This window comes from Excalfactoria chinensis, chromosome Z (genome assembly GCF_039878825.1).
Source record: "Excalfactoria chinensis isolate bCotChi1 chromosome Z, bCotChi1.hap2, whole genome shotgun sequence".
Lineage (NCBI taxonomy): Eukaryota > Metazoa > Chordata > Aves > Galliformes > Phasianidae > Excalfactoria > Excalfactoria chinensis.
In genome coordinates, this window is record NC_092857.1 from 40,813,297 (window position 1) to 41,038,511 (window position 225,215).

Sequence of the window (225,215 nt, forward strand, 5' to 3'; positions counted from 1 at the left end):
CTGCAGAGAAAGACCTCCGGTGGCGCAGCGGTAGAATTCCCGTTTGCAACACCAGGGGGCCCGGGTTCGAATCCCCCCCTGTGGAGCAGGGGGTAGAAGTGCCGCTCTGCTACACAGAGGGCTCGAATCCCGGGAGTTGGACTCGATGATCTCTAAGGTCCCTTCCAACTCGCACAATACTATGATACTATGATACCTTGATGTACTGGTGGATGACATGTTGACTGTGAGCCAGCAATTGATCCTGTGGCCAAGGCAGCCAGTGATATCCTAAGTTGCATTAAAAAGGGCAAGGCTAGCAGGTCAAAAAGTGATCCTCCCCCTCTATTTTTTCCACATCTTGATACTGGATGGAGTTCTGGGCTCCCTCATTCACAAAAGACTGCTGGAGAGTTTCCATCAGAAGGCCACAAAGGTGATGAGGGGCCTGGTGGATCTGCCTTATGAGGAAAGACTGGGAGACCTGGGGCTGTTCTGCCTGGAGAATGAAAGAGAGGGATGGTCTCATCAGTGCTTATAAATATGCCTATGAAAACATAAAGGGCAGGAGTCAAGAGTCCAGGCTCTTTTCAGTGGTGTGCATCATTAGAACAAGGGACAGCAAGTGGAAACTGGAGCACAGTATGTGTGAAGCAAACATGAAGAGGAACTTCTTCACTGCAGGAGTGACAGAGCACTGGAACAGGTTGCCCAGGGAGGTGGTGAAGACTCCTTCTCTGGAAGTATTGAAGACTCACCTGGACACTTTCCTGTAATAGCAGAAAGAACAAAATGAGCTGCAAAAAGCTATACTCTTGCTCGCCTGTGTTTATCTTATTAAGAATTACTGAATAATTCAAATATTATAAGGAGGGTTTGCTGTCTTGAAGAGACTTTAAAGAAAAGCAACCAATTGATGTTATCTGTAACTAAAAAGGAACATGTGTACTGGCATTCTTTTTGCTTAATTTAGCATAGTTATAAATCATTAGTGTTTCTTTTTCCTTGCTCTTTCACAGTGCTTGAATTATGATCTAACGTTGATATAAACCATGATTTTGTGGGATGTCAAAGCTGCTTTTGTTAGTGTGCCAGTGACAGGCAACAGAGTGCTTTTGGTAGATCTGAGTAATGGAAGATTTCTCCGATGGTGGCTCCTGCAGCATCTGCCTAATGTGTATCATCATCTCCTCTGCAGTCTCTGCTTTCTGAAGAAGTCCTTTGGAGCCCTGAGGGCTGTACTTATGTGCAGAACCAGCCAGAAAGTCCTGAAGTTGGGGCTACGAGTCGCATGTTCCCTTCCCTCCACTCTCCATGTATCACACACTCTCATTCTGGATATTATGCTGCATAGAGAACTTTTAAAAATGTTGTGCTTCAAGGAGTTGCTTTGACTAGAAATACATCTAGTAAATTTAGCATATTTGTTGGTGATATTTCATTCCAACACAAGACTGTCACATTACAACCCTTTGTGTTCTGCATGCTGTCCACCCAGGGAAAAGGGTGGTTGGCACCTGTGGTTTTTCTTCAAAAAAAGGATCTTGGTGTAATGTACAAAGCAGAATGTACTTTTTGCATGGTGTGCTTGGAACAGGTGTTACTGCAGTTTAGCTCTGGGATTTGTGATCTGCTTTCCATAGTGGTATTGTAAATGTGCAGAGAGGTGTCAGAGAGAGTCAGATTGAAGATGCAAGTGAAGGAATGTTAGTTATGGTAGGTTATATTTCGTGCTGTATGACTGCTTGTTTGGCTTGGTCTTGGTTTGGTTTTTAAGTGTTGTACAATTTACTGATGAAAGGTCCAGCAGAAATAACAAGCAACGACTAAAGTAAACACTGAAAATACTGAAAGAGTTTGATCTGTGTATTTCATGGACTATTAAATGATAGAATAAAATGCTGATATTGTGTGTGAGAGAAAAATGTTGCACTAAATAAAATGCAGTTTTTTATTGTAATGTAAGAAAGTGTACAAGAAGGTGAAAATGAGTCTGAAAAGTCACATCCCATGCTGCAGAGTACTGCAACTGACACCAAGCATGTTTTCAGTCCATTTCTTCAGATTTTCTACATAGTCTTCAATGGCTGTGTTAGGCTATCATTGTGTTTTGCTGGATTACACAAGTTACACCACTGCAGCCAAACAAGCTGGTAACAGAGGCCTCCCTCTAGCACCTAATTTATTGCAGTATTCACATATGGGCCTATTTAAGTCCACCTATCTCTCTGGTACTTTCTTCTTCCACACGATAGAGGTTTTCCTTCAGATAGTTGGATGTTAACATAAACACTAATGGCAGTCAGTTCTGCTGCTGCTGCTGCCTTAGCAGGGAGCAGCTTGTTGTGTTGTTGGGTGGTCTGTTCACAGTGAGTGCCAGCAAGGGGCTTCCCTTGCTTGTGTTGGCAGCCTTCCTCTAACCTGCTGTCTGCCTGCTGGAGGGAATAAATCTCACCAGCCTCTTATGATGGCTGTAGTGTACTTGTGGTGACTGAGTACTTGTGATGGCCAGGACCCAGTAGGAGTAAGGACCAAATTGCTGTAGGACACTAGGAAAACAATATGAGATTTTTTTTCTCAAATGAACTGCAGAACAGCTCTAGTGATGTCAGTAGGCATAGATTGTTGCTTAATTTGTATTTTGTGTTCTTGCATGTGTGTGAAGGAAGAAGTAGAGAAGGAAGAAAAAATGAGCACATTAAAACTCTTGCAGAAATTCAGCAGCGATTTTGCATATTCAATTTAATAGTAGCACTTCTGTAGAATTAGGAGATGACAATTCCATCCATGACAGTTAACCCAAGCACCAGCAAATAGCAGAAAAGTTGAAATGATGCTATGTCCTTAATAGTTCCATGTACTAACCCAATTCTCTGTGTCTTGACAAACCTTGCTATTCTACAAGCATGCTCCATAATTCTTCTAGGTTATGTTAGACTCATTTCAGAGTTACAACGTCTTTGAAATTCCCCACGTGTGTGTGCCCAACCAACCTGTGTATACAGCTCCTTCCCTCCTCTCTGTTTTCTTTCATTGATGCAATTTTTTTCTTTTTTCTTTTTTCTTTTTTCTTTTTTTTTTAGTTTCAAACTAAGTTGTAATGGCAGCTTCCAACGCAGATTTCCATCCAGTACTGTCTTTCTTGGTAGAGAACACTGATGAACATTTACCTCTTCCTAGAAATGTGATGATTGTGCTACATTTCTTCATCAGCTTGAGCTGTTTGTGAATAGAAGGGGAAAAGCCATTCTCAAATTGTTTGGAAGAGGAAAGCTGCCCTGAAATCTGGTGTGGAATAAATTCTTAAGCTGGAAATTACTGTTATCTGAGAAGATGGAATCATTATCATCTTTCCTAGAGACATGACAAAAATACAAATGTTTTCTTTGTAGACCAGCAAGTTTGTTCTTGAAACATGCTTTACAAAGCAATTCTTTCAGCTTTCCTTTCTTGTATGTTTGCTTCTTTGCTAAAACAAGTAAGCAGAGCACTGAGCAGTGTGCCCCATAGTGTACCCCAAGGGCCATGATGAACGTCTGTCCTTTCCTGCTCTGCCCTGTCTAATCCAGGCCATGGGAGCATGCTGAGCAAATACCCAGCCCAAATCTTGTGATAAAGCTACACCATCCCCTTTGGAAAGATATTTGTGCAGTCATTTAAAGGTTTCAGATGATAGCTCTTAATTATTTTTCATCATAGCTTTTCTAATCCCAATTTCTTTTCAGCTTTACTTTACATGTGGCATTGGCAGAGAGTGAGCTCTCAGACTCAGTGACTCTGCACACAGACATTTCCCCTTTATTCTCTCCACCCTTATTTCCATTTCTGTCTGGGATCCAAGGCAGATGTGGGTATGGCCCATGACAGGTTGCGGGGAAAACATGAGTCAAGCGACCACAGCCAACAGCTTCTTTCTGGGCTGAGCTGGAATAGCATGAGTCAGGCAGTGCACCTTCCAGAGGAGGGAAGAGACATGTCTCAGACTCTTTCATGTCCCCATGTGATACCAGCTGTCCCCCCAAGCACTGTCCTCACATGGACTTCAGTATGTTTATTACTGTTTAATTCATATCTATAACCTTAGTTTGTTAGATTATTTTTTAGTGAAGTTCAACTTGTCTTCCAGCAGGTTGGTGGGCAGCAGCAGATGGGGTATAGCACTCTCTGCCACCTCTTAGTGGAAGGGTGGTATAAATAACAGATCCAACACTTCAAAGAGTGATTTGTTTTTATGCTTTACCTCAGAGTTAGGCAGAAATCAAGGAATAAAGCTGTAGGTCTTGCATATAAGATAACACCTAAGCCTAATATCTAAGAGGGCAGTTTGGTGTTATGATGTCTGTTCCGTATTTGAACAGCCCGGTAATGGAATGCCATTTAAACATTATAGGATCATAGTATCACCAACAACATAAGTATCTGCTGAAACTGCCTCTCATAGGGGACATAAAATCTCACAGATACTGGAAATTGCAGTGCCATGTTGGTGGTTAGTTTGAACTTGTTTAAAAAACCATCTTTGATATATTATGCTTTTACATACTGAGATTCAGAGTCCCAGAATCAATTTTGTAGTGAATTAAAGAGTAACGTTTTATGTTCTGCGTGTGGGTTTATGTCAAACGACAGAAACACATTATTACATTAAGGGCGTGCTTTGCTCAGGGGAAAATACTATTAAGTCACAGATGTTAAGACCTGAATGTTTCCAAATAATTCAGACTTTAAAACCATATGCATGGAAATAGGCCTACGGGAGCAAGGACACTGAACACAATGCCAGGCCACAGCACCAGGCAGCAGAGAGCCACAGCACGAGGCCTGGACTGCCCTGCAGTAGGTAAAGGTCCCCAGCCTGGAGCAGTGGCCTCTCTGGGTGCTTCCTAATACTCCTCAAGCTCCTTGTGGAAAGAGTTGTCTTGAGAAGCCTCTACACAAAACAACAGGGAATCACAGAATCATGGAATAATCAAAGTCTATGTCTGAGAGCATTGTCCAAATGCTCCTTGAACTCTGGCAGCCTAGGGCCATACCCACTGCCCTTCGATGAAGAACCTACTACTGATACCCAGATTGGACTGTGATGACAGGGTACATTTGAGGTGCCAAACTGCAGTGATAGTGGGCACTGCACCATGGGGGGAAGAAGACATGGGGACATGGGTAGCAGAGAAAGAAGCAGGAAAAGCTTAATGGAGAACGGATTCTTCTAAAGTGAAGCCCAATGTGAAGGAGGGAAGAGGTATCTTCTACAGAACAACTAATTATCTACCAGGAAAAAGAAACAAGAAATAGCTGCTCAGTAATGACTGCTAGTTTATACCAAGATGCCTTGGTTTCCTCCCACTTATTTAAACTTTTAAACACAACTACTAAAATCTTCTGCAATAGAACTGACTTAATGCTCAATAGCAAGACCTCCATCAGCTGTGAAAACATAAGTTTGCTGGCTGCAGTGATCTGCATTACATATTATGATGGATGGCATAGCTCTACAGAATGTTGGTTTTTTTTTTTTTTGTAGTAGTAGCCTTTTTCATACATCTCAACACCCTGTTATTCTTTCTCTTAACTGAGTGGTGGTTTCCAGCCTCCCGAAGTGTCCTTTTGTGTAGCAAAACAGTTTGAGGTGTCTTTGCAAATCATCCTTTGTCTTCAGCTGTACACATGTATTTGTGGATAGAAAAGCTCTACTTTAAAATCACTCCTATTAGCAGAGAGTGTTTCTGTCTGCCCATTGCCCAGCTGTAACTGTGGTGCCACCAGGGCTGAGCTGCCCCACCACAGCTCGTCTGCCACCTGACATCATTGCTGGCAGATATCCACACTGGATCCTCATGCCCCGGGCTCAACATTCTCTCTCAGGAGGCACTTCTGGTGAGAGTTGTCTCCAGGCCAGATCTGCTTCCTCACATTATGTGAGAGGAACATGCAAGCTGGTACACTTAATTCCCCTTCAAAGGAGAAAGCACAGAGCTAGAACAGCTGCAAGTACATCCCAGCAAAGCTGAAGACAAAACAAAGCAGAAGAACTGTTGTCAGCAAATTGGTATGTTTTAAGTTGTGTTTGTAACAGAAAGCATATGATCAGGAATGTGTCTCGTCTGGGGGCACAAGCTACCTCAGTCTCATTATAGGCTGTGTTCCTCTCAGCAAGCGACCCTCAGAAAAACAGATGGTGCTCCTTGCCTAGACGGGCAGAGTTTTAGCTTAATCTGAGATTCATTTTTTACAGTTAAATGCTAGAATCAGTTAGATCCTAACCATCTGCTGCCCTGGTGCAATACATGGGACACAGTCCAGCTTTCTGCATGGGGACCTCTAGTGGAACCAGGGCAAAGCCATCAGTAGGGAAAGGGCTAAACTGGGAGTGGCGGGGGTGGGCAGGGGGGAGTGCTTTATTTGATTCAGACTGGATTGCCTATGAAACAGAACAGGATGAAATGCAAGCAAATAGGGCAGGAACACACCTTCATGACTGCCAGTGCTGTTCACAGCCACATACCATAGTGTGCAATGTTTGCTGCTCTTAAAGACTCAGCATTCACCTCCAAAGAGACTCAACGATGCCACATTTCTGCCACATTCCCCACGTGCCAATCTCTACTAACAAAGAGTGTTAAAAGAGCAAAATGGTGATTTCAGTGTGATGCTCATATTCAGGCCTGGATAGATGTACAGCCTAGTAAGATATCACTCCAAGTGGTGATTTTAGTAAGTTACAATATACTTGTGGTTTTTTTGTTTGTTTGTTTTTGTTTTTTTTTCTTTGTTGTTTTTTGTTTTTGTTTGTTTGTTTTTTTAAATTTTTCTTTTTCCTTACTTTTATTTACTACAAAATGAATCCATATCCACAACACTCTCCTCTATGGAAATTAATTCCCACAGCTCTTTACATAATTCACAAATATTTGAAACTAATGCTACTGTTTCTATCAGGCTAATGAAGACACCTTTTCATAGATACAACAGTCTCACTTACTGGAACCAATAGCTAGGAATGAAGAAATGTGAAGCTACCCTAACTTCTTAATCCAAAGCTTCACTGTGTTCAGCAGTGCTTGGATTAGCAACAAGTGACCATACAGCCCTAGCTGTGGGGTGAGAGCTGTTCCGTCTGCCATTTTTTAGGTTACGTGTTGTTAGGCTTTTTATTCGCTGTTGCATTTTCACAATGAAGGACAAAGCTGCATGAGGGCCACCAATGTTCAAAGGCATGCTACTGTTAATACTGTTTAAACAGACTGCAACAGCTGTAGGAAGCTGTCCTTAGCAAGCAACTGAAAGAAAAAAAAATAACTGAAAGCAACTGAAAGGGGAAAAAAATAAAAAAATAAAAAAAAATCTCCTGTGCCAGGCAGCTTTCACAGTACTGGCTAAGACCAAGACTTAACATTTAAGTTAGGTGTCCTGTTTAAGAGCCTCATTCAGCTTTGGCTTCTTTCCCTGATGCAGTAAAGAAATAAAAAAAGTATGCTATTTGTTTTTTGATCTGTAATTCGGGTGACGGCACTATATCTGTACAGGAGAGGTCAGGAAGTAGGGTGAAATGAAGAGGAATGGGATTTCTTGGGTTCATGTCACCAGTGAGGTGCTTTTAAGAAACTGCACGCGCTGGACTTTTCCAGTGTAATTTTTCTTGTTAACCTCTATTAACCATTTTCAGCTTCTTCTGTCTTACTGTGGAATTGCAAACATTTTTTTTTTCATAGGTTTATAAACTGATTTTGAATGGCTGTTCAATGGAGAAACTACACATATGTGAAAAACATATTTATTGTTACAAGTATTGGATTTAAAACAACAGTGTACAAAGTAAGCATGTTCACAAGCATCTGTTTATTAAAGTCTTGTTTTCTGAAAGAAATAGTTGCACTGCGATCAGTGGAGATGCCAATCCTAGAAATGAAGAACTACACTTCATAGTTCAGGAAATAGGAAAAAAAAAAAGAGAGCGAGAGAGAGAGAGAGAGAGGAGAAAACATTTCCAGAATTTGAGAGGCTATTTCTGGTGGAAGTTAACCTAACCAAGGGGCAAACTTTTAATCTCTTCTTCTGTCGCATCCCATCAACAGATCAAGGCTGGTCACCCTCCAGAGACAATTCCATCTTCCAATTAGTCTTCCCACTCTACCACCCAGCTAATTTTATGTGAACTTTCTCAAGTGGCGTAGAAGTTACAGACAAAATCTTAAATACAGAATAAGAGTTCATCAAATTTCATCAGTTCCTGTCAAATTGTTTGTATCGTAGGGACTGCCTAGAGCCACAGCAGATTTTGTGTATGTGTGTACAGAGCTGGTTTGTGTCTGTGCATTTTTACCTGTTCTTGGTTACAGTAAGCCTCTGGAAAACAAACACTGAAAGGTAAATGTTTCTGTCAGCTGATTGTTTTAGCAGTCACTTAATCCTTCTTTTGATGTCTTGGGTCAAGGAAATCCTAGCACCACCGAGGTTTAGTAGGAGATAGATTAAAAGAATTTCTCTGTGATCTTTCCTGTAACGGAAAGAGCAGTAAAAGTTATTACTCTGTCACAATAAAGCAGTATCTCTGTGTTCCTCATTTTCAAATGTTATATTTTTAGGTTACTAGTAGAGCGTAACTGAGGTTACAAAGTTAATAAAGCTGAAATTGTACTTTAATGCACTGATTCCCATTATATCTTCTGTGAATGAAGTCTGAGTACTGGGAAAGGAAATCTCTTCAGAGCTACCACAACAATGTTTGGAGAAGACACAGAACAGCCAAACAACAAACAATTCCCCCAGTTATTAGCAGGTTACTCTGAAAATAATGCTGGAGTCGTTACCAGGGCAATGCTGTGCAATATTACACATATCCACGTACCTCTCATCACAAGCCAACAGTTCTCTAAACAGCACTGAGGTAGCTTTTCCACCTTAAGAGTATGGTGTTTAACATCAGGACAGCATAATGTACACTATCTTGATTTTAGACAGAAAAGAGTAACAAAGGCACAAAGGCTCACATCTTTTTTTTTTTTTTTTTTTTTTTTTTCCTGGCTCTCGGGCTCGACTCCTGTTCCTGCTGAACTGAGCCAGTATGTAAAATCAGAACTGATATCAGCTCAGTAGGCACTGGAGGACGGGTCCATCCATGCTTGGGTCAACAGCAGCAGCCGTAACTGGCAGCTCCAGTCGGAAACAACCATTTCCTACACAGTGCTATGCTACAGCTGCACAGAAAACACAGGAGCATCCATTGAAGAAGAGCCTACAAAACAAAGCTTTATTGACAATTCCAGTTTACCATCACAAACACTGATTTCCTCTGAACTTTAGAAAAGCTCTGTAACCATGTTACTGTAGGAAATACCCTATTTTTACAGTCAAACAGAAGAAGTGCTGATCATTTGCAGCTAAAAAAAATGTCTTTGGTCCTCTCCAGCTATCTTTGCCTCTCAGACACTCTACACTGTATTTGGCACACCAGCTCTAATTGCAAAGTTGCCCGTCAAGCACTGAATATTCTCTCCCCTTTGCAGGCTGACACTCTAGAAACATTCTCATCTCACCTTCTCTTCAGGTGCAGAACTTAGCCACTGTGAACAAAGAGGGAAACAATCACTGTTCACCAATCAGCTAAGCTCTGCACCTCACCAGAGAGGTCTCCGTCTCAGTACCACTAATTATCAGACGAGGTTCTTCCATGGTGCATCTGCGCCTTCCCTCTTTGGACTTTTTTGTTTAATGGATGGAGAGGATGCCACAGTGTACATGTTATCAGATGTTATAGACATTTTCAGAGTAGCAGCTGCGGTTATGGCTATGTGGTAATCCCTGGCAATGTGATTTTAATCTTAACTCACAAATCATCATGCCAGGAACCCAAACAGCCACAACATTAAAAACAAAACAAAACAAAACAAACAAACAAACAAAAAAAAAACCCCAAAACAAAAAAAAACAACCCACATTCCTAGTGGCACTTCAGCTTTTTTTTTATAGCTCACCATGCATTTCTATTCTGTCTAGAAGGTCAAACTGCAATTCTAGACTATTGTGCATAGATAATAGATAGTATTCCTGTGCTAGACAGATACTTACCTCCAGAAGTTGTAGAAATCATTATGTCATTACTTAAAGAAATATAGGAAAATGGTGCCAAGTATTGTAGTACCAGAACAAACTGCATCTTCCTATTCCTGGCATCTACCAGATATAAAATACTGTATGTAACTCAAATTACCGTGTGTTCCTGATAACTGGGAGACCATGTAAGCAAGTCCCTCAGCTCTATTTATTTAGAAGGTAGTCTCCTAACTATTACTGCTACCCCTTGCACTCTTCAGTCTCCACCACATTTCTCATAAAGGTTTTCTGGTAGACATACTGCTTGTCTATACAGAACATGTATAGACAGACATGTACAGAGCAGTTTACAAACGAACTCGTGTTCATGGTATCTTCACAAAAATAAATGCCACGAATTCAAGTGGAATGTACATTCAAGGAATGCCACATGTACAGGCTTGAATTGGAGGAAAAAAAAAATAAAATCAAGATTCCTACTAAGTACTAGTTAGAAAATAACGATCTTGCTAAATTAGAAGCCTTAATTTTAAAACAAAAAATCAACTGTCCCTTATGCGAACAGTCAAGGCTATCAGTCTGTCAGATGAGCTATATCATTAAGCAAAAATGAGAGGTATACTGGAAGAGATATTCACATTAATCTTTCTGGCTATATGTTTAACACACATGTACAAACACTGCGAAACAATCCAAACAGACTGAGAGATGGTATCTTTGCAAATAAAAATTTATAATCTCCTTGTACAGAAATATTTTGTGAATATTTCTTGCAGTTCCACTTCTTCTTTACCAAATCTTCTCCAGTAATTTCAGAAATAAGTTAGATTATGTATGACATTAACCAGCATCTTTATGAGAAGGGTACTCTTATAACCAGTCTCCAAACACCTGACTACACTTTACACGTTTGAATGAACAAACTGTTCTCACAAGATTCAGATTTGGTGTGCAGTGCACAACTTCGCTATTCTGTTTTGGGCTCAGATACTTTTCAAAGACTGTGCTACCAGTACAATCAGCATCTGCTTTGTTAAACAAAAGTGCTTCTCATACAGGTGCAATTTTTCATAGTGTATACTGTAGACAGGGTTAAGAATTCAGAATAGAAAACAACTGTAGATAGAACCCGGCCTTTCCTGGCTATCCTGACTTACAATGGGCCCTCATACAGTCCAGCACAAAGTTTAAAGCAAAGCACCTCCATGCAAGTGCCTACACATCTAACTCACACTCCAGCAGCTGGGATTAAAATAATAATAATAATAAAAAGAAGATATTTAAACAAGAATTACTTCTAGAGCTAAGCAGCCACAAGCTCTGTGGTTTGCCTGTTCAGTGAGCTCTGCATATTCTTCCTTTATGAGGCAAGATAACACATTTAATTCAAAAAGAAAACTCACCTCCTCAAAATAGCATCTCTGCCACCACTTTGGCAGAGGACATGTCCATTTGTTCTTGTGCTACAGAAAAGCATCTGTATGCAAGTTCTTGCTGTTTTGCATCTTCATTCACCATTAATTCACCATAGAGATACACACCCATTGCCTGAAAGAAGAATGCAACATACAGTTATCCTGTTATGACTAGTTGGACGGTTTTCATTTTGTTAACCTTCAAATACTCAATTCAAAAACACTATAGAAAAGGCCTTATACTCTATAGCATACCTTTCCACAGAATGCAATTTTCTCTGCCTCTCTGTGGCCTAAGCTTGCCTGTGTTGTATTGAGCGTGTAAAAAAAAAAAAAAATTAATTTAATAAATGTCATGAAAAGAAACTGCTTTCTCACCCCATTTTTCTTGCTGCTTTTGAAGTTGAAATCTGTCTTCTTTTATCCACTACCTGAAATGCCCCTTAAGAAAACAGTTTGTCCTTCCTTCAACAGGATGCACATTTTCTTTCCAACTGGGACATTTCCATACGCACTAATAAAGAGCACATCAGCTAGAACTCCCACTCCAGAATTCCCACCTGGCAATTCTGTAACTTGAAATCAACAGTGGGTGGCTAGGTCTGTGTTTAAGAGTTTCCTCTTCACATCTGAGATATGCTTGGACCTTCTGTAAGGATTATGTCTCTTAGTATTCATCCTGGACAAAACTAGGCAGCCGAGCATGTGAGAGTAAGATGTGGACCCTTTTGCTAGCAGGTAGTAAAGCACTGGCCAATTTAATGAGAAACACACTGGGCACTGCCTTTTTTTTTTTTTAATTTCTTTTTTTTTCCCCCTCTCTCTATTCTGAAGAATCAAATTACAGGAATTCTGTAAGGGTTAAGCTGCTCTTATCAAAACTGGATTACACATGTGAAAAAACATTAGCAGCTTAGCACATCAACTTCTACAGTTTTACTTAATGCTTGGACAGTTGCAAGAGAGGAAAAATAGGAATAATATTGAAAAACACAGTTTGTAGTACTGTTTCTCACAATTTCTAAGACTGACTGATGAGATTAAAAATTAAGCTTCATCAAATGGTGAAATTTATAGTTTAACACTGACTGAAATCAAAGGGAGCAGCCTCAGTCAGACATAAGACTGCCAGATGATGTGACAGTGCCCTAACCACACTGTCCTGCATCCAGAGAACCAAACCCCAGATTTCCAGCATCTGCAGCTGCTGATCACACTGCCTTGGAGCTGGGTTTGGGTTGTTTTTTATGGTAAACATCAAAATGATGGAATTTAGATAGAATAGAAATTAGCTTCTCTACTCAGTAACCTTAACGTTAAAATGCAACAAACATACTGAGCTTTTGTAATCCTGGAGAGAATTAAATAGCCACACCTGCATTTTTTTCCCAGACCTAAAAAACAAGTATTTCCAAGTTTCTCATGATCAGTAAGGATACACAATCACTCTGATTTGAGTTGTAATGATTCCAGAACCTGGTTGAGCCATCAACTGTTTCTACTGTTGGAATAAATTCGATGAAAGATACTGAAGATTACATGAAAAAAAATGTTGCAAAAATTCTTTCCCTGCCCTGCAGAAAACATTTGTATTTGTTTATAATCATACTTGTTCTAAACATAAAGCAAATCAAAGTGTTTGTTTGTGTGAACTTGATGATTCCCCCCTCTCCCCTCCTCCTTTCTGCTGGTGCATATCTGCATCCTTCCATATGAATAAAATATGCACAAGAGCACAATATATATAACTCCTTATTGTCATAACTGATGTCATTATATCCTCTGGAGGCAGGGGGGGAGTGGGGGGAGAGGAAGGGGATGCATTGTTTGTGTTTTATTCTTTAAATAGAAAACGTGCCAAGAAGTCTTGGACCGTTCTTGGCTGATATGTAAATAGTCAGTATGCTCCAGAGCTGGAAGAATTAGCACAAGAGACTGTAACAGAATTTAGTCTGAAAGTACAAAAATCTCATAGGCTGTACATGTCTTTGCTCATTCTCAACATAAAAGACAAAGGCGTGAAAATCTTCATGATTCTCACATACTTTGCAACATTTTCTATTGTAAATCTCTTTTAAATGTATCCATTATACTACTCTAAAAATAAATAGAAGTGAAACCAAAGAAACAAAGCAGAAGTACAGTTACAACAGTAAGATCGTAATAGCTCATGTTAATAGCCACATTAAATACATTTTGCATGGCTTCTTAAAACCTTCAAAATTGTCTCATTAACAGTGGAAATACCTTCATTCTCTAGAAGAATATAACAGTGCTATGCTTCTCCATCTGTACATTGTCATGAAAACTTTAGCCACTGTTTTGCACTTAAGTCATACCTACTTGGATTAACATTCACAACTAGACTTGCCTTTGCCACCCTGCAAATCCAGCCAATCCTGAGAACCGCTTTCCTCACATCACTGTTTCCTCTGGCTTGCATATAATGGAAGCAGTGTGAGAGAATATACCTTATTTTACCAACTATCATAAGAACAGAATGCTTTAGTGGGGCTGATTACCACCCAGGTAGATTTCTTAAATTACAGAGCTTAAGGAAAGGGCATAACCTAATTCAGCATTTAAACTGCAGCAAGTAGATGCAATAAAACAAGCTTTTAGTTTCACATGACTGATTTCAAGGTGTGAAAGGTGATTATTTTGAAAATGCTGATTAAATCAAACAGACCTGGTCTTCTCTGAGAAATTTCTCAACATCTCCATATCCAGGCACATATTTGTGTTTAACAACAAGTTCACACCAGCGATGACGAACCTATGGAAAGCAGGGAAAAAATAAAAATTAAAAAAAAGAAATTTCATTTGTGTCTTTCTGGGATTTGGAGCCCCACAAGATCCAAAGGTATACCTCTAATTCCAGATTAGTTAACTAATCTATATCTTAGCACCAACTCGCAGCATCTTCTGTTTACAAATCTGTCTGCACTCCAAAAGCTAGGCTGTTCTACCACACAGAGGAACACCAGTTATTAACATAATGTAATGAAAAGTATTGAAGTTTTCAAGCAAATCACAATTGAAATAAACTCATATTTAAGTAGCAGGAACATGTCTTCGAAAAGCACGTACTTTTTGCTGTTTCTAAGTTTCTGTTCTTTATCGCCTCTGCAGCACAAGCACTACCTTGCATGGCTTTCTCAGCTGTATGCAATAACCAGTCTTTTACTCTATTACTGACTCAGCATTGAGCCTAAAGGAAAAAAACCAAAACCAAACAAAATAAACAAACAAAAAAAACACACACAAAAAACCCCACATTCTCATGGTTTTGTAACGTTGCTGTCAACATTCCACATCATAACATCATGTGCAGTATGGATCATTGGAAGGTTCATACTCCAGTTCCGTGGAATAACAACGTCCCGAATACTCCGCTCTCAGAAGAAAACTACGTATCCCAGAGGACTTCGTGGCCAGAGATAAGTCACAGGAGGAGGACATATATAATCTCGCTCCCAAGCTGGAGAATCTCTCTCTCTTGGACTCTCGGAGAGTGAGAAGCGTTCCAGCCATGTCACCTAGAGCTCACAGTAGGCCTCTCAGTTTTTGGGGACTCTCTCTCTGTTTTGTTCGATTTATTAGCCTCAATCATATTATATTATATTGTGTTATCTTGTATTCCGATATCATATTTAGTAAAATAAGTTTTCCTCCTTAGATTGCTGCAGCTGTTCTCTTTTCCCATTCACCTTTTCCCTTCCCTTTCAGGCCAGGGGCCCTATGGGGCTGCTGACCCCTGTCATGGGCACGGGTAAATGTAGATAACCTGTGACAGAAAAAAACACTCTCCTGCTCCTCTTGTTTCAGCCTTTGTTCTTATAGTTAGCACTTGTAATTGTAGGAAAATGCAAGAAGTCTTAGTATTCTTTCCCCCTTGTCCTTCAGGACAAAAGTCAGAGGACCTCATGTCCAAACTTCAAAAACAGCTCAGGCACCTGGTTGGCACAGTGCAAAGTCAGTCCTCAAACACTGTTTTTCATGGATACCTGCATAGAGAGCAGAGCTACAGGAGTGGATATGCTCATATGCTTCTACTACCTCACATAGTGCAGGTCTGCCGTACATTTCTGCCACTGTACAATTACTTGAATTCCCACCACTTTGCAAAAGTCTTTTCCTTAATCATTCCTTCCTCCATTGGCTACCCGCTCCTGGCAGCAATGCTCCTTTCACAGTTTGAAAGGAAAACATTGATTTGTTGAGTGAGATTTGGAACAACACATACTTTTCTTTCTCTCTTTTGTTTTTCTCAAGGTCATTACAAATCCTGGCAGAACCCCAGCCCTGACATTCTGGAGAGCTGCCAGCTGGGGCAACATGTCTTATCCTCAGATTACACATTTACCTCCTGCTTCCCCAAAAGCTTCAGCGCTGTCATGGTGCTGCAAACTAGAAGAGCACCAGCTGCTGATGCCGGGCCCATGAAGCAGTCAGCAGTACATCTGGCCTGTGGTGTGTTTTGGGGTGCAGTGTGGCAGCACTAAGGCTGTTCAGTGTGCAGGAGGGCATGGCCTTGCCAAGGAGACATGGAGGGTGGCTGGGGCCAGGTATGGACTACACAGCACATAGGCTGCTGTGTAACACAGCAAATGCAGTCTCTTCTTGGACCTGAGTACTACAAAGAACCATTTTTTCTTATATAATCCATGCCCTAGGCTCATACCACACACATGACAATTTTATTCATATAAGTGGAGGATGGAAAAAATAATTTTAGTTCCTGATGTCTCATCCATTTCTCAGAGCAGGAGAAGTAAGTTGAGCCCCTCAGCTTTGCAGTGTAACATATGTGTCATGTGAGCAGACACAAACCAGTGTCAGAAGGAAATTCTGAAAGAAATTCTCATGGTAGGACTGAGCTAACCATACCACATCCTGTATATGCTCATCTTGGCTCTTCTTTTCCTCTCAGAAGCCAATATACAGTGGTGAAAATAAGAATTCATCAGCCTTCTCCAAATTTCCTCTCTGTGATTTCTCTATGCTCTCCTGCATGGTGCAGAGACACAGACCATATGTCATTCTGGCTCGCTACACGGGACCAACTCAACCTAAGAAGCGATTCACAGCCACCCTTTCCACTACTGCTGGCAGCATGCACTGCCTTCAGCAGAACCACAGCAGCATTTGCAACCTCTCCAATGATCCTGCTGCCTGGCAGCTGAAGGCACCATCCACCAAAGCTGGAAATGCTGTTGGCTTCCCTGGCCTGGTCTTCAGTCTCAGAACTGCTCTGCCCAGGAGGGGCCTGGTTGCACCTCTGATCTCAAATGCACACTCCTGACTCATTCCTTCAAACCTCTTCTGAGGTTTGTAAGTCACCACATATCTCAGCTGTGCTTTTCTGAGCTACAGTTCAGTGTCACTGACATGTCAACCCACTGACATGTTTCTACAGAAATAAATGAAAGATCTACGTACTGGTTAGCACCTAGGGTGAAACACCTCAAAGAGCTGCTACTGCCAGATAGCAGAGTGCCCAGGTTGGGACCATCTCCCTCCAGATGTCTCATATTAACTCTTAATTTCACTTCAAGAAAAATACACGGTATCACACAATCATGTGCAACTCAAATACCACCTGTATTTTGACAGTGCAGTGCAAAATGTTTTGAAACCAAAATAATAATGTAGTAAACTCTACGTAACATTTCAAACCAAAATGATAATGTAGTAAAATCCAAATAACATTTCAAATGAAATAAATGGTTACATAAAATTCACTGATAATGTAGCTCTAAGAAAGTACTTTTGTTCTAATAGTCTGGGCCACAGTCTTCTGGTAAATGGTGCTTAAAGCTGGTGGAGTAAATTCATGTCAGACATCAAGTACAGACATCAAGGTCTCCACTTGCAAAAGAAAAGCTCCCAGTGACATATTTGTGGAAGTATATTTTTTTATTAGAGTGATGATTTTTATCTTCTGACCCAGGTGATAACTTGCTTTGTCTAATCTGTATTACTCTCCTGAGCTTCACACAAATAAACAGACTTAGCTAAAACAAATACCCTCACAGAAAGTTTTATATGTTATACTGTAATAATCTAGCTTGTTAATATTCTCAATCAAATATACAAAGGCAAAAAATAAATATTTTACTTCTGAGGTCTACAAAAATAATTTAGAAAGCAAGTAATCTAAGCCATGACCTTAAGAGAGAATAGAAGAAGAGAATAGAAAAAAAAGAGAAGAAAACTAGAGTTGTACTCAGCTCCTGGTCTGCAGAATAGGGGACTAGCTTCAGGGAAGATGAGTACATTTTGCTAATAGCTGGATCCAATTTAAAAGACACCATGAGACAACAAATCTGAATCACAGAACAAAACCAACACACTTAGAGATCCTAGTAAACAGTGTAATGTGAAATACAATTAAGAGCTATTGTCTACCTTTATTAATGGTAGGAAGCATATGTGATCTTTATAAATCATGAGTTCAGACTTGATTGAAAAAAGAATGTATTTCAACAGTTAGAACTGTGAATGTTAATTAAACAGTCTCAGATGGCAGACTGGTCTAATTTAGAGAAGAAATATACAGCAAAACGTTTTTTGAAAAACAATGCTGTTCTACTATAGGACAGCTTTAATTAACAAGAGGGGACCTGGCATCTCCAGAGCAACAGAATGCAGTTCTGTTCCATTTGAAATTATTTATTTCCAGTCTCTTCCTATCTACAAGTAAACTGAATTCAAACATTAGAGCATTTTCAGACAATTAAGGAACAGTGTCACATGCTACTAGGCAAAGTGGGCTTGATGATTTTATTTTTTTTTAATCTCCTTCTATCTTTTCAAGAGCAAAGATTTAAGAACAGCTTAATTAATTACTCTTTAGCACATGAGCCGGGTTATGTCAGTGACATTTAACATAGCCTGCATTTCACATGAGCATTCCTACCCTCTAAACCATAAGATGTACATGCTTTAATCTGTAAATTTGATTTCACAAACATTTACAAAGAAAGATGATCAGGGATGCGCAATGAGCTTGGAAGCAATGAAACTGCTGCATGTGTTACAACTGTGCTGACAGAATATCAGATTGAGAATCTGAAAAGAATGTACTCAATGGCCAAAAAGCTAGTGAATGCAAACATAATAGATTCATCACTCTGACAAGGAGTCTGATATTGGGATTTCTGTGTATGCCAATTTCTGTCAGGAGTCTGAGTAAAAAAGCTGTCTAAGAGCTCTGAACTTGTATTTTGGTCCAAAAACTCACTGAGTCTTCAGTACATAAGTAACTTACCAGGCAGTGGATCACAAACCTCCAACAACACTGCAGGGCCAGAGAAACCATATCCATATCCAGTACTGCAGAAGCCAGCAGCGTTGACAGCTATTCATGTTCCCAAGACCCTCAGAGTGTCAAGATGCAATTAATGCTGTGTTTTACACCTGTAATGCTCTCTCTCAGCCTTACTAATGTTGACTTTTGCTTCCCATGCTAGAAGAACTGCTGCTAAGGGGGAGAACGGCAGGTGGGACCCCATCCTAATGAAACTCAGGGATCCCCGCCATGCCCTGCATTGGACAGTGACTGCACATGCAACAGCATGACAATTACTACCACAATGTCAGTTTTCTTTGACCCCAGCACAAGTATCTTAGCCCATCAGCAGCCTGATATGCAGGAGCATGGTCATTTGGGAAACCCTATGCTACCAGTGGGTGAATGGATCAATATGATATTTGTCAGGAGACACTTGCCATTTTAAGGACAACTATGTAGTGCTTTAAATACTTAAAAGTCTTAAGCTACTTAAAATCTATCTTGAATAGAATACCAGACTTAAGATCTTGGTAATACTGATAGCCATGGCATACCACTTTGTTTATTTTGCTCCTTCCGATTGCTACTTCCACGCAGATGAAGCAATAGCACATTATGAAGGATGTTTGTGGTCAGGGAGTAGGACTTGCCGTCCTCCCTCCCACCCTTCAGCAGCACTGATGAAGGCTGTGGGTGGAGCCTGCTGAGACTGCTTCTGTTGTGTGGGAAGAGGGGGGTCATATGATCTGTGTTTGCAAAAGCAACTTCTGCATTCTGTGCTTTGGCCAACCGTGAACTGTGGGACAACTAGCAGCATGTGGAGCTGTAACTGCCTCAAAGTACCAGAAGGCCCTAGCTAACCAACAGGCATAGGTTTGAACCTTCTTCCCTTCATGAAATCTGATTTGTGGGCATTTCTTTATGTGCCTTCACCTTCCCTCCACCTGCAGGCCACTGAATCATTCCTGCATGATATAACCAAATTTCACTTTTACAAAGTTATCAGAAGAACCAAGGCCTTCCTGAAGAACAACCAGAACAGGTCCTTCTTGTGTGGGTGCCCCACACTGCAAACACGATTCCATGCTTTTCCACAGCCAGCATGGAAACATTAACACACAGAAGCATAGGAATTACAAAACATGCTGCTTAGGATGTCCAAGCAATGGGGAGTACATCACTGCTGCTCTCTGTGATCAGGAAGTCTATGACATTATTGAATGGAAAGCAACATCCCAGGGAAAAGGTTCAGCCCTTAGAATGAAGTGTATGTATATCAACAGCTCGTTTAGGAAAAAACAAATGCCCCTTTTCCCCCACATATAGTTCCAAAAAAGAGCTCCTAATTAGAGAGCAGAAACTTTTCTCCCTTTATGGGCCACATCTGTGACCAATGACATCCATGTTTGTAGAAGTTTTCCAAAAGAAGGCAGAAAATGAGAGATGAAGAAGCCACGCCTAATCCTTCCTAAAAGGACACACTGGCTATGCCTCCCTCTGTGTATCAAAGCCCTTGTGAATTTCAGGCTGTAAGAGGACACCTCACACTGACATCCCACGTGCTCTTTTGCCTGCCCCTCCTTTCTGCCTTCTAGCAGAAGACACAACAGCAGTTGGCTGTTCCTCCTCCTCCTCCTATGGGCCAATGAACTGATGGTACAATTACAACAAAAATGGCATGCACTAGCACCAAGGTACTGCGGCAGCCTTAGCGGTGCTTGCTGGGAGAGTGTCCCCACTGCACCTGAGGGCTTTTCTACCACATTTCTATGTAAGCTGCTGTGGTCTCTGCTCCATGGGGGAACAGTTCCTACTTTGCAGTGCCATGTGAGGTAAGGAACTGTTCAACAAAGCATGTGTAACCATTTAGACTGAAAAACAAAGGCTTTTAAAAATAAACCTTAATTAAAACCATAACTGCACTCCCTATACTGGAACCAGCTTACCCTTTCCACAGCCTTTTTGCCTGTTCAGCAGGCTGGAGCAATAATACGTTCCACAGCTTGCAGTACGATGGAGATAGAAAAAGTGGTGTCATCGGCTGCCACTTGAACAACTTCATTGGAGATGCATGTTGTACTGAGGTTTGCCATGATACTGCTCATTCTTGGCTCTGCCCTCTTGCACCTCCCTGTACCTGCAATGCTGAGGATGTCCTGGTACCAGGATAGGGCCCAGCATTGGAGGGGAGCAGGCCCCAGAAACTCCATCCATAGCACTGGCCCCATGTGAGCTGGAGGGAGAAGCAGCATAGCACTCAGAGGGTCAGGAAGCAGCTGGAGTTGGTGAGGTCCAGGACCTCAGAGAAGAAGAAAGGAAGAACAGGTCTTGGCCTCAGGTCTAGCCCTGCTCTGCAGCCTCCACCAAAATATGCTGGGGGGAACATCCCAGTCAGCAAGCCTTAGGCATGTGTCTATGTCTCAGCTTACACTTCACCTGATGATCACATGAGTACAGCTGTCTCTGTCTGATGTACAACTCTGTCCAAATTCCCTTTGACACCTCTAACAACTGAAATACCTACTGACAACAGTGGCTATAATATCTTTGGTGTTTCAGTAAGTTTGTTTTTGCAACAATGGAAGTGGTTGAAATATTGCCCATCACAGTGCCTCTTCTGGCCGTCTCCCAGCCAAGTCTTACTACAGTTTTTACCCATATAGTGCTTGCAAATGTATTTCAACATGAGCTATTTATATATGCAAATAAAAGCATGTTGGGCTTATAAAACCAAATGTTGTAGTGGGAAAAAGCACATAAACATACCCCCACACATCTGAAGCAGAAATCTATTTCCACAGAGCTTGATGTGGGGCAAACCAACTTTCTGTTACCAATTATTACTCCTGTTCAGCAAAAGGAAAGGCTGATGCAAGCATCAGCTCAACAGTAAGCTATCCCTTTGCATGAGCCCCTTTCCTCTGCTTCTACCTCCTCTTTGTCATAACTGAAGGCAAAAAAGTGCCTTCTTTTGATCTTAGTTTTCCCACAGTGACAGTGGTCCAAACTTCTGTCATTTCCAAACAAGATGATTGTCACAGACATGATCTAGAGCTGAATGTGAAGATGAGACACAAGTTCCAGGCAACAAACAATGTGGCTGCCTGGTTTCTCTGTGGCTTCAGTCACAGCCAGCTCTTCAAACACAGCTCACATCCTGCCAGTTTTGCATACTTTAAAATTTCTGGTCCAGTTTTCAAAACACAAAGTTTTGACTCTAAAGACAGAGAATAGATACATCACTCATATACATCCCTCTCCCAGTCCCCAGAAAAAGCTCTCAAGAGAAATACACATTGATTGTACAAGCTCAGAAGAAGCATAATCACTGCTGTAATCCGAGCACAGATGTTACTCCATGTTTTGAATTTCTGACTCGTCTTTTTCTCTTGATCCCTGTCTTCAACAACACAACTACCCTTGCTGCTCAGGCCAACATTTGCCCCACACAGTATGACAGTTCTCCACGGTGCTGCAGCCCCACAGGTTTTTTAATGGCACAGAGACAAAAAGAAGACAGCAAAATAATATCCACACCTTTGTAAGTCTGTGATTTAGCAGTGTGACCAGATCTCTGAAGCTAAGGTGATGACATAAGAAGCAGCTAGGGTTAGCAATTTTGAACTGCCCTATTTCTTGCGCTATTCATGCCCTACTTTTTTCCTGCCCTGTGATTCCAGATAACCTGTATTTGCATCAGCCTTTATATTGTTAGGGTAAGCTGATGAGCAGTTTGGACACAGTATCAGAATCCGTTTATTTAAAATAAAGAAACATCTTCATGTTTTATTCACAGTGGAGAAAAACCACCAAACGGCCACACATAATACACCACACAAGAAGAAACATGTCCACAGCTTCATAATAAAACAATCAGTTGAGGAAAACTACCAGTGATAGCCAGGAGCCAGTTTTGCTATTTTTATAACTAAATCTGACTCCTATTCTAGCAGCTATCATATATATACAAACAGAAAAATATTTCAAGACAAGGCCAAGTAGTTTGTATAACAGAGCTATCTCTGTATTGTCCTTCGTAGAAACACTGTATAAAAATTCAGATAACACAACTGCACTCAACTCAGATAATCTCTGAGACAGACTTCAGAAGTCCAGACACTAGACACCACATTATCCTCCTTTCCAAAATACAGAAAAGCAGGAACTATCTTCAGTCCCTTGCTCTGTGGATTCTTTGAACAACTAACAGTCACAGTATAGTAGCAGTAATAAAAACTTGCTACATTTCCCTCCTAGCGCCAGCTCCCCCTACTTTCCAAAGTCTCAGTAAGTTGCTGGGTTGCCAGATAACTATGACATTAAGTGTTAAAACCAGTTAGAAAAACATCAGAGGATAAGCAAACAGCACTGGGCAGGGGCTTGGAAACTCCTAAGAATACCACCCAGCAGCAAGTGAGATCACTTGGAAGAGGAGTGTTGCTGTTGGCTCTTGGAGGGTTGGAGATCAGGAGTGCTGACTGCTGCAAAGTTATTTTGAGTGCTCCATGAATCGTGTGCTCTGATGTACCTTTCATAGAGCTAATGCTGGCTGAGGGATTTTCTGTTCTCAAGGCCTTATAATTTTCATGCAGCATCAAAACAAACCCAAATTATGGTTACTAGAAATTGCCCTTTGATCGGTCTTATAAATTCATTCCAGAATATCCACTCAGTTATGACAGCCACACGATCCAGAGACAGCTCTAGGGGAAAACCATTACTGTAGGCATTTATCTTCACCTTGTTCCATTTGTTTCAGATTCACACTGTACCTTGGGCCTGATATTTGGACAGCAAGTGCCATATCCTTGGACATCCTTTTTTAGGGGGAAGAAAAGAATACACGAACCATCAGTGCCACTAAAACCCAGCTCCTGCAATGCATTCTTGTGAAAAACTATCTTCGCCAACAGCAACTGCAACACTATATGTCTCAAGAGTCTGCAAACTGCAGTTTACTGCAAAACAAGAACTGTAACAGGATGAAGATTCAAAACAATCAAAAACACAGAGGATCTTCTGAAAAGTGACTGCTGCTCTGCTCAATACATTTCCCATCCAGGAGATGGAGATAGTATACTTCACTCTCACTTTGGTCAAAATGAGAGAAATTTCCAACAACAGCAAAATATTCTTTTGTAGGTATTTGCTACATGAAGCATGAGGAGAAGGGCAGCATAACATTTAATATTTCTGTGGTGATCAGCATGAAAAGTATCAGACTTGTACAGAGATTTTACTTCGTAAGAACTCGTATTACTTCTCCTTTGTCTTCTATTTAATGATCATGACATCTAAGAAATGATTGGTATTAAAGCCTCAAATCAGATTTATTTCAGAAACAAATCTAGGACATAGCCAGGCTGTTTTACACAAGTTTCTCTCTCCGAAGTAATTGTTAAGTGAAAACAAAACATTCCTCAAAGTGATCTTACCTATCTATAGCTCCACAATGGTGCTCTGAATATAACATTAAAAAAGAAAAAGAAAAAGACAGGTGAAAATGTATTTTGTATCAGTGGTAAGTTTTCACAGCAGCTTTGTCGGTCTTAGAAAACATATACTCATGTAAACAATAAGGCATCTTCTCCTGACATGAGTTGAAACCAAGCTGTATACATGTATTAGAAAGTTTCTTTAATTTGTCTCTTGCAGAAACAATAAATTGTTGTATGCACTTTTTTTTTTTTTTTTTTTTTTTCTTCAAGAAACAGGCATCCCGTAAAATGGCCATGAGTTCAAGCCTTTCTTTTTTTCATCTACTGAATTGGTCATTCACACGCAGGTTACATGAAAGGATCACGTATATACAGGAAGGAATGATATGTCAACGGAGGTATTTGTACACAGTGCTGACTGTATTCAAAAGCTGGAAATCACTCCTGAGCCCTTGCCCCAAGCACACCAGGCAAGAAAGGCCTAGCCCTAGATGAGCTGAAAGGAGAGCTCACTCAATGCCTTTTCTGCTGGCTAGCATGGACTGACCTTTCTTGGCCAGCTCCCTTTTCGCATTTAGTTTTGCACTACACTCTACAGAGCCCTCTTCTGTAAGGGTGCCTTCCCACAATGCTCAGTAACAACCTGCAGAAGAGCTGAGCCATACAGTGTGAGAACATGCTCAGCTTAATGCACTGAACACCAGATGGGACGGCGCATACTACATCACTTCAGTTGTACTTTTGTACCTGTCAGTATTCCACAGATTAAGAAAGATCGATAGAAATGTTATTTTGTCTTACACCTAACTCTTTACGGATGCTGAGCACCTTATACGGTCTATATTAGCATGGCTGGATTACTGTCAGTGAAATAAGATACCACCACTTCATAGGCTTGATCTCATAGGTAGACCTCATGCACAATGAACTAACTGTGTGAGAACTGCTTTTTGTACTCACATAACTTGCAATATTATGATCTTAACCCATTTTACTCAATCTTTTTTGCAAAAGAAGCCTCTCTCCTTTTTCTTGACTCCAAATATACCACATTGTGATCATGACTACAGGGAAAGCATTATGCAAGTGGAGAATATTGCAGCCAATTTGCTGAGACAAGAAAAACTAACAAAGAGACCTTCCATATACTGTGCAAGCAAGACATTTGATAAGAAAGTGATGCCTGCAGTAGGAAAAAAAGAAAAGCTAAACTCAATGGTGAAAATTCTGGGGAAATATACCATAAGTCTTTCTGCCTAATCCACAAACCATTTTTCTATCACTTGGTTTCAGGTAACTCATCAGCAAGTAAAACACACTTGCAAAAATACTGTCAGATTGTAAATGGGACAGAAAGATTGACACACATCCACTGCCTTTCTCCTCTTGTGTTGATGACTTTTTTCCTATCATCTTTGTTATTGCTCTGCAAGCCACTTAAACTGCCTGTAGTCTGGTGTACTTATTACAGGCATCTCCCTGAACAATTGAAGATATTAGAACACAAGTAATAAAAATAACCAAAGTTATTTTCTGGACATGCTCCTGGACAGCCTGTTTTAAGTGTCCCCTGCTTGACTAGGGAGACCGGACTAGTTACCTCCAGAGATCTCTTTCCTCCTTAGCCATTCTGTCATTCTCTGGTTGTTAGCAGATTCACAAACTGTTATTCAGAGTTCTCAATGTTGTCTTCAGATATTTGTAATAAATGGTTTTGTAAAGGCAAATCCTCAAAAACCTATGCTCAAACATGTTAAGCTTGCACAATCCTATCAAAAGAAGTGTCACCAAGCTTAGGAGAATTTAAACGCTTTCCAAGTAAACTAACTCTATGCTCTGCCTGATGCAGACCTCAGCTTCAATTCTGTTATCCTACTGTGTTGATGGTAAATGTAGTTGCTTAGTACTGCTTGCTGAATATGGTTGTTTCTTTCACTGCAGCCAACTTCTGTAATGCTCATCTTGGACACAGAGCTTGTGGTACACCATGGAGATTCAGCCTGCCTATGAACAACCACAGTAAGAGAAGGGGAAACAAGGAGAAACAAGGGAAACCTAACACTCAACCATTCTTCCATGCAATTGTCATCCACTTGTTGGACAAGGTTGCGTAATACAAAAAGACATGCCCCAGAAATGAGTTTTCTTGCCTCAGTTGTGAAATTCAAGGATGGAACGTAATGAGCTACACAGCACACTGGATGAGAGAACTGTAAAATAACTCCCAGGCAAAACAAGCCCAATGCACCTGTACCCTGTTTCTCACCAGCCATTCTCAATGCAGCTTTTTCCCAGTATTTTCTCAGTGTGATGTTGCAGTGTCCATGTGTTACAGGGATGAAGCACAGAACACTCCCCTCCTTTTATAAAGAGCAGAGGGAAGGGCTGATTTCATCCCAGCAGTGAAAAACACCCAGCCTCCTCTACTGCTCCCAACACACTTCTAACATGGTTGATTTTTTTTCTTACTATTGCTAACGAGCTTGAAACATTCTCACTATAATGAGAGTAAACAGTGCTACATGGAAATAATTTTCTTTATATCCCCTCTGATGTTGTAAGATCTTTCAGCTAACTACAGCACATATATGAAAAGCCTTCCAGCTCCCAAGGGTGCAGACAATATTTTACACACCATTTTTAAGATAAATCTTCGTTTAAAATATAAAATAACATTTTTACATGCAACTCTCACATATCACTGGCCACATCATTGCTAATTCCCATTAGAAGACAAATGTGAACATAAACAATACTTGTCAAAAATAGTAAAACTGGTTCCTATTTCTTAACTTCTTTTTGCTGGGTAGAACACCACAACTTACAGTTTTACTTAAAAAAAATAAAATAAAATAAAATCCCTGCACATCTGAATTTCAGTAACACAACAGGATCATCATAACTAAAAAATGTCTTCAGAGACCAAATTTAGACAAGAAATGCTAACTATAAGCTTGGATTGCAGTTCTTTGCCTCTGGGTCACTAGGGTCATTAGAGAAAAAATCCTCTGTGCACACACTGGATTGAGAGGCATGAACGGCCCTTCTCTCAGGCACATAAGGCTGTGTAAGCTAACATTTCCTTTAAAGGATTGTAGCTGTCTGTGATCTGATGACTGAGATTGTGTTACCATTAGTTTTTCATTAGTGTTTTATCAGTTGCACCTCTGAAGATCTGCTAAGCCCTTGGCTTCACTTAGTAAAATGAAATGAAGATTACACTCCTTTTGCCAAGGTTGAATTTTTTTTTTATTTTTTATTTTTTTTAATAGAAGAAAAAAGTCTGAGAGACACCTTCTGTACTTTTATGTGACACTGAAAAGAAGAAAGCAAGTACGAAAGTAGAGAGAAAGGAGAAACTTGAGAAGCTCAGGCTTGAGGCCTGGTGCTAAGAATTCACTGGCAGGAAGCAGCAACATCACAGCTATTGCTTTGATCTACCTCCCTATTTATTTCACTTCCCATTGTAGAACCCCTAACATTTCATTGGTATTCAGATGAGATTAAAATATAATACCTATAAATAGATAGAAATGTTGCTTCAAGTACTAATTAAAAACAAGTTTGGCATTTGGAAACTTGTATCAATAAAGAAAAGTTTCAGTAAACAGTTGAAATATTGCGTTTTTTCTGAGAAAAAGCTAGACCTCTGTTTAATAAATATTGACAAGAATGTTCAAGATTGAAGTGTTTGTAAGTATCTAGTCAACAGTTTCAGTATAAGAATAACAAGGATTTTGCTCTCTCCTTAAATTTTAATTCTTGCCATAAAATTTCAATTATACCAGTGTAAGTCATGCACACTAACTCTCCACAGTCTTCACAGTAGTTTTTAATTAACAAGAGTTGGAAGTCATGTTATTTACTGAGCTCTCTCACTACACATTAGTTTGATTACATGCTGTAAAAAAATCTAAACATTCTTTACACACCCTTTATTTCCATGACTGATTTCATCTTTCTATCTCCCCTCCTAAAAATTTGATACAAACAGGCACTAATTGCAAGGGAGTTTTCAGCAGCAAGTTTTGTAGCTTTAATTTTTACATTTCTCACAGCTTGAGACACCCATGGGACACTACAAAGTGGCCAGAACTGCATGTGATAAGAAGGATGTACAGGTTTGCTCCCAACTCTCCCCCAAAACATAAAGTTCTTTGGAACAGAGATACTAGTTTGGTGCATGTCTGTGATAAGGGAGGCACATTTACACTATTACATAAAATTGTATTTTCCCCAGTGCCTGTTGGCACTCTGCATGCAACTGCACAGAACTGATTCACCTTTAAAATACTCTGAAAAGCACATATTTCAAAATTGCAAGTGAGACTTGGGAGTGCCCAGAGAGGCCAGTCATGTGGAAGCTCAGCTTTAGACTGCGACAGACACAACTGCACCTGGAGACCACAAAAAAGACTAAGATGAACTGAGCTCTAGTACATACTCACATTTCATAGTGTGAAATGTAGCACTTGAGTGAACATGCTATCTGAAGTATATGTACAATAGTATGTGACATCTATGTTGTATTTTCTCCTAATACTACAGCTTCAAAGCACACCTGGACTAATGACACACACACAAAAGCACTGGACAATTAAGGCATCTGCAGATGCAACAGAAATTCAACACATGCAATTTTATACTTAGACAAGGAATATACGAGTTGAATAAATCTGGCTCTTAGTGGATCATCATTATTCCCAGTCAAAAACGCAATTTATTTTATAAGAGATTTTTTTTAGTGACTTACCTCAGCATCCTGGTCATGGAGCTGGTATGTCTTCTCTAAGCGCTGCAGTGTTCTAGGACACAGTGTCTTCTCTTCCAGGAGATACTCCAGAAGTAAGACCAGCTGGTCTGGGAGCAGCTAAAACAAAAACAAATGCTACACGTGAACAGAGCTCTACTTACTGAGCAATTAAACAGACAAACCAAAGCTGACAAGACTGCAATAACCTCTGCACTTCTAGCATGCATGAAATATGGAAAGAAGTTATAGGCGATTTCTGAAAAAAACTCATTTTTTATGTGTCTGTATTCTGAAAGGCCCAATTAAGACACATTTTCCATGGCTTTTATTACTACATAGTCAGATCAGGTCTAAACCATGTTTATCTAACTGAGACATAATCATATCTTATTAAACCATGATTGTTATGGAATACATATGCTAAGTTATTGCATTTTGTTTGGGCTTGGAAGGAATAAAATATGAGAATAATTTATAGTGTGTCATTTCAGGAATCAACTGGATATACGCTTGTGGAACTTGTAGCTCCAGCTCCTACATGAACAATTGCTCAGTATGCTTAGTGAACATGACACAGATGAGTGACCCATAAAACAATACTAAAACATCACTCTTTGAGGCACATTCTAATGCAAAGTGTCAGGAGTTATCTACCACCACACAGAAAAGATGGCATTAATGTTATGTCTGTAGTATACACAGTATGTATGTACATATGTGTATATGCAGTAGTTGCCTGACTTTCTTTTTGAGTTGAATCTAATGCAGCTTAAAGAACAAAAAACACTAGTAGTCTGATGTAGCAAGTGCTTAAGTGCTCTGTTTAAAAGGCTTACTGGATGAACAAATAAATAATTCAAACAGGACTCAGAAAGAAATTACACCAGCTGCCAGGAAACATTTACTGGAAATGAACAATCCATCAGAAGTATGTTATATGCCCCAAAGATTTTCCACTATTCATCCAATTTTGGTAGGCACCAAAATTCTAAGGGGAAGGCAGGAAGTATTGAAACCTTTGCACAGAAAAAGAAATCAACACTGCTTTATTTCTAATACCCTTCAGACAGACTAATGAGCAAAAACATTTCTGTTATTTTAACTCTGCTTCCAATTTCATGCTATTTGGAGATGCTCTGCTCCCACCTCATTGCATCTAAATTATCATAATTAGCAACAAAGCCACATGACATTTTCTTTCCTCTTAGTCTGACATAATTTACCATTAGTACCCAAAAAGAATAAGGCAGAAAGGAAGGCTCTAGGATTTAAAAGATTAGTTTCCATTCCATTTGTTTTATTATTTAAGCTGTATTCTTTCTTAGGGACTGAAAAAATTCTACATCTTACTGGCTCTTACTGGAACATTTTCGAAGTGATAATCATGCCTGCTAACAAAATGAAATTGATAAAAACCATCATCTGCTTACAGATACTGAGTATTTCAATCTTAGAACAACCCCCTAAAGTGCCAAGTTGAATGTTCACTGTACAGTCCAAGAGCAGCTGCCTGGGAAGGATGGGGAGTACTTTGAAAAACAAAACTGGGAAGGCTTCTGGGAAGTGGCTCTGCTTGGAGACTGAACTCATTTTGAACACTAATAAAATCTGAAATGTTGCAGAACACCACACATGGAAAAGTAACTTCTTATTTAGAAAGCTTTGCCTGCTAAGATAACGCACAATACTTTATTTTAGAAACTGTAGAATAGCTGTTTGAATACATCTATACATATATGCGTGCTAGAGGAGGTACAGAATAGCTATTATCTATCCTCTATATAATTGCTTTACAGATTCACCCACAGACAGCTATTGTCTAAGATAACACTACAGAATGTAAATGAAGCCAACAACAGCATAGCAGCAAAACAACAGCCATGTCCTTAATTTACCTTTGTCTACTGCTGCTTTATGGGTGAGGAATTTTTGGGATTACAGATCAAACTCCTACCCCTCCTGAATGTGAGACTATAGAGCAAAAACTCCCGAGATGACAGCTTCAGTTGTTTTTTCACCTTCTAGTTGCTGAAGACAAAACTTTTCAAACTAGTCTGCATCCTGTAGTTTAACTAAAGTCCATGTTAAGAGCTAGCAAGCATGGAGAGAGTGGGTGTGAGTACTAGCAGAAGTGCTGTCAGACCTGTAACTGAACCGGCACTAGTGGGTACAGCTCTTACACTTTGTTCTCTCATTTACCTACAACAAAAAATTAAAGGAAGAACATATTTTCTTTCATTTCCTCATTTTCCTTTTTAATAAAAAAGCTGTCTATGTAAGATAAAAACTATCGTAAGGAAAGAGGCAGAAAGTTCAGCTGAAACTGCAGGGCGCAGACTGCTACAAAAATTTTCCTGGGGTGTAGAATTCTTTTTCTCAAATAAATCAACATGAATAACTTTGTCTCCAAAGCAAGTTTTCAGAAGTTATAGATAACTTCACAGAATGACATCTGCGGTTTTGCTCCATTATTTTTCATTTTCCTCACCACCATCCTTATTTGTCCCATCTACCTGCTATTTCTCATCCTTCGCACTTTGAAAATTGTTTGGGGTGCACACTGCAGATTTGCCGTTTGTTTGTAGCTTATTACAAAGAGGTCCTTCCTGCTAAGCATTACTATAGCATAAATCCTGGAGAAAACAAGTTAATTTGTTTTGGATATTGTGAAGCCATTTTCATTTATGACATTATGGCAAATCCATTTTGAATATCTAACATACATAAAATTTCTATATAGACACAGCAAAATACAACAGTATAAATTACACTGTTTGAAATCTCTCCCCACGATGAAAAAATTCCAAAACCAGTCACAACACACTAGACATAAAATTTCCATCTCCGTTCTTTGTTTTTCCTTTAAAACATGAAAAAAAAAAACAAAACAACAACACTCTAAACTGCATGGAAATAATACTCAGTCCAAATGCTTAAATGTATGCGATTATTAAATTAGATCCCTTCCACCAGGAAATGAGGCAAATATCAAGAAACAGCATTCACAATGACTCCAAATGCTACACCATCTGTTTCTATTGCAAAACAGATAGTCCTGGCCGCAACCTGAGGCTGCCGCATGGAAATCACATTGCCTTCCCAGGGCTTCCCCACCCCCAGCTGTGAGTACTGACACTATAAAGACGGAATAAATTAATGTCTTGGGATCAAGCACACCAGAGGTTTTCTGTCATGTCGCATATAATTAACCATCATCCCCACTACAAAGCTGTATCCCAGCACCGCATGCTTTACCTTGTCCTTAAGCCCCTTCTGTAACTACTCAGTCTTTTGAAAGGGTTTCACTTTGTCTTCCCACTTAACAGCTGTCTGTACCTGTCTTCCCTGGAGTTATCTGATTTAGTGGTTTTAAAGTTTGAATATTCTTGCCTCTGAAAACAAACAAACAAAAACACCAACAAAAACAAAACTAAACACACACACACACACAAAAACAAAATGAAAATGGTATGGAGTATCAAAACAGCAAGATGGAAGAATCAATGTAAATGTTACCAAACTGCAACTGTAACTCAGACTGACATTCAAGTAGCATCCTACTTGAACATTCCTTGGGGCTGGAATTCAATGCATACTAAATATATAGGAACTAAGAAATAGCATACTTAGTACATCCATATGAATAAAATACAAGATATTTAAACCATTATTCTTGTTAAAAGAGTAGCTCAAGGCAGTTTTGAAATAGTTCTACAAAATATATTGGAACAAAAATGTAAGTTTTCTGAATCCTGCATCTGTAAACTGTGAAAAGCACAAAGGAAACAAATCTTGTCTCTGCAAAGGCATGATATTGCAGCTACAGAGGTCATTGGCCCCTAGTCCCAGAAGACCACCCACACGAAGGAGTGTATTTATCAGTTCTACATTAACAAATGCAATAAATGCCAGATTCACCCTTTATACTAGAAAAATGACACTGAAACATTTGACTGCTGACCTTTCACAGCCATAAAATGCATCTACTTGAGCATCCACAGGACCAGTGCTCACACAGCACCCCTAAGCCAGGACACAAATCACTGAAGTAGTACAGCTGGTATGCTGAATATCCCATTTGCTCCAGTCTGCACTTGAATGAAGTCATTGAAAGCCTCCTCCAAAGGGAAATGTGCCTGCAACTAATGCAGCGACTGATTGACAGTGGCGTGATTTCTATTATTACTCCATTATCACACTGGGATCTGTGCCTAAATGAGCATACTTCCTCCCTGATGCCATTTCCTTTTATCCTGGTTCTAGTCTAAAAGCAGATCAATGGGAGTAATACATATGATGTCACTTCAATTTACAGGTACTGCCTCCCTCTCTCACATGCACAAATAGATCAGTTCTTCCCAAAAACGGTTAAGAAATGCATGGGGAGACTCTTCTCCCAGAAAAGGGTTCTCAGCTATATTTGTCTGTGTAACCACAGCAAGAAACTGTTTACTGACCAAAACAGGAGGGAAAGTAAATAAATAAAAATTTTAAAAAAGGTCACTACTGTACACTGAAAAATGCTGGCTGAAGTACAACACACATAAGGCCCAAAACAGAATAAATGCATTTGACCTTTGAAAATTTTACAGGAAAGTTTCAAGTCTCCAGGACAGAAAAGATTTTTGCAGCATTTCTCTGGGTGAAAGTAGTGCCTACAAAATGAGATGGCCCTTCATTTACATTTTTACAAGACTTTCCAAGGTCAAACTGAATTCCTTTCCACCCCTCTCTTATGAGAGAGAGAGAGAAACCCCACCCCAGAATTCAATAGTGAATAGCTCCCTTCAGACAGAACTTCCTCATTAACTGCAGATAAGAAAGCACTGCTACTGGTTCAGCAGACAGGATTTACAGAGCCAGGCCATCTCTGCACCCATATTCTGAACCAATCAAAGGAATCCCCAGATGAATCTTGCTTTATAAACTGTCCATACAGACAATTTGCCTTGAGGGCTGCTTTCTCTGGGCAGAAATTAAAAGAAACGACTTGGTAAAAGAAATCTCCTTTCCCTCAAAACATCTAGAAAGTTAGTATCTTGAAAATTCAAGATAACACTATTTACTCAGTGACATTTTTAGGTAGATGTTGTCACTGTTTATCTCAAAATTCTTGAGACATTTTCATCTGCATGGTGGCCATCTTTTACATGAAAGCAAGGCTTTACCCTCCCCTCTTCTCCTCCTCCAATTCCTAGGGCTAAAATGTACTCATATCAAATAACATGAATTTAATGAAAACATCCACACTCAACAGCTGCTAACTAGCAAAGTGTGATACGCTGTGCTTAAGAGATTCCAAGTCCTAGAAAACTGAACTGCGGTTGAAAACACAGGAAAAAAAAGTAATCTGCCGCAAACGAAAAAATGCTTTGAACTGGTTGGCAAAATAAAACCCATCCATACCAGAGCCTGACAAAATTTCAGAAGTGAATAGTGAAGCAGACTGTATTATTTAACTTTATTTAGGTCAGTTTGTTTACGACTTTCCTCCTGTTGAAAAATCCGTCCCCCTTTCATTGCTTACAAAATGCAAGTAGACTTCACCATATTTAAAAACAAGACAAGTATCTGTAACAGATTGTATTCCACCACAGAACTGCAATACTCGGAAATGTATTCCTGCTATGCTGTCTCTGATCAGGGAGCTCTTACTATACTTGGTAAACGACATATATTGTAGAAACAGTAAGACTAAACATGAATTTTAGTGCAGTTTTATCACAAACAGGAAGTCGTATGAAGTTTGCTTTAAAAAAAGCTAATTACAGGACATTTAGGCTTGGTTTAAACTTGCTTTAAACTGGTGGAACATAAAAATGATATTGAGGATATTTTAATAAATACCAAGGGATACTTTGAGTTCCCAGTTACTTTTCCCTTTGTCCCTTCAAAATTAAGGATTTATTTTTAGAAGCAGATCCCCTATATCGCATATCGTTCTAAGGACACTACCTGCTCAAATACATAGCTCTGATTTATTCTGGCCACACACTGTCAAAGCATTGCTGGATAAGGGCACAAATCCTGAAGAACAGCACACAAAAGCACGTAAGAACAAACGTCAGATGACTTGATCTCCACCAACTTTTAATATTCCCTTTCAAGCCAAGGACAAAATATCAGTAGTCAGAGTTCAATTATCAGTACGTGATATAACACAGCTATCCCCTATAACAGGGTCTTCTGGAGGACTCAAAAGATACTGTGTAAGCATTCAATTTTAATTACAGTTTCATCTGATATATCAACACCAACATAGTCACAAAACAACTGAACTTGGGAAACTTATTCTAAATAATCCATTTAGCATTTGTGAAAGAGAAGGTGTTGTAAAAGCACCTGTGCAGCTGTGCCACTGGAACATGTTCTCAAAAACCTAAGTTAGCACTCATTTATCACGTAACATTTGTATAACTAGTGCTGTGCTTTTCTAAGTGTTACAGATACTCAATTTGAAAATGCTGTTGGAACCTCTTATGTGCTTAAACTTCTACATATTCACACATTTTTTCTGTTCTGTGAGATTTAAAATGAGATTTTGACACTGTGCATATACAGACCTCACCTTGCAATTCCCACCAAACTGTTTTGTATTTATATTATATAACAAACTTAATAATGAAGAATATTTGTAAAGGGCTGACTTCCAATACAGGAATCACCACCTTTAAACTGTTTCGCGTTCTGTGCCTGATATTCCAGTTACTTGCTACCAGCAATGTTTTAAAAGGCCAATCATTTCTACCACTTCATTAACATTTTGTTTTTCTTAAGGTAGAGTACAAAATATTTTCCCATAATTTACTTAACAAAGAGAGAATTCACTTATGAAAAATACATCATCTGCAATCTAATATAAACACACTGAAATGTAAAAAAAGATTAAACCTTTATGATCTAACATACTGCTGAACAAGCAAAATGAAATCCAGGTGGCTTCTACTGCAGGTCCAGTCATGTTATATTGCGCTTTTCCTCAAACCAAGTTTTCTCAAATAAATGTTACATCATAACTTTACTCTTGAGTATAATAATTCCGTCTTAAGCCTGATGAGCTACACATTGTCTGTTCTAATGCACATTATCATATCTGCTGCTCACTGCCTTCAGCACATTCTGCTCCTGGCTGGAGAGAGAGAGGATGTACCTGCTTCCTTCTGTAACCTTTCATCAGTCTGGCTGCTGCTGCTGAAGAAAACTATACCAATGCCACTTAACTCATGACTGTAGGACATAACACTGCTTCACCAGGAGGGCTGTCAGAGGTTCATAATAAATATAATAAATAATAATAAAAATCACTAATAATGTCACAAGCCTTCCTGGAAAAAAGGTTGAAAACACAGATGGAAAACTGCACTTTTGCTGCTGGTCACTTTACTCTTGGAATTTCTAAGAATTAACACCTTCCATCCCCCCCACCCCCCCCCTAAATTTTACAACAACAGGTGATGAGTGGCTTCATGCTTACATATGTAATTCATCTTTTAACATCTATTAATCAACTGCATTTCCAGATCTCAGCAAGCAGTATTTTCATCTGACCTAAAAACTGGTTCTTATGCATTTTGCAGTACACCCTATGCATCCTGCTAACAGTTTATCCAACACATCACGTTCCTTTGATTCCTAGTGCTGTTTTTTTATTTTTGTTGTTTTTTAATTTTATTGGCTATTAATATAATCAACTAGTTTGGACTCATGCTTCAGAAACACACACACTGAAGACCTTACAACTGATGTAATTGGAACAGGTGTTATTTAATCTTCAGTCCACGCAGGTGACATGGGGGACGTAGAAAAGCTTTATGAAAAGCATGAAGTAATTAAACAGTCTCCTTTGACCAGAGTTGGAGAGACTGATCCACTACCACAGTCCTCTTGGGCTCTTTTTTAACCAACCCCCCACAGTGGCCATGGCAAAACACCTCTCAGACAAGTTACCTCATCATCTCAAACGTAAGCCTCTGGCACTTCAGAAAGTAACTGGTTGTGGACACTGCACCAGCACCACAGGTTACTGCTTACCCATCACATTGGTTTCCCAGCCTCTACAACATTTCCCTTGAATTCCCTCACACAGCCTCTGCAGCCTGTGCCTGCTATCTGAAGCAGGCTATCACACCTCAAGAACAACCAAGGATGGCAAGAAACAGCCTGCATCCCAAACTCTCCAGACAAAACGTGCTGACTTCTTGAAAAGGCGGAGAGTGGGGACTGAACTTCTAACTAGTTGATATAGAACTGCACTGTGAACTACATGTGGGTCACCACCACTTCTCCCACTCCAGACACATAGGAAGTTTTTCTGTTTCACCGCTATAGTACAAATGCATATTGGCATGCACTTAGCTTCATATTAAATAAAATAAATGAAAAAATATTCCTTTCTCCCTCCCAAAAAACCTTTCTGAAGCAGAACACCACACTGCGTACAGAATCACAGAATCATGGGGGTTGGAAGGGACCTCCAGAGATCATTGAGTCCAACCCCACTGCCAAAGCAGGTTCCCTACACCAGGTCACACAGGTAGGTGTCCAGGTAGGTCTTAAATATCTCCAGAGAAGGAGACTCCACAACCCCCCTGGGCAACCCGTTACAGTGCTCCATCACCCTCACTATAAGAAGTTCTTGTGCACATTTGTGCAGAATTTCCTATGCTCCAGTTTCTGGTCATTTCCCCTCGTCCTGCCTCCACATACAGCTCTCTCCAGAGGGAGAGGATGAGACAACAAACAACATAATGACAGAAGTTAGTTTACTGCTTAATGTACTTGTGAAAGCTACTCAGATCCTACAGCAATGAATGTGGTATGGAAAAAACATATTCCATTACACTTTATTCCTGATTTGAAAAACATGGATAAGATTTTATTCAAAACTATTGTGAAAGACAATTGCCATTGAGAAAACAAAACAAAACAAAAAAACCCTTTAAAAGATCTGTGGATGAGTGTTAAAACATCAAGTGGATGTGTGTTGCATGACATTATGTCCAGTGCTATTTAAAAAGATAGTTATTAGCAAAGATCCAGCTGCCAGATTTTCTGCTCCAAAATCCTATATAGTAGCATTAAAACTAACTCTCAAAACAAATCCTACTCAAAACTTGCTGGACATGAGCTTCTCCAAATTGCATTCTGATCATGTCTTTCTTCCATTTTTTAAATTTTTTTAATTTTTTTTTCCTTAAGGAACATTAAAACAACAACAGTGACAACAAAAACACTCTAATAATTAGTTGAAATACTAATATTTTCAGAAGTAAATACCAGATTAAATGTGATATGAGAAAACTATAATATCAAGTTTCTCAAATGAGACTTTCTGCATTGCCAAGGGCAGTACATGAATTATTAAAAGCAAGCCGGAGTTAATTCTATCACGTGTACAGATCAGTACTTCCACATATAGATACAATATTAATAATTACTTGTATATCCAGACAATGGATTTGTTTCTTGACTCGTAACTGCATCTGTGTGGGAAAAACTCTATTGAATTTAAAATAATTACTTCAAAGCACTAGCCTCTCAAGAGCTCTCCTGAAAAAACAAACAAACAAAAGGACAACAAAAAAAAATTTCTTAGAATCATAGGAATGTGTGCTACTTCCATACAATTCAAGTACTTCAAAAAGGAAAAAGGTATTTAGGAATATGTTAAGCAACTACAAAGTTGATGAAGAGGTATGCAAAAAAAATATGGATGCTTAAGACAACCAAACACTTTACAAATTCACTCTCACAACTGGGGTAAAATTTGAGGCCCAAAATACATGAATTTAAATACATGTAATTTATTCAATTTGTAATACAGATACATGCATTTTAGCACAGAAACATATTCTCATACAGTAACTCAGTGGAAAGTTCTAACATCTCTCCAAATTCCTCAATTTAATGAAAAGTTCCATTAAATTTTTTATAGATAGAGAAATAGATGTTTATATTTGCATTCTGTCTAGAAGACCAATTCAATTAGCTGCATAAAAGCCCTTAATTTCAAAAAACCCCTCCATTAGGTTTGTGTATCATGTTCCAACGTACCTGGAATCATTTCACATTTAATGTATAAAATCCAAGCGCTTGCAGCTTATTGCTGGATGCAGGCACATAGGTAAATCTTCTGGTTGAAATGGCAGAGTTATCATTCTCTGATATTTTCTATTAATCTTTTACTATAACTTTCATTTATTTAAAACTGTCAGTGTTTTACAATTGACTGGGGAAGAAGAGGGTAAAAGAGCTGTTGCAGAAAAGAGGGCCAAGAAGCCACACTCTGAAGCTACTTACTTTTATTCCATAAATGTGTAGAGAAAGTACTCAGTTTAATGCCACTTGTTTCCACACTATCTTTCATGCAGAAAAATGACACAGCAGACACAAAGCACAGGCTGTCCTAAATTCCACACTTCTGGACTCCCTTCCAGACAGCTTATGCCCCATGCAGCTCAGGTATTTCACGTGGACCTGCACAATCTGCTACAGGCAGCCTGATCCTTGGCAAGCAGGTATCAAGTCACTGCAGCTGCAGTGGGGGAACCCAACCTCAGCAAAATCAGCATTCAGTTACTTGTACATCAGTTAGTCTATATAACTTCTCTCTCTTCAGAAAAGGATTGAAGGGGAAAAACATTCATCTCAAGGATGAACAATCCCAAGGAGGCTGACCTGTGACCTCATTCCATGTTCCTACTGGGAAGAAAGCTCCTACTAACTCCAATGTAAGGGATGCGAAACTGGCACTTAATCGCCGAAATGATGTCCGAGTGTGAAAAGAGTAAAAATAACCAGATAATGCCAGGGAGCACTGGTTGCCTGAGCAGTGGTTGAGTAATATTCAATAACTAATAGGTGGATAACCACTAAGTTCAGAGCAGCGCTACAGCAGTCATTAATAACCTTATCTACTAGTGAAAACAGTTCATGGAATTAAGATGTTGTACACAGTGACAGGATGAAAATGTTGGTTTAAACAGTGCAGTCCTATGTTTAAGTTAGGAAACCACCTGGTAATGTTCATTTAAACCTAATTTAAGACATAAATGTATCTGAACACTGAAAACAACAACAACAACAACAACAACAACAAACTGTTTTGCACTAGAAACAATACTTACATAAAGATCTCTCTCTGTTAAGCAAAGGAAAGTGCCCATTTCACTTTCCACCTATTGAAATCAATCTTTAGAAGTCTCTCTACAGATACGAATGTGCTGCCGTGGCTGAAATTGATCTGATGTTTCATTTATGAACATCCATTCTCAGGTGTTCATAACTTAGCTGTAAGAATTCCCTCCTGCCAAAGACTTGACGTTAAAGTTCTCAGACTCAGAATCGATTTGAAAGAGGTGTGTTTCTCCATTTTTTCCCAAATAAAGCGTCCAGAACAAGAGGTTACAGACAATTGTCTATATCCAAACTCCCACTTTTTAGAAATGAAAACAATTAACTGATTTACATGACTAGTCTAACGGCTTTTGCAAGCCCACAAAATAAGGACTGCTCTGGCAACAAACAAATAGCCACGACTTCTTAAGGAGTACATATTTTCAGCTGGCAAATTTTAACCTTCATAGCTCTCTCTTAAATAACATTAAAAAAAAAAAAAAATCTCAAAAGGATAACACTTCTTTTAAACTGCACAGTACAGATTTATATTTCCCCCATTTTTAGAAGAAAACCCCTGAACATCTTTTGCACTCCCAGTGACATCAACACCTACCTCAACAAAACTCCAAGACTACAGCAGTTTATGCACAGCTCTGCTAACAATTACGTGTAATTAACTTTTCATGCATGAGTTCCTCCACTGAGATGAACAGCAGCACACAAGCTGTCAGAAGTTTACAAGATCAGACACTCTTAAACGTCCCTTCTGCAAGGACACTGACAGGATTTAACAAATAGCAGTCGTGTTGGAGAATTTTGCAGAAGTGGTACGTTTTCTGACTCTTCCTTTCTTTTTTTTTTTTGTTTTTTTTTTTTTTGTTTGTTTTTTTTTTAACAGGCTCAGAACATTAAGACTTCATATTAAATTACAGAGATATACAAAACAATTCATGTTAAATGCTGTTTACTATCTCTGCAGTCGAACGAGCTCATTTTTAGAAAATATTTTACCCAGAGCAGCCAGTTCTCTGTACTGAAATAAACACAATATATTTTTTGGAAATATAATGCTCTTTATTACACTCTCCCCCACTCCCCTTTTTAAACACAGACATGCTAGCTACAACAACAGCTAGATTTTAAAGCCCTTTCTGTGAACTACTGGTATAGCCTGGGCACCTGCAGTCCTTATTTTCAGATGAACTCGTCCCCACTAGTTTTAATTAAGAAACTGGGAACCAAAAGCACTGTAACACCCTGGGAAATAAGGGACATCATGATCATAACTATTAAATAGTAACTGCACAAGGGACGCAGGTCCAGTACACTACACTACAATACACTGAGATGCTTCTCTTTTTGGCTATGTCATAGTTACTTCACCTCTGTCCCTTAGGAGGGTAAATTCCTGCCCACAGCCAGCTATGAATCAGTGTACACATCTTCAATTTGCCAGTTATCTTTGTCTAAATTCCCAAGAAGCCAAAAGACCCATTCTGTAGAAGGAAAAATACCTGAAGTTTAGTCTTTGATTTCAACATTTAATAATTTTAACCTTGAATAGACATAGGAAAATGATTACATGGGTATTAGATATCTTTCTATAAATTGTTCCTAAAATGTTTCCTGTATTTCACGATGGAATAGATATTAACCACACTGCAAACTCCCAGCCTGGCACTGGCAAATAAAATAGACCCAGATAAGTATTACTGTTTAAATATTATGACTAAACCCTCCAAAAGACACCAATATTCTTACATAAACACCGTTGAAACAAGTGATTCATAACAAATCTAAGTTCTTAACTGCTACTAACTACAAATGGGCGGCAGAGGGAAGAAGGCGATGTGAAAAGAAGTTCGCTAGTTTAAGAAACAAGTGCTATAACCAGCAATAGCTAAATTACTCCAAGAACGCAAAATGTAGCGCTACTGTGGAAAAGCTTACAGGCAAGATTATACTTACTGAAAGCACAATTTCAGTTCCAGTCCCTTGGCCACAGCACAAAGTTCTTTAACCTGATTACACCTTTACTGTGGTGTTCTGTAAGATTTGTATTCTCTTCAGACTAAATACACAAGCTCTTCTTCTTAATCTAAATCCAATCACAAACCAGTTTTAGACATGCTCCACCCTTGCAATTACACATTACTCTTTGTGATCATATTCCACCTCTTTCTTTCCCTCCTCCTTTTCCATGCTGCATCCCTTTTTAGTCAGTGCACTTCTGGGAACATTATCTCTCATCTAACAATCATGTTAATTAGAAATGTTAATTTTGGCATTTTAACAACATGAAACTAGTTTTGACAAATCTTACAATTCCAGAGGCTGTAATAACATAAAAGTAAAGCCCTTTTTAATCTGCCTCCAAAAGTACATGAATTCTAAAATACAAAAACAGAATTGCTATCCCACCACCTTCTGTAACAAAATGAGGGCATCCATGAATAAGATCACTATTAATTGCAGGTGCCAAGGCTCTGTCTGAAGTGTAAGAAATGAACACATCCTTTGGTTTTACCAGCTGAAACACTATGTAGAGACACTGAGGTTTGCCAAGGGCAGCATCTGTTTTTCAATCTTCAAAACAACTACACCTTATTTTACATCCAATTTTTATGTAAATAGAAGTAATAAAAGCAAAAAAGTAACAGCCTATTGAAACTGTAGTTTCTGTTCATGAGGAATACTGTATAATTAGCATGCTTACAGTAAAGTCTTAAGTGCAGATCTGCACGGTTTCGCAGCAATCTCAGCTTACAGGGATTCTTCTTGGAGTAAAGAAGTAAAGCAATAGCATTCAACAAGGTTCGTCTCACTAACATAGTCAGTTTACATACGAAGCCTTTCCATTATGTATTGCTCTTCTGTATTAACCTTCACGGTCAAAAATATTACATTCAAATATGTTTACTATGCTGATTCGTTTTGAGTGTATTTGCATAAAGTGAAATAATATGATCAACACCTTTTTTAGCCATGTCTTACAAGAAATAACAGGAATTGATTACAAAGACTTGTTGTGATATAATAGCAGGCATATTTTCTACAGTGGAGAGAACTGGTTTTCTCTGGAAAATGCATTTTTCCCTTTTTTAGTCCCCATGGGATCCTTGGCTGTAGAATGTGATCTGAACTCTCCAGGACAGAACTGAAAAATAATCCAGGAAGGAAAAAAACAAAAACAAAAAAACCAACAACAAACCATTCTCAGTATTTGCACAGCTAAATTTATATCACTATGGTAATTACTGCTTATAGGTTTGAATCCTGAATATTACTGACTTATGCTTAGCAACCCTGAAAATGACAACATTTTCTGCATACAGTACTGAAGCCATATTAGGGGTCTGACAGTGAGCACAGTGCTTTCTTCCAACTTTTTTTTCCATCTTTAAGTTGTGATTTCCAGTTCCACCAGTACTCTCACAAGTGCTCTGTGTATAGTGTACTGTGATGATGGCAGATATGCAGTACCTATAGCACGTCTCAACTGCAGGGGCAAACAGCAAGAAGAATTAATCTGGATTTTTTTATTTGAAAAATTGAAACAGACAGAATGGAAGCTGTCAAGTCTGGCTGCACAGATCTCAAAATCATGGGAAAATACACTGCTGGCCTTTAGCCAATTATTGCTTGAATGCTTTTCCGTCTTTCGACTTACACTACTACTGGTTAGGGCAGTAAATCAAATATTGCTGTCTGTTTTAAAAGTTGGTTGCAGGTTATCCATAACAAAAAAATGTGAACTCCATTACAACAACATCTTTCTTTTTTCTTTCTAACTTAGAGGCACACTTTTTTCTTCCAATTCCCTGTCATTAGATTTTCCTCTTTGTTTCAGAATGTTTACTTAATGTTTGACATCTTCTGCTGCCTCTGATCAGTCAGTTTCTTTTTTTTTTTCTTTTTTTTTTTTTTTTTTTTTTCCCCCTTTCCCAATTACTCACGCAGCAACAGGGGAAAGAAAATACAACAACAATAATTTTAAAAACCCTCTCCAGGAAGCTGGATTATAAAACCACTAAGGCTGGCAGAGTGACAAACTACAGAGAGACCTTAGACATTTTGTAGCTAGATTTCAACTTGAGAGTTTAAAAAACAAAAAGGAAAATTAACAATGCCCATTTTGAAACATGTTGCTTGTTGGACAGAGAGAACCCAGGCAGAAGACTTAGAATAATACGTAAGCACACCTGTTTCATGAAATCCAACAAAAGGGAGAAAACACGAAAATAAAAGCCAACAATAAAAAACAGAAAAATCTCCACGCAGATACTGTGATATTATGACTTTTCTTTCCATGGAGACTTCAAAGATTCCATCATTTCACTACTTTTCCTAGTCCCTATTTTTCCAGTATTCCAGCACAACTACAGTTGAATCCCTCTGCTTCTCATTTACCACATTTTCCATCTTTGGATGCTGACAAAGAAGGCACAGGCCTCATGCCTTGCAGCTGACACCCACCAGCAGGCTGCTGGACCTGGACCAGCACCCTGCAACCCAGCATGGTTCGAGACAGGGCTGCTGGGCACAGCGTCCTCTGGAAACACTGCTCCAGTCTCACAGCTCCTCACCATGCTGCTTTGAAGCAGCTCTCCTGCCCTGGGCTCACTGGCCTCAGAAGGTGCTGTACAGACAAACGCACCTGGAAACTGGAAACCTCTACGTGTCAATTTCAGCCATTTGTAACTGAACTATACTCTCTAATCCATGTTTGAAGGCAGAGTAATCCTGTTCCACATGATCTTGATCAGCTGCTAAAGGAGGATATTTTCATTCAAGTTGCTCTTTCTTTTAATGGTTTTCTGCCACCAGAAGAAACGTCTTCATTTCTAAGTTTTAACACACAGAAGACACAAAGGTAAATTAAATGTAGTGAGTCACTAAAAGGTTGTACTCCTGAGTAAGCTTGTATTCCAAACAGTGCTTAAAGCTTCCAATTAAAAGTAGTTTTTAAAAAAGGCGGACTTCAGAAACAATTGTGACACAAGTATTGTTGAAAGAAAAAAAAAAAAATTAAAAGAATTACAACATAAGAGAAAAGGGAGGGTGAAGGAGAAAAAAAGATTAAAAAAGAAAAAGAAAAAGCAAAAAAGAAAAGAAACCAGAAGGGAAGTAAAACACAGAAACAATGGGCTCAGGACAAGGATCACTATTTTTCTACATTTGATTTTAATTTCCATCTTCTATTAACTTACCGTGTACATTTTCACAACTAGCTTGTATGCCATACACTTTGTTAGATGTATTAAGTAAATATCACAGGCACTCTATTTTATCACAAAAGAGTTTATGTATTTATATTAGTTGCATGTTCCTGATAGATTACTGTTGTGAAATAAAAACATACTGTCAATAACTAAAAGACTGTTATCCCTAATTATACACGTATAGCACAAAGGTACACTGAAGAACTTTTTAAAAATACAGATTTCATTATAACTTGTATGAGACAAGAAGTGAAGTCACTGTTCAGACAAATGTTACTTTTCCTGCATTTTTGTGCTTTCATCACAACTTGCAAATAAAACTGTGCTTTGCAGGGCAAATTAGGAGGTCTCATGTAAAGTGAGGATAAAGTTCTACACTACTTTTCCAATATTAGTTTACACAATTGCAGATAATACTATTACTGGGAAAAAATAAAAATAAAAAAATAATTTTAAAAAAATCATATACAGGCTACAAGAACAAGCAAGACAACCTTTAAAACATAATACCTTGCATGGCTAGTTTTAGTAGCATATAAATGCTGATGGAACTGATTTGACTGTACAGATAGAACTGACTTATGGCTAAAAATGTTTGAAGACAAGTATTTTGCAACAACAGCCTTTCAGATACTAAAATACAGAAGAAAAAAGAGCACAATCAAGTTTTTATCTGTCAATTTTATTATAGAAACAGGACTGAGTAATTAATATAATTGTCACTTTTTTTGTTTTGTTTTGTTTATTTGTTTCATGCTACATAGCCTACCTACTGCTCAGTGAAAGATTTCTATATTTTTAAAATTCTTTTTAGAAACTACAGAACCTTGGGTGTAACTACTTTGCATCAAATTTATATGCTAAACACTTACAACATAACAAAGTTGATTTTGCAGCAGTACTTGTTGAGACAAAATTCCCAAGAGATTTCAGTGAAACTCATCTGCGTAGGGATTGTAGGGTGGGGCATGCAGCACCTTCTGAGTAATCATTTTAACATACACATACTACATCATGTAAATTCATTTTGTCATTTTATATTCTTGGCTTAGCTTTAAACCTTCAGAGCAAAGCCAAAACATGTAAGCATTAAAGAGCACAGCATAAAACAAAGTGCTGCAGGCAACAACCTCGCTCAAATCTAGGAGAGATGGAAGTTAACACACACACACTTTGTTCACAACTCTTAATTTTGTGGACATACTTATGCAGCATCAATTCTTCTTCATGGATACCACATACACAAACACAGGCCAAATTATTTTATAATTGCAAAAAAATGTTTCAAAATAATATATATATATAAAGCAATATATCTACTAAGTAGTAAAAAACTGTAATGTATACATTTAAGCTATGTAATTCAGTGGAAACACAGGCTTAATTTCCAAGTCACGTCACAAAAATATTTAAAAATATAGCAAGAAACTACTACACAATGTAAACAAAGAAAGCACGTAACCAGTACATTAGAAGTATTCTATTAAAATGACATTTTCTGACATACATTTTAGCCACTGGAAATACGTCTGAAAACTCATTCTATGAAGTTGACTGCAGATGATCAGCACTAAGTGCTTTATAAAAACAATTTTTGGCCATGTATGCAAAAAAACTAATGCTAAGTCTTAGTTTTGTAACTAAAAGCACCCAGACTTGCACGAGCAGAGACCGAACGGAAACCCTCTCCGGTTCTGGCTGCAATGCATACAATTTTGATGTCAGCTGCAAAAGGAAAATGACTTGCATTAAGATGACATTTTATTTATGGATTTTTATTTTTATTTTTGATAATTTCAGACACATGCTGTGGAGCCAAACCTACCATCTTTACACAGCCATGCTTACAATATTTTTCTCTTGCACAGTAATAGCAAGATGGCATCATTTTCTCATATTTTTCTGCCACTTCTGACTAGAATTAGCTAAATCAGATGTAGACATTCACCACCTGCTGCAAACTATGGGAATCCTGGCTTCCAAGCTACAGAAATAAAGCACATAGTTTCTATGTTTTTCCAGCTTTATAAAAGGATAAGTGTACTTTTGATGTATACTTCTGAATGAAATAAAGATTTACCAACTGGAAAAGAGAGGCTTAAACATTTACAGTGGACCATAAATACTCTTTTCTACTTAAACTTGCTTTCTGAACAGCTGAGATGTTAAAACCAAAAGAAGGTAAACAGATAAAGAAGCTTAGTTGCCTCAGTTCAGATCCTACTGAAAAAGGCATTCAAATCACAAAAGCTGCCCTCACAACTGGCAACTGACTGACATCAGGGCTGAATGAGTGTGGAAATGGAATTATGCCCCCTCTCCCTGTTGATCAGCCTACCAGAGTACTTCAGAAGTCAGGGCTGCTCCTCTGTGTGATGCATCTGCTCAATACAGAGTCCTTCAGATTGATTCTCGCTCAGCGTGACACTATTCAAGAGAGTACATAACTTTTAAAAAATCTCTCCTTTAAATAGTAATTCAAGATAAATGTCTATTTGCAATAGACATTTGCAATAGGAACTCTCTTCGCAGGCTCCTGCTAATCGGATTTAAGTATGATTTTGTTTCCACTCAGGAAGCTTGAATTAATTTAGCTGTTCCTGAGCACTGTTACAGCAAGATGAAGTACCCAGTGGCTCACAAATACAATTCCTAGTTCAACAGCTACATTTGCTGCACAGCCAGGTTATGCTGAATTTTTTTTATTTTTTTTAATTAATTTATTTTTTTTGCCTTGTTTAATGGTAGCCATTAAACAAGGGATTTATACTATTACAGCTATCCATTACATTCAGTTTTTAGATTTGTGCAGATTGCCTAGAGACTAAAAGGCAGAAGAATCCAGATCCTCATGCATGCTAAATCACCAGCTGTGAGAAAATCTTCAGCATATTCCTCATACTGATGAGACTTTGTCAGTCGTCAATTATGCACCCCAATATTAAGAAGCCTGATGTGATCTTAGTTCTCACTGTTGCCTGCTTTCTAACCCTATAGTAAATACAACAAACTTTCAGTCCGACAGAACTCTTCAATTGAAAAAAAAAAAAAAAGGAAAAAAAAAAGTTATTTGTATTTCACTTCCTGCATGGAGGCTGACATTCTGGAGAACAAATACTATGATCAAAAATCCAAAACAGATAGACAATAGTTAATGAAGCTCAAACTGAAGCCTCCTATTGTTTTTCAGAGACTTGCCAAACAGTTTTTTCTTAGGTCCAAGGCTTCCAGGATTACATAGAGGACTCTGTCAAGTCCATCTGAAACAAGCAAACAAAAAAACCCAACACAAACAAAATCTATTACTCTTTGAAGACTCCTAACTCAAGGAATTTTCTTCCATTGTCCTTTTCAAAATGAAAGGTAATTAACACCTCACAAAGAAATTGAGAGAAATTGTAAAGACTGCCAGAATCACTGTGCAAGGGATGTCTAACAAGATAAAGGACTTAGTTCAGAGGGTCTTCCTTGTATGTCACACCTACTTCACACCTACACCTACACAGTACAAGTGTTTGTATAAAGAAAAACAAACAAACAAACAACAAAAGAAAACAAAAAAACAGACCCAGTTGTGACTGATGTGCTACTGCTGTGAACTCTCACCTAAACACAAGGATCTCAGGCTTTGCCAAATCCTACCTGAGAGGCTGTAAGTTCATATCAATACCACTTGACAGTACAAGCGTCTGTATAAAGAAAAATCCCAGTATGGCTAACCTGGTTGGCTTTTTATCATTTAAATAAAATAAAATAAATAAACATCACAAGCAAACAAATAATGGAGGGGGAAAAAAAAAAAAAAAAAAAAAAGGAAAAAAAGAAAAAAAGAAAAATACCTACATGCCTCTTCATATCACTTTGAAACAGGAGGTTGTATGGAATATCTAAGTATTCCATATCACAGCAATCAACATCTTAAGTTAAACTGCTAGACATGACAAGGTTCTCCCCACTAATTTTTCATTTAAACTCACAGGTTGCTATTTATGGATGGCAAATATCACTCCTTGCTCACTTTTCTTAACAGCTTTCTTACTAAAGCAGAAATTCAACATGCAGTTCAGGAAACACTTTAAGATGAAGCTGGCTACACTCCTAGAAATAAAAAATGAAAGTTTCAGTAAAACCTGATATGTCTCTGAAAATTACACCTTAACTCCTCCCCCCTAAAACAAACAGGAAACGACACTATTACCTAATGTCTGAAAATTCAGAGAATATATTCATTCATGGAAAGTGCTTTTGCAAGTGAAATGAACAGAAGTTATTTCCTCTGTTTACCACACTGTAAACAAGATACTCAAGCAACTTTTTAACCCCTGCCTTCCTGGAAATAGCACATGCTTTTTTAATCCATTAGAGAAAGAACGTCAGTCTCAAAACAGGTAATCTGATCAGCATTAAAGTATGCTCAACAAGACAGAACCAGACACTCACTAAGAGGCATGCTAAAACAGTTTCTAGTGTGATTCCCCAGCTAACCAAATTCACAGTACTGAGATAAAACATCACTTCCTCAATGCATTCAACTATATTTTTCAAAGAAGTAACTTCATTTGCAAGAGGCAAATTCATTGATCTCTAATGTAAGTATGCAGTTGTACAACCATATCATCTTTCAGATTGTTTGTGTGACTGTGATTGGAAATACAACACTTGTGGCCAGTTCAAAATGCAGACAGAATCAAACGGACCGTACAAAGGTTGCCTCACCAGAGTGACATTACACATTATGTCTCTAACATTAGACTGTTACTTTCGTGGCTACAGCTTTCCTTCAACATCTTCCTTGTATCAAGCTCAGTAACATTTGAAGTAAACAGAAGTTTCCTTCTCAGGAATGCAAGCCCTGATAATTTCAACATCTGCTCAAAGAAAAGCACTGCTTTATGCTTTATGTCACAGTAAAAGCATTTGATTTCAAAGACAACAAGCAGAAAGCCTCCTGCAAGATGGAAACATTAAGACTTGTTTCTGCATTGCATTTATCTAGCATATGTGAGAGTTCTTGCATTCAGGAAGTACCAACGCAGAGACATCCTGCCCATCCCCATGCCAGGAGGACTCCTCCTCCACTGGGCACAAAGAAATCTAAGCTGCTGTCATCTAGGACAAGCCATTCCCAAGGACTGCTTTTATGGGCAGCATATGGGAGCCCTGTCTCTGAAATTGCTCGAGTCTAGGGTGGATAGAGCCCTGGGCAGTCTGATCTGGTGGATGGCCATCCTACCCATGACAGGGGGTTGGAAATGGATGGTCTTTAAGGTCTCTTCCAAGCCATTCAGCAATACTGTACTTAGGACTCTAAGCTCTGGACTACAAGCCAAAGATAAGAGAGAGAAGTAATGCACATAGATGCCTGCTGTGCTACAGGTTAAAAGCAGCAGGCATCTATGCGTCTCCAGATGATCAAAGCCTTAATATGCCCTCTTGGGAGAAAAAAATAAAAATAAAAATAAAAATAAAAATAAAAATAAAAATAAAAATAAAAATAAAAATAAAAATAAAAATAAAAATAAAAATAAAAATAAAAATAAAAATAAAAATAAAAATAAAAATAAAAATAAAAATAAAAATAAAGAGGGGGGGAGAGGGGAATTTTTTCTCAAATAAGTATAATTCCTACTTGCCCATTACATGCCTGAAATCCAAGGGTCACAGCATCCCCTGAATGGCTTACCACCTCCCTGTTTTAGCTCCCTTTCGTTCTCACATAGTATTTTACCAGCACACTAAGGCCACAGGCTACATTAACTTGCTGCAAGTGGCTCAGAAGTACCTCTTTTCAGTTTACTTTTATGATTGCAGCACTCATTAACCAGCAGTTAAAGAAGTAGGTTATTAATTTAGCAACAAGATTATTCCAGAATGTATAAAAAAAGCTCCCTCCTCTGTTAACTCAGGCTAAGTTGAACTTCCTCTTATTACTGCATTTATGCGAAATGCAGTGCACAGAGATTACGCAGCATACTGTCAGAGCAAGCTCTCTGAAAGTAGACATCCTCTTCCACACTCGTGTCATGCCTCAACTTAATACAGATATATTTTTAATATTATGTTTCTATAAAGACAACAGAAAAAGCTACAATTATAACATTCAAATGATGTTACACCTCCTATCAAATAAACCATAAAGGTCCATGAAATTGATTGAACATATTATTTATGGGATTTATGTTCAGAAGAGCATTGATGTCTGCAACTGCAATCCACAATAGTCAACAGCACAGAAATGTTTTATACACAGAGTCATGTAACAACAGTTAAGCAGGGAAAAATGCCCAACTTTAAAATCCCAAAAACAAATCTGAAAACAGCTATGGTGGTCACTTATTTGAAATGCAAGAATGGTCTTAACCAAAGTACTATGAGGCACTGCCTGCTTCTAATGAAATACATACAATATTGAAATTAATGATATCTGATGAAATGATATCTGACAAATCTGCAACAGAAATGTACTTCTCAGTATAGATGCCTCACAACAAGTAAGAAACATTATTTCAGGAACTGCCACATCTCACAGTTTGAAACGGCTGCAAGATTTGTATTTCATTTGATGCCAAATCCTTAGGACTTTAAAGTTGAAAAACTCAAGCAAGGTGAAAAAACAAGATATTTTTAAATGTTCAGGAACATCACTTGATCTATTTCTAGTTTGCCTCCTGACAATGGGACTCAGAAGACTGAGAGAGAAACTTGAGTCATTTTGTTTCTCCTTATCAAATACCAAGAAGGCAGTCTTGCCTCACCTTCACTTTTCCATAAATAAACTCTGGCTGCAAACTAGAACCATAATTTTTAATACCTCTTAAAAGTGGCCGGAAACAGATAGATTGCAGTCTTCTGATTACATGGTGGGAGGAAAGGCAAAGAAACACTATGAGCTATTATTTCTGCCAATAAAACCCTGAAGCCATAGAAACCTTATAAATCTTCCTAAACCTCATTTTGTCATTCAGTTGCTAAGAGCAACTTCTGTTTGTTTGAAATAAAAAGTAGGACACTGGCCCTTCGCTACTGGCACTGTGACATGAAATCCAAAAGCAATGTATATTTAGTCATCTGCATATAGACAAAAGGAAATAAAGATACTCTAATTCCACTTGGCACTGCAGCCATCTCCTTCAGGAAAACCTTCTATACTAGTGCAAATACGAAGAGGTGTACCCTCCCTTTACACCGCCACATCTCAGCAGGAACCACACAGTCAATGAGCTGCTAAGGCCCTGGGTGGCCATGAGGTCCAAGTCCATTGCTGTATCTGCTATGCACACTGTCTCTGTGCCTTCTAAAAATTGCCACCATGTGCGGAGGACTCTACATCCCCTGTATAGGACAGTATCACACAAATATGAGATTCCAGTAATTTAAGTGAAACACATCAGAGATTTAATTTTGATGTGTAATTTACTACGTATGTAAAGGATCAAGAGTTTAGGAAAACAACAGATGAACTTTAAATTATTTGAAGTAAACAATTTGCATTCTCCCATAGTAGAAAACTAACATGTTTGAAAGCTGATAAACATATTCCACTCCTCTGTTTTAGAGGAAAATGACACTATTTGAAGTTGCCATGCTTCGCTAATTAGCAAGGCAGGAGATCTTCTTGACAACTTTTCAGTCTTAAAGCAAAGCATGGCTCAGACACAATGATTCAGATAAGGCAGCATAATTACAGCAGAGAAGTCAACAGTTTCTAAGTTGATACCAATTTTTGACTTTGCATTAGACTGGTAAGATTAAGGTACAAAGTAAATGCTCTAAAAAGTAAATGCTCTCCTCTCATACTCTTCTCCTCATCCTTTCAATAGGACACAGCAGTAAAAGTAATGTGAGATAAGACTGTTCTAGTCAGGAACTGCACATATTCAGGACTCTGTATTTAATTTAGGAATCAGTATGTTTTGATGTATCTACATAATGAAGTCAAGTGATTATGACACTTAAAGGCATCACATAACACTGAGGTGATAATTTCTACCGTCAAAGTGGAATGAAACAACCACTTCAACGCTGAAGAAGATCAGCAATTCTCATTTGTTATGTCTTTTAATGAGGTACTACTTCAGATGCAATGCTCCACCCCATCAAAACCAGAACAGTATTTTCAATCAGACAGACATTTTACAGAAGTTCCATTTGCCTCTCACCAGAACAGTTGCATGGAAACACTGTATAGCAACAGCTAAACAGGACAAAGAACTGAGTCAAGTTTGTATCCACAGGTTCCAGCAAGATCAGATTCAGCATTAAAAAATAAATAAATCCCTTCATCAATAAGAAACGAATATAGTGAATCAGGAAAACTCTGGTGTTTTCCACTGATTCCATGAAAGATAGATCAGAACAATCTTTTTTTATTTAGGAGACAAAGGGGATGCCTAACTGAGGAGGTTCCTACACTTGGAATAAGTACAACTACCAAATGCAGAGTAAACTGGAAGCTGTTTCTCAAAGTAATTGCTGATAAATGGGTTACTGACACAAAACTTCACTCTATGTAAATACCATTGAGAAGAACAAATAAATGATTCAGGAGTAGGTCTTCATGCTACAACATCAAAACAACTGGAATCTAGAAACACCCCTCTGCATATTTTTCTTAATACACTGGCTTTAAAAGCACACTCCACACCCACTTTTACAGACATCCCACTTCAACAGACATTCAGAAAGAGACTTGAAATAATACACACTAGCCAAACCATAACGTATTACATCAGGAAAAGAAACAGCAATAGTGGTATTGCAGTGTGTGGCCCATGAGGTAGAGCAACAGAAACCATGAAACAAAGTAGCTATTCCTGCATGAATTATTAAAATCTAGTACAAGTTAGGCATTAAAAAAAATAATAATAATCTTGTGTTGCACTTGCAGAATTTTCAGTAATGAACATATATTTCTTCCTCTCACAGTTACACCATGCTTTTACAAAAAAAGCTCACGAATGACGTGCTCACAACTAAGATTATTTCTGGATGGCATGAGCATTCACTGACTATACATTTCACAGCAGATACAGGATGTCTTCTCTGGCAGAAAATACACAAAAACCAAAAAATAAAAATAAAAATAACCTGCTTATCTGTTGTTGAACAGGACTGAATCCGCTACTTCAGCACAGATCCCATGTACTGCAACAAACCATGGGCAGTGACATTAAGATCAAAAGTGCTCTACTACATGAACTTTAACAATTGACTTTAAGAAGAAAAAAAGACTGAAAAATATTTTATTGTTGCTGCACCCCATTTTTAGCAAATTAGACAAACTTTCACCCAAAATTTCACTTGTAAACAAATCACAAAATTGTAAACAAGCTTGACTTGGAAGAGACCTTAAAGACCATCTAGTTCTAGTCCTCAGACTGTGGAGAGCAAAATATGATGTTTTTTTCTGGCTTCATTTGCTGACAAAATCAACCAACATAAAACAAACAAACAAACAACAAAACAAAACAAAAACACAGACCCAGTTGTGACTGATGTGCTACTACTGTGAACTCTCACCTAAACACAAGTATCTCAGGCTTTACCAAATCCTACCTGAGAGGCTGTAAGGCTCTTTCAATACCACTTGAAAGAATGTCCCAAAAACACACAACACGGTACCACAGGCATGTCACTGGACAGTGCCACTATGAACACTACTGATTCCTGTTATTTAAGGCATTCATGGAGGCCACAGGGCAATTGCCAGATAATCATAGAATGGCCTGGGTTGAAAAGGACCACAGTGATCATCTCATTTCAACCCCGTGCTATGTCCAGGCTTCCCAGAGCCACATCCTGCCTGGCCTTGAATGACTCCAGAGATGGGACATCCACAACCACCTTGGGCATCCTGCTCCAAAGTGATACCACTCTCTTTGTGAAAAACTTCCTCCTAACATCTAACTTAAATGTCCCCTGTTTCAGTCTAAAACCATTCAAACTTGTCCTATCACTATCCACCCATGTAAACAGTTGGTCCCCTTCCTGTTTATATGCTCCCTTCAATGACTGTAAGGCCACAGTGAGATCTCCCCTGGGCTTTCTCTTCTCCAAGATAAACACGTGCAGTTCCCTCAGCTTTTCTTCATATGAGAGATGCTCCAGCCTTCTGATCATCTTAGTGGCCCTCCTCTGGACCTGCTCCAAGAGTTCCACATCTTCCTTGTGCTGGGGACCCCAGGCCTGGATACAGTACTCCAGATGGGGCCTCACAAGAGCTGAGTAGAGGGGGACAATCATCTCCCTCTCCCTCCTGGCCACTCCTCTGTTAATATAGCCCAGAACACAGTTGGACTTCTGGGCTGCAAGCTCACCAGGACCCCCAAGTCCTTCTCTGCAGGTCTGCTTTCAACAGTTTCTTCCCCCAATCTGTATGCCCACACTTAAAGAAACAGTGTGAACACTGAGTATATCTAAATTTTTACCTGCTGTCCTGAAATTATTATTGGTATTAAAATGCTCAGGGTTTGACTTAATTTTCTACAAGTCCACTATTTCCCTCTTCTGCTGAAATTTATGTTCCTGGAAAACAGATATAGCAGACACTAAAGCACTATTAATAAATGGATGGATACCTACATTATCTTCCTTCTCAGGAAACTACTGTTTCACATTGGAAAACTTAAGTCTACCAAGTACCTTAGGATAGCATAATTCTACATTGTCTCAGCTCTCACCAAAGTGAAAATTAAGAATTCTGAACAAATGCACAGTATGGATTCCCAGCTCTTTTACCCAATGTCAGTAAGCATTTTTGTCCCTGTCTCCTTCACTTTTCTATCATACACCAAATTTCATGGCAGAGAAATTTGTGACTGGTAAAATTTAATAACTAATTTTAACTAGTGATGCATATACAGCATGTTAAATCGAATATTGTGAATTACTGGAGCATGAGACAACTATTATACATAAACAAGCTGGGAGGAGATTCTACCTGTGTTTTAAATTAATGTGCAAGACAGTCTAAAATATTCTTCTAACAATATTATTATTAGTAATTATCAGTATTAGTAATATTATTTACATTGCATACTAGGAGAGACCAAACAGCAAGCGGTGAAACTACATCAGCAGTCAAATTCCAGAGATATCATGCAGTTTAGTAGTAACTAGACAACATGGGTGGACCCCAACACCAGAATCTGCCTAAGTGTATCTTCATATAGTATAACTTAACTCTGGGGAAAATAAAAAACTTCAGGCTCTAATATCAGTCACCCACATCACTTACATTTATATCTTTTTCCCCACAGATAAAAGCTAAGAAATAAACTACAAGAAGATTCTGAATTCCCTTCTGACCTTTTGTAAGATATTTCGGAAATTAACATTACATTCTGAATTACTCATAGCCTGGATCAGGATCTAATCGCTATCTAAAAGGTTTTTAAAATTCGTTCTTTCTGCCATACACTGCTATGCCTGGACACATTATGTTATCATATTTGAACATTAAAAAAAAAAAAAAAAAAAAAAAAAGAGTATGCACTGAGAAGTCTTGTTCATGGAACACTGTGCAAGAAAGAGCATCTTCTGCTCTTACACAGTTTCAGATGCTGTAACAGGATAGTTCTTGAGGAACTGATGCATTACAAGCAGAAGCAAAAATGTACAATGACATGCAATGTTATTTTAAAAGAGTTTTATTTTTGTGTCCATGTGCAGTATTTCTGGAAAATTACTAGAATGCATAGGAAAGGACAGAGAGTGAGTCTTTGAAGCAGGAAAATGAAACCAGGAATGGAAGCCCAACCAGCCCATTCAGTGTGGTGCTGTGTTATACCCAGTGAAATACTTCTGTACAGAAGTCATTTGTAGAAAACCTATGGTGAATTAGTTTACCTAAGGGCATTTGGTTAGTCAAAATAGACTTGCATATCCCAATTCCTCACTTTAGGTGCATCCTTGTGCCTTATGATGCTACTGTAAGAGGATGATGAAATCACATGAGCTTCATCTTATCACAGTGGAACACCATGGAAAAAGTTATGTTGTTCCAGAAGCAATGAAGTCCAGGTTTCCCCTGGATTTGTGTACTGTGGCTGACTGTAAATTCATTCACAGTTTATACAAGTATTTCCAGGGCGTTTATAGACTAGAATTCCCTATGTCTAACAAATCACAAGCTGTCCTTCAATGACATAATTTCTTGACCCTGCTTCCTCTGGCTGGCTGGTGTTCACTGTATCACCATCTTTTTGTCACACTTGATTTAAATATGTCAAACTACTAGAGAAGAAATACAAATAAATACTGAAATTTAAGCAATGTGAGCAGGTGTGATAGGAAACAAGACTAAAGTGATCTCTGATCTTTTTATAGAATGTAAAATACAGATCTAATGCAGCATTCAAGAAGTTTCTGAAAAGAAAAAGAAACTTCTAAAATAGAAACTTCTATTAATAACCTCAATATCACAGACCCAGCCCTAAAGTTACCAGAGGAATTTCCTGGAGCTCATCAGTTTTCCTCCTCTACTCTGAAATCAGATGGGAAAGCCCTTGAAGTGGGAAACAACAAAAGAAAAGGGCAATGAGGAAGAGAGATTTCTGTAATTTGGAAAAAACATTCAGTGTAAGCGACCCTGTGGCTGGCAGAGAAATATTAGCAGTGGATGGAGGGACCAACTTTTAAACTTAGCATCTAGTCTGGAAGCAGTCCTGGAGAAGTAAGAGGAAGACTGGTGCCTACACTTCAGGAGAGAATAAAATCTGCACAGCATTAGGGTGATTTCTTAAATAAACTGAGACATGAGATCAAATATTGTACACATGACTATATCATTTCAAACTATATATTTGATTAATTATATATATAATTATAAAAATATATATTATATATGATGTATATATATTTATATGGAATGCGGAAACCTATTTGGCTGTTGGCATTTAGCAGCTCAGAAGAAGGTAACTGAAGCAAGCCAAGCAGAATAATAGGTACACAACTAATGCAAAATTTTTTAATAGCAAGTAAAAAACAAACAAACAAACAAACAAAAAACTTCAAAAAACAAAAGCACCTACGCCTTCCAAAAAACTTTTAATATGCAAATGGAAAACTACTAATTCAGAACTACAACAACAAAATTCCACTTAACATCACAGTTTTAGGGGAAATAAGTCCCTTTCCAATCTGTAGGAATGAGATAAAAAAAAAAAATCTAAAAATCAGGAAATGCAAATCTCATGGAGAAACTTTTAAGAATGACAAATTGTTTGTCTAAACTGCAAACTCTGTCTTTCACAGAAACTCACCTAAAACTGAATGAAAAAAGCAACAGGATCTTGTGCAGAACACTGAGCAGAAACACTCCCAGAAGCACATGTATCAGGCACACAGATGTTTGATCTTTCATGTTAGCCAATACCTGTGTTTCTTTTTCCTTTGCAGTTAATTTTTTACTTATGTGAAACACTACTTGCTTTTTCTATGAAAGCACAGCATTAGACATATCTGTAAAGAACTATGAAAAGTTCAAGTCACGAGGTACATATAAACCTACTCCTATAGTCATACTAATGTAATGTGGTCTGGCAGACTATTCTACTTATAATCCTAAGGTAATCTCTTTAATATGATCTTTCTAATATAAGCAAATGATGTGGAATTTCTACACTGTTGAAGAATATCCAGAAAATCATAGATGCAGCCATTTAATCTATACACAACACACAGGTAGCCAAAGAACTTGCACCATGCACATCCAACCTTTTTGCTTGCCTCAGCTTCACTGAGTAAAGAGGAATTGTCTTGGGCTGCATATAAAACACGTTGTATAGTTAGTGCATGGCAGTAAAAAAAAAAGCAAAACAAGAAAACAAAAAAACAAATCTTTTTTTTTTTAACATTGAAAAAGAGAGCAACAAATACATAAAACTAGTAGGATATTTGACCTTGTTTTTGTGAAACTAACGCTTCAGTCTTGTTCAGTGGAAGTGGTGGCAATTCGCTGAGTTCTCAAGGCATTCACCAGAAGTTTTAAAACAAATTTTACTCTTTCTGTACTTCACTCTTAAAAACAGTTACTCACAAATCTGCATACTGTAAAAAACCAATATAATTATATGAACACAGTGTGTTTGTGAAGCAAGGGATATTTTTCTCTGCAAAGAGATGTCTGATAGAAGTCTAGTAAGGAGACACAAATACATTTTTTTATTTAATTGAATGTCTGGCTGCAACTCTACAGATCCTATTTGAAAATCTGCAGGTCATGAATCTAATGTCAACCGAGTACAGAGTCGCAAATACATTAAAAAATTATGGTCTGAAATACAGCACAGATAAACTGATTTTCACCTTGAAGATGTCTGCTTAACCCATTTAAGTGAACAGTCAAACCCATCAAAAACATTACATCTTTGAGACTTTCTTCATCTCCAAGTTCTGACACAAATTTTCCTTTTGATTCCACAAATGACCTGATATGATTTTGTTAGTTGTAAGACCTTCTTAGTATGTTACCTTTCCCTACCCACCTTCCTTCAGAAAAGTTAATGATGTCCCCATAATCAGCATCCATTCTTTAAAGGAACTCGAACTGGTGATGACTCAATCCATTGGACAACATGAAATTGAGAACTTTGATCATGATTTGCACAACGTTTTCACACATAAATTTCTTTGATGTACAGTAAATTTACAAATGTGAACTGTCAGTGGCGAGTGTATTGACTTCTTCACAAGTCCCTCTTTTTAAACAGCCAGACCCAAGGCACCATCAGCAGCTATAATGGACATGCCAGCCAATGTTAAAGAAAAATCACTTTAATGTAACTCCTACTGCTTCATACAAATTCAGATATTTAGCTCTGTCTTTCAATGGCACCAAAGAAGCAATTTTATCAATGATGTTATCTTCACTATCAATACCTCTAATAAAAATAGCAAAATGAACTTTATTTGTAGAACTGGTACTTTCATCTATCACCAAAGCATAACATTTGAAATCAGCAGTTTTACTCTCCAGATTTCTTTATTGGTGTGCATCAGATTTGGCAGCATGTTTTGGAATAGAATGTGTCTTTAAATTAGAATCTTTTAAAACTGTTGAGATTTCTCTACAAATTAAGCATAGTGACATATTATTTGTCTGCACAAAAAAGTGCTTATCTGCCTCTTTTTCACTGAACACTCTTCTGTCATCCACGCTGATTCTTTTTCGAGCTCTGTTTTCTCTTGACACAATATTATCTAGGCTGAAAGTCACCGGGTTTTACTCATTAAATGGCAAAAACACATGTAATATGCAATACATGTAATACATATCACATATGTATTAATGCTACTGAGTGTGCAGTAGGTACAAGACAGGGAACGCTGCACTGAGCCCTTCCCCCCACAGTGTTCTGCTATAACATATGCTGCATGCATTTGAGCTGCATACAATCAACTCATGAAAAGTATAACTAAAAATCACATAATCATGTTAAAAGTTTACAGTCCTCTGGGGGCCATATTACTAGCTGTTGAGGGCAGTGAATACATCTATTGACCGTAATTTTAAAAGGCACATACAGTGGATTACTGGAATACTTCAGTTAGTTTCCAGTTTAAGCAAGTGAATTTCTGAATATATTCAAGAATGGAGGAGAATTAAAATCTAAAATGATAATCGATGCATTTGGGCATTTAAGTTACTATTTCATGATCTTTTAAAACAGTCACACCATGACCAAAATATGGCATGATCATATGATCATGCTGGTGAACTAGATCACAAAACCACTGAGGTTCTCTGTAAGTTGATTTAATGCACCAAGCTCTATACTGATTTGTATCTACTAAGACTGTCACTGCACTCCTTAGATTACATGAAGTTTATATCAGTTTCATAGGAGAAAACATATAGCGTCAATTGCTTTAAGCTAATACAGTTTCATTTCAAGAATAGAAACTCAAAGGTTTCATAGTTTTAGTCACCCTTTTTTTCTTCTTTTCACAAAGGTTACAATTTAAAAACAAAAAATAAGTATTTAATTACAGGTAATTAGGATAAACTTACACAGTCTCAAGCAATAACACCTGAACCCAAAACAAGACTTTAGGCTCCAGCCTTCTAGCCACTGTCATTAGTGAAGGGCTGACAAACATGCCACACAGGCAGGAGGTTAGCAGGAGGCCTCTGGATGGCTACTGTGGCTACATTAGAGCAGAAGGGGCCAAGTGAGCTGCTTAAAACCAGCCAACTCTTGCACGTTTTCAAATGCCAACAGTGAAAAAGACAGGCATGCCTGTTCCCCACATATTCCTGGGCACCTGCCTACCTAGCCTTGGGACCTGCTGATTGTTTCAAGCCATCTGAGCCATAGCAGCATCCTGTATATCTCCCCACAGTCTTGAGGAAAGTGACTATGCATCCAACATAGCTTTTAAGAAATACCAAACAGGTTGTCAGTGGAACTGTGCCCACACCAGGCCACACGCAGTTCCATGGGCAACAAGTAGAGACAGCTGGCAAGCATATTAGATGGAGGAAGGAAGCACTCCGTGGGCACCAAGCACACTCAATGCAGAGCAATACACATTTCAGGAGTCATTTCACACCCTCTGTTTTCAGAAACCCAAATATATGCACATTCTTGTTCAAGCACAGGTATTTTGCTGAAGCACAGATGCACAGGAGAAGACACCGTGTTTGTGAAGGAATAAGCAAGGACTTAAAAGGATTTACATGAGAGATAAGATTAATTATGCCTCTTCAGCTAGTAACACCCAAACAGAAGTTTGAAACCCCTGACACTTGTCTGCTGTACAAGATCACAAAAGCAGTATTATCAATCATTGACAGTTCTTAAAAAACATCTTAAAATACATCATGTAAACTACAAAAGTTATGTTGAAATTAGTTATAGATTGACAATTATGTTTCTCAAAACACACCATTTATTTATTCCTTGGGGAGAGGGAAAGGAGGTAAAGCCAAATTGTATATAAATATATGCTGTGCCTCTTTTTAATATATAAACCGATCAATAAATCAAGATCTTAGAGAAAACTCCCTCTAGTCTGAGAGGAAATTAAACCTGACAAGAGGATTCTGTCAATTCCATTCCACTAATACTGCCTATGTTTCTTCATGAAAACAGTACTTCTCCTTGTTGCATACGTACCTTGTTCTTCCAGCATTTTTCTTTCATCTACATATTCTACATATTTTGCCTTCTCAAGCAATAGCTTCAGACTTGTATTTTTCCACTATGAACTGACATAAACTCAAAACCTGCACTTTAACTACTCAAGGGCATGTAGGCACAAAAATATATTGTCCTCCTGAGCAGGTTGGGTGTGGTACTTGAATGCTGTACATTCCATCAGTTAATTGAAAATTATATCTCTGCTTTTCAGAGGTTTGGTAAATACATGGCTTGGCAAAAAGATACTGAGAAACAAGCCAGAAATACCTATTTCAAATTACTTTCAAGTATGCTGTTAATATATATACATTGATTCACAGATTCACACAGAATCATAATAGAATTTCTGGTACTATATGCCAGCATCCTCCTTTAAAACCAAGAAAAGGAAAAAACAGAAAGTAGGTCACTGCAGAAACATACAAAACTGGGAGAGAGATGAAATACAGATCTTTTACTAAATTTAGTTAATCATATCAAAATTGAGACCCAGATCCCTACAAATTAAGACAAACTCCTTCCTTCCATTTTTTTCTTTCTTATTTTTTTTTGCCAGTAAGACCAATTTGTGGCAATCATATCCATTTCTCTAAGATAGGCCCCATCTGTTATGACATGTAGCTGTTCCACAATAGAGATCTGGGGAAGATTCTGAGCCTCTACCAATATTTCTTCTTTATTTCCAGATACCTGGAAAATACATTTATGAAGCATTGATCCATAGATAAAGCATACATATTGCCAGAGACACTAGACAGTTTGGAGAGTTATTAAAATAGTACCAAATTGATTACTTAGAAGAAAGACAGCTGAAAATTAAGGGAAACAAAACATTTGCATACTGAGATATGCCAACTTTGAAAGAGACTTTTTCTTCCAAATACTGAAAATTGATAGCTTTATCTTTGCAGCTCTTAATGTTTTAAAAGCCTTATTAAGCATCCTTTTTATCCAAGCCTGCTATTTCAGTAACTGTCAAGATTACTATCAACTTGTAAAAGCAGTATCTCACATACTTTTTACTTTGTTTCCAGTTATACTCATGTATTAGTTCCTTAAAACTTCATGTAGTCTGTTTTTCAGTTGAAATTGTGGAAATTTCCAGAACACAAAAGTATTCAACTGAGAAGGTCAGTTTCAGCTAAATGCCGCTGGCACAACTGACTGGATTTCACAACAGTATGAATGCAAAAATAAAATGCATTTGCATACAACACTAAGAACAGTTGTGTGCACTCCAGCTTACTGGAGTCAGCTCGACTATCCCATCTGAAATCACACAACAGACTATGAGGGTGAATACAAAATGTTCTCTGTGCTGAAATGTCAGTGCCATCTGGTCCAAACTTCAAGTTACAGGCACGCCTGCTTGTCTGTGGAGGTGAAGACGTAATTATCTTAAAAGGCCTTTAAATGGTCAATAAGGGAAGTTTCCCCTGATACACTGAGGGCTTGCCACACCATTTTAGCCAACAAGCAGCTATCTCCCAAAAGTGTTGGTTTGCTGATTTATTAGTTAAATCAAGTTTAGCAGATTTTAATAAAGTCTCTGTACTCTAGATAGTTTGCATTCAATATCACAGATAAAAGATATTTTTAACACTATCAGTAACACAAAAATATATAGTGCCATTTGCCGTAATTACACATAAAATGTCTATTCTGAAAGTTGTGTCACTAGCAGAATGGGAGCAGCAGATGTGCTGTGTCACAGAGGTGATAATTCATCTTTCTCCAGTAATCTTAATGGTGGCTCACTCCTTAAAGGACTTGCCATGTGGTCAGATTAAATGGTATCTCTTCTCACAGCCATGCGGCTCCTCACTCCTCTCTGATCTTAGCACAGAAGATCAAGTCCATAATAAATACCATGCAACTGAAACTGCACAGTTAAGGACAGATATCCTGTTTGCTATGAATTCTATTTATGATACTTTTATTATGTTAGTAATGGGAACTCCTGATTGAATCAATTTGTTGTTTTGAAGTAATTAATCTTGCAACTAGTTGATCCAAAAATACTTTAGTAGAGATCTATGCGTATATAACTCTAATTTCTCACTGTTGGTTTGAAGGTCTTCCTCTTTACTGCCTCCCATCCCCCACAATTACCTGACCTGCATTTCAGGAGCTTCCAGACTATCCTGAGAAGGAAGATGAAGGTTTTCATAATGACTTCAAAAGGGTCATTCTGCTATCTAATCTGAAAGTAATATAGTTAAAGAAGTTTGTAACATTACACTTCTAGATGGAGCCAAGACATTAAAAAAAAATGCAAAACTCAAAATAATTTATGCACTAATTATCTAATAGTAAACTAACAGAAGGCCATAAACATCACCTGGGGGATGGATATTCCCATCTGTGACAAAGCCTTTCTTAACAAGGACAGTACTTTTCCCCTGATAAATTACAGTTTGGACCCCGTTTAAATTCAAGTTCACTTACCATACTGTCTTTTAAAGTACTACCTCCTTCTCTTTGAGGTAATGACTGGAAGACAGCTGAGAGATATGACCAGCTACCCAGTGTTTGCAAATATCCATTCACTACTCCCTGCTGCATGATGTCCTACGAGCTTTCAGCTTGGCAGCTCCTAAAACCAGTCAGCTGTCTCTTGCCTTCTATCAGTTTACCAACCATCATTCTATTAGACTTAACAATGGTTTTAATTTTAGAACAGCTTTCTGACTGAGCATTTAAAAAGACTGCCTTACATACAATATACGCAGCTCTGTTCAAATATACACTCTCTCCCTGTATGAACTGCAGACTTCTAGAAGGAATGTCACATACAAAAGAAATGCACCAGTAAAACAAAAACCCCAGAGTAAATAAAAACTAGTTTATTTTCCTTTTCAGAAGGAATGCCTGCAAAGGTACAAAGTTGAGAGCATAAGCACCTTTTCTAGAACCACAGATATTACTTATCTTCAAATCTACCCTATCTTTGGCTTTTACTGAAGCAATCAAAATGGGATTTTAAATAATACCAACTCTCATTAGCTGTTTCAGGAACTACTTCTACTGAGAAACCTACGCTGAGCAACCTTTAGATACAGCTAACTTTTTAGCCATTACCAAACCTGCCCATGCTTAAATTAAGAAACAACAGGCTCTGTTTAACCACTCCATTGCCTTTCCTAAAAGCAGAGTCCACTTATCTAAATTAACAACATACCTTAAAAAAACTTGATCTGGATGAGTATTTAATAGATGTTCTATTGTTAGTCGAGCTGGGAAAAAAAGAAAAAAGGCCTTCACACCACTACTTCGGAACAGCGCATCCTGTAACAGAAAGTCTGGTGATGGGTCATTTTGAAGTTTAGTAAAGTTTCTACCTGAAGTAGCAGGGAACAACAAATAATACTCGCAGAAATTACTCCAACACTCTGCCATAAAGAATCACACCAACACAGATTATATGTAGGCAAAGGAAACAAATGGGAAATCCACTAAGACACTATCACATGATAAAATATTTCAAAAATAAAAGGTCAGTATAAACAGGAAAAAAAAAAATAGAACAATAACAACAACAAAAATCACACACCTGGCTGATGATAACTACAAGTCCTTAGGAAAAAGGGGGCAAGCCCCTTTCTGTGAAAAATTCTGTGGTGTAAGATGCTGGGGCAAGTTTGAGGGCATGTGTGTATGCATGTGTATACATACACATATATATATATATTTACATATGTCCATACACACACTAAATCATAGAATCATAGAATTACCCAGGTTGGAAAAGACCTTGAAGATCATCAAGTCCAACCGCAGCCTAACCAGTACCCTAACTCTAAAAACCCTCTGCTAAATCATATCCCTGAGCGCCACATCCAAACGCCTCTTAAACACGTTCAGGGATGGCAATTCATCCACCAAATATATATATATACAGGGGAGAATTTCTTCAAGTTTCATAAATAAGAACCTTTTGTTCCCTGCACTAATTTTTGACCCAACAACAACAACAAAAAAAAACATACATGCAAAAATTTGCATCCCAGTTGCCTGCTCTGTTTGTCACATGCTTCACAAAAACTTCAAATAGCTCATCTTGTAACCATGCCTAATTTAATATGAAAGTCAGAATTTCAGCTCAAACCCTTAGGGGAACTCAGCTGGATTACTGTTAAATCTTTGCCAGTGCTTTGGAAAGTCTGCAAAACACCCACACAGACCACTCTTAACTAAGCCAAGATGGTAAAAAAAAATAAATAAATAATAATAATAATAAAAAAAAATCAATAAACAGTAATAATAATAATTTTAAAAAAGCTACTTGCACTATATGCTATCTTACAGAATATAAAGGATATCTTTGTAAGAACATCTTTAACTTGACATTCACTCTATTTATCTTTTAATTCCTATCTTCCATCACTCAACTTCAAAAACAAACACAACATAAAATTAAGTAGCCAAATTCTTCCTACCTGTTACTCAAAGTGACTTTAGTTTTATGCCCAGTCCCAAAGCATTTTGCAGGCCAGCAGTGTGACTACTTGTAATATATCTGAAGGACCAGAGAAGTCACCCTAGTGGAATATGCAGGTACTGAGGGTGAACACAAACAGCTTTCAGCTTCAGCTTTCTGTCTGCAGTTCCTTTCCCAAGCCTACCTAGATCTCCTCAGCTAAGATGCTAATAGCAATGAGCATAACAATAAAAGCTCAGTAAAGTTCCTTGTGTTGATTGCACATTGTGGTTTGGTCACCAATCGGTAACTTCAAGTTCCTATAAATTGCTCATTAACGTAAATGAGTCCTAATAAGGTGCCAGTATGTTGGATCAACTTCTCTCTCTTTGTTATGAATGTTGAGCTATAGTTTTTTGTTTGTTTGTTTGTTTTTCCAATCTGCCTGTAACAAAGTTCATATGTCTGTGTCCATAATCGGGTTTTCATAAACACTTAACAGGTACTGACAACAGAACAGTCAGTTAAAACTCACATAGGCATCTCCAAAAGTAATTCTTTCCACCAGTGAATTTTCTGAGTCACAAGGAATTTCCATCGCCATCCAAAGACAATTTTATAACATTTTATTATTTGACTTGATCTATGACTCCAAGGAAATAGACACATTCAGATAAAAATTACTCAAGAGTAAGGAAGCTGAGAAACACAGGCTTTCCATTTGTGAAAGGAACAGTCAAATGCTGGCTAGCATGTGATTCACAAGTATCAAGTTCTATGGAAAGAAAAGTAGGAGTAAGAAGCTGATGTGTAGCACAAAGAACAATTACTCAGGTGCTCTGACATCAACAACAGCAAACAGGAACTACCTAAACTTTCATAATCACCCCATCTCCCAGTCTTTGAATGTTTTAGAAATATTAACCTGGTTTGATGTAAATTTTAACATTACAAAAAAGCAGAACTCAGACTTGCATACTATAGGTCACTTGCATGGTATAGGAAAGGACTAAATTATGTTTCAGTAATCTGCAACCCACCCTGGAACTGCTGAGATGGAAGCTACTTCGAAGATATCTTCAAGACCTTAACAATGGAAATAGAAAAGTACATGATTACAGCAAAACAGTGAGGCACCCAATTTCTCCTTAACTGAAGGAGACATGTCAACTAAAGCAGCAGCATCATGATAGCCCAGGTAGAAGATGCACTCAGACCTACAGATCACTTCCCAGCTGAACGCTGAGATGGGAAATGAGGAAAAATTGAAGCTAAGAAGGGGACGAGAATTCCAAACTCCTTTTCACCAAACAATCCTTCTGTCACAACAGAAGTGGTGTTGTAAAGACAGTCTAATTATGGAGGAAAAAAATGACCAGTCTTTTAGACATGATGATCTCAGTAGTCAGCTATTAAATAAATCACTTATGGTATTCAGTTTAGACCTACAATGAAAAGAAATATATATATATTACAAACATACTGAGAAGTCCTTTCTTTTGTGTCCAAACAATTCAAGTATGACAGTTCAATAGAGGTTGAAGTTTTTATACACCTTTTTTCAAAAACAGGCATCCAAAATAAAAGAAAAAAAGAAAAAAATTTACACATATGGCACCATGAAGGAGTAAAACAATATTGCTTTTGGATCTAGCCAAGGGATTTCTGTTATATGAGGAAACCAAAGTCGACTTTTAAAATTCTAAAAATAATTCTAAGAATGCTTCCTTTCTCAATACTTAGGACAAAAGAAAACAAATGAAAAGACTTAAGTGTCTACACACCATCAGGACTCAGTGGTCCTTGTGGGTCCTTTCCAACTCAAAATCTTCTAATCCTAACAGAATGAATCCACCTCTGTTTATCTTTTCAGTTATACTGCTGTTGTATGTGCTTGGAATTTCATGGATAATTGTGCGGCTTAATTCATTTGCATTTTCAACATAAAGAGCCTCAAGCAAAAGGTTGTGTTCAGACACCACAGGTAATGATTGCAGTCCATTTCCTCCTCTAACCAAATCTCTTAGATATCTTTATATATACATCACTACGACTCAGTTCCCCATTTCTAAAACTACTGTAAGTACTAATAATCACTACTCTTATGCTTAGAAGTACACATATTTGAGTATGTGTAATGATGCTCTCAGATTAAAAAAAAAAACAACAAACAAACAGCTTTGAAATCACAGAATTTCTTAGGTTGGAAGAGACCCTAAAGACCACATAGTTCCAATCTTTTTGCCACTGGCAGGGATCCTTCCCACTAGGTCAGGTAGCCCCAGTCTAGCCTGGTCTTTAACACCTCCAGCAATGGGGCATCCACAGATTCTCCAGGCAAACTGTTCCAATGCCTCATCATCAACATAGTAAAGAATATCTTCCAAGTACCTCTGTTAGTTTAAAGCCATTACCCTTTGTCCTATCACTGAGCTACCGTATAAACAGTCTCTCTCCAGCTTCCTTACAGGCTCCCCTTTTGGGTACCAGAAGGTTGCAATGATGTTTCTTGTAGAGTCTTCCCTCTAAACTAAACAACTCAATTGCCTGCATAACACAAGTGCTCCAGCCCTTTATTCTTGTGGTCCTCCTCTGGACTAGTTGGACTTGTTCCAACAGGTCCATGCCTTTTTTATTTAAGAGGACCTAGAGTTAAATGCAGTATTCCAGTTGGGGTTTCACTAGAGCAGAGTGGAGGGGAACAATCACCTCCCTCACTTTTCTGGTCATGCCCCTTATGATGCTGCTCAGGATATGGTTTGCTTCCTTGGCTGCAAGCACATGCTGATGACTCAGGTTGAGTTTTTCATCATCTAGCAACCCCAAGTTATTATTTCTGGGGCTGCTTTCAATCCATTCTAGCCCTGTCTGTATTTGTACTCGTCATTGTTCTGACTCTGGTGCAGAACCTTGCACTCAGTCTTGCTGAGCTCTGTGACATTTGCATGAGACAACCTCTCAAGCCTGTGAAGGTCCCTCTGAATAGCATCTGTTTCATCACTTTCTGTGAAAGACACTCAGTAAACATGCAGTCACATTACAACTCAGTCTTCATGCAACTAGGTATCCTGTTCTGAGAAGTCCAAAATATAGATTTTATTTAACTCAACCCTGTAAGTTAGAGCTGCTATAAAACTAGGACCAATGCACACAATGCTGAAAAGTACTTTGTAATCATTTACTGTTTCTCAGGGTAGAAGAAGAAAAGAAGTTGTTATTTTTCAAGGAGTAAACGTTTAATCACTGAAAAATAAATAAATAAATATGCAAATGCTACAGAATGAGGGTGTGTATTAGAACAAGAGTATGATATATTAATTATGTAGACTGGCAAAAATTTTAGCACATCTTCAGTTAAGGAATCTGTATCTATAAATTCAAGTAAGCAAAAAAAAAAAAATAAAAAAATTACCATTCTTAGCTTACTAGTAACCACTTCTCCCAGGTATTTGAAAACCTAAGAGCTTTACTCTGGGTAATAAAGAAAATGAAGCTTTCAAAATATGGACTTAATTCATCAAGCCACAAAAAGTGTAAATCTAGGTGAAAAGCTCAAAAAAGGTTTGCACTTAATTCCATCTTGTGGATTTCTCACACTATAAAACCAGCATATGCTTAGAAGGGCACTGACTGAAGTAGAGAAGGGAAAGTTTAGGAGATGGATGAAAACTGAGCTTAAGACAAATGAATTCTGCAGTTTCTCTCTCTCTCTTTCTCTCTCTCTATGATTATCTCCTCACTTGCCCCAGAGCCCTACCCAGTGTTTTCTTTTATGCTGTAAACTGGAAAAAACATTGTATCACATCTCCCAGTAAGAAAAAATACTCCAGGCAATTAGGAGTAAACTTAGGCCTAAACTTAAACATGAGTAGCTTTACCAAACTCATCAGAACTACAGCTGTAACATGGAAATCTATTGAATTTAAACAAAATGAAGACAATCACAGCTATTCAAAGATCAGGCCTGAGCCAGTCATCTTTTCTTCGAAATAAACAAGATCCCAGGCATGGAAACATTTAATTTCCTGGAGATATATTTCATTTCCTTTCACAAGATAGATGAGAGGACATTAACAAGATACTCATCAGCCTTCAAAACTAAGTCCTAAGCCCCTGTCTTCTCACGTACTGCAGTGAAGGAAAAAAACAACTGCAAATTCATGATGTGGCCATTCACCGCACATGGGGTGTATGACCTGAAGACTAAGTAGGATATAGTTCACAAAATAAAAATAAAATAAAATCATAGTAAGCAGAAGTAAAGAAATACAATTCTTTGTTAACTTGTGTCTCATGACCAAACTGTCTCATAGTCTCCAAGTGTCAACAGAAATGTCTTCTTTGGTTGGGACAGTCATAACATCTCTGTCATGCATCTGCTAGGATTCCCAGAAATGACAGAGCTTGTGCTTCTGTCTTGTCTTTATTGGGGCTCTCACAGGAAGGTGGCAGATGTAGAATACTAACAAATTTCACTGGAAGTGACCAGTGGATGCCTAAAATAAAAGCACAGGGGTAAGAAAGACACGTAGGGAATCAGAAAATTGCCTAAGTTACTTTTCCATCAGAACTTTTTCAGGATAACATAAAAGCTTTTCTTGACAGCTGGTTATTAACTAGAACGTGGCTATGATACAAGAAGACAACAATATTTCTTATCTTTGTTAATTGCCACTAGATATCATGTCTGAATCCAAACCATGAAATATATATATATATATAAATATAAATATATATATAAATATCCAGCAAATGTTCATGAAATGACAAGATACTGCAAACTGCTTTTAAACGCTTGCACAGGTTGTACAAAACTCATGAGCAATGTATCCATTTGTAGATAGGAACTAGCCAGTCTTGAGAGGTCACTCTACTTGTCTCTGCCAGAAAACTAACACAGGAAAAATGAGTCTAGTGTAATCTACACAGTTCCAGGAATTTAATCCTTTTTGTTCACTTAAAGCTACACAGTGTTTACTTGCTTTTACCGGTGAGCTACATTTGTGCTCCAAGAGTTTCTTGAAGGGTAGATGGTAAGCAGGAAGGCAGTACATAAGAGTAATCTGTGGCTGCTACTGAGCGACTACAGCTATCAAAAAGAAGAATGAGAACTTCCAAAATCTTTACTTAGTTCTGTAAAAGCTCTTGCCTTTGCCTTCTGTGATCATACATATTTATTTTTTAATTCAAATGATAAATTCTACACTTAGGAACAACTACACATGCCTTTACTATACAATATCTGAATATAATCTAAATTGATTAAAGACAGCCTGATAGCAATTGCCAAGAATCATTATTAAAAATTATTACACATTGTCAAAAATAAGCTTAATAAGTGTAAGACTAAAATGCAACAAACGTAATACTGAAATAAAGCATGTTTGAGCAGGAAGACTGTTATAGCTCCTTTGGAGTTTTCAGAGTAACATTGAGAATGCGAACAATCTACTGGACCTAAACATCTTCAAAACTGTATATTCTCAAGTTATATATATAAAACTATATATATATATATAAATTCTGTAGAAGGTAGCTTATGGAGTACTTGAATGCAGCACACCACTAATTTCAAATGGAAAAAGTTGCTCCAGTTCCAAATGCCTCCAAACTGGTAGCTTTTTGCCTTACTCCCAGTCTCACCAAATCACTGCTCAGAATTAATCACATAAACACTAGTGGGTGAGACATTAGAGAAATATTAAAAGAAATCCAATCTTGTTGAATCCTGTTTTCCTGTTACTTTGGAAACAACAAATCTGTTATCACATTTTCCATTTCCTGATTTATTCAAGACAAAAGGTATTTGTAATCTAAGGTGAAAAGGCACACATAGCAACCACATACACACACACACACACACAAAGGGCTTCAGTAAACTGAAAAGATATTGGTCTTCATAGATTTCAGTAATTCATCTTGTGATAACAAGCACAAAGACAGCCTCATTAAAATACCTCCAAAGAGACCGATTGCCAAACACTGCTCTATGATGGGAGTGTAACCAGTTCTTCCTACAAATCAAAACAAAAACTGTCTGATAGAACTGCTTTTTTTCTTTCCTCTACAAACTTCATATTTTACATTAAAGTGATCGTAAAACCTCAAACTATTTCAGCACACGGACACGATGGCTTGAGTTCTCCTAATTTATTAATGGCCACCTCTGACTCTGAAAGGGAATGGGTGTGTCATTGTATGTGTGGTACTATGTTGCTTCATTGACCTAGAAGTGTGGCAATAACACGCATCATAGTATGTATCAGAGAGATGTGCTGTGAAGCAAGGAATGCAACAATAACTGTAAAAGGCAACAGGTATTATTAAAAAGGACATTCTATCACAACAGTACTGCAAATAAGATACATCTGATACTGGATTCAGAAGTGGACTAATTTTTTTTCATCATCGTTATTATGGCAACAATAACAACTCCACACAAGTTTTTTTAGGTTTCTTTTTCCTTTTTTTTTTTTAAAAAAAAAAAAAAAAAAAAAAAAAAAAACACAGACAGTATTTCACTGTGCTATTAAATGCTTTTCAAGTTAACTTTCAGGCAGTGTTATCCTAAAGAATAAAGTTTTGAGCCACATAGTTACAGCTTCCAAACAATCCATGAGTGTATACAGCTATGATGAAAATATTCAGCATTAAGAGCCTGAGATTACATATTTTCAGGATTCCTAGAGTTCTGTAATGCTAACCAAATTGAGAAAGGTAAGGTTTTGCAAATGATTCACACAAACACTATCTGAAGAACACTCTCAAATTTTGCTTTAGTTACTAAGTAGAGCACAGTATGTAGGTTCAAGATACCTATTTGGTCCTTGCTTTGATTCTCAGTTTAGTGGATTCAAAATAAAACATTTAAAAACAATCAACAACAACAACAAAGAAAAAGAAAAGAAAACACACGCACAAAAGAACAGGTACATGAAAGTTTTGAAGCTAACTTTAGCAAGTTCCTGTTCTGAAAGTATAAGCAAGATTATCTTGGTTTTCTACCTATAGCAGAAGAGGCCGGTAACCTTACTGTAATTGCACTTGTGATACAAAGTGATACCAGCCCTTTTCTGTTTCATTATTGTTTTGCTCCTCATCTTCCTGTTCTCACTTAATCTTTTATCTTTTTTTTTTTTTTTTTTTTTTTCTTCAAGGGTAACATCCTTTTTTCATTACACACTTATTCTCTTTCATATTTATGCACTAAGTACTTAATCTGCTTGTTTCTGCTACAAGCCAGATACAAGATACGTATCCAGACAAAGTTAAGAATACTAGTGGAACATACTGTCTGACTGGGTACCACCTACCTTGATTGGTAAGTCAGTACTGAAAGATTAGTTGTAACCAAAGTCTGAATTTTAATATTACAATAAAGCTTTGCCAGTGCCAAGAAAATCTCGCTCCCTTTCCTCTTCACTGTCTCTACTGGAAAAGCCACCATTGCTACGGCCAAACTCCTAAAGAATATAACAATTTCCACTCCCAGTCGATAATTTCACTACCAAATGTAAGGTCACTGATGTGCCCTTTGGTTGCTAGGGGGTTGACCAACCTGCAGATGCAGTTCTGTGACTGTGCACTGGATCTCAAAGAGTAATTGATACTTATACATAATAGAAGAAAATGTGTATTCTTTAATCATATTGATGTTCACAGACCTTGCAACAATATATACATATATGTGTATATATATTTAGAAGTGGACATTTCATGGTATAATACATTATACCATGCATACAAGTATATTTTATCATATATATCATTAATAATAATATAATACATATATATTATATAATTATTAATAATCATATTAGTCTACATACTAGAGGTCTGTCTCACAAACCTTCCAACAGTGAGACCTGAACAACCTTTTAAATATATGAATTTTATCAGTAAATATGGATTTTGCATCGAGGAAGCTTTTTCCTATAAAAAGAATAATATGAAAATGAAGAGGCTCTAACAGTACAAAGTGCTTTTAAGTCTGTGTTGAAGATGTGGCAGCAGACCTACTTCATCCTTTGTAATTTAAAAATTACTTCTAACTGCACACAGTCTGTAGCTTGTATTAGAGCTATTTCTACTGCCAGGGCATTTTGCTCAACAATTCACATACTGATATATTTGAAATGTTAAGAAAAAATACTAACACAGAAGAAATAAAAATGGCAAACACAACAATAAGCATTCACATACATGAAAATAAGCAAATTGAATTACTCAGTGCAACAGTTTATGCAATCTCTGCTTAAATCATATCATTCTAAAGTAGGACAACACAGAACACCTTATTCTAAATGAAATGTCATTTGGTGGTGTTATTTAAATGTACCAGGGAGCCTGTGAGTCACTCACACACAACAATGCACTTCGTAGACATTTGTCAAATATTGCAATGCCCATACTAAGGCAACACATCCCAAGAGCTGGCAGCCATGCTATCAGCAAGAATTTGGCTACGGAAACAGCAATGATTCATCATACATTCTAGAAGCACTGTCAAAACTGCAAAACAACATGCTGCTGTTTTGATCCTTTAAAGGCAACGTTTTTAAAAAGTGGTAATTAAAAATACATTTCTAAAATCAACATAAGCAGAAAACACCAAAAAATTAATGTTAATGCATTTGGAAGTGTATATTTATTCATAAGCGATAGAGTATTAGAATCATTTTTTTTGTCAAGAGAGCAGAAAGTGGTCACTTAATACAAGTGCCAGTTTATTATTTACCTCCCTAATTTCTAATTTAAATAGTTGGCATTATAGGAGATAAATGGATTTAAAAAAAAAAAAAAAAAAAAAGCATTTGTTTAAATACAGTTTAATTTAGGTTGCATGCAGTTTAAGAAATCCTCTGCAGTAATTTCTAAAATAATCAACAGGGGATCCTCATGAATTTCCTTATAGTGCAACTACATGATCTGTAAGACTCAGAAAACCACTGACAGAAGAGCCAAAAGCATCATCAGAGCACCTGTTTCAGTGCAGGCATCATGTCTTTTATTGTCCCATTGCTCACCAACACAGATAGTTTTAGCTGAGAAACAATCTGACGATTTACAAGTAATGGTGCAGGTCCTGGTGTAAGCTCTTTCTCTCAAGCACAACTGATACCTCTAATGAGAGTGCTCTTACCTTTCTTCTGCAGAACATTCAATTTTAACACAAAAATGGGGAACTTTTGTCCCTGAAATAGCAGGCTACTGATTTCTTTCTAATGATTTATTTCCATAGAAAGTACATAGTGGCACACTGAGATAATTACTATCACCTCGTCAGATAAACTAAGAACACCTCTTTATAGTTTATAAGACATAGTCTTAAAATCATTCCATTGTACTGCCCTTTGCCCATTTACACAAATGCACAAAATGAACCCTTACCTTTTGAAAGACAACTTCATCCTGCTTTCTTTTCTTTTTGCTGCTTTTTCTGATCCTCTTGTTTGCCTGAATCCATTTTGTGACCTAGAGTTCAAAACCATAGTGGTTTTTTAGAATGAAGACACGAGTGCAGCTACTCAGCATTAATAAGAACCTGTAAACAGACTCAAGACAATTTACTCCATTGGTTCTCTAGGAGAGGAAAAGCACTTTTCCTACACCGAATGACATGGTCTTAGGTAATCTGCTTAGATACTTGTACGCAGCTGGAGTGAGATGCTCTTCTCCACCCTGTGAAGCGCTGTCTTCCTTTCTTTCTTTACTAAAGCGAACTTGCACCTTTCAGCTTAATGTGCTTTGGTCGTTGTAGTTTTTTGTTTGTTTTTTACTTTTTTTTTTTTTTTATTTTCCCCTCAAGAAAAGGTGTCTGAAACCAGACCGGGCTGCCAAATGTAAAGTTATCACTCCTGCGTGCAAAAATCCTGGGGACAACCTCTGCACTCCATCCCTTACGCCTTCTATTACAAATCAGAAATTTACTTCCAGCCACCGACTGAACGTTGTTGCAGACCAGCAGCGCCGACGTCAGACGGTGGGGTTGTTATTATTAACAAAACAACAACACGTGGGTTCTTCCCCGCATACAAGCGCCTCTGTTCTTGAAAAGAGAGCGATTATGCTTTTGAAGCAAAAGCGCTACGGGAGGAGGTCAGGCGGAGAACTCGGGGAGGAGACCCACGGGGGACGAAGCGGGTAGCAGACAGACGGCTCTCCTCACCTCGGCACTCACTTGCTGCACAAGTTTGCACTCCTTCCAGGTTTCGCCCTCCTCCAGCAGAGGCTGTACGGAGAGAAAGCGCACGGTGACACCGAGCCGAGGAACGCCGCCACCCCCAGCCCAGACGTCCCGCTGCCCTCGGTAGGAAATAGAACACCTCCGCGGGGTCCCCCGCTCCGGCCCCGGAACCCCGCGGAGAGGAGGAGCCTGCCTTAAAGACGCAGGGGCCGACAGACTCCAGGGTGGCCCCACTGGGAGCTTCGCGCCTCCCCCGGCCCGGCCTGGAGAGCCGCCGCCGGAGCCCCGCGCTCCCTCCGAGCCCGCAGTCCAGGACGGCTTTCCCTCTTCCCGAGTACCATGGCGTATAGCTCATGTAAAGCTCTCCGCAATTAAAAGACGCTGTCCTAGCAAAACCTCCGCATACCCTGGTGAAGGGCGAGCAGGCTGGATCAGGAGCGTGGCACCATTCGTGCCTGACGGCTTTCCATAGTGCTTTCCTGACGCCGAAGAACGCGGCTGTTAACTGTGCTGCCGTGCATTCTGAAGGGCAGCTCAATAGGAGCACCTCAGCAGGCTTTATTCCTATCATGGAACAGCAAACCCAGCACCGAGGCCTCTGAGAAACACTTGATATTCAACACGAGAGCACGAGCAGGTGATTAAATTTAGGCATGGGACTTCAGCAGATGATTCTGTGCTCTTTGAGCAGGGCATTCTATCTCAAGTGTGATGGGAGACACCCAACTTTGTTCAGCTATGGAAAATCTCAGTACGAGAAATCCCCAAGTTGGGTTATTTTTAATGCTTTATGTTTAGCATTTAAAACAAGGCAGACTGAGTCACACCTGGTATAACTAAGCTATTCTCGGCATTTTAGAACTAATTTATACTCTGTGCTATAAATGACCATTCGCTGAAAGCTTCTAAGAAAATCTGTGCTCCTGTGGAAAAAAAGAGGGCTCATCAAAGCATGTGCAGGAGCAAACTCTCCTGCACATAGAATTAGATGGACTTTGCAAACAGGGTTAATAAAAGTAAGTCCAATTACTGCCTGCTAAATCTTGACGTTATCCCTCTAACTTTATAAAAAGGAAAAAAGGAAAAGAAAAGTCTCTTCTACTCTTTTTGTTTTACTACCACAACATCCTTCTTTCAAGATCAAAAGCTATAGATCAAAGCCAAGATTAAACTCAGTGCTTTAAATAGAAGCAACTTCACCATGAGCTATTATACAAAAAAGAACTTTTAAATAGAGCAATCACAATAGAAAATCTTATTATAGATTTTTTATTTTTTGCTCACAACGGGTCCACTTAAATCCAGTGTCAACAGCTTTTTTTTATTTTTATTTTGTAGAACAATGGATTTTCTTCTAAATGGCAGCTCTGAAAAGCTGCTACAAATTGTCTCTTGATCTGAGCATCTGAATGACAAAAGAATGACAGAGCACAGTTCAAAGGAAATGAACAAGAATATGAAGAAAAGGTATGTAGCAAACAGAAACTAATGCAGGTATCTAAAAAAAGAGAAAAACAAACAAACAAACAACAACAAAAAACAACATTCCTTTGAATCATTTAATAGATTAGATCATGCATTCCCACAGAAGTTCTTACAGGAAGGACTGGGTCATAGAAACAGTGAAGCATATTTTCCCAAAGTACTTTAAATAATTACACTTCCTCTCCTGTCAAGTGTTTGGAGAAAACAAACGGAGAAAATTGGAGAAGACACTGATTTTCAGACTAGCAGACAGGCTGACTTGGGATGAAAACTCCTGAACAAAACCATATTAAAACTCAGAAGTAGCTCCCGTTTTCTCATTAGTGACTGCACAGCAGTAAAGGAAATTCAACATGAATTGTTATGGACTTTTTATAGAGGTAATATGCCTTGTGGAGCAACATTTGGGGTTCTCTGGCACTGGCTGCCATACCTATCAAAACCTGACTGCTTGTCTATTGTAAGGTAATTAGATGACTGCAGTTCTACTGAAGAAAAGAGCTAATTCACATATGCAAACAGATTGCAGAGTTAAAGAAAGCAGTGAGAGCAACAGGGTGGGCCTAATGAGCCTGTGTCCACACAGCGCAGTGGCTGTTCTGTCAGCTGCTAACGGTTGATGTCTCAGTAATCACTGATTTAGCTCAAGATCAGACTAGGATAATTTGCTTGGAAAATGGGGAGAAGAAGAATGGAAAAAGATGAAAGAAGGGGGAGGGAAGACAGGGAAAATGGATGGGATGGAATAAAGACAATTTTAGAAACGTTGGTTTCCTACTGTATTCTTTCACACCTCAAAAGGAAAAAGCCAACACCAGAAAAAAGGGTGTAGGAACACCCAGTGTACAGGGAGAGTCACTGCTTCACCCTTCACCAACAGTCCTCTTTTCTGTCCATATGACTACGACCAGTCACTCCTGAATCCCCACACAACAGAAATTAAGAGATAGTCCAATCTATATGCCAATCTATATGTTGGGCAGGCTTTCTTTAGAAGACTGTGAATGAAGCTGTCTTTTGTAATGCTCAGATTGGGAAGCATTTATACATCTCAAAGCATGCACAGGATCCTTCATTCTTGCAGCAGCAGGATTAAATATAACTGGATTTTGAACTATGGAGAAGGAGGTAGCACTTTCTACCACGTGGGTGAAGACAGGATCAATATCCTAGCACATTAAATAGGCAATGATTTACACATCAACTATTCTTCAAATCATATCAGATTCTAAGTTTACAATGAATATTCAGGACTGCACATAGTCTACAAAACAATAACATATTTATACCTGTTTTAGAGGAACTGAATTGCTCATCTCTTCAAGAAATCAAAAGCCCTTCCATCAGCTCCGGAAAAGAAACATGTTCAAACAAAAGCCAATTACCTGTTAGCCCATATGCTAAGGATAATAGCCACTAGGTGAACCATAACTTTTATAACTTTTATCATTCTTAACATAATATTTATTATAATATAATTAACATAATATTAATTATAATATAATTAATTATAAATAACATATATATAATATATAAAATACACAATTTTAAAATTATAAAATATAAAATTATAAAGTATTATATAAATATAATGCATAATAATTTTTATAATGACCAATATGTTTTTTAAATTTCACTGTGAGTCTAAAGGAGGGCAGGAGAGCAGACAGTAGCTAAAGCATCCTGGAAAAGGATCTCCTTCTGTATTAGGTTTGAATGGCAATGTTTTGTAGCAATGTGGCCTCTGTGAGCAGAGCCTAGCAGCTGCTCCATGTCAGATCACAGCCAACTCCAGCTGCTCCAAAGGAACCTGCTACTGCCCAGAGCTGAAGGACCCACTGTAGGGCAGCTCCTGAAGATCTGTATTTTCTCCAAATAAAACAGGAAGTGATTATCATCTATACTGTTATGACTAGAAAGTCCTGCTAAATGATAAGGCTACTCATGAAGGTGATTGAGTCACCATCTGCGGCTGTGTTCAAAAACTGTTTGGATGTGGTGCTCAGGGAAAGGATTTAGCAGAGGGTTGTTAGTGAGGGTAGTATGGTTGGTTAGTGGCTGGACTTGATGATCTTTAAGGTCTTTTCCAACCTGAGCAATTCTGTGATTCTGTGTGACAAGCAAGGTAAGATCTTGACATTGCTTCTATCAACTTTGATGGAGGACAGCAAATTGTAACAAGGTATTCTGTTACAATCTTCCTTCTAGAAGTACTCAGAACTTCAGTGTTTTTGCAGAATGTGTGGGGAAAAAAACAAAACAAAACAAAACCAAAAACAAGCATCAGACTCCAGAGCCAAGAGCTTCTGTCCTCACCTCTGGCCAAGCAGAGAGTACAGTATGCGGCTCTGAACACTCAGGAGTACTTTGCTTCTGACTAAATGGCTGGATGAATCTACAGGTCACCATTGCATTGGCCAGCAACACAGAGGGCTGCATGGACTTCAGGCACATAGTATGTATTTATACGTATGCAGGAGATGCAACTTTCCTACATGTTAATTCCTTCCATTGACATGCATGTCTTCCTACAACTACAGAAATAAGAGCAAATTTTCAGGCAGCAAAATGAGTATTTCTTTCAAAATCCCTCAACTGCAGCAGAGGCAACTTGTTCCTGTAGAATACAGTTTTTACATCAGCTTCACAGCCACTCTCCTGCACTAGAAATATCTCAAACATTTTTTTCTACAATAGTATTTGACTGTTATTATTTCATATCCTGTGTCCAATTCAGTAAAATGACATGTAATGGACTCTAAACTTGAGATATTTCACTTATTTAGGGGGCTCTTCTTTCCAAAATAGCTTAAAAATATTTAATCCTCTAAGAATTGTTTCCACTGAATGAAAATTCATTGGTTGCTATCTTCTTTTCACAGGATATTTTTACAGTCAATTAAAATCAATGTCTATTGCTATGCAAGCCCACCTGTGTCCATACTGGGCAATTCTCTATTCAACAATTCTGTAAAAAAGGACCTGTCCTTCCTCCCTCTGCTGCATTTCCACGCCCAGCATACGTAGATGGGAGAGTGGGAGCTTGGGAATGTGAACTCGATCCAGCATTGACTGACCAGGCAGCAAAACCTTATTGTTCTGGAGATACCAAACATAACTCCTTTCTAGTAGGGATAAGCTCAGTCATTCTGCACATAACATACCCTTTGTATTCAGCAGTAGAAACAGAAAAAGGGAAATAAAGTGAGTGTTGGAGATTTGTTAAACTTAAAAGAGATTCTGATGAACAAATGTGTGGAATCCAGTCCACAGTTATTTTAGAAATGGAACACTATTTCAAATGCACTTTGTGCCTCTGAGCTGGACACACATAATGATGATAGGTAGAATGAAGGAAAAACATAAAGATGTTTGTGAAAATCTGACTTTTGACTGGAGGGGTAAGCCAATTTTAGCAGGCCATTAAGCTGAATCCAGAGAAGTATCCACCTCAGTCTAACTGCATATGTGCATTCCAGGTAAAAATCCCCAAATGATTTTATTTTCTGAATTGTTATTGACTAAACTAAGATTCCTAAAATTATGTTTTAAATAACAATTTTAGAATTCAGAACAAAGGAGGCACTGAAATGCTATGGCCACCATTTTCCAATGTAACATTTAAAAATGAACTTCTACATCTAAGTTACTGAGCAATACTTGTGCCAAACCTGAGAAAATCTGCTTTCCAATTTTAGAATGGGACCATGCGAGAATTCTTCAAGAATGGCTTCATTAGAAATCATACTATTCGTAGATCATATTATGATTCATATTAAGTGCTTGAGCTGCTGCTAAAACATCCCTTAAAATTTATGGAATCACAGAAAGATATTACCTACACTGATTTAGAACAACCCACAAACTGTGTTTTATATCACTTTTTAAAACAGTGCAGTGAAGTTTTGCTATGGGTTTCTTTTAGCTATGCAATTTATTTCCTTGAGTAGGACGATCCAAAACCTAGCTATGTATAAACAAAACCAGAAATACTATGAATAGATGAATATTCACCACTGGAAGAATTATTTTGACAATGTATCTCTAGAAGTATGCTTGGTTTACAAGAAATGTTAATATGTACGGATTAAGCTATTCTTTCACCACAGTTAAAAACAAACAAACAAACAAAAACAGATCAGAGAGGGGAAAAAAAATTAAGTAGAAGTATTCTTAGCACTGTCAGAGCAGGCTGTCTTCCACTGTTAATTCAGAATCATAAATCATAGCAGTGTTCTCCTGATGCTTACAAAAAGCTGCGTGTATTCTGAAATATCTGTTAATAGTAGCTACTAATATTAGGAAAAACTATTTAAGGTGGAATAGGTGAAAATAATTAAGTTCAACTGATGGATGAAACAGCAACTCAGGAGTAACTCTGAAGAAGATAATTTCATTTTCATAACACAAGGTACCAAATCAAATGCACATTCAAGGAACAATCACAATAGATAGTAAGTTTACCAGCAAATAAGAGTGAGCTATGAACAATGAAGCTTCACAGAGGCAATAAAAAGGTAGTAAAACAAGAAAGAAGTAGCAAAGTACTTGTAGGAGCTTATGAGATGCAGAAACTACTTAGTGCTTACTTATCTGTTACACAATTAAAAATGCCCAATGTTAAATACTTCAAGTTTATTTTTAAAATCATAAACTTGCTAGGGTAGCGTAAGAAATAAACACAAAGTAAATGGACACTATAAAAGAGAATCTATGCAGAATGTATACTCCACAAGCATACATCCTTTTAGTTTTAAACTGTAATTAAAGTAGAGCAAATCTCTTACACATAAAACATAAAACAGAAACACAAAAGCACAGAAAAACAGAAAACATACTTCAGGAAACAATCGGTGGCATGAATAAAGTGGATTTATGTGAGCTCATAGGTGTTTTCCTGTTCTAAATGCTGTTTCATTCTTCTGATTCTACTGCTTGCCAGCTTAAATCATTGACCGTAGTTAGTAGTGTTATGTCATTACTAGCCTTGCGCGTGATAAAAGTATTCCATAATCCTCCAGTGAGTCACTTTGGAGACAGCACTACATGCTGGAGGGTTGCTGATACTTGATTTGATAAATGGTGTTTTCAACAAGACATTTTGCCTTCCCACAATGTGTTCTCAGGAAAATATCTTTCTGACAGCAGGTATGTTAGAAAAGCTTGCTTATTTTTTATCTCTTATGACCCTTGTTGTTTTCTGTGTAAGAAAACCTTACTGAACAGCAAGCTTCAAGAGAATCATTGTGCCACGGCACTCCTCCATTTATGAAAAAGATTGGCCAGGAGTTACCATGCATTCTCTTTTTATAAGATTAACCTTTAATGCCTCAGAAAATACAGAAGCTGGAATTGTAACCTGGCACGCAGAATTCTTTCTTTCATGGCAACAGGACAAATTCAGTTTTTATTTATTGGCATGGCTCCTTTAAGTTACATAGTGTTATTCTTAATTACTCCTGGTGTACATAAAGGAGCCTGGAAACTGGCCCAATATTTAGAAAAGACAAAATGACTTTTCTGAGAGTTCAATGGTAAGAAAAGATCAACTAACATTAATATTTTGCTAATTGGAAAGAAACAAGTTGAAAGGAGTGCATTTGTGTTTTTATACATAGTTATATGCACACACATACTGTTCCCTGGACAGAATCAGAGGCAGGATTAGGGAAGACAAAAGATGCACAGCATAGGTAAAGGACTACAGACCTCTGTGAGACCAGTGTCATGATGTATGACTGCAAGGAATACAAAATGTTAATTTCTCCACTGGAAGGAAAAATATGAAGTAAAACTTTAAGCAGTGAAAGTGAAAAGTATTTACCCTCAGCATTTACACAAGTCCCTGGTAACTGTCTCAAGCTAGACACCACCATGAAGAAGTTGAACTGAGGGGAAGGCTAGCAACAATGTCTTTAAGAACCACGTTGTTATGAAATCTTACAGGATACTAGTAGCACACAAGTGATACATTTTTATATAAGGAGGGAAGAAAACTCTTCAATAAGTACTTTGGTAGATAATGCTGTAAATGAGCTGAGAGTTGTGAATTTTCTGTGTGTTCAATTCCTGACACAAAATTCCTGAGCAAAACCAACCCAGACATCAGAAGTGGAAACACCATAGAAACAAACAAGAACAGTATAATACAAAAAGCCTCACATATGGGAAAGATACAAAAGGAAATATGTTTTCATTTAATTTTCGGAATGGACAGTATGATGCACATTTCCTAATCCCATTAAGTAAAATAATCTCTTCAGTAAGAAAGTTTCCATTCTAAATTTAGTGAAGTCTTACATATTTCTTGTAAACTAGGAGACATTTTAACTACCATGCTACAAGTCCCTATAGTGCAGTATGCAAAATAAGATTCATAAGCAGAAAGATGGCAATTCCAGTGTAAGGCACAAGACACTGCTGCTCTGCTTTTGGGATGCTTTCAGAGCAGAAATTTTTCCAGTGACTCCACCACTCAGGAAAGGCAGCCAACTGCAAAGAATATTGGGTGCCTCATATAGTTAACACTGCCTGGTTAGCAAGCTCAGAAGTATCATTCCAGGCAAAGGAACAAGCAGAAAGCTTCCTGTACAAACAACATTTCTCACTCATCATGCAGCCTACATAAGAGAGCAAAAATTAACTCCATGGAGTTCCTTGGCTGCTGCTTATAATGCAGATAATTCACCAGGATGTGAGAAAATGGTTCGTGTGTCTTTGCAAGCCTGAATCTATGACAACAGCTAAAAAATATTTTGCTGAATAAAAACACCCATAATTTAAATACGTCTTATGGTGTTTTCTGTTTCTTATTTACAGCACACCAGACAATTTATAGTTCTCTAATGAGTACATGAAGTCATATACAAATTACAGGTAGAAATGCATTGAGAGCTACTAAGCAGCCTCAACAGACTTTATTTCAGGTATAAAGCCTACCCAAATGATTTAATAAAGCACTGAGTGAACAAGGTTTTTTATTCACTGAATGAGAGCTCCAATTCTTTCAATACAGTGGAAATCAGTTCCCGCAAGACAGTGAGAAGTGCTGAAGGCAACAAGTAAGAAATCAGAAAGGTTACTGATGGAAGAAATACAGGAGAGTTAAGCAAGCTGATTCTCAAAAGAACAGCTATATTTTGCTATATCTTTTACCTACAAACTCAGTAGACACACACAGGAAATCATGAAACTACTTGCTAGTCATTCTGAACAGCTTACAGCACACACTCAAGTAAACAGTGCTCAGTTTTCATACTAATCAAAGTTATTTTCAAATCTTCAGCATACTCCTACCTTCCTTATTTGTGGTTTCAGAGCTGACTGTGGAAACAAGTAAGGCATATCCTCAGAGAGACAATTCTAAGCAAGATGGTAGAACACACTTTAATTTCAGAGAGCCAATTTAGTACCTTACAACTATAGTTGTACATCATCAGTTTATCTGCAATACTTAAAGCAGCTGTTCTACAACATATCGAATTTTCTATCTACTTTCTTGATTAAAACACGGTATTAAAATCAAGGTCCTTTTTCAAGAAAAGAACATCAAAATGCATTATTATATTGCCCGATTTCTTGCACCCTTCCAATTAAAGCAAATTTTCTCTTCAATAGTTTTACAGCAAAAAGCAAATACAACCTTGATTTTATCTTCTCTTAAAATATTAGTATTCAAACAGTTTAGTCTCAGGACAAAACCTCTCAGAGAACTTCCTGTGGCATACATAGAACAACAGAAATCCACAATAGCTTTAAATCAAAGAAATCAATCACAGCACTTGAATGAAGCGCAGGTTCACAAATACTGACAGTTCTATTTTGACAATTCTATCTGTAAATCTAGTCATTCCTTGGAGCCTCAGTCATACTGCTAACCAACTCTCTATTTCTGTACTTACAGAATCATTCTAACTCTTAAAAATGCAAAGTGGAAACAAATGCAAGTACTTGTTAAGATAAATTTCAAGCAACTTAACAGTTAGAAATTGACCACCCAGTATATCACAGAAATACATTTGATAAAAAACTGTTTTTAGGAAGTTTTCTAACAGGATGCCTTTCTTCAGCTGACCTCAATTTTGGAAAAAAATCAATTTACAAAGCCTTCAAATAGCACTATGCATTTTCAGTTTTCATAATTTATATAATTAATATGAAAATTAGCATTAAAAGCAGAAAATAATGCTTGCTCTCAGCTGCAACAGAATGAGAACTCCAAAGAAGTGCAGGAAATTCATGCAAGAGATCTGTAAGCAAGGCACCATGTTCATAAAGTATGGAAGCACAAGTAACTTAGCGAAGTCACTGCTGTCAATATGACTGTTAGTAACACATATACTGGCTGAATATTGCTCCTTACATTTAGCATAATCCACCACCACACTGTACAGCATACTTCAAAGTGTCTACAGTATTAAGGAGTAGGATACCTTAAGATGATGGTAGATGCAAAACACTGCAGTTAATAAAAACTAACAGTGTATGAACAGTGTATAAAGATGTAGAAACAAGTCACAATCAAAATGTTTATTTAAAAATAATGCAGTATATACACGTTGTGAAATGCAAACCTCCAGAAAGAACAGAGAACAAATATTTTGGAATTTACCTTTGGTATGCCAGAAGTGTCAAGCCAATTCTGGGAGATACTTTCAACAGTTAACCCAAGCCTTAAAAAGAGAGAGAGAGAGAGAGAGAAATAAAAGTTAGAAAATACACAAAAATAGCAGTTTTTCCACAAGAAGTTTAACAATGTAGTAGCTAAGCAAATTCTGTAAGCAATTTCCAGTACTGAGTATAATACAGTAGTAGTATAGTACATCATGGATTTTTTAATGACTAATACCATCAGAGATGATATGAGCAAATTAAAGACAGATCAGATTTTCTGCATGTTTAAACAAAGGATAAATGATTTTTGGCAGAGAACACTTAAGACAGTCAACTACAGTTTTGAAATGTAAATTATGAATATGTGCTCTCATTTTTCTTTCTTCTACTAAAAAAAACAAAACAAAACAAAACAAAACAAAAAACACAAAAAACCAAAAACAAACAAACAAACAAAAAACACCAAACAAACAAACCCAAAACCATGGGACAAATAAGTTTTGCAGGAGATATTCAAACAGTTGTTAAGAAGCAGCCTATATGAAAATATAAAGTACCAAAGAAGATTAAATAAAATAAAAACTTCTTTAAACTTATGGACTTTAAAGGCACCGACTGATTTTAATTCTCAGTTATTGAGTAGTTAACATATTTTAGCTTGAGTTTCATCTCTTCTACATTTTCTTTATAGGCTGATAGTAGACAAAGTGAAGTCCAGAAAAGTCTGGAGCATCAACTAATACAAAAGAAAATAGTTTGTTATGAACAAGCTATGTGGGACTAAAATAACCACAGATAGAATCAATTGTACATTCAGAAATAATGTTTCCACTTCTGCTTTTGCAAGTAGCTTCTGCTGAAATCAACCTAGGCTGAAAGCTTTCGAAGTTCATAGAATCATAGAATCTAGAATCGTAGAATCACAGAATCATAGAATCACAGCACCCTGCACTTGGCCTTATTGAATCTCATCAGGTTTTCATGAGCTCACTTCTCCAGCCTCTCCAGATCCTTCCTATGGCTTCCTTTCCTTCCAGTGTATCGACTGCACCACTCAGCTTGGTGTTATCTGCAAACCTGCACTCACTGTCATTGTCTATGTCACTGATAAAGATGGTGAAATGCTCCAGTCCCAAGACTAACCCCTGAGGGACACCACTTGTGACTGGCCTCCACTGTGACACAGAACCAATAATCACAACCATTGGTTGCATCCAGCCAGCCAATTCCTAATCCATCAAATAGTCCATCCTTCAAAGCCACATCTCTCCAATTTAGAGAGAAGGATATAGTGAGGGACCATGTCAAAAGCTTTTCAGAAGTCCAGGTAGACGACATCCATCTTCCCTCATCTACCAATGCCATCACTCCATCATAGAAGGCCACCAGATTGGTCAGGCAAGATCTGCCCTTGGTGAAGCCATGCTTTCTGTCTCAAATCACCTCTTTGTCTCATATGTGTCTTAACATATTTTCTAGGAGGACCTGCTCCATGATCTTCCCAGGCACAGAGGTGAGGCTCACTGGCGTGTAGTTCCCCAGGTCTTCCTTTCTCCCTTTCTTAAAAATGGAATTAATGTTTCCTTTTTCCCAGTTGCCAGGGACTTCACCAGACAGCCATGACTTTTCAAATATGATGAAGAGTGGCTCAGCAACCACATCAGCCATCCCTTTCAATATCCTAGGATGGATATCAACTGGACCCATGGAATTACACATATTCAGTTTAATGAGGAGGACTTGGACTTGTTCCACAGTTACACTGGGACAGAAACCACTCCCCACACGCCCACATAGAGGCTTATGGTTCTTGCAGACATGGGAAGCCTGACCACCCAAGAACTTACAGAGAAGCAAATTTTATACAACAATCTACACTGTTCGTGCAGTATGCCAATAGTGAAAAATAATAAGTAAGCTATGAATTCTGAGAAGAACAAACATGTACAGTCCTGCACATGGAAATAACTTGGCAAGTGAAGACCCATAATCAGCAAAGCACCCAGGAGAAGAACTTCCATTTTGAAGTTCCAAGCAGGAAGGCAAGCTTCTCAACACTGGTTTTAATTTAACTACATGACAAAAAAATCTCATTGGTTTTTATTTCCTCAAACTCTGATACAGTTCTGCTAAAATTTCTGATCCTATAGGAATTTATGGACTGTATCCATGACTATAAAGGAACCTGCAATTAATCCATCAATCATTTTTACTGAATGATTTTAGAACACCTTTAAGTATTAACTTTCATTATGCCATTGAGAGACAGATCAATCCCATGTTATGCCTGACATGTAACTAGGAAAATTAATTCTGGAGAGCTTATGAAGCCTTGAAAGCAGTCAATCTATTTATGTTCTTAGTAATCATTATTTTTAATCTCCTCTAATTTAACTTGGACTGACCAAGGATTTAAATTATTGATATTGATATGGTTAGCAGCGGCACTTTTCAAGACATGGGTTATATCTTGACTGAGATAATCTTAAATTCCTTGAACTCAAGAAGAAAAGTTTCCCCTCCATCTCTCAACAGAACTACATGTTATATCACTTTGAGGTACAACTAATAGTTACAATCTCTATTCCACACCATCATGTTGTTAGATCTACTATCTCTACTCCCACTTAGCAATATTCTGAAGGAAGCATTGTGAAAAGCAAGTCTGCTTAATAGAATAAAATTATGCCAATTTGAATTAGAAGCAGGAGCATCTGATTAAAACAGAGTCAGCTGGCTACTCATTGAGTAATTATTCAATATATGCCTGCAAAAAATAAACAATCTGATCATAATAAACTTGTCCAAAATACACAGGAATTTCATAACAAAGGTAAAAAATGAATCACCAGGTACCTGAAACATAAAAAACACTGTGCTTACAAGTGCTGCCCTGTGTCTTTCAGCTACTAAGATATGCTTGCATACACAGGACATGACATCATACTAAGTACTGTGAGAAGCTGCAAATTAAAAAGAAGAAGGTCATTCTATTCACAGTGACAACAATGCCATCTATATGCGTTTTCAGTATCTATTTTTTTAATTGTTTTCTTTAGTTTTTGATCAGTCATATATTAAGCTGCTGGTCAGGGAAGCTTAATTTGGAAATATAACCAGCCTGTCTAGTGACAGTAATATATTTCAACAGCCTATGCAATTTAGGCCCCAACCTTTCTTTTAGGCCATTTACAAGTGAGAGATGACATTTTAAGTCTGGCTGGGGTGACTTAAGAAGTTCTACAAGAGAGAATAATTCCCAAAGTGAAAAAGAAATCTCCCTAATTAATAAATCTGAGAAGTAAAAAATATATCCTATAACAATTAAAAACAGTAGACTCCACAATCTAAAATAAAATAAAATAAAATAAAATAAAAATCATAAAATTACTCATATAATGTGATTTAAACAATCACAACATTCAAGAAGAAGCATTTTTACATTGTATGTCTGATCACTATGGAAATTGATTTTACACATGTAACTGAATAGAGACATCATGCTTGACATGGGGTGGTGTTCCACATTCAAGTGAATTACATCTAGATTTGGTCCACTTTTAATAGTACCTTGTTTTTTACACAAATTCAGTACATTTAAATGCTGGGTCCTTCAGGCTTTAATTACCTTCACCTCCATGCAGTATTCTAAAAATTGATGTCTAATTAAGCTAGTCAGTTGTATTCCTTCCAAAGGGAATGGGAAGGAAAAAAGAAGGAAAGTCATTCAATACACTTCCCTTGGGATAAGATGAATTTTTTTTTTTTTTTTTCTTGAGCACATCTTACTGCGGGGTTACTGCAAAAAGCACACATAGGACAAACTTAAAATGAGACACCAACATTTTGTATAGTCAAAGGCAGATCAGATGGACCATTCAATTTATTCTATCTCAAGCAGCATAATCGGAAGAAGACTTTTTCATTTCTTCTTTCATGATTCAAAACCAGAGCAACTTTATGTTACAAAGCTGTATAAGAGCTAGCAGCTAGGGAAAAATGCTTTTACGTGCACATTTGATTTGTTTTACTTAGGGATAAGAAATACAGCTTCACACTGCCAGTTTCTCCACCTCTTTTTAACAGCTCAGACAAAACTTAAAATGCAAGATTTCCTCAGTAAAAAAAATTACCTAATCCAACACATGATTACACCATATTTGCTATGTAGTGTCTTTATTTTCTATGCCCCCTGTTGTATTTTTCTGAGCCCGTGACAGATGCTGGGGATGGACAGCATATTTAAGAAGGGAAAGATCTGCAACAGCAGCTGGGATCAATGAGTGAAAAAATGTAAGGAACAATACCATAGCCCCCACGATCAGTGCTGAAGCAGGGTAGGAGAAGCTCCAGGCACAAAGCAGAAGCTCCCTTCAGCCCAGGAGAGGTCCATGGAGGACAAGGCTGTTCCCCTGCAGCCCATGGGCACCATACAAAGCAGACCTCCACATTCAGCCATGGAGGAGTCCATGTTGCTGCAGTGGATGAGACCTGAATGAGGTACAGCCCATGGAAAGCCCCCACAGCAGAAGTCCCAGGCTCGAGCTGCAGCCTTGGAGAACAACTCTCAGTGACACAGGAGGGCTGGGGGAGCTGCTACCCATGAGGGCAGTGGTGGAATAGAGTCTGGAGTGTAGGCACCATGGTATGGAGCTGTGTTGGATCAGTGCTGGGAGAGCTGCCACCCAAGGGAAAGCCACTTAGTATCAGTTTGGCACGAATGTCATTTTGTGGGAGGGATCCACATGGAGTAGCAGCAGAGAGACCATGGAGGAGCAGGAGAGAAGTGTTATGGTCTGACTGCAGTTCCCATTCTCTGTTCCCATTCTCTGTTCCCCTGCAGCGCTTGGAGGGAGAAGACAGAAGACAGTTAATGGGGGGCAAGTTTTTAGCTTGCTTTTAGGCTGTACTGCTCTGGTTTGTTATGAACATGCTATTATCTTCCTATTTTTAGTCTATTTTATACATGATTGTAATTGGTTAGCAATCTTCTTGTCCTTAGCTCACAAAATCTTTTCCCCCTCTGCCTTCCACCTTTGAGGAGTGGAAGCAAAACACATCACGGTGAAAACACTACACCAACTTAGGACATTCTTAATAGCATTTCTCCAAAAAAGCAACATATTACTTTTCTATTTTCTTCAGATGTTTTAGTATTATGGAGACTACTGTCTCCATTATTGATGATGAGACTATTGTCTCATCAACAGATGATGTCTAAAGATCCTTTGTTTTTACCTTTTCTCCCTTCACTTTTCTTTTGGGCTGTTTTTGTTTACTACTAACAGCTTGCATTCAAGAGTGAAAAATATATATATATATATCTTTGTAGCAGACAAGAAAGAAATGTGAAGATCTGCTCTGAATGCTCTGAATGAGTTGTGAGTCAATACTTAACTGAAGAAGTCTTTGGAAAAGTTTCTACCAACTTCCAACCAAACCCAAAAGACACACCATAGACTCATAGAATGGCTTAGATTGAAAAAAACCTCAAAGATCAATCTAGTTCCAATCCTCTGCTATGGGCAGAGACACTTTCCTCTAGATCATAAACAAAACACTGTTTCAAAGCCCACAGAAAGAACTCAGAGCTAAGTATTTCTAGAGGCTGCAATTCAGTAAAGCAGGCATATTCAGAAACAGCACTTACCACCTGCTTATGTTGCATTTCAGCATCTGTAGGGACTTAAATCCGCATGTCTGATTTTGTGAATTGCCTTCTGCTTTAGGTAGTGTACCAGACTATGCAAATCTGAGTTAATAACGTAGTATGGCAGTTTCTTTAATTGCTCTGCACCACTGTTCCCTGATGTAACAACACTAGCGCCTCCATTATCCTATCCCATGTCAATTGTTTAGACTAAGCTGATTAGATGACGATCTAACAAATATACATACAGTATATGGCCAGATTCAATGCTTCAGAACAAGCTCTGTAAAATACTTGCACTAAGGATAATTTCAAAGTTAAAGTTACATGAACTGTCTACATAGCAAGCTTTCATTGCACTGGGCCCCAAGGCAATTTGGAAACTTTAAACATAAACCCACTTAATTCCTCAATCAAGGAAGAGAATACACATTTACGGGGGGAAAAAATCGTTCAAATAAACAGAGAACATGAAGGAACATAGTTTTTTTGTAGGCAGGGAGGGAGGTAGAGAAAGACAAAAAGGCAACGTATCCATCTGAAAATACTTAATTAAGCATTTTTACTTCATCTGGGTATATGCATTTGTTCACATAAATTACTTTCAAAGTAAGACATTCTAAATTACTTTCAAAGTAAGACATTCCAGCTATATGCTAAAGCAGAGTAGTGACAGATGAGTGACTGTTAAGAACCTAATAGCTTCCTACAGGTAAGATTTTTTTAAATTATTTTAAAATTATTTTTAATTTTTTTAAGTGGAATCACAAAGGCTAAGAAAAAAGGTTGGAAGCCCTCCAGCTGTTCATCTCCATCGAAATCAACATGTTCATGTTAAGTAGCAATCAGCATGAGTATCCAAGAGGAAAAGCATGAAGGAAGGAGACATATACCTATGTTGTTAAATTACAGCATTATTTTAACATTGACTTCTTAATAAACTGACAGTTTATAAAGACATCCAAAGAATGCAGCTAGTAAGTCCAAGTTAATAGCAATACAAATTGCAGAAATTTAACACAAGCCGTTCTTTGTTTATTCTACATTATTAGAGCAACAATTTTATTAATCCTCTTGTTTATTTTATTGAATCACATTTTAAAAAAATATCACCACAAAACTAACACAAAAAAGATCTGCACTCATAAAGAGCAGAAACAGCTGCAACTCTGATTTATCTGAGGTTGATGCAGCTCACTCTGTGCTACAGGACCTTAAAACACTGAGTTTCTGCATGGTCTACATGATGGGCAGAAGTGGAAAGGATCAGCTTACATCTAGGGATATAGATTTAAGCCTTAAGAAATGAAGAACCGTGGAGAGTCTTGATCACAGTTAGTGGACAACTAACTTTTTAAAAAACTGCAACGAAGCCTCAAATTATATGATGAAATAAGATAGCCCAGTTACAAATACAGATTTCTTACTAATTACAAGTCAATATAGGGCTACATCCAGAGCATATAATATTTTAAAAGGCTTTGAAACAATGACAGATAATGTAGACAGGCATTTGTCCTTCTTGTCATTGGCCTCTTACAGAGAAAAATTGACCTTAGGTGCAAGCTAGGAGATTCTAGGCTTGTCTGGTCAGAATCTAGCCACAGTGCAGAAACAGAAAGACGTGCCTCTGAGAATGGATTCCTTAAGGTAGCAAAACTGAGTCAGAGCAGGAAGGAAGTAGCTAAGTACATAATCTTCCTCCTCTAAGTACGGAAGGCAACAAAAACCAGGGACTACCTCTTAAGAAGTTATGTCTGTATCTTGGAGCTGTTCATTGTTGGGAATGTACTAAAAAAAGCTCCCATGACTAAACTCTGAAGTACTTAAATTTGGCAAAGGGGAAAAACTTATAGTCTGCTGCATCAAAAAGCAGAAAAGTAACGTACCATTACTCCAAAGTAATAATTACATAAAACTTCCACACTTTAGAGCAATTGCTTTCTGCCAGTTCTAATGCTACTCTCATTACAAACATCTCCCAGTGAGCCAAACTTTTCTCTTTGCAACACTACAGTATGCCTCTTTTGCTATAGCTGACTGTACTACCATACTACTAATTTGTTTTTACTTCTTTCGTTCTTAATAAGGTCAGACTCTAATACAGTATTAGAATGCTTAATATTTCTCAATTAAAAAGAGTTTAGGTTTAATGTTAAAACTTTACTTCATATAATTGCACAAGAGTGAGCCATTTTGTGTGCTACGAGGAATTTGAATTGTTGCTCAGGTCTTGGTATGTATTTTATTCTTCCTGTGGTTGAACTTCCGTGGAAAAAAACACTCATCAACAGATGATGTCTAAAGATCCTTTATTTTTACATTTTTCAACATACTATTCTGGAGTGATGCAAAACAAATGGTGCCATACTTCCTTTGCATTAGTCTTACTGACTGTTTACACATATCTTGGCAGGTATCTTGGATGAAAATTGGCTGTTTATTTAAATAACACTCCGTGCTAGCAGTGAGCTGTGGATAAACACGTAAGAAAAGGAAAATGGAGATTCTACTAACAAATCAATGTATAATCAAATCACTAGGTAATTTACTTTTTGTAAATTTTTGTAGGGCTGGGAATCTCCATCCAATGATACAAACCACACAGAATTCCAAGGCAGATCTTTGGAAACTGTAACACCACTCCTAGTGGCACAAACCAATATCCCAATGATAAGTATCTTCCCTGTCTCTCACTCCCTAGAACACTTTTCACTAAAAATATCAACATTTGACTTCAGACTTCTCTGGTTGTTTTTTCTTTTTTATTGCTGTTCTTTTTTCTTTTTTAAGGAAAAATATAAGCTTGATCACAGAATCACAGAATGATCCAGGCTGGAAGGGACCTCAAGGATCACGAAGCTCCAACCCCCATGAAGCTTTTTGATGAAGCCTTTTGGAATTTTGATTCTGAAAAATGTGTATTTTCCAGTAAATGTGCTATTGTTTTAAATATGCCAGATTTCACTATAGAAAAATCCGTATTTGCAGCACAGTCCATAGTATCACAGAACAAACCAACAAATAAGCAATGACGGATTCAAATTTCTATTAAAGACATGCTGTATTCAGCCAGTCACACATAGGAGGATTTTGAAGGACATCAGAGGTGCTTAACACTGGATTTCTGTGTTTTTATCTTTCCCTCATTTGTCACACTGTATGACAAGGAGAGGACACTTCCATACTATTGCTTGAGTAAAATCCTTCTCTGGTCTCCTAGATCCAGGGCAAAGCTCTGTTCTTCTTGCTCTGGAGCTCCATGTGCCAAAAGCAGATGGCAGAAGAATCATAGATTAAGCTGAGCAGCTGTGCCTGGCACTTCAGGTCACATAGTGAACACAAAACCTTTATGATGCCTTAACATTAAAGACAGTGCTTGGGGGGACATGGGATAGTGGTATCACTAGTCTTATATTTTTGTTTTTACATACGAATGAAAATTTATAGAAAAAGATAGATGCATATCCTTGAATACAACATTCAGAAAATGATAAGTGTTCCTATTTGTGCCTAGCACTGAAGAAAATAAAATCTAACTCCACTATTTTCTATGACTTTACTAACCTCGTTCTCGCTTGCTCTTTTTGTTCAGGTATGTCTTCCAACAGCATGGAAAGAAAATCCTGAAAAACGCACAAAACACCATAATTAGTATGTTTATGTGTCTGCATTGCTAAAAAGCAACAGATTTTTTAAAACTATATACAGTAGAATGATAAGAACAAAGTTTATATATCTGTCCTGGTGCTATTCTGCTCAATTATTTATACAACAAGCATTATGTTTGTTATTTTTTTAACCTTTTCAGGGAAAAAGTTTCAATATTGAAAGAAAATGGACTTGAAAAGCCTGTTGACTATTTTAACACAATCTACATTCCCTTTATAACTTACTCTATAAGAATAAACAAGCTGTAGCTTTTAAAAGCTGGAGATTCATATACTCAGAGGATCATAAACATCAGAGTCATGCATGTTCTTCACATTCTCTTCACTGTGCTTGCACTATTGTTATCAGTAATGTGCAATTATTTATGAACATATCATTAATTATAAGAACATATTTTACTGTTAGCCTTTTTTTTTTTCCTCCCCCTCTATGCACTCAGTTGATCAGAAGACCAAACCTACCCTAACAAAATTCACAGTCTTGCTGTGAATCACACTATGGAGTAAACTCTTCAAAGAGAAGGAAGACAGAACTTTCATGGATCAAGAAGGAAAGTGCTATGACAGTGGAACAACACTACAATCATCCTCACTTATAACAGCATGATAAGTCCCCTTTATAGAAAGTTCCACTTGACATTACCAAATGGATGTCTGGCACCCCATGCTATCCACAATCTAGCATTATTGAAGATAGTCAGTCTTCATCTGTCTAAATACCCACAAAGCATAGGAATCCTTCTTCACACTTTCTAAAAGGATTCATCATTTCTGTCTTATTTTAATTGTTGTATTTCAGTGCTCCAAAACAGAATAGGAAACAAAATAGCTCATACCTCATATTTACATTTCTTCATGTCTTTTAACATTTGCCTGTTATTAATTCTGCCTGACATATCATCATCATAGGACTGACTTTTCAGTTGCTTATAATTTTGCCAAACATTACATACCAGGAGTGAAATTTTATCCTCAAGCTATTTTGCCTCCCTTTCCAGGTAAAATGGTTCAGAAGAGTCAAATGGCAAATCTAGGAGATGTGCTCGTTGTAAGCTTTAATGCCATTTGTTTAAGAGTGACCTTAAACTTTGAAGCAAATATTTGTGGATGGATGGCTAAGTCAAATCATAAAACAAAATACGGTCTGCACTTTTTCTTTCTGACAAGTAATTCAGTGAAGCCAGAAAGAAAACACAAGTTAGCAATCATGTCACCACAGTGCATCATTGTTAACAAATTGGCTTATTAATATATTTTTTTAAATTATTACTGCATTATTTTATAATATTTAATAATCTGTTATTATTATCAATATTAGTAGTAGTAGTAGTATTAAATAATCTCAGTTCCCTATATACACCCATTGCTCTTCCATGGCTGGAATCTCAGAGGCTGAAAAAAAGGTTTTCACTGTAGGCAGAAACTGTTACTCTGAAATTTGTGAAATGAATAATGAATACTAAAAGGGAAAAATTTAGTAACAAATGCATTTTTGCTCCAGATGCATTTACATCCAATTCCTTATGGAAACTACTGACTCTATCTCAATCAATTACACAATTTTAAAATTCCTTAACAAATTGGCAAACATTACTTTGCCCCTTTTGGGAGTGAAAATAAATAATAAGCACCCTTCTTAGGATGCAGATGGAATACTGGACACTCGAAAGGCCAACTGTGTGTAGGATGCAGCAAAAGAAGGGTGGCCAGCATGGCAAGGAAGGTGATTGTTTCCCTCTGCTCTACTCTTGTGAGGCTCCACCTGGAGTACTGTATCAAGGCCTTGGGCCCTAAATACAATAAAGACACAGAGCTACTGGAGCAGGCCAGATGGTTAGAGTGCTGGAGCACTTCTGTGAAGAAAAGTTGAGGATGTTGGGCTTGTTTAGCTTAGGGAAGGCTCTGGGAGACCTCACTGTGGCATTCCAATACTTAAAGGGAGCTTATAAACAGAAAGCAGACTGACTTTTTACACAGGCAGATAATGATAGGATGAATGGGAATGATTTTAAACTAAAAGACAGGAGATTTATGGGGAGGCTGGTAATGAGCGGTCATGCCCAGGGGACTGTCCTGGGGGAGGTGCTCTTTAACATCTTTCTTTTTGCATTTTATAATAATAAATAAAGAACCTATTTTTTGATCTACATTAAGCACGTAGCTATGCACATATTCAAATAAAATGCAGCCTAGGAAAACTAAAATAAATGCATCACTTACTCTTGTTTGAATAATTAAAAAACATTAAACTGGTTTTATCCAATCACCCAAAACAATGGTTTCTGTGTGCAGAAACAGCATATAAGACTAGAGTAAGACAAGCTATAAACTGATGTCTCATAGCAGAGTGCTGGGCAGAATGAGAAATCTCTAGGTACAGTAACTAGTACCATAATGTGCTAGAACATTTTCCAGCATTTATACAGTCTAATGATGCAACTCATCTCATGTCAAGAAAGAGTAGCTGACCTAGTAGAAATGAGAGCCCCTTTTCTCACTAAAATTTCTGCATCTGACAAAAAATCAGATTTAAACACTAGGCTGCTTCAGGCCTTTAGCACTTTCATGATTTCTTTAATTTTCAGAACATCTTCAATTGTGTAATTCTGGAGCCCACATTTATGATTTTGGACACAATTATAGGGACAAAACTTGTATAGTCACTGGTGTTTTCTGCCCTATGCTAAATACAACTGCTCAGGGTCTAAGTAACACAATATAGGAAACAGCTGTAGCAGTGGAAAATTAACTGCCTCAGCACCCCAAATATTCCTCTACAGTGCAGAATTGCTGCAGTTGAGCAATACTGTGTGACCCGACACATAAAAGAACCCACAGGCCACTGAGTTATTTTTAAAGATACATGGAGACAGATGGCCCCTTCAGAGTGAGAACCAAATACCAGGCTCACTGAGCAAAGAATCATTGCCCTGGGAGAAAGAGGAATGTGTTGGACTCCATTCCTGCAAGAGCAGAGACCACATACTCTATTTTGCAAGGAGATGTTAATCTATAATATTCACCATCCCGAATCCTCTTTAAGATTTAAACTCTCACTCCACAAAACACAGTCTTCAACAAAGAAACTAATTTTAGAAATTCACCCATGCCACCTCTCTCTTTTACTGCTCTTCACTCTTGTCACGTTGCTCTCCTAGTTAGGCCAACTATTTGCCATGTCATTGCTTTCATTCCAGGCCTGTTTTTAACAATGATGACTTCAGTGAACTGGTTCACACACCTCCACAAATGACTACATTTACAACATTACAGATACAACAAGATGCTGTGCTGGTTTCATCACGAGTGATAAGTTTCCTAGAACTTAGGGTTTAGAGAGTTATGTCTTTCCTTTATCAAGACAATATACTTGAGGAGAAGGCTACTTCTCTTTTAGTGATACAGCCAGAAGTTACAGGACCTTTTCAGAAAGGTCTGAGGGAAGTCAGTCTCTGACTATAACTGCAGTTGAGTTTTCTACCTTAGAGATGCTACAGTATTCTGTGGTGTGACTTGCTCAGTCTTTCCGTTTGAAGCCATTCTAGTTCGCATGAAATAATTATATAACATTTATGTCAAGTAGGAAAGTGCTAAGACTAAGTTTGTAGTGCAAACGATTCATATATGAAGTGGACTTTGGAAGGGCAGACTGATTCCTAATTCAATGCTATTTTTCAAAAGCAAAGCCTTAATCAATCCAGAAATAAATCCTTTTCTCTGAGAACATCTACTTGTGGCTGCCACTGCACATTATCACTGCCAGAAAAAAATCTACTGAAAGAAAGAAACAGTGCATCTTAAATATCTCTTGCAGTTAATACTTCAGCAACAGAAAGAGACAAAAGGTTGCTTTAGACAGCATGAGAGTATGGAGCATGATGAGAAAACCTTTAAAGTTTTAAACCTGTAAAACTGTAATAAAGGTGTGTGTAATGTCATACTGTGATAGTGATGCTGACTGTGGGGAGGAGGCAGTTCTCATAAGAAAAACTAAAATGAAAACCAAATGAAGCAACACACAGAGGAAGGAATAAAGGGAAAATGTAACAATTATAGAGGTTTTCAGTTACATTTCTACTCCCTGTTTCCTCTCTCTCAAGAAAAGAGAGTTATCCAGAAAGATACTGATTACAACCAAAATCCAGAAATTAAAAGAATAAAATAGACTATTACAGGAGAGTAAATGATCTGTATTTGAGAACATCAGAACCTATGAATATGACCTTCCCAAGTATCAGGCTGACAGCCTAAAACAAATTCAATCTATTGCTTACATTATGCGATACATGCAAGGAATCAGATACATGTATCACACTAAAAAATAGTATTGTCTCTTAACAGGCAGGAATATCACCAATACTGCTAAGCTACAATTGCTGTTCATTTTCCACCACAACCAGAAGTATTCATTTGGATAGTCAAATGGAAAATTAATGTTCTTTGTTTTTCAGAATGTGAGTAACAACCCCGAGCACTGTACCTGAGAAAGAACAAGCTGCCCATGGAATTTATGGACAAATTTTCGTAAGGATGCAAGGTATGAAGCCTCTCCTAATGTACTTGCCAGAGACCGCAAAAGGAAATAACCCTGCAAGAAATTAAACCAAAAACAAATAGGAGGCTATGAATACACTGATATCTAGAAGAAAGAAGTCCTTGTAATAAAAGTAAAGCAATCTCAATAAAAACCAGCTTACAGAACTCACCTTCAAATAATGAACCTGCATGAAGATTTTTTCCGCTTTAAGACCATGTTTGACAACGGATGCTCCAGATTCACTCACTTCTCCTGTACTCTCCTTGTGAGGCCTAAAATGGTATAAGACTAGTGAAGTCTTGGATAAGTAAGAAATAACTAATAGATTACATCTTCTCATAGTTGAACCACTGTGCATGCCCTAATAACTTAAAATTTGTGACTAGTTCAGCTGGGGTAGAAAAGAAAACCATTACTAAGTTGGTGTGTTATCTTTACTGCCAGGTTGACATTATGTCACATGCCATGAGAAACAAAACAGAAAAAAGACATTTTAAGCAAAAGGGAAGAGGATATTGCAGTCATTATATTCAACTACAGATTCTCTTATACCTGAGCATACCTACAATTCTGTGGTTCTGTGATTCTGTGAATATGAGGTTGAGGGACCCACAGAACCACACCCTGGGAGAGCGGGCAGGAGGAAAAAGGCAAAAGAGTAGAGAGATGGGCCTGAAAACAGAACTGCAGAAATGAGCTAAGGGAGAAAAAACAGCGTAGTAAACATAATAGCAGAATGTGAGATAACACAATATAATACAGTATAATTGGAATTGAAGCTAATAAATCAATTAAAATGGGAGCATGCCCAAAACCAAAGGCCTTACACTAATGCTGAAGGTGACATGGCTAGGGAGCACACACAGCAGAGATGAGCAGTAAAAGGAATACCAGTAACAAAAATAATTAAAACCATGACATGCGAGTCTGTGGTGTGTACTGGAAATGCTAAGTCATGGCCTGAAAGAGTGATTGAGCAACTGGTGGAAGGCAGGGCCAAACCAGGGAAGCTCAGGTGCAAGCAGTGCACCTGAGGGACTGGAAGTCCCCAGATTGGAGTCTGGATCCACTCCTTTCCAGACCTCATTTAGAAGTTGGCAGTGGAGATTAGAGCATCCCTTGCAAGAGATCCCTGCCTACCTGAGGCCTTCCAAGGGTAAGCAGTTCTTTTCTTTCATTTCTGTATTCATGGCTGCTGCATTTGAGCTCATTCTCATTTGTTGTAGCTAACGACTTTGCCACCCTGCTATTATCATCTGATTATAGTATTACATGGTTTTCAGATAAATCTGGAACAAACTACTTCACTGTCTACTTTTAAAACATTACACAAAATCTGGTGTGCAATAAATTTATGGCAGTGAAGTCTGAAGGGTTCCTAGGCTCTTACAAGCACAAACTGAGACTAAAGAGAAGCTATGAAAACATAGCTTTTTCCACTCCAAAAATATCCCAGCTAGCAGTAGTCTGAGAAGAGATGTTTGTCTTCATTGCCTAGCCTTGTGACTGAACCAACCTCTTTCAGTCTCTTGCTGGATTTTGAATGGCTAGCCACAGAAACCAAACATACTTCCCCCAGTTCGAGAGAATAAAAGCAACACAGGCCACAGAGTGTAGAATTCTTCAAACCACAACCCCCGATACTTCTCATAAGCAAGTCACAACAGTAAAACTTCTTTCAGATCCATATTTGCTTTGAGAAAAAAATATATATATATATATTTTTTTGCCTGTGTAATGCTTTCTTACTATGCTTTTGCAAAGTGTTAAGCCACTTTTTCTTCTTAAGTGCTATGTTTATAACCTGAACACAACAAACTCATTACACACATTAAATTCACAGACAAAAGGTAACCATTTAAAACAGAAGAATAAAATGCTGTTTAAATTTTATGTTGTTTCTAACACAAAGTCCTTCACCATGCAGTATTTATACATGGCAAAGGAGATACTGGATAATAAGAAAGGTTTTTTAAAGTATATCAACAGTAAAAGGAAGACCAGGGAAAATGTGGGTCCCCTAATAAATGAGGGGGTGTTCTGGCAACAGGGGATGCAGAGAAGACAGAGATAGGGAACACCTTCTTTGCAAAGACATAACTGAAAACACTCCTACTTGGGAATCCTGGGCCCTAGAGTAAGTGGAAGAGTCCGGGGAATGGAAGGCTTTGCTTTGTGAGGGAAGAGATGGTCTGAGAGCTTCTTGGCAAGAGCAGGGTACATAAATCCATGGGCACCATTGGGATGCATCCAAGTGGGCTGAAGGAGCTGGCAGAGGTGAGTGCCAAATTACTCTCTATCATCTTTGAGAGGTCTTGGAGAATGGGAGAGGTGTCTGAAGACTGGAGGGTAGCCAATGGCACTCTGGTCTTCAAAAAGGGTAAGAAGGAGATTCTGGGAAACCGCAGGCCTGCCCATCTCACCTCTTTCCCTGGAAAGGTGATGGAACAGCTTGTTCTAGATGCCATCTCCAAGCAACTGGAAGAGAAGAAGGTCATCAGCATGAATTCACCAGGGGGAGGTCATGCTCAACCAACCTGGTGGCCTTCTACGATTTCGGAGCTGGATGGGTGGATGGGGGGAGAGCAGTGGATGTAGTCTGACTTGATTTCAGCAAGGCATTTGATTCTGTCTCCCACCACATTCTCAGAATGAAGATGAACAAGTGTGGGATAGATGGGTGAATGGTGAGGTGGGTTGAGAACTGGCTGACTGGTCAAGCTCAGAGGGTTGTAATGGGCAGTGTGGAGACCAGTTGGAGGCCTGTATCTACTGGTGTTCCCCAGAGGCTGGTGTTGGGTCTGATCTTGTTCAACATCTTCATCAATGACCTTGATGAGGGGATAGTGTCCACCCTCATCAAGTCTGCTGATGATAAAAAGCTGGGAGGAATGGCTGACACACCAGAAGGCTGCACTGCCATTCAGCAAGACCTGGACAGGCTAGAAAGTTGGGCAGAGGGGAACCAGAGCAAGTGTAGAGTCTTGCACCTGGGGACGAGTAACTGCATGTACCACTACAGGTTGGGGGATGACCTGCTGGAGAGCAGCTCTATGCTGAGAAGGACGTGGGGGTTCTGCTGGACAACAGGTTGGCTATGAGCTAGTAGTGTGCCCTGGTGGCCTAGAATGCCAATGGCATCCTGGGGTGCATTGAAAAGAGTGTGGGAAGCAGGTCAAGAGAGGTGGTCCTCCCCCTCTGCACTGCCCTGAGGTATGTGTGACAGAGCACTGGAACAGGTTGTCCAGAGTAATTGTGGAGTCTCCTTCCATAGAGATGTTCAAGACCCACCTGGATGCCAACCCATGCAACCTAGGGAGCCTGGTTTGGTAGAGGGGTTTGACTCAATCTCTAGAGGTGACCCCAAGTCCGTATAATTCTCTGATTATGTGATTTTTTAAATCTTTCATGGGAGATCTTCCTTCAGTGTTGAAGGATAGAGGTGAATTAAGGATACAGAATCACAGAATCACAAATGCTGGAAAAGACCTACAAGATCATCCCGTCCAACCATCTACCTATCACTAATAGTTCTACTAAACCATGTCCATCAACACAACATCCAAATGTTGCTTGAACACCTCCAGGGTTGGTGACTCCACCACCTTCCTGGGCAGTCCATTCCACTGCCTGACCACTCTTTAAGAGAAGGAGTATTTCGTAACATCCAGCCTAAATCTCCCCTGGTGCAGCTTGAAGCCATTCCCTCCAGTCCTATCACCAGTTACATGAGAGAAGAGGCTGACCCTCAGCTCACAACAACCTCCCTTCAGGCAGTTATAGAGAGCAATAAGGTCTATCACCCTCCTTTCTTTTACTGGAGGAGGCAGTCTTTAAGCATGGAGCTGACTGCCTCTCCTTAGAGAAGCTTGGAGGCAGTCCTTTTACCTCTTCTCCAGTCTCCTAATGTTATAACACCTTATTTTATGATAACTTCAGTTCTTCAAGACAGTGTAACCATTGGCAATACCTAGGCAATATCTGCAACAGTGTGTAAATATTTACAAAGTTACTATTTGATGCTGTCAGTATTTCAGTACACCTGTGTAAAGCAGTGGTTAGTGCATTTACAGCACAGTACAGAGCCCGAAAATTTGTTACACTGACCTACAGAATCTGACTTCTAACCTAGCAGGCATAACAATAAAGGCAAGATGAATCCAGGTATTTAAGCTATTACCTGACGAATCTTTGATACCACATTTCTGGAGAAAGCAAAATACACTGCTTTTGTTTGTGAGGACAAGGCAAAAATACTAATCCCTAGAAAATCCCTGGTAATTAAATGGCCTGAGGTGGCAATGAAAAGCTACTTAGAGATCATGAGGGAATACTGAAAGGCACATTTCCTCCCAGAGAGATAGAACAAACTCTTTAAATACCTACAGAGCAGGCACGGATCTATGTTTCATCAGTGAAACAGGTAAGGTAACTGATTTGACTCAAGTAGAACTCAAGTGTTTTTCTTACACTCAGACATAGATATCAAAACTGGTTTGTCCTCATGAAAAATCTCAAGCTGAAGTTCAGTCATAAGGTTCAGGACAAGAAACAACTTCAGAACCATTTTTTGTTGCCGCTGAATGAAAAAGAGATCTCTAGTCTTTATGTTCATACCATGAGGATAACAGAGCAGGCATTGACACTGGCCAGCAGAATGAGTGTGAGGACACTCATTATTGCATTTAGTCCTTCAGGCTTCTCCAAACTCCAAGAAAATACACAGGTTTATCTGTTATCATATCATATATGAGTAATACATTCCATTGACATAAATCCCTTCTTCAATATTATTGAATATCAATATTATCAATATTCAAGATTATTTTGGTGCTGCCTTTCAGAGTTCCTGCCTGCTGTAAATACTTATCTACTTCTTTTACACCTAGCTTTCTTTTTTGCAGGTAGCATCCAAGAAGCTACTATAACATAATAAAAAATACCCATAATAAGAAGAAACATAGTACTAACGATTATATCTGATCAGGTGTATCCATTTCCTAGTTCAAAAGTGAATAGGATCAACTGTCAGATTTCACAAAGGTTATTCCTGCTGTCTGATGAAAACATAGAAAATCATGTAATAGTCCAGGAGAGAAGAAAAACACACATGAAAAATAAGGTTATGTTAAGAAAGTGGGCTGGCTGATTTTTGTCTTCCTGACGTAATGAGCAAGAAGGGGCAGTCATCATATATTTTTAATACCCTTGCATAAAAACATGAGCCTGAACCAGCATGACTCAACAGGGACTTAAAACTCAGCACAAATCAAAGACACAAAATTTTCTCTTAGATACCAACTAGAACACAGACAGACATGTTTTTAGGTATTATTACCAAATCAGCATATTTGCAAAGAGATAACATTTTTCAAGTCCACAATAGAATGACAAAAATATTTATAAAAATAAAAAATTGTAAAACATATTTATATCTGACTGAGAGTTGTAGAAAGTCCTTAACTGCAAACACAGGAAACTGGAATAATCACAGAGGCAGAAACTGGCAGAATCCCAGACTGGCATCATAATTGTCTCCAGAAGTGCATAGTAGAGGCATGTTTTTTGAATAAGAAAGGATTTGTTACTCTTTTGTATTAGCACTGAGAATATTACTATGTGAAATGCAAAGACTCATGTCTACTATGTAAATCAGTAGAAAACTTAAGTTTCAGTTTCAAGACCATAGACTCATAGAATGGCTCGGGTTGGAAAGAATCCTAAAGGCCCACTTATCATGGGCAAAGCTGCCACTCACCATATTAGGTTGCCCAGGGCCCCATGCAACCTGCCCTTGAATGCACCAGGGGATGGAACATCCACAGCTTCTTGGAGCAGTGTTCCAGTGCTTCACCATCCCCATCATAAATAATTTCTTCCTGATACCTAATGTAAACAATACCTCTTATCCAGTCATCATATTCTCTGACAAAGAGTCTCTCTCTAATAAAGAACCCTCTTAATGTACTGGAAAGCTGCAATGAGGTCTCCTGGAACTTTCTCTTCTTTGGACTGAACAAGCCCAGCTCCCTCAGCCTTTTTCATAGGGGAGGTGCTCCAGTCTTCTGAGGTGTGATCACCCTTGTGGCCTCCTCCAGAACCTCTCCAAAAGCTCCACAACTTTCCTGAGTTGGAGGCTCCTGACCTGGACACAGTACTTCCACGAAGAACAGTGAGAGACAATCACTCCCCTTGTCCTGCTAACTACAAGATTCAATTTGTAACAGATACCTTGGCCCTTCAAAGAACAATTTTTAAAATTTACAAAGCATACACATCTTAGTCATACCATTTTATTCAGATCTGGCAGTTAGACGCCATACTCCTGCATGTGCCTGTCTTCAGCCATAGAAAATACATCTGTTGCATCTTCAAACATGAACTTTTGTTCAGGAAATGGCTTCCCTCCCCCCTACAACACCCCTCCTCCAAATAGAGGGGAACTCTTGTAAACTGCTTAGAGACATTTTATACCAAACTAAATCTCATGTTTTTGGAAAGTTTTCTGTAATAAACTGAAAAGTAATTTCATTATAGAGAAGATGAATAACCTCATCAATTTAAGTTGACTCTTATTTTTTTCTTTAGGAGGAAATAAGGAAGTGTAGTGGATTTAATCACATGTATATACTTCGAAAGGAGAAAACAGCAGAAAATAGCAAGAAGAGAGGGAGAAAGAGGGAGAAAAGAATATGAAAAAGCAAAGATTCCACCATCACGGCTTTACCTTAAAACTTGCAGCTCTTCTTCAGAGTTCTGCACCTCATCTCTGAGTCGTCGCCAGCGAAGTAAAGCTTTCAATTCCTGCTGCTCTTTTCCTTCATCATGTGACAGCTGCTTAGTGAAAAAATTACCAGGGAGTAACTGATCTTGCTTTCCTTTAATGTGCAAGCAATGAAAGATACAGTGCAAATACACTTGTTAAAACAAAACAGAACAAAACAAAACAACAACAACAAAAAAAACCCCACCCACAATTATACCCGCTTCTCTAAGAGTCAATAGCACAACTAAGAAAAACAGAAGCCTCACCGGGTGCACCAAATACTTGCTGTTTTCCCTTTAGTAACTGGCTTTAAGATACTGAACATACAGTACAAATACCCCACATATTGGTTCTGGTTTCAGCTTTACTTTTCCCAGCCTGGAAAGCAAGGAGCTGTTCCATGTCCTAACTTCATCCCTGTTCCCTACTATGTTTGTCACCCTGGTGAAAGTTCCCTCGTAATTTTCCATATTAACATAACATTAGGAGATCCACACTTATGAAACAGACGTTGTCAACACACACATCAGTAACTAATTTGTGCTTTTCTTTTTGTAAGACAAGATGAGATGGGAGAAGGTAAAAGCAGCTAATATTCTCCTGCATTACATCAGTGTTTCAGTCACAACTGAAATTATTGCTAGGCAGTATGGAATACACACACAGTCTTACAAGTGTAGAATCTAACTACTCAAATAAAAACTACTCAATAAAAAAATAAATAATAAAAGCAACAATAGATTTTCTGATCTTATAAATTAACAACCATCCTGTTTTGTTCCTCACTGCTTTCCATGCAGCTACATGCAAAGGTGCCTACCACAATGAAGAAGTTTTCAAACAACTAAGAAAAGTGCAGACTTAAAAAGAGCAGCTCACCAAAAGGAAGTGATGCCCAAATGCAAGAATGAGTTTTAAGACAAGAAGGGAAAAGCAAAGTGTTAGGATAGCCTTCTCTTCTTTCTCATTCCAGAAGCATTTTAAATGCCAAGGAATGCTAATTTGTTTAGAACTACGAATACACTTGATACCTAATAAAATGGAGGCTCGGAAGAGCTTGTGATGTTAGATCCAGTCTCACTTTCCCTCCCACAGATGGAGCTTCGATAATTTTAATGGCAGAATCAGAGCCTAACTGCCACAAGCACAAGAACAAATGATGAACACATGAAACGCTTGGAGTAGAAGTATGACAAAAGGAACTGGATCAGAAAACTTCCTCTTTACTAGCTGTCATTCAATATATGAGCTTTTCACTTAAGACAGGCAATGATTTCTAACCTTCTGACAAGATGTTAACTCTCAACTAGGCAACATAAGAGAAAAAAGCGCTAACTGCTAGCACTCTGTTTCATTAGCTTCCATTTTGTTCTGAGGCTTGCTGACACAGATAAAACCAGATTATTTTCATAAAGAACCTGCAATATTCAGTAAGACACTGCTGATTATTCCACTTTCAGGAGCATGGAGCCGATGGAGAGAATGCTTAGCAAATGTTTGATAACTGAATGGTAATATTTAAGTATGTTTGTGGGAAGGTAATCATTAATGAATAGATGGTTTCATTTGTATTTGCAGTGATCTTTACCTCTGTAAAGATTAGAGTTTATCATGGGTAGGGAAGGAAAGATTTTTTTTTTATTATTTTTTTCTTTTAAAATCAAGTTAGCCTGCAAATTCCAATATTATTGTAAAAGACAGCCTCATAAATAAGGCAGGTTACCCTCTTAACAAAGGTTTTATGAATACTTAATTCACAACAAAGTTGCTCCAAAAGTAGTACCTCCTATTAATTTACACAGAAACTATGAGAGATACAAAGAGTACAATAACACTATTCGATTGAGCAAATTTTCAGCCACAAAATACTATTGTTCAACATAGGCACCACCATTAGCTATGTATTTTCACCAGCAATGAACAAGAGCCTGGATTTTATGCTCATAAGCATCTGTACCAGCAGGGGTCATCCACTGTTACACAGATGAAACACACCACACACCACCTCACTCTGCTTATATCCACTGTTTGAATTCCAGAATCATTCGTCAGGTGTTGATGAATGTCTGTGGGTGTCACACATTTCCATGTCAGTCACCATTTTGTCAGACTGCCCCTCTGCTGCCATCCATCACACAGCAACAAAATGTAACAAAATACTGTTGGGAAAGTTCAACTCTATTGTCAGAGCACCAACATCCAACTCTTAGAGCACAGGCCAACATAATAATACAGGAGGCATTACTTTCAGAGCAGCACTCATATATAATTGATTTCTGCATGATTAAATTGAGAACTAGTGCATTATCAACTTACCTGTTGAGCCTTAGCCCAAAATACATCTTCTAAAAATGTGGCAGACCCTTCACTTATCCATTCTTCAGTCCAGTCACGAGCACCAATGGCCAGTCCAAACCAAGAGTGAGCAATTTCATGGCACAGACGTGTTCCACAGAGATGGTTCCCTCCAGGTAATACACTCTGTGACAAGAAGATGATGTGTGGGCTGCACAAGGGAAATGAAGGACAAAATACATTATAGGTCTGTTGTAACATCCATTACATGGCCATAATAATATGTAGGCTTTATTAGCCTTGTCAGCCTGTTATCACTATATGCATGCTAGGTCATGACGAACAGTTTATTGCTCAGGCATTTACTTTACCATTGCTTGGCAGAGAATCAAACTAAAACTCAGCCAAGCAGTTGTTTCTTATTCAAACATACAAAAGCTATTACCTGTAAGAAGTAACTTAAACCAAGCTTTCATATTTTTCAAATTACAAGACTGGTTTATTTCAACAGAAGCATTTATATGTAAACCAGGACAATACAAAATGATTAGATGTGAATACAGGCAGCAGGTATTTATCAGTTAAATGATCAAAGCTGGAAATAAAGGAAGAAGAAACATTTTATAAAGAAAACAAATCACTACCCAAATAAACAAGAGCCACATAAAGTAAAGCACTGTACTTATTACAACCTAAGACAAGCTAAAAAGATACCAACTGATAATAGAGTTGATGATTTATTCAAGCACAAGGGAAGGAGAACACCCTTTGATACAAGAACAACAGTGAAATGAAGGCTTAGATGCCCACTAAACATCTGCTTTTCACTGTAAGAGAAAGTAACATAGTCTATATCTTCTCTATTTTGTAATCAAGTAATAAAAGGAAAAAATGGAAGAAAAAATACCTGCTATCTACACTTATTCTGCTATGGAAAACACTTATACTGAACTGCAAGTTTCTGCAGTTCCCAGCTCATTTTCTGCTGTAAGGCAATTTCTGTTATGTTTACAGATGTTATATACCACCACCTGCAGATTATTGATGCACTAATCCTAGGCATCCCTAATCTGCACTTCAACTATTTTCCTTTAGAAAGGAAATGAAGCACAGTGGAATACCTTCAAGACTACAGATCTTTAAGTTTAGCCTTCTGAGCATGGGTGGGCAGCAAATGACCTTAAGACAATTGCAAGAGTCAGATATTATTTGTCAGCATTCAATAGTGCTCCCCCCCACCCACCCTACCCTTATGCTGGAAATGCTAAAACACCCTGCAGCCTGCAAACAGTTCACTGTGTCTGGAACTGAGAACATAAAACATGATACCAACATAAATAGAAAATCATACTCAATAACAATCTTGTAAAAATGATAATAACAATAAAACAATAACAATCATCATCAACATCCTCATCCAGTACATTTCAATCATTTGGTATTGTAATAAATAATAGTCAAGTCACAGAGAACAAAGAAAAAACTGCAGCTCTACAAATCTTTGCCAAAAGCAATTCTGATGAAAAGAAGTGAGGGAAAAGGAGAGGAGAGAAAGAGCACAGACGCTGCAGAATGCGATAGGTCTTCTATTACAGAAGCACTACTGAGAAGAATTGCTGCAGCTTTGGGGTTATTACTTAGGCCAATTTTAAGTAACCAACCCCTAACTGTGGCATATGTACAGTGCTACAAAGAATAAAAGGACACATGGACCAAATAAATAACATTCCAGACATACTGCTGGCAGTGTTTTGGCCATCTGGCTAAGTAAAATGCAAGTAACTTCATTTTCTTTGAAGAAAGTTCACAGAATGATTTGCATTTTAAGACTATTGTAAATATGTACATTAGTACAGATTCTATTTCCTTCTTTTACAAACAAAATAGAAAATAATAGAAACACCACAATCAGAAAAACTCCTTATTGAAAGGATTAAAAAACACTGAAGCAAGAAAAATGAATGAGCTTAATTTTGGGCAAAGAATAAGAATGAGACTTCCTACATGACCTGACAAGGTAAGCTCACCCTTTAAATTACTTTAGCTGACATCTTTTCAAATCTGACCCAAGTTTCTAAATCTAGTCAGAACAAGTTATCTGAATGTGGTAAAACAAACAAACAAACAAAAAACAAAACAAAACAAAACAATGAGAAAACACTCCAAGTTAACAAAAAAAGAAAAAACCTCACCAGTCCGTCCCAGTAAGCTAAGCAAGTTCCCTATGCTCTTACAGAAAAATAGAAGTTAATGACTTGTTTTCAATGAATAAACACTTGGTTACACTTTTGAAGCAAAAGGTTATTATTCTGACCAGAATTACTTATTACTCATAACTTAGATATTTGTATCATTTGACTGAAAGAAGGACCATCTATTTCTCTTGGTTAAACTTCAGTTAAGGGAAATCTTAAGGGAAACTCCGTAATTGCGGTATGGATGGGAACACATTGATAAAAATCTTCACACTCTAAGGGCAAGAATTACTTGGCGTGAAAGACCAAAGTGTCCCGATGTTCCAGTATCCAAATCTAACCATCTTCTTAATAAATGTTCTCTGTAACAAATAAAAGGTTTCCAATGACTCTTAGAGTCATGAGCACTAATCTGAACAACTTGAAAGCCAAACCTCTCACAGGAATTTTGCCAAACTACTTCTCCAGGCTTATGCAGGTACCACTAGCACTGATGCTGCAGAAGCTATATGTGGCAGCTCCCACATAGACAAGAAACACACAGCATAAAATTCAGCCAAGTGTATGTTCATGAACTGAAGGATACACGCAAGCTAAGAACATCAAACAGATTCCTAATAGGCTTGTTGTACTACTTTTGAAAGATAACATTTTCTATTTAAACATACAGGGATTAGTGGTTAGATTTTCTTACGTACTTTTTGATGTTACAGAGCTGATAAAATTATGCCTTTGGATTCAAAAGTAACACCTAAATCACAATTAGAGATGGAAACTATGCGATAAAAATAATTTTAATGTTTTGATAGTACTCCACATATTGTTTACATTTCCCTGTTTAGAAAAAGGAGTCAGATAGTAAATAGGTTAGCAAGTTATTGTATTTCCAGAAAATTCCCTCTTAAACATATACATTGGAGCAGGAAAAACATCCCTAAAAATATTTTCATAGATGCATGTTAAAATTGAGATATCAGTTTCAAGGTTACTGGATTTTGAGTCTGTCAGACAATTAAATGAGAGCTCTTTACAAATGCCTTGCGCAAGCTCTTATCAATTGCCTCCAATCTACATTACTTCTGTGACAGAGAGATCAGTAGTCACATACTGTCTACTATCTCTACATCACACATCAAATGTTAGTTTACTTTATATTTGAGAACACTTGTCATTTGAATGCAGACACAAGTACATGCTACATCCAATCACCAGAATTCCAGTGCATGTTACAATTTCGTATCAAGAGAACTACAGAGATGAACAACCCTTTCTGATCTTTCATGTTCACAATTTGTCAGAAACTCAAACATACACACAGATGCAGCTGTATAGAAAAGAATTTTGTAGTTAAAATACTCAGAGCATTGTGCCAGACCTACTGGAAACTTCATAAAGATGTTTTCCCTGTAATCATACTGGGAAATCATCAAGTGAATGGATTACAGATGAAATTTCTAGAGCAAATGACTAACTGCCATAAATCCTGCAATAATATAGCGTTTGAGCAGGCAACAGGGTAGAAAAGCAACCCTTGTGTTTGAAGGAGGATAATGTTAGCCAATCTCAGAATACAGTAATTCAACATCCAAACTTCATATTACAGAGAAGAAAACATCTAATCACTGATCTGAACACTTGAGCAGCAGCTGCCCCATGGACTGGCAGGCAACTACTTCAGTTTTGCTTGTTTTGTTGCAGTAAATCAAATCAGCCAGAATACAAATAAACAAGAGTGCCTCTTAGGCAAGACTCAGCACTGCTACTCAGGAGCAAGAAGTAAACCAAGCTACTGAAGTAGCTCTTTAAATATTAGATCAGTGTGAACTAACCCACACAGAATGATACATCAACTTCCTTGAACAATACAGAGTGGTCAGTTTAAAAGCAGGATTCACATTTCATATTTCTACCTTCAGGGACTTCAAGTAGAAAATGCAGAGCTTACGTACTAATCCAAGATATTTATTTATCTGGCCAACAAAGCACATATCTAGCAGACAAATATTTCTGGAGTTTTTCATTTTTGCACCAGTCTTGCAAAAAATGGTCCTTTTCCTTTTCTGTTTTGTTTTGTTTTGTTTTTTGAGCATTCTTCTGGAGCTCAGCTCAATTGTCCTCTGTAATCCAACCAAAACGTACTATCTTAAAATAGTGGACAGAAAACATCACTTCCCAAACAAGGGTTACAAGTATTTCCATAGATATAGCTACTGAGATCAGAACACACAACAAAATGAACAGTTTGGTAATAATGCAAGCAATTTATTTAAACAGTGCTGTCTCATCATCTCTCTCACACCCACAGAGCATGCTGTTATGACAAAAATTTTAACTGAGATTTTACAAAATTCACAAGACAAAATAACTTATCTGTGGTTGATAATATGTAGTCATATCATAGTAATAAATCCTGCCTGCCTCAAGTGTTCTAACTTGGGAAGTAATCCAAGAGGGAAATATTTTGCATGCATGTTTCTCTCTAAGGCCTGAGATCCAAGTATTACCAGTGTACTAACCTAACTGCCTGCTGCTGTACAAGAATAAAAATATATATACATATGGAAAATTACAGAGTAAAAAGAATGAATTATAGATTCAAAGCTTTCTCAATGGCCACCAAGCTTTCATTCTAACTTGTTTGAAACCTCCTACTGAAAAAATAAAATAAAATAAAATAAAAATAAATTTAAAAAACATGAAGAAATGGAAATATCTTATAAAAATCAACTACACCGTGCTTCGTAGTAACCATTACAGTACTGTCAAAAAATCTTACAATCTAGAACATTTTGAGGACTAAAGCTTTCTATTCTGTATGAAGTAGTATTAATTTTTCATTTTTAATTAATATATTGGTAAAAGCAAGCACAAGTTCCATTTCCAACACTCACATCTCAATTAGTCCTCAAAAAGTATTGACGTTGTTAACACTAAACATAATTTGTGAATTAGTGCAACCAATTTACAAATCCTTTCCCAAGTAATCACAATACAAAATTCCATCGTTTCATGCCTGATGTTTCCAAATGAGAAGTCATGTAAGCTATACAATTCAGTTAGCTTTTTTTTCTGTTTCCTTAAAAGATCAATTGGAAATCAATCTAAATTATGATATCTAAGTAGTGAAAAAATTAAAATGATAAAAATATTTCTCCTGCTGACATATGTATTATCCCAAAGGAGATCCAGAGGCTGAAAATTCTGTGTATGACTGAGAAGAAAAAAATACATGAATCCCACTAATTTCAATAATGACTTCACATTAACATTGCAAATTTAATATTTAGTTTACTTTCTGGACTTGTTCAATTCTAGCTTTCATATGAAACTTATACCCTATTTCTCTGAGCATTTGTAAAATGGAAAAATGAAAAAGGAATATGTTAAAACAGTTAAGAAAAATAATAGCTTGGAAAGTCCATTAGAATATCTAGAACATTTTCTCATAAAATCTCAAAGATAGTTAAGGTTGGAAGGGACCTCTGGAGACTAGTCCTACTACCCTGCTCAGCCATGTTCCCACAACATGCTGCATTGAATTGCATCTATGCAGATTTTTAACACCTCCAGAGAAGATGATGAAAATTGTATTAATTCTCTCTCATCTAGAACTGATTTATAAACTAAAATAAATCTTAAACATTTGCTTAAACAAAATTAAAAATTAAAAAGTGATCAGAAAAGAATGGATAGACATTGCTCATAGAATCATAGAATGGTGTGGGTTGAAAAAGACCATAATGATGATCTAGTTTCAAACCTCCTGCTGTTGCAGGGTCACCAACCACTAGACCAGGCTGCCCAGAGCCACATCCAGCCTGGCCTTGCATGCCTCCAGGGATGGGGCATCCACAACCTCCTTGGGCAACCTGTTCCAGTGTGCCACAACCCTCTGTGTTAAAAACTTCCTCATAATATCTAAACCTCCCCTTTCTCAGTTTAAAACCATTCTCCCTTGTCCTATCACTATCCATCTTTTTAACAGTCATTCCCCCTCCTGTTTATATGCTCCCTTCAAATATCAGAAGGCCATAAAGAAGTCTCCCCAGGGTCTTCTCTATTCCAAGCTAAACAAGCCCAGTTCCCTCAACCTTTCCTCACTGGAGAGGTGCTCCAGCTCCTCAGATCATCCTAGTGGTCCTCCCCTGGATTAATAATGTTAAAAGATTATCTAAGGAAGACCAGAGAAACAGATACAGATGTAGGCACTCATTCTTCTCATTTTAGAAATACAAAATGGTTCCAAGTGATAGTTATTTGATTCCTTCTCATACACTGAAGAGAAGCACTTGTTTTATACAGTAGAGTAGTCCTTGAGACTAGAGTAGTCTGTGAGAGCAGCCCTACAGAGAAGGACCTGAGGGGTCCTGATGGATGAGAAAATTAACATGAGCCAGCAGTGTGCTCCTGCAGCTTGGAAAGCAAATGGGATCCTGGGCTCCATCAGGAGAGGGGTGGCCAGCAGGGACAGGGAGGTGATTGTCCCTCTCTACTCTGCTCTTGTGAGGCCCCATCTGGAGTACTGTGTCCAGGTGTGGAACCCTTGGTACAAGAAAGTCACAGAGCTGTTGGAAAGGGTCCAGAGAAGAGCCATGAAGATGATCAGGGGGCTGGAGCACCTTCCCTACGAAGACAGACTGAGGGAGCTGGGCTTGTTCAGCCTGGAGAAAAGAAGGCTCTGGGGTAACCTCATTGCAGTCTTTCAGTACCTGAAGGGAGCCTATAAACAGGAGGGGAATAAACTCTTTGAAAGGATGGATAACAGCAAGACAAGGGAAAATGGTTTTAAGTTGAAGGAGGGAAGATTTAGATTGGATGTTAGGGGGAAGTTCTTTACATGAGAGTTCTGAGCTGTTGGAACAGGCTGCCCAGAGAGGTTGTGGATGCTCCACCCCTGGAGGTGTTCAAGGCGAGGTTGGATGGGGCCCTGGGCAGCCTGGTCTAGTAAATAGGGAGGTTGGTGGCCTTGTCTTTTCAAACTTCTCCTTATACTACCACTAAAGTGATTAATATGATGAAATGTCAAACAACATTTCTCAGTTCCAGTCTAAACTATGAGTTTTATCACTGATGGATGCAATTTTTCACTCATGGGTGGATTTCATTATTTGTAGTTTTCCATCACTGCAATTACTTTTAATTTATTGTGATGTTTCTGACAAATATGAGAACAGTGCTGAGAGACAAGGTGTAAATAACCTACTATGATAAACAGTCAGACAGAAGGAGCAAAATGTTTCTGCTCCTCCAAGCTAAGGTCCAGTACATTAAAAAATCTCTAAAGAGGAAATGAATAAGACAAGATAAAATAATGAAGGTATCACTTTTTTTCATCATTTACTACACAGAAGATAGTATTTATTCATAAGTACAATTTAGGTAAATCGTCAAAAACAACAACAACAAAAAGGAAATAAGATTACTTATTCTTTAAATTTTTGAAGACCATTGGCATTGAATGCCATTGGCATCACTGTTATAAAAACAGCAAGGAAATGAAATACTTGAAGGCAGAGGTGGTTCTTATTAAACCTCTACAAAGTACAGTTAGTACTGCAAAACAAAATAAAACTTAGGAATGCTCTTGATTTTTAGTTTCCTATCACAAGTGTTTCACCTGAAGACCTAGAAGACTCCAGATAGATCTCTAAACCATTATGAAACCACTAACATTACAGAGTCCCTAGCATTACAGGATAAATGAGAGCAATGATTCAGTGATATTTCAGAGGAAAATAAATAAAAGGTCAAGCCCACAGCTGTTGGGGTTTTGGTTTTTTTTAAGTGATAGAAACTTCTTATACCATAAAAGAGGTACTGTTCCACTTCCACAAAAAGTTCAGTTTGTATCTACTGTACTGCTGCTTCCTGGACCAACTATACATGGGAGTAAATAGTGAGATGAAGACAGCCATCCAGTTAGTATTTAATAGGCTTTTTGCTAATATGTAGTACCACCCACAGTTCTTGCTTTTCAGAATTGGTATGTACAAATACACTTGCTAAATTCTTTTATTCTACTTAAAAACAGGTGCAAAATCAATACTGTCAAGTGTATTCTGATCTCCAACATTCCTGCTGAAAACATATCCTCTGTATATACAATAAACTCCACAACAATCTGCACTTCCCCTTCTTAAAAATGGTCCAGGCAATAGAAATTCAACTAATTAGTCTTGTTACCTTTATATACTTCTACTCCTCACGTATAAGCACCTGATGTAAAACGTAAGCTTTAGATTTACTGGATGAAGACCCAATGTTCATTAGAATGATTAATGCTATTAGGAAAAAAGAGAAAAGGAAAAAAAAGAGAGAATAACAGAAGAATAAGTAATGGCTTCAAAATTATTATTTTTTTGTTTATTTTGTAGAGCAGCTACACAAGCCTTCCTTTTTGCATGTGTCAAGTCAATAAGATATCTGTTGTGCTTTTGCACAAAGAACAAAGATGCCTTTATCAGTTCTCAAAAGTCCGTGGGACAAACCATTCATGCTGTCAAACCTCCTGAAGTCCTTTCAGCAAATAATGAGATCCAGCACTGACAAATGTCAAAATACTCATTTGTTATAATACAAAACAAAAGCAACATTCAGACTCAGTGCCTCATTTCATGTTGTATCAGCCCTTCAAATTGTAGGAACTTCATGGTAGCCCACAGATCACGTAATATTAAAACATAACTGTAAATGGCTCAAACTAGAACAATCTGTTCTCGTTACAATACGTACTTAACAGTTAAATAAAACAAAGCTGTAAACAAAGTCTTCTGGGAACACAAAACACTTTGCAATGTAGAAATTTTCCTCTTAACTGGAAGTAATTTCAAAATAAAATGTTACTTCCAAATGCAGATTCTTTTTCACACACATTTACATTTACTGTGCTGGTGGAAAAATGAGACTAAATTACATCATAACTAGTGACAGAAGTGCATTAATGTGCACATAAATTATTTTATTATACAGGACATGCAGCTATTATTGTTAAATCATATAGAAAAAGGGCAGTTTAACTGCACGTAAGCACGCATGTCAATTATTTTATTCATCTTATAAGTCATCCTGCTATTATTACTGAACTGCATAGCAAGAACTGGTTTAGTTTGAAATAGTTATTGTGCCTAAAAACCATGCTAATGTCTCATAGTAATGAACTTTATACAATTTCATCCATTTAGCTTTTTGCACAATCACAAATTAGTTTCAGTCCATCATAAGACTTACTCAAGTATTTTCCTGGTTTTTCAGGACACTTTCACAGAATACATTTACCTAATATTTTTAAGGATGGCAAAAAGAAGCAAGCAGCATTGTGTTCTACAAATATCTATTGCATTCAACACTTATGGATATTTCCAACATAGGTAGGTCACTTTGAAAGTTTTTATTTATTTCCATGGAAGCTACAACATATACAAATTTGACACAAAATTTGATAGAGCAAATTTTCATCTGCAAAGCTCAATGTAGTCACTACCATTAGCTCTGTATTTTCACCAGCAATGAACAAGAGCCTGCATGTTGTGCTTATAAACATCTGCACTAGTGAAGGTGACCACTATCACTGTTGCCACCACTGAAACACATCTCTCACTACCTCACTGTGCTCACATCCACTGTGTGGTCTCCAGAAACATTCATCAAGGGTCGATGAATGTCAATGAGTGCCATTTTTTTCCACATGGATGGTGGAAAAAACACCATTGCTTCATACACACACCTTTGCTTCATGCACACTTTCATGTCAGATGCCATTCTGTCAGACTGCTGCATCTGCTGCATAACAAAAACATGCACCAGAATACTGTTGGGAAGGTTCAATTTCTACTTCCATACCAACAGCATCCACCTTTGATGTCATGGGCAAACATAATAACACAGGAGGCACAACTTCCAGAACAGCTCTTGTATGTATATGGCCATGTAATTTGTGCTTTGTATATTTATTGAATAAATAATAAAAATAGATAAGAACTTTTAAAGTTATTAAATTGAGGACACTACATTCAACAAAATGGTAAGGGGCATATGATTACTTCAAGATTTATTTTTACAAGTCCAGAAGGATAAAAAGGGGCCATTTCCTGCCTCAATGAATACATTGCCATGGGTCAAACGATGACCTTTTAAATTTTTATTTAAATTTCATTCAGCAGGGATTCAAATGACAATAGAGAGAAAGCAAACTAAAATTTTCGTTTATTACTCCTGTACTTTTCAGAATAATTCCACTGATATACCAATGGCTATTCCTGTCAGAATAGCCTTCACATTGCTTGTGGTTATTAGCCACTCCCAAGAGCCAAACATTTCCACTAAGTCCAAACAAAGTCAGGTTTCCAGTTTAAAAACAGTGTTAGTTGGATGACAGGTAGTTTCTTTGCAGGCTTAGTTGGACCTGTGTCTTCTCACTTGGTTAAGCTTTTTTTCTATGAATTCCATGTAGTCAACATTAATCAAATGAAAATTTTTTTTAACTTCAAATTGCATTTGACATCTGTATCAGTTTGAATTTATGAACCTGAAGACTTGAAAAAAAAAAAAAAAGTGCAAATTGTGTGACATTTCAGAAAGAGCAGATTGAAGTTTCCAAAGACTTAATAGCTTTTAAGACAAATCTAGTCACTTTGCTGTAAATTAAGTTAATCTCCATAGTTAGTGTAATTACTTTAAATTGTAGTCGTAGCAGAATTTACTGTCAGCTATAAGAACATTCACTGAGACTTGCCTCAGTTACCAATCAGTGCATATCTGTCAAGAGTACACAACTGTCTGTCTACAATTTAAACTCTGGCAGGGTTGGTTCATGTCATTTTTGGAGCAGAGAATGATTAAAAAGATACATTCCATATTGAGGTTCCATGCTGGATTCAGACTTCAGGTCTACCATACTATCTTCACCAGCTGTTAACAAAGATGCAAGTAGAAATAAGGGGCTGTTAGCCTCCCCATGGCCTAGTGTGTGAAGGGATGGCATGGCAACTTTCTGCCATGCTCTGTTCCAAGCTTTGGAGAGAAGAGCTCATCGGTGACAACAAAATGCTCCCCTTCTTTAGCCAACTATATCTCCAGCAGATGAAAAATTAGTTAACTGAGAATTAGCTGCAAACATTACAGTTATGATGACTTACATAAATTGGAAAAGTAAAAGATATAATAGCAACAAGTAGAGACTGTCGGTTTATACTGGCCATAATGGCAATTGTTTCCATGTATGTGCCCAGTGTGATTTTTTTTAAAAGAAAAGATGTTGCTCAGACAGTAAATACAACTATGTCAATTATACACTCTCTGCCAAACATTCATTTTTTCAGAAACTTATGTGAAACCAAGACTTCATATAGACTGTAATCCTATGGTACAGCTTCATTTTATCCTTTACTTCTTTCTTCCAGTAAAGGCAGATTGGTTTCTTAACAGCTGTAGATCATGCCAGTAAATTGATATATTAGCCCAATGTTGCTGTGCAAGAGTGATGGACTGAAGACAGTTCTCTTTGCACTACCATAAGATGCCTTAGTGTCTCAAATTCACTGCAGAGGAAACATGATACACCAAACTTAAATCATGGGATTAAGAAGGAGGAAATTCATCAGCAAATCTATTTGTTCCAAGACATAACTTACATCTACTGCTTTTACATATATTAGTAGGTAATGTTTAAATACATCACACAGAATCAAAATAAAAAACAGTGGCACTGTTATGAAACACTCCGCATTACTGTCCTACTGAAGGCACTGAGGAAAATTTTAAACAGCTCATGATTTGAGCTTAGAGAGTTATTTGAAGATAACTTGGTTTCCCCTCCAAACTAAAAAGCTTGCCTCTGATATGCTGCTTTTTTTCTTTTTTTCTTTTTTTTCTGAAGTATGTGATGTATGCATAATAGACCCCCAGCTAACACAAACTGGTGATTGTACCAGAAACATACTCCTGACAGTGAAAACTGACCTTTTTTTTTGAAAAAACAGCTTTGTATGCAACAAATGATAAAGAATATGCCAACAAATTCACAGTGGTTCTTTACACTTCACAAAACTACACTGAATTTCAGCACACACTTTAAGTAGAAGACAGCAGTTTTAAAAGTAAACTTAAGGATGCTTGAAGTTCTGGAATTATGTAACAGAAATTTTAAAATATCAGAATTTATTTATTTAATTATCTAGAAATATTAGTTCAGCATCATACGATGAATGAGATAGATGAAGTAAATAAGATTGTTTAATTTCAACATTCAAGGTTGAAAAGCCCTAGAAGACAAAATTATTAACTTGTAATATCATAGCACATAGTAACCAGTTTTGTAAAGCAGAGACATAATATTTGCAATATTATGCAAATAACAAGCAGTCAGCACAAACTAGATGCCTGTCACCTCACAACAAGAAGTACTGCCCTTGAAATTGGAAGGAATTAAACCATCCCTTATGCTACTACAGACAAAGGAAAGATAAGAACCATCCAAAAAACAGACATCTCATCTGTTTATTTTCCACAAAACAACTGCATTGCCAAATCCCTCAGAGAAAAAGAAAATATGAAGTATCCTTTTCTCCTTCTTGGAAGCACTCTCAGGAATCTAATCTTTCAAAGGACAGAAAGTTCTTACATACATTTCTCCACCAACTTAAATGAGCTAACTTTTGATCTTTACCAGAAGACCCCTATTATTCCCAAAGCAAATTTTCACCTGCAACAAACTGGCAGTAAGCACGTGTTTGTAAGGAGAAAGTTCACATAAGAATACTCAGACTTCTACATACCACATGTCAGTCTGAGAAAGAACTATATAAAATATAATGATTCACAACACAATACATGCTTTCACAGGATGAGATATAATATTTTGACAGTACTCTGAAAAATGCTGTAGTTTGACAGTTCAGCTTTTGTAAAAAAAAAAAAAAGTCCAACACACTACTGCTAAGTAAGTAGAATCAGAAGAAATCTCTGAATCTCTGTCAGAAATTCAATCACTAAAATGTAAAATAAGGCAAATAAATCTCTTTGCTGTTAAAACTATCATCAAAACCTAAAGCTTCAAACATTTGAAAGCGTGAAGATTTTCAATTCATAGTATTCTTCTGAAAATTAAACCATGTTGCAATGCTTGGGATGGAACTAAAGTTCAGATTAAATTGTTTTGTAAGGATAATAGTTTAACAGTTTAATTAAGATCTCTAGATAATTATTTCAGTCATGCATGCAGGTAGGAGAATCTCCTTGTGCCTTTCAAAGGCACTTATTTTTTCTGTGATGAATGTTTCAAAAAACACTGTTAGACCAAACTATGCTTGCTAATCCAATTTTGAAGGGAAGTATCATTTTTACTTTAAATATAGAGAAACAGACAGAAGGGTTACATGATCGTTCTCAAGATACAGGAGTCTACTTTTATTCACTCCCTCATGGAGATGAGCAACACATCAGAGGAATCTTTTATGTAAAATAAAAATCTAAAAAAGTAGGCAGTGGTAGAAAAATTGCAAAAGAATGAAGTTTTTCAAATGTTTGGTACAAAATGATCCCAATAACCATTCCTCACTGTATTTGATTTATTAGTGCCTTCCCTGTAACAAGTTCTGAACAGAGAAAAACATGGCAGTACTATCAAATCTGCTGATATCCTCCCCAAGAAGACTCATAATATCTCCCTTCAATAAACTTCTCATTGATGTTTATTGGGTGTTCTTAAGAATAGCGCTGAACATTTCCAAAATGAGTACTTGGAAACTGACACTGTGACAAAACACTCTATAAACTCAACTCTACAGTCTTCTTCATATGCATATTAACATGGAAAACCATGAAAATTTGAAGTTTCCAATACATCATGATAGAGTAATAATTCACTGCCAATGAGACCTAACTCATATTGCTTAAATCTTAGAATAAGCAGATAACAATAGCTCAAAGTTTGACATTTGAGCATTAGTGATAACACTCACCAGCCCTGCATTTTTAGACCAAGCATTCTCATCAATAAGTAGAAAGGGACCAAAATATGAAGAAATCCACTCCACTGCTGAAAGGATTTGCCAGATTTAATATCACTGTGAAGATTAAAACCTTCCTAAGAACTGCATGTATGCATCTCATTCAGATGTCAAAAGACTAAAAATTATGTGATCAAAGCAGTGATTCCTGGTTTCAGAATAGAAAGTTGAAAAATATCAAAATAATCACTCATAAAGAATTTGACCATTTCTATTATTCCTATTCCATTCAGCAGGCATAGAACTATATTCAAAGTTGTCACAATAATAGTAAAAACACCTTTTCCTCTAGCTTAAGATAAAACAAAACAAAACAAAACAAACAAAAAAACCCACCAAGATATCATGATGAAACCAGACCATTTGAAACTACCAGAACAACAGAAATGAAGCAGCTTACTGACACTTTGTGAGAATTATGGCATCAGCATGTGTGTCGTTATGTTCTCACTGTGCTTTCAAGCTTAATGACTAAATTCTGAGTAAAGCTATGTATTTCCCCTAGTGTGAAAGAGAGGGGAATGGGAGCCTTTTTGTATCATTCTCTTTTGATGAATCACTAACATTTTTTCCTGCCTTTTTTTTTTTTTTTTTTTTTCAAGCAGGAAAACTAATATATAAAAGCAAACCAAAGAAGTTGTTTATTTGTAACAAGTGGACTCGGGAATTTCAAATTAGATTTAAAACTGACTCTGTTGGAAAGTTTAGCATCTACAGGCAGGACTAAAATACTTTTATTTTTAAATCCCTTTTCTGTGACAACTGCACTAAAAGTGTTTGAAATCGATAATAGACTACATTTCCATCCAGAAGTTCCAGATCTGGAAGCATGTGGCAGATGCCCTTTGACTCCTCCTTTAGCTATGTTATCAGCATTGGCTGGAAGCCAGAAGAAATACACGTAACTATAAACACAAAGCTTTTTAGCTGACTGACCAGAGCTTAGACCTTTTTTTATTTAAAAAAATATATATATATTTTTTTTCCTGGAGCCTTAAACCACATCTCAGATACTCTAATCCAAAATAGAACAAGCTATTTAAGCATATATATAAGTATATACACATGGGAACAAACTCCATTTTGGGTCAAGAACCAGCAACGTAATGTCCCAGACAGCTACAATGCTTCTGTGAATGTGTGTTTTGTATAAGATGAGTGAGTCACTAAGACAGAAATGTATCAGAAATCTGGATTTAGACATAAAATAGCCTAGTAAAGGAAAATCTCCAATCTTTGATGCTGATTTGTTCAGTATACGTAGAATACATTTTTTATCAAGAGATTCTGTATTGTACTATTTTTAGACTGAAAATGTTCAAAGGCATATACTTTCCTTCCTTTGTAAACACTGAGTAGCTAAAGTTGAATTATAGTATCACTCAAATAACCCAGCCCACAGCTTAATGTCAAGAATCACTTAGCTTAATAACTCTCAAAAATTATCACCTTGTTTTTTTGTTTAGAAAGACTCTTCTTCAATAAAAAACACATGTATTTAAACATACAGTTGTTTAGTTAATGTTGACATATGCAGAAAACTCTTAAACACATACATTGGACTGATAAAATGCAAAAATGTCAGTAGCTTTAGAACAGAAGAATTTAGATCATACGTATGTTGCTGTCTGCTTTCTCATTTTCCCATTTACTGCAGTGCTGTGGCTGTATTTGATAATTTGACAAAGAACAAAATTTGAGCTGGTCAGATTACAGAAGCAGAAACAGCAGTGCAGGAGACAAAACCAAGTTTGTAACAGATTGAGGCTCCCTAGAGGGGAGCATCATAGCTGCAGCAGTTATCTTACTTATTTGTTCTCATCAGATCAGTGGTTGTTCATCTGTTTTGGGTCTCCCACAGACCATATCTTGCATCCAAATCAGAAAAAGCTATTTTCAATGACAGTTGAAAAAGAGAAAAATGTAAAGAAGCTCAAAATTCAGTAACTTGTGGGAATCATCACATTTCTTCACTGGCTATGTTCAGAGCCCTTTTAGGGAATACCTTACAAAAAAAATGAAATAAAGCTATGTTCAGACATCATACTCATTTGAGAAAATGCTGAAGCCCAGTTTTATTCCACAAGTACACGGTCAGAACAGATACTCCAAAGAGAGTGTACTTCCTATCATAAATGAGAAGGGAAGCTGGCTATGACAGGCATGGAGAGGGCTGAAGTACTGAAAAAGTTCTCTGGCTCAGTGCACACCGGCAGCCAGGTTTTCATGTCTCTCGCATTTCCAAACCACATATTCCTGAACCTCTAGGTGGGAGCTCCCACTGTAAGAGAAACTCAAGTCTGACACTACTTTATGAGATCGAATGTTTACAACTCTATGAGACTTGGTGACACGTAACTCAGTGTTCAGAAGGATGTGGCTGATGTGGTTGCCAAGCCATGCTCCATAATATTTGAGAAGTCATGGCTGTCTCCTGTGACTGGAAAAAGGGAAACATCAATCCATGTTTCAAGGAGAGATAGGAAGCCATGAAAAACTACAGGCCAGTGTGCCTCACCTCTGTGCCTGGGAAGATTATGGAGCAGATGCTCCTGGAAGACATGAGGAATGAGCAGATGATCCAAAACAGCCAAACAATAGGCAGATAATTTCTGACCAACCTGGTGGGCTTTTACAGTGGAGTAACAGCATTGGTGGACAAAAGATGAGCAACTGTTGTTATCTACCTTGACTTTTTCACGACCTTTGACATGGTTTCACACTAAAAAAATTGGAGAGTCACAGGTTTGAAGAGTAGACTGGTGGATAAGGAAGTGATTCGAAGGTTGCAGCCAGATTGCTGTCAATGGCTTTATGTCCAGGTGGAGGCATGTCATAAGTGGGGTCCCCGAGGGTCTGTCCTGGGACCAGTACTCTTTAACACTGATAATAATGGTATGTGCCATCAGTGACACAGATGATGGGATTGAGTGCACGCACCCTCAGCTAACAACACCAAGTTCAGTGGCACAGTAGACACAATAGAAAGAAAGGATGTAATTCAGAGGGACTGGACAGGCTTGAGAAGTGGACCCATGTGAACCTAATGAGGTTCAACAAGGTGCAAGGTGTTGCACTTGGATCAGGAAAGCCCAGATACATGTACAGACTGAGAAAACTCACTGATAGCAGCCCTGCCAAGGACTTAGGTAGGGGTCATGGTAGATGAAAAATTTAACATGAGCCAGCAATGTCCACCTGCAGCCCAGAAGGCCAACTGCATCCTAGACTGCATCAAAAGAGAGGTGGCCAGTAGAGTGAGGGAGGTAATTGTCCCCCTCTTGCCTCCTTGAGTCCATAACTGGAGTACCGTGTTCAAGCCTGGGGACCCCAACACAAAGAGAGATGTGGAACTGTTGGCAGAGGTCCAGAAGAGGGTCACAAAAATGACTGGAGCACTGGAGCACTTCTCCTATGAAGACAGGCTGAGGGAGTTGGGCTTGCTTAGTTTAGAGAAGGCTCTAGGGAGACCTGACAGTGACCAGCAATAATTACAGGGAGCTTATAAGCAGGAGGTAAATCAATATTTTAAACAGGTAGACAGGACAAGAGGGAACACTTTTAAACTAAAAGAGAAAAGATTTAGATTAGATGTCAGGGGGAAATTTTTCACTGGGAGGGTGGTGAGGCATGGGATCAGACTGCCTAGATAACCTGCAGACATCCTCTCCCTAGAGGTATTCAAAGCCAGCCTGGATGTAGCACTGAGAAATCCAATCTAGTACCTGATTTTGTGGTTGGTAACCCTGGCCATGGCACAGAACTTGGAACTAGATGATCTTTGAGGTCGCTTCCAACCCAAGCCACTCTATGATTCATTTTTTCCAGACGTACTGTGTTTGACTCCTGTTATTTCAATGGGAGACAGCTATGTATCTCAGGATATTACTTTATTCTAGTACATATTAAAATCTTTATATCTTAATATCTATATGTTCTAATAGCCTTTATGATTCATAGGTATAAAACACCATTCAGCACAAACCTTTGGTGGAGTTTTAAATAGAAGTTTGTTTGTTTGTTTGTTTGTTTGTTTGTTAAAAGAGAAACCTGACTGCAGACTTTTGATACACACAAAAGTGTCTATCCACATCCAGAATTCAAACAGGAGAGACTAAATTCAGCTAAATATAACAGATCAGCTCACTGACATGTAATTGTCACTACAAATATGTTGTCTGGCAAAAAACATGTTTCTTACAAAAAATAATTGCATCCAAACATGTTTCTAGAGTATTAGTGGAATCTAATAAATGAGCAGAAGTTGATACATGAAAGAAAGCATGCATCCTATTTCAGCAATGGAATCACATGAATAATTGCTACTTTTTAAAAATCTTTCTCATCAGAACTATCTCTAGCTTAAACTCTGCCAACTTGTTCTTACATGCACCCATGAAGCAAGCATACCCTGGGAAAGCAAAGCCTGCACCATCTGTGTAAGACAAAAGGGTCGAGGATAACTTCAGCATACTGATGGCACAGAAGCAGAGACCATCTTAGTGTCTGTTGCTGGTCCCAAAGAAACTTTACACAAAGGAATTGCATGAAGAGAACCTTTCAAGTCATATTAAGAAACAGACCTAATTCTCTGTGATCTTAAAAAGGAATATATGCAATTACTGCACAGAGCTTCACCAAAGTATTTTGGAGAAATAAACTGTTCTCTGCAATTAGTACTAACACAAGAAAACCTTAAACCATCTGTATTTGCAAGTTCTTTGTCCAACAAATGTTCCGGGCCTATTTAAACATGAAGTGATATGAAATAATCAAGTGCTGGCCTTTGCCATAAGTACTTTCCTGTTTCTTTCTGACTTTTGTTCTCTTTGACAAAAGGAGTAAGAGAGTTGGTATTCTTAATTATATTGTTAACACTGACAATTTAACAGGCAAAACACAACCTATTTGAAAAGAAAACACATGCTGCTCAACTAAAAAGTGATAATAAGACTGTCAGTGCTAGATCTCTATCTCTTACATTAGTTTATCCATGCCATAAATGGCAATGGATTATTCTCAGCTCACAGGTAGCAACTCCCTCAGCAAAACCATGACCAAAGAAAGGAAATTATCTTGGGGCTGCTTGCCTCTTCATGGCATAACCGTGGAACCACAACAGCAGCCTATTTTAGCACAATTCTTTCTATCCGAACACTGAACACTTCAATTAGTTCTTTTTTTTTGTTCCTTTTTTTTTTTTTTTTTTTTTTTTTTTCCCTGAGAATTACACAGTGGGTTTTAAAATGCTACATATAACATAGCTCTTTTTTTTTTCTTTTTTTCTTTTCATTTTTTATTTATTTATTTATTCATTTATTTTGGTCTAATTTCTACGGAATGAGTGTGAGAGAACCATAAACCAAAAATGAATAATTGCTTCCAGCAGCATAATCACTTAGATTTCATGTAACGTAAGTGCATGCATATACTCGTCTTATTTACAGCTTTTTGCATACAGAGTTGATTCAAAAGCACCACATAAGATAAGGAGGACTAGCTATTTCTGACATCTTAATTTCTTCAAACTTAAATTTTTAATTTACTTCAGAAGTTTAGAAAGAAAAAGAAGAAGACTGGAAGCCACAGAATGCTTGAGCTGAGAGGTTCAAGGCAGAACACAACAAAAAGCTAGATGTGCACAAGGTACAGATTTTTTTTTGTCCAGAAAAAGCCATTTCTACTCAGAAGCATATGTTCAAGTGTGTCCCTAAACTTGAAGATTTATATGGACAGTCTTTCATAGGAGGTACCCACTGGAACCATGAGAAGGCAGAGAATTCTATGATAAAAGCAAGGACAGTTTCACATTCTTTAAGTCTCACTTAGTTAGTTCAAATACAACTAACTGCTGTTATGGCAAAAATATTGAGGCCCAGAGTTTTTATAGTGCCTACAAGATCCTAAGGATATTTACAAACTACATAAACAAACAGCATAAGCACTGTCATCCACAGCAAGCACCTTAAATAACTCCATTACTGTCAGGCTACTGACTTATTCAGCTCGGGTGAAAAGCCTGCTACACAAACAAGCCACTGCTTGCAGCAAAAATTGCTAGTTTAGTCTCATGACAGGAACCTGCATGTAAGAAGAAAAAAACTTGGTCATACACCTGATACCAAAGATAAAGTACACAACCTATTCTCTCATTCGTACTTTTCTGGATGCATTCACAGATGATTATCTCCGAACATAAACAAACCAAATCAGAGAGCTGATTTATTCAGGCAGGCTATCAGTAATATGATCTCATTAACCCAGTAGATAATTTGGACTGCAGAGTTCATATGCAGATAAACACTAAAATAATAATAACAATAATAATAAATAATAAATAATAAATTAAAAACAAAAGCAAACAACAACAACAACCAAAATCAGGCAGCAATTAAAAATTGTCTTAATTTTAGGGTTTTAAGTTTTTTTCGAACATCCATCTACCAGAAGCACTGATACTTCAAGGAAGAAAGTGTTTGGTTTACCTCAACTTAAAAGCACACTGCACACATAATGTACTCTGGTTTTCACTATGCATGCATCTTTTGTGGAAACCATACTGATACTACATATAAAAAAGATTCATATAAGTAGATATATATTGTATATTCCAAACATAAACTTGTTTCCAAGCGATGTAAGAAGTATGTAAACTGACTTCTCAAAAAATCAGAGAGCAAAGTATGCACACATGAAAACACAAAGTAGTATGCATGCATGATAACCAAAATGTTAAAATGGTGTGAGAAGGTGGCTAAGATTTGTAGCGTCTGACATTTCAATCAATTCAAAAACAGAAAAAGATCAGTGTAATAACAGTTTAAAAACAGGAAATATTTATTCTTATATCAGTTTGGAATGTTAAAAGTGAAACTGAATCAGAATGAAAAGAAACAAACTAGCAGAGTAAGAAATTCTTAAGGTAATACAGATGGATTTTAATGTCGTATTATTACTTTCTCAACAAGATTATAGAGCAACAGTATTATATTCAGATCTGGATAATTTGTGCTTGGCTACCTCCGGCTATGCATAATATCAAAGGCAGCGGGTAAGCTTTCTAGCACATTTATGCATCAGCTGAGAATAGTTTAATTCAACATTTCACTTCATATTTTTTTTTAATGCAAATGAAACTTAAAAGTTATAATCCAATAGGAGAATTAATGCAAATAGATCCCCTTTGTTTCAAGAATGAAGACTTTCAAGAGATCAAGAACAGCATCTCAGAAATGCTTTACATTTTCAGAAATACTATGGGAAATTAAAATATCTGAAACTATTTTTTGCCATTCTATCCATGTATCTCTATTACGGTATTTCTTTGGCTCCTCCACTCTTGGTATCTAAGCACTGATCCATATGTTATGAAGTCAGAAACAAATTACTATGCTCTCCAGATATGAAAGCATACCTCCTACTGACATCAACAAGAGCCCTGTGAAGAAATCTTGAACCAGTATGTAACCCAGAAGTCTTTAAAAATAATAAAGAGACTGTGTAAATCTCAGACAAATGGCTGTTCTTCTCTCTCTTTGTAAGCATGTGATACCCATTAACATTACTAAGATCTATGCATATGTTTCAAAAGAGCAGAATATATTATACAAAGTCAAAGCTTTCTAAGCCAGACTACAAAGGGCAGTGACCTGACGAGAGCTTAGTTCTTTCTGAAAAAAACTGAACATTTTCAGCTGCTGATGGAAACTGAGAGTACACAATTGAACTATGAACAAACTATGTTCATAGTTTGGTGGCCCTGCTGGGCAGGGGGGTTAAAGCTTCATGATCCTTGAGGTCCCTTCCAACCCAGGCTATTCTGTGATCTGTGATTCTGTGATTCTGTGAACAAGGATCAGCCCTGAGATGAAATATTCAGGTGATAACACATTCTGAAACTATTTCCAAGATACTGCCAGTAAGCATTCCTTTTATCAGAGGACAGACTACTAAATATATCACAGATTATGTGAGGAATGAAAACTACATAGAATTCTGACTGCTTCATGAGACTGACAAGTTACAGCAGCTCTGAAAAAAATCTGTGGGAGTTGAGACAGTGACAACTTAGTTTTAAAGCACAGTAAAGACAGTGCAACTTAAAACCACTGTGATCTCTAGAGATGACAGTAGTTCGCTTTACTAAAATGCAGCTATAATATCTTTATGTCATCTTTCAAGTAAAAGGAAGACCGTACACATTAAAGAAATCTACATTAAAATTCATTCTAAGTAGCAAAAGATCAGTGGGAAAAAAATGAACTGAAATTCAAGAGTTGCACAGCTTATGGTTTGTGTAACTTTTAATGGTCTATTATCGCAACAGTGTGATTTATGTGAACACTCAGTGTAAGTAGAGAGAAATGTAATGATGGAAATTTGATCTTGGAAATTTGATCTTTATCTTGACCATCTAATTGTTCTGCTTTCAAAACAGTTATTATTGGAAAGGTATTTCTATTCTGATACATTCTGCATCCTTGTTGAGCAGAAAGCCACACTGTTTAGAATATAGTTTAATCCGTGAATTCAAACATCTGTCTATTTTAGGACAAATTATTACAACAACCTAAAAAGAAGAGCTCATAAACAAATAAAGCTGTCACAAAATAAGAACAAGATCACTTCTGTGCTTTCACAGGACAGGATCATAGTACAAAATAAGACGAGCAAGAAAAAGACAAGTAAATATAACAATTCATTTTGAAATAGAATACTGTATATACACTGCTTGTTTTTACCATCCTTGAACACTGCAATAACCAGCAATTTATATTGCAAATATAATAAACTCAGATAGGGTGTTTGAGTAGCGTTATATAAACATTCTTAACTAAAAGTTCTTAAGTTAGGAGATGTCACATATTTTTATGTATTATTTATTTATTTGCTGCATTCTTTTCCAAAGAGCATCTATATTGCACCCTTAACATCAAACAACTTAAAAATATCTCAGAAAAGGAAATACATCTTCCTCTTTAAGTAAAATATTATCTAACAATAATCCCTGGAAAAATCCTTTTTATACTTCCATCCCCCTTTCTATAAAATGTCACCCTTACTCTCACACCCTCTACTTGACTTACTTTTCATTAATCAAATAATTGCAAGGAGTCCAAAATCATAGAATCGTAGTATTCTTAGAGATGGAAGGACGCTATAAAGATCATCTAGTTTAACTCCCCTGCAAGGGGGCAAGGGACATCCACAGCTGGATCAGGTGCTCAGAGCCTGGTCCAGTCCAGCCTTGAATGTCACCAGGCACACGGCATCAACCATATCTTGGGGCAAGCTGTTCCAGTGCCTCACTACCCTCACTTACATCCAACCTAAATGTACCCTCTTCAAGTTTGAAACCATTTCCCCTTGTCCTATCAATGTACCAGCAGGTACAGTTGCACACCAAGTGAGCAATGTATCCAATATCTTATTTCTGTTGTGTATTTAATGTATATATAATTCTACATATGTATGTGTATAAAAACAAGAATACAAGATAGTACTTTACCAGGGTTCTCCTCATTGATTTAGTTTTATTGACTCACACTGTGTGATCAAGTACTTTAAAAAAATAATATACCATTAAAGCCACCTTCTCAAGTTCTTCTTGTCATATTACTGAACCACCTGTAGTGATAGCTTTGACAGCTTTTACAGCACTTCCCAAGTGAAGAATAATGAAGCAGTAAAATGACTATGTCATAACTTTCAGCATAACACCATGCAAAACTAAGATAGTGTAAATAACTGCATTTGTAAAACAAGATTTATTCGTTGTCTTGATCTTGTAAGAAATGTGCAGACTACAGAATGTAAAGCTTTTGTTCAGCTTTAAAGCAACACTAAAAAAAAAAATAGAGTAAACTGATCTGCTAGAGAACTCTCAGAATCATTTAACAATCTTTACATGCCTGAGCAGATGATTCCTGAAAAAACACAGTATGCACAAACTAAAGCTGAAGACTGAACAGAATTGTTTTAATCAACATCAACACACAACAATATAAAGTTTTGTAAAGTCTTCGTAAAGCCTTTTAATCTAAACAAACCACACATGGAAGCAGAATTAATTGCTGTTTCTTCATACTTCCATAATCTGGGGGTACTTTGACTAGATTTCAGTTGAGGTAATGTATTAACGACATCATGACTAGAAGCAAATTTGGATTCTGTACAGTTTTATAAATCACACTGCAATAAGCCATGTGACTAACATTTGTTGTACGCTGTTTTTTCTTTGATTGTTTCTCCAAGGGAAAAGCAGAAGCAAAGATGTTTCTTGTTTTGATAGGGAGATACATGTATATATATGCAGTATTAAATAGTTATGCAAAGCAAGCCTGAGCAACATTTTCCTTGCTCCCAGTAACAAGGCAATACAGTATGTCCTGTTTCTACTCCCTGGGAGAATTCATTTGCCAAAATTAATTGAATCCTGGTGGCAATTATGCCCTGGATATACCTGTTATCTTCAGTTTTACTGTGCTGCAGATCACCACAGGTTAAATCATCTTAAAAATTTATGTGGTCCTTCTGGTTTTTGTGCTAGTATGATCATCAGTGTGCCATCAGCACAGGACACAAAAAGCCTCATTTTTGTTACAGTGTGGTCCTTCCAATACCTCCACACTCAAGTCCTCCTTACTTGAAACTTTGAAATAAACATGTTCTAAATACTATGGAAAGCCAATGTGGAAAGCAGATAATTTTCTATGATCCTGAAAAAGCTTCTGCTAATCTAATCCTGATCCATCCTACTATTGAAGCAGAAGTCTTATTTACCACAACTGTTACACACTTCTGAGCCACAAAGTTTATACAAACATAATTTTTCTGTTAAGTTTCCAGTTCAATTCCCATTGCCCACTGGTGCTACACCTACACACATCTCTGCAAAAGTTCCAGTTAGCTGAAGATAACCGTACTTAATTCTGGAGGTCACTGACACCAATTTGATTGCTGTCAAGCAAGAGACTTTGCAAGTATTCCTTGCTCAACATATTCAGGTTGCTGAGCTACTAATCAATTACAGGATTCATTACATTTTTTTTCTATATTGACTGGAGTTACATGGCCCTAAGCAGGTCTGTTCCATCAACTAATATATTCTCCAGACAGATGTTCTGTTTATCAGTGTCTTTATCTTGATGAGACAAAGGCACAAGATCCACTACAGTAATGGCTATGTACCTCTTCCATGTCTAAGATATGTCTCACATTACTGCAGCTTACCAGGTTGACAAAGGCTTACAAGACCCACTGATACCTCACAGTTTCTAGTCATAGCTTAATCTGAATTTAACACTTCAGCTACATGTTGTCTGGATATTAATGTTTAACAGAACTTCTTTGGTAAAAACAAGGTATAGAGAGAGCTAAAACTAAGTCACAGAAGATATTATTTCTTTATTATCTTATTTATTCTAGTAATATTGTGGAGAACTGTCATAGTATGTGTGAATGCTTATGCATGAGTGTGGATGTATCAGGAGGTCCATGTTGTAACAAAAAGGAGGATCTTTGTGTCCCGAGCTAATGGAAATTTGATGAGCACATCAAATTTAGATCAATCACATTTAATCAGCACGACTGAATTATAAAAACATCAGGATCAGGAGACAAAAGACAGAGAACAAAGCCTGATGATCCATGAAGTCAAACAGAACGGGAAAAATGATCATAGACAGCTTCCAAAAGGTACAGCAAAAAAAAAAAAAAAAAAAAAAAAAGCCAAAACATGCAAAAAGGCATATTCAAGCCCTGCATACAGTTACCAACTCAAAGTGAACCTAGGAGATGTTAAGGACCTTAAACATGACCTTAATTTCATCCTAACTGATCACAGTGCATGGCTGACTTCTTGGACACTGTGAACATGTCCTTGAGTCTGGCAGTGATAACTATTTCATTTCAGGTTTTATTGTAGATATAATCACTCTTCCCGCATACAAGACCTTCCTGTGGATATTTGCTATTATTAATACAATGTTGCCATACTTTTGTCAACATTACAGTTCAATGCTGTCCATATTGTCTGCATGCAATTTATTTAGTCCAGTTTTATAGTTTTAATTGCTGCAAGGGAGCTAATGTTTATGTACCCTGTAGAGATTTAAAGCAAATACTTGAGTAGTTAATATCTCCAAACTGTTTTAGCTGTCATCAGAACCTTCGTGCACCACGCCCCTCCAACAATAAAGTAGGATCTGATCAAACAGCACTCATCTGAGCAGCTTCACATTTATCTCATGGGGCAAGAATTAATCTAATACAAAGTAGACCTCTCTAAATGTATGCATTCTACAGTACAGAATGCTACAGTGACTACTTCAAACTACTCCTCGGCTCTAATTTCACTGTGTTACTTGCTAACATAGACAATGACAACTGTAGGATGAATATTTTAAGTTTTGTCAGCTGGTTTTTACTTTCCCTGATGTTTACTTTAATATAGTAATACAAAGAAATATTCAAAATCAAAAACATTTGTAAAGTTATGGACTCGCACCTCTAAGCATAGTTATTTCTAAATTACATCATATCTAAACAACTCAGCATTGTAACTTCTTCATCAATCTGATTTCAATGCAAAACAGGGACATAATGAATTTAATATCTGATATCTGAACTGAATAAAAGGAACTAATTATGTGAATTCACTCAGCTCATCTGAATTTCTCAGGCTTGCAGACCTCTATGACAAAACAACCATAACATTCAGTGCTATCCATGGAGTTCATTTTAAGAAGCAGGTCCAAGACAGAGTGTGCTTCAACATTTGTTCCCTTCCTGGTTTACTGTAGGTAAAAAAAAAAAAAAAAAAAAAAAAAAAAAAAAAAGTCAAAAGAGGTGAGCCAATTCCCTCAACATGCACTCTCCAAAAATAACAGTGAAGGATCATAATTTCTGGAAAATTTCTGAAAAAGAGCCAGTCTTTCCAGTAGTATAAAAATGTGTACTTCACTGACAAATTAAAACTGCCCAAGTTGTTTCTAGCAGTTTGGTCAGCCAGCACTCCTACTTTGTAAACAGCTGCAATTTTTCATCTGAAAATAGAAATCTTTCTTGTGGAGTGTCTGCTAAAGCATCTCAGTACTCATCTCCAAAAATTCTTAGCCAAACCAAAGAAGCAGAAGGACATTTAATTTTAAAGAAAGACTACCACAGTGTAAAGTAGGTCAAAATGATACACAGTGGGAGGAAACCAGAAAGAAGGAGGAAATTACATTCCTTGGCAAAATGGATTCAAAACTTCCATGATCTGATTCAGTATTCAAAAATGAGTTCTAAGTCCTTAACCAAACAGCACCAGCAGATACGTTTTGAAGGCTGAAATCACAGCTCAGTAGCCAACTCAGCAGCAATTTTCGAAATTTGCATATAAATGCCAGAACAGTAGCAGTATGCCAAGCAGACTGGATTAGCTATCCTAAAAGCACAGAGCAAGCGATAGATGAAAAGATGCTTTCTGACACATGCTGCAGAATCTCAAAGATTACGGTCCCAACTCAGAACCATAAAGATCCCTTAAGTCAACGTCCAACCCACTACTGCTGAAAAAGGGTAAACCTCAGAACTAACATGATGTATCAGAGCAAACTGAGTCAGCTTTCCTTAGGAAACTAACAATGGATCATGAGACACTATGGAAACATTTGCCTACTCCCTACCAAGAGTAACTGGAATTTGGCTGAGGCCCTTGTGAATCCCCACAGTAGCAGATGTTGGGACTGAGCAGAGAAAGAAGCAGTTCAACAAAATGACAAAGTGAAAGAACAACTAAGGTAAAACAAGCCGCTGCACACTAGGAATTTGATAAAACTGTCCTCCAGGAATGAAGTCTATCAATTGACAGAACATTACAACAGCAAAGAAGTAAGGATAACAAATCCAGGAAGTATAGGATCCAGGCCATTAAGCAGAAGGAGACTTAACTGAGTGGTCATGATCAAAGCTAGTAATGAATTACAACATATATGAAGAAAAGAGACCATACAATTGTTTAGAGATAGAGTGGTTGAATATTAAAAAGTAAAAAAATAGAAACTCACCAGTTGAGAGAAGTGGAAAAAAAAAAAAAAAAATCATAAATGCCAGTGCTATTAAAAAAGACATTGTGTCAATGTCAACAAAGACAATGAAAAACAAGACCAAAAGTTATACTGGAATACAGGAGGGTTAAGTTAAATACAAGAGGGTTCAGTTACAATCAGAGGCAGATATTGTATTATAAAATACCTGCAGATAGTCTCAAAGACAGGTGCAAAAAAGAACTGTGATAAGAAAGCCATTTCTGCCTCCTGATTTACATAAATTCTGAGCTTTAGAACCAAACTTTGTTTATGTAAAAATTTACTGAAAAAATTACATGTTTCTGGAAACAAAAATTAGTCCTAAAGTACTGTAAAACTGAGAGGTTTAAAACCTGGCTGCAGAGGCATCTAGTATCCAATCACTAACACTCAAAAATTAAAAATTAATCACATCATAACAATAAGTTAGGAAAATGTGAGGGTGCCAGGAGAAAACTTTCTTAATGACCAATAGATGATTCCACTAAAAAATGAATATGGCCATGAAAAAATGTTTGTTTGTGGGGTGTTTGGGGTTTTTTTTTCTGTCAGGGGGTAGGTTAACAAGAATATTGCTACTAGAAACAAGCCAACATATAAACTTGGGAACATTAGTGGAGAAATGTGGAAAGAAAACACAGCAACAGCAAAAACAATTCACTGCAAAGAAAGATCTATCTTTATTGCTTCAGTGTTGTGTCTGGATTATTTTTAGCTTGTACTAATTTTGCTTTTAATCTGTGTTTCTTCCCAAGCTTTCTGGAATTTAAAAAATAATAATATATATATATATTGACTCCTTGCCCCACAGTAAATAATTCACTATTTGTGTATTGCACAATATCTAAAAGGTTGTTTGTGTTGCAGACTTCAACTACCTGATGATCACACTTCTGGAAAAAATAATAACAAGCAGCAAGAGGAGTTCAAAACACAGACATGGAGAAACATTAATCTTCCACAGAGCTCTTTTTCTGTTTGTAAACATTCTGTACTCCTTTTATTTGTTTCACAATCAAGTTAAAGTTGAAATTCCTCATATCAAAACTCCTGTTCAGAATTTCATTTAAAAAAAAGAAACGGAGCAACAATAAAAACAGGCTTTTTTAGTTCCAGTTGTTTTTTTTCCTTTCAAAAAAGCCCAGCTGGAGGAAATGAAAATAAACATCAAATATGCAAAAACATATATATATAAACTTTGCAAGACTTATTTCACAGTTTTGGGTAGATGTTTGACTTCATTCTTAATTAAAAGACACAGGGGCCAGTTTTGTTTCAAAAAGACTCCAAAACTAAGTATTATTATTATCACAGAGTAGGAAAAAAAAAAAAAAAAAAAAAAAAAAAGTCTAACAAATAGCTTATACAATCAATACAATATTGGACTCTCAACTGAACACTGCAATAAGCTCTGAACACAGTCATCTCCTTTATCCACCATTAACTTTTGTCAATTTAGAATGCTCAGACTCTGAGAACCATAAAGGACAATTGTAACATGCAAGGAGTTCCTAATAAAGGCAAGAAAAAAAGCCTTGAAGAGGGTACTAACTCCACCTTGAAGTCCACAGAAATTTTACCCTTGCACAAAAATAAGCATGAAGATTGGCAAATTTCAGAATGAACCTAGTATTGTTTTTTTTTTTTTTACTCTGCAGAGACAAAAGGAACAACAAGGAACAACACTGTCTGACAGGGCTGTGTTTCTTATGTGTTTCTTACCCTAATTAGGTAGGTTTGGAAGACCTACTCCTTTACTGTGGCTTCTGGATTCTACCCAAAATGAAAATAGTAACAGATAAAAATAACACGCAGGAACTGGTATTGCAGTGACTTACGAAATTCGCAACTTACGTACTTCATTGTTGTCAAATATAAAGTTTGGAGGACCTGAAGGAAACTTGCTATTTTTCATTATGTCATGCAGTCTACCTCAGTCAAAACTGTTTTCTTTCTTTATGGATCTAATTGTGCTTGGAATATATTTGCTAGGGCTTCATCATCTTATAGTGCATTCCCTTACAGGTGTTCTTGCTCACTTGCATTTATTTTACTTCCTGATACCACTGTTAAGTCCCTCCTTTACCTGTTTTTCTTTACAGCATGGATAAATAACTATTTTGCATATCACCAGTTAATTTCTGCACGCTGCAGCTAAAAACAAGCTGAGAAAATACAGATTGTGGCCTGAACAAGTGACTAATCTGTGAGAAAGGGCTCCTGTTAGATTGGGAGTGCAAGTAAATTGTCTCTAGCTTTCAGAGTGTAGCTAGAAGAAATTCATTTCTAAGAAACTCCTCTGTAGCTGTAAACAAGTTTACATATATCTATGAACATAGAACTAATGTGAGTTTGTGGACATCTTGCCAGCCAGCTGCCACCTGTATCTGACGAGGGTAGTCCCAGGGCAGACATTATAATGGCCAGCTGCCACCTGTACTGAGAACTTGGCTAAGACTGACCATCTGGCTGTTCCCAACAACAAGAGTAATTCTATATTGAACTGATGAGTGTTAAGTAGTCTCCACATACTTTCTTTGGGATTAGTAAAACCTTACACAGAAGTGGTGGAGCTTTTGCATTACAGCCAGTTGTTTGAGTAGTGTCAAATCATTAAATTAAGTCCCTTGAAAACAGTCAAACTGCCAAAAAGGAGGCATCTCAGTGAAAGCACACATAGCTAAGTGAGTGCTGGAAGCAGCCTGTGATTGTTAGGATTAGCATTATCTGCTAATTCTTTCTGTTTCTCAAGCGGAAAGCAGTGAGATACGCCTAGCATAACACACACTATAAGTAAAACAAGGAGAATCAGTACAAGAATTCTCTCCACCTTTTTCTAGTACTTTAATGGCTTTTTTTTTTCCCCATGCATTAGAAATGGCACTCTAAATAACTGCATTAGAGAAGAGCACAGCCTCAGCACAGTCTTCATTTCCTGTCCATAACAGAGATGCCATGTCCGTAACTGACAGTGGTAGCAGGAAATCTTATATCTATCTCCTGTTTTTCGCCTGAGTGAAGACAGGGCTTTTTATTTGATGAACGATTAACACTCAGGAAAAAGGTGTTTAATTGCTCTATTCAAAGAAAATGATTATATTCACAATTACCCTTTAAAAACTAAATCTGTCTACATCACAGGTAACATGGAGAGATCTGGGACTGTCCAGCCTGGAAAAGAGAAGACTGAGAGGAGATCTTATGATAATTAAAAATATATAAAAGTCAGGTGTCAAGTGGACGGGGCCAGGTTTTCAGTGGTGGGCAGCAACAGAACAAGGCGTAACGGGCAAAATCTGCAACAGAGGAAGTTTCATACAAGCATGAACACTTTACTGTAAGGGTGAAAGAGCACTGGAACAGGTTGCCCAGAGAGGCTGTTGAGTCACCTTCTCTGGATATGTTCAGACACTTGCCTGGACACTCTCCAATGTCTCTCTCTTCCTCTGTAGGGAATCTGCTTTAGCAGGGGGTTGGACTGGATGATCTCCAAAAGTGCCTTACAACGCCTTCAATTCTGTGATTCTTTGAACACCCTTCTCACTTCATGTCATTGTAAAGAGCAGTGAGCTCTTCCCTCAGTCTCCTTTTCTCTAGACCAAACAACCCTACTACTTCCAGCTGCTCCTCATAACTCTTGTTTTTTAGTTCCCTCATCAGCTTTGTTACTTTTCTCCACACACACTTTGCTTGAGCAATTCCATACCCTTCTTACAGAGAGGCACCCAAAACACAATGCAGTACAGTCTCCTACTTCTCTAGTTCTGATGACAACAACATTTTTGATGCAAGCCAGGATGGCCTGAGCCTTCTTGGTCACCTGCACACACTGCTGGCTTATGTTCAGCCAGCTGATCAGCACCTCCAGGTTCTTCTTTGCTAAGCAACTTCCAAGCCATCCTTCCCCAGTTCTGTACTGCTGCACGGGGTTATTACAACCCAAGTGTTTAACCCAGTACTTAGCCTTGTTGATGATGACAACAGATTAGTGATTGCACTGTTGAATATCATCTGATTAGAATCAGCCCATCAATCTAGCCCACTCAGATCCCCCCACAAAGCCTTCCTGAGTATACAGTCCTGCCTAACTGGGTAGCTGCAAATATGCTGAGAATTCACTGGATCCTCTCAGCCACATTGTTGACAACAATGTTAAACAAAACCGGTCCCAGTACAGTCATGGGGAATGCCACTAACAACTGGCCAGCAACTGGATTGTAAAACAGGGATACAAGATAGCCTTTGTAGATAATTCAGACTCAGTTGCCACAAAACATTAAAACACCAGCATGAACACTTTTCAAAACAGATGAGAAAATAGTACCATTCTCAGTTTAACCACTCAGATGTTGTACTAGCCACTTTCTGGACTAGTAAGGTCCTCAAGTTAAGTCTTCCTACCAGACACAAGAGAGAATGGGTGACTGAAAAAACTAAATAACCCTCTTTAAGGACAAGAGTCTTTCAATACCATGAACTCAAATTCTACACTTTTGTGTCCAAACAGAGGCAGCAATCTTACAGCTGAAAGGCAAAGAAATCATAACTGATAGACCGGTATAATACATGAGCAACTAAATTGTGTATGGATCTAGTTCAGACCTGATTAGCACCCAACGATGATTTCAAATAGCCTAATATTGGTATCTCCTTTTGAAAACATTGGTATCTCATTATAAGTTATTTGCTGTAATAACAACCAAAGATCCCTCTACCCCATTAGTTTGTTTTCAGCAGTTACTACTAGTGCTTACAAAAATACACAAGAGCAAGGTACAGAGCAGACATTTTTCATCATACTCATAGCTCTCACTGATGTGTGATGTGACTAACTAAAATAAACAGTGCTTGCAGTGCTTGGCCTACACATTTTTTAATATGCAAGTGCCAGTTTTCAAATTCAAACACAAAAAATAGTAATCCTGTGTTATTTAAATTATGTGTGCTGCAAGAAAAAAAGAGAATTCTTCAGGTCAATTGTTTCTAAAAACATCCTCCAACCCAGTGGAAATAAACAACCACAACACTCGAGGGAGTAAAATAAGTATAAGTGAATTTGCTATGAAAAAGCAGAAACATGCTAAACAGGTTCCAAGGCCCAAGAAATTCAAAAGCCTAGTGTGAATGTGAAAGGCCCTCCATGGTTAGCAAGGAAGCAATAATGACTTCCAAGTTAAAAAGAGGACTCATGCAGTTAAACAATACAAGAGGGTCAAGACTCAAACACAAACTCAGGTGGCAAAAAAATTAAGAGTCTATATATGGTAGGATGTCCTTTCTCAGGGAATGAGAAAGGACAAGGAATTTAGAATCTCTGTAAGTGCTGCCAAAACAAAAGGAAATTAAGGAGTTTAAGATCATTAGGAAGGGATTTTGAAATACTGGGCTTTCAAATGGGATCAGTAAAACTGGATTGGGAATGAACTGATCTAAAGAGACGGAACACACCCAGGGAACACACAGACCCTGTTTTTCACTTGAATTCTTTCCACAAATTTTGTTCAGCTGAGTAACTCTAGTGACTCACATTTGCAACTGTGAAATATTTAGACGCCAGCAAAGCCTACACTCAGTTCCTATGGGTCATCACTAACACTGCCAAAACTGAAGAGCTACTCTTGCTTCCAGCCTGTTAGTACTCAGAACATACAACTTATGTTTGTCTTTTGGTGTAATATAAGGTCAAGTAACTTAAAAGAGGAGTGTCCAGCAGGGAGAGGGAGGTGATTGTCCCGCTCTGCTCAGCTCCTGTGAGGCCCAATCTGGAGTACTGTGTCCAGGCCTGGGTCCACCCAGCACAAGAAAGACACAGAGTTCTTGGGACAGATTCAGAGGAGGGCCATGAAGGTGATTAGATGCTGGAGCACCTCTCCTATGAAGAAAGTTGTGGGAACTGGGATTGTTTAGCTTGGAGAAGAGAAGAGTCCAGGAAGACCTCATTATGGCCTTCCAAAACTTGAAGGGAACATATAAACAGGAAGGGGAATGGCTGTTTATAAGTGTGGACAGTGATAGGATAAGGGGGAATGGTTTTAAACCAAGATGAGGAGGTTAAGGTTAGATATTAGGAGAAAGTTTTTCACACAGAGGTTGGTGACATGCTGGAACAGGTTGCCCAAGGAGGTTGTGGATGCCCCATCCCCAGAAGCATTCAAGGCTGGGCTAGAAATGGTTCTGGTCAGCCTGGTTTAGTGGCTGGTAACCATGCCCTTATCAGGCAGGTTGAAACTAGACGATCATTATAGTCTTTTTCAACCCAGGCCATTCTATGATTCTATGATCTCTTCCCTGCACAGTCTAATTAGGAGCTCTAGAATCTTTGCAGTCTCATATGTTTCCTATTCCTTTTTCCTCCAGTCTCTACCTTGTGAAAGTCAGAGAACTTAATATCAGAAATGCTGTTAGTCATTTGTGCCATTCTCAAAGTTCTGCAAAAGGAACTGAATTCCTAGATTTTAAACTGTTTAAATTGGATCCACAATGCTTCATTCATTTTTTTTGTTTTTATTTTTTTCCTCTAAACTTAAACTTTCTCTAAACACTCTAAACGTAGAGGTTAACATATCACCAACAAAGCTATCTGGATCACATTCTTCTACTAGCATAAGATTACTGAGAAGGTATATAGAATCATTTGAATTAAAATATCACGATACCAAGAAGGTATGCAAAATTAAGTCTTCCCACTTGAAAGATATGCAGGAAGCAAGAAATAATGACAGCAATGATTATATGTAGTCAAGATTTTGTTTCCATACAAAAATTAAAAGCAAATTTTAAAAGTCAGGAAGAGGTGTAAAGAAAACATAAGTAAACTGTACATGCTTTCAAGCAGTTTTTCTCACGAAGCATTCAAGAGTAATGCAACTGACTCACAGTGACAGCTGCTAGAATAGACAGCTTAAAACACCTTATTAGGTCACTCCATGGAAGAAATATAATCATTTTAAACTACTCTAAAATGCAGAGGAACTGCCCCGCTAAAGAATAGTAAAGAATTTGGAATAAAAAACACAGTAAGTACCAGCTAATGAGGAACAGACCAAAAAATTGCTAAATGCTGTAAAGACCTAATACTTAAGATGATGACTAAAATTTATGACTGTTACCTTCCCTAGCAAACAGGAACACAATTAGAATTCTCAAAATGGTAGTATCTTTGTGCTGGCATGCTGTGTTATGTTATACTGCTAGAGATAGACTTGAAGATAAAAAGGTAAATAGTACCCTTTCTAATCCAAGGAAACAGCATTTTTTTATTATTATTTTTTTCCATAATGTGGGTTTGGGCATGGTTTTGCACACAACTTAGTCTTAACTGAAGTCATGAATGTAATTATCATTGCATGGGCAGGAATAAACCATGTAAGTAGTTGCTATATGCAAAGAATCCCTGAAAAAAAATACATCACATGAAACAAGAACAAGCGAGTTCTTATGAGTCACGTAATAATTCCCTTTGCTGTCCAAAAAGCTTGACATTTAAATAACTTATTTTATTTCAATTTTTAAAAATTTGAATGTGCTTGGCTTGATGAATGAAAAGCATCAGGAAGTATGCATGCTCATTCTTTCATCCTTTACTTATATTCAGTGATAGGGATCATCTGGAATGAACAGTCATTAGAGGAAGCATGAGGAAATATACACAGAGGTTTTCTCATCTCCTCCACAAAGAAAGCATTATTACATATTCCAAATACACAGTCCGGATTCAGATAACCACAGATGGTTTTGCACAGAGCACCCTCCAGGCATCCTTTCCCTACATATTCTGGGAAAGGTACATGCAGGGAAGCACTGCCATCTTCCCAAAGAGCAATAACATACCAAGAACAGAATCTTGAAGATTGTTCCTACTCAGTATCATCATTTTGGTATACACATCTCACTTCTTTCTCTTTCTCTTTTTTTTTATTTCTTTTTCTGTGTGCACATTTTGTGTCTTTCCTGGTTCCACTGATCACTGCTCTCTTCATACAGTTAAGTGAAAAGTAGTCTTTTTCTCACTCACAGAAATGACTGGAAAGGACACGCGTCAGTCTTTGCATACCATGTCTTTGAAATCAGAAGAAACTACTAAGCAGCTCTATCAACTCCATACAGCTTCAAGAACATAGTACTCAACATCACACCTACCACCAAACCAAATATAATCTGTAGTAGGTGTCCAAAGCTACAAGGAGTCTGTTTCATGACACTTTCATTTATGAGTCTATTAAGAAAAAATCTATCACCAAATACCAGTAACATATGCAAGTTATCTACAAATATGAGGCTGATGTGAAAAAGAAGAGTGTCATTGAATGCTGGATTCTTAAATTTTACAGTCTTTAAAAAAAGTAAACCTGCAACAAAAACTACACGACATTATTACACAACAACAATTTTGTATTTTTTTTTTAAATCTCTGAGAAGACTGCAATATGAATGCTGAATAAAGAGGTCTACAGAAAGGAAAATCAAAACATCTAGCATGAAACAGAAATTTTCATATTTGATTAGTTGTACAATTTATCAGACACCATATTACCAGACTGCCCCTCTACTGCCATCTGTATGATGGCAACAAAATATAACAGAATACTGGTGGGAAGGTTCAATCTCTACTGCTATACGGCCATCTACCTAGAATGCTGTGGGCCAATGTTATAAAATGGGATGCATTACTTTTGGAGCGGCTGTTGCAGTTTTTGTTTCAGCCTTCTAGTCTAGTGATGGTACTAGAAAACAGTAATACAAATAGCATTTTACTCTCTGCTATTAATTGCTACATGTTGCTGTACTAGTACTACAGCTAAAATTCCTAAGCTATTGCACAACTGGAAATTGTACTGTAAAAACAATAATATTTAATTAAGCTTTTTATTTTCCTCAATTACATGAACACTTAATAGTTTGCCTTCCTCAGCTTCCAAAGCCCAGTGTTTGATTAGAAAATATTGAACAACAAAAGACTTTTAAATAAACTACGTATCTGAATTTTAACATACTCTGTCAGGACATAATGATAAAATCACCACCACCACAAAACACGAAATAATATTAGCATCAAGTACTGAAATTAATAGAACTAATAAAAAAACAAAAACAAAAACCTTCAGTTTTGCGAAGTGGAAATTCAGACACGTCTTACGAACTTATATTTTGCTTCCAAAGCCCTTATAACACTGAAACTAAAGATCTCAGCACAAAGTAGGCAAGTAAACCTATTAAACAAAACCCAGCTAGCAACAACTAGCATTTTAAAATTCATTTAATAAAACAGCAGTTTCATATTGACAGCAATTTTACTCTGTTAATTAGCTGATAAAAGGAGTCAAAAAAAATACAGAATGAGGTAAGATAGTAAAAACATTCTTTACCTAGCCATTCCCAGGCTGGAAAAGTTTGAAGGAACTATCAAAACATCAAGCCTGCAAAAGGGATGTGTGCCCAGTGTGGAATAAGCAGCTGAGAGGCACTGAGGAATAAGCTGAAGTAAATGCTCTTCACAGCGTTCCATGAGGCACAAGGGAGCAAAGACTCTATAGGGAATGACTCTTTGCAACGTGGCAGCAGGATTTCGGAAACGGCAGGGATATTCCATATGACCACAGCTTTCTTTATGCCACCTGACAATAACAACAGAAAAAAATAGTTTAACATGGTCCAGAAATACACAATTGGATAAAGTAACATAAAGATATTTTCCAGACACCAGAATGATGCAGTTAGTTCACATACATCCATCTCAGTTAATCTTCTTATACCATTCACCCATGTTTAGCACTGTGAAAACATAGGTCAGAATAATTACATTTCTGAATGGAGTAGATATATATACTTATAATTAAAAAAGAAGAAATATCCAAACCTTGCTTTTATAGTAGACACGAATCAAAAAAAGATAAAAAGTAAATAACAATACAAAAATGCTTCTTTATTCAGAGAATTTCCACTCAAATGATGATGCAAATTTTCTTTTTTTATGCTCTTATTACATGCAACTACAACAAAATTCCATTTCTTGTCTGTTGTTTTTAGTATATATATATATATATATACTAATATATATATATTATATATATGAGCTTTTACTGCTTTTGTTTTTTTCCTTAGATGAAAAAAAAGTAGGTACCAAGTCAGTCTGATCAACACAGATATCACATTAGTATCAAGATAAGAGTAACACTCTTACAGAATGTTCAGAGTTGTGGCTAGAAATATGAATAAATCTGATCCTTTCTAAAACTGAGTCATATGTCTTTATCTATCCAAATAGACTTGTATCTGAGCAGAAATTAGCTACATGTTTTCACATGCTAACTTGTCTTCTCTACAGGGCAGAACCTCTCCTTGGTAACAGATTTCAGCTTCAAGCAGCTGGTTCTACAGTGCCTGGACAGTTGAAATACTTATTGCACCAAGCATCGCCAAAAGCCACTTATATTTGTAAGAGTATAAAAGTAAAAACTCACTCCAGGTGAGTGCTGATACACAAATGATAAGATGTAGAAAAGAACTATGTTTCTCAGAAGTGCCAAAATTTCTAAGTGTCAACCAAACACATTGCATACAATAAGTAGATTTTTATTACATATGAGAAAAAATCTATCTACCATTAAACACTTTTTTTTTTTTTCTCCCAAGGATGGTCTGAACCAGAATATTTTCACTCTAAAACAATATAAATTTGTATTTAATTGTCAGAGTTGAGATTAAACAGGAACATAGAAGCCAGCACTTCAATTCTCTTAACATTTGCCAATTAGTCATTATGAAGATAGGAAACTTATCTTACATTCTAGCTCCATTTACTATTTTGATGCAGTCTCTTCACATCAAACACACTGGTGCCTGAACATAAATTATATTACACATTTAACTAATTTCTTTCAGAAATCCTTTTTTCCTGCTGCTCAAGAGTTTATCCTCTTTATTATTACTTTCTAGAAACCTCTGCTACTGTTTTAGTTACTTAGTCTTAATGACTTAAATAACAGTGAATATTCACTGTTCTAAGACCCAAATGTGCTTTTTTAAAAAATCTTTTTGAGTTAGTTTTTCTTTGAAAGTTCACCTGTTGCAGATACATCAGCCCAACTGTCTCAATTTATTCAACAAAAAACAGATGAGAACAATGACTATCACACTGATTAGAATTTGCAGTATTTTTTTGCTGCAGAAAGATAAAGAAAATCCCATTTTCCAAGTTTCCAAAAAATAAAAATTAAACATACTGTCAGATTAATATCCTGCATCAAATCAATTACTGAATATCCTGTACATTAGAGAAACGTGGTTAATAATTACTGAGTACTTCTGTATAGACAGTCACATAATGAACAAATAAATAGCAGAGGAATAAACAGAGAATAATTTCTAAAAGCTTGTCATATGTATAAACTGCTTTTAAGGTTGAATAGGCATGTGTTACTGATGTTAGCCAAGCTGCAAGTCATCGGAGTCCTTTAATTTTGAATTCTAGCAATTATGTCCTCAGTTTCTAAAACCTCACCAGCTCTTATCAAAATGGTAAAAACTTACACAATCTTAATGATATCACAGTATTAGCCCTAAAACAGATATGTAATAAGTAAGGTTCCTTTCCCTTCCTTTCCCTTCCCTTCCACATTCTCTTTACCTTTCCTTTTCAAGCTAAGTTTCTAACTGCATGATCAAAATATATATATATATACATACGTACTTAAGGACTTTGAAAAATTGACTGTAATATGTCAGAGAATCAAGAGCTATGTCTGAGATTTCTGTTAACTAAGGTGAAGACATGTGCAATCAAGCTTCATTGCTCCAGAAAATTAATTTTCAACTTCAGTTATCATTGGAAGGACTATATGACATTATAATGTTCATTCACAGGAGACGGCAATCTCCTGGAATGAATCCAGAGGTGGACCGCAAAGATGATAATGGGCCTAGAGCATCTCCCTTTTGAGGAAAGGCTGAGTAATTTGGGTCTGTTCAGCCTGGAAAAAAGAAGACTGAGGGGAGATCACACCTTTACAAATATCAAAAGGGACAGACAACCCCATAATAATTTAAATGTAATGAACCTTTTTGACTATATTGAAAAGAGAGATAGATATATCCAAACTAATTACGTTTCTACAGGCTTTGTTAAAGATAGAAAGTAGCCACTGCATGTACTGGTCAACTGGCTATTTTTCATTGAATTGAATGAATTTCCAAAATTCTTTCACAGAACCACTGCAACATTACACACCAACCCAGGCAAACAATTGTGAAGGCCAGCTCTAACTATGCAATGGACTGTACAAGAAAGGAGAAGTAGGGACTTGCATTGGCCAAGAACTATGGCACTACTGGGCACTAGATATCCAGTATGGATCAAGATAAGTAGCACTGAGGATCTTACAGAAAGAGTCTGTAATAAAAAAATGGAGAATCTGGTAGTCTTGTGGCAGGGCAATAAGCACCACATGATGTAAAATGCAAATCCAGAGAATAGTTGGATTAGCGCTATTGCTCATGAAAGCAGTTCGATTTTACATAAAAAGAACCACACCCTTACTCTTGAAAAAAATTTGAAGTTCCTGTGTTGAAATGGCTTATTTTCACCTTCTATGGTGAAAATGTCACCATGGAGTAAAATGACACTTTTCAACAATATTCCAAACACCAACCTGAAATCAGCTTGTGAAAATGGCACAGAAAACTCATCTTCTGTCTGGATAGCAGCTGTGAAACATTGCCGTTTAACCTCCTGCCAGCACCCCACAGCAATAGTGAAGGTGGATGCTGGCATTGGCATAGTTACATAGTAGTACCAGCTCATGATACCTGTCAATAAAAAGAACATTTGTGCAGATTCATCAGTCAAAGCACCCAGTCAAGACGAGATATTTTTGTGTACTTGAGATTTTGGGTCATATCTCTCTCCTTACATCCTGGTATTTTTCTTGAAGAAGAGAAAAAAGCATAATTGAGACGTATAAGAGCAGTCATATGTGACCACCATGGATTCAGTATCATTTACTTGTATCTGTACTCAGCACTGGTGTGGCCACACCTCAAGTACTGTGTTCAGTTTTAGGCCCTTAATTTGCAAGAAAGACATGAAAGTCCCAGAGCATGTCCAGAGAAGGGCAATGAAGCTGGTAACGGATCTGGAGCACAGGCCTGATGAGGAGTGGCTGAGGGAGCTGGGATTGTTCAGTCTGGAGAAGAGAAGGCTCAGGAGAGACCTCATCATTCTCTATAACAGCCTGAAGGGAGGTGGTTGTGAGCTGGGGGTCGGCCTCTTCTCCCATGTAACTAGTGATAGGATGAAGAATGGCCTCAAGTTGCACCAGGGGAGATTCAGGCTGGATGTTAGGAAAGAGTACTTTTCCAAAAGAGTAGTCAGGCACTATAATGGGCTGCCAAGGGAGGTGGTGGAGTCACTGGCCCTGGAGGTGTTCAAGGAATGTTTAGATGTGCTGAGCAACATGGTTTACTGAGAACTATTGGTGACAGGTGGATGGTTATTTTGGATGACCTTGGAGGTCTTTTCCAACCTTAGTGATTCTTTCATTCAATGATTCTATACTTAAGGCCTTACCTCTCCTCTATCTGCTGGTATATTCAGCTGTAAAAAAAACTGTAGTTACTGAGATATTATTAACACAATGAGGTGTTACTGTCCAAGAATTGTATCAGATGAGAAATCTAATAGCATCTTCAGACACAAAAGATTAACATTTAATTCTGTCAACCCTGGATCACTTCCTTATAATTTTGTCTTGCCTATACAACATTACAAACATTACAAACTCTTTTCTTTGTGTTCTTGACAGTACCAAACTGACAAAAGTTTTAACAAACAACACTGGTACTTACAGATCAGACTTGGCAATACAAGATATAGATGTGCAAACCAGGGAGTTAGAAATTAAGCTCAGAACTTCTCCTTTTCCAGTCACTGGGCACTTCATAATTTTTCAAATATGAAGGAGAACAGTTTAGCAACCTTATCTGTCAGTTCCTCTAAGACTCTGGGATGCATCTCATTGGATTTAATGGACTTGTGGACATTCAGGTTCCTCACATAGTCTCAGAGCATCATACAGTGGGTAGGACTTAATTTCCCCAATTCCTACCTCCAAACCTGGGAGATATAGTAAGAGCAAATGCTGGTGAAGACTGAAGCCAAAAAGTTGTTGAATATGATAGACTTTTCCATGCCAGTTGTAGCCAAGTTCCCTGTCTCACTCATCAGAGATTAATATTTCTTATGTCTTCCTTTGCTGTGTTCTATACCTGGAGAAACCCTTCCTGGTATTCTTCACATTCCTTGTCAAGTTTCACTCTTGCTGTGCTTTGCCTTTCTCTGTCCCAACCCTAAACTCCCAGGCTGCATCCTTACAAACTTCTTAGGATGTAGAACACTGCTTCCACTCTCAGTGCATTTCTGTTTTGTATTTTACTTTGTTTAAGAGGTCCTAACTCAGCCATGTAAGTGAGCTCATATTATAAGGGCAATAACTGAGGCTCTCTCTATAATGTGTTCACTGATCAATGATTGAAATGATCTTCATGTACACAAAACTTCTCTAAAGCAACCACTATGAAGTACTGTTCCAAATAAGGTTTAACTCTCACTGGCAAGGTTGCTTCCCAGCTGCCTCTTTTCTCCTATAACTTCCTTTCTTTAACATTTTTTCAGACCAGTGTGATTTGTTTCATTTTCCATTACTTGCATCGTCACTACACACTGGGATGACAAGCTTCATTCTGTTCCTTTTCCCCCTTCTTCCTTTCTCCTGACTGTCCTCTGCTTACCAGTGGCTTCCTTGTAGACAGCACCACCTCTAGGGTAAGAGAAAGTAGTACACATCAAATAGGAAGATTCTCTACTGAAGTTAATAGCATTTTGTACCATGGCTTGTATTTCACACAAACACCACATCTATAGTGTCCCCTTCTTAACCAAGGGAAGAAAAGACTTCTTACTTTCATGGGGTTCTTAGGAAAGGATATATAGTGGATTGGTTTTGGAAAAATAAAGCTTTATATAATTATTTATTTTTATGTTGACACAAGAATTACCAATTACAACTACTACAAGGATTTAAACAAAAAACCCTTATATTCTCCACATGGTGACAGGCTGACTTTGGGCCACTAAGTCCCAATCCTATCACTAATGATATGGTACACTGATGTCATTTTCAACACTCCATCAACTGCATTTTAAAAATAGTTTTCCCCAGAATTAGTTTTTTTCATAATACCACTATACATATTTAATGGACTCTTTAAACTAGAGACATATAACAATGTTATTGAGGAAATAATTATTTCACAGTACAGACTTTTCAACTAGTGAATTGATCTAAGAGAATATTTATTTTAACCGGCCTAAGCCCATTTACGTTGCCTGAAAATCTTCCACAGGTTTCTATTTCTAGAAATTCACATAAGAATCCTTTTTCTTCCTAATAGTTTAGACCATACAGACATCACTGAGGTACAGGTAATAACTCATCAGCAAGACAGGAGTGTAAGTAAAAATAAATAATACAATAACAGCAGAACTGTTGTCCTAGCCTCAAATCAAGAACACTTTCTCAGTACCATGTCAGGAAAACACTACTGCCCAAGTTAGTGAGAAGCTCATCATGTCAGTTTTCCATATTTCAGCAGAAGAGTCATGGCTTGAAACATGCTTCACATATGATCAAAATAATCAAATAATCCAATGTAAGCTGATGGCTCTCAAATCAATTGGACTTCTATTCATTATTCCCCTCTCAAAAATAAATTTGACCCTTCAGAGGGGAAGATTGTTTTTCCCAGAAACACCTAATTCTAACCTTTTCCATAAGATTTCATTAAACAATCTTTTCACAGGATATAAAGCCTTTGCAGAAAACTACTATATAGTCTACAATTCTTCTGGTCAAAAGGAAGTAAAATTTTAAACATCAAAAGTACTCCTGAGCTCCTTTTCCGTATCCAAATGCTTCATTATGTTTTGTCCTTCTCTAAATATAGGCATCACCCCCTTTTTGCAAGTGTTGAGAAATTAATTTATTTTATCAATATGAGCTATGAACAGTTTTGAAGGATTATACAAATGTGAGTTCACTACAGCAGTAGCTAAAAAACAACTATTAAACTTCACATGAGGGGTGAATTGGAGAAAGGCTGAAACTGTGCAAAGCAATTCGTCAGAACAGGAATAAGTAAGTAAAAAGAGCTAGTCATTTCTGAAGACAGATTTATGGTGGAAAATAACTGCTGTAAGGGTTGGATCCTGTCTTGTAATCATTGTAATTATTCTAAGTATTAAAATTTTAAATTACTTCAGGACTGAGACTTCCAAAACAGTTCAACTGGAGGCTGGCTTTCCTTGAGTTCTAAGAGCTTCTTTTATCAGAATGGGTGAGTTACATGCACTTATCATCCTTATTTCATTTTTTTACAACTACAGTATATAACTATGGAGTGGTGGGTCTTGTCCAAACATAAGGAGCAACAACTTTCTTCTTTGCAAAGGGAAATGTATACATTTATTTTGGGATTTAAAATTAAAAAACTTTTAAAAACCAGTGTACACAGCCACCAGATGGATGCTGTATGTGCCCCACAGAAAGTTCCCATTCAGCTTATTTTCATTTCTATGTGCATGAGTTAAGCTCTCCTTCTGTCTGCAGCCTGAATACAGCTTGCACTTTCTGCAGCTCCAATAATTAAATAATTAATGCTGATTAATGCAGCAGTGATGCTGTATGAATCCAGTTTACTTTGTGTGTCAGGGAGAAAGTGGGAATAAAATAGAAATCTAGAACTTCTCTCCCAGTACTAGCACTGGACCAATCAGTACTTAAAGTAGGCCTAGTTAAGGAAGGATGATTCTAACTACTAGTATTATTGAGACTTCTCACTGAACATCAATGAGTACCACTTTCATAAAGCAGGCTTCATATTTAAAGGCTTGACAACAAAACTACTTACACTAGAAAATACTGACCCTGCTTCTCAAACAAGTTCAACCCTAATGATGGCAAGACATACTTTGTATTATTTAGATAACTGCCATAAAAACTTCTTTATCTGTGCAGACAGAGGTCTAAAGAATGAATAATACAGAATAAAAATGAAAAATGGTTACTTGCTCTCAGTTGCAGGTAGTTTTATCTACAAATTAAAAAACAAACAAACAAACAAAAAACAAACACAAAACCAACACAAAAAAACAAATACCAGAATTTCAGAGTACAGAACTGATATTCTTCATCCACTCAGTATATATCAGGAAACAGATAAAACACTGTGGCAGATCTTAATCATTGCCATACTAACCTACAAGTGGACTGAAGAAACCAAAAGCTTAATTAATCAAGGCTTGGATTTGTCAAGAGCCTGATTCAGTACTTTATCTGTCAAACATTCAACTACAAAGTAATTACAATAAAGTCATTTTAGAACAAGTGAAATCTAGGTTTGGAAAAAATAAAAAATAAATCTAGGTCTGTAAAATATCCATAAATTCTTACAGTTTCTTACTGAGACCCTGAATGGGCAACCACCTCAGGATCCCCCACATAGAGATTACTTGTAGATATCCTTTAAGGGCTTTTCAAAAATCACGTCACTACTTAAGCTGTATCTCCAATTATAAAACTATTGAAAACACTGCTGTAGAAAATAAATTTCACCTTCTTGAAGCTGGACTGGGTCTGCTGAGTTTTCACCACTCATCAATACAACAAAGCCTGCAGATGCTCGGACTGATGCTTGCCATGTTGACAAGGCAATGGGTGGTTCTTGGCATGGGAAAAGGGCTCTGTTGTTTATCGGTGATCCCATTGTATAAACACATGGCCTAAATGGAAGGAAATGAGATGGGATGCAGAGTTACAAAAAAAGACTCAATTGTGTTTTCTGTCAAAGATCAAACATACTGTTGTATTGCTTTCATACTTTCTCAGCTACGTTTCAAACTTGTTTGACAAGAACCAAACTACCATTCAAGCCATTTAAGACAAGATAAAGAAAAGCAAAAATACTACAATAATTTTTACATAAACAACAAAAGAATTTTCTGCATTAGCTTTTCAGTCTCAGACAATAACTGTAAGCTGAAACCATAAGGCCAAGAAAGGCTTCTGAGAATCTTCTAAGGATTACACTGCAGCCTTCACTAGTATTTATGACACTTCTCTACTGTCATCTCATTAGTGCTTTCATTGCCATTACTTGATGGCTCATCCAAACAGCATTAGAACTAGTGCTGTGCCTTACTCAGTTACAGTCTCAATAAATCTTGACTTTTTAAATTTCTTCTTCTAGTAAGGAGATGCACGCTAGTTCACTTGCCTTACAAGTATATACAATCAAAAGAAAGCATTTCTTCCCTGCCAGCTTTAGTCTCTTTTTAGCTTTCCATGTAGCAGTCTCCCTTGTCATTGCTCTTTTTGCAGTTCCTCTAACATTCTCTTAGGCATCTTCCTTATCCGCTGACCCTTTGCTAACTCAACTTCAACATTTCATGCCAACCAATTCTTTTCATCTGATGCCAGTGATATCTAATTCCCTTTACACAAAATTTATTTCATAGCTGTTCCTGTTAAAATGGTAACAAAGACTGAAAATAACTGATTAATGACTGAGAAAATAGGAGAGTTCCTACTTGCTCTATTTCTGCAATAGTGATTTAAAAAAATCATACAGTTGTCAGCCTCAATGTTTACAAACAGAAGAAAGTTTTCTTAAGCATATCAACAATGATACAGATGGATTTTCCATTCTCCATTCTGAAATCTGTGTTTCTTTCTTGGTTATCTGACTCACGTGAACTAGAGTTTTGATTTGTTTCCCCATTTCACACGTCACAATAGCTAAATGTAATGCTTTGTTCCTAAGTGCCAGTCATTAAGGACAGCACAAGTAATTTTGCAACCTTCAGATGGTCTTCTGATCTCCCTCTAGAATATAAAGGACTTACACAATTCTAAATAAACATTTGAAAATCTTAGTTATAAATAGCTAAGGAATTGTTTCTCTCTCCTTGCCAATGAGATCCAGCCTGATGTGGACACCTGACACCCCCAGATTTTGCTCTGCCTTCCCGAAGCCCCATCTGGAGTACTATGTTCTCAGCACAAGAATGATGTAGAACTGTTGGAGTGGGTCAAGAGAAGGCCACAGTCAAAATTCGGAATTTCTGTAACTAACAATTATCTTGCATTAAACTTCCTGCACTTATATTGTTAATAATTTATTGAGGAGTGTGGAGAGAAGGAGAAGAGTAGAAATCAATGAATATTAACCACTAACTACAAATTAACTACCGGGCTTGATGCTGATCACAGTTTACCAGTAGAATAAACTAAACACTAGACATAGGTGCTTCTGAATGAAGTCTTAGTTTATGTTAGCATAACTGAAATGAAAGGCAACCATACATCACTACTTTAGGAATGAAAAGCAAGTATTAACCTAGACACAATTTCTACATCATCTTCCAACTTTGCCCCCGATTTCAAAGTATCAAAGACTAAAAAAATGGTAGCTATTAAAACCCACCTTTGAACATTACAGATAAGTTGTGTAAGTCAAGAGTGAATTGTGGATCCCCTCATACAAAGATCTTATCTTGAAGATTTCTGTGTAGCACTGTGTACTTTCATAGAAGCCAGATTAAAAAAAAAGCAGCTCATTTGCCAACATCAATGTATCTTACATAACAGGTAAAGAAGATTTTAAAAGTTTATTGTGAGAGATTTATGAGGAAAAGACTGTGTTGATAAAAGACTAGCTGTGAATAAATTCTATTAAATGTACAGCATGTTGATTTTTATGCGGTATGAACTGTTGTTTAAGCTAGAAAGGAAAAGGAATGGAAAGAACTAAAATGAAAATAACTTGTCACAGAATATCTTCTTTTCTCAAAATGATAATCTCCTATTCCCTTCACACAGTTACTCCAATACTCAGTAATTATGTATTCCCCTTTAGTATGAGGAAGCACAATCATTTAAACAGGCTCGAGGCCTGAAAGTGCTACAAAGTTTCCAGAGCACAATTTATCTGTTACCCTGAAAGATAGCAGTAGGATTCAAACCAAGTACACCAGAGATAGAGAGGAAGGGAATGCTCATCGTCTTCACAGAGCTTCTCAGCAATATATAAATGAACATTCTCACACCTGTGTTTACAATTAACAAGTGCAGAACCTTTCAGCTAATTTACATACCTGCCACTCTGGTCTGTAGTCCATGTAACAGATCTTCCATCAGGCCTGGTTTTGTATTGTATTCTTATAGCATGAGGAAAATCTGCTGGAGTCTGAACTCCAGGTTTCCTTATCTCCAAGCTCCAGCTGCCAGCAGTAAACTCAAGCTCTCCACATCCAGGTGCCTGGCTGCAGCAAGTGTAATAGTATAGCTGTTCCTGACAGCGATCCGAAGGTAAAGTCACAAGTTTGTGTACAATCTGATTTCTGAGATTTTCCAGCTCCTTTGAAACATCAATTAGTTCAGCAGACATGGCAAATTTCTCAATGCCTGACACGGCAGCAATATCTACCTCCTCAACCTTTAGCACAGATAAATCACAGCAGTCCAATACCAGCAGAAAATCCTTGTTCCCATGGCTCTCTGTGTCACAACAGTTCTTTGAACCAGAAATCTCAGAAGCTTGTTCCTTGTTGCTATGGTTACCATTTTTATCCGAAGTATCTTTTTCACCTTCACTACAGACAGCAAAATCACTACATTCCACTTCAGATGAAAAGACACTTGCATTTGACACAGAAACACGGCAGGGTTCTGATGTCCCAGTTTCACAGATTTTGTTAAGGTGTGACTGGCAGCCTTCTTTACCAATACTGCTGGCTTTCCTGTATCTGCTACCCGTCTCCAAAAATAAAACTATGGTTCCTTCTATAACTTGGCTTTTAAAATCCACATCCAAGTCCAGTACATAGTGCTTTACAAGCATGTGGCTAGTGTTGGCCATTAAGGGCAAGTCATCCTTCATGGGGTCTAGTTGCATCTCCATGTTTCACACTGGTGGTTAAGTTTTGCAAAACCTTAGTAATTTGTTATTTATAATGTTTCCATAAGAAGCAAGAACATTCAGCCTTCTAGTGCCAAAATCATTTTGATCAAATTACACTATAGAAATCAGTAGCAGTTCCTTTGCTTCTCTCATTCTGTAAGAAAAAGCAAAAACAAAACCAAGTCAGATTATTGTTCCATGACTTGAAGCATTTTGAAAAGTACTAAGAAGTCCAGTTGCTTTTACAAAAAACTGCATCTCCACAGAATGAGATCAAGCTAGTTGCTTCAGGATTTGCTATCAATTAGGCTTTACTTTTCAGAGAAAGTTCCAAGTCAATATACTTCTAGACAGCTGTCACAAACTGAAACCAATTCTACTGAAGATGACTCTAGATGACATCTCACCTACAAAAGTACTTAAGATACATTGTTATGCAACATCTAAATTTATTACTGTATTGTTTGTTTTCAGGGTTCCTGTACTTACATCATGACTTAGCTCCAACATAAGAAGCATAAGCCAACATCACTTCATATGTTACAAACTTTTAAGTAACAATCTGATGTATACAAGGCAACAGCAGGGACTAATATACTTTCCACATGACAACCACCCTCATATCAGAATTTTTAGTAAATTACAAGAAAATGAGTCCATCTACTGTGGGTGCATTCTTAGTATGCCCTTGAGATGGTTCATAAAGATTTTTAAACTTTGTAGTTATATACTAAAGTTACGTGTTTATATCTTAATAGCTGGAAACCCATTAATGCTCAGGATAATAGCATCTTAGAGAAAACAAAACGTCTTTCACTGGAAAATATGCAAATATTGCAAAAAGCAAGAACATATTAAAATACATCAATATTTTTTGCAAGCATTTCATCACAGAATTGTAACTGCTATGCATTCTCTGATTGCTACAACCACTGAGCTGAAATTATATGGTTATCCCACTTAGGTCCTTTTTTTGACTGCTTTCTAGACTAGAAGTCAAAGACAGAAAGAAACAATTTCCTGTTAAGACTTGTAGTTCTCTTGCTATCGAATCAGTTATATTCTCACAACACGTAGCTAAGTCTGTTTTTAAACACCTAAAGTGCACAGCTATTGGCTTGAGTCACTGGTTTATTATTTCACAGACTCAGTATAGATTTCAGTGTCCAACATGGTTCCTTGTAGAGATTTTAAAGTAAATGCAGAGGAGAACCTAGACTCCCCTTAGACTTGCTATTTTGTTTGAATGCTATCAAACTGGAACCAGCTAGTGAAAGGCTCAGGCCATGAAGCCATCAAACTGCAATACGAACTACTTTCACACACAGCACACAAAGCATTGCAAAAGGGACATCTTTGAATGCTCTCTTCTACTCAGAAACAGCTATTACAGGGATGACTTTAAATGCAAGCAAAGAAAAATCTTCCTTTCAATCAATCCATATGCAAAGGGTCACTGATATGTCTCTGTAAATTCAGAGTAACTTGAAAATTATCCAAGACATTAGATTTTTTGAACTAATGCTGACAAGTACTTCTCTCTTCTTTATTTGAGGGCTCTCCCAAACTTTAAATCTGAATTGTATTTCTGTTGATCTTAACAGTTTTCTGCTTCAAGTGTTTTCCAACTTTAATTATGAACAAGAAAACATTTCATATCTTGCACTGATGTGCCTCTGTATATACCTTCAGAATTTGCAGGATCAAAAAAAGATACAAGCTCCTGCAGAGCACCAGTGACTCCACTGCAGCTTTGTAAAGATGGCATGTTCATTTTGCCAGTTTGATTTAAAAACAAAGAGCAACAAAAATAAACAAATAGAGGAAAGTGAAACATCATGTACCCTGCAGTGTATATTGGGCATTTGCAGCAATGCCTCCATGATGTCTGTGACACTAGAGAGCAAACCTGACGTTATGAAATAAATAAATAAATACTTACTTTCAAAAAAAATTAAAACTCTCTTTGGTCATCTCTGCTCAATATCAATTCCACTAACTTACACATACCTATTTCTATAATATTAGTAAGTACCCAAAAATAGCAAAGTACTATACACCTAACACCCATGAAAAGCAAGAGCGTTAAACTACACACAGGGAGCTATATTAAAACATGTGTATGTGCAATATGATTTTAGCAAGTTATATTTTATTCACATTAAAGTGGATTTTCATTAGACAGCTGCATTCTACTTCTGTCACATTTGGCTTTTCCTACCCATGTCACCCAAACTCTTGATATAAAATTAGATCACACTCCTGGTGTGAGATGTGACAGTAAAGCCATGGAAGAACATTCATATCTAGCAGTTATATCAATAACTAATTCTTAAAAGTGTCACCAAAAGCATACAAAAATTTATCCTAAGATTACATGTATATTTGTATCTTATACTGTTTTCAAAAGGCAACTTCACATAGGAGTTATCTTTGGAAACTTGGAAGCAGAAATGCTGAGAGCTGTTCTGAAAGCAATGCCTCCAGTTTCATAACACTGGTCCACAATAGCAGAGTTGGATTCTGGCAGTAGAGTTGAACCTTCCCACCAATGTTCCATTACATGTTGTTGCCTTGTGACAGACGGCAGCAGATGGGCAGTCTGTGAATATGGCATCTGAAGTGGAAGTGCATATGAAGCAAGGATATGCCACTGAATTCCTCCATGCTGAAAAAATGGCACCCAGTGACATTCTTTGATGCTTGCCCATTGAGTGTTTTTGGAGATCAAACAGTGGATGTGAGTGCAGTGAGGCAGTGGGCTACCTGCACTGGTACAGATGTTTAGGAATGCAGCACACAGGCTTTCATTCATTGCTGGCATAGTTAATAGTGGTGACTGTTCTGAAAAGTAGTTTTGGAGCTGACAATTTTTATCTATGAAATAGTGCTACTTTCAGCTTTGTATCTTTTACACTTTACATCAAAATAACCAGGAGGCATTACTTTTGGAGTGACCTATGTATCCTATTTTGCAGATATAAATACACTTCATAATATAGTGAATTACATAGATAATATTTTTAAAACAAAAGCCACCACCTTTTTATTTAGTATATCTGTTTGGTTGGGGTTTCGTTTTGTTTTGTTGTTTGTTTGTTTTGCGTTACTGAACTGAGCAACTAAATGAAAAACTGATTAGAAAGATCAAATAAAGAATGAGAACAGACATTGTTTAAACAAGAGAACAAATAAATCATTGCTCTTTTGCTTTAGGGTCAAGTTAAGAAGAGATTTGCAGACTAAATGGTGTGTGCATATGTATCACCCTTTCTGAAGCTAATTTATTTTTCAAATAGTTTTATCATAGAATCATAGAATGGCCTGGGTTGAAAAAGACCATAATGATCATCTAGTTTCAACCTGCCTGCTATGTGCAGGGTCACCAACCACCAGACCACATCCAGCCTGGCCTTGAATGCGTCCAATGATGGGGTACCCACAGCCTCCTTGGGCAACCTGTTCCAGTGCGCCACCACACTCTGTGAAAAACTTCCTCTAACCTAAACTTGCCCTGTCTCAGTTTAAAACCATTCCCCCTTGTCCTACCGCTATCCACCCTTGTAAACTGCTGTTTCCTCTCCTGTTTATACACTCCCTTCAAGTACTGGAAGGCCACAATGAGCCTTCTCCAAGCTAAACAAGCCCAGTTCCCACAACTTTTCTTCATAGGAGAGGTGCTCCAGCCTTCTGATCATCTTAGTGGCCCTCCTCTGGATCTGTTCCAAGTGCTCCACACCTTCATGTTTAAATTATATTTTACCACTGTACTATTACAGTGATCTTCCACACAGAATTAAGAATGGCAACTTTAAAATATCAGTTGCTTTTAACCAAGCACTTGTAGATGTCTAAGCAATATTACTGGCATACATAAAACTTTTTAAAAACTCCCTTAAGAATCTTTTTAGAAGCGCCCTAAGACATCTTTATTTAACTATGTGGCAGATTTTCAGTATGTTTACTGAGATATAGAGATAATACAGAATCACAGAATCACAGAATGACCCGGGTTGGAAGGGACCTCAAGGATCATGTAGTTCCAACCCCCCTGCCTAGCAGGGCCACCAAACATATGCCTTTACTAGATCAGGTTGCCCAGAGCCCCGTCCAACCTGGTCTTGAACACCTCCAAGGACGGGGCATCCACAACCTCCCTGGGCAGCCTGTTCCAGGACCTAACCACTCTCCTAGTAAAGAACTTCCCCCTAACATCCAACCTAAATCTTCCCTCTTTTAACTTAAAACCATTTCCCCTAGTCCTGCTATTGTCAGCCCTTTCGAAGAGTTTACTCCCCTCCTGGGAGTAAGTTCCCTTCAGGTATTGAAAGGCTGCAATGAGGTCACCCCGCAACCTACTCTTCTCCAGGCTGAACAAACCCAACTCCCTCAGCCTGTCCTCATAGGGGAGGTGCTCCAGCCCCCTGATCATCTTCGTGGCCCTCCTCTGGACCCTTTCCAAAATCTCCATATCTTTTTTGTACTGAGGGCTCCACACCTGGACACAGTACTCCAGATGGGGCCTCACAAGAGCAGAGTAGAGAGGGAAATATCTTGTATGAGGGTATCGAGATTGGCACACTAAATGTCTGCTTAGGATCCAAGGGATTAGAAAAATGGAGAAATAAACACAGAAACATATGCACAGTAACGTTTATTACTCCTTCCCATGACTAAAAAGATATGAAGCAGAATTAGCAGAATTACTGATTAACACTAATACACAAAAGACTGAGAAGAAAATGATCCTTAAAGATATTTCTGAGGGGAGTGGGAAGAGGATGAAGTCAGTTATTACCTCAGTAATAAATTATTCAGTAATAAATTTGTGAACAAAAAAGGCTATGAAATAGTTATATTTTTTAATACTATTTTACTTTTATCTGCTATATTAATAAGAAATTTAATGATAAAACAACATTGTTGATTTTGGTTTGTTGGTGTTTTTTGTTCTTGTTATTTTTTAATACAGCATTTGCAACACAAAAACAAACAGGTAATCCAGGAAAAATATTTAAAGGCATACATATGATAGTCACCTGAGAAGAAAGACAATTATAATGTTCCATTTGGGCCACTTTACATAAGAATTTAACCTGATATGAAACAAACAGGTCCACTGGTTTAAACATTTTAATGCTAATTTTACTAAATTAAAGTGCATGTATAAATGTTTGTATTTCAAACAAAATGGATACCTAGTCAGTACAGATGTGTGCAGCTTATTAGATATTAAATTTAAATCATCTAGGGAGAATGTCTCAGTTCTATACAAGAAAAGGCAAGAATGAACTGTTTACTTGGCTCAAACAGATAGGCTATTATTTAAAAAAAAAAATAAAAAAAAAATCAAGACAGTTAATGACTACATATCAAGCTTCTGTTGCAAATGAACTAGAAAATGACAGAGACGTCATGTTAAAGCACAACAAAAATCAAGATTAAAAAAAAAAACAACAAAACAAAACAAGTAAAAATTAATAAAGGAACAATGCACTTCAGCAAAAGTGGATTACACAGTATCAGATATAGCAGAGAATTGTTATTTTAGTTCCTTGGAAAGGACACTGTAAAAACCTGCAAGAGAACATGAAAAAAGGTACACATAGGTAGTAGTAGCGTCACATTTATGTAAACACTAGTAATAGGTTACTAGCTAACCTATTAACCTTAACTTTGCTTTCAATCAGTATAATGATTTCAATAATATTGTAAAAAAATATATACTGGTACTATGTTTAAAGTCTAGCATCTAAGCAGACTTCCCCTCATTGGTCCAGCATCTAAAAAATATACATATATATCTGTCAGATGATAGAAGTGAAATAAACAAAAGTGCAACAATGAAACATGCTTGTAAACCCTAGTTCACCTCTTTACTTAATAATAATGCCTTTCACAGACATGTCATAATTTAGGTTTAAAAATTAGGTAGCAAACAATGATTTAATTCATCCTTTTATTCCAGTAGAAACAAAATGCATCTTCTGTTATTTCTGTAATCAGTTATTCCCAAAAATGAACAAAAATAAAAGTACAAATATTCAAGCAAAACGTTCCAAACTACAAGTGCAAAAATACAGCTTATCAAAACTTGAAGCAAAATCAGTATGAGTTGCAACATTATGCAAATTTGGAAGTTGGACCTGCATACTCGACAGCATTCTCCATTAATTTTCTTTCTGATTAACTGAATGTGAATTCTGATGAAGTGCGACCAACTTGATTCTCAAACAGGGTACAATCATGGAACCCACTCAGAGTTCTTCAATACTTTCCTTACTTCCATCAAGAGAAGGAGTAGGAATCTGAAAGATATGAAGGAAAATTGGGCTTAAAAGATAAAAAGGAAAAAAAAATAATCAAAGAAAACCTGACTCTGCTAGCTACATGTTATGTTAGATGGACAGACTTACCTATGTATTCATATACAGTGTCATCTTTCAGATGCTGATATTATGGAATACACTTGTATGCATTCAGCTAGAACTACATCAAAGCATGCAGGTTTCACTGGTTTTATCGTTTTATCACCTTCCTACTGAACTACTCTATTGTATTTTATGACCAGGTTATGCAATACATTCATAACTAAACTTCTATTACCATTCTCTTTTATTCTTCATTCCCAAGTTAGCAGAATAAATTGCAACTATGGTTCTCACGTAACACAAAAAACATACTTTCTCAACTGCTGAAGCAATATCCTTGCTGATCCTTTTGGAAGTCCTCTGCACATATCCAAGCTTTCCAATTACATGCAAATAGTAGACCTTTTCCTACTGTTTCCTGAAGACGCAGCTCTGAGTTTGTATTCATTAAATTTGATACAACCTTTTCTTCCCACCTTATGCACATATCAAGGTGCCTCCATCTGATTATAAAAATGAGAGGGGAGATTCTTTGATATACTCAGATAGATGATGGAAGGCGGATTGGCTATCACCTCCACCAATTCCCTCAGCAATCTCCGGTGAATCTCATCCAGCCCCATGGACTTGTGGCAGTCCAGCTGGAGTAGTAAGTCTCTGACTGTTTCTACCAGCATCACAGGGGCTTTAGTCTGCTCTGCAGCCAAGACTACCAGGTCAGAGTGTGGAGTACCCTGAGGATAACTGGTCTGATCTTTAAGGACAGACGTAAAGAAGGCATTCAGGACCTCTGCCTTTTCCTTACCCTCAGTGGTCACATTTCCAGCCTCATCCAGTAAACAGTGGATATTCTCCTTTGTCCTTCTCTTACTGTTGATGTATTTGAAAAGAGTTTCTTGCTCCTTTTTACCCCAGAGGACAGACTGAGTTCAAGCTGGGCTTTTGCCTTTCTGAAAAAACAACTTCTCTGTATTCCTTCTGAGTTGCCTGTCCCTTCTTCCGTGGGAGGTAGATTCTCTTTTTCTCCTGGAGCCTCAAGAACAGCTCCCTATTCATCTATGCCGGTCTTCTTTCCCGCTGACTCATTTTGCAGCTCAGGGGGACAGCCTGCTCCTGAGCCCTTAAGACTTCCTTCTTGAAGAGCAACCAGCCATCCTTGATCCTTTTACTCTCTAAGACTGAATCCCAGGGGACTTCCCCTACTAGTCTCTTGAATAATTCCAAGTCCACCCTCTGGAAGTCCAAGGTAGCAGTTTTGCTGCTCCCACTCCTGGCTCCACCAAGAATTGAGAACTCTACCATTTCGTGGCCACTGTGTCCAAGACAGCCGCCAACCTCCACATCTCCCAACAAACCTTCTCTGTTTGTGAACAGCAGGTCTAGTGGGGCAGCTCCTCGTGTAGGTTCTCTCATCAGCTGCATCAGAAAATTATCCTCCATACACTCCAGAAACCTCCTAGCCTGCTTCTTCCACACTGTGCTGTATTCTCAGCATATGCCAGGGAAGTTGAAATCCCCCATGAGGACAAGGGCTGGCAATCTCACAGCTTCTGCCAGCTGCTCATTGAACACCTCATCTGTCTCTTCATCCTGGTTCGGCAGTCTGTAGCATACACCCACCAAGACGTCTCCCTTGTTAGTCCCTCCCCTGATCTTCACCCATAGGGATTCAAACTTAGCATCCCCAGCCACAAGCTCAGTAACATCAAAGCACTCTCTAACATAGATAGCCACACTGCCACCCGTTCTTCCTTGTTTATCCTTCCCAAAGATTTGGTCGCCATCCATTGCAGCAGTCCAGTCATGGGAACAGTCCCACCATGATTCTGTAATCACAACTAGGTCACAATTAGCATGCTGCACGATGGCTTCCAACTCTTCTTGTTTTTTGCCCGTGCTGCATGCACTGGTGTAGATGCACTTCAGCTGAGCCCCTCACCTCACCCCTAATCCCATTACCGCTCCCCCAGGCTCATCTCTAGTGGGCCTGGCTTTAACCCCTTCCCATTCATATCCAGTTTAAAGCCCTCTCTACAAGTTCTGCCAGCTCCTGGGCAAGGATCCATTTCTCCCTTTAAGAAAGGTGATACCCATTGGCAGACCTCAGGCCAGGTGCCAAGTAGACCATCCCATGATCAAAAAACCCAAAATTCTTGTGTTTGCATCAGCCTCTCAGCCATGTGTTTATAAGATGGGCTTTCCTGGTTGTCTCAGTGTTCTTCCCTGCCACTGCAGGAATAAAGGCAAATACTACTTGTATGTCTGCTCCATCAACTAACCCCCCCAGTACACTAAAATCATTTTTTATAGTTCTCAGGCTTCTGTCAGTGACCTCATCACTTCTGACCTGAACTACCAATAGAGGATAACAACCAGAGGGGCGGATCTGACTAGGAAGTTTCCTAGAAATAACCCTGACCTGGGCCCCAGGGAAGCAGCACACCTCTCTACAGGTAGAGGCAGGCCAACATATTGGGCCCTCTGTTCCTCTTAGAAGGAAATCACCTATGATTCCTCCTTTCTTTACTGGAAGATGCAGTCTTTAAGCACAGAGCTGACCGCATCATGTTAAAAAAGCTTGGAGGAGGCAGTCTTCCCACCTCATCCTCAGCCACCTCACTCTCCAGTTTCAATGCTTCAAACCTATTACATAGAGCCACCTAAAAAACCAAGGTAGGTTGGGATGGGGGTTTCCCAAGCTGCCGTGCTGGGGCCCACTGCCACTCCTCCTCTCCTCTCAAGTTGTCTCTCTTGGTTTGACTATGGCAAGGGAGAGAGTCCACCACAGTTTGGGGGGTACGATCTCCGTGTCTTTCTTGTTTAGAGGCACACCACTAGTCAATCTCCTGCTCGCACTCTCTGATAGTTCTTAATCTCTCTACTTCCTCCCTAAACTCCACCACCAGACTGAGCAGCTTGTCCACCTGCTTGTATCTCATGCAGGTGGCATCCTTCCCATCCATTGCCCATCTTCAGGGATGGGGCATCCACAGCTTCTCAGGCAGCCTAAGCCAGTGCCTCGCTGCTCTGAGTAAAAAATTTCTTCCTCATGTCTAACCTAAATTTCTCCTCTTTCGGTTTAAAGTCATTCCCCCTTGTGCTATTAGTCAGATCATGTAAAAAGTCAGTTCCCTCCTGCTTACAAGCTCCCTTCAAGTACTGGAAGGTCGCGGTGAGGTCTCCCCAGAGCCATTCTTCTCCAAAATAAACGAGCCAAGCTCCTTCAACCTCCCCTTCTAGTTAACACACTTCAGTGAAAGAGAAGCGCAAAACAATATTTCCTAAGTCTTCAAGGCAAAACATATGACTATGCCAAATATGGAATCTCTTTTGTAAATGATGTGAGATACCTCTTATCTCAAAGCACAACTGTAGCTGTTAAGTTTCATATATTTCCAAACTCTGAGAGAGCACAAATTAATGAAAGAAAGGTCTGCATGACAGAAAAGTCAAGAGAATTACAGTATTTTAATTGGGCAAAATCAGTTGCACAAATGTTGCTTATACACAAACACCACCACAAGTAGCAGGCAATCACCTCAAGACAGAGGCCATTTCTAAATCAGATTTTGTGTTTACTGTACAGCACACCAACTCACTCCCTGAAATAATAGACATTTAAAGCAATTAAACAGAAATAATAGAAATAGGTGCCTAAAAGCTAAGGACCATCAGACAAACCCTGGCAGTTTATGCCACATCTGTTTGAAGAGATGTCTAAAGAAAACATCAACAGAGATGAGTACCCTTACGCTCACATATCCCAGGCCTCAGCCTGGCTCACTGTGGCCTCACCAGTAGCTGGAGCTAACATTCTGGGCTGCAAATAAGCATCTCTGAAAAACTGGCATCAACTTGTTTGTATTATGTATGCCTCATATTCTCCAAAAGGTGTAGAAAGTATTTCAGCACCATACCTCCCTTGCATGCCCCAGGCCAATATCCAGGTGCTACACATTTAAATAAGCCCTAAATCTATTTTGAAAAGTTCTAATGGAAGTTTCTTCCAAATCCAGTTTTATAAATATCTTACGTAACATAATACTTAAAGATCTTACCCAGAAGTCAATCCTGAACACTGGCATCAACAGTAATTTTACTCTGTAAATATTAATATATATATAGTTCAAAGTAATTTTGAACTTGATTTTCTTCCAAGTACCTAACACAACTAACTAAGCCTTTTTAAGGCTGACAGGAGCTCCTTCATAGTTGAAAGCAAGGTTAAGACAACCTTACAGAAGGACTTGCTACTGTAAACTTTTCCATAGAAAAGAGTTTGAGAACTTCAGAGATAGTCACGAGAAAAATCAGTACACGTGGGAATGAGACTCTGAAGTGATAGTTTAATTCTGTTAACTGCTGCTCTTTCTCAGTCAGTGAACTATAGCTGCAATGAGTAGCCACAAGTTACAAGTAGAGGAAGCTGTTCCCCGTGAGTTGAAACTACAAGAAAATATATATATATATATATATATATATACTCCAGTTCAAATAAGATTTGAAAATCAGAAAGGTTCCTTCACAAGAATACCCACTCCCAAAGACAAAACACAAACTTGTTCAATGCTCGAGGCAGAAGCACAACTTATTTACAGAAGATGAGCTAGAAAGAGCATCCCAATATTTCCTGCAAACACTCTGAGCCTTCATCCAGCTCCCTGAACTACAGCAGTAACCAAATATCTACACTGTTAAGCAAAGCCCAAACATACATGTAAACATTCCACCAGTACCTACCCATAAATCTGCAACGTTTTGAAAGAATCTGCATTTTGAAAGAACCCATTTCTGTATGGATTATGTTTTTGATTTTTATCTTTAAAAATGATTTGAAGGACAGTCCTAAGGAACCTACTGAGCCCATGTTTGAGCTAGGGCATGGACCAGATGGTGTTGAGGCCCCTTTTAAACCTCAGAGATGGCAAGGTTCTATGGAGATGCTGATGAGCATTACAGAGGTGCAAAATTATCTTGGATTTTATTTCTACTCTATACACGCAAGAAAAAGGATCTGCTTTTCCAAAGACAGGCCATGCAAATGAAAATGTGTCCAAATTAGACTTGTGCTGTAATATGGTATGACTGTTCCTAACACAATGCAGCTGCCATTTATAAATACCACCTACAACATGAAAGATTGATTGTTATGTTTCAAAAATCTGGAAAATAATCTTCTCTTCCCAATGTTGACACTCACAGACCAGTCCTGTAACTCAGCATGACCTGTAAAACTCAACTGTATCGTGAGTGAAGGAAATAATACACACAACTACATGGGTTGCTCCAAAAGTAATTCCTCCTATTTTATTATGCAGGCCCATGACATCACTGGCAGATGATGGTGGTATGGCAGTAGAGGCTGAGCATTCCCACCAATATTCTGCCACGTTTTGCTGCCGTGCAACAGATGGCAGCATATGGGTAGTGTGACAAAATGGCATCTGACATGGAAGTGCCTATTAAACAAACAAAAAAAGCATCAATGAATTCCTCCATACAGAAGAAAAATCACCCACTAACATTCATTGATGCTTGTTGAACATTTACAGAGACCAAGTCTGGACATAAGCACAGTGGTGGGAGGTGTGTTACATAAGCAGCAACAGCAGGTCACCCCTGCTGGTGCATATTTTCATAAATGCAACATAAAATCATTAAAGCTGAAAAAGCCAACTAAGATTATCTAGTCTAACTGTCCACCTATTAGCGTACTGCCCACTAAGCCATGTTCCTCAGCACCACATCTACACGTTTCAGCTCTTGTTCATCACTGGCAAAAATGCATAACTAATGGTAGTGACAATGCTGAAATAGAGCACGTTGTAGCTGACAATTCGTTCTATCAGTGTTATTCTGTTTTTTGTTGTCATTTCCATGCAAATAAGAAGGAGGCATTACTTTTAAACTGATTTACATAACACAAAAACCTTCAGATAAATTACAAAATACCATTTATTAAGATACGAGTTTTACCTTCCATGTTTCCAAGCATTAGAAGAAGCCAGTGAACAGAACCTGTTAATCACCTCAAGAGCTTTAATATAATCACATGTCAAGTTCTTTCAGGAAGTTACACTTAACAGCAAAGTCTTACAAGGGCATGGACTCAAGATGCATAAACAGCTTTTAACGAGAACAGCAAATAAAGTCAATAACAGCAAAAGCCTAGAGCTTACTGCTGACTGCATATCGTTTCTTACTGTGCATTTACACTGCTCTCCTGTTTACTGTAGACAAGTTTACTCAAGAAGCTGAGGCGGCAACTTAGCCTTCCAGACTTCCAGCAGCGCCTTGCGCAGACCGACCCATCAGCAGGCTGTGGGACAAGGTCTGCGGCCCCACGGAGCGGGGTTCGGACCCCGGCAGAGCACCGCGCTACTCCCGCAGCGAGGGCACCGGACAGAGGGCTGACAGCGAAGGAAGGTCGGAACACGCGGGACAGACAATTGCTAACAACCGCTATCAACACACCCCCTTACCTCCCCCTGCCGAGAGCTTGACTGCCCGACAACCGCAGTTCTACCTACCAGGCTTTCCACGGAGTGCACGCCGCCATCCAGCCCAGCTGCGGCGCACATGAATGACGTTGTGCACGTCACCCCCACTGCCCCCTCCCCCCCAGGTCCCGCCTATGGATACTCAGGCAGTCCTGGAGGGCCGTGGTGTTCGTTGTAGGGCGCGGTGTCACTTACGTCTGGGGTCCGAGCGTTGTGGGTTCTGCTGACAGATTTAACCCAGCTGCATCCTTCAGACTCGTACACCTTGGCATGGGGGCAGAGGAGTGTCTGCAGCATGGTGTTCGGTCTGTGTGGCCCCGCAATGGTGCCTCCACGTTGCCATCCTGTTCTGAAACAAATGAGTCAAACAAAATGGTCCTCAGAATTCTGCACTTTGCAAGCCATTGCAAATTTAAAAAGTACATTTGTCTTTAGCAGTTCATTTGTCTTTGGAATTATAATCCTTTGCTTTAATTCTAGATGTCTGAAAAACTCTGATGCATCAGTATTTTTGCGCTCACATGCTGCAACATAGTGCCGTTAAAATGCTACACCACTTCCTGCACCACCAAATGTTGGGTTCCAAACTGTGTGTGGATATAGTCAGTGAATTTCTCTAGCTCTTTTAGGTGTCCCTGTGCCATCTTCATTTCAATCCTCTTAAAACCTTTAGTCTTCACATTTTGTCCGCATCATTTTGAAGTTATTACCGCCTCTTTCAGGAAAGTTCCTAAGTCCTAATTCTCTACTGGTACAGCTTACATAGCTTCACTTTCCTCAGTAGAGTTGTGCCAAAAATGTGCCTCTCTGAGGTATTTCAGAAGTTTCACTCCTACTGTAGGCTTACAGTTTTAATCACAGCCACTCAAAGAGCACCCTCCTGCAATGCCTGATACAAACAAATAAGAATAACATGCTTGTTATCAGCAGACCACGCTCTGTTTAAGGTTGAATTCTCCACTCCCAAGGGATAAGCAATAAAGTAAAAGAATAGAAACTTTCAGACAGCTGATGGCAGATTGCAACCTCAGGACTGCCTGGTTACTTGTACCTCTCTTTGCAATCATGCTAGGATGACAGGATGGAGAAGTTTACTTTTTTACACATTAAGACAGAGCACTATCATTACTCTTCAAGGTAGCAAAAATCCCACTGGCATCAGCAGGTACATATGTATACTTATTTATTTTCACATAACAGATTTAGCTAGATTCTTCATTCTGTCATTTAGTGGCTAAGTTCCTGCAGTAATTCATAATTGATTAACTGTTCTCACAGATACCTTGCTTCTGTCTCAGAGCCCACAGGATGTTGGAGCTGTTAGCTGGCTGCTGAAAAAGCCAGTATGCTTATAGCAGGCAAATTATTTTGTCACTTCTGTCTGCAAAAGGAATAATCCCTAAAAATATCTAGCAATGTCAGCACTGAATCAACTCTACAGCCTAGGAGAGGTAAGCAGCCATCAGCTGTTAAAATCAAGACCACAGAAGGTCTTAGAAATACTTCATTTATATTTGCAGGGTTTAATTATATGACTCTTTCTGCTTTGGGACCTACTTGGAGCTATCCCATGGGCTAGGGTGTTAGAAGGTAAGGGTACCCGTGAGATCTGGTCAGCATTTAAACAACACTTCTTCCAAGCTCAGGATCAGTGTGACCCTATGAGTAAGAAATCAGGGAAGGGTGGCAGGAGGTCTGTATGGAGGAGCAAGGAGCTCATGCATAAACTCAAAGGGAAGAAGAAGATCCATGAAATGTGGAAAAAGGATCTGACCACTTGAGAAGAATATAAGGAGGCTGTCAGGGCCTGCAGGGATGTAATAGGAAGGCTAAAGCCTGCCTGGAATGAATCTGGTGAAGGAGATAAAGGGTATGAAGAAAGTCTTCTTTTCAGTATATCAACAGTAAAAGGAAGACTAGGGAAAATATGGGCCCCCTAATAAATGAGGGGGTGTTCTGGCAACAGCAGATGCCAAGAAGATGAAGACCTTCTTTGCAAAGACATAACTGAAAACACTCCCACTCAGGAATCCTGAACCCTGGTGAGAAAGTCTGGGGAATGAAAGGCTTTGCTTTGTGAGGGAAGAGATGGTCTGAGAGCTTCTTGGCAACAGCAGGGTAAATCCACGGGCCCCATTGGGTTGCATCCAAGTGGGCTGAGGGAGCTGAGGTGACTGCCAAATTACTCTCTATCATCTTTGAGAGGTCTTGGAGAATGGGAGAGGTGTCTGAAGACTGGAGGGTAGCCAATGGCACTCTGGTCTTCAAAAAGGGCAAGAAGGAGGATCTGGGAAACTGCAGGCCTGCCCATCTCACCTCTTTCCCTGGAAAGGTGATGGAACAGCTTGTTCTAGATGCCATCTCCAAGCAACTGGAAGAGAAGAAGGTCATCAGCATGAATTCACCAGGGAGAGGTCATGCTCAACCAACCTGGTGGCCTTCTATGATTTCGGAGCTGGATGGGTGGATGGGTGGAGAGCAGTGGATGTAGTCTGACTTGATTTCAGCAAGGCATTTGATTCTGTCTCCCACCACATTCTCAGAATGAAGATGAACAAGTGTGGGATAGATGGGTGAATGGTGAGGTGGGTTGAGAACTGGCTGACTGGTCAAGCTCAGAGGGTTGTGATGGGCAGTGTGGAGTCCAGTTGGAGGCCTATATCCACTGATGTTCTCCAGAGGCTGGTGTTGGGTCTGATCTTGTTCAACATCTTCATCAATGACCTTGATGAGGGGATAGTGTCCACCCTCATCAAGTCTGCTGATGATAAAAAGCTGGGAGGAATGGCTGACACACCAGAAGGCTACATTGCCATTCAGCAAGACCTGGAAAGGCTGGAAAGTTGGTCAGAGTGGAACCAGATGAGGTTTAACAAGAGCAAGTGTAGAGTCTTGCACCTGGGGACGAGTAACTGCATGTACCACTACAGGTTGGGGGATGACCTGCTGGAGAGCAGCTCTGTGCAGAGAAGGACCTGGGGGTCCTGGTGGACAACAGGTTGGCTATGAGCCAGCAGTGTGCCCTGGTGGAAAAGAAGGCCAATGACATCCTGGAGTGCATTAACAGGAGTGTGTCAAGCAGGTCAAGAGAGGTGGTCCTCCCCCTCTGTACTGCCCTGTTGAGGCCTCACCTCAACAAAAAGACAGGGATCTCCTGGCAAGAGTCCAGCAGAGGGCTACAAAGATGATAAAGGACCTGAAAAACCTCTCATGAGCAAAGGATGAGTGACCCGGTATAGGCTGGGGGAAGACCTGCTGGAGAGGAGCTCTGCTGAGAGGGACCTGGGCGTCCTGGTGGACAACAGGTTGGCCATGAGCCAGCAGTGCGCCCTTGTAGCCAAAAAGGCCAATGGCATACTGGGGTGCATTAAAAAGAGCGTGTCCAGCAGGTCGAGTGAGGTGATCCTCCCCCTCTACTCTGCCCTGGTGAGGCCTCATCTGGAATACTGTGTCCAGTTCTGGGCTCCCCAGTACAAAAAAGACAGAGATCTCTTAGAAAGAGTCCAGCAGAGGGCCACAAAGATGGTGAAGGGCCTGGAGCATCTCCCCTATGAGGAGAGACTTAGGGAACTGGGTCTGTTTAGCCTTGAGAAAAAAAGGCTGAGAGGGCATTTGATCCAGGTTTATAAATACCTGAAGTGTGGGAGCCATAGTGGCGAGGCTGGTCTGTTTTCAGTAGTGCGTGGGGACAGGACTAGGGAAATGGGCTGAAACTTCAGCATAGGAAGTTCTGCACGAATGTGCGCAAGAACTTCTTTACAGTGAGGGTGACGGAGCACTGGAACAGGCTGCCCAGGGAGGTGGTGGAGTCTCCTTCTCTGGAGATATTCAAGACACGCCTGGACGTCTACCTGTGTGACCTGGTGCAGGGAGCCTGCTTTGGCAGGGGGGTTGGACTCGATGATCTCTAGAGGTCCCTTCCAACCCCTACAATTCTGTGATTCTGTGACCTGGGGCTGTTCATCCTTGAGAAAAGACTGAGAGGGGATCTGATCAATGTCTACAAATATCTAAGGTGTGGGAGGCAAAGGGGTGAGTGCAGACTCTTCAGTAGTGTGTGGTGATAGGACAAGAGGAAACAGTCTCAAACTGAAGCATAGGAAGAACTTCACAGTAAAGGTGACAGAGCACTTTAACAGGTTGCCCAGAGTAATTGTGGAGTCTCCTTCTCTGGAGATAGTTAAGACCCGTCTGGACACCTACTTATGCAACCTGGTCTAGGGAACCTGCTTAGGCAGTGAGGTTGGACTAAATGATCTCTAGAGGTCTCTTCCAGCCTTTACGATTCTGTGATTCTGTTATTCACATTTTCTCAGCCTGCAGGTGCCCTGTCTTCCTGGTGATGCCAATCTATGAAGTAGGGGCGAAGCGAATGGAAACATCTCCCCAGATTGTCAGGTATCAAAAAAAAAATAATAATAATAACCATTGAAATAAGGGTTTGAAGCTAATTTCCAGAGTAAGTGCCTTAACCACAGCTTGGCAAAGACAGATTCTCCTTTTCTTTAACTCCATGGACATTTAATTACTGAGGAATTTGCAAACAGATTTCTCTCTCCCAAAGCAGGTGCCAGTATTCTTGAATTACACTAAAAGAAATGCAAATACCATCTTTTGTGCAAATGTTACATTCCTATTGGACAGGGTGCAATGCTCAGGAAAACTGAGAAGAATGTATTTAGAGAATCCTAAGCAGAAGGATTTGGTTTAGTTTTAGGTATATCTGTTTGGAGCAATGCAGCACTTAAAATACACTGCTTTGGTGCTTGAAACTTAAGTGGATTCATTGACTGCTGCTTGGCACTTCTTCAAATTAGCTGTTGATACAACTGCCAAATTTGAGCATTCTTCTATCTCAAGTGACACAAGAAAATTGTTTACTGAATGTTTAGGTCTTATTGTGCTTGTTAGAGAGATCAGCTCATTGAGAACCTTTCCAGCTAGTATTCAAAAGCAATCTCCAAAAGCAATAATGTAAAGAAAGAATGTAAGTAAACATATGCATAATTCAATATATTACTTCAGGCCTATGAGCATTAGTAATATCAAGTGGCTTGCCACTAGCAAGCTGAAAGAGAAGGTTCAGGAGCACATGGAATGCCACAGGGTAGGAATAAAAGTAAGCACACAAGGATCTCAAAGTATATTATAATTTGACAGGATAAAAAGCTTCTGAAACATAGCTGTGGGGAGGAGAGTGGCTGTGGGTAGTGGCCAGTGATGTTTTAATTTCCCCAGCTTCCCATGTGTCAGAAAGAAATACAATTGCAGTCCTGAAGTCTGTGGGTTGGCCAGTACAAATGAGTATCACTCATGTTCTAGAGACCTCTCAGTGTGCATCCTACATTTTTTAGTCAAGAAGATCAGGAAAATCAGCGCCTAGACAATTGATGGCACCTGGGGCCAGTTGGACAAAGGCTGCCTAGACGTGATTGCTTGTCTGTCTTCCCCACTGACAGCCTTCACCCACCTCTGCCAACTGCATCTGTCCCATTGCCTAGAAGCCCCAGAAGCAAACCGACATCTGTGATTGCAGATGGGGTAACTTTTCCAGACAACACCAAAAAAGTGTATAGGGTTCATTTCTGAAATTGAGCTCAGTTCCCTCCATCATTTTACTCAAAATTGACGAGAATATTTGTACAGAGCTGGTGAGGACACATGTGGGAGAGCCTCACAGAGCAACTTATGTAAAGACCCATATTTCTTTTAGGTCATGAAGCATTATCCCAGTATTTAGGTAACATACACTCCTGTCTGAATGTAAAGTAACTTGGCATGAAACTGTAACAAACTCATCTCCCCTGTTCTTAACATCCCTTCAGCTAATAAATCTGGGAACCAAGAACTCAGAACTGGAACTGCTGCTGGACTAAGAATATTATAGAAGATAGTTCAGTTCCAAAATGAAGGTGATTGCATTTAGAATTAATTAGAAAACCAACCAGTTTCCTTCAGCTCATTCACTAAACTCCCAACAGGGAATGTAAGATTAGATTTTCTAAAGCAGACTTCTGAATTAAAAACACTGATGAATTCTAACGGAGACAACCTCATCTCCTTCTATGATCTTGGAGAAGCTGGCAGCCCATGGCTTTGTCAGGTACACTCTTTGCTGGGTAAAAAATGGTTGGAGGGCCAAGACCAGAGAGTGGTGGTAAATGGAGTCACATCCAGCTGGTGACTGATCACAGGTGGTGCACCCAGGAGTCAGTATTGGGCCTGTCCTGTCCAATATCTTTAAAGATGACCTCAATGAAGGGATTGAGTGCACCCTCAGTAAGTTTGTAGATGATACCAAGTTGTCAGGAAGACCAAGTGCTGGGTACTGCACTTTGCCCATGACAGTGCTTAGGTAATACTATAGGCTTGGAGCAGAGTGGCTGGAAGACTGTGTAGAGGAAATGGACCTGGGGGCATTTGTTGACACTCAGCTGAACATGAGCCATCAGTGTACCAGTTGGCAAGAAGGCCAATGGCATCCTGACTTGTAACAGAAATTGTGTTGCCAAAAGAAGCAGGGAACTCATCATCCCTCTGTACTCAGCCATGGCAAGGCCATGCCTAAAGTACTGTGTTCAGTTTTGGGCCCTTCATAACAAGAAAGACACTGAGATTCTGGAGCATGTTCAGAGAGTGACAGTGAAGCTGGTGAGAGGTCTGGAGCACAAGACTGATGCAAAGTGGCTGTGGGAGCTGAGATTGTTCAGTCTGGAGAAGAGGAGGCTTATGGGTGACCTTATTGCCCTGTACAACTACCTGAAGGCAGGTTGTGGTGAGGTGGGGTTCTTCTACTATTTCTAGGCATTACTGGTTTAGGACTGATGTTAGAAGTGGGAATAACATTTGTTACAAGGAAAACTAGGTGGAGACAGGTCTAGAAGCAGATGCTTGGATAAATGACAGTTTGGCTGAATTTAAGTTTTAAACTAAATTTGGGGCCCAAAAGATACAATTATCCACAGTTGGTGCTGGGTCTGGGAAGGGCCCTACTGCTAATCTGGCTGGTGACAGTAGGGCTCAGATGGCAATTTTTTGTATTTTGGGATAAAGGGATCACTTAATAACACATAAATGTCACATTTGGGCTATGAATCTGTTTTTTGTTGTTTTTTTTTTTTTAATTTTACCTAATTCTTTTGTTTCTAAAAGCACTTCAGCAGCAAATTTCAATTTGAAGTATTTTCCAAAATGCTATTAAAAGACATTTGTATGAAACTGCACAACTTTTTGACTGTCATTTGCTGTATGCTCTCAGGAGCTAATCAACAATTAGGTGCTAGACTTGCAGTAACTTTCTAAGTCCTGTTTACCTATAAACACTTATAGCCACCCACCTATATAAAGCAGGTTAGATGGATGCTTCATGCTCCATCTACTCTTTTAGGAAAAGGAGAGATCTCATATCCTATATCAATCAGAACAGAAGCATCTTTTGTCCTCATTATGTTGCAGGGGGTACCAAACCTCACAGCTTTTGTCTCTAGATGGTGGTCTCTGAAGCAGTACTCCCAGAAGTGCTGCAGATAATCCATTGTGGTACTGGAGGAAAAGACTTTTTTACCATTCAAAAACATTTAAATGCCAATTTCTATTTTTGTGCTATTATATATAATTTCTATAATATATTAGTCTAGTACTATGTGTATATGATTTGTAAATAAATACTGTGGGATTGTTTACTCTTAAATTTTTAATAAATAAGGGCACATGATCAATATGTGCTTTGAGACCACTGCTCTAGAGCACCTTGTTCATTTGGAGAACTATGTGAATATTTCATTTGTTATGAGTAAAATACACATGTAACCCTCTAAGTAGGTCTAAATCTGTGGCATGAAATAAGAATCCAATCAGCTACTATAGAACAGGCTTGATCGATTTCTAGCTGTGCCTAGTCATGCAGCACTTGCCTCATCCTTTGCAATTAAGACACAGTGGAAGCTGTGGGTAGGATTTTGTGACTCCTGCTGTCTCATAAGGATTTCATGTCACAAAACACACATGGAGCCTATTGGTTTTGGTATTCAGCCTGTAACAGGCTGAAGCAGTGATCTGGTCTTACACATGGAAGTGCTGAATGTGCGAGGAGAGCTTCCCATCTTTTCTTTACATAAACCTGAAGCATCAGGGATGTGTCATGTGGCAACCTTATCCAGTTTCTGCACTGAAAATGAGCACTCCCAATTCAATATATGTTATTCCTACGAGTTGCTTTTTGGTTTGTTTGTTTGTTTGTTTCAAATTCTCATGGGAGAATTTTTCTGAAGGTGATGTCTTAGCACACATTAGCAAAATGCCACACGATGCAAAGGCCATGAATAACATGCAGAATGCAAAGGAAAAGGTGGCAGTGAAGTTCTGAATGACAGCGAAGCTCTGTCCTTGCAAGCACTGCAGCAGCTCATTTGAAAACAAGGCACATTCCCATCTTCCTGTTTTTACCTCTTTTTCTCTTGTTCTCACACAGCGGTCTGCATGGAACGAAGTCTGTGCTTTTGTCTGCAGAATGCCAGCAATTCAGTTCGTCCTTCCCGTAACACGACGCAGCCCCGCTTCGACTGGGCTTGTTCCAGAGGTGCATTGCCACCTGACGGCCACGGTGTGGTGCTGCACGGCGGTCTCTGATGCTGCCGGGCTTCCAAGGGACTTTTCAAAGGAAGTAGCCAGGACGTTTGCCAAGGGAGGAGGTGGAGTCACCGACCCTGGAAGTGTTCAGGGGATATTTAGATGTTGAGTTGAGGGTCATGGTTTAGTGAGACCTATTGGTGATAAGTGGACAGCTGGACTGGATGGTCTTGTAAGTCTTTCCAAATCTTTGTGATTCTATGATTCTAAGACTTCGCTTTTTCCTGTGTTATATGCTTATTTTCTTATGATGAATATCCTGTTTTCCTGAATGAGTGGCAGGAGAGCAGTCATTTTAATATTTGCAACATTGAAAAACCCTTTTCATCCCTAATTGCTCTATTTTTATCTCTTCCTCGGAGACAGAATGCTGGAATCCTTTACTCCACATTTGCCTCTTCCTTCTCTGGGCCTTCTGCATTATCACTCACAGTCATTCAGAGAGGTGGTGACCTTAAGCCTCTCAGCACTTGTGCCAGATTTTTGGATAGTCTGCACAATTACCAAGTGCCACACTGTTGTTTCAGGTGGCAGATTGGACAGACACTCATCACAAAGGCTGCAGTCATGTATTTCATCTGTCAAAAGCAGTGGTTATATTCTCCACTGTATGCTTCCAACAGTGGTTTGAGCAACTCTGTCTTAGCCTCCCCACTGGAAACTGTGGCTTCCAACACTTCCAGATCCCTAATTGGCACAGGAGATTATCCTTCCACTCAGGACTCTTCTCCCACTTACAGATCAGTGGCCATCAAAGAATGACTAACAGATAAACAGAACTAGAGTTAATCGACATTGGGTTTGGGCTATATCTTGCAATACCATTGTGGGAATACAAGAAAAGCTGTTCAGAGCAGCAGCTGTGGAGCAAGATAAACAGCATGAGAACCAAGGATACCTCTGGAAGGAAAAGAAGGGTCTCACAGCTCTGATTGGATATGTGCCTGCATGGACAGTTGAAAAGTGTTTTGTAGAATGCTTTGTTGACATGTAAGGGTGGTTGGGAAAGTTATAAGGGCGGATGGGAAAGTTATAAGGGCAGATGGGAAAGTGAGAAAACAACAACTTGTGAAGGTATATAAGGGATGTGAGAACTTGTAATAAACGATTTGGATCGTTCACATCTGAGTCCGTGCCCCAAACGCTGCAAATGGCGCCCACTGCGTGGAGCAAATCAAGCCGCGGCTGAGCGAGCCCGGTCCGGCAGCGTCGCCCGACTGAACTTCTGAGAGACTGTTTGGCGCGCGCCCGCCCCGTTGTGCAGGACAGAAGGTGGGCAGTCGGGAACTGTGGGGAGCTCACTAAGGAAGGAGCAACAAGGAAATCTCCAAGTAGTACGGTCAGTGTTAGAGTTTCAGGATAAGCCTGTGTCTACTTCAGCATTAGGTACTCTTCTTCAATGGATAAGCAAAAATGTCCCTGAATTCCCGAAAACCGAGTTCTCTCTCGATGGGGAACTTTGGGACAAAATCGGCTCAAAACTCTACGAGGCTTCTCTCGCTAAAGACAGAACGGCTGCTAAGGTTGCTAAGCTGTTCCCCGTTTGGAGCCGGATAATGGAAGGGCTTAAGCAATTTCGACAAGGAAGAATTTCTTCCGACCGTTCCCTGCCACCCTCCGTCCCACCCCCGCCGCTGCCTCTCGCTGCGGGAAGCGGCCCCTGCCCGGATCCGATCGGCGGCTCCGACCCCCCCCCCCCCCCCCCCCCCGATTCGGGGAGAAGAAAAATCGCACCCGCCCCCCCTCGCGCTCCCGCCGTTCGCTCTCCCCCACACGTTCGTCGCGCAGCTCCCGCCCTTCGCCCCGCCCACGTGTCTCGCCGCGTTACCGCCCTCTACAGCGCCCCCGCCCATCGCCCCGCCTACGCCGTTAGTCGGGCCGCTGCCGCCCCCCGCTCCGCCTTCGACGCTCGCCGGGCCCCTGCCCTTCGGTCCGCCTACGTCGCTCGCCGCGCCCCCACCCTCTGCTCCGCCCACGACGTTCTCTGCGCTTTCGCCCTCCGCCCCCCCCCTCGTCGTGCGCGGCTGCGTCTGTGCGGACCGCGTGTAACGTGGTTAAAAATAAGGACAGACCGAAACCAGGGGATCGTTGTGACCCCGGTCCAGCAGATCCAGAAGGCGAATCAGACGCATCCCTTGCTGATGATAATTTGAAGGGAGCAGGAACGACACATTTTTCTACAGCGAACCGCGGTGTTTTAGAGCACTGCAGAAAAGAAGCAATATTAAGGGGTGATGCTGACACATTGCAAGCCTTTCCTGTGTTGTATCAGCCACAGATCCTCAAAATGGTACATCACATACAGACATTAAACAATCTGCAAAAGTTATTAGGAACCATCAATTGGTTGCAGCCACTTTTGGGAATTGCTACTCAAGAGCTGCATCCTTTATTCAAACTACTCAAAGGAGACCCAGATCTAACTTCTAAAAGACAATTAACACCAGAAGCACAACAATGCTTGGACTCTCTAATAACATCAGTGCAACACCGATATAGCCATTCCAAAACTGGATGATGCTAATGATGCAGGTAAGAACACTTATTTTTACCATCTTTTGCTTTTCACAGACATTATTGTTTTAAACCTGTCTATATTTCTTATATGTATGTATATTTTCTAATAAAAAATCTTCATAGTTCTTAAACTAGTTTTCTGAACCTTGTAGTGCTAGAGTTAAAGAATGATGATGAGTTTTATATTAGGAATGCCATCTTTTTTTTTTTCATTAGAGAATTAGCAGAGCAGAATGAAAATAGCAACACAGCTATATATTGAAAGAGCATGAATTTTCAAGTTGTGGTTTTTAAAACAAAAACATCAGACACCAAAAAGTTGGATACCTTTTACTCAGACATTTCTCTCTTGCTTACTTGTTCTTAGCTGTGGAGCAGGAATTTTATGTCTCCTAGGGAGTCTTAACCAGGTATTGATTTATTGAAGATCTAGGACATATTAAATTTCTCATACCGAAGGCATTTCACATTCAGGAGTGAACACACAAGACAGGGGGATGTTCAGTCCCTAAATAAGGTGTGTTGTCATGACTTGGCGTGACTCTCTGAAACGTTGCATATACTGGCAGAAGACTTTTAGAACAGAGGACTGTCATGCTACAATTAGTAAAAGTTCTTAAGAACTTTCTTTTTGAAGATAGAAGATGCCCTATGGGCCACTTTTTTGCTTTGGAAATAGGAAGTTTTTCTTTTGTACAAGATCTAAGCTCCTTAAAAAGCTGCTGTTGTTGAGAAAGGTGGAGCATGGTGCTGAGGATTGACTCCTTCAGTGTGACTGAGGATGTGTCAGTTGCTCTGCTCTTAAAAACTTATCGCAGTGAATGTATTAACTGTACCTGACTGAAAGCTTAATCTTTCTCTGAAGTTCTGTTATATTTTTAGATATGTGTCCAGAAAAACACCAGAAAGAACACATAGTGCTTTCATGAAATTGACCACTAATGATCATGTAATTTCATAACATGGCGCACCTGGATGATAATCACATTTGTTGTTGGCAATTCTTTTAGGGGGAAAAAGGTTCATGCGTATATTCTGTTTTGATTCCACTTTGTTGGTGGCATCATAATTATCGCTTTTGACAGAATGTGAATATATGTATAATTTAGATTAAATTAAGGTATATGTCTAATTTAGGTGACCAAAGATCATGAATGTAAGTTCTGTATAGTTGAAAGTGGTGAATTGTTTTTATTACAAAGTTTTAGAGGCTCAGAATTGCACTAGCAATTAATACTTATTTCTGAGAATATATAATAAGCTACAGTGTTCTGAACTTGAGCTTTCCTGCCAAACTCCAAACTTGTTTTTATAGTTTCCTGGCTTCAGCCTCTGCAGAATACTAAAACAAAAAACAAACAAACAAACAAAAGTGCATAGTGTGAGGAAAGAGCAAATTCAGGAGGTGAAATAATTCCCACATATATCTCAGATATGCATGAAGTATGTGTGTGAGTAATTTTCAGATAGTTTGTGAAATAGTAACGGTACAGAAACAATCTGGTTGTAGTTGTTGGTGGTGTTTTTCTTGTTACTGTAATTTTTTTTTCTGTGTAGATTTGTTGGGACCACTACATAAGACATGCCAGTGCATTTCAATTTGCTCCTTGTTCCAGAGTGATCTTTTGTGTGTTGCTAAGGGCAGAGATACTCCTTCCTGAAGTATAATTTTAGTAGTATGGCAAGTCATCCTTAAAATAGAAAATAATTTAAATTATCTACCATGCAGTTTAGGAATAATATTCATGACTGGCTCAATTGTATTCCCATCATTTGAACTGAAACACTAAGCTTTCTGTATTTCTGCTTTGCTTCTACTTCTTCCTAAAATACAGGTGGCAAACATTCCTTGGACTGCACACTAATACTAACAGAAGGAGACTGCCAAATCTTTAGCTGTCTCTGGCTTAGGTGTTATTGGCCGAGACAGATACGGAGTATTCCCACTCAGGGGTAAAATTCTCAATGTTCGAGAAGCTTCTCACAAACAGGTAAGTAGCCTTGTCAGTTCATTTTAGCTGACGAGTGGATATGTTGTGATTATTATTTCAAAGGGCACATTGTTGCATTTTCATTTTTATTTTGTCATGAAAATTTTGTGGCCAGGATTTTGTAAAGGACCAATTACTTTGAAGCCTGTGATAAAATCCTGAGCTGGAATTATTAAGTGAATGCTGAGATGATAAACTTCTATGCTATGACTAACAGCTTGTATGAACACTTTATAAATACGATAATTATTGACAAGTAATTTCATTGACTTCCAACATGAGGCAGTAGCACTATTAATTGTTTGATTCTTCTGCCTTCCATGTTTTCTCTCTATTGAGAGTTTTGTTGTAGATCCCTAAAGAAATTATGGAAAGAGAAGGCAGTTTTGTGAGATGACTTTTTGCTTATATCCACATTTCTCTCTGCCTTCTGAACCCAAAGTGCTGGAACTGTGGAGGAGAAAGCTAGTGGTATAGTCTCAGGGATGTGCATATACAGAAGAAATACTTGTATGCATGAGACTGCAAGGGTTTAGGGGTGGAACAGTTATGATTTTGAGGTAGGGTTACTTAGATAAAATAGTTATAAAGCCTGTATTAAAAAGATTGGGATGTTTCTGAATTTCTGCTTTTTGTATTAACCACAAAAGGTAACTTTCATACAGATAATGGAAAACGCAGAAATCAACAACATCATCAAAATAGTTGGACTGCAATACAAGAAAAGCTATGAAGACCCAGAATCTCTAAAAAGTCTGAGATATGGAAAAATTATGATAATGACAGATCAGGTTAGTCTGAATTTCACAGGTTTTAATATAGAGGGCTTCTTAAAATGTGTTTTGCTGCAGCACTCTGCTGCGCTGTAGCAGAGAAGCCAAACATAAATCATAAGCAATGCAATAATAAAAACACGTATCAACAAGAATGCTTCTGATCAATCAAAAATATGTTGAAAATACTTATAAAATTGAACAGTAGATGAAGTTACAATGCTAGGTAGCCTGGGAGTGATAAGAATGAAGACAGTTATTTTTATGCATTCTCATGAAGTGTGTGTCTGTTGTTTTGATTTGTAAAAGTCTAGTTATCCCATGCTTTAGATAATGATGAATGCTTTATTTATGTTTTTTGTTTCATTTCCTTTTGTTTTTGTTTTCTTTAAGTGGTCAAGCTATCAAACATTTTATTACTAATGAGAAGTGTGAGCCAGGCCTGTTTTTTTCCCATGGATTTAGCTCTGGGTTGGCCAGGAGTGCTGTCTAGTTCTCAGATAAAACATGTCTTAGGCAAAGAACTCTGTAAGTCACAGCTGTGCATGTGGTTTGGAAGAGCTATTTGTTAGCTAAGGGACCATGCCCATAAGTGTCTATTTTATTCTAAAGTTTAGTTCAGAATCCAAATTAAACCTAATTATTCCCTTCTTTGTTTTCTGTCAGCAAATATTGTTTTGGTGTATCCTGGCCAGTGTGATCTGTTTATCCTTGCAACTAGAATTCTTCATTCATTAGCTCTCTTGTTTTGGTCTTGTGGTGTGTGTGGCTTTGTGGGATCTGACATTTTATGAGATAACTTCATATTTGCATGTCTAATTTAGGATCAGGATGGATCTCACATAAAAGGCTTGTTGATCAACTTTATTCATCACAATTGGCCATCACTGTTGAAACATGGTTTTCATCACACCTATTGTAAAGGTATGCGTTCTGTTAATGAAATTTTATTTTTTATGTACAGTGAAACAGAAAAGTTGATTTGTGTTCTTTTTGTTTTGATTTTTTTTTTTTTAAAGGCAAGCAAAAATAAGCAAGAACTTTCATTCTATAGTATTCCTGAATTTGACGAGTGGAAGAAACATACGGAAAATCATAAAGCATGGAAGATAAAATATTACAAAGGTTTGTTTAAAAATAAATAAATTAACCTTGTGGATCTAAAAATACTTAGTAAATTAATGTTACAAAGCTTTATTTGTAGCTGTGTTCACGACAGTTTCTTCTGTAATTGTATTATTTAAGGGATAAAATGTTAAAGCTTAAATATACAAGCGGTAAAAGGTTAAAACTTAATTCTTAAGTTAAATTAATTCAAATTGAAAAGCATGGAGTAACTGCTGTATTCTGTTGTACAGGTTTGGGTACCAGCCCTGCTAAAGAAGCAAAAGAATATTTTGCTGACATGGAGAGACATTGAATCTTATTTCGATATGCTGGTCCTGAAGATGATGCTGCCATTACACTGGTGAGAATGTATAGAAGTAATTCTCTATGATATATTTTATTTTCCAGTGTTCACTGAAAATGGCACACAAAGAAATCTTATCAGCTTTTCTTGCCATAACTAAAACAAACAAACAAACAAACACTGTTGCAAGAAAAAAAAAAAAAAAAGGTAAATATTTCAGATTTTGGAATAAGAGCCTTTATCCATGCTACAAAATTAATACTGCCTTCTATCATTTTCGTGTGGTGTGAAGATCAAGGAACACTACATTCAAAGTTGCTTTTAGAGTCAGAACACACAAAAGAGTGCTCTGAGAAAGGCAATAGAGCTCAAACAAATGATGTCTCACAGCTGCTTAGGGGACCTGATTTTTGTTTCTGAGTAAATATGATCAGATGATGATTTATTCTTTGAAGATTTATCAGTGTGGCATGTGTTTATTCACATATGTGTCTGGCACATTTGAATCTGAAATCTTTTAGGTAGTTGTTTTCAGATGCTATAGACACGACGGACTCAGTCAGTACACCAGGAAGTTGTGTTTCACAGAACTTGAGGAAAGACAAATGACAGGAGTGTCTGGAATGAAACTGTTTTCATCTTTCATGTATTTTCTGTTTTAGTTTTAGATGCTATTAAAAAGAGAAAGGTGTAAGGAAGGGAATGAAAATTGGGAAAATACTTGTATTCAGAAATGATATATATATATGTATGTAATGCAAGTCATACAGAAACATTTAACAACATGTTATGGATCCAATAAAAGAGTATGTTTTTACTAACAGAAAATGTGAGAAAACAGTAGGTGCCTGCTTTGTTGAAGGAAAAAACCTGATGTATCAAATGTTATTTGTACCTGTCACTTTACTTCTGTCCATGATGCACTGAAATATAATTCATATATGTAGTTATCTATCTCAGAAAAGTGTGTTCATCTAGATAGGAAGGAATCTGTATGTTTGCATGTCTGCTATGGAATCACAGAAATGTAGGGGTTGGAAGGGACCTCTGAATATTAGCTATTCTTAACCCTGTGCTAAAGCAAATTCCCTACAGTGAATTGCACTCAGGTGGGTTTTGGATGTCTTTAGAGAAAGTGACCTGACAACCTCTGTGGTCAGCCTATTCCAGGGCTCTGATGCTCTCAAAGTTAAATATATATATATTTTTTTCTCATGTAGTACACAACTTTCTGTTTTCCAGTTTGTGTCCATTACCCCCTTGCTGGGCATCACTGAAAAGAGGCTGGCCACATCTACTTTGCAGCTTTCCTTTAGATATTAACAAGCATTGCTAAAATCCCTTCTCAGTCTTCTACAGTCTGAACAGTCCCAGATCTTTCATCATTTCCTCATACAGGAGATGCCCCAGCCCCTTAGTCATCTTTGTGGCCCTCCACTGAACTCTCTCTAGGACTTCCCTTAACCCTGTTCCTTAAGAGACTCTGGAAAACCTGATTAAGAATCTGAGTTCTGCAAATGGACTTTCACATACACCAGAATTATCATTCAATGAATATTTCGAGGAAACATAGCAGGATTCGGTTGCAATTAAAGTTGTGAAGACTGGAGTCACTTTTGATGCCAGTCTTAGCCCTAGAGGCAGATTCTGTTCCTACTAAGAATTCTTTGTAGTACCTTTGTTGTTATTACTTGCTTTCATTTTTCATCAGTACAATTTCCAAGTGCTTACATACCATTATAGAGGATCTAGTCTTCTGCTCTCTGTTCTACTTTTTACATTCTTCAGCTTGTCTTCAGTCTGATCTTCAGAGGCTAGGTATAACTGCACATGATATGCCAGGGCTGTATAAAGTTGGCCTATTTATGTACAGAATGGTATTAGTTTAAATTATGTCTGAGGCCAAATAACCTGTTAAGACTGATACTTATTGTCTAAAATGATATCCTGTCAATTCTGTATGAAATTAGTCATCTATTACTCAGGGAAGAACTGCTGACTACTCCTAATGCTGTTAACAGAAGCTTCATTTGTATTCCCATCCATATTTTTGCTGCTGCAAGCTATAATCCAAGCCCTAAGCTCAACTTCAAGTATAATGGGGTTTAAGATTGTAGGTCCTACCAGATCTCATGACAAGAAAAATATTATTTCACATTCTAAATTCTTCCGTGCTCATAAGGACTTATTTTCCTAGTAATGCTTCTGGTCATTTGTCACTCAATTGGTCTAGGAATTATATAGACACATGGAAAGGATCCAGAATAAAACTGTAGGATTTTAGCCATGTTTGTACAACAGCTTAAGCTGAAGCCTTCAGAGGTCTGTGTCTCGCTCCAGTTATTGGAAGAGATGGTTCAATACACACATATATATACCCAGAAAAAGATGAAGACAGCAAACAAAGCCAGTGTTTTCCAATTGATTTATTACAAGTTCTAAGCAACAAAAGGATGTGGGGAAGATGGGAAAGTTGGCGAGAAAAGAGAAAAATTCTAGCAAATGATTTATAGAGCAAGGATAGTTCCCATCAGGGATCCAGCGGCATCTTGTTGGTCTGCAGGGAGGCAGCAAGTTGGTCAGTGGTATCTCATTTGATATGCAGTTGGGTAGAGGGGTACCTGCTCTTCCTTGGGATTTTATCCTCTCTATTGCATCCTTTCCGTTACCGGGGCAACACCTGTTTGTTGGGGCACTCCCTAGTTACCAGGGGCCTCGTGTTCTGTTTGTCACAGTGACAGTAGCAGTTGAGGTACTCGCATCTTGCTCGTACTTGCATCTTGCTCGTCAGGAGGAAGAGCACATCCATCCTCTTACCACTGCGCTCATGGTAATTAACCATTAACTCCAAAAGCTTGCTGAGCAGGTTATATCTCAGATGGCTGCCACTGAGCAGGCTTTGAGCCAAAAACTGTTAACATTCTGACTTTTCAAACTGTTGAGCTTTGCTCACAGAGGCAGCCAAGCTGAAGCTGAACAGGGTGATATTACTTTATCCCTTTCTCTTATGCAGGAGAGTGCTTGAAATGATGGTATCTCTGTCTTTTACTCCATAATAAAAAACGTAGTACTTCAATAACTCACAGAATTTTCCCAAAGTAGTTAAAATTTTACTTGAACTGCATATTCAGTCTTTATGCATTCTTCTTTTTTTTGGAGAAGAAACTCACTGGATGGGAACTCTACTTCTGTAACAGATCAGGCTTTCGGAACATTTTTGTGTCATTTTATAGTGATAAGCTGTTGTTTTAAAGTGATGCCTTGTATTTGTAAAGACTGTCAGCTAGCCTAAATTCTCATTTAGTCTTTATAAATCATCAATTTTGTTAAGCTGTCAGTGTGAGTTAGAAAAGCCTTCTGCGGGAGTGTCCAATAGGTCACAAGCAAGTACTGCTGCATAAATGTAAGCATTAATCACATGGTTTATCTATTTAAATACTGAATACTTGATCAGATAGTTTCCTACGCCAGGTCGCACAGGTAGGTGTCCAGGCGGGTCTTGAATATCTCCAGACTCCACAACCCCCTGGGCAGCCTGGTCCAGTGCTCCGTCACCCTCCCTGTAAAGAAGTTCTTGTGCACATTCGAGCAGAACTTTCTGTGCTCTGGTTTCTGGGTGTTTATACAAACATATCTGTTTATATGTTTATACAAACATATCTACACTTACAATATTATGAAATTTTTTCAGGCGTTCAGTAAGAAGAAGATTGATGATCGAAAAGAACGGTTAACAGACTTCATGGAGGACAGGCGACAGCGTTGGCTACATGGCCTTCCTGAAGTGAGTCCTAAACAATAGTAACAAATCTTGTGGATGAGATTTAAATGCAACAAGGTGTTTGTATTGAGTAAATAATGTATGTGGTTTTTTTTCAGCAATTTTTATATGGTCCAGCGACAAAACATTTGACCTACAATGACTTCATTAACGAGGAGTTGATCCTTTTCTCAGATTCAGACAACGAAAGATCTATTCCCTCCCTTGTGGATGGTAAGCTGACAGTTTATGATGATTTGTTGGAATATTCTCTTTTATTGTTTTTTTTAACTTGTGATTTGGTTGGAAAGCCAATCTATTTAGACAGAGCTTAGAAGACTTCTGTATTTTTGTTGTCATTTATATGCTGAGGACTTATGACAGTTCTTCTGTGAAGAAGTTTAAACTGATACTTTGTAGCCTTTAAGCTTAACCCTGGACATTACAAGTACTTTGCTTCTACATAAGCAGTCATAAAAAGCAAGTCTTTTAAGTGCTTAATAATTACAATTCAAGTTGTCATCTGAATTTAGATAAAAATGAAAGGATGAAATGTATTCTCCCATCATGTAGCACAAACACTCTTTTAGTGCTTACTGATCCTTCATGCGGTCATCCTATGGTTCTCTAAATCAGATTTACTAACTCTTCCTTTGCAATGGCGTATGAAAAGAAGCAGCTCTTACTGCACAGTTTGTGCTTCATGTGTAAAGCTGTCTGCAGGTAGCATGAACAGAAATTTCTGCCTGTATTTTTGTCAGTATAAATATGCTTACGAAGATATGGCAAAAAAGACCTTGAGGTTTCATAAGACAAAAAAGAAAAAGCATGTATCTCCAGTTTCCAACAAACTTTTTATAGCAGTGGTATTCAGCATTCTTGATGCTACAAGCTCACACCAAAATATCTAATGCTGCAAGAGCATTTATTTGTACAGAAGTGTAAGAAAACTGGAAGGGAACCTTTATATGAGGAACACATGTATGATATTATTTTATAGACACATAAATAACATGTATACATAATGCAATATAATTTCTGTGTGTATATGTATATAACATGTAAACATACATAATTGCTATTCATGTCACTGTTAGCTTTGGGTCTAATTTTGCTTCTGTTCATGGATCTCTGAACTGCTCAGAAGGTCAGATTCTAGCAGTAGTTTCTGTTCTTCACTATCACAGGTGGTAAACAACAGGGTATTCTATTGGCAAATCTCAGAAAAAAATACAGAAAAAGAAAATTTTGACCATCTCTTAACAGTTACAGCTTTCTTATTTCCTGGTGATTTTCCTCTGTGAAGGAAATCCTGTTACTGTCATTATGCTAGAGAATATGATACAGACCCGATATTAAAAAAAAAATAAAATAATTGATTTTATGTACCTAAATGAAGCGGAGACTGAAGTCATGTCTTTTTTTTTTTGAACTTTTGCTCTTACCTAGGTTAGTAATGCGTATTTTAATGCATTTTAGTAGTGTATGTGAGTTGAAACAATGAATAGATGAATAAGCATGTTTTGGTTATCAGTTACAGGTGGTATGCAGAAAAATTATATGGTTCCTTCCACAAAGATAGTGTACTTCAAGTGTACAGGTACATCAAGTGTACCTAAATGATAAAGATAAGATCAAAGAGAATGGTTTCTTAAAACTGTAAAAGATCTAGAAGGGATAGAAATAGCATGTATTTTTATTTTAACAGAAATAGTTAACTTTCAGAGTGCTTTAAAGTAAGTGTAAGCTACAATTACAGTTGTCACTGCTGGATTTGTGTTGATTCTTAGGAAAAAGATTTTGCTTGCTCTACTGGAAAGAAACAACTATTAACTTGCAGAGGTACATTTAGGATGAAGTTATACTTCTTAGAATAGTGTTGAGTGCTACTGGCTTAAAGGGTTAAGTTTCCACTCTTTGGGTGACTTTTTGTTATAATAATCATTTCTATTATTATTGCTATTATTTTACAATAATTGAAAAGAATTTATTTTGTTCAAATTACAATTTTCCTCTAAAGTTTAAGCTTCTTTCCAGAGTTTAGAGATGAGAATAAAGCAAAATCAAGTTGTTGTTTTTTTTTTTTCTTGGAAACCAATGCTTTTTTATGTGTTGAAAATGGCATCTTCTTCTTACTAGGTTTAAAACCAGAGCAGCGCAAAGTTTTGTTCACTTGCTTTAAGAGAAATGATAAACGTGAAGTAAAGGTTGCTGAGCTGGCTGGTTCTGTTGCTGAAATGTCAGCTTATCACCATGGGGAGGTGAGTACGAAGAGTAGAAAAGCTGTGAGAATTTGTAGCCTGTGTACAATGTTTACTGTATTAAAATTCTGAATCTTTTGACTCAAAGTAGTAATTACAGATTTAATTTTAAAGAGTTTGAGCCGAGCAGTAAATACTTTAAAAAGAAAATGTATTTCCATTCCTTCTAAGTCCTTATGCAAGGTGGTATTACCACGTAGTTTATGGATTATGGAGAAATGGTAAGTAAATAATTACGTAGTAAACTTCTTCCAGATTCTTAATCATATGTGCAATGGAAATTTTTGGTGTTGAACAAAAAATAGACTACAGTGTTCTCCAAAACCTGATACAATATTGAAACAATGGTTATTTCTTTCTCTTGTTTATTTGTGTTTATCTGGAATATCAACATGAGTTGCCATATTCATTCTCTTTCCATCCTTTCATCTTTGCCTTTGAATGCAGTGAGAAGTAGTTTGTGCAAGAGAAAGCAGGTGCAATCATTTTTTGCCCCTTTAATTACTCCAGAAAAGTGCTTTAAAAAATCGAAAAAACTTTGGGTTTTTCTAAGCATTGAGTACAAGGACATTTAATTCAGGGATGCAATGTGGCTATGGAAGAGGGAGCATTATGCTTTGCCAGTAGCTCTAGTAAGAGGCTATATTTCTTCCTCAAGCTGACTTCTTTGAAATTGAGGTCAGGCCAGGCACAGAATTCCTGGGCATTGAAAATCTGCATTATTGACTGATTAGGAAAGAGTGTACTTCTAATGTTTATTTCTGTGAACATGTATTTTCTTGCAGCAAGCATTAATGATGACTATTGTCAACTTGGCTCAGAACTTTGTTGGAAGTAACAATGTTAATCTTCTACAACCTATTGGTCACTTTGGTACCAGGCTTCATGGTGGAAAGGATGTTGCCAGCCCTCGCTATATTTTCACTATGCTAAGGTAAACATGTTGTCAACGGTTTAAGCTCTTGAGATGCTTTATTCCTGAAGTAGTCCTTTCACAACAGTAAAGTATTTTATTTATTTATTTTTATTTTTTTATGTGAAAGGAATAGGAGATTAGTCTATTTTGATAGCTGTTAGTGCTCAAATTTTGCCTTATGTTTGTAAGTGTGGTTTTTCATCTCGAGTTTTCTGCAGAGATTTTCTACGCACAGAACTGCTGTAGAAAATGTAGCTTTCAAGGAATTAAACTTTGAATTATAAAGATGAAGACTGAAAATGCTGTAGACTTAGGTCTGTGTGCTGTGTGATCATTTGTTAGTGTGTTATGTACATGTATAATTGGGAAGGAAGCAGACATCATCTGTTATTAGTATGCCATTCCATTGGGAAGAACTTTGTTTTCTCAGGAGGTGTGAAATTACATAGTAATTTCAGCTTCAGAATGGCAAAGAATAGAAGAGATGAAAAAAATAGGTCATATTTGGACACTCTGAGGGTTAAAGCACTTATACATGAAACTAGTGGGACTCCAGTTAAACAGATTTTTCTTTTCTTTCTTTTTTAAAGCCCTTTAGCCCGGCTTCTTTTTCCATCAGTGGATGACAACTTGCTGAAATTCCTTTATGATGGCAACCAACGTGTAGAGCCTAAATGGTATATTCCCATCATTCCTATGGTTTTAGTAAACGGAGCTGAAGGAATCGGTACTGGATGGGCTTGCAAACTTCCAAACTATGATACCAGAGAGATTGTAAACAACGTCAGACGAATGCTGGATGGCTTAGATCCCCATCCCATGGTAAAAATAACATACACTAGCATTTTATCCATTTGGTAATCAAATCTAATTTTGTGCTTAGTAAATGTAGTCATATAACTCCATGAATGCTTGATTATTGAAGTAGTTGAATTGGTTGAATTGTCTGGTAATTTTGCCTTACTTGACTGTTGGAAAGTGATGTGGAGAAGTTCATCTTGAAGAAAAGAAACAGTGCAATTTGTGGATTTCCAGTTTCAGAGGACTTTCTGTTCTCTGTTGACAGTAAGACTTCAAAGTTTCAAGTCCTAAAGATAGTCCTTTTGCATGGGAGTAGAGTAGAGTTGTACTGCTATTTCTTATACGAGGTGCAAGTATTTATCTTCAGCCAAATACAAAATTTCTATCGTCTTATCCAAATCTTCAACACATCTGTAAGCATAGGAGAAGGTATTGTCACTGTTCAAGAAAGTCAGCAGCTGCTGAACTGTACGTAGCTTCTGCTTCTTTATTTAAAATTTTACAAGAAGTTCTTGGAAGGGGTGTATATTTCAAAAACACTTTGCAGAGTAAGAATACTCGTGTGAACCCAGAGCCTTTGTAATCAACAGCTAACGTAATCTATTTAACCTTTACAACTAATTGATAAATGGGTATTGCTACTTTGTGTTGTCTAAGTCATAGGGGCAGAAACATCTCTACTTAGATCACATTTCACTGCCTCTGAGAGTGCAATATCAGTTTTCATGACTCAGTGAATTTTCTTTTTCAAATACTTGGGAAGAATAATTAGAATTTTTTTAATTAATGCAATCCATTGCCCTTCCCTTGGAACTCTTAGGCCTTCTGTGTAGTCTCAAAGTCAATTGAAGCCTCACTGTGATAGATGGTGGCAGAACTGCCTCTTTTAGTCTCCTTTCTGTATTCTGGTATGTGTTTGTGGCTGCATGGTAAGCTGGATAAGGGAATCAATTCAGTTAAAATAAATAATAACAGTAATTAAAAGTCTGTCACCACATTAGTTGATGTTTAAACTGAGTGGGTTCCACTATCTTTGCCAATCAGCACATGAATAAAAAAAGTAAATGACTAGGGAAGGTAGCCCAGCTTCTCCATTTCTTTTAGTGCCGATGTAAACTTAGAGTGAGACTGGGGTATTTATGCACTTTCTGTCCGGTGTTAGCTGTGTTTGCTGTTTTTGGGAAAAAAAAATAAATAATAATCATACAAAAGGAAATCCAAATTAAAAAAAAAAAAAAAAAAAGCCACTTAAATAAAAAAAATCAAAACAAACAGAAAGAATCTCACAACCAACAAACCAAAGAAAGACAAATACCACCTTTCTGGATTCAGCTACATCTTAATTATGTACCTACTCTTTAGGTAATAAGGTAATTGCTTCTGTCACTTGCACATGTGTATCTTTTTGGCTTTTTTTGGTAATGATAAAACCATGACATAAGATTATTACCAGCATGAGGGGCTGGTTGATGGATTAGCACAGTATAAAGTGATAGCTGTATGGTGCATGGGGAAAAAAAAAAAATCTTCCGTATCTTATTACAAAGTTTCTTAGTATTCCACTGATTTTTATTGCAATTTCAGCTTCCAAACTACAAAAACTTCAGAGGAACCATTCAAGAACTTGGTCAAAACCAGTATGTGGTCAGTGGTGAAATATTTGTGGTGGACAGAAACACTGTAGAAATTACAGAGCTACCTGTAAGAACATGGACCCAGGTAAGTTACAGTAAAAAAAAAAAGCTCTAAATTAAACAGTTTTATCCTACACGCAGGAGAACATTTTAGTCCACTTCTGATCATTTTATGCACTTGGAAAGAAACATGGTTTCATTCTTTTCTTTGCCTTTGTAGAAGAGGGTTCTACTTGTACCATCTCATCTACTGTCCATACTGCAAAGAATAACTGCTTCTTCTGCTGATTTAATACATAATTCCCTTCCCTTCCCCCCCCCCCCCATCTTTTTATTTATTTATTTATTTTTAAGTAGACTTTCTTGACCTTGTAGAATGGCTCTTATGTTTGTTCTAATCCCAGCTTTCATTCTGCAGGTTGTATTGGTTTTGTAAATTATCACTGGCTTCAGTTGTGGTACACAAGTTGAAATCTTAGCTTGGTTGCGAGCTTGGTTTAAAGAATTAGGAATCTAATGAAGTTTAAATAAGTGTTTCTGGTTTTTTGCTATCTTTTTCTTAATAGGTGTACAAAGAACAGGTTCTGGAACCCATGTTGAATGGAACTGAAAAAACTCCAGCATTAATTTGTGACTACAAGGAATACCACACTGATACGACTGTGAAATTTGTTGTGAAGATGACAGAAGAAAAACTTGCGCAGGCAGAAGCTGCTGGATTGCACAAAGTCTTTAAGCTTCAAACAAGTCTTACTTATAATTCTATGGTAACTTTTTTTCTGTTTGGCTATCAGAATATTTACAGTTGCTTGTTGTAAACTTGAATGTTTTTGTAGTGATTTTGGCATAAATGAACAAATCTCTTCATATTTGCTGCTGACAAAAAGTAATTGTGAACTGTTTGAATTCAGTTGTCTTGGAGATAATGCAAGTCTTGCTTTTTTGACCATGTTGGGCTACTTGAAGTTTGAAAGTTCACTGGAATTGTCTAGAATTTTAGTCTTTTTATGGCAGGTACTACTTTCAAACATTTTCACAAAGCAAAAATACACACATGTGTGTGTTGAAAATGGCCTTGCTCAATCTATTGTGTAGATTATTTTTGAAAAGCAAATGCACCAGATCAAGGCGACTGTACTTTGCACAGGTTCGAATAAGTGTAGGGACTACTGCTAGAATCTCTCTGTAAGGCTTGTATTTGTGTAGGAATCAATCTGTCCTGGTGTAAACATGTTAAAAAGTTAGATGCCTGTGTGAGTTCATTATGCACCCACCTACCAAACAGATACTTTAGACAGATGAATTCCCCTAGAGAGGGATTTATTTCTTTCAGCTGACTATAAAGGGGTGCCCCGGGTGACTAGTCCACCAAAAAATGTCTGAACTGGAGGTGTCAGAAGTCAGGCAGAATTGATTTTGCCTGTGATGTAAAAATGATTTATTTCTTTGTACTTGAAGGATTTCTGAGATGTTTAAAGTGGCAGTTTTCACATTGGAGGTTAGAGATTATAAAAAATACTCTTCAACTGTTATATGATTATTATTATTATTATTGTGAATTTAGATAGAACTGTAGTTTCAGCTGAATTTTGGTGTCCTCTCCAAGGCTTTCTTGCTTGAAGATATAATCATAAATCTTATGTTAAGTTTACTTGTGACTAAAAATATAATCTATCTAGCTATGTGCTATGTAGTCCCAGAGGAAGGTTTGAGCTCTCAGTCTTCAAAATGCTATTCTTCATATAGTGTGCATGTGAGAGCAATAGAAATAAACTCATACACGAAGATTAAAAGTCTTGAGTTATGAAATCTCTTTCAAGCCATATGTTATCTATTTTGTAGGTGCTCTTTGATCATATGGGATGTTTAAAGAAGTATGAAACTGTGCAAGACATTTTGAAGGAGTTCTTTGATTTGCGATTACATTATTATAGTTTACGTAAGGAATGGCTTGTGGGAATGTTGGGTGCTGAATCTACAAAGCTAAACAACCAAGCTCGCTTCATTCTAGAGAAGATACAAGGGAAAATTACCATAGGTGAGTTAACACTCTCTAAAATAGAACTGGGGAGAAATCTGGAAGTGATTTAAATGTAGTAAAATTGTATGTATCTATTTGTATGTAAGACATTGACTTTCACAACACTGATTACTGACTTTGGTTTTTTGTTTGTATTGTAGAGAATAGATCAAAAAGAGACTTGATTCAAATGTTGGTTCAGAGGGGCTATGAATCCGATCCAGTTAAAGCTTGGAAAGAAGCACAGGAAAAGGTGAGGATCAGAAATCTCTGGATACATTTGATGCTGTTGTTATAAATGATATTCATTTATCAAGATGTTTGGTTTTGTAGTAGTCTGATTAATTTATGACACAACACTTTAACAAGATTATTCCTTACTACTTTTTATTGGCTTTCATTCTTACAAATACGAATTTACATACAAATATTGCTGCATAATGGTGGTATTCCACATAGATAATTCTAAGAAGACAACTAGATAATATAAAGGTTGAGAATGAGAAGTTCATACATTCAGGGTTTTTATAGCACTTTGTATACTGCTATACAAAACTGTACTCGTTTCTAAAGAAACAGATGTACATGCATGTCCAGAGAGCAAAGATCTTCATCCTGTGTGAGATGGCTAGGAAAATACAAGTTTCTGTAGCCAGTGGGATACAGTGCATATTGCTAATGTTAGGTTCAGCTTTGTATTCTTACATCAATGACTAAACAGTCCAGCCATAAAAAATGACAGGAACATGGCTTTTTGGAAAAGACAAGAAAAAATTTCTTGTTACTGAATGCACGAGGAAACACCTTAGTAATCCATCAGGGTGTTTTGGGGAATTGCTGCTGTTCATTTACAGAGCTAAGATTATTCATATGTCTAATTCTGAATATTTCACTTTAGGCAGCAGAAGAGGAGGACCCACAAAACCCAAATGTTGATGCTTCCTCTGCTTCTGGATCGACTTCTGGCCCTGATTTTAACTATATCTTAAACATGTCTCTGTGGTCTCTCACAAAAGAGGAAGTGGAAGAGCTCATTAAGCACAGAGATTCAAAGGTTGGTACACTGTGAGAGGCTTCTTTTGAAATGATTTAATAATTACGGATGTGCCCAATTGTGAATGTTCAGTTCAGATAGTATTTACTAAGTTACGTGTAACTTATGATTCAGCCAACTCATAACATAAAAACTTATATTTTATATGCTACTTTCACATTTTAGGAGAGAGAACTAAATGACCTTAAAAGGAAATCTGCTTCAGATCTGTGGAAAGAAGACTTAGCAGCTTTTGTTGAAGAGCTTGAAGTATGTTTTACAAATCTTTCTAAAAATATATATTAAAAATAAGCAAAAACAAAACAAAACAAAAAACAAAACAAAACAAAAAGGAGATTGCTCTCCAAATATAGGGGCAAGTGGGAAATCTGTTTTGTTCTCAGGGATTCTTTCTTGTATTTGTACAATACAGTGCTTTTCCCAAGTCTGTGAAAGAAAAACTACCAGGAACAAATTTGTTCTCAAATGTCAAAAAAACTGGGAGTAGTAACTAGCAATTCTAAGTGAGGAAGCATTATCAAATGTAAAGCCACAAATTTGGGAACAAAGCATGTAGAGCAGAAGTGCTAGACAAAAGGCTTTTACCTTGCCTCATTAGTATATCTGGCAAAAAGGTAAAGGCGTATTGATGGGTAACTTGCTGAGCCTCAACCTTCAGTGTTTCCTGAAAATGGCTGATGTAATCTTTTGAAGTAACAAAGGATAATGCAAATAAGATGTTTATTTCTCTGCATATTCATGGTGCAGATACAATTGGAAGTATTCTGTGCTGAAACCTCAACTTCTGTAATAAAAAACTGGAAAGGACTGGAAAATGTGCCTTATAAAACTTAATCTAAAAGCTCACTGCTTGCTGGAACACCGAAGGACTAAGAAGTTATTTCAGTACCTGGCGATACACGTGAGGAAGAGAAACTTGATGAAAGAAAGATATTCCAGAGTGTCCAAAAGTTTTCATTTGTTTGGGCTTGAAAAAAAGCGTAGTTTTTAACCACATGAAGTAGGGTAGAATTTGCCAAGATTAAGTGATTGATTTTCCATTAGTAAAAGGTGCGCTATAATTCAGCTGACAATTAAGGGCAGTCTTCTACTCCATGTTAAAAAAGACTGAAAAAGCACCATGTTTTGCCTTTACTGAAAATGAACATGTTTCCCTCTCGCCCCTGGTTTTTTGTTAGAAAGTAGAAGCACAGGAAAGAGATGACATTCTGGCTGGCATGATTGGCAAGCCAATAAAAGGCGAAGTTGGTAAACCCAAGATGAAGAAGCTTCAGTTGGAAGAGACCATGCCATCACCATTTGGGAGAAGAATAGTTCCACAGCTAACATCTGCCATGAAAGCTGATGCCAGTAGGAAATTGCTGAAAAGGCAAAAGGTAAACTAACTGTTGCTATAGTTACATTCTTTAACTGCTATATTTTTCCGTGCTGATAATGCAAATCCAAAGACTAGATCCCACTAGACCCCATTAGTACTGTATGTACGTATGATGTTTTTCTAACTTAATGTGTAAAGAAATTAATGCTGAACTTATTTTATATTTGAAAGCCTATTATGACTACTTATTGCTGGAGTGTTTTTGTTGCTTTTTTTCCCCTTCCAATACTATTAAAATTGGCAATATAATAGTCTACTTTAATTTATTCTCTTCTAAAAATTGTATTGCAGTTTATCACAGTATCACAGTATCACAGTATCGTGCGAGTTGGAAGGGACCTTAGAGATCATCGAGTCCAACTCCTGGGATTTGAGCCCTCTAGTGTAGCAGAGCGGCAGTTCTACCACTTGTGCCACAGGGGGGATTCAAACCCAGGCCTCCAGTGTTGCAAGCGGCGGTTCTAACACTGTGCGCCACCGGTTGTTATTTATTTATAATATTTATTGTTGGAATATAAAGGTATAATTTTATTTTGACCAACTTGTTAATATTTTTAGGGTGATGCTGATTCTGTAGCAATAAAAATGGAATTTGATGAAGAATTTGGTGGTGCGCAAGCTGACGGTGGTGGGGATGACTCGGTGAATACAGCAGCCCCAGGAGATAAAATCGTTAAAGTGAAGAGAGAGAAGGAGGAGCCTGGTGAGATATCCTTACGCAGTCATCATTAAGCTCGAATGAGTACTAATTTTGCATTAATCGTATTTTTAACACATTATGAGAAGGGAAATATACCACAGTGAGTATTTCATCTGATTTTCTTCCTTAAAGAGATGTGTAGAAGTACTTCAAAACACTTCTGTATTACTTTCAGCATACATGGAAATTAAAAGCAGAGGTATTCAATGCTCAAGTTAAACATGTGGACACGTCTATTATGGTTCTCTAGTTGTAGTAACTGACTGAAATTTCTGTAGAGTATTCTGCTTCTCTTGAGATGGGGATCTTCTGCTTTCTACATATGGGTTTGAGGGGGAGGGATCTAAATCGTTGAATATGTGAGTAGAAAACAAATAGATTATTTTTTACATAATTAGATTGTGTACAAATGAAAATATATGACGTGTATGTTCTCTGCCACTTTTATTTATGTGGTAACGTAACTATACTGAAGTATGTAAAAATGTATTTTCCTTTTAGCTGAGAGGCCCAAGTATACATTTGACTTGTCAGAAGAAGAAGATGATGCCGATGATGATGCCAACAGTAACAATGATTTAGATGAGCTGAAAGTAAAAGCTTTTCCAGGTATAAATGACAGAGAGAAGGAGTTCGTTCTCTCAGACAGTTCAGAAGAAGATGAATATGACTTCCCTCCATTCAAAATAAAGCCATCTCCAGAGTAAGTACTGTAACTCAGCAGTATATATTTTTAGATAATTTTTTTTGGAATACAGAAACCTCTAAAGAAAACTGACAGAATATTAATTATTAATCTTCACATAAGATGTAAAATAAAATGTATATGTTTCTGGGGAGGAGTGAAAGTGTATATTATCATCTCACCATTGCAACTGACTTGGGCAGGGAAGACATGGCTCACCGAATTGTGATAGAGTGTCAGTAATGTCATCTGTTAATCGTATTTAGTAAAAATTTCTGTTTTCCTTCTTGTACCAACAGGTATACAGACTTATTGATAAATAAGTAGTGCTGTCAATTTAAGATGGTTACGATGCATGACAGGATAGGGATTTTATTAAGGATTTGTCTGTTGAAGTGCTATATACGTGTTAGAATGGAAAACAATAATTTAATCTCTTATGGATGCTATAATGTCTGCATATTTTAATATGGAGTTAATACAATTAATGCAATTTCTTCTTGTGTCTGGAAGTAGAAAAATGTCTCAAGAGAAGAAAAGTCAAGACTTTGGGAACATTTTCTCATTCCCATCCTACTCTCGGAAGACAGATGATGGTGAGCTTGATTTCACTGATCTGATTACCATTAGCAGTTTTTACAGAATACGTACGGGGTTTTATGTCATAAATAGAAACTTAACGCAGTAGTCTTAAGAGTAATGACATTGAGATTTATGCAGGGGAAAAGAAATAAGAGGTTCTGATCCTTAGAGGAACATGGCTTGTATTGTAGGCACATGGTACACACATAGCCTAGCTGTAGTATCAGAAAGGTGTATCTGTGAAAGGTCTATCTGCTGCAGATAACTTGCATTTTATTCTCTTCACTGTGATGTTTATGAAAAAGCCCTTAGTGACAAGACCAAGAGTTGCTGTGAAAGATTTTGTAACTTGATCCAGAAATCTTTCACCTTATCCAAAATACTAGAGTAGAAATTAATAAAAATAGAAGAGAAGAGGTTTTTGCTAATATCCAAACTGAACCTCCTCTGGTGCATCTTGAAGCCATTCCCTGTCATCCAGTCTCTAGTTACCTGGGAGAGGAGGCCAACCCCCACCTCGCCACAACCTCCTTTCACGCAGTTGTAAAGAGTGATCAGATCACCCATGAGCCTCCTCTTCTGCAGACTGAACAATCCCAGTTCTCTCAACCATAAGATGCGTGCCCCAGTCTCCTCACAGCTTTGTTGTCCTTCTCTGGACATGCTTCAGGGCCTGGATTCTTTCATGTAGTGAAAGACTACAAACTGAACATGGTGTTCAAGATATGGTCTGGCCAGAGCTGAGTACAGAGGGACAGGGGGATCACCTCCCTGCTCCTGCTGGTCGCACTACTTCTGATGTTTGGTAGCAGTTTAAATTATGTGCCTCTGTTCTTCTAGACTCAAACAAGACTTTTTTTTTTTTTTTCCTCAAGTTCTTTTATAATCTGAGGCAGGCCCTGCTGAGTGACTTCCCCTTCCATTTATTTATGTGGTAACATAACTATACTGAAGTATGTAAAAATGTATTTTTCTTTTAGCTGAGAGGCCCAAGTATACATTTGACTTGTCAGAAGAAGAAGATGATGCCGATGATGATGCCAACAATAACAATGATTTAGATGAGCTGAAAGTAAAAGCTTTTCCAGGTATAAATGACAGAGAGAAGGAGTTCGTTCTCTCAGACAGTTCAGAAGAAGATGAATATGACTTCCCTCCATTCATAATAAAGCCATCTCCAGAGTAAGTACTGTAACTCAGCAGTATATATTTTTAGATAATTTTTTTTTGAATACAGAAACCTCTAAAGAAAACTGGCAGAATATTAATTATTAATCTTCACATAAGATGTAAAATAAAATGTATATGTTTCTGGGGAGGAATGAAAGTGTATATTATCATCTCACCATTGCAACTGACTTGGGCAGGGAAGACATGGCTCACCGAATTGTGATAGAGTGTCAGTAATGTCATCTGTTAATCGTATTTAGTAAAAATTTCTGTTTTCCTTCTTGTACCAACAGGTATACAGACTTATTGATAAATAAGTAGTGCTGCTAATTTAAGATGGTTACGATGCATGACAGGATAGGGATTTTATTAAGGATTTGTCTGTTGAAGTGCTAGATACGTGTTACAATGTAAAACAATAATTTAATCTCTTATGGATGCTATAATGTCTGCATATTTTAATATGGAGTTAATGCAATTAATGCAATTTCTTCTTGTGTCTGGAAGTAGAAAAATGTCTCAAGAGAAGAAAAATCAAGACTTTGGGAACATTTTCTCATTCCCATCCTACTCTCGGAAGACAGATGATGGTGAGCTTGATTTCACTGATCTGATTACCATTAGCAGTTTTTACAGAATACGTACGGGGTTTTATGTCATAAATAGAAACTTAACGCAGTATTCTTAAGAGTAATGACATTGAGATTTATGCAGGGGAAAAGAAATAAGAGGTTCTGATCCTTAGAGGAACATGGCTTGTATTGTAGGCACACGGTACACACATAGCCTAGCTGTAGTATCAGAAAGGTGTATCTGTGAGATTGATCTTGACTGTAAGCGATCAGGATGATTTAAAATATGCAGTGAACAAATCTTATTCTGAACATACTCTGTGGTTATAGATACAACAGAATTGGACAGTGACGAGGAGGATTCTACTCCTGTTTTCTCATCACCTTTCGCCTCAAAAGAAACAGAGAAAATTCTAAGTAAAACTGTAGCTGCTAAAAAAGGTAAATGTAGGATTACAATGTAAATCAAGTTTTTTCAAGTTCTTCACTTCCATTCACTTCACAGCATTCCACAGTTTTCATCATCTCTCCTTTGCCCAAACTGTACATGATCACCATTTCTTTGACAGTGTAGTGATAACTTAATAGCTTAGTTATTACTCAGCTGGTATTCTTTTAGTCATGTCCTTAGTTCTGTGTTCATGCAATGTTCCATCCACTCACCTTCTGGTGAGTGCCTCACAGGGGAATGTCTATTGTGTAGCTGAAGCAATTACTACAGACAGTCGTATGTGGGGTTTTTTGTGACTTCAGAGTTTGAATTTTGGAGGACAGGAAGCTGATACTGAAGGACTGCTTGTTCTGTCTCGTTACCTGTATGGCCACATTCCTTTCTCAGTCCAGGGACAATAAAGGAATAGTTAGGAGTTAAATTTCTTCTCAGACCTTGATCAATTTGATATGAAATTTTCTGATCTCTGGCATCAACTGACTCTGACTTGCTTTATGCTAATATAGTTCTTTTGTCTTCTAATTGCGATATCTATAGAGACCTATTTGTTGTTTTCAAATATGGTTCCCAAGTTCCAAACTAAGTATCAGTTCTTCACTCTCAAGATCTATCTAAAAGGCTGCCGGAGCCTCTCCTTGATGCCAAAGAGAGCTTTATTTTTAATATTAGCAGGCCATGATACTTGGACTACTTAGTAGGTATCATCCATCACACAAAGCAGTACACTGATTCTTCAGCAGGGAGCAGTTAAAGGCAACGCTGCCAAAAAGATTCTGGAGACACTCATCTGTCTGAAGACATTCCCTCAGCAGTATCACAGATGAAAGCTTGAGTACTCACCAGTGTTCACATTCCTGCTATGTGGAGCTTTTTACATGCTCCTTATCTTTAAGGTATTCAGGGCTGACAGATTACACATAGGTCAGTAGCGAAGCAGAGGGTTTTGTTAAAGGCTGGTTTGTCTTCCAACATGTGGAGTGCATTACTTCTCCATGGTGTGAATGTATGAGGGCTGCTCCGAGACCAATGCCTCCTGTTTTATTACGCTGGCCCGCGATATCAGAGGTGGATGGCGGTGATGTGGCAGCCGAGGTTGAACCTTCCCAGCAGTATTCCATTCCATTTCCTTGTAATGTAACAGATGGCAGCAAAGGGGCAGTCTGACAAAACGGTGTCTGATGTGGAAGTGCAGGTGAAGCAAAGGGGTGGAAATGAATTCTTCTATGTGGAAAAATTGCACCCACTGACATGAATCAACACTTGCTGAATGTTTATGGACACCAAACAGTGAGCACAGTGAGGCAGTGGGGGGTTCGTTTCAGCAGTGCTGACAGTGACAGTAGGTCACCTCTGCTGGGGCAGATTTTTACCAGCACAGCTCTTGTTCATCGACGATGAAAAGGCATAGATAATAAAAACACTATTGAATGGTGTTATTGAGCTCTTTGTATTCATTGTAATTTCCATGAGAATGAATAGGAGGCATTGCTTTCGGAGCAATACAAATACTGTATTATAAAGATGGCAAGACAGGTTGTGTAGCAGTAATAGAAATTCAGTGAGGATTCCTGTTTATTTCTCACAGTTCTAACATAAAAGTTGAAGTATATTTTCCTCAAGTGTATGAGGCTCATCTCATTTTAACATCTGCCATTTATTCTGTAATTTATTAAAATTTGATATTTCTAAGCAATATGTGAATGTAACACATTCGGTATCTCTGACTTCTAACAGCAAAAGTAGATGTACCACCTAAACCTAAAAGGGCTCCCAAGGCCATGAAGATTGAAACTGTAAGTTCTGACTCGGATTTGGAATTTGGCATTCCAAAGAAGACTGCGGCACCCAAAGGTAGTAATTTAGGTGTGGTGTTGATTAGCATCACACGGTGTCTGTGCTCTCTGTAACACAGGTTCAAGGTTATATTTCAAGGGAAGCAGAGATAGTCTCTAAAAGAACCACACTGATTTATTAGTAAATGAATCACCTGCGGATTACTCAGCCCTGAGCTTGTTCTATGACAGAAAGTGTTCACTGGTGTTTCTTGGCCATCAGTGCTGTGAACTTCTTAAGTGACCTTAAGAAGCTATTCTGTTGGATACTGCTTATTTTCATTGTGTGAGCTCACCTTTCTAGATGTCAGTGAAGTTCTGATGGTTGGCAGCTCTATTAAGTCAGGTTTTCTGGTTCTTGAAACCAGTTCATTGGTATCCCAGTTCTCAGTCCTAAGAAGAAAATGACAGAAGCACCGCAGCACAGCCAGTGATTTCATCGGAACACTCTAAAGGGAAAGGTTGTGCTGATAGCTGCCAGGAACAGTAAATTCCTAAGCTGTGAAGGTGCATGAATGCTGTGTTACCAGCACAGAAAGTTACTGAGGACTTGCAGTACTTTGCAAGTCTGGAAGAAGTTGAGCTGACAAAGTTTGGCCCTGTCTTGAACTGACAGTGTGAATTGGTAGAATGGTAACTCCAGAAGAAGTCTGAAAGAGAGAGATAAAACTAAGAAAATCAACTGTTACGTTGTATTTTCTGCCTATTGAGAAGAAGCTTGAGCTGTAAACTGAATTTCAACTTTACACACAGACATGATGAGATGTAACAATATCACTGCTGTTTTTTCCAGCGTGCTGAACTCTGATGTTTTATTGAAATTATGTTCTCTCCCCTAGGAAAAGGGAGGGAGGCAAAGAAAAGGAAAGCATCTGGCTCAGAAAATGAAGGTGATTACAACCCTGGGAAGAAGGCACCTGAATCAACACCGTGCAAGGTCAGTCCTCTCATGGTCCTTTCCACTTTTCACTTCAGTAAAAGATGCATGTTCTTATGGCGGGGTGCTGATGTAGTAACTGGGGTGTAGCTGTGATTATGTTAGAGCTGTTAGAGAAGAGTTGCTTCAGGACTGAATGTCACGATGCAAAACACACAGAGCTTCACAAAGGATTTGTCTTTTGTTTTCCAAAGAAACCCAAGAAGGCCGCTTTCGACCAGGATTCTGATGTGGAAATCTTCCAGTCAGGCTTTGCCTCCGAAACTGCCCCGAAGCCCCGGACAGGTCGGGCTAGCAAAGAAGTGAAGTATTTTGCAGAGTCCGATGAAGATGATGATTTTGGTATGTTTAATTAAGTGCCCAAAGAGCACACAACTGTTTTCCAGCGACTATCTTGTGTTGTCCTTTTGGTCCCTTCTGTCGCAAACTTTTGGACATTTGACTTATCTTATGTGATAAATGTAATTGATGGGTTTTATTCTTGTGTGTGGGCATTTTAACATTCTGTGCTTACACCAACAGTTTTGTGCTCTTTTTTACTCATTGAAATGTCATGTATTTGTCGGACTGGCTTGTAGAGATGTTCTAGACAGCGGTGCTAAAGCACATTTTAATTGTCATGGTTGCAAACAGCAAACCTGCTTTTTGAAATAAAGTTTAAACATTAAAAAATGGAAAACTCTCCGTCTTGTGTGTGTGTAATGTTGGGGCGGAGGGACCGACTGCCACACGGGTGCTTTTTTAAAATAAATATATCCCACTTCCCATAGTCAGTCTTCACCAACTATTCTTGAGTAAAACGAGAAGTGAAGCAGGACCCATAGTCAGTCTTAACGTGACTGGGTAAACCGACCACAGCAGCAGCGGTTGCCAAATGGTATCGGACTGCAGTCAAGCCAGACCTGACATGCTGAGTGGCCGTGATGACAGTAGAGGAGGTACTCACAGCAATAGCCAGCCATTGACGGGGAGACAAGCAAGGCTCCCAGATGATACCAGTTTGCCAGCTCTGCAGCGACCCTAGGCCAAAGACAGGAGTGCTGGCAACTGTATCTGCTATTGCATTACCTCTGGTAAAAAGGCTTGGCACCTCAGAGTGACCACGCACATATAAGGATGCAACAGGAGCTGTGTGGGAGGCCAAGGTCTCTTCCAAAATTCCAGCAGCCTCTGAACTTGGGAGGCCCTCCCGGCCCATCCGGGCCAACTGCTTGGCTGCAAAGATGGAGTCAGCAACAATGTTAGAGGGTATCATTCGCCAGAGGTGCACTGCGACCGTCACAGCCATCACCTCAAGCATCTGCACGCTGACCATTCGGTTTGTGAAGACAGCAGCCTGTGAACTACGGTTGGGATCCTGCCAAACCACCATCCTGAGATCAAGAGTCTCGTGCTCTACCAACTGAGCTAGCTGGGCCATTTCAAGGCCTCGAGCAGTGTCCCACTGTGCAAGCGATCCTTCCATGCAGCTCTGTAAGATCTTTTGCCAAGCTGCAGCCATTTTGCTAGACGGATTTTGGGGTTCTTTTGGGTCGGATCCCTTTAGCTGACCATACAAGGGCTTCATCAATCGAGAAGGTATCCCCAAAGCACCCCGAACCCACTGGAGGCCTCCTACCAGTTTCTGCATATTCCATAGTTTCTTAACACATGGTTGAATATCAAGACCCACCAGATGCATCATCTCAGTGCTAAACTTATATTCCAAGCACTCTGCTCTAATTCCCTCTTGCATGTCTATACCATGCACAGGGTGAAAGGGATCATCTTGTTCAGCTGCCACCACCCTCCCACGCTCAGTCATCCACCCCTCTTTCCAGAGTGTATATTGCACCAGCTTGAGAATCACGCACGTGAGGCTTTCAATGCCGTGAGGGAGCACAGGGCCATGCGCCGTTAAAGTCTCTGATGTGTTTAAAGCCAGGGGCAAACGGAACTCGCGGCAGCAGCCGGCAGCCCGGTGCCGGAAGGTGGAGCGGCTCCGCGCCGGGGAACCGAGCGCCGGCCCCCCGCGCGCCAGGCGGGCTGCCCCCTGGGACGGAGGGAGTGCGGAAGCGCCGGCGGAGGGCGGGCGCGGGCAGCGGGGCGCCGTAACTTGACCACGTTTATAGTCCCCAACACTTAAAGCAGGACCCACCCCGTCCGTGCCTCTACCACCCAGGATAGCACTACGCCTACGACCCCCGCATCGGCACCTCCCATATCCCTGTGCCGCACCGCGGCCGCACCCCCCGTCCCCCGGGACGGTCTCGCCGCCACATCCTCCGCCCCTCTGGGTGGTGCCACGATTGCACTCCCCGCCTCCCAAGGCGATATCACGCCGGCACCCTCCACCCCCTGGGCGGTGCCGTTGTTCCCCTCCACGCCCTCCGGCGATCCAAACGCCGGGCTATCCTGTCGCTGCCCACAGCCGCGCCGCCGCCCCCCCCGGCCCGAAGCCGGCCCACCGGCCGAAACTTGCCCAATCCAAGCCTGCAGCCGCTGCCCCGCGGGGTCTCCCTGGACCTGGCTACTCTGCGGGCGGCACACTGAAAACGGCACCATACTTCCATCCGCTTCCATTTCCCCCCCCGGAAAGGACAGATCTGGTTTTCTTTTATTGTCTCAAAGATTGCTTTGTGAGGCTTTTCTGATGATAAGACTCTGACTGGCGACTGCTGACTATCTAGGAGGGTGAATGGTGGTTGCTATTGTGCCATCCCTGCTTATGATTGCAAAGATAAGCAGAGACAGGACAAGCAGTCTTTTTCAGGGGTGCTGCTTGAAGGAGCTGACCGCTGCAGAAGGCGATAATGCTTGTGTCTGGCAAACAGAGGCACCACCAACCCCTGCTGGCTTATCTGTGGGCCAGGAATGTCACAAAAGCTGGTTTTAAACCATTTTACAAAGAGTGTTTACCTGCTTGTTTAGAAGCTCAGTGTTTGTTCGAGATACATTCCCAAAAATGCTGAGCGTTCTTGTAATCCTCAAACTTCAAAGAAGAAGAAAAACAACCCCACCGAAATGGGGGATAAAAGGCCCTCGCTAAACTGGGGATTTTGGAGACGATCTTTGGAGACGAACTGCCAAAGACACCTTTGATGGAGAATTCCCTGAGGGGAAAACCCCTTCGGAAGGCCGGCTTGCTGCAGTGCTTCCTGACTTTCTGCCATCCCCCGCGGTGATCAGACGAGTTCCTGAAACCAACGGACCTTACTGTGTACGTCGCTGGACCCACGGTGGTGACTGTATCTCTTTTGCTCTCTACAGACTCCTTGCTTATTTCTCCTACTTTTCCTATCGCCCACCTTCCCTCCCCCGTCTCCCTAAAACGGCTGTGACTGTAATAAACCGGTTGGACCAACATTTGAACCGTTGCTTCTTAATCTCACGCCGGGTATACACATATCAAAGAACCTTGCCTCCCTCCTACAGATTGGAGCGAGACATTTATTATTGGCGTCACGGACAGGATGCCCGCCGTGAGAGTGTTGTCCTCCCAGATACAGCCTGAAACTTTTCTATGTGCACCTCCTGGAGTTGCCAGGAGCGACAGTTTTGGTAACTTAGATGTGAGCACCTCTCCAGGAAGACCGCTCCTTATTCTGAAACTTTACTTGCTTTTGTGTTCACCTCTTGGGGACGTAGGAATTAATCTTGACTATTTGCTTTTGTTTTATACGTGTGTGCCTCCCCGGGAAGCCTATTTTGCATTCTGTGGTTTAAGTATCTTGTAACATATTTTGGAATTTGAAAGTATTTTTGTGTGCGCCTCTTGGGGAAGCGAGGAGGTAATTTTTGACGTAAAACGTGTGTTACTCTCCAAGAAGTTTATTCCTTTTTTGAGAAACTTTAAGTGTTTTTCTTGTAGCTTTAAGCTTGAAGTTTTTCTGGCCAAGCAGGATAGCCAGGAGCGATTGAGGTGTTGACACGTTCTTTGTAAGTGTTGATTGTGCTTCTTGGTCTTTTGCGTAAGGGAGGAGAGATTGGAGAATTTGCGTTGTTTAAACTTTTTCTGTGCGCACCTCTCCGAGTTGCAAGCACTGAGGGTGTCTTGTAACCGAGGTGCGGAATTTGCAGTTTTTTCCTCTGTGTGGCCTCGCAGGAAAATAAGGGGCGATTTAACCCCAAAGGTGTTGTTTTAGCCTGCTGTCTTTGTGTGCTCCTCTCAACAAAAGGGAGGCATGAGTGTAGCATTTACATTTGTTTGATTGGTTCGTGCCTCCCTGGGGAGGGGTAAGGAGTGGAGTGTACCTTCTCTTCCCTTAGTGTAGATCCTTTCGGGTATTGAGAAATGAGTGAAAGTATTGCCACTATGGAAAGTGAAAATGTGCTATTTGACCTCTTAGAAAAGCACGGTGCTCGGCCCTCTTTATCAGGGGTGGATTGGGCACGATAAAACTGGCATAACTTGCAGAGTGTTTCAGACCGCATTTGTGTTTTACAACATGGGGCTCGTACCCGAGCCGGGAAAGGAAAATCGTGTATTTGTGCGGTACTCGGTGCAGCTTTAAAAGCAGCCGTGGAGTTCCGAGATGAAAAGCATTCGGCAGAAACCCAAACCGTACAAGCATTACAGGAATCAGTTAAAGCAATGCAAGAGTTGGTAAAAACTCTGCAGAATCCAATAGTGAACCTTGAGGAACAATTACAAAGAGAGCAGCATAATTCAGTTTTGTTGCAAATGGCTTTTAAGGAGCTATTAGCGTATAAGAACACTAGCAATGCTGTTGTCCATAATTTGCCTCAAGAAAAAACTTTTCCTCAGAAGGAACTACAAGGAATGAGGGAAGGGCTTGACAAATTAGAGGGCTCGCCAACCCAATTGCGTCCTCTGATAAAAACTGAATATGCATTTGATAATGGTGAGGACCTAAAATGAATGCTAAAGGAATTCCCTTCTCTGTCACTGAATTAGCAACACTGAAAAAGGATTTTAGCCGTTCTCCAAAAGAATCAGAAACGGAATATGTGTGGAGAGTCAGTCTCACTGGTGGAGACCAAATAATGTTAACTGAAAAGGAAGCTGAAGGTTATTGGGGTCCAGGAGTATTTTGAACTACTGGTAACAACTGTGCTCCCTGGTCCCTAACGCAGAGGGCTGCCTATTGGGCAGGTGGTCTTAACCCTTTAGAAAGGGGAGTCTCCAAATGATGTATGATAGAAAGCTGCAGCCACATCATGAATCACCTCTGATGATGCCTGTTGATCCTGAAAGGATGACTCCTTTAATCAGGGGGCTTCCGGAATCACTGAAACCCATAGGCATACAATTACAAGGAAAGATACAGGCTATGCCTCAGGGAGAAAGAACCCGGGCAGCATTAGAAGGAGTCGTAACCTCTAACCATCTGCAGTCAGGATATAAAGTATGGACATGGGGGGAGGTTGCCCAAGAATTAATTAATTATGAAAGAAAATATGGGCCGGTGATTTCTAACACTAGTAAATGTGAGCCAAGGGAAGTGAGGCTTGCAGCAGTCAGCCTTGCCCCTGGGCCACCTAGCCCAAAGCTCAGTGGAACTGGAAGGGTCTCATTGCCAGGAAGAACAGGCAGGCGAAATATTGACCATAAACGTAATCGTCTCTGGACGCTGGGCTGGCAAAAGGGTGTTCCACGAGATTTGATGAATGGATTACCCACAGTCAGACTAGAGAAATTAGTTAACTGGTGGCCAGAACAAAAGCTCAGGAAGCTCAAGGAAAGCTGATGCTTTCGCCCCCTCCCCCAGATGAGCGGGAGGTGGGGGGGAGGGAAGGCAGTGAAGGGTGGATGTATTAGAAAGCTCACAACAGAAGGAGAAGATCCTCGATTTAACACCTTCTGTCCCAAGGCCTCCCACTCCTGCCAATTGCCCCTGTGAGTCACAATACAGTTACTGATAAGCCAGGGAAGCACTCATCTCCCTGGCCAGCCTGTGCCAACTGACTCAGCTAACCTGAGGACAGTTTCCCTAACCTTGATGAAATCCCTTAACAAATATCCTTGGAAGGCTAAGGCCTCCCCGATAAAGAAATGTAAAATCAACTCTTGCTGGATTGTTCCCTCATTTTTTAATTGTATTTACAATAGCCCCAAAAGGGCAAGTTGTCTTGTTTTATTTTACAGAAGATCCCCGTGGGACCTTTACTGAGCACAGAATGGCTGATAGCTGACTTTAACCATTTGTGTTTTGTGACAGGAAAATTGAAGATGAGATCATGCTGGAATGCTGAATATACCTCTTGATTCCATATTTTGGTAGCAATAGTATTATGTTTTGTTTGCTGTGGCTGTGGATTGTGATCGATATCAGTCCTTGGATCTGTTACAACTTCACAATTGGGTTCAGAGTTTTTACAGGTCATTCTGGCTTTCTGGTACTCTCTGCACAGTAATGACCATCCCTTCTGACCCCTTCTTTCACCCCTCTTGGTTAAACTGATTGTGATTTGCATGTAACTCCTCCATGGTGTTTCCAAATTCCTAGAAAACTGGGAAATGAGCCAAGGGACCCATCTAATATTTGTTAGATGCGGTCACAAAAGAAATCTATCATAAAGCCCTTTGCATTGATACTTTTCGGTGTCACATCAGTCCAGGAGTTCCATACAAAATATGGTTGTTGGAAAATGTCTAAGTTTTGATAAGAGATGTGTTTCTGGGATTGTCCCTCTTGTGGTTTATACTGTGGGGTGTCCGACACACACTGTCCTGTGAAAAGTTCTGTAGACTATAACAGTACTCTGACTTGCCAAACTAGTATTTATATCTCTCAGCTGACACAAATACCCCTATTTATTTATTTATTTGATACTATTGGTTATTGTCACTGTCTTTGTGATTGTTAAATGTTTATGGTATATGGAAGTGTAATTGAGGGTAATAATTGTGGAATTGTGGAAAACAAACAAACAAAAAACTACTAGAAAAAACAGCAAAAAGGTAAAGCAAGTAACAATGGGAGTAAGTGACTGTAGCTGTAAATGACTTTCTGTGAGTAGTTTAGTTTATGAGTGCAGATGTATTGATTGAAAATAATTATAACCTTATGTTTAGGGTGTTATCAATCAAGGTTTTGATTGAGTGATGATGGTTATGTTAACATTTAACTCCCCCTTATCACCCATCCCTCTTTTCCCTTACGCTTACTTTTTTTTCTCTTTCTTTTCCTCACCACCATGGAGGGTCACTTATGCTTCAGTCTTGAGCAACCTTTGAGCCACGGGGTGGTGTGAGAACCCTTCTTTGTTTTCTGGCTCAAAGCTTGCTTCCCGAGGTGTTTTCTAGTGATGAGACTCTCACTGATTTATGGAGGAGGCAAGTGATGGGTGCTACCGTGTGACAATCAACATCACCCTGTAGGCATCTGACAGCACCTTCCTTCATAGCTGTTTGCTTCCGGAACAGAGTGCACAGGAGTGTTTATGGGTAGAAGATCTGGCCTGGGACTAAATAGCTTCAGCTTGGTATGGGAAAACTGGGGAATGATGCCATCGTGTCCTGTGAAAAACAGGATGCAGATGGGCATCCCTGCTCCCTCTTATCTGCTGGCAAGGCCCGGAAGATGGGAACAAAAGGAGTTTTTGCTGAGATCCCAAAGCCAGAATTTTCTACCCCAAGGAGAGCTGACTCAGCTACTTTGGATTTGAGCTGTCACTCCAAAGAGAAAGCTGACTCGACCACTTTGGACTTATAAATAAGTTGGTGCTACCATTGGAAATTCATTCATTCATTCATCGTCATCGTCATCGTGGTCACCGTCATCATCAGTGGAACAACAACGCCTGACGACCCACCACTAATGAAGATCAGTGACAAACCTCGCTGGATCCATGGTGGTGACTATCTCCCTCTTGCTTCCTGCAAAGACTCCTTGCTTCTATTTCCTACCTTTACTATCGCCTGCCTTCCCTTCCCCATCACCCTATATCATAATAGTGTCCGTCCTCTCCTTCCCCATCTCCCTAATTAAGATTTATAATAAACTGGTTGGACCAACATTTGAACCGTTGTTTCTTAATCTCACGCCGGGTATACATACATTAAAGAACCTTGCCTCCCTCCTATGAGTTGGGGCGAGACAGTCGGAGACAAGGATCACGTGCAGGGAGTAACAGTGCAAACACGAGAGTGCGTGGCAGTGTGTGATGAAGGTCTGGCCGTCTGTTTGCTGTTGGCCCTTCTGGACGTCAGGACAGCCAGACAGGTTGTCCTTCATCATGTGCACGGTACTCTAAGGATTGGCTCTTAGGGCTGCTTTGGTTGGGCAGCAATAATTCACTGCGCTCATTAGGATCTCAGCATCAGTCTGTAACTTCCACTTCTCGGTCCTGCTTTGAGTTCCTAGGAGTCCTTGCACTAAGAGCAGACTTTTATAGACTCGACTGGTGCAGAGGCAGGTTTACAGGAGGAAAGTGTGTCCATTCGCTTGCGTTCTGGGCATTAACTAATGAAGGGGCCACAAAGATACAGCGCAACTGACAGGTTCAATCCTGCATGGAGCCATTTCTGCCTCTGTTCAAAACCTATTTTTTCCTATTTCGAGGTGAATATTTACTGCCAGCAGTGTGAGGAGAAGCCGAGTGTGCTCAGAGGAAACAGGCTGACTGAATAAGGGGGGACAGTGACATCTTGTGCAGTGCTGGAAGGTGGGCCAGCTGACGCTCAGACACACAGTAACACAGAGTGCTGTGACAGAGTTGGACAGGGATGGACTTTCACAGGACAGCAGCTCTAAGTGGTCTTTTGAGGGACTGAGATCAGGGTTTTTCTCAGGTGTGTGACTGCAGTCGCTGTTCAGTCCATCACAGGGGTGATGCAGTCAGACTCCTGGGGCTAAGGGGCAAGAAGGGCTTCCTTGACAAAGTCCTGGGCAACCAAAACGCTTTGAATGCGGAGCGCCTGTGCATGTGTTTTCATTCCGTTTGCCCTTCACATCGTGGTGCCTCTCTGTGGTTCAGAGCTAAGCAAACCAACCTGCAGCACTTGCTACTTCCTAGGGTGACCCTAATCCTACCTGTTCACCTGTTGGATATTAAGTCTCCAGGTTTTGGGGTTTCTTTTACTGTTAGATTAGGCTTTCCTATCTCCTAAATGAGAATTAGACAGGACTGATTTTTCTCACGCTGCAGTTAATACATCTTGCAATGCACGCTGCACTTATACTTTGCAAAGAAGTTACATAGGTCATTAACCTTCCAGCACAGGAGGCGCAGCAGCACTTCATTTGAGTACCCGTGCTTTATTTTGCAAAGTTCCATTTGTGAAAGGCAAACAAAATGCACAGAAGTAAGTTAACAAAACCTGAAAAATAGAGTTTGAACATCAGAAATTGCTGCAGTCAAAGCCATCTGAGAATCCAGGTCTCCAGGAAACAAGTAAAGCAAATCCTCTCCAGGACTGTGTCCTAAAAGGAAACAGATCAGAAAGGTGAGTTCTTCCCCCCTTGGAGCACCCACTCACGTAACGTCCATGTAATTTCTAAGGATGCTGCCCAGACGAAGACTGAGGATGCTTCAGAAGAAGACCTTCCTTGCTAAGCCAAACAGAACAAGTAAGGTACCCAAATATTTAGAGCTAATCTAAACCTTAAAGCATATAGGACTTTACAGCATAAGCTTTAAAGCGTAGAAGCATGACCAGCAGGTCGAGGGAGGCGGTGCTGCCCCTCCACACTCATTGAAACCCCGTCTGGAGTACTGCATGCAGTTCTGGAGCCCTCAACACAAGGAGGACTTGGAGTTGCTCAAGCAGGTCTAGAGGAGGGCCATGAAGGTGATCAGAGAGGGCTGAAAGCACCTCTACTATGTGGACAGGCTGAGAGGGATGGGGCAGGTAGCAACAGAATGAGGGGAAATGGCTTTAAACCCAAAGAAGGTGGATTTGGATTGGATATTTTGACTACTATGAGAACCGTGGGTACAATGCTTGACAGACTCAGTGTAGTATAATAAGCTTGAAATACTTACAAGGCATTACAAGTCCTCTGAATTAAGATTGTGAAAATATCACAGACTTGAACAGAAGCACTTTTTCCCCTTGTAGGTAGATTGTTCTCTTTATTCCCTGTACCTAAAAGGAAGTAACAGTGACTCCACAAATGATCTCTCCTAGATTAAACTTACATTTTATATCTATTCTTACTAAAGTTATACGGAAATCTTAACAATCCTTCAAATTCTACCACTTTCTCTTTAATAGACAGACAGTTCCAAGAGACACTTTTCAGATTCAGGTTAAAGCCAGAGTACCCATCATGTTTTAAATCTCTTCTACAGCTTGGAATGCCATTGTTAACATTTGTACAGCATCTCCAGAAGCACTCAGTTCAGCTTTCCTCATTTATTTCCAAAAGTTACTGGAATGAATTTGTTTCTTTAAGCATTTGTGAACTGTAATTCCCCGAACTTGCTTGGCTGTCTGAGCCACGTGTTGATATTTTCCACCTTTTAGTGAAACATTTCACTAATGTGAGTTAAGCCAGCATGTGACATCTGTTGTTCGTCCATAAGTTTCTGTTTTGAGTCTGCCTGGACTTCCAGAGATCCATAAGGATTTTAGCATGGTAGAACAGAACATATAAATAACATAGAAAGACTGAGAAAACACAATTAAAGGAGAAAAAAAGAATAACTGTGAACTTCAGAAATGTAGTTATTAGGTAGACTATGAAGTTCTGCAGTGGTACCTTACCTCTGAAGGGTATGAAATATTTCATGTTTGAGAAGAAGTGAGTGTTAGAGTCTGTTCATGCAGTAAGATTATTTACTGTAGTAGTGGGCTTAAATACAGAGAATTACTGACAGACGTTTATTACCTCTGATGTTAATGCTGATAGACTCTCTCTTCTCCTGTTGTGAAACACAGAAAGCTCTGTTGCACAGTCTTCATCGAGGCGTCCCAGCTGCAAGAATAAGACCTATACTGAGGAAGCAGCTTTCAAGTCATCTCACAGCCCAATCTCACCGTGACAGTGTTCTGCTATGCAGCAGTCAGTAATTAGCCATGATTTCAGATGCTTTTTTAGACAGTTAGTGTTATGGCTACCTATTACAAGGAGCAAACAGAAAGAGCCATCCAACTTCAGCAACTAGTCCCTCTGTGGCAACAGGTTCTGAGCTCTGAATTCAAGTACAAAACCTGTCAGCAGATGAGACTTTTTACTAGAGCAGAAGTGACGCTTCTATCTCCTCTTAATCACTAGTTACGCTGCATGCACAGCACAGCTGTTCTGCAGAGAAACAGCGCCACCCAGTGACCAACGGCAGCCATTGCCTGCAAATACACAGCAACTTCCCAGTATCTGCAGCAACAATCTCCCTACACGCTCCAATTCCCACCCCAACCCTGCTTCCCCAGCCTCCCACCCTTGGGAAACAACTGAGAGACAAGGAGACAGAAATGACAAGCACAGATCCAGAGAATCGTAGCATGGCTCGAGTTGGAACAGACCTTAAAGACCATCGAGTTCCAAGTCGCCAAGTTGCAGCTCACCAGATCGAAGTGTCCAGGGCCTCATTCAGCCCAGCCTTGAATACCACCAGGGACGAGGCATCCCTACCTCCTGTCTTATCCACTGCTCCTCTCTCAGCTGTCTGCAAACTTCCTGAAGGTGCACCTAGTTCCGTTCTCTTGGTCACTGATCAAGATGTTGAAGAGCACTGGTCCCAAGGTGGACCCCTGAGAGACACCACTTGTCAGCAGCCTCTGAAGCAATGTATTCTCACTTCCATGCTGTGAGGATGCCAGCGGTCCAGAAAAGATTTCAGAAAATACTTCTTTGGGTACGTGCACTTACTGAACCAGTGAACAGCATCAGAAGGACCTTGCACGAGACAAGGGTGACTTAACAGTTGTTTAACTGCAATCCACTTCTTTGGGTCTACCTAGTGGGCAGAAACACTCGAGCTGTTTCTTACATCACTGAAAAGAACTGGAGACAATTCTTCTAGACATTATTTATCACTAAGGAAAACACTTGGAAGCATATTCAGTCTGCATAAGCTGTAATTCCTGGGCACAGTTAGCTTTCCTATGGCTCAGCTGGAGGAGGCGGGTGCTCTCAGACACCTGCTCTGGGGGTTCAGCTGAAACACTTGCACAATGCTGGGATCATTCTGATGGAAACTATGTCTTCAGACACCGTGGTTCAGTCCATCCAAAATTATCATGCAGAGCCTTAGCTCTTGAACAGCACTTCTTCCCCACCCTTCACTACTCCCAGCAGCTCCAACAAACTTCTCAGAAGAAACCCAGGGCAGCAGAGACCTGGCAGACCATAACCAAGTGCAGCCTGCACTTGGGGAGGGCAGTGCCCACTCCTTGCTTCCACCCTGCTCCAGCACGTTAAGGAGTCTGAGCCTCACTGTCCTTTTACAGCTGAAGACTTTCGGCACCTAATGCCAACATTTCTCACTAAGATACACCCAAGGCATTGAATTCTCTTCTCACTACCTCCTCCCAGTCCTCCCCTAGGAACAGAAACCACGAAGATTCTACAGCAAACGCATCTACACTGCAAGAGCACACTGAACCACCTGCAACAGTGAAACATGGTTTTCTAGAGTGGCTTTGAAAACACACCTTTAGACAGCTGTCTCCCTGTAGCCAAAAGGAAACCGAGCAGGAAAAGAAGAGTCCAGCCTGAAACACGCCCATGCTACTAGCCCATGATTTTCACGGTGAATGCAGAATCCATCTTGTTCTTGAGGTAACAAATGACCAGTGGGTCTCCCCTTGCTCCACCCCTTCTCCTTAAAAGAGAGAACAAGAAAGAGAAAACAAGTAGAAGAAACCCAGACGTACCTTTCCACACACAGAGCAGAAACTGGAACAGCAGCTGTCTCCTTCCTGAGACATGGTGGGGAGCATCCCAGAGGAAGCCCAGGTTCTTTGCTTCTCTCCACAGGGACTTCAAGCACTCCTGGCAAGAGCTGGTTTTGTTCCTTCTTCAGCTGCTTCCATCACCAAAATCTCCTTTTGAAAAGGAACCCTAAAGAAAGAATCAGCAAATGAAAAATAATGAGCAAGAACCACTTTCCCAGCTTTCTTCTGACACGCAATTTAGACTCTCGACTAGGGCAAGGTCTTAAAATCAGCTGCTTACAAGAGCTGAACCCACATATATCCAGCTTCTGTACAGCTGCCATTATTTCTGACAGCGAGTGTAATCACAGAACCATAGAACGGCCCGGCTTGGAGGGGACCTCAAGGATCATGGAGATCAATCACCTCCCTGTCCCTGCTGGCCATCCCCTCTTCTGATGGAGCCCAGGGTACCATTTGCTCTCTGAGCTGCAAGAGCACGCTGATGGCTCACGTTCTCTTTTTCATCCACCAGGACCCCCAGGTCCTTCTCTGCGGGGCTTCTCTTAAGGACCGTTCCTCCCAGTCTGTAGGGGTGCCTGGGATTCCTCCAGCCCAAGTGCAAAACCTTGCACTTTGCTGTGTTGAACCTCATTAGATTCACCTAGGCCAACCTCTCGGGCGAGGTCCCTCTGAATGGCATCCCTTCCTTCTGCTGTGTCAGCCGCACCCTCAGCAAACAGCAGAGGGCACACTCGATTGCATCATTGGTGTCACTGATAACGATGTAAAAAAGCACTGGTCCCAAGACAGACTCCTGGATGACACCACTTGTTATCGGCCTCCACCTGGACACAGAACCATGAATCACCACCCTCTGTCTGTGGCCTTTCAACCAATACCTTCTCCACCAGGTGGTCCGCCTGTCAAATCCACATCCCTCCAATTTAGAGAGAAGGATGTGGTGGAGGGCCATGTCAAAGATCTTGCTCAAGTCCAGGTAATTGACATCTGTTTCCTTCCTTTTGTCCACAAATGCCTCCACTCCACCATAGAAGGCCACCAGACTGGTTAGGCATGGCCTTCCCCTGGGAAAGCCACGCTGGCTGTCTTTGATCACATGTTCATTCCTGATGTGATCAACATGTCTTTGAGGTGGATCTGTTCTTCGCCATCTTCATAGCAGTCATACATTTGAGTCAAATCATTGGTGTTGCTCTCACGAAGAAACCTCTTTGTCTTCTACTCCTGCTGCAGCTGCAATGGCTGCACCAGCATGACTCACGTGTTGGACAAACCTCCAGCTCTGGCCTAGCCATGCACAGCAGCAGTCTGTCCCCCTCCCAGCTCACTCACCACTGTGCTGCTGTGCCACAAATTCGGTGCAGCAGCGAGAGCAGGCAGCACCCATCACCCTCCTCCAACTCTCACTGCCAGCTGGGATGAGGACTGACGCAGTGTGCCCACCCCAGCCCGGCTTTTCTGCTGAGACACCTCCCAGCAACCACCCAGCACCAAACCCAGCTCACCTCTTAGTTCTGCTCAGCCTAAGCTGCGCTCAGCTCACGTGCACACCGCAGCAGTGCTTCTGACAGGCTCTCACAGGGTGGTCTTTAGCAAGGGGGTCCAAAGCTCTGTCTCCACGTGCAGCACGCTCAGGAGAGCAACAGCTCTGCTCACCAGCTGTGGGACAAATGATCCCACACCAGCAATGACTGCAACCTTACGCAAAGGGAGAGGCCGCCTCCTAGATCCAAAGTTTAAGAAACCAACACCCAAGAGGTGTCATCTGAAGTCAAATATCGGAGAAATTAAGATGGCTCTTCTGCATCCAGCTTGGATCACTCCCTCACTCAGGCACACCACGATCAGATCAAGGAGATGCTGCCTCTGGGCTGCCTTCAGCTTACAGACCATAAGGGTTGGGGCTTCCAAACACTCAGCAAGCATTTGGATGAGCCAGCTTCCTGCTGGGGAGCCCCCTGCATCACTGCTGCCTGACACAAAAGCTGCCTCCTTGGTTCCCAGCCTTACCTTCTCATGCCGTTCATCCTGCTCTGCAGCTCCTGCTCTGAATAGTCTTCTTATGTTCCCACGGGGCAGGTAGAAAATGAAGACACGGCCCCTGCCACCAAGGTCAGCTCTGCAGCACACATGACCTGAGGAGCACTTGGCTACTCATGCAAACTGCACAGTGCAAGGAAGATTGTTGCCTGTTGCACTTCTTCTTCTCCTGGTTCAGAAAGTAGCTTTCCTACCTAGTAAATGGGAATAGTAATAGTTAAAAAAAAGAAAACAAAAGCCTGACACAAGGCAGACGTGATTGTTACTGTGGAATTCAGGAGGGTGAGGGATTTGCCCTCTGTATGAAGAAGCTGACTGCTAAGGACTAAGAACAGCCATGATCACATGGAGAACTTGCGGGTAAAATTAGGGACTGAACCAATCATGGGCTTCTGGAGGTGAGGGTCTGCTCCAGGCCGCCTGGTGAAGGGAGCCTGTTGATGGGCTCTGCTTACTGCAGCTGCCAGAAGCACCGCGCTCACTGACTCTCAACTTGATGGGGGATTCCAGTCAGGCTGGAAAAGGGGAAGGGGAAGGGGAAGGGGAAGGGGAAGGGAAAGGGAAAGGGAAAGGGAAAGGGAAAGGGAAAGGGAAAGGGAAAGGAAAGGGGAAGGGAAGGGAAGGGAAGGGAAGGGAAGGGAAGGGAAGGGAAGGGAAGGGAAGGGAAGGGAAGGGAAGGGAAGGGAAGGGAAGGGAAGGGAAGGGAAGGGAAGGGAAGGGAAGGGAAGGGAAGGGAAGGGAAGGGAAGGGAAGGGAAGGGAAGGGAAGGAATTTACTTAGGTATACAATCTGCTTTCTTGTAAAATATATAACCTGAATAGCATTTCAAAAGATGCCAACAGAGGTAGAAAGTTTTGATTAGACCAGGCCATGTTCAAATATGTCTGGAAGGTCACATCTTCTCTTCAACTAATTTTGGTATAATCGGATGTGAACAAAATCAAGCAGAGTATCAGAGACAGAAAGAATATAAATTTCTTTTCATGGACCATTAAGTTACCTGCTACTATGTCTGTTAGACAGCAGACAAAAGGAGTGTAACCTAACAGCAACTCTGATATATAACTTGATGTAGAGGCATGGCTCTGGACACTGCACATTCTCCAAAGCCAACAATCTTTCTACCGCCTCTAGTAGCTTTCTTATTTATTCAAGATAGTTTTGCTGTCCCTCAGACCTGTTCCCACTAAGAAACACCCTTCTCAAAACAACACTCTTGTAGCTGTGCCTCACATCAGTAGACTGTGGGAGCAACTGTGCTGGTACAGCTCAGCCATGTGCTGTGCTCAGACATGCTCATCAGAGTGCTGAAAGCAGCAGTTAATCTGTTTCTTTGAACCCATGTGCTTGATTGTCTCAGACATGCCCATTATTGATTCATTTTTTAACATCCCATGCTGAGTGCTGAACATAACCATCCTATTGGTATTTCTTATTTATCCCACAGGGTCACGCAAACATTTGCAGCCTGTTACTTTAGACACAAAATGCTGACCAGCCTATGTGCATCACAAAGAATTTTCAAAAGTTTATCAGTGACAAAAGCATCAAATTAAACGGTTTTTACCTTGATGTTTTTTTTCTTTTTCTTTTCTTTTCTTTTCTTTTCTTTTCTTTTCTTTTCTTTTCTTTTCTTTTCTTTTCTTTTCTTTTCTTTTCTTTTCTTTTCTTTTCTTTCTTTCTTTTCTTTTCTTTTCTTTTCTTTTCTTTTCTTTTCTTTCCTTTCCTTTCCTTTCCTTTCCTTTCCTTTCCTTTCCTTTCCTTTCCTTTTCCTTTCCTTTCCTTTCCTTTCCTTCCTTTCCTTTCCTTTCCTTTCCTTTCCTTTCCTTTCCTTTCCTTTCCTTTCCTTTCCTTTTCCTTTCCTTTCCTTTCCTTTCCTTTCCCTTTCCTTTCCTTTCCTTTCCTTTCCTTTCCTTTCCTTTCCTTTCCTTTCCTTTCCTTTCCTTCCCTTCCCTTCCCTTCCCTTCCCTTCCTTTCCCTTCTCCTTCCCTCATTCCCTTCCCTTCCCTTCCCTTCCCTTCCCTTCCTTCCCTCCCTTCCCTTCCCTTCCCTTCCCTTCCCTTCCCTTCCCTTCCCTTCCCTTCCCTTCCCTTCCCTTCCCTTCCCTTCCCTTCA

The 225,215-nt window shown here is 38.7% G+C and overlaps 2 protein-coding genes across 5 annotated transcripts; one reads left to right on the forward strand and one right to left on the reverse strand.

Moving 5' to 3' along the window:
• Nucleotides 1–7,738: 7,738 nt before the first annotated feature.
• Nucleotides 7,739–183,289, reverse strand: AOPEP (aminopeptidase O (putative)). 4 transcript variants are annotated; one of them, XM_072359393.1, is made up of 21 exons: nucleotides 182,691–183,289; nucleotides 180,643–180,902; nucleotides 172,393–172,546; nucleotides 165,473–165,634; nucleotides 158,521–159,480; nucleotides 155,981–156,147; nucleotides 150,962–151,118; nucleotides 147,680–147,928; nucleotides 110,064–110,253; nucleotides 107,709–107,818; nucleotides 101,151–101,253; nucleotides 100,925–101,032; nucleotides 96,341–96,399; nucleotides 87,122–87,182; nucleotides 85,807–85,833; nucleotides 77,008–77,070; nucleotides 76,230–76,313; nucleotides 28,936–29,052; nucleotides 14,137–14,223; nucleotides 11,436–11,580; nucleotides 7,741–8,476 (listed from the first exon to the last, which is right to left on the reverse strand). In XM_072359393.1, exons 5-20 carry the CDS (start codon nucleotides 159,324–159,326, stop codon nucleotides 11,440–11,442), a joined length of 2,529 nt encoding a protein of 842 aa, XP_072215494.1. In that variant the 5' UTR covers nucleotides 159,327–159,480; nucleotides 165,473–165,634; nucleotides 172,393–172,546; nucleotides 180,643–180,902; nucleotides 182,691–183,289; the 3' UTR covers nucleotides 7,741–8,476; nucleotides 11,436–11,439. The 4 variants fall into 4 exon arrangements, with proteins under 4 accessions (XP_072215496.1, XP_072215494.1, XP_072215495.1 ...); XM_072359395.1 differs by lacking the exons at nucleotides 85,807–85,833; nucleotides 172,393–172,546; nucleotides 180,643–180,902; nucleotides 182,691–183,289 and adding an exon at nucleotides 172,228–172,285 and having other exon boundaries at nucleotides 7,739–8,476; nucleotides 107,709–107,815; nucleotides 165,610–165,634; XM_072359394.1 differs by lacking the exons at nucleotides 85,807–85,833; nucleotides 172,393–172,546; nucleotides 180,643–180,902; nucleotides 182,691–183,289 and adding an exon at nucleotides 172,228–172,285.
• Nucleotides 174,826–208,855, forward strand: LOC140264552 (DNA topoisomerase 2-beta-like). Its single transcript, XM_072360406.1, is given in 34 exon segments — nucleotides 174,826–175,039; nucleotides 176,514–176,595; nucleotides 177,223–177,304; nucleotides 180,668–180,887; nucleotides 182,206–182,942; nucleotides 183,309–183,357; nucleotides 185,178–185,223; nucleotides 185,225–185,333; nucleotides 185,999–186,124; nucleotides 186,931–187,007; nucleotides 187,009–187,030; nucleotides 187,126–187,231; nucleotides 187,465–187,574; nucleotides 191,209–191,301; nucleotides 191,397–191,511; nucleotides 193,417–193,538; nucleotides 194,324–194,472; nucleotides 195,045–195,276; nucleotides 196,840–196,974; nucleotides 197,456–197,656; nucleotides 198,732–198,927; nucleotides 199,071–199,162; nucleotides 199,808–199,963; nucleotides 200,129–200,212; nucleotides 201,142–201,339; nucleotides 201,900–202,044; nucleotides 202,576–202,744; nucleotides 203,313–203,322; nucleotides 204,297–204,490; nucleotides 204,986–205,068; nucleotides 205,381–205,491; nucleotides 207,236–207,352; nucleotides 208,173–208,270; nucleotides 208,465–208,855. Coding segments are annotated over 34 exon segments (4,842 nt in total). The 3' UTR covers nucleotides 208,627–208,855.
• The last annotated feature ends 16,360 nt before the right edge of the window (nucleotides 208,856–225,215 follow it).

What these genes read in the sequence shown, in the direction of transcription:
- AOPEP (XM_072359393.1), bottom strand. Translation starts at nt 159,326, where the DNA reads ATGGAGATGCAACTAGACCCCATGAAGGATGACTTGCCCTTAATGGCC. An exon ending in CCCAGTCCAGCTTCAAGAAG is followed by an intron (nt 151,119 to 155,980) that starts GTGAAATTTATT and finishes TTTTATTGACAG; the next exon opens with GTATCATGAGCTGGTACTAC. An exon ending in TGAAACCACAAATAAGGAAG is followed by an intron (nt 77,071 to 85,806) that starts GTAGGAGTATGC and finishes CTCTCCGTACAG; the next exon opens with CCTCTGCTGGAGGAGGGCGA.